General features: G+C 38.8%; 17 protein-coding genes and 1 pseudogene across 24 annotated transcripts in view; 15 read left to right on the top strand and 3 right to left on the bottom strand.

The window, feature by feature from the left end:
- Positions 1-124,475, top strand: part of thsd7ba (thrombospondin, type I, domain containing 7Ba) — a 391,489-nt gene extending 267,014 nt beyond the window's left edge. The window contains exons 11-31 of the mRNA XM_049484694.1: positions 13,199-13,390; positions 17,391-17,622; positions 30,501-30,616; positions 36,326-36,458; positions 36,901-37,004; positions 50,104-50,295; positions 61,786-62,043; positions 64,943-65,121; positions 87,039-87,172; positions 89,097-89,247; positions 95,323-95,464; positions 98,568-98,683; positions 100,989-101,106; positions 102,988-103,133; positions 106,441-106,636; positions 109,119-109,292; positions 109,441-109,536; positions 112,500-112,582; positions 116,113-116,305; positions 118,953-119,040; positions 123,418-124,475. Of these exons, the coding sequence (XP_049340651.1) occupies positions 13,199-13,390; positions 17,391-17,622; positions 30,501-30,616; positions 36,326-36,458; positions 36,901-37,004; positions 50,104-50,295; positions 61,786-62,043; positions 64,943-65,121; positions 87,039-87,172; positions 89,097-89,247; positions 95,323-95,464; positions 98,568-98,683; positions 100,989-101,106; positions 102,988-103,133; positions 106,441-106,636; positions 109,119-109,292; positions 109,441-109,536; positions 112,500-112,582; positions 116,113-116,305; positions 118,953-119,040; positions 123,418-123,502 (3,128 nt within the window). The 3' untranslated portion in view covers positions 123,503-124,475. The remainder of the gene's footprint in view (positions 1-13,198; positions 13,391-17,390; positions 17,623-30,500; positions 30,617-36,325; positions 36,459-36,900; positions 37,005-50,103; positions 50,296-61,785; positions 62,044-64,942; positions 65,122-87,038; positions 87,173-89,096; positions 89,248-95,322; positions 95,465-98,567; positions 98,684-100,988; positions 101,107-102,987; positions 103,134-106,440; positions 106,637-109,118; positions 109,293-109,440; positions 109,537-112,499; positions 112,583-116,112; positions 116,306-118,952; positions 119,041-123,417) is intronic.
- Positions 124,476-139,168: 14,693 nt separating this feature from the next.
- hnmt (histamine N-methyltransferase) lies at positions 139,169-144,349 on the top strand. 3 transcript variants are annotated; one of them, XM_049484697.1, is made up of 7 exons: positions 139,169-139,257; positions 140,161-140,301; positions 140,415-140,467; positions 141,252-141,359; positions 141,450-141,580; positions 141,666-141,759; positions 143,230-144,349. In XM_049484697.1, the coding sequence occupies exons 2-7, from the start codon at positions 140,165-140,167 to the stop codon at positions 143,583-143,585; spliced, it is 879 nt and encodes a 292-aa protein (XP_049340654.1). In that variant the 5' UTR covers positions 139,169-139,257; positions 140,161-140,164; the 3' UTR covers positions 143,586-144,349. The 3 variants fall into 3 exon arrangements, with proteins under 3 accessions (XP_049340654.1, XP_049340656.1, XP_049340655.1); XM_049484699.1 differs by having other exon boundaries at positions 139,189-139,253; XM_049484698.1 differs by lacking the exon at positions 139,169-139,257 and adding an exon at positions 139,323-139,450.
- A 1,798-nt stretch (positions 144,350-146,147) lies between these two features.
- On the top strand, positions 146,148-153,283 carry LOC103033680 (histamine N-methyltransferase). Its single transcript, XM_022686668.2, has 8 exons — positions 146,148-146,258; positions 147,252-147,407; positions 148,470-148,618; positions 148,805-148,857; positions 149,732-149,839; positions 150,194-150,321; positions 151,076-151,169; positions 151,978-153,283. Exons 3-8 carry the CDS (start codon positions 148,503-148,505, stop codon positions 152,328-152,330), a joined length of 852 nt encoding a protein of 283 aa, XP_022542389.2. The 5' UTR covers positions 146,148-146,258; positions 147,252-147,407; positions 148,470-148,502; the 3' UTR covers positions 152,331-153,283.
- A 90-nt stretch (positions 153,284-153,373) lies between these two features.
- Positions 153,374-162,703, top strand: LOC103035897 (NLR family CARD domain-containing protein 3-like; annotated as a pseudogene).
- A 387-nt stretch (positions 162,704-163,090) lies between these two features.
- LOC103035589 (sialoadhesin-like) lies at positions 163,091-170,585 on the bottom strand. Its single transcript, XM_049484696.1, has 10 exons — positions 170,341-170,585; positions 170,188-170,252; positions 168,606-168,977; positions 167,571-167,783; positions 166,756-167,100; positions 166,084-166,293; positions 165,384-165,471; positions 165,248-165,302; positions 163,702-163,910; positions 163,091-163,593 (listed from the first exon to the last, which is right to left on the bottom strand). Exons 2-10 carry the CDS (start codon positions 170,237-170,239, stop codon positions 163,518-163,520), a joined length of 1,620 nt encoding a protein of 539 aa, XP_049340653.1. The 5' UTR covers positions 170,240-170,252; positions 170,341-170,585; the 3' UTR covers positions 163,091-163,517.
- Positions 170,586-177,180: 6,595 nt separating this feature from the next.
- Positions 177,181-180,395, top strand: LOC103035287 (zinc finger protein 239). 2 transcript variants are annotated; one of them, XM_049485421.1, is made up of 3 exons: positions 177,181-177,304; positions 177,943-178,023; positions 178,570-180,395. In XM_049485421.1, the coding sequence occupies exon 3, from the start codon at positions 178,685-178,687 to the stop codon at positions 179,435-179,437; it is 753 nt and encodes a 250-aa protein (XP_049341378.1). In that variant the 5' UTR covers positions 177,181-177,304; positions 177,943-178,023; positions 178,570-178,684; the 3' UTR covers positions 179,438-180,395. The 2 variants fall into 2 exon arrangements, with proteins under 2 accessions (XP_049341378.1, XP_049341377.1); XM_049485420.1 differs by lacking the exon at positions 177,181-177,304 and adding an exon at positions 177,322-177,573.
- Positions 180,396-181,374: 979 nt separating this feature from the next.
- Positions 181,375-184,321, top strand: LOC125805070 (zinc finger protein 239-like). The gene is made up of 2 exons (XM_049485419.1): positions 181,375-181,475; positions 182,497-184,321. The coding sequence occupies exon 2, from the start codon at positions 182,616-182,618 to the stop codon at positions 183,570-183,572; it is 957 nt and encodes a 318-aa protein (XP_049341376.1). The 5' UTR covers positions 181,375-181,475; positions 182,497-182,615; the 3' UTR covers positions 183,573-184,321.
- A 2,354-nt stretch (positions 184,322-186,675) lies between these two features.
- On the top strand, positions 186,676-188,657 carry LOC125805071 (gastrula zinc finger protein XlCGF9.1-like). The gene is made up of 2 exons (XM_049485422.1): positions 186,676-186,755; positions 187,546-188,657. The coding sequence occupies exon 2, from the start codon at positions 187,677-187,679 to the stop codon at positions 188,325-188,327; it is 651 nt and encodes a 216-aa protein (XP_049341379.1). The 5' UTR covers positions 186,676-186,755; positions 187,546-187,676; the 3' UTR covers positions 188,328-188,657.
- Positions 188,658-189,422: 765 nt separating this feature from the next.
- LOC125805069 (zinc finger protein 501-like) lies at positions 189,423-199,260 on the top strand. 2 transcript variants are annotated; one of them, XM_049485416.1, is made up of 2 exons: positions 189,423-189,762; positions 197,414-199,260. In XM_049485416.1, the coding sequence occupies exon 2, from the start codon at positions 197,547-197,549 to the stop codon at positions 198,831-198,833; it is 1,287 nt and encodes a 428-aa protein (XP_049341373.1). In that variant the 5' UTR covers positions 189,423-189,762; positions 197,414-197,546; the 3' UTR covers positions 198,834-199,260. The 2 variants fall into 2 exon arrangements, with proteins under 2 accessions (XP_049341373.1, XP_049341374.1); XM_049485417.1 differs by lacking the exon at positions 189,423-189,762 and adding an exon at positions 194,975-195,123.
- LOC125804993 (zinc finger protein 781-like) lies at positions 190,139-191,913 on the top strand. The gene is given in 2 exon segments (XM_049485134.1): positions 190,139-190,147; positions 191,206-191,913. Coding segments are annotated over 2 exon segments (717 nt in total).
- Positions 194,690-209,718, top strand: LOC107196831 (gastrula zinc finger protein XlCGF26.1-like). 4 transcript variants are annotated; one of them, XM_049485411.1, is made up of 3 exons: positions 194,690-194,975; positions 205,150-205,297; positions 207,007-209,718. In XM_049485411.1, exon 3 carries the CDS (start codon positions 207,086-207,088, stop codon positions 208,661-208,663), a length of 1,578 nt encoding a protein of 525 aa, XP_049341368.1. In that variant the 5' UTR covers positions 194,690-194,975; positions 205,150-205,297; positions 207,007-207,085; the 3' UTR covers positions 208,664-209,718. The 4 variants fall into 4 exon arrangements, with proteins under 4 accessions (XP_049341368.1, XP_049341371.1, XP_049341369.1 ...); XM_049485414.1 differs by lacking the exon at positions 194,690-194,975 and adding an exon at positions 200,593-200,611 and having other exon boundaries at positions 205,036-205,297; XM_049485412.1 differs by lacking the exon at positions 194,690-194,975 and adding an exon at positions 200,633-200,725.
- LOC103032409 (gastrula zinc finger protein XlCGF26.1) lies at positions 200,719-204,306 on the top strand. Its single transcript, XM_049485415.1, has 2 exons — positions 200,719-200,870; positions 201,850-204,306. The coding sequence occupies exon 2, from the start codon at positions 201,929-201,931 to the stop codon at positions 203,339-203,341; it is 1,413 nt and encodes a 470-aa protein (XP_049341372.1). The 5' UTR covers positions 200,719-200,870; positions 201,850-201,928; the 3' UTR covers positions 203,342-204,306.
- Positions 209,719-211,664: 1,946 nt separating the features above from the next.
- LOC125780486 (zinc finger protein 844-like) lies at positions 211,665-213,213 on the top strand (the record flags this gene model as incomplete). Its single annotated transcript, XM_049485423.1, is given in 1 exon segment — positions 211,665-213,213. A coding segment is annotated over 1 exon segment (789 nt), but the record flags the coding sequence as incomplete, so codon positions are not given.
- Positions 213,214-216,772: 3,559 nt separating this feature from the next.
- LOC111196591 (low affinity immunoglobulin gamma Fc region receptor II-like) lies at positions 216,773-245,800 on the top strand. The gene is made up of 9 exons (XM_049485133.1): positions 216,773-216,790; positions 217,162-217,170; positions 217,308-217,500; positions 217,593-217,811; positions 220,573-220,863; positions 233,553-233,634; positions 234,199-234,247; positions 234,361-234,593; positions 243,188-245,800. Exons 1-9 carry the CDS (start codon positions 216,773-216,775, stop codon positions 243,231-243,233), a joined length of 1,140 nt encoding a protein of 379 aa, XP_049341090.1. The 3' UTR covers positions 243,234-245,800.
- A 108-nt stretch (positions 245,801-245,908) lies between these two features.
- On the top strand, positions 245,909-259,193 carry LOC111189186 (zinc finger protein 850). The gene is made up of 4 exons (XM_049485131.1): positions 245,909-246,173; positions 247,749-248,644; positions 251,833-252,466; positions 256,991-259,193. Exons 2-4 carry the CDS (start codon positions 247,785-247,787, stop codon positions 258,098-258,100), a joined length of 2,604 nt encoding a protein of 867 aa, XP_049341088.1. The 5' UTR covers positions 245,909-246,173; positions 247,749-247,784; the 3' UTR covers positions 258,101-259,193.
- Positions 248,658-252,955, top strand: LOC103037570 (zinc finger protein 239-like). The gene is made up of 2 exons (XM_049485418.1): positions 248,658-250,656; positions 251,756-252,955. Exon 2 carries the CDS (start codon positions 251,834-251,836, stop codon positions 252,872-252,874), a length of 1,041 nt encoding a protein of 346 aa, XP_049341375.1. The 5' UTR covers positions 248,658-250,656; positions 251,756-251,833; the 3' UTR covers positions 252,875-252,955.
- A 772-nt stretch (positions 259,194-259,965) lies between the features above and the next one.
- Positions 259,966-280,015, bottom strand: si:dkey-230p4.1 (trichohyalin). The gene is made up of 24 exons (XM_049484891.1): positions 279,857-280,015; positions 278,675-278,742; positions 277,982-278,135; positions 277,587-277,718; positions 276,856-276,933; positions 276,563-276,633; positions 276,162-276,327; positions 275,910-276,016; positions 275,429-275,626; positions 275,011-275,203; positions 274,742-274,876; positions 274,491-274,639; positions 274,124-274,273; positions 272,489-272,645; positions 272,243-272,389; positions 272,004-272,113; positions 271,229-271,370; positions 270,755-270,948; positions 269,286-269,413; positions 264,607-269,179; positions 262,284-263,100; positions 261,587-261,646; positions 261,065-261,136; positions 259,966-260,438 (listed from the first exon to the last, which is right to left on the bottom strand). The coding sequence occupies exons 3-24, from the start codon at positions 278,120-278,122 to the stop codon at positions 260,211-260,213; spliced, it is 8,148 nt and encodes a 2,715-aa protein (XP_049340848.1). The 5' UTR covers positions 278,123-278,135; positions 278,675-278,742; positions 279,857-280,015; the 3' UTR covers positions 259,966-260,210.
- A 2,656-nt stretch (positions 280,016-282,671) lies between these two features.
- Positions 282,672-287,904, bottom strand: hce2l1 (high choriolytic enzyme 2-like 1). The gene is made up of 9 exons (XM_022662912.2): positions 287,698-287,904; positions 286,435-286,486; positions 286,289-286,348; positions 285,712-285,864; positions 284,606-284,723; positions 284,225-284,403; positions 283,486-283,567; positions 283,142-283,266; positions 282,672-282,891 (listed from the first exon to the last, which is right to left on the bottom strand). The coding sequence occupies exons 1-9, from the start codon at positions 287,755-287,757 to the stop codon at positions 282,878-282,880; spliced, it is 843 nt and encodes a 280-aa protein (XP_022518633.1). The 5' UTR covers positions 287,758-287,904; the 3' UTR covers positions 282,672-282,877.
- Between the last annotated feature and the right edge of the window lie 454 nt (positions 287,905-288,358).

Here is a 288,358-nt window from a genome sequence, read left to right as displayed (position 1 = left end):
AGACATACAGGACTTTGCCAGTGCAGTGCTTTTACCATGTGTGGTGCCTTCTTCTAGTCATAAGAAGTTTCTGCATTGCATCAGAATTCTGTAAGAGAAATTGTCTTCCAATAATAGTTTTTGTATTTCAGGCTTCTCCGTCACCCCCCACATATCGCTCACTCTCTACTACCAACTATACTAAAATTTATAATAACCATGACTAGCAGTTTTCTTAGTACTGTGGCGTGAGGAGGCGGGGGAATTGTGGGTCCGCCCCGCGCCGGAGCGCACAGCCCAATCTGACCCAGCTGGCCCGCATCCGGACTGATTGAGCCGCCAGCTGGGACAGGTTTAAAAACTCAGCCTCAGCTCACTCACGAGAGAGGACTTTGACTGGGGAGCTGAGGGCTGAGGCCGCACGGACCTTTAAAAGTAAAAAGAAAGGAAACTACTGAACTCTAGAGCCCCATTGGGCCATAGTATGTTCTTTTGAGTTATTTTGTGTGTGGTGGAGGGCATTTCAAAACCTAAATAAAGGTATGTTTGAGTTCATTGACTCCCCGTGTCCGTGTATCTCTGTGAGCTTCCTCCTTCCGGGTCACAGTGGTCACGCCCCTAACCCCAGGGGCCTACCACAGTACTTATATTGATGTTCGGCTATTTACCTAAATATATTAGTATATCAGAGGTGTATTTAGCATTTATCTTTTTCGGACAGATCTGCAGACTCTTGGTGAGATTTTAATCTCAGTCTCTTCACGAGGGAGAGTCACCTGGAATAGTTTTCTCAGCGTCTTGAAGGAAGAAGTTCCTGGAGGTGCTGAACAATAGTTGCTGCTTTTCCTTCATGCTGTGAAGCTCCAGCTCCTCCCAATTAAATCACCTCAAATCACCATCTCAGATTTCATGTCTTTAATATTAATCCACAACGTAGAAAATACATTAAATAAAGGATTAAAGGTGTCCAAACTAATCACAACCAGGTCTGATTACTGCCAGACCTGTAGAATCAAGAAATCACTTCAATAGAATCTGTCTGACAAAATGAACCAGATAAAAGATCTCAATCTCAATCTCATCTATTTGTCTGGAAAAGGTTATAAAGTAATTTCTAAAGCTTCGTGACTCCAGAGAACCACAATGAGAGCTATTATTCACTAATGGAAAAAAAAAAACATGGAACACTGGTGAACCTTCCCAGGAGGAAATTACTCCAAAAGGGCATGAATCACTCATCCAGGAGGTCCCAAAAGAACCCAGAACAACATTTAAAGAACTGCAGGTCTCATCTAAGGCCTCAGTTAAGGTCAGTGTTAATGATTCAATAAAAAAAAGAAAGAGACTGGGGCATTCTACCCATCCAGAGAATGAGAGGACGATTATACTCTCTGGGACTCTCAGCCGTGGACGCTTTGGCCTCCCAGAAATTGAACCTTTAACCTCCCATTGATAGAGCTCAGCTTAGACAGCTGCCCCACTTGGCAGCTTCCAGATTTACGTTTTTAATCTCACCCAACTCTCCTTCAATTTAACAGAGAAGGAAGCATTTCCCAGCCAAGCCATTTCCATTCTTGGCAGGGAGAACAACACTTTATTGTCCTATTACCCTGCCGAAGTAAATCTGTCCTTTTTACATCCAAATGGCTTTTTGGTTTAAGACACAGATGACGGAGCACAATGCAAACTGTTTCACTCTGTCTGGACTAATCTCTGATTTAATAAAACAGCTCCTACAGCTCCTACCAATTGTTTGATAACAGTGGTCTTAAAATGTATTTCTTATCCACTGGCTGAGATGACGGCAATAAAGTCTGGGCTGAAATATCTGCCAGTGCTACTCATGTTCACAGTAAATACTAGATGCTGAATATAATGCAGATTCTTGCTGGGAAAGGACTTCACTTGATTTATGGAGGAGTTCCAACAAGCTACCAACATTACAGTTCCTCTCAGCAATAAAAGCAAATGTTGGATGTTGATGCACTGAATTTCCTTGATGTACAGAAAGTACAGTAGCTTCTCCCACCCAGGAGTTCTCCACCTTCACCTAACATATCAGAATTTTCAGGATGTTAGTTGAAAGCATCAATTTTAAAGAGGTAGAGTTGGTTAAAAACAGTGAATAGCTCTATTTGAGTAATGTTCTAATCCAGATTATGAGAAGCAAAAACTACTCAACTAAGTAAACTAAAGATTTCTGTAAGAAATGAAGATCAGTCAATCTGAAAGTACTTCAAGAACTTCAAAGACCATCCAAAAAATGTTATGATGAAACTGGCACTCATCAGCAATAGTTACCAGCCTCAGAAACCGCAAGTTAAAGTGGAGTGGGAGGAGCTAGCTGTGTTGCTGTTGGTCGGTTTGTGTGTTTATTATTATGTATTAAAATTGAGGTGCTAGACTAGTACTGTCTGTGTGATTATTATCATATTAAAGGTGAGGTGCTAGACTAGTACTGTCTGTGTGATTATTATATTAAAGGTGAGGTGCTAGACTAGTACTGTCTGTGTGTGTATTATATTAAAGGTGAGGTGCTAGACTAGTACTGTCTGTGTGATTATTATATTAAAGGTGAGGTGCTAGACTAGTACTGTCTGTGTGTTTATTATTATATTAAAGGTGAGGTGCTAGACTAGTACTGTCTGTGTGTTTATTATATTAAAGGTGAGGTGCTAGACTAGTACTGTCTGTGTGTTTATTATATTAAAGGTGAGGTGCTAGACTAGTACTGTCTGTGTGTTTATTATATTAAAGGTGAGGTGCTAGACTAGTACTGTCTGTGTGTTTAATATTATATTAAAGCTGAGGTGCTAGACTAGTACTGTCTGTGTGTTTATTATATTAAAGGTGAGGTGCTAGACTAGTACTGTCTGTGTTTTTAATATTATATTAAAGGTGAGGTGCTAGACTAGTACTGTCTGTGTGTTTATTATATTAAAGGTGAGGTGCTAGACTAGTACTGTCTGTGTGTGTATTATATTAAAGGTGAGGTGCTAGACTAGTACTGTCTGTGTGATTATTATATTAAAGGTGAGGTGCTAGACTAGTACTGTCTGTGTGTTTATTATATTAAAGGTGAGGTGCTAGACTAGTACTGTCTGTGTGTTTATTTTATTAAAGGTGAGGTGCTAGACTAGTACTGTCTGTGTGTTTAATATTATATTAAAGGTGAGGTGCTAGACTAGTACTGTCTGTGTGTTTATTATATTAAAGGTGAGGTGCTAGACTAGTACTGTCTGTGTGTTTAATATTATATTAAAGCTGAGGTGCTAGACTAGTACTGTCTGTGTGTTTATTATATTAAAGGTGAGGTGCTAGACTAGTACTGTCTGTGTTTTTAATATTATATTAAAGGTGAGGTGCTAGACTAGTACTGTCTGTGTGTTTATTATATTAAAGGTGAGGTGCTAGACTAGTACTGTCTGTGTGTGTATTATATTAAAGGTGAGGTGCTAGACTAGTACTGTCTGTGTGATTATTATATTAAAGGTGAGGTGCTAGACTAGTACTGTCTGTGTGTTTATTATATTAAAGGTGAGGTGCTAGACTAGTACTGTCTGTGTTTTTAATATTATATTAAAGGTGAGGTGCTAGACTAGTACTGTCTGTGTGTTTATTATATTAAAGGTGAGGTGCTAGACTAGTACTGTCTGTGTGTGTATTATATTAAAGGTGAGGTGCTAGACTAGTACTGTCTGTGTGATTATTATATTAAAGGTGAGGTGCTAGACTAGTACTGTCTGTGTGTTTATTATATTAAAGGCGAGGTGCTAGACTAGTACTGTCTGTGTTTATTATATAAAAGGTGAGGTGCTAGACTAGTACTGTCTGTGTGTTTATTATTATATTAAAGGTGAGGTGCTAGACTAGTACTGTATGTGTGTTTATTATTATATTAAAGGTGAGGTGCTAGAATAGTACTGTCTGTGTGCTTATTATATTAAAGGTGAGGTGCTAGACTAGCACTGTCTGTGTGTTTATTATTATATTAAAGGTGAGGTGCTAGACTAGTGCTGTATGTGTGTTTATTATTATATTAAAGGTGAGGTGCTAGACTAGTACTGTCTGTGTGTTTATTATATTAAAGGTGAGGTGCTAGACTAGTACTGTCTGTGTGTTTATTATTATATTAAAGGTGAGGTGCTAGACTAGTACTGTCTGTGTGTTTATTATATTAAAGATGAGGTGCTAGACTAGTACTGTCTGTGTGTTTATTATTATATTAAAGGTGAGGTGCTAGACTAGTACTGTCTGTGTGTTTATTATATTAAAGGTGAGGTGCTAGACTAGTACTGTATGTGTGTTTATTATTATATTAAAGGTGAGGTGCTAGACTAGTACTGTATGTGTGTTTATTATTATATTAAAGGTGAGGTGCTAGACTAGTACTGTCTGTGTGTTTATTATTATATTAAAGGTGAGGTGCTAGACTAGTACTGTATGTGTGTTTATACAGTATTAAAGGTGAGGTGCTAGACTAGTACTGTCTGTGTGTTTATTATTATATTAAATGTGAGGTGCTAGACTAGTACTGTCTGTGTGTTTATTATATTAAAGGTGAGGTGCTAGACTAGTACTGTCTGTGTGTTTATTATTATATTAAAGGTGAGGTGCTAGACTAGTACTGTCTGTGTGTTTATTATATTAAAGGTGAGGTGCTAGACTAGTACTGTATGTGTGTTTATACAGTATTAAAGGTGAGGTGCTAGACTAGTACTGTCTGTGTGTTTATTATTATATTAAATGTGAGGTGCTAGACTAGTACTGTCTGTGTGTTTATTATTATATTAAAGGTGAGGTGCTAGACTAGTACTGTCTGTGTGTTTATTATTATATTAAATGTGAGGTGCTAGACTAGTACTGTCTGTGTGTGTATTATATTAAAGGTGAGGTGCTAGACTAGTACTGTCTGTGTGTGAATCAGAAAATTAATGGTTTCTATACTGAGTTTTGAGTAGATTTCAGATTTTTGCTACTTAAACTGGACGAGATTATGGAGAATATTTGTCTTTGAGGTATTTTTGATAGCAAAAAAAATATAAAATGTGCAGTTTTAGCAGTTTTATCTTAACGGCTAAAAAATAATACATTTAAAGTGAAGGTAACACCACCTGTCCCCTGTTTGTAATAGTTTATGTGTCTGATTTGAATCTAAATGTTTATATATCTTTTGATATGACCCACTCACCCCTCCTGGGAAATATTTAAGTTGTTTTTATAGAAAGGTGGTGGGGCTGGTGGTTCTTTGGGTGCTTAGTCCTCCAAAACCCTTTTGTTTTAGCGTGTTTAATTTGATGTTCATGTTCTGATCATATTTATGAATAAAACAGCCCAACACCAAAGGCTCATCATGTGTTTTCGGACTGTCCTTCAGCTGAAAAAAGGGTCTATCATAATGGATATGGTGTTTTTGAAGGGCCAGCTGGTATTGCCTTGGTGGGAATCAAATAACACAGACCATGTGCCGGTCTATGAAATTAACAGCCTCTCAAGCATCAACTTTAGAGACAATCAGACAGAATATGAGAATATGAGTGACATCTATCATCCTAGATATTGGAAATACCTCATATACAGTACTAGTGGTGATAAATCCAAGGGAAGGTTTTCTACTGGAACACACAGACAAGATCCAAACCCCTTAAAAAGACTTTAAGTACTCTATTTTAAAAGAACGAGACTTGAGTAGAGTGTACAAATTATGCAAAACTCACTTTTTGCATGATTTTGAATTTCCACTTGGTTCTCAGATGCATCTAAAACTCTCCAAGCATGTCAGGAATCGAATGCTTCTATGAGGTATCAATTGAAGAAACGCCATTTTAGTCATTTTGGTTGAGAACCTCAAACAGTACACAGCCGAAACAGCCAGCAGACTTTGTCTGAGGGAGGAATCTATACCTGCTGTACATGGCAAGTCAGCAGATGAGGTAGATGCAAGTACTTTCAAATAATAAGCTAGTAAAGATCTTTATCTTTAAGTGAAAGTGATTTTGTGCAGCCCATAGACCTAATATATCCCCTTTAAACTAAGTTAATGCACTTATTATCATTATTTTTAACAATAAAAAAAACTAAAGTTGTGTTTTTTAGGGTCTCTTGTGCCCTTTTTGGAGTGTGATTCTAAAAAATCTCAGTTTAAAAGCCATGCAGTCCTGAAACTTCACCCTACCCCTCAATCCCAACAAAAATCAATACACTCTACCCTTTGGCGAGAAGATTCAAAGCAGAGGGATAGGGTTAAATAGGACTGGGCCAAAGTCCGCCTCCTGCACTGAGCTCTCTACTACATAAAGTATTAAAACAGGGTAAAAACTGGAGGTTTTATAGTTCCAATAGTTTCTGCTGTTTAATACAGATAACCCTGAATGAAAGATGTGGTTTGAAAGGGTTAAATAGCATATAATTTATGAAAAAAAAATATTTAAGCATGAATGCCTCAATTTCTGTCAGTTTTAAAAGATTCATGTCCTCTGTTGGCCACACCTCCTCAAATGAAGCCCTCCCTGGAAATCCCAGGATGTTCTTTTGTCAGTACAGTAGGACTCAAACAGATTGCATAAGTGGTGCTTGACCTGTAGGTCTTGGACGGATGTGAATTACAGTGGAGGAAAATGAATGGATGGCTCTCAGGAGGATGTGCCTAGCCTTGTAAAATGTAGTTTTCCGTGTAGGTAGTGGATTGGCTCTCAGCTGGTGGTTTCTGGTCCTTTATTTCTTATTGTTTCATATAAATATACTATAAGAGGAAGACAAACATTGCCCCTCTTCAATGCAAGGAAACATAATAATTATCATTACTTTTTTACATATTATTATCTCTAAAATACTAACTCATTAGGCTTATAAGTGTTCCCTTCACATTCCATAATTATCCGTTTGGACCACTCCCACATTTAACATAAAATATAAGTTCACCAACTTGATTGATAGGAGAATACACATACCACTGAAAGTTTACTCTGGGATTTCCAGGTTGCCAACAACAACTCACTATTTATCTTATTTATCTTAGCCATAGCAGTGGGTTTAGAAACAGGCTAAAACAGGGGTTGTACAATGAAACTGAAACACCTGGTTTTAGACCACAATAATTGATTGTGGTGACGGACAGTTCTGGTGGAAACAGGAGAGTTGAGGTGCACATTGAATTCTGTGTGATTTGTTCAGCCGTGGTTTTATGTTTTTTTTGGATACAATCCGGGTTAGCACCCAAACATCCCTTTCAGACAGCTTCCTCTTACAGCGTCCACAGTTAATCCTGTTGGATGTGGTTGGTCCTTCTTGGTGGTATGCTGACGTTACCCTGGATACCGTGACTCTTGATGCATCACAAAGACTTGCTGTCTTGGTCACAGATGCTCCAGCAAGATGTGCACCAACAATTTGTCCTCTTTTGAACTCTGGTATGTCACCTATAATGTTGTGTGCATTGCAATATTTTGAGCAGAACTATGCTCTTACCCTGCTAATTGAATTGAGAAGCGGCAGCCAATCGCCAACAGCGTTCTCATAACCGGAAACAACTGTCCATATAGAGGACTGCATCTGGAGTGCACTGAGGAATTGATCCATTGCAGAGTGCCAATATTTTGGCATACAGTTACATACACACAATCATACACACCAGGGAATTTTTTAGGGTATCCAGAGGAAACTCATTCTGATACAAGGAGAACATGGAAACTCCACCCAGATAGTGACTTGAACCCAGGACCCAAGCACTGGGAGGTGAATGTGCTAACCACTAAGCCCTCTGTTAAAAATATACCAATTCCACCATGCTTCTGACTCCTTTGGGTAATACAGAGGTAGAGAGATGGGGTGTGGTCCTTCTTACCAAACTTTACTTAGGTAATTATTTACTGTATTTATAACTTCATGATGTACATTTCTGAGTATGTGTAGTCCAAGTCGTGTTTCTAATTCTGCCTCTAGTTTGGATAGTGACAGTTCCCACTGCAACTCAAACAACCAACTAGGTCACTTCCTACTTCTCCAGTCTACACCTTCTTGCCATGTCATATTAAGAGTCCCTTGCTCAGTGTAGTTTCCTGAATAATTGACCTTTCTCAGCCCAGATGTTCTACAATCCCTTTGGCCGACCTTCAGTGACAGGGTACCCTGACAGACAGCGAGTGACACCATCGTGACCGCGGTGGCTGGTTGGTAGTGTCCTTCACTGTCTCTGTAGTGCAGAGATCTCCAGCCGTTGCACTGGAGTCATCCTCAGAGTGGCTTCTTTTATCTTTTATTAAAGTTCTTCAGTGAGATTAGAGGATTATATCTGCTCTGCGCTGAGATAAAAGCACTCTTTATCTCGAACCCCCCACCCTTTCTGTCTCTCTCTCTCTCTCTCTCTCTGTCTTTATCTCTCTCTCGCGCGCTGTTTTTAACTCTCATTCCAACACATGCATGCATGTACATGTTTTATATAACACCTTTCAGAGGAAAGGTTCGCATTTTATGTCAAACAAAATTGCGAGAGATTCGAAGCTCGTCTGAAGACGGGAATCGAGAGCCGGCCGTAAAGCTGCTCATTTATTCATTGGCTGCGTTTTTATTGATGCGCTCGAGCCGGGGAGACTTCTGCCAGTAGGATGGGGGCCTTTCTGTTGGAGTGGGTTGTTAAGGTTAATTCCTACAATCTGCATGCACATTTTTAGCATGTTCTCACTGGGGCGGAATGTACTTTTCCGAGGCGTCACAATTACACCTATTGTGGGATGAGTGAATTGATTTAGCGGACGGGTAATGCCTTAGTCACGTGTCGCTAAATGCACAACCTGAGGGCAGATCTATTATCTAAAGCCCGGGCTTTTCACTTTTCATCCCCACTTTTTACTTTTCCTCTTTTCCTCCTCTTAAAAAACAGGCCGTTTAATTCCGAGCGCTCTTGTTATTGCATAAGTTTGTGCATTATACCGGGAACAAGAATGACTCCTTTTAGCCCTTTGTTAAAGTGAATTGACCGGCAATTTAAGTTCCTCGCTCTTTCTCTCGCAGTCGATCAAACCAGGCCGGGTTCTTTTCGTTATTTTACACGTTTCTCCGCTCCCCTCCGGCTACAACAGCTTTCTGAGCGCTTTCAATTTTTTACAAACTGCTCTGATGTCTGCGCAACAGGGGTGCCGACTGGACAAAGACCACCCCAATCTCTCTCTCTACTCTTTTTTTCCTCTCTTTCTGTATCTCAACCGTTCTGTCTTTCTTGTTCCTTCTCCCTCAGTAAGCCCCACTGCCGGGGGCGTCCGCATGTTGGGCGTCCGCATGTTGGGCGTCTCCTTTTTACTTTTTTTTCTGTGTGTGTTTTTCTGTGTTTGTTTGGCTGGACGCTCCGGGGGTCTTCCATCCTCCACCTGCACCCGCCGCCTCAAACTGATCCGAACTGGTTTGAGTTTTATGCAGCAGGATGTTTGAGTAATGCTGGTAAATATATTCACAGATTATTAATATTCATTCATTTTCCACTTTTGGACACGTGCAGTTGATCAGGGGAGGTATAAAGAACAGTATTTTGGGGTCTAGAGTAGAGCTGGGCAATATATTGTAAATATTAATATACTGTATTCATAACTTAAACAAAATGATGTTGTAATATCAGTTAGGATTGAGTTTTGGTTTCCAAAAGGAATAAAACTTAACAGTCAACAGTCTTGTGCAAATTATGATGCAAACCTCTTTCTCAGTTCTTTATCTGGTTGGTTTAGACTGGTTTGGATGTTTTGGTTTGGTCGAGTTTAGTTTAGTTTAGCTTGGCTTGGTTTAAATAAGGGTTTGGTTAGATTGGTCCGGTCTTGTCTGGTTTGGTTTAGTTTAGCTTGTCTTGGTGTTGTGGTTTAGACCTGTTTGGTTTGGTTTAGACTGGTATGGTTTAGTTTAGTTTGACTTGCCTTTGTTAAGTCTGTTTTTTTGTTTGTTTGTTTGTTTGTTTGTTTGTTTAGCTTGGCTTGGTTTAGTTTATTTTATTTTAGATTGGTCTGGTCTGGTTTGGTTTAGTTTAGACTAGTTTGGTTTGGATTTATTTTAGTTTGCCTTGGCCTGACTTGGTTTATTTTATTTTAGTTTTGATTTAGTTTAGACTGATTTGGTTTAACTTGGCTTGGTTAGGTCTGGTTTGGATTTGCTTGGCTTGGTTTAGTTTATTTTACTTTAGTTTGGTTAGTTTAGACTGTTTAGTTTAGTTTAGCTTGGTTTAAATAATGGTTTGGTAAGATAGGTTTGATCTGGTTTGATTTGGTTTAGTTTAGCTTGGCTTAGTTTAGTTTGATTTAATTTAGACCTGTTTGGTTTGGTTTAGACTGGTATGATTTAGTTTAGTTTGGATTGATTAAGTCTGTTTTTGTTTACTTTGGCTTCGTTTAGTTTATTTTACTTTAGTTTGGTTTAATTTAGACCTGTTTGGTTTGGTTTATTTTGTTTGCCTTTGCTCAGTCTGGTTTGGTGATCATCAGTAGGACGCTGTTACGGTGTGACTGATCAGAGCTGCTTTTCTCATTAGATTCTTAGTGAAATCTAATGTCTGATATTTCCTGTCTTCCTGTTTTCATTTTTACTGATTGAAAAGAAGAGGAAGAGACGTCCCGGTTAGAGACGTGAAGCTGTTGATCTGTGGATCCTCATTTGGAGATGAAACTGTGCTCTGACATCATCAGAGGACTATTAAAGAGATAAAAGCAGTTGTGAGAGTCTGAGTGTTTAAAGTGTGAGACGTTTCTGAATGTTCACTCTGGGTTTCTGCTGCTGACCTGAGGAGTCGTGAGAAATTGAAGGGTTTATAATTTGACTCTAGTTAAAAAAATACCTGTTTTTTGTTTTTTTTTTTGTGCAAAAATGTATTGGTTGGAAAAAAACATTTCTGTTTTGATGGTTGCTGGGAAGTTAAGAGGCTGTTGAGGCCTGACTGTGGAGAAATATTGTAGAAGTACTGGATTGACCAGCCTGCAGTTCTGACCTGCTGAACAGCCATTTAGGCAGTTGAAACCTAATGGTTGGGTTTTTAATCTCTAGACCTGAACTGGTGAACCTTCCTAGGAGTGGCCAGCCAACCAAAATTATTCCAAAAGGGCATGGACAACTTATCCAGGAGGTCACAAAATAACCCAGAACAACATTTAAAGAACTGCAGGTCTCACTCGCCTCAGTTAAGATCAGTGTTAATAATGATTCAATAATAAGAATAAAGAGACTGGGTGAAAATGGTCTCCATGGGAGAATTCCAATATAAAAAACACTGCAGACCAAAAACAACCCAACCACCCGTCTCACATTTACCAACTAACATCCTGATGATCTCCAGAATTTTGGGTAAATATTCTTTACAGGACTGACGAGACAAAAATAGAACTTTTTGAAAAGTGTGTGCCCTGTTACATCTGGCATAAAACTATAAACTAACACATAATTTCAGAAAAAGAACATCATACTGAACGAATAAAACATGGTGGTAGTAGAGTGGTAGTGTTATCATTGACTGGGGCCGCTGGACAACTTGCTGTAATAGATGAAAGCAGGAATTCTGCCACACAGTCCTGAAGCAAAATCAAAATCCTGCCATCTGTTCCTTAGTGACCTCAAGCTCAGGTGTGCTTGGGTTCTGCAGCAGGACAATGACCCAAAGCACACAAACAAAATTTCACCTCTGAATGGCTTAAAAATAGAACTAAATGAAGGTTTTGGAGTGACCTGTTCAAAGTCTGATTAAGATGCTGTGGATGATCTTAAACAGGACGTTTATGCTGGAAAATCCTCCAATGTGTCTGAATTACAACAATTCTGTAAAGAAGAGTGTAGCAAAATTCCTCCCTTTAAAAAGGTTTTTTTTTTATATTTACTCAGGTTATCTTAGTCTGATATCGAAGTTTGTTTGATAATAAGAAAAATATTAGTTTGAGAAAAAAGCTAAAACAAAAGAAATCTCTAGGAGGGAAATACTTTTTTCACATCACTGTAGTTAGTAAAAAAGTTGTTCATGTTTTGATGAGTTCTAGAAAAGTCTTAACAGCTTCTGACTTATTAAACTGTTGTTTCTGCTGCTGCTGCTGCAGCTGATGATGATGATGATGATGAAGATGATGATGAAGATGATGACGATGGTGGTAGTGATTATACTGTTGTTGTTGTTGTTATTGTTTTTGATGGATTGCGTTTTGATGTCATTACATTTGAGTCAGTCTTCTACCCAGACTGTTCTTCAAAGCTTCTCTCAGGCAGATTCTTTAGTGAAGATGAGCTTTATTGTCAGTTTTTAACAGATTTTTAACAGCTCATCACAACAGATCTTCCAGAACAACAGAGCTGCTTCTAAACCCAAACAACAGCAGACAAGAGGATTAGAACAGAGCAGATCAACAGACAGTAAATACAGATGATGAACTTTAAAACGCACAGAATATAGGCCATACATACAGGGGTTGGACAATGAAACTGATGTTTAATTGAAACACCTGTCATTTTAGTGAGGGAGGTTTTGTGGCTAAATTGGAGCAGCCTGGTGATCAATTTTCATTAATTGCACATTGCACCAGTAAGAGCAGAGTGTGAAGGTTCAATTATCAGGGTAAGAGCACAGTTCTGCTCTAAATATTGCAATGCTCACAACATTATGGGTGACATACCAGAGTTCAAAAGAGGACAAATTGTTGGTGCACGTCTTGCTGGAGCATCTGTGACCAAGACAGCAAGTCTTTGTGATGTATCAAGAGCCACGGTATCCAGGGTAATGTCAGCATACCACCAAGAAGGACCAACCACATCCAACAGGATTAACTGTGGACGCTGTAAGAGGAAGCTGTCTGAAAGGGATGTTTGGGTGCTAACCCGGATTGTATCCAAAAATATATAAAACCACGGCTGATCAAATCACGCAGAATTCAATGTGCACCTCAACTCTCCTGTTTCCACCAGAACTTTTTTTGGACTTGATTATAAAACACTGTGCATCAACACCAGCAGATGACATGTCTCTCCAAACCATCACTGATCATCAGTACATTTTATATTTTATTTGTAAATCAAGGAATCAGAGTCTGGAGGAAGAGTGGAGAGACACACAGTTCAAACTGCTTGAGGTCTAGTGTGAAGTTTCCACCAATCAGTGATGGTTTGGAGAGACATGTCATCTGCTGGTGTTGATCCACTGTGTTATATTATCAAGCCTAAAGTCAATTAATGTTGATTCCAGGTTAACGTTAACACTGTTGTATGCTCCTAACAGGTGAATCTGTAGAGGCGGAGCTTTGTGAAGACCCCCCACCCCCTGCAGAGCTGGCCTGTGAGATGGCCTGTCCTGGAGACTGTGTGGTCAGCTCCTGGTCTGATTGGTCCTCCTGCTCCCAGTCCTGCACCAGTAAGAATTCAGAGGGCCGGCAAAGCCGAATGAGAACCATCCTGGCCTTACCTGGGGAAGGTGAGACTTATCTGTCTCTCTGCACAGAGTGATTTCATAGAGTTTATTTTAATGCCAGAGACTCGATAACATGTCCAATTAATGTTTTATTCACATGTATGTTATTCACATAGCATTAAAAAGCCATAGAAAAGAGAAAAGCTCCACCAAAGAAAACAAGCGCTGCTGTCCAGGGTGCTGAATCCACTAATGAATAGTGATTCAGAACTATGGACAGCACCTGTGTTCTTCTGAAATAATATAATATAATATAATATAATATAATATAATATAATATAATATAATATAATATAATATAATATAATACAATTTAAAATATAATATAATATAATATAATATAATATAATATACAGATAAATAGATACAAAACTACAGTCTGTAATAACTATACAACTACAAATAGAATAGATATTAGCAGAATGGATATTAAATCTAGAAAGTACATCTTACAAACATACAGTAGTAGATTTTGTTTCATTTCATCCACTACACAGATATGTCTACAAATATATTTTAATATGTTTAGGTGGGGAAGCTGTTCTGCCTTAAATATTGTATAACTGTGTTGAATTAATACTGTTTCACTTACGGTTGGGGTAGGTGTTGGTTCTGAGTGCAGAGCAGAAAAGCAGATTTATATAATGTATATATAATGAATAGATATGCATATATATAATGTATGTAATTGAATTATTCACTTATATGGATATAGTTACTGTATATTATTTATTAGCCTGTTCTATTAGTAGTATTATAGTTTTTAAAAAATAATGTATTAAGAAAAGTGCTTATGCAACTATTTCTTCACCAAGAAGACTGGAGAATGGCTGGGGAAAAACTCAAAAAATGTTTAAAAAAAAAAAAAAAAAGAGGCGGGAAACAGAAGAAAGGAAAAGCCACAAAAGGGCATGTACTAACAAAAGACAGCTTTCAGCTTCAAATAAAGCAAACTAAAACACAACCAAACTTAAAACTTGAGCCTGAGCACAGCACAGTCCTCTCCTTTTTTTCTTTTTCTGAGATGTTTTCTTTTCTTTTTTGAGGCTTTCATTTTAAATCTTGTTGCTTCTTTTGTGAGCTTTCTGATTTCTTTTGAGGTCTGATTTCAGAAAAGTTTTTGTTTTGCTTACTTTTAAGATCTTTATTTCTTTTCCTTTCTTATACCCTCTGTTACCGTTGACCCCCCTACAAAGGTGCGACAGAGAAGTCTAGTTTGACGGTGGTTTATATAGAGGGTTGCACAGGTGCAGCTGGTTGATGCTACTCACTGCTGGGGATTCTCGGAGTTGGAGTTTTGAGATACAACTTTCCAAATGTACTGTTTCTTCCCCTATGTCTACCAGTCACCTTGCTTGTAGCCCTGCCCATCACAGTTTGTATGGGTAGATTAAATTTCACAATCACAGATTATTTCTAAAGATGATGGATGGGGCAAGTATGTCTCTGGAACTAAACACTATTTATTGAGCACCTGTGAGGCATCCTCAAGCTCTGGAAAGTCATCATGGAAGGGTGAAAGAGGATTCCAGTGTGAAGCTCTTATGAGCTCCTCGCACAAGAGGAATAAAATAATTGTGACCACACAAAAAATAAATATTTTAGACACTTATGGGGTGTACTCACTTTTGTTGCCAGTATTTTAGATATTAATGGCTGTTCAAGCTCCAAGTTCGTGCTATAACGTCTAATATTAACACTACAGATTGCAGCACAGCAGTGCCAATATTACACGTTATAGCACGAACTTCAAGTGTATTATTTCGATTATACCACCATTATCTCTGTTTAGTAAAAGATTTTGAGTTAAAGCGGAGGAGAAAATAGGATCTGTTTGGTTATAAAATAGTTCCATTGCTGCTCTGTTTGTAGCTGCGCAGTTTGGCCTGTAACTGTTGCATTGTTTCTAGGTTACCTGTATAATAGTAATACATGAAGAGCTTGGGTTACAATGCATTACCGTCTGATAATGTCACTTATAGGACGCCTCCCAGCCAATCACATCGCAGGGTTGGAACTAACTGTGGTATAATGTATAATGAGTTATTTTAAAGGGGGGACAGCAAATTTACACTGTTATAATGCAGTAGCTGTACACTGACTACTTTACAAAATAATTAAATATTTATTAAACAAAATGAGAGGTGTACTCACTTGTGGGAGATATTGTATGTGATTAACATTAAAATATACTTTATCAAAGAACCCCTTCCACTACAGAAGGACCTGTGTATATACACTTATCCATGCCCACCGATGCCCACCTATGCCCACACACACTCTTGTTCATTCACTCTGCTGTAATACAGGAGTGAGTCCCAGCCTCGTATATTCTCCACACACTCTGCTGAGCCTTATTAGTCACACAATCCCTGATTAATATTCACACAATCTGTGCTGGATTCATTATGGTGCATTCTGGGCCACTTAGCGGAGCAGCGAGTCGCTCAGCAGTCGGAGCTGAAGCTGAATGTCAACACAATGTCATGGACTTCAAGGGCAGATGGCGCTGGAATTGCTTTTAATTATAGAAAATGTACAGCATAAATATTCCCGCACCGCGGGTCACCAGCTCTCCATCATTTCTAATACAGGTCTGAGATCAGCGCTGAATAAATCCCCCCGGTAACACGCTTACTTATGAGTGCACTTAGGACTGATCGCTTAATGTGCTGTTAGTGCCAGAACTCTCAAAATAATGCTTTATATCCTAATATAGTGACATACACACACACACACACACACAAACACACACACACACACATATATATATATTAATAATTATATACTGCTGTTTATATTAACAGTTACAGCTTGATAATACTATAACAATGTGGAACAATGACAATGCTAATAAAATGACTGTTCATTATATTAAGGGTCATTTTTTTTGTGCTATATTTGATATTTGTATTCACAGATTTGTATTTATAATATTTAATAATTTGCACATTTACTTATTTATTTCCCTTTTATTTAAAAGTCGCTGTATATTATATACAGCTTCAGAAACAAAAAAAATAGACCACTTCACTTCAAAATGATCAGTGTCTCTATTTATTTTAACATTTATAGGTATATACTAGAGTAAAACAAATATTTTTGCTGTATTCTATAAAAATAAACTACTGACAACATTTCTTTGTAATTCTAAGTAAACATATTTAGTCATTTAGAGCATTAATTTGCAGAAAATGAGAAATGGTTAAAATAATCAATATTTGGTGGAATAACCCTGATTTTTTATCACTCAAAGCTTCATCATGCTCTCCTCCACCAGTCTTACACACTGCTTTTGGTTCTCCAGATATGTGGATGATCACAAGTCATCAAACCAAACTGAACTGCTTGAATTTTTGCAGCAGGAGTGGAATAAGATCACTCAAAAGCAGTGTGAATGACTTGTGGAGGACAACATGATGCTAAGATGCATGAAAGTTTTAAGTGATTAAAAATCAGGGTTATTCCAGCAAATATTTTCTTCTGAACTTAAAAAAACATAGTACTGTTCTTTGTAATTGAACCTGAAAGCACTACATCTTCCTTATTTTCTTACTTTAATTATTTCTCATGTTCTGTTTTATTTGGAATATGGGAGAATAAATGTCTATAACTAGTAACTAGTACTATGGATAAATATTTAAGGAATTTTACATTTAAAATAATCTTTAAATATAACAATACAACTGTAGTGAATTATTTTTATACATTTTATTATAAATAATATTATTATTAAATGGTTATATGGTGATTAATAGATTATGTTTGCATTCTGGTTCACGTCTGCACTTCTAACAAAGCTGCTTGTTAAACGGTAGAGCGAGCATCAGTCAGAACTCTCTCTCTCTCTCTCTCTCTCTCTCTCTCTCTCTCTCTCACTCCTCCAGTTAATATGGTTTTAATGCTGGGAGACTGTGGGGAAACTGGGCGGTTATTGAAACAGCAGCTGTAAAACGTCTCCAGGCAGGAATTGATTTAATTTAATTCTCTCTCTCTCTCTCAGGAGGTAAGTCCTGCCCCCCTGCCCCGGCTCTGGAGCAGTGGAGGTCCTGTAATGATCACCCCTGTATGGTGTTCTACTGGGAGACGTCCCCCTGGGGGCCGTGCGGCGAGGACCCGGCCGCTGCTCTGAACAGCAGCAGCTACTGGAACGAATCCAGCCCCTGCCCAGCCGGGGTTCAAACCCGCAGAGTGACCTGCATGAAGATGAACGCGGGACCCGTCATTCCCAAAAGGTACAGCAGTCCTGCAGAGCCACGTTTAAATTATTAGAATTAAAAAAAGAAGAGGCTAAAACGCTGACGTTAGAGTGTGTCAGTGTGTCTTTGCTATCGTAATGACGGGAAAAGTAAGCCTTGCACATCTCAAAATGTGCAAAAGTCAAATATTAATTATTTTAATCGATCATGGGTGTGTTTTACAAAAAGAATAAGTCAATCCTTCAATCTTCAATCTTTAAGAGCCAGGTGAGCTCTGACTTGCGGATTGCTATTTTAAAGATGCAGTTACCTGGACATGTAGAGGAAACTGAGCTGCTCATTCAGGTTTTTGTTTATTGTTAATGTAAAAGTTTGGGTTTATTTGGCAGGGTGTAAGATAGCAATGAGCATTGAAACAGATAAAGCTCGTCTCGCTGCTTCTCCATCAGCAGACTGAGTCTGAGAGAGCACAATAGGTCATGCTCTTTTTGAGTGGGTACAGTAGGTGCAGTGAAGCTTCACAGGTTGCTGGTATAGACTATGGGAGCTTGATTTCTAAATTAAATTAAGTTAACTGATGGTCAGTGATGGTTTGAGGAGCCATCTGCTGGTATTGGTCATCAAAATGAAAAGAAATATTGAGTTACTGAAATTAATTGAAGACTTTAGGAATAAATCTACACTGATGGGCATGGTGGTCTGGAAGTGAATGTTCAGGTAAATTTCTGGAGTATTGCTATCTTGGCAGCGGGAAATACAGGTGCGCCACTGACTGAATAAAATCCTGACAACAGTCGATCATCAGAGTCCATTTCTATAGGTGCTTCGAGCACTTGTACACCCCCCCTCATTACACACACACACACACACACACACACACACACACACACACCGACGCACTGCAAAGCACAAACCCAACAGGATGCTGTTCTCTTAAAAGAGTTCCTGGTGTATTTTCACTGTGTGAATGATATCCTCTGCTGAGAAGCACAAAAAGCAAAGCACTGTTAAGATACGAACGCGCCAAAGTCAGAGCTCACCTGACTCTTAAAGGGAATGACGACTGGTACACTGATTGGTTTATTCCATGCTATACTTAAAACAAATCGATGCTTAATTAAGATATCGAATTAGTTCATGGCTTTTTACGCGTTTTGAGCTGAGCAAGGCATGTTTTTTGCGCCTTGATACCAGAAATCTGATTAAAGATGCTTTTAAATTTCTTACATATAAACATTCCTCATATTCTGTTTTATAATAGTTAATCAGGTCATTGATAAACACAGACAGGCTTGCCAAGAAATCTCAGAGAGGAGAGCAGCCAAATTCACACACACACACACACACACACACACACACACACACACACACACACACATACACACCCAAACGTACGTATTGGCTGGATACCCAGACCCAGATTAAGCTTTAACTTGAGCTATAAAGGATTGTGTTGGTGAATCAGCTTCTCTCTGCAGTCTGATTAAAGACTAGGCTTTAATCCACAGCAGGATCTGACTGGGTTTAATTTAATTACCAGTGTTTCAGAGATGTTCAGCAGATGGGTGTGTGTGTGTGAGTGAGTGAGAGAGAGAGAGAGAAAGAGTTCTATATATCTTCTCTGCTGAAACTGAGTTTTAGTTCAACCATGTTAATCTGAGCTAAAGGCTAAAGCTGCTGTTTCCATGTGGGTCAGCCAGACGTCTTCCTGCAGCAGTTTTTTTTTTCTCCAGTTTCTAAGAGTCTTTATTTGAAGGTGTAGGAAACAGTACTCACCACTGTCTGGCTTCATCTGTAATTTCTCTAAAGAAAAGAACTTCTATGTCTTTTTTCTAGTTATTATGATGGTGAAAGTGTGAATGTGCTGTAAGTGTGTAAATGTGTAAAAGCTGCAGTAGAGAGTAATAGCAGTAACACCATCTGATCCAGCACTGCTTTTTTGCTTTATGTCCATTTCCAAAGCTCAGTTTATTCCCATTGCTACTTATGAGTTATATGCTGTTAACTAATAAAACTTTAATCAAAATCACCCCTTCTATATTTTTGAACCAGTGCTAAAATATTTTTTTAAAGACTTATTTTTAAAGAGCTTAAATGGCAAAAATAAAGAGAGAAAATAGGAGTGTTCTTAAACCAGTAGTGTATTTTTCGTTTTATTACTGAACATAGAATATAGATTTTATATGAATTTGACTGTCACTTTAGTTTAGTTTCACTCTGTTTCAAACAGATTTGTTGGTTAAAATAAAACGTAATAATCAGAGCTTTTCAGGTGGAGTTAAACAGATTTATCCTGATGCAGTATAAACTCCATGTGATGGTGTTTAATTGAATTATTGGTGTATTTAGGAACGGGAAGTGATTTCTACAGGACCAGAAAGAACTCCAGTTAAAATGGATTTTTGTTGTAGTTAAACATGATAAAAAGTATTAACCTTTGTTGAAAAGCCCACATCCGCTCTCTTACAGCTTTCTGAGATACAGTAATTTTGTGCTTTTTTCCCAGCATTCTGTACAACGGATAAATTGCTTTTTACACTGTTATTCAGGCTCAAAGTAGCTCCACACCTCCTTGGTAGAATCCGGGGAGATCTGACATTTTGAGACAAATAATTAATAACTTTAAAAATGCACAAGAAGCTCTGGGAGCCACCATCACTGTACTGATAATGAACGACATATATACATAGACTCTGCATAGCCTGTTTAAGTTTAGTTTAATGCACATATAATAATCCCAACTTTACCAATTTATAGCCGCTTTTCACACAGTTTGGTTTGTTACAAACAGCAGAGATGTAGTAATGATTTGTTTTATAGTATAAAGTATAAAACACACTATTATATTTATAAAATATGAGAAAGTTTTTGTATTGTTTTTATCCAGTCAAAATAAGTGGCATCTGATGACAGCCAAACGCTGCCATCTAGTGGCAGGGCTTCAAAAACAACACTAAATGAACCCCTGATTTAAGATCCTCTTTATTTCTGGGTGTTGTCGGGAGCTGAAGCAGCTCTGTGTGAGCGTGAGGAGGAGATAATCTACAGTAAAGGCTGCAGAGCTGCAGGTATAAGACCTGTCAGGATGGAGGAGATCTCCTCAGGGATGTAAAGAGCTCTGATATCTGTAATATAACACCCTGTTCTGCTCAGATCTGTCATTAGCGAGTGTGTGTATGCGAGGGCGGCGCTGATGCAGGTGTGTGTTCTGTGATTTCGCTCAGCTTTGACTGAGCTGTGTTGTGTTTTATGGGGTCATCCTGGCTTTACAGCTTTCCTTTGATGGCCTGGTTGGCATTTATACGCTCAGAAAAGCAGTTTTTAGAGATAACCTCAGCAGAGTGTGAAGCTCCTACTGCTCACACACACACACACACACACACACACAATACTGTACTATATATATTATACATAATGATATTCCAGCTGTAATGACTCTAGAGCACACTACCTACTCACCCTTAAGGAGTCTTCCTCACCCCCACCTTACTTTATATCACAATACCTGCATAACTATAACATATGTACTGGCCACTTTATCAGAAACACCCATCCCCACCTTCTAATTTCACTCACTGGCCACTTTATCAGAAACACCCACTCCCACTTTCTAATTTCACTCACTGGCCACTTTATTAGAAACACCCACCTATCTTCTAATTCCATGCACTGGCCACTTTATCAGAAACACTTTCCAACGTGTACTACTTTTTACTGGCCACTTTATCAGAAACACCTATCCCCACCTTCTAATTCCACCCACTGGACACTTTATCAGAAACACCTTCCATTGTGTACTACTTTTTACTGGCCACTTTATCAGAAACGCCCACTTTTACCTTCTAATTCCACCCAATTGCCAATTTATCAGAAACACCAACCCACCTCTTCTAATTACACTCACTGGACACTTTATCAGAAACACCCTCCCACCTTCTAATGACAACCACTGGCCACTTTATCGGAAACACCCTCCCACCCCTTATAATTCCATTCATTGGCCACACTCACCCACTCCTCCTAATTCCACACACTGGCCACTTTATCGAAAACACCCACCCACTCCTTCTAATTATACTCACTGGCCACTTTATTGGAAACACCCTCCCACCCCTTATAATTTCACTCATTGGCAACATTATCAGAAACACTCACCTACCCCTTCTAATTATACTTAGTGGCCACTTTATTGGAAACACCCTCCCACCCCTTATAATTTCACTCATTGGCAACATTATCAGAAACACTCACCCACTCCTTCTAATTCCACCCACTAGCCACTTTATCAGAAACACCCACCACCTTCTAATTACAGCCACTGGCCACTTTATCAGAAACACCCACCACCTTCTAATTACAGCCACTGGCCACTTTATCAGAAACACCCACCACCTTCTAATTACAGCCACTGGCCACTGGATCAGAAACACCCATCTACTCTTTCTAATTCCACACACTTGCCACTTTATCAAAAACACCCACCCACTCCTTCTAATTATACTCACTGGCCACTTTATTGGAAACACCCTCCCACCCCTTATAATTTCACTCATTGGCAACATTATTAGAAACACTCACCCACCCCTTCTAATTATACTTAGTGGCCACTTTATTGGAAACACCCTCCCATCCCTTCTAATTCCAATCACTGGCCACAGGTACAGATTCCTCCCTCAAACAAAGTCTACTAGCTAATGGCATTTCTTTAACTGACCTAGTGGGCGGGGCTCTGGTGGGGGTTGATGGGTGAGGGGTGGAGACTGGGTGGTTTTATGCAGGTTTCCTTATTGTGACATCACAATAAGAGAGGAGCATCCAAACGGCTCAGAGAAGCCATTTATACAAGATTAATCAACAATATCAACAGCAAAATGTGCAATTAATAATAAACACATGAAGCCTGAGGAACCTTTTAAGTAAAGTTTTGGTTTGGGTTTGTTTTATAACTATAATTTTAAGGCTTTGGTTAAGAGTCAGTTTAAAGCCAGTCCTCCACAGAACAGACTGGGAACCAGTGAGACGCTTTGAAAGCCTCCGCAGGGCAGCAGGTTCTACAGGACTCGGGTCCTGAGAGAAATTGTCAGGTTAGTGAGGAGCAGCGGCGCTGGAGCTTGTTAAAACCTTCAGCATGGGTTTAAACCCCGAGGTGCTGTCACCTCCATCCCCTCCACCCAGGAGACGTATGTAAATGAGAACATGCGCCGAGTGCACTCTTGCATGTAAAGTAAGACTGTCCCTCCCAGCTTTTTCACTAGTGAAAAAAAATAGATTAAAGTATACAAAGCATTGTTATTCTATAGTGCACTAAAGTGTTCTTGTAGCCACGTTATTAATCAGCATATTTAAAGAGAAACTTTTTTGTTCTTATTATACTTTAATTGTATTAAAGTAGTACAAAAGTCAATAACATTTCCAACGAACCCTGTATTCATAATGTATTATAAATGCATTTATAATGCATTATATAACATGCATAATACCTTATAATGACTGCAATATGTCTGTATAATAACTCATGAGTACTTACAACGACATTCATAAAACATTATAAACTACAAGTATAAGGGTTTATAAAGTAAGGGCTTGTAATTTATAATTATAATATCTGTTCATAAGAACATTGTACAATGTAGTGTTTTAATACACTATAACACAGATTTGGTATATTTTGTTATAACACATTATAATATGCTGCTATGATTTCATAAATTAAGCTTTTATATAAGTGCGTAACACATTATAAAGCCTTATATACAGTCATAACTGACTTTTAAGTGAAGTGAATTTTCATATGCTTTTTAAACAGGAAGCAAATTTTATTGTGCCTCACTATAATGTCCTGAGAGTAATGACTGTATATAAGGCTTTATAATGTGTTATGTACTTAAACTAAAAGATTAATTTAAGAAATCATAGCTGCATTTTGTAATGCATTATACCAAAATATACCAAATCTGTGTCATAGTGCATTACAACACTACATTGTACAATGATCTTATGAACAGATATTATAAGGCATTATAAGCCCTTTTTTTATAAACCTTTATACTTGTAGTTTATAATGTGTTATGAATGTCGCTGTAAGTACTTATGAGTTATTATACAGAGTTATTACAGTCATTATAAGGTATTATGCATGTCATATAATGTATTATAAGTGCATTTATAATACATTATGAATACAGGGTTCATATGAAGTGTTACCCAAAAGTCTTACTTAAATTGTGCTAAATGTACTTAACTGTACTAAAACGAAATATGCTTTTAAGTAAAATTTAAACATACTACTTCATGTATGCAACCTAATATTTTAAATATGCTTACAGTAAAATTATAATACATTTAATGAGTATTACAACTGTATCACTATTATATTATACACCAGGTATATTAGAAATGTTCTAAGAATTCAGAGTAAAAATATGTTCCTTGTTCCTGTCTGTTGTAAGTAGCACACTTCTACTCTATACTTCGTTGGGTATAAAAATATATTTTTTATATATACTTGTGTGTTTCAAATTTACTGTTTTAAATTTTTAGTAGTAATTTAATTTACTTTCTAAAAAAAGTTACATGATACATTGTACTTTAAGTGAACTACTGTAACAGTTGTTTTTTTTAAACATGCTTTGCTAAAAATGTACAAAAATGTATATTTGGAAACAAGTATTTTAGAAGTATATTGAATTACATTAAACTAAAAGTGTACTTTATAGTAGTCTATTTTTATTTAAAACACACTATATTTTACTTTTTAAAAAGTATGATCAAAATTTGCATTTGATGAAAGCATAATATTAATGTACTTTTAATATATTTTAAGTAAGTACATAAATCTGTTACTAATATTTTCAATATGTTTTAAGTACAATTAAGATTTTTTTTTTCACCGGGTATAAAAATATATTTTAATATACTGTAATACAGTTTTATGCGTGTTACAAATTTACTTTCATTTTTTTAATTAGTAATAGTAGTAATTAAATTTATTTTCTAAAAAAACGTTACATGATACGTTGTACTTTAAGTGAACTACATAGTATATAAATCTGTTACTTAGATATTTTTCAATATGTTTTAAGTACAATTAAGAAAATATTTTTTCACCGGGTATAAAAATATATTTAAATATACTGTACTACAATTTTAAGCATGTTACAAATTTATTTTAATTGTTTTTTTTTTTTATTAGCAATAGTAGTAATTTAATTTACTTTCACAAAAAAGTTACATGATACATTGCACTTTAAGTGAACTACTGTAACAGTTGTTTTTTTAACATGCTTTGCTAAAAATGTACAAGAAAGTATATTTGGAAACAAGTATTTTAAGTATAAGTACAAATATAAGTACAAGTATATTGAATTACATTAAACTAAAAGTGTACTTTATAGTAGTCTATTTTTATTTAAAACACACTATATTTTACTTTTTAAAAAGTTTGATAAAAGTTTACTTTTAAACATTTGATGAAAGCATAATATTAATGTACTTTTAACACAGTTTAAGTACAATTAAATATATATATATATATATATATATATATATATATATATATATATATATATATATATATATATATATATATTTCCACCAGGGTCACCAGGGTCTCCCTCTGCCTGGTCTCTGGGTAAGATCAGTCCTGTTCTGATCTGTGGGGAGAGAGTATTGTGCTGTGCATCAGGAAAACGTGACTCATAAATAACGCAGCCATTTATCCATTTCAAGCTTAATATATTATTGACGCAGTCATCAGCTGCGTTTATGAGCAGGTGTAATTCACTCGCCGGACCGCTGGAGTTTCAGGAGGAGTTCTTGAGTGCCGTTTATATGGATTTGCCTGCATGCTGTAACTCACGCGCTTTTCTAAGTGATGGACTGGCCTCTGTTTGAGGGTTAATAAACTTTACAGTGGGCTAGCTCTCAGAATCAGGGACAGTTTCTGATTACATGAATAAAGACTTGTTAAAAGTTAAAAAATGAATCACTTTTCTCCTAATAAAATCAACATAACTACTTAAGATTTAAGATTCAAGCGTTTTATTCTCATATGCACAACAGAAACAAGCTGCCCACTAGCTGTTCACTAGTTTCTCACTCTCCACTATAGATTACATATATATATATATAGTTTATATGGACTCTTAATAGGAATTCTCTAAATACTTCCACTGCTGTGTGGATATTCATGTGAATATATTAGACTTATAGGGGTGTATAGTGAATTTTAACATTATTTTGTTAAAGTTGTCTGACCAGAGGGGGATGGGTCCCCTTTTATATAGTAGCCTTGATAGTACATGTGATAATATAAGATACATGTGTATATGCACGTGTAAAGTGCTTTGTGCTGTACAGAAAAAAAGAAGAATAAAAACAAACAAAAGAAACAAAAAAATTAAGAAAAAGAAACAAAATAAATGAGATGCACATTTCAGCACAATCTAGCAGTTGCTCAGCTGTCTCATTGTGATCATTAAAGTGAGAAAGTGAGTGTGTTTGCAAGTATGGTGCTGTTGCTGTAGCAAGGTGGTTGCTATGGTGTTGCTGTGTGATTACTATAGAATCCCAGGTGGTTGTTAGCATGTTGCTAAGTGGTTTCTATGGTGTAATGTGACAGGATGGTTCATTAGGATGACATGGTAACTGATGTGATGTGTTGGTTTACTGTAAAGGGGTGGTGAATGATGTGATGATGTAGGTCACTGTGATGAGGTTGTAACTAATGTGATGTGTTGGTTCACTGTAATGTGTTGGTTTACTGTAATGGGGTGGAAACTGATGTGATGATGTAGGTCACTGTGATGAGGTTGTAACTGATGTGATGTGTTGGTTCACTGTAATGTGTTGGTTTACTGTAATGGGGTGGAAACTGATGTGATGATGTAGGTCACTGTGATGGGTTGGTAAATGATGTGATGATGTAGGTCACTGTGATGGGTTGGTAAATGATGTGATGATGTAGGTCACTGTGATGAGGTGGTAAATGATGTGATGATGTAGGTCACTGTGATGGGTTGGTAACTAATGTGATGTGTTGGTTCACTCTAATGTGTTGGTTTACTGTAATGGGGTGGAAACTGATGTGATGATGTAGGTCACTGTGATGAGGTGGTAAATGATGTGATGATGTAGGTCATTGTGATGGAGTGGTAACTGATATGATGCGTTGGTTCACAGTGATAAGGGTGGAAACTGATTTAATGGTATGGTTCACTGAAATGGGGTGGTGAATGATGTGATGATGTAGGTCACTGTGATGTGTTGGTTCACTCTAATGTGTTGGTTTACTGTAATGGGGTGGAAACTGATGTGATGATGTAGGTCACTGTGATGAGGTGGTAAATGATGTGATGATGTAGGTCACTGTGATGAGGTGGTAAATGATGTGATGATGTAGGTCATTGTGATGGAGTGGTAACTGATATGATGCGTTGGTTCACAGTGATAAGGGTGGAAACTGATTTAATGGTTCACTGAAATGGGGTGGTAACTGATGTGATGTGTTGGTTTACTATAATGGGGTATTAAGTATGATGATAATTATGATGGGTTTGTTTCTATGTGATGTGTTGGTTGACTGTGATGTTTTGGTTGACTGTGATGGCACAGTACCTGATGTGGTGTTTCAATGTGATGGCATGGTAACTGATGTTATGGGAAGAGTAACTGTGACAGCAGTGATACCTGGTGATCTGATGGTGTATTATGACACAGTAGTAACAGGTGCCATGGCATTCACTGTGATGTAGTGCTAACTGATGTGATATTTATATATTTACACGTGTATTTGTGTTTTCTCCAGCAGACTCGTAAGCCTCTGTCAGTTTTTCTCCTCCATGTGTATCTCCTGTATCCCCAAGGACACACACACACACACACACACACACACACACACTGGCCCGCAGCATGGCTGTTAGATAAGTGTGTATTAAACGCTGGGCTCTGCTGCAGTTCCTGGAGGTGTTATCTGTTGGAGGAGCGTCTGAGGACCCTGTGATGGTGCTGCTCGTGAGGGACATCAGCCAGGCATCTCTGAGCTCCTGATCTGTATCTCCTCAGAGCCAGGCCTCGTCTCCTCAGCTCCACAGTTCATCAGATCTCTCAGGAGGAGAGGAGGTCACGCTGCTGACCTCTATCCCCTCATCTCCTGACCTTCACATCCTCCTCCTCCCGCTCCCTCTGTTCTTCTACCTTTATCTCCCTCCACGTTTTTATCTGTTTCTCTGTTTCTCTTTCTTTTACTGTGTATCTGTTGCTCTGCTCTATATACTATATATTGTCTGTATGATCCATTTACTTTTTGACAAACTGTAATACACTACAGAAAGTGTAGGTGGCGCTCTATAATGCTCTATAATGCTCATATGATGCATGGCTGTTTTGACTGGAAGTGATATACGTGCTCTGAGTTTTACACAGAGCTGTAGCTCAGAGTTTGCAGTTTTCTGAGGTTTATTTTGGAAGTTGGAGGCTGAGTTATGAACTGTGATTGATTTTCCGTCTGTGTGTGTGTGTGTGTGTGTGTGTGTGTGTGTGTGTGTTCACCTCTAAACCTTGCTTGTATTTCTCCTCAGTCAGGATCTAATAGAGAAGAGCTGCAGCTGAGCTTGAGATACACACTGCACCAGCATACCTGCTGTGAAGGGTCTTATTTTTTTTAGTGCACTGATATTGTAGTGTGTGTGTGTGTGTGTGTGTGTGTTATTAGAGACCAAATGACCTCAATGATAGTTTCACAGGAACATCCTGACAGTATTTGTACCCTTGCCCTGCAGGAGGAACTCTCTTTCTAAGCAGAGTAAATTAATTTCTTCTTGGGTTAAGAGGTTGCATATTTCACACAATGGGCAAAATAATGGAAACACCGCATGAACTACTTCACAGTCTGGCCATTTTATCAGAAACACCTGCTCCACCTCTACAGCAGGGCTGTGTATTGGCAGGAACCTGGGGATACAATAAATCACCAGCTCACAATAGATCACATCGCACTAATCGATATGTTTTAGAGGGATATATCGCATTTTTATGCAATTATTTTTAACATATTGAAAATAAAACACAATAATATTTATAGAAATCTGAACACAACACAGTTGTCTGGTGGTCAGGATTTCAACACAACACAAATGTATTGTTAATTGACCATGACGTCGATCATATTTAGGAATAAATGTTTTTAAGCAGAGATTTTACTTTTAACAAAGTGCACTATTCTGTTTTCCTCTGTTTAAGTGGAGGAGGGCAAGTAGACTACACACACACTACAGTTTTACTGCTGCTCTAGTCTTTCACACTGTTTAATAAAGAGATAAACAGTAACTTCTGTTCTGCAGGATGTTCTGACTGAAAATGACATCAGTCAGTCACTCAGTTACTCAGTCAGTCAGTCAGTCCACTATTTACACTCAACCTATTAACATATTATAAATTGTTTTTTAATGAAGTCAGCATTCCAGCTTAATATATTCTGCACTCTGAGCTCAAGGTTATGAATTCAGTGTGTTCAGAACTGAAATAACAGTCAGTGTCCAAATACTTACAGACTGCCATATAGTTCAGTGGCAAAATATACTATATATATAGTATTTCCAGGAAAAGTGTGTGTGTGTGTTTTCTTTCCGTTCTGCAGGGAGTCAAGGACAGGGTATCTGTCTCTGCTTATCTCTGTGTGAATCACACTGTCGCTGTGTGTATCATCGATTGCTGGCAGATGTTTTAGGCCTCTGTCTCTTTCAGGGTGTGTTTGTTGTTTGTTTAGCCTGTGTAGGGCATTTGATGTGTTTGGAGTGTATGCTGTGCTTTAAATGTTTTGGAAATATAGTAAATGGTGTTTTTTTTTATATGTTTGAAGTGTTGTGTGGTGTTTTTCATATGTTTGGAGCGTTTAGTGTGATTGGTGTGTGTGTTTGGTGTTTTTCATATGTTTGGAGTGTTTGGTGTGGTTGGTGTATATGGTGTGTTTTAAACACACCATATGCTGATGCTGTTTCAAGTCTGTCTCTTTGGTTTGTTTGGTGTGTCACACTGTTGTGTTTGGAGCCTGAGGTTTATATGAAGGCTTTGATGTGTTTGGAGGTTCTGGTTTGGTTGGTATGTTTGGAGTATTATGGTGTGTATGGTATGTTTGGTATATATAGTGTGGGTGGAGTATTTTTTGTATTGTGTGTTGGAGTGTTTCAAGTGTTTGGAGAATATGGTGTGTTTGTTTGGGTTCTATGTTGTGAATTGTGTGTTTAGAGAGTATGGCGTGTTTGGTATGGTTGGTGTGTAATGGAGAATACAGTGTGTTTGGTTTGTTTGGTGTATATGGTGTGGTTAGAGTGTTTAGAATATATGTTGTGTTTGGCATGAATTAAGTTTTTGGTAGCATTTAAAGAGTATGGTGTGTTTGGCATAAATTGAGTGGTTAAAGCGTTTAGAGAGTATGGTACGTTTGGTGCATTTGGTTTTGATTGGTGTATATGGTGTGGTTAGAGTGTTTGGAATGTAATAGAGTGTATGGTGTGGTTGGTTGGCTTGCAAGGTGTGTTTGGAGAGTATGGGATGTTTGGTGTGTTTGGTTATGTGGTGTATATGGTGTGTTTAGAGTGTTTGATGTATATGGTGTGGTTGGTTGGTGGGTTTGTATGGTATGTTTGGTTATTTGGTGTACATGGTGTGTTTAGAGTGTTTGGTGTATATGGTGTGGTTGGTGTGTTTTAGAGTTCTTGTGTTTGGAATCACATTGTGTATCACTGATTGCGGTTTCTGTTTCTTTTTCGGGGTGTGTTTTGGAATTTCCCACTTAGTCATTTACATTAAAAAACATGTTATAAGGGTATATATATATACCTTTCTTATTGAAACTCTGAAACAGGTGAAACTGAAGGATTTTATTTGTAAAAAGTTGTTGTGTTGTTGTGTTTTAGGTGTCCTGATTCAGCTCGTCCGGACTCTGAGCGCTCGTGTGTTTTACCCTGTAGGAGAGACTGTATAGTGACTCCATTCAGTGAATGGACGGCCTGTCCCACCTCCTGCCTACCAGGTACCGTCCCACCACACCTACAGATCACATTTAATATCTGTTTTTTTTTTTTCATATATTTTATTATATTGAATTATTTAGTGGCTAGTATGATTTTTTAGAATCTCTACTATAAACTGTTATGTATACCATGTATTATATTCACAGTTCACTATGTATGTATACAGTGTCTGATATGAATTGCCATGATCTGCCATGAATTATTCAATATCACTATTAGTCCACTGTGATATTCAGTAGTAGTAACTCTTACAAATCATTATGTGTCTACTATGAATGATTCCGTGTCCACTATGATTTTTTTAAGTATTAAAGGATGACTTATTCTGTATTCACAACTGTGAATTATTCAGCATCTACAGTACATGATTCAGTAGTCACTATTTAATATTCCAAATCCTCTACAGATTTTTCAGTATGCACTGTTACTGTGAGTGTTATTCAGTACCTAATATGACATAGTACTAGTCAAAAGTTTGGACACACCTTAAATTCAGTCGTTTGTTCTTTATTTTAAAATGTTCTGAATTGTAAATTATTACTGAAGAAAAAACATATGGAATTATTTAATGAACAAAAAAATGTTAAACAATCAAAGTAGCACCTCTTACTTAGATGACAGTTTTGTACATCTCTGCATTTAAAGAACTTTGAAAGTATCTTTGATTGCAAATATCATCAAAAAAGCACTTGATGGAACTGGCACTCATCAGGAACGGCCAGGTAAAGGAAGAGAAAACGTTTTCTTTGTTGTACAGGATACGTTTATCCGAGTTACCAGCCTCAGAAATCACAATTTAACAGCTTAAACTCAGATAAGAGCATCTAAAAGCTTCATAGGGTATTTTGGTTTGTTTAACACTGTTTTTAATGAATGAATGAAGTTCAACTTATATAGCGCCTTTCTAGAAACCCAAGGACGCTTTACAATTTCCATGTTTTTTTTTTTTTTACACACAAGCACATTACATCCACACACCGGTGAGAAGCGGCAGCCAATAGCGCACAGCGTACTCTCAACCAGAAACGACCGTCCACCTGGAGGACTGCATCGAGCACTACAGCATTTACCCAGGACAGAGTGCCAATCCATATCTGGGCACAATCATACACACATTTACACACATACCACACATTTACACCCACACTTACACACACACAACTTACAAACATACCACACACTTTTTACACACACACACCAGATCAATTTAGAGTATTACATTTTTCAGGGCAATTTAGAGTATCCAATTTACCTGATCTCCATGTTTTTGGACTGTGGGAGGAAACCGGAGTCCCCGGAGGAAACCCACACAGACACGGGGAGAACATGGAAACTCCACCCAGATAGGGACTTGAACCCAAGACCCGAACGTGCTAACCACTAAGCCACCGTGCCGCCAAATTTTAAGTTACTACATGATTCCTTATGTGTTCCTTCATAGTCTGATAGATCACTTCACTATTCATTTACAGTGTAGGTACTGACTGGTACTGTATAATCAGAATCTACTGTGCATTATTGAATGTGTTGTATTAATTAGGTAGTATCCTCTGTGAATTATTATAGTATGCATTTTAAATCGCAGTCCGAAAGTGACAAATGAGATTAAACTGGAGTTTATATTAATAAATAATGAATACTCCCCCGTGCTGACTTTGAACAAAGCTGGCAAACAGCAGTTCCACTCAGCAGCTCCTTCCTGATGGACTGATTTGCTTTTATTCTCTGAAGAACGGAGAGATTAAAGTTATAGAGTTTGTTATTAAAAAGATGGAAATGTGATGCGTCCTTGGAGACCCTCTGCGCGTGAGTAATGAATGCGATGCAGCGTTAGAGATTAGATTGTTATGTGCGAGGCTGGCGCGCTAAGACGCTGCGGCGTGTCATCACACACTCCTGCAGCTCTGCTGAATGTGAGGCTTCTGCTCAGCGGGATGAAGAGCTTAAAGCAGCCGTTCAGCAAAAAAAATCACATTTACACATGTTCTGCCCTTTACTCACATCAGCTCAAACACACACACACTGATCTAGATAGCTTTAGCACTGATGCTACTAGGCTAATGTAGCTAACCAGCTCTGCAAGGTCTTTAAGAATAAATATTTTACCTAATTTAAAACCTCTGGAATATAATCAAGAGGAAGATGGATGATCACAAACCATCAAACCACCAAACTGAACTGCTTGAACTTTTGCACCAGGAGTAAAGCAGCATAAAGTTATCCAAAAGCAGTGTGTAAGACTGGTGGAGGAAAACATGATGCCAAGATGCATGAAAAAAAAAACTGTGATTAAAAAGCAACCAAGGTTATTCCACCAAATATTGATTTCTGAACTCTTAAAACTTTATGAATATGAACTTTGTTTTCTTTGCATTATTTGACATCTGAAAGCTCTGCATCTTTTTTTTTGTTATTTGAGCCATTTCTCATTTTCTACACATAAATGCTCTAAAATACAATATTTTTATTTGGATTTTGGATTTTAAGAGAAATGTCTCCTAATTTTTTATAGAGCTGTACAACCCACACTTTAGCTAGATTGATGCTAACTTGGCTACACTGTGTCTCTAATAGATGTGATGTTATATCACTCTATGACTTGGAGAGTGTTTATCTTGCTTTTGTTGGAGTAACTGTTTCTACTGTCAAAAAAAAGAAAAACTTTATACTAGATTTCAGTTTTTAACCAATGAATTGTTTGCTGAAAACACAGCTTCATTTTTTTTTTTAAGAATATGATTTTCTTTTCCATTTTTTCTTCCATTATTTTTTATTTAATTTATTTTTCTTTAAGGCCTTGCTGTTTTCAAAGTTTTGTACACTGGATTATAAGCTATTTCTGGTTTTTGACTGAACTTAAAGAGCTTAAATGGCAAAAATAAAGGTGGAAAAATAAGAGTGTTCTAAAACTATTAATCGTTAATGTTTGTATCAGCAATCGGTGCAACTTCTAATCATTAAAAATATATTTTTTAATCAAATTAACCAACTTTTAAACACCATAGTGTATGTTACACTTGATTTTGGTCGTGCTAGTCAACCAACACAGTCATGCTGGTAAGATATGACATGATAATATTTGCAATATTACAGCAGCACAGAGGAGGAAATGACAGAGAAACAGGTCAGGAAATACAGGAGTTGGACAATGAAACTGAAACACCTGGTTTTAGAGCACAGTAATTGATTGAGGTGACGGACAGTTCTGGTGGAAACAGGAGAGTTGAGGTGCACATTGAATTCTGCGTGATTTGATCAGCCGTGGTTTTATGTTTTTTATTGGATACAATCCAGGTTAGCACCCAAACATCCCTTTCAGACAGCTTCCTCTTACAGCGTCCACAGTTAATCCTGTTGGATGTGGTCGGTCCTTCTTGGTGGTATGCTGACATTACCCTGGATACCGTGGCTCTTGATGCATCACAAAGACTTGCTGTCTTGGTCACAGATGCTCCAGCAAGACGTGCACCAACAATTTGTCCTCTTTTGAACTCTGGTATGTCTCCCATAATGTTGTGTGCATTGTAATATTTAGAGCAGAACTGTGCTCTTACCCTGCTAACTGAACCTTCACACTCTGCTCTTACTGGTGCAATGTGCAATTAATGAAGATTGACCACCAGGCTGCTCCAATTTAGCCATGAAACCTGAAATTCCACACAAAAAAAATGACGACAGGTTTCAGTTTCATTGTCCAACCCCTGTACCTGTACATGAACAAATAATAATAAATCTATTATTATGGTCATGATGATTAAAGTGCTGCTTAAAAATATGCATAAATGACAGTATGTCCCGCAGTTCACACTATTCTAAAGTATTGCTTTAAAGAAGTTTTCTTTTACCAACGCACTCCCACAACGCACATCTCCACCCTCCTCCTCCTCCTCCTCCTCCTCCTCCTCTAAATGATGCATCTATTCTCAGATAAAACGCTGAAATTTGATTTTAATGAGTCTGATAAAAGACAGTCATGAAAGAAATAGATTTTTAATGGCTGAGAACAGAAAAGGGAGCTCTCGGGGGAATCAGACGAGCTGTAATTGTTTAGAAATAGCCAACGCCGGGTCTGTAAATAGCTGTTCTTTACTCTGGGCTGACGTGACGGTGCTCTCAATCTCGGCCTTTTCATTCTTCGGTAATTAGAGATGTGTAATGAGGCCTGCAGCGCTGCCAAATGAGGCCGTTCCGTCGATGCAGGGTCCGAACCCGGAGAGCGCCGGGCGGCTCCGGCGCAGGACTCACGCCGGTGCGCGTGCACATGCGGAGCGTGAGCCCTTCATTTATTATTCATGCGGCGGGTCGACCTGCAGCCGGGGAGATATTGACCTTCCTTCAGCCTGGATGCTCCTCAGCTGCACAGCGCAGGTGCCGCACTGGTTAATAATAGTGTGCAATTAACGTGGAGCTGCTTTAATTAAACATAGTGTTCCTGTGCTCGTTTGCTCATCGGGAACACTGCAGACGTGAGTGTGATATTCACCTACACCCCTGTTAATAACTGCAGTCTGCACTCACACGTCTGCGTTCCCGCAGTGCCGTTTAAGCCCCGTGTAAACAAGTGTTAAATCCTGTAGGTTGGAAAACTTCTCTCTAATGGCGGCACCAGTGACCTTCTGACACACCTTCAATCTTTAATCTCCTACAGGGTTCTAGATAACCAGCTACTGGTCCTCCTGATGTGCTTATGTTAGATCAGTGCTACTTTTTAGCCTCAAATCAGAAATTATTTGATTGCACACAGTATAAAACCAAAATATTCAATGTCTTGTCTGCTTAACTTCATATAATATACTAATATATAGTACCAGACAAAAGTTTGAGCACCTTAAAAAAGAGAACTCTGGTGTAAAATGGACTTTTGGTAGTAAAACATGATTAAAAAGTAGTAAAACATGATAAAAAGTTCTTACCTTTGTTCAATAGCTCACACAGCGTTCTGAGATACAGTAATTTTGTGCTTTTTGCCCTGCATTCTGTACAACGCCCATATCGGGGTTTATTTTGCCCCAATAAATCGCTTTTTACACCGTTATCCAGGCTCAAAGAAGCGCCACACCCTCTTGGTAGAATACAGAAAGCTCTGACATTTAAAACAAGGCATTAATAACTTAAAAAGTCCTCAAGAAGCTTAATAAAAACCACTTTGTAATGTAATGATAATGTCATAGACATATATATACATAGACTCCGCTTAGCCTGCCTCCCAGCGCCCAGTACATTTATTTACACTTAGGATGGTGGTTTCTTTGTAGCAAACAGTAGAGAACAAAAAAGAGAAATGACTGAAATAACAAAAAAAGATGCAGAGCTTTCAGACCTCAAATAATGCAAAGAAAACAAGAAGTTCATATTCATAAAGTTTTAAGAGTTCAGAAATCAATATTTGGTGGAAAAACCCTGGTTGGTTTTTAATCACAGTTTTTTTTTTCATGCATCTTGGCATCATGTTCTCCTCCACCAGTCTTACACACTGCTTTTGGATAACTTTATGCTGCTTTACTTATGGTGCAAAAATTAAATTCAAGCAGTTCAGTTTGGTGGTTTGATGGTTTGTGTTCATCCATCTTCCTCTTGATTATATTCCAGAGGATTTTAAATTGGTAAAAACAAAAAATATATATAATTTTTAGGTGGTCTCTAATTTATGTACATACATTTATCTGATTTTTTTTGTGTGTGTGTTTGTCTGTTTTTTTCTCTATTAGCCAACTCCTCCATCCCGTCGCAGTCTCGCTACAGGACTATCGTCCAGAGATCGTCCGGTGGTGGTCAGGAGTGTCCCGACACGCTGTTCGAGGAGCGCGAGTGTGAAGCCCTGCCTGTGTGTCCCACCTACAGGTCACCTTCAAACACACCTTTACCTGCTTACCTTAGCACCCACCCCCCCTCCACCCCTCCATCCACCTACACCCCTTCATCTTCCACCCCCCTAAATAACAGCACGCTCTTCCCTCAGCGTTACTGAGATTACTCTGTCAGCGCAGCACAATACACTTTCACATGAATTATCATCCGCTCAGTAATATCTAACAGCAGCGCTAATTAATGTTTAAGCAGCCGGAGCCGTAATTAGAAACACCGGGCCGGTTCCGCCGCGCTCCCGTCGGGCTGTGTGAATGTTTACACGTTGGGATGTGGCGTAAACATTTTGGGCTCTTTCTGTTTGCATTCTAAACACCTGCAGTGTGAAACAAGGTATTAGCGCTTTAGCTGCTGGCAACAGTTCAGATGCTCTACAATACACTCACTCTGCTGCTGGGATCCGCCTGTTTCCTCTCAGGTGGAGAACACACAAGTGGCACTCGTGCATGCTGGTGCCAGATTCTGTCCGGCAGGGGATGAGCGGAGCGGCGGAGTCCTGCGGACGAGGCCTGGAGACCAGAGGTAACCAATAAAAACCCTCTAATACAGATATACTGTACTTATATACAGAATGTACTATATAATAATTAACACTCCAATAGAAACACCTACTGCATACCTTGTGCTTCTAATTAGTGATGGCCACTTTATTAGAAACACCTGTTACATTGTAGTTCTGTTCCTGGTCACTTTATTAGAAACACCTGTTACATTGTAGTTCTGTTCCTGGTCACTTTATTAGAAACACCTACTACACACTACCTTGTGTTTTCACTCACTGGCCATTTTATTCGAAACACCTACTATGTACATTGTATGTTTTTCTTACTGCCCACTTTATTAGAAACACCCACTACCTACCTTGTGCTTCTACTCATTGCGGCCACTTTATTAGAAACACCTTCAATGTACATTGTATGTTTACTTTTTGGCCACTTTTTTAGAAATGCCTACTACCTACACTGTGCTTACACTAATTGGCCACTTTATTAGAAACACCTACTACATACCTTGTGCTTCTACTCATTGTGGCCACTTTATTAGAAACACATGCTATGTACATTGCATGTTTAATTACTGGCCTCTTTATTAGAAACACCTACTACATTCCTTGTGCTTTCACTCACTGATGGCCACTTTATTGGAAACACCTACTACATATCTTGTGTTTCTACTTTGTGATGGCCACTTTATCAGAAACACCCACTTCATACCTTGTTCTTAAATTCACTAATGGCCACTTTATTAGAAACGCCTACTGTACTAGCTAATGCATCCACTCACTGGCCACTTTATCAGAAACACTATTCACCAATGGACACTTTATAAGAAACACCTACTTCATACCTTGTGCGTCCTCTAAGTGGCCACTTTATTGGAAACACCTACTGCATACCTTGTGCTTTTACTCACTAATGGCCACTTTATTGGAAACACCTACTACCTACCTTGTGCTTCTACTTAGTGATGGCCACTTTATCAGAAACATGTTCTGTACAAGCTTGTGCTTTCACTTACTGGCCACTTTATTAGAAACACCTACTGCACACCTTGCGCTTCTAATTAGTGATGGCCACTTTATTAGAAACGTCTACTCCATACCTTGTGCTTCTACTCACTGTGGCCACTTTATTAGAAACACCTACTACCTACCTTGTGTGTCCTCTCAGTGGCCACTTTATTGGAAACACCTACCTTGTTTTTTTCAATGCTAAAGTGTTAAATATAATAATACTGTATAATTTAGTGGTATGGAGTTTTTTAACGCATGCATTTTGCATACCTTGTGCTTCTACTCAGTGGTGGCCACTTTATCAGAAACACCTACTTCATACATTGTGCTTTCATTCACTGATGGTCACTTTATTGGAAACAGCTACTTACTATCTTGTGCTTTCACTCACTAATGGTCACTTTACTGGAAACACCTACTACCTACTTTGTGCCTTCACTCACTAATGGCCACTTTATTGGAAACACCTACTACCTACCTGGTGCTTCCACTCAGTGATGGCCACTTTATTAGAAACACCTACTACATACTCCATTTTTTAAATGCTAAAGTGTTGAATATAATAATACTGTATAATTTAGTGGTATGGATATTTTAATGCGTGTATTTTGTATTTATTAATATTTTTATATATTTTTGGTTCAGTAAAGTATCAGGAATCTTTTCATGGCATGCTATTAGCCCGTTCTCCAGATACCGCTGACATTTTGTTGACCTTCCCGAGTGGGTCTGAACGTGCGGTCAGCACAATGCAACAAAGATGACATTTTTACACGGGTCAGAGGTCAGAGAGACGGCAGATATTGAGTGCATTCATTAAATTTAATGAGGCCGTTCATTAGAAATAATAAGAATATGGGCGAGTCCGTGTGTTCAGGCAGTGATTGTGGAGATGCTCAGTCTGCTGGTTATTATAGTTCTATAATAAGACTGCTGACCGGGTTTATAGCGCAGCGCTGTGTGTTATTTTAATGCTGTTTGTCAGCTGAAGTTTGTGCTGTGTGTTTTCTCCTCGCTTTGACTCGACTGTGTGTGAGAGAGCATGTATATAAATAACACACACTCCCAGAATCCTCTGCTACACTTCATCTTATCCTCCAGTTCCTCTCCAGCTTCCTCCACCCAGCTGAGATTCTATTAATCAGGACACAAGTCCAGTACTTCACTTTCCCTAATGCTTCAGAAATATGGTTTATTGATTATTTTTTATATATTTCTGCAAGGATATGATCTAAAACATCATCAGATTTTCTAAAAGAAGTCCTAATAGCAGATAAAGGAAACCCAGTTAAAAAAAATTAGACAAAAATATTATACTTGGTCATTTATTTATTGAGAAAAATAATCCAGCTTCAACTTTGGGATATTGGTGCTTAATGTGGTTTTCTCACATAAATTTCTAATTTCAGCTCCTTCCACAACATTTGGAATTATGGATTAAGGTCAGGACTTTGACTTGGCCCCATTCCAAAACCTTAACTTTTGGTAAAATGACTTGTTTGCTTAGGGTCATTGTCTTGTTGCATGATCCATCTTCTCTTGAGATTGAGTTCATGGACAGATGTCTTTTTTTTTCTTTAGAATTCTCTGATATAATTCAAAATTAATGGTTCCATCAGTGATGGCAAGATGTCCTGTCCCAGATGCAGCAAAACAGGCCCAAACCATGATACTCCCACCACCATGTTTCACAGATGAGACAAGATTCTTATGCTGGAATGCAGTGTTTTACTTTCTTTCTTTCTTTTAAAACAAAATGAATGGAGCTAAATTGCTGTAGACTGAATGAAGGGGTGGAGCTACTCTGCTGTAGACTGAATGAATGGGTGGAACTAAACTGTAGACTGAATAAAGAGGTGGAGCTACACTGCTGTAGACTGAATGAATGGGTGGATCTACTCTGCTGTAGACTGAATGAATGGGTGGATCTACTCTGCTGTAGACTGAATGAATGGGAGGAGCTAAACTGCTGTAGACTGAATGAAGGGGTGGAGCTATACTGCTGTAGACTGATTAAATGGGTGGAGCTACACTGCTGTAGACTGAATTTATGGGTGGAGCTTAACTGCTGTAGGCTGAATGAAGGGGTGGATCTACTCTGCTGTAGACTGAATGAATGGGAGGAGCTAAACTGCTGTAGACTGAATGAATGGGTGGAACTAAACTGCTGTAGACTGAATAAAGAGGTGGAGCTACACTGCTGTAGACTGAATGAATGGGTGGATCTACTCTGCTGTAGACTGAATGAATGGGAGGAGCTAAACTGCTGTAGACTGAATGAAGGGGTGGAGCTATACTGCTGTAGACTGATTAAATGGGTGGAGCTACACTGCTGTAGACTGAATTTATGGGTGGAGCTTAACTGCTGTAGACTGAATGAAGGGGTGGATCTACTCTGCTGTAGACTGAATGAATGGGTGGAGCTAAACTGCTGTCGACTGAATAAAGGGGTGGAGCTACACTGCTGTAGACTGAATGAATGGGTGGAGCTAAACTGCTGCAGGCTAAACGGGTGGAGCTAAACTGGGTAGTTCTCATGGGAAATTTGGCAACCTTATTTTAGTTTTTACCAGTTTACAATCAAGAATAAAATGTATTACTAGAGATTTTACTACATTACTAGTGATCAAATGCATTTGTTAAAGCAAAATAATGAGAATAAGACAATAAAATAAAAGTTTATAAAGAGAGGAACAATTATATAAACCAAAAATATACATTTACATTTATTCATTGCCACATACAATTTTTTCTACTTATTCTATTTTGTTTGTTTGTGTATTTTAAAAAAGCTTAACTAAAGCCATTTATATCAGTAAAGCAGTTTTATGAGGACTCTGAAAGGTCGCTGTGTTCAAGGCTGGACAGTAGAGCAGTGTGTGATTACTGGACTATTTATAAAAATAAAATAAATCTCATATATTTAAACCTGAACCCTGAAATCTAATCTCTGTCCTCCTGAAGCGTAGAGAATCACAGAGTTAATGTTATTATTATTTTCTCTCTGTATATTTACAGTATTGTTCTCTCCTGGACTCTTCCTGTAGGTTCTGGAAGGTTCTGCGGTTAGGATGCTGTTAGAAGTATTTAGTTAAATGCTATCTGAAGTGATGTAACACCCTCACCCACACTGCCTCCTAATGAATCGGGGGATTATCACCCACACTCTCGGAGTCGTGGTGCCGTCAGCAGAGTGGGCTGAGTGTGAATTCAGTCTGTGTGGACCACCTTCACATCTGGAGAAAAAAATATTAAAGATATTATAGATATTATACCTCTTTTTACACAAGTTAGAATAGGTCTATGGGCTCTACAAAACAATAACTCTCACGAGTTTCAGTCCCTTTCAGAATAAGACGTTTAAGGGCTCTGTCACTTTTATGCAAATGCATGTTTACGCTGTACGTTTATCACAAATTAGTGTTAGCTTGTGCTAAATGGCTAAACACATACAAGCTTGTACTATACTTAACTGTGATAGAAGCACAAAAATCATTATGTGAAAGTACTTACATCTCCCTTATCTTTTAACTTGCCACGGGCTGTAGATATAGATCCCTCCCTCAGAAGAAGTCTGCTGGCTAGTCCTAATGTTGTGTACTGTCTGAGTTTCTCAACCAGCAGAATGAAATGATCTAGTGAGTGGGGCTCTGATGGGAGTTGATGGATGAGGGATAAGAAATAAGGGACTACATAAATATAGTGTATTTAGCAATGTTATGCTTTTTATTAATAACTAATAAACAATTTAAATATAGCTTTAAATATGATGTATTTCCAGAGTTTTATAAAATGTAATTAGTAGGGCTTTAGTAGGGTTTGATTCCCATTTATGCAGTTTGCTATCAACTGCTGGAACCCTGAGAGAGCACAATTGCTCTTGCTCTCTCTGGGTGGGTACAGTAGATGGCGCTCTTTCCCCTCATCACTCCTAGGGTGATGTGGATCAGCACAAGGCTGCATCTGTGAGCTGCTGTATCAGAACCGAGTAAGAGCATGTTCATTATTGTTTATTTGTAAGGTGTTTATGACTTAATAACCTATACAATGAATAAATCTATTCATAATTCTTTGGCTATTCTAAGATAATTATAAGCTATTTTTTTTGGCTGTTTTAAGGCTACTCTAAGCTAATTATTTGGCTTTTCTAAGCTAATTCTAAGCTAGTTCTTTAGCTATTCTAAGGCTATTCTAAGCTAATTCTAAGCTAGTTCTTTAGCTATTCTAAGGCTATTCTAAGCTAATTCTTTGTCTATTATAAGGCTAATTCTAAGCTAATTCTTTGGCTATTATAAGGCTATTCTAATGCTAGTCTAAGCTAATTCCTTGGCTATTCTTTGGTTATTCTTTGGCTATTCTAAAGCTATTCTAAGCTTTGGCTATTTTAGGATAATTCTTTGGTTATTCTAAGGCTATTCTAAGCTAATTCTTTGGCTATTATAAGGCTAATTCTAAGCTAATTTTTTATCTATTATAAGGCTAATTCTAAGCTAATTCCTTGGCTATTCTAAGGCTATTCTGGGCAAATTCTTTGGCTATTGTAAGGCTATTCTAAGGCTAGTCTAAGCTTATTCCTTGGCTATTCTTTGGTTATTCTTTGGCTATTCTTCGGCTATTCTAAGCTAATTCTAAGCTAATTCTTTGTCTATTCTAAGACTATTATAAGATGCAAACCCAGGCTGAACTTGGAATGAAATTGAGATGGTAATACAGTATCTCCTGTTCTACTTATAGAGTCCCCACACTTATATGTGGGACGGTCTGAAAGTTTACAGTCTGCACTTTTTACCGTCTTCTACAGTTTCTGTTCTGGTTTCAGCGTGAGGAATTATTAAACGGAGTGTGTGAGGAGGAGTGTGAAGGCGTGTGAATCCCGGCGGTGTCCGAGAACAGAACCGTCCCTTTCAGCTGGAGTGATAATCAGTGTTTCTGGAGAAGAGGAGACGAGACGGCTGCGGCGTCAGTCATTTCTCACCATTATCTGACGGCGTGGCTGAGCGACAGCGCCCTGCTGCATGTGTATCTGTATTGTAAGGAACAATGGAACGTGATTAAATTCACGTCAGATTTTTATATAGTATTAAAAAGAGCCGTGAAGCAGTAATTCTGATGAAGAGCGTTGGGCCGGGAGGGGCTCTATAGGCTCTTTTGTGTCTGGACTCTGCAGTTAATGAGTGCTGAAGCAGACGGATGGGCGGGAAGTTCGACAGGCTCTTTTTTAACGGGGTGAGGAAAGTTCCCCGGCTTGTCCTTTTGAGCAGTCAGCAAACACTGTCACCTTTGTAAGCGGCTGCATTATTAAAGCTGATCCCTGTCACACGCCCAGATAAGAATAAAATGTTAACGATGGGGAGAGATAAAGCGCTGGAGGAGTGCTACACACTCCGAGGACGGAGAGAGAGAGAGGAAATAATTGTGCTAAATATGGACGGCCCACCGTTCCAGTCAGAATGTCAGTCCTGTCACCTGCTCTGTACCTGCAGCCTCTCTGGAAGTGAGAGAGCGAGGGATGAGGGAGGGAAATTGAGTTAGAAAGGCCTGGAAATGGTGTCGTCTTCTCGCCGGCTCGAAAATGAGACATTTCAGCTCCAAACTCAGATTTAGCTCTGCCCTTTCAGCCAGCGGAACACGATACACACATGATAATGAAGTGTGTGTGGAGTCTGATAGCGCGGCGCTGATGACGGGAGTTATTTTGGTGGGTAAACAGTCTTCCCTGTCTAAACTCTCCTACCTGTCATCTCTAATCAACTCGGAAACATTTATAGCTTCAATATAAATTAGCTTAATAAAAGTTCATTCCTGCAGGTTTAACCTTTTCATTTTGATCACAATGAGTAAAAAAGTAATTTTTCTGGCAACTCTTTTTACGATATTTTATCAATATTAAAATCATATTAAAAATATGTTTTGTTAACTGTTTAAAATTATTTTTTATTTAAAATGTATTAAAGTGAAAAACAGTGCATTCGTTATAGTGTAGTACAATGTATTACACTAAATAAATACATACATATGTTAAATATTTAGCAATGTGATGCTATAACTAATCTTCACTTATAACTAATAAACAATACACATAGTGTTTTATTTATGTATTTAGAGAGTTTTATAATATAAAAAAACAGGACCCTATATGTAACCCTGTATGTATGTCGACCCAAATAAACAATACAAAATACAAAAGCATTCAAAAAGTGATTTTTTTTCTCCCATTTAATCTCAATTTATCTGAACAATCATTCCACTTATTCAGCTGCTCCTCAGCTGTATATCCCCCATCACTAGTGATGCCCCGACACAAGGAGGGTGAAGACATGAAGCACATGCCTCCTCCTGCACATGTGAAGTCAGACTCCGCCTCTTTTTGAACTGCTGCTGATGCTGTAGCATTGCTGAGTAGCATCACAGCACTAACGCTCGGAGGAAAGCGCAGCAACTCGGTTCTGATACATCAGCTCACAGACGCAGCCTTGTGCTGATCCACATCACCCTTTAGGAGTGATGAGGGAAAAGAGGAAAGAGCACCATCTACTGTACCCACCCAGAGATAGCAAGACCAATTGTGCTCTCTCAGGGCTCTGGCAGCTGATGGCAAGCTGCATGACTGGGATAAGAAACATCTCCTGATCATCATGTTCCACAATCTAGCAGAAAGTCTTCAAGAATTACTTTTGTACATATAGTATAGTATGATGTTCTACTATAAATGAAGGCCTATTTTTCGATAAAAAAAAAGTTAAGAAAAACTTCTAAGAAGTTCAGAAAGTGGTAAAAGAGGCTAAAAACAAAAGTTTTAAAAGCTGTGGATGTGAGATCTCCGCCCACACAGCCACAGGCGGGTCACAGGGCAGAATTTACAAGTCTAATAGTAATCAATAAGACGTGTTAAAGGCATGTTTGTAGATCAGTCTCTCTCTATAGGCGCTGGGGGGTCATTTTTCCCAGATAACAGCGGCGTACACCCACTGAGAACACGTGTGCGTTAGAGCGTGAGGACGTCGGATCTGATCGCAGGCCGTTAAATCAGCAGCTAAACAAATAACCCTGAGTAGCGTTCTCCTCCACCGTGGCGTGACATTCTCTCACTGTGTGTGTTTAATTACACTGCGCTGTGGAGACGCTTCCCTCAGCGTGGATAATGTGGAGATAAGACTGAGCATGTGTGCTGCAGTTTGATATTGTTAGCAGATGATTAAAGACTCAGATAAAAACTAAGTGAGCAGAGGTTTAATAACACTGGGGTGTGTTGGCTCCTCACGGTTTAACACTGTTTTTCCGTTTCACACTTATCCTGAATAAAACGTGGTTCTGCACAAGCGGTGTGAATCTGAGGGCATCTCACTGTACGATATAATTTCTAGTATAGTTAACTAAGTCCTAATGCTGTCAACGCTGCCTGCTCAACTTTGAACTTCTCAACAAGGACCCCAATTCCCAGCATGCTCACTTACAGACTTCCCTGATCAGGTGACACTATGGCGCTCATGCTCGCCGAGCTTCTGATTGCACACACCTGCACTACCTTGTATATGTAACCCAGTTTCCTTTGTTCCCTTGTCACTTGTTTTTTTTTTACACTTATCCTGAATAAAACGTGGGTCTGCACAAGCAGTGTGAATCTCAGGGCATCTCACTGTACGATATTACAGTGATATCACTATAAAAAGTGTAAAAAGTGTTACTAACTCAGCTACTCCATGTAATACAGATGGTCTGTTCCAGATGCAGAATAAGGTTTAAAAAGTAATTTCTTGGCAGAATAAAAATGTGGTAATGTTAGCAAAGAGGAAACTAACTGTTGGAATTGTTGTTCTTTTGGTAACAAAAGGACAGTTTAGATCAGAAAAATTAAATGCAAAATGGGCAGGGCTGAAACATATATAGAAATGGGCGGAGTTACATATCAGACTGCAACCAGTCCTGCCTGCTCAGGACTTTGAACTTCACAACAAGGACTCCAATTTCCAGCATGCTCACTCACGGACTTCCCTGATCATGTTACACTATGGCGTTCGTGCTCGCCGAGCTTCTGACTGCTTACACCTGGACTACCTTGTATGTATACCTCCCTGTTTTCTTTGTTCTCTTGTCACCGGGTATTGAATCTAGCTTGGTAGCTCTTCTACTAAGCTTTTCTTTTTTTGTAGTTTTTCCATCTTACTGCCTTTATGTATATATAGGTGGTCTGGAAATGAGGTGTGTTCAGGTAAAGTTCTTGTGCATTGCTATCTCTATGTTGGCAACAGAAAACACAGGTGCTCCACTGACTAAATACAACCTAGACAGACAACAACAGTCAGACGTTTATTGCTATCTTTGCAGTGAATTGCCAACACAGGCACACCCCCAACGAGCACACACATGAACACACAGCAGCAGTGCACAAACCCAACTTTTACATAAACAATAAACAGAAGCTTTTATTGTTGATACCAGAAGTGGAGGTGGCTGCATCTTTAAAATAGTAATACGCCAAAGTCAGAGTGATTCTGGCTCTTTAAGGGAATGGCAAGTGAAACGCATGATCATTTAAGAGAATTAGTACGAGCTGGGCAAGGTGTACTTTTCCAGTCGTTACGATAGCAAAGACACACTGACATGCTTTAAATCAAGTTGCATAATGCACGGTTAACGGCTCACATATAAAGTGCTGAAATAGGGTGCCTGGTGTGTATAAGAGAGTGTGTATAAGTGTGTGTGTGTGTTCAGCAGGTGGTGTACGTGTGTGTGTGGCGCTATACTGGGCGGAAAACAGCAGATATGAGATGTGTGTTTAATTGCTCCTGTGTAAGTCTAAGCGCTGGGCTATTAGTCATATGGTCAATAGTCCTGGTGTAATCAGTGGTGTGTAATTAAGCTTAAAGAGCAGCTCCCCCGCCGTCCTGATTCCTGTTCCTACTGTTCGTGAGATCTGATCTCACTGCGCTCAGACTCATCACTGCCTCCCAAACACAGCAGCTGTGCAGCTGAGGGGCGAGTCTCGTCAGCAGAGCTCCTGCAGCTCCAATCTTCTACTGAGGAAAAGCCTGTTTATGAGGAGGGTATCCTACAAACTGAACACCTGTATGCTCGTCGCTATTATACGCCTGATCAACAGTCTATTTTTACACCTTAAAATAGCTTTAGAGTTTAGGAATTAATTAACACTGATGGTTTGGTGTGGTGGTCTGCTGGAAATGAGGTGTGTTCAGGTAGATTTTTGGTGTATTGCTATCATGGCAGCGGGAAACACAGGTGCGCCACTGACCAATTAAAACCCTGTCAACAGTCAATCGCCAGAGATCGTCCCACACACACACACAAACGGATGCACTGCAAATCACAAACCTGACGTTTAACTCAACAATAAACAGAATAAAGAATAAAATAACAATGATGTTCCCTTGCAGTAAATAAGCTGCTGGTGTATCTTCACAGTGTGAACGCTCAGGTCAGTATCTGCCTCTGCTGAGACATGCAAAAGCATCACACTGTTAAGATACGAACGCGCCAAAGATAGAGCTCATCTGCCTCTTAAAGGGAATGATGAGCAAATGACACACTGATTGGTTTATGTCACACTATGCCCGAAATTAACCACACCTATGATTAATTAAGATAAAAAGTTCATGCCTTTTGTGCAGTTTGAGCTGTGCAAAGTGTATTTTTTCACGCTTTCGCAATACCAAAGACACACCAACATGCCTTAAATCCAACTGCGCAGTTGACCGGTGCGCTATAGATTGCTAAAATAGGACACATGGAGTTATTTAGTGAAACAGAAAAAGTGTTAAACAAACCAGAATATGTTTTATATCTTAGATTCTTCAAAGTAGCACCTCTTGCTTAGATGCCAGTTCTGCAAATTCTGCAAGTTTTATGAGGTAGAGTCACCTGGAATTTATGTTTTTAGTTAACAGCTGTGCTGAACTCATCAAGAGTTAATTACTTGAATTTCTTGTCTCTTAATAAAGTGTTTGAGAGCATCAGTTAAAGTAAAGTAGTGAAGAGGTAGAGTTACAGGTATACAGTGAATAGTGAATATTTGAGTAATGTTCTAATCCAGATTATGAGAAGCTAGTAATACTCAACTAAATAAAGAAAAAAATGCTTCAGTCAGTCAGTCAGACACATTTTAAGAACTTTGAAAATTATGATGGAACTGGCACTCATCAGGACCGTTTCAGGAAAGGAAAATCCGTCAGGAGTTACCAGCCTCAGAAAACACACGTTAACAGCTCCCCAGATAAGAGTATTTTGGTTTGTTTAACCCTTTTTTAAGTTACTACATAATTCTTTTTGTGTTTCTTCATAGTCTGGATCACTTTACTATTCATTAATAATGTAGGAAAAAATAAAATAATAAAAACGTTATGTGAGAAGGTGAGTGAGTGAATAAGGAAGTGAGCTGGGTCTCTGAGCAGCTGGTTGTATATAGTCTCTGTAGAGCGTTAGCTGGTGGGAGGTGTAGCTGCTGTGTGCGGTGTGTGTGTGAGCGGTGTGCAGTGTGTGTGTGGGGGGGGGGTAACAGGTGGATGGTATAATTTTCCTCCTCCAGCGTCGGAGCTGTTTAGAGAAGCTGGAGAGGATCTGAGAGCTCAGCTCGGGAGGAGAGACAAAAGAGAGAGGAGGGAAAAGAGAGAAAATAAGAGGAAGACGCTTATTCTCCAAGGTCTTTGTGTCTGTCAGCATCAACATCACTTTCAGCCGTTTATATCCTATTTATCGTAGCGCAGCGATGATGTAACGCACGGGAAGTTCAAGACTCCATCCGTCCGTGTCTGAAGCTGTCAGGCGTTGTGTGAGATGAGGCTTTACATCAGCACTGAAATAGATCCTGCTAAAGCTCCAACCTCCCGTACCTGCAGCCGTCAGGTCCCTGCCTATTACCTCCATCCTCACTTATCCAGCCTCTCTGATGAGCTCACACTAACCGCAGTCATTCTGCTGGAGTTTCATGAAGAAACTCAAACTGCTTCGTTCCGACGCCTCGTCTCACCTGTAGTTTAAAGAGCGAGAGACTAGAAGCACTAGAGCTGTGCATATTGGCAAAAACTGGGTGATATAATATGTATATTGTTGCTGTCCAATGAAAAACAAGTATCTCAAAAACAGCAGTTTTACAGAAGAGAGAAAAAAAAACTTTTAAAAGATTACATTAGATTATTTCAGGTCATTTTTAGTATTTATATTGGTTTCTTCAGGAAATTTAAGACAGTGTAAGTGACAGTTTGTCTGTTCAAATTATGTAGTAAACTAATAATCAACAAAAAAAGGAGATACTTGTTTTTCATTGGACAGCAATGATATATGGAAAAACAAAATGCTGTCATATATTTACAAAATCTCAAAAAAAAAATTACTGTGTTTTTTCCAATACAATATCTCAAGAAAAAAGGTCTCAGTATGATACAATATCGACATTTTCTTACACCTCTAGGAAGCACTAAAAGGTAGGTAGTTATAGGTGTTTCTAATAAAGTGGCCACAATGACTGGAAGCACAAAGTAGTGGGTGTTTCTAATAAAGTGGCCACAATGTGTGGAAGCACAAAGTAGTGGGTGTTTCTAATAAAGTGGCCAGTAATTGGAAGTACAAGGTATGCGGTAGGTGTTTCTAATAAAGTGGCCAATGATAGAGTGCCGTGTAATTCGTGTTTCTAATAAAGTGGCCAATGTTTGAAGCACAAAGCAGTAGATGTTTCTAATAAAGTAACCAATGATGGAGTACAGTGTACTGTGTGTTTCTAATAAAGTGGCCATTAAAGAAGCACAAAGTAGTAGGTGTTTCTAATAAAGTGGCCACAATGACTGGAAGCACAAAGTAGTGGGTGTTTCTAATAAAGTGGCCACAATGACTGGAAGCACAAAGTAGTGGGTGTTTCTAATAAAGTGGCCACAATGTGTGGAAGCACAAAGTAGTGGGTGTTTCTAATAAAGTGGCCAGTAATTGGAAGTACAAGGTATGCGGTAGGTGTTTCTAATAAAGTGGCCAATGGTGAAGCACAAAGTATTAGGTGTTTCTAATAAAGTGGCCAGTGATTAGGAACCAGGTAGTAGGTGTTTCTAATAAAGTGGCCAGTAAGTTGAAGTAAAGCTGTATTCGTGTGTGTGTATCTCTCCTCAGCTCTGAGCTGTGTGGATGAGGGGGAGGACCCGGCGGGGGTGTGGGAGTGTGTGAGGTGGGCGGGGCCAATGCCCCCGCGGGTGCGGAGCTGCTGGGTGCCCTGCAGAGACGACTGTACCTTCAGCTCCTGGAGCAAATACACAGAGTGCTCAGGGTGTGGGAGCGCACGCAGCCACAAACGCACACTCACAGGTGAGACACGCACACACACACACACACACACACACACACACACTCTGACTCATTCAGTTCACACCTGATCACGTACCTGAGGGCATCTGTTCCTCAGGATGTGTTTTTTCTCTCAGCTGTGCTGGAAGTCAGCAGGTTACAGGATGTGGAATGTGTTATAATGCATTCATAAGGCATTATAAACATGGCTTTAAATATTTATAAAAATGCATAACCCATTATAGCCATGTTTATTAAGCATATAAGCTGTATTTATAATATATATGTTACACTAGTATATATCTATCGTTAATAATCCATAATTTCGTAATGAATAAGCCAATAAGGCACGTTTTTGGAAGTTTGGTTTAAATTAAACCAAACAGTATCCCAATCCAAAGAGGAGCCATTAGAAGAAATCTCTTGGTCCCAAAGTTGTTCCACACTCATTGGTTTAATGCAATATTCTACCAAAGCATTATACATAAATGATAACCTACTCTGAAGATTATCCATGGGCCTTATCCAGTCAGATGAGATTAGAAATAGAGTAGAAATATGGTTTGATATTTCGGAACAAAGTTAAAATCCGCCATTAGGAAACGTCATGCCAAAAAAATGCACAAATAGGAGAAAAGATAAGTTTTATTAAGAATCCACAAATAGAAAAATTGTACAGCTGTTTAAAATAGGTAAAATAATAGCAGAAAAAATGAAAGTTAAGCAATTAAAGAAAAAAAAATCTGGTCAGATTTAAAAATGTAAAAATCCATCAATAGGAGAACATTGAGATAAAGCAGAGCAGTGTGTGTGTGTGTGTGTGTTTGTGTGTGTGTGTGTGTGGTTGGTGTGTTTGAGCGAGTGAAATAAAGGGCCAGTGATAAATTAGAAAAGGGATTTATTTGATAAGCGTTAATAAATTGGATTATATACATTAGTCACGCCCTTCCTTTAATTCACATTTATAATGACCTGTCTTAATCTAGCTGCTGTTTAATGGTCAGATTATCAGTATTACTTTAATAGATTAAGGCGGGGCTGATGGATGATCTGAGCAGCATGTGGTCATTTTTCTGTACTGTAGAGCGTGATTAATTAAAGCAAACACAAAGTTAAACTGAGAACTGTGATCATTTTACAAGACATCTCATTGTCCTAAAAGTGACCTGTGATTTAATATTTTATTCTTTATTTATCTGAGTAATTATTTTTGGTATGTCAAATTCAATTATTTATTTTCTTACAGTCATGTTGTGTTAAATGGAAGCAGTACTTTATTTTTCCAACCGTAGTTTTGGTGGTTTACTATGGTCTCTCACTCATTTGGTTTCCCTGGCTCTGTAGCTGAACCTAGTGTTTTTCTGATTGGCCCAATTGAAAAGTAAATTTTCACCAATAGGAAATGTATATGGCATAAAATTCACCAATAGGAAATGTACAGTATATGGCATAAAATCCAACAAAAAATGTATATGCTTAAAATCTGCCGATAGAAAATGTATATGCTTAAAATCCACTCATAGAAAATGTATATAGCTAGAAATCAACTCATATGAAATGTATATAGCTAGAAATCCTCCAATATGAAATATATATATAGCTAGAAATCCCCCAATATGAAATGTATATAGGTAGAAATCCCCCAATATGAAATATATATAGCTGGAAATCCCCCAATATGAAATATATATAGCTGGAAATCCCCCAATATGAAATGTATATAGCTAGAAATCCCCCAATATGAAATGTATATAGCTAGAAATCCCCCAATATGAAATGTATATAGCTAGAAATCCCCCAATATGAAATGTATATAGCTAGAAATCCACCAATATGAAATGTATATAGCTAGAAATCCCCCAATATGAAATGTATATAGCTATAAATCCACCAAGATGAAATGTATATAGCTAGAAATCCCCCAATATGAAATGTATATAGGTAGAAATCCACCAATATGAAACGTATATAGCTAGAAATCCACCAGTATGAAATGTATATAGCTAGAAATCCATCAATATGAAATGTATATAGCTAGAAATCCCCCAATATGAAATGTATATAGCTATAAATCCACCAATATGAAATGTATATAGGTAGAAATCCCCCAATATAAAATGTATATGGTTGAAATCTTCTGATAGGAAATGTATATTTCCTTAAAATCCACTCATAGGAAATGTTTATTGTTAGAAATCCACCATAAGGAAATGTATACGGTTAAAATCCACCAAAAGGAAAAGTGTATGGATAAAATCCACCAATAGGAAATGTATATGTGTATATACCTAGAAATTTCCAAATAGGAAATGTATATACCTAGAAATCCACCAATAGGAAATGTTTAGACCTAGAAATCCACCAATAAAGAATGTATGTGGTTAAAATCCACTAATAGGACCCATCCATCCATCTATATATCAGTAGAAGAAGCATAAGTGTTAAACTCCACAATTAAGAGAACAGTTTGGTTAAAAATGTTTTAGTGGAGAAATAAGTTTAAAAATCTATCGAACGGAGAACACACTGTAACTAGAATTCCATCAATTAGAAATTGTAATTTCGTGGATAGTTTGGTCTGAGGTCAGTCTGATGTAATGATCTCACACTGTCTGATGGAGATGGGCGGGGAGTTTATCGGGCTCCTCCTGTAGAAACTGCAGACAGATCTGATCACCTGGTCTACAGCAGCTCTGCTGATCACCACGGCATTAATGAAGTCTCCTCAGACCCGGGTTTGATCAGTGTGTGGTGGGAAACTGGTCCACAGACCGTCCCTGGTGTCGGCAGGTGAAGAAGATCTCCTGACCCAGTAGAAATCTCTGACTCCGGGTCATGTGACCAGACTCCAGGCCAGACCAGAGAATTGATTGGTGGCCGGTTACAAACTTCTCAGCATTACAGCTTAAGAGTCCCAGTGGTCCGGATGAGGTGTGGAATGATTGGAAACTAATACTGCACGATTTCCCACAGGCCTCTAAAGCAGAATCCAACAGCTCCTCCAGTATAACAATGGAAAACTATAAATCACACGGACAATGGCTATTTTTAACACTTAGACTCAGAACAAATTCTAATAAAAATGTTCTGTAGCTTGGAAGAATAGTATATAACATAACTGTTATGGTGCTATATAAAATCTATATATTGCTATATATTCATTTTCTGCAAAGGGTATATATATATATATATATATATATATATATATATATATATATATATATATATATATATATATATATATATACCTGTAACTCTACCTCTTCACTACTTTACTTTAACTGATGCTCTCAAACACTTTATTAAGAGACAAGAAATTCAAGTAATTAACTCTTGATGAGTTGAGCACAGCTGTTAACTGAAAGCCTGAATTCCAGGTGACTCTACTTCATAAAACTGACTGAGATAATCCAACAGAGATGTGCAAAACTGTCTAACTAGTCTATCTATACAAGAAGTGCTACTTTGAAGAATCTAAAATATATAAAACATTTTCTGGTTTTACTAAATAATAAAAAACACTTTTGACCGGTACTGCGTCTAAACAGCAATTAACCACTAAGCTGAAATTAGAAGTTAGAGAGGGTAATGATGTAATGATGAACAGGTCAAAGCCACAGAGAGGCCGGGTGTTTTTGGAGTTTGCAGTGTTCAGGGCTAATGCTGGCTGCTAATAGAGCGTGCTGGATAAAAGCAGTAGGAACGAGCCCAGAGGCGGTGCTAAAACATTTACGAGCTCAAATAGTGAGAGCCTCAGAGAACATAACACAACATCCAACACACGAGGTCTCATTATTTCCTGATATACAGCAGCACCAGGATGTTCACGCTTATCTGACATGAAACATGCACACACTATATGCTGCTGGACATACATGTTGAATAGGATAGAGTCATTGACACTAGTAACACTATAGAGGACTATGCGTAAATATCTGCACAGTGGTTTCTCATCAGATTTTTGCATCGAATTGTTGGATATAAAACGACTCTGGGACTTCGCCGTAGTGAAACTGCCCAAGCAGTTGAGTTTTAGAGCTGTAAATTTGACTGTAGAGCTGTAGACCACTAATTCAGTGATCTAAATCAGGATTATACAGAAACACCGGAGAATTTTTTTCACAAAAAAACGTCTCACATGGCATTCATTCATACTGGAGACCACAACTTTTAAACACGACTGCTTAAAATGAATAAAAAAAGGATGAAATGAGACATTTAACTTGTTTCTTTTAGCTTCTCTTCCTACGGTTTGTCAAAAATAAGCTATTTCCACTGTTTCTCACTGATTTTCTTAACAGTTCCATGATATGAGATGATTGTTCTGTTTCTAGGATGCTTTTCTTGGATGGCTTGTCCTTGCACACCACACACACAACATTTGCACATATTTCTATCATCCGTTCAACATGAAACACATGATTTAGTGCACAAATTCAGAGCTTCAGAGGGGAGAAGCACGGAATAACAGCAGCCGTGTGGCGTAAAAGCGAGGAGGGGGAAGCTGTGGAGGGAGAATGAGGGTATCAGTTCTGTGGGGTTAAAAGGCAGACGTCTCTGTAAAAACAGCCCGAGGAGAAGAGAGCGGAGATGTTCTCTTAGCTTCATTTCTGTCTTCACACCTGTCTGTCTATCAGTCTGTCTGCTCCCCGCAGCGCTGATGGAGAGCTGTTTTCCGCGCTCGCTTTGACTCTCATTTCCCTGCTCAATGATCACCTACTGTGAACAATTCCAGCAGAAGATTAGATGGACGTGGTGAAGAGGGAGACTCTGTCAGACTCTCAACTTGAGATGGTTTGTTTCTCAAGAAAAAAAAAAAAAGCAGAGAAAGGTGCGATTGGCTCTCGTTAATAACCGCAGCCGCTCACACCTCGCGCCGATCCTCCTCACGGCCGGGAGATTTCAAAGACCTGCGCTCTCCACGAGTTATCTAATCCCATCCACTTAAAAATGATCAAACTCTCACGCTCCACCAGTGATCTTAATGTCCAGAAATAGAGCAAAGAACCGGAGGAAAAAAAAGAGAGAGAAATAGAGAAAGAGAGAGAGAGAGAGAGAGAGAGAGAGAACTTGGCCAGCTCAGCAAAATCTCCCTGCAGGTTTAATTGAAGCAGGTGGACTTCATCAATAATGCAAGATGGTGCAGGAGTGTGTGGAGCAGGTGTGTGGCGTCAGCTTAGTGTGTGTGTGTGTGTGTGTGTTGGGATTGGGCAATTGGAGTAAGTGTAGAGTGAGAAAATACTCAACATTCTTGGTTTCATAACGACATAAAACTAAACTAAAAAAGTGCAGAATTAGTTTTAAGTTTTTTTAAAGTGATTAAAACATAACCAGAAGCCTGCACAAGTAGGAAACTAGTTTTAGCTAGGCAGTGAAGCTGTCAGGTTGCTAGGTGGTTGCTATGGTGTTGGTGTTGCTAGGGGCTTGTTTTGATGTTGCAAGGTGGTTGTTTTAATACTGATATCCCACGTGGTTGTTACGATGCTACTATTCTGCTCTAGGTGGTTGATATGATGTGCTTGCTATGCGATTGCTTGCATTGGTTACTGAGATATCCCAGATATTTGCTGTAAAGTTCCACAGTGGTTGCTAGGCTCTTGCTACAGTATCCCAGTTGACTGCTATGGTGCTACTAAATGGTAGAAGAAGCCTGCACTAGTGGGAAACAAGCCTTAGCTAGGTGGTGTAGCAGTGAGGTTGCTAGGTAGTTGCTATGGTGTTGATAGGGGCTTGTTTTGATGTTTCTTTGGTGTTGCTAATGCTTGGAGGTTGCTATTGTGAGGTGGTTGCTTTGGTATCCTAGGTGAGCATTATAATGCTGCTTTTCTACCCCAGGCGGTTGCTATTTTATGCATGCTATGTGATAGCTGGTGTTGTTAGGTGTTGGCAAGGCAGTTACTTTGGGATTCTTGGTGGTTGCCATGGTGTCTCAGGTGGTTTCCAAAGCTACATAAACACCATATTTATTAGTAAATTTTGTCTTTTCATCAGAGTGAACGTGGAAGTCAGTTCTAATACAATATACAAAATAGCTGATATGATGTAAAACAACAAAAACCCAGATACATTTTTTTTGTATAACAGTTATAACAGTATATAATAGAGAGGAATCAGACAGATAATGCCGTATAAATCGTCTGGAATGATATGGCTCATATCAGTCTAAATATTTTATCATTTATTGCTCTGGCTAATTTCCAAATAGAAATACAGTTCCTCACTTTATTTTAGGGGCAAGTAATGCAAGTAGTGATGTGTTTCCGCTAAATTGGCCACGGTGTGTGTTACAGTTGTGATTGCAACACAATACATATTGTACGTGTTGCATATTAAACACGTAACAGATTCACACTGTCAGAGACTATACAGCTGCTGCTCGCTGTAGGAGAACTGGATATAGTGACGCATTAAATGGATTATGCCGTCGACAAATCCTGGGATGATGTGGCTCACAGGCCCGAGAAATTCCTGATCTGTCAGCAGTCTCCTGCTGGAACGTTCTGGAATCCACAGCAGTAGTTTGGAATCTGTTGGACTCCTTTTTTAAAGCTGACAAAACTTTACATAAATACAGAAGAATGGATCTCTGTAGTCTGGTAACCTGTTTTCAGATGGTCTAAACTTAGGTTTGATGGTTGACCGTAAGTAAAAAGCTGCTTATTCAGGCCAAATATACCCTATGCTAGTAAGCTAGCTGGACCTAAAAGTCCTAAATGTAGATAAAATAAAATTCTTGGTCATTTATATACAGTATCTAGTGTGAGTTCCCTCCTTTGCAGAAATAACTGCTACTAAACGTTTCCGGTAACCATTGACAAATCCTGCATACTGACTTATTTTAATATTTTAGCTCCTTCCTCCATACAGAAGAGCTTCTACTTTTGGATGTTGGTTGGTTGTCTAACAATAAATGCTTGCTTCAGGTCCTTCCACAACATTTACATTGTTATTAAGGTCTTGGTTTAAATTGACCGACTTTATTTTTGCTGAACTGTGCTTTGATATCTTAGGGTCATTGTCTTGGTGCATGACCCACCTTCTCTTAAGCTTTAGTTCATAGACAGATGTCCTGACTTTTTTTTTCTTAAATTTCTCTAATATAGTTCAGAATTTACTGTTCCACCAATGGCCCAGATGGAGCAAAATAGGCTCAAACCATGACACTACCACCACCATGTTTCACAGATGAGATACGGTTCTCATGCTGGAATGCAGTGTTTTCCTTTCTTCAAACATAACGCTTTTTATTTTAGCCAAAAAGTTCTGTTTTGGTCTCATCCATCCATAAATCATTCTTCAAACAGCCTTCTGGCTTTTCCACGTGATGTTTAACAAGCCCCTTCCATGCATACTGTTGTTGTTCAGTGTTCTTTGTGAAGGTAAACTCAAGAATATTAACATTAGGCATGTAAGAGAGGCCGTCAGTTGCTTAGCCAGTTGTTACCCTGGGGTCCTTATCTTATTAAATGCCATGCTCTGGGAATTATCTTTTTGGTCGCCCAGTCCTGAGAAGGTTAAGACTGGTCTGCAATGGTAAGAACAGTCTCCGGTAAGTGTGTGTGAAGCGTGTGATCTATGATTTCACGTTGGTGAAGTGTTGCCCCCCCTTCATGCAGTAATGGGGGTTCTGGATGAGTGAAACTCTGCTGGGCTGCAGATGAAACCAGGCTAAACTCTGGACCAGATTCACCATCTGCCCTCACAGCCAGAGTGACCCCAACAACTGAACACAGCCAGCAGGACAAAGACCTGCTGTCCATCCTGACAGACACACTAACTGACCTACATCTGCCTTTAACCCTCAGATACCTGCAGTCACTACTGTCAATTACAGTCTTAAAGTGAATTTAGAACCCATTATATATATTTACCTGATAAATTACTGTTAAATAATTTTACATTTATATTCTGTGTAGACAGGTTTGAGCCCCTGCATGTTTGTTCAATTGCATATCAGAATTCTATGACTACAATATTACAATTTGAAATTTCCACATCATTTTCTGTGAGTACTGTATATCATCGCTGTCCAATGAAAAACACGTATCTCCAGAGAGAGAGAAAAAAACCTTGTAAACTTTCAATGGAAGTCAATGTAAAAAGAGTTTATTTCAGGTCATTTTGAAGAGTTTCTATTGGTCCGTTCATAAATAAATTATGGCACAGTGTAAGAGACAGTTTGTCTGTTCAAACTATGTAGTAAACTAAAAATCGACAAAAATGGAGATAAGTGTTTTTCATTGGACAGCAACGATATACATTTGATCACATTTGTGTAATTAGAACTCAAATTTACAACTTGTTACATTTCTGCAATTACATCTTGGAATTCCATAATTTGTTACATCTGGGTATTCTGCTCTGAATTCTGCAACTTGTTACATTTGTGTAACTATATCTTACAATTTCATAATTTGTTACATTTCTGTAATTACAGCTCTGAGTTCCATAACTTATTACCTTGTGTAATTGCATATCAGAATTTCACAACTTGTTTCATTTGATTATTTTCTTTTATCTTTGTGTAATTACATATCTAAATTCTACAACTGTTCAGTTTTTGTGTAATTACACCTTAGAATTACACTTGTTACAGTTGTATAATTATGTTACATGATATCCAGAACCTGATACATTTGTGTAATTACATTTCGGAATTCCACACTACATTACCCTTATATAATTACATATAAAAATCCAGGAATTGTTCAGTTTGTAGGATTTAATCAGCTATCAGTATGATGATGTAAGTAGTAAAGGTTTTAGTGAGAGTCGTTTAGTGCAGGGGTCAATCCTATCTTCATTAATTAATACAGGAATGTGTTTCCGATAAAGTGGCCACTGAGTGTGTTACAGTTAGCGCAGCCGTTAGGTGTCAGCATCACTGTGCGTTTGTGTATTTGTGTGTGTGTGTGTGTGTGTGTGTGATGTGTGTCCGTGTGTGTGATCTGACAGCTGTGAAGAAGTTCAGTGTGTACTGGCTGACAGCAAGTGTGTGTGTGTGTGATAAGAGAGAAGAAAAGAGTGTCTTCCAAACACACACACACATACACACACACACACACTTCTCTTCATAGTGACAGCACGCTCTTCTGCCTAATGGACGTGACTAATTAGAATGTTCCAGGAAAGAGAAAAGTGAGCAGAGGGGAGCTAATAACCTCACACACACACACACACACACACACGTTATAATCTATTAATTCTCCTATTCATTAGATACATTAGATATATACTGTCTAGATGGGGGAAGGGGAGACACATTGATAATACAGAAGAGACATAGAGACAGAAGAAGATGAGAGAAAAAGCAGAAAAAGAGAGAAAAATAAAAGAGAGAGGAAGGGAAAGACAAAAAGAAAAATGCAATTAATAGAGAAACAGACATAAGACAGAGAGAGAGGGAATAAATAACGGAAAAGTAAGAAAGAAAGAAAACAGGACAGTATGCGAATGTGTGTGTGTGGTGAGGATGAGGGATAGTGCGTATGAGCGTGTGTGTGGTCAGTAAGAGTGTGTGTATGTGTATATGAGCGTGTGTGTGTTTGTGTTGTGTGTTATGTGTCTCTGGTCACTAGGCATATACAGGTATAAAAATGTGTCAAAATATGAGGACACTGGGGGTGTGTGTATTAATGTGTATTGTCAGTGTGTGTGTGTGTTTATGTGCTCTGATATGTTACAGTTCCTGAGGGATTAAACAGTAGAGTGCTGTTTATTTCTGGTAAATATTGTTTGCTTATAAATTAATTTACCTGTTTGTTTATAGATGGGATGATCAGAGCAGATATTACAGTGAATCCTCAGGGGAACATCTTCAGGACTTATCTGATGAGCATGAGGAGGGAGTGAGAGACACAGAAAGAGAGAAAGAGACGGGGAAAGAGAGGGAGGGAGACAGCAAGAGAGAGAGGCAGTGAGAGAGGGAAACACATAGCCAGTAAGAGAGAGAAAGAGAGAGAGAGAGAGAGAGAGAGAGAGAGAGGGAATCTTAAATCTTTAGAGACACAGCACACAAGAGATGAAGAAAAAAACAGAGAGACAGCATGTGAGTGCCAGTGAATAAAAGAAAGAGAGGGAGAGAGAGAGAGGAATCCTGAATCCTGAAATAGAGAAAGAGAGAGAAGAAAAGAGGCAGAAAAAAAGATAGTTTGTGAGAGAGAATCTTGAATCCTGAAATTGAGAGAGAGAAAGAAAAGATTAGAGACAGGAAGAAAGATAGTGAGAAAGAGACAGACAGAAAAGGACAATCTTGAGAGAGAGATTGAAAATTAAAGAGAGAGAAAGAGAGAGGAAGAGAGATAGTCTGAGAGAGAGAGAATCTTAAATCTTTAAAGACACAGCACAAGAGATGAAGAGAAAAAACAGAGACAGCATGTAAGTGCCAGTGAATAATAGAGAGAGAGAGAGAGAGAGAGAGAGAGAGAGAGAGAGATGAATCTTGAATCCTAAAATAGAGAAAGAAAAAGAGAGAGAAGAAAATAGGCAGAAAAAGATAGTGTGTGAGAGAGAGAATCTTGAATCCTGAAAGAGAGAGAGAGAGAGAGAGAGAGAGAAGATGAGAGACAGGAAGAGAGATAGACAATCTTGAATCTTGAGAGAGAGATTGAAAATCAGAGAGAGAGATAGTGAGAGAGTGAGAAAGAGAGATAGTGTGTGAGTAAGAGAATTTTGAATCCTGAGAGAGAAAGAGATAAATAGAGAGGACAAGAGAGAGAGAGAGAGAGACAGAGAGACAGAGAAGAAGAGAGACAGGCAGAGAGATAGTGAGAAGGATAGTGTGTGAGAGAATCTTAAATCCTGAGAGAGAAAGAGATAAAGAGAGAGGACAACAGAGAAAGAGAGAGAGAGAGACAGAGAAGAAGAGAGACAGGATGAAAGGTATTGAGAGAGAAAGAGAGATAATCTTGAATCTTAAGAGAGAGATTAAGAATCAGAGAGAGAGAGAAAGAGAGAGAGAGACATCATGTCAGTGAGTGTGTTAGAGAGAGAGAGAGAGATGTGTACATTCAGCAGATCAGGAGTGTAACCGTGTGTTTGGTGTGATTCAGTCGGGACAGGTCCTCTGTGTGTGACAGTCAACCATCAATCAGAAAGAAGAAGATATCAACATCCACCTGTCACTCAAACTGAGGCTCACTCAGAGTTTATAATACACTCACTGCATTCAGATACAGCTTTAAAGAACCCATTCCACAGAACATTCCCCCATAGAGAACTGTATTGAGATACTTATTTATTCTTCCATTATATTTTCTGTTTTTCAATATACTTTTACAATATACTAATATTTTCCAATACTAAATTTACTTTTGATTTATTTGCTGCAACATTTTGTACAGTGGATTTTGTACCATTTCCGGTTATTGACTGAACCTAAAGAGCTTAAATGAAAAAAAATATATGGAAAACAATGTGGGTGTTGTAAAACATTAGACTGGTAGTGTATATAAATTCTCACTCTCTTTATCTCTCTCTTTCTCTTTCGCTCTCTCTCTCTCTCTCTCTCAGGTCGCAGTAGGAAGCGATCGCGCTGCCAGAGGGAGGATGTTTACCCGCTGGTGGAATCAGAGCCGTGTCCCTGTGAAGACTTTATCTCTGAGACGTGGGGAAACTGGTCAGCATGCATTTTACCCACCGCGCCTCAGGGCTGGAGGGGCCACAGGGGCCAGAAATCCCAGGGCTGTGGACAGGGGCTCCGGTACCGTGCTCTGACCTGCACTGACCAGAGGGGGCGCCTGATGGACCCTTCACTCTGCAGCACCTCAGGTCAGTTTAACTGTAGGATATCTACTGTATGCTCTCATACTTCACATCCTCTTCAATTACTGTCCTTATTTTCCTTTCGTGACCACAAGGAGTCCAACTCATATGGTTTAATTCCTTTTTTGTTGTCTGTTAAACATCCCACAAGGTCCTGCAGAAGGTAACCCTGAAAATAAGGGAAACGTACATGGCCATATTATAGTTTATTGTTTTCATACAAATAGGTAAACTTTTTGGTTTGCAAATCTAATTTTGAACCTTTTGCCGCATTTCCACCAACAAAAGTAGGTTCTGGAACCAGGAACGTTCGTTCGCAGCAGGAAACAAAGAATACTAGTTTTTTTAGTGCGAACCATTTTCACCACCACTGTGAAACACTCTATTAATGATGTATGATGTGACGTTTTGATTGTTACACTAAAACCATTGGAAACATGGATTGCTTTGCTGAAAGGCACCATGGAAGGGAACTGGTTCAGAAACTAGATTTATTTTGGTGGAAAAGTGCTAACACATTTTTAACCCTTTAAAAAGTCTCTATGAGAGTTTATGGCTTCTTTTGAGTAGTGTACCTCTTGGTGAGAGATTATTAACTGGTGCACATTCCTCTAAAATGCACTTTAAAGACATTCTCTCCAGTTGATAGACTTTGAGAGATAGCAAATCATTGGACAGTTGAACAGAGAGACGCAGGACTGCTACAGACTGGAACTCTATCTCTATCTTTATTGACAAATCCAAGGTCTACTGGTAGAAGACTTGGGGCATTGTTTGTACCAATAGGCAACCGTTAAAATTCAAACAGACCAAAGAGATTGCAGAATGCTGTTCTGAGGGAGGGAGACAGCAAGAAGAGTGATACGGTGAGAGAGAGAATAAATCTAAATCTAAATATTTAGAGACACAGAGTCTAGAATCCTAAGATAGAGAAAGAGAGAGATAGAGTGAGAGTGAGAGAGAGATAGAGAGGAAGAGAGATAGTGTAAGAGTGAGAATCTAGAATCCTGAGAGAGAAAGAGAGAGAGAGAGAGAGAGAGAGAGAGAGTTGGTCAACCCTAGTAATGATAGTAGGGCCACAAGCAGCTCAGCAATATGTAAAGAAAACATTTTTCTACCTTAAAAATAATAAATCCCTAGAAGTCTTGTCTTGAATAGGGTTGGTGGTTCTTATTCTGAATGCCCAGCATGGGCAACGCATCCTTTTTATTCTGTTCCTCTTTCTTCCTGTCTGCTTTTCTTCTTTCTGTAACCGTCTTTGTCTTCGTATTTCTCTCTTGCCCACTGTTTTCTCTCCACCACCTACAGATCTTAGCTTTTCTCCTCCCTCTCGGAAGATTGTGAGTAATAACTGCAGCAGGTGGCTGCAGTAGGGTTTGTGTGAGCATCTCTGTGTAATTTAGTTGGTGTGAGTGCAAGACTTGTGTGTACCGTGCTATTAGCACCATAGTGAGAGACAGGAACTCGAGACCAGCTACAGTCATGTGTTTGCTTACACTGGTTTCACCGCAGAGTCTGGTGTTAATCAGTGATGTGATCATGCTAAAGAAATGCTTCCTTTAACAGGATGTTAGAGAGTGTCAGGGGGAATGATGGCCTTTGCAGAGTAAGACTATGATTAGAACAGTGCTACAATAAAACTGCATGAAACAAAGTGGAGTATGCGATGCTCCAGTGACCATCAGGACATGCAGTATCTGGATTACTGAAGAAAATGTGTAAAAATTGCAACCTTGGAGGATTTTCAGTACCAGTCAACAATTTGGGAAATTTTCTCATTCCTTTATTTTCTTTTTCTTTTTTGCTGTATTGTTAATGAATACTGAAGTGATCCAAACTATAAAGGAACATCATGTAAGGAATCATGTAGTAACTTAAAAGTGTTAAACAAACCACAAATACTATATTATCTAAATTATCTGGGGATGTATTAACTTGCAGTTTCTGAGGTTGGTAACTCTGATGAACTCTGATGAACTTATCCTCTTGCTCCTTCTTCCTGGGGATGTTTTTGATGGTCTTTGTGGCGACTACAATTGAGGATACTTCAAAAGTTCTTGATTATTTTTAATTGACTGGCTGCCATTTCTGTAAAAGTCATGGTATTTTGGTTTGTTTAACACCTATGTTTACTGCGAGATTCCTTATGTGTTCCTTCATAGTCTGGATCACTTAGGAATAATAAATAATAAAAAAACACTAAATGAGAAAAGTCCAAATTTTTGACTGGTATTGTATATTCATAAATCAGTACATCATTATTTAGCTTAACCCTCCTATAATATTAATTTGTCAGGAACAACAATGGTGTTCCAGGGTTAATTTGACCTGGTGCATGTTTAATTATCCAAAATATGTCTGAAACCAAAAAAAAAAGTAAATATTTAATTACTAACTCCATTACTAAATATTCTATCAATATTTAGTGCAAAGGTGTTCCTTACCTCTAACAGGTGATGGTTAAATTAGGATTATTCACTTGTTTTTAAAAAAAAAATGCTTGTTCAAACTTTTTTAATGTTTCACTACTTTGTTACTGTTGAAAGACCAACATATACCTACATAAATGATGCACCATTTTCATATTATATGTTGATTACTTTATTTAAGACAAGCAGAAGAGGTTTAATGATGAACAAAAACTTTTAACTATTTTTCCAAGATCTTCAAACTTTAAAATTTGACCCGTAACATAACAGGAGGGTTAAATGGGATATAAATTGACGTTTGAGATGTCAATTCAGATTAACACATCAATTTATCTTTGTTTATTGATAAATATTAGTAATTAGCTATGAACCTGTTGATTGATACAGCATATAGTAAGTAAAGTAAGGTATGAAGCCCTGAAAATGCAGATCGCTGATGTTAATGACCTTGTTAATGATGCTGTTTGTCCATACAGGGCTACTGGAGGAGCCGTGCCACATCCCATGCCCCTTAGACTGTCGCCTGAGTTCCTGGTCTGCCTGGTCAGCCTGCAGCGCCTCCTGTGGTAGTGGCCTGAAGGTGCGCTCCAAGTGGCTTCGTGAAAAGCCCTTCAATGGAGGTCGGCCATGCCCCAAACTGGACCTCAAGAATCAGGTGAGGAAGGCTGAGGCCAGAGGGAGATCTACAACTCAGAGGTTTAGAATCACAATTTTCAGTTCAATAAAGCTACGTAGGTTTGATATGTTATTCCGGTAACACTTTAAAATAAGACTACCTTTATAAAGGCTTTATTAATGGTCATGAGTTTATTAATGGTTATTAATTAGGTTGCAAATAATTTAAAATCCATTAATAAGCAGTTAAAAAAATATATAAGAACACATAAATAGAAATGGCAACAATGAGCTGAAAATTTTCAGATGTGGTTCCACATTTATTTATACTGTCAAACTTCAGATCTTTCTAAATACTTAAATTAAATGACTAAGTTGATTTATATGACTAAGCAAACAATAAATCACTGTTGCCTTTTCAACCGATGTGTTGTAACTGCTTATCAATGTTTTTTAAAGCATTTACAACCTAATCAATAATAATTCATAAACTCATTTATACACTATGTCTAAACCCTTTATAAGGGTAGTCTTATTTTAAAGTGGTACCATTAATCCTGTACATCTGCAGAAATCTTCAAAGCTGATTAAAAATATATATATTTAATGTATCCTAAATACAGTAAGAAGGAAAAATGACTGAGAAAGATTTAAGTTTTTCGGTCTTAACCAGAATTCAAAACATTTAAATATCAAAAGTGATGACCAAGCCTCCAAAGTGAACATTTAAAAGTATTAAAAACAAAGAATGACAGTAAGTATTTAATAAAACTAGTGCATCTTAAAAACTAGAATATCATTGAAAAGTTTAAAAAATGCTACTACTTTTTTTTCAGTAATTCAGTTCAAAATGTGAAACACACAGAGTGATCTATTTTAAACATTTAATTATTTTATTGTTGATGATTATGCATCACAGCCAATGAAAACCCCCAAACAAATCAGTGTCTCAGAAAATAAGAATATTATATGAAACCAATTGGTACTTTTGTATTTAAAACATAAAAACGTGTTAATATAACACAATTTTACACTTTAGTATGATAAGGTAAATGTTCTCCAGATAATGTTATAAGGTTAAAAGGTCAGGAGATCAGAATAAATAGATGCAATGTGATTGTCTCATAAATAGACTGTTGAAAAATCTGATTTGGATAACTTTCCTGGGGTTTATCTTTTTATCTTTTATCTTTGCAGTGGCACTGCGAGGCTAATGTGGCTAATAAATAATGTTACGCTAATATTAATGGATTAGTATGGTGCCAAATGCCTCTCTAAATCATTTACATCTTTTCCTTAAATGATGTGGAGGTGTTCAGTAATAGGCTTCCTCTAATAGACTTGCTTGTATACCTCCTGTCACTGTATGATTCAGTATAATGTAGAATATGGGCTAATAGATAGATAGATAGACAGACAGACAGACAGACAGACAGACAGACAGACAGATAGATAGATAGATAGATTAATGGAGGTAGTGTCCATTAAGTGACCAGACTAAAATAGATATCCCTTGGTTTTTTTAGTCTTTTTTATGTTTTTTTTTTTTTTTTGCATTTTGCAAACACCTAATTTTACATGAATGCATGTCTTCTTTAATGACTTACAGTCAATAAAAACCCAAAATCAGTGCCTCAGAAAATATTAATATTGTATAAGATCAACTGGTAGCTTTGGCAGTGTGGGCAGTGCGCCAAGTCCTGCTGGAAAATAAAATCTGCATAAAAGTTGTCAACAGAGGGAAGCACTCCTTTTAGATGCATCTGTAGTTGAGTAGTTGTTGCTTCTCATAATATAAATTAGAACATTACTCACGTTAAGAGGGAAAGAAATTCAAGAACTTAAAGCCATTTATGGTGACTTTTTCCTGCTAAATAATGGCATGTGATTTTCTTCATAGTTTAGATGACTTTATTATTAATCTACGATGCAGAATATTTTAAAACAATGGAAAACTAAACTAAACTGTGTCCAAACTTTTGACTGGTACCGTATATTCACACTGTACATTCACAAAGGCACTTAATATAATGTAAATGATAATAGTAAGGATAAGAACTGATGGTTGATGTATGTTTGCCCAATACAAAGGCACGAATAAGCCCTTTAACTCAGACGCTGATGTTGTATGTATGAAATATCCCTTGTTGTTTTGTTTGTGTTTCATAAACACAAGTTTATTTTAGCATTACATTCATCCTCGTGACTCGGGCTAATGCATGGGCCTTTCATTAAGAGCAGGCAGGCCATTGAAATATGTGCTTCTGTCATCATGCTGGAAATAAACAAGCTCGTAGTGAAGCAGCTTCAACATTTTAATATTTTATTTCCCAGAAGTATGGAAAACATCCTGTACAGAGAGGCAGAATGCACAAAAACAAGCCCTCCATATAATTACCTGCACAATGGCTGTAATAGGTGTCTCTGCTGTTGTCCTCAGGCTGACGGAGGCTCTGACCTCTCCTCTGTCCTCTTCTTTACTAATGATTCAGTGTCTGCTTTTGTTTGGGTTCTCATTTCTGTATATATATTTTTACTAGGAGCAGTAAATTAATCAAATACTTCATTTCTATGTTTGTTTGTTCATGCTGAGTATATCCTGCTTCTATATTCAAACCTCAAAATTCAAACTTCTTAATCTACCATAAACTTCAGACTGTAAGGTCCTACGGTATGAAAAATGTATATATTTTTTTTAGAAATGCATTTTTATATACGCTCAAGCCATAGAGTTTCTATGTCTTGGTAGCCAACAAAATATACGTACTCCATTAGGGCAGGTAACTGCAACCACTTAAATGCACCATTGCAACAAACACCTTAGTAACCACCCTAGCAACCACTTAACAACACCATAGCAACCACCACAGATACAATAGCAACACAATAACAACCACCAAGCAACCGCCCACTTAGCAACACCAAGGAACCGCCACGGATAGCATCAAAACTCCAATTTCAACCAGTCAGCAACACCATAGCAACCACCTGGGATATTATAGCAAACACCTTAAGAACACCACGGAAGCCACTTAGCAATCAGTGTGAGCCATGCTAGCTGTGCAATTATCCAACTTTTCTAGGCATGTACACACAATAAGTAATGTTTAATTAATTGACAAAATATCATTGAGCATTAAACTATGTTTATTACTGTCAAACAGTCCTCCCATTTAACCACCTAGCAATCACTTATCAACATTATCGCAACCACCAAGGATACCACAACAACACCAAAAATAAGAGACCACTTAAAAATGATGAGTTTCTTTGATTTTACCAAATTGAAAACCTCTGGAATATAATCAAGAGGAAGATGGATGATCACAAACCATCAAACCACCAAACTGAACTGCTTGAATTTTTGCACCAGGAGTAAAGCAGCATAAAGTTATCCAAAAGCAGTGTGTAAGACTGGTGGAGGAGGAGAACATGATGCCAAGAACATGATGCAGTAAAACTGTGATTAAAAACCATCCAGGGTTATTCCACCAAATATTGATTTCTGAATTCTTAAAACTTTATGAATATGAACTTGTTTTCTTTGAATTATTTGAGGTCTGAAAGCTCTGCGTCTGTTTTTTGTTATTTCAGTTGTTCATTTTACTCAAACATATACATATAAATAGCAAAATCAGAGAAACTAATTCAGAAACTGAAGTGCTCTCTTATTTTTTCTCAGAGATGAACAAAAAATAATGTTTAATAATGTCTTAAGTGGCAAATATTTACCTGCCAAATTAGTTACCATTAATCATTTAACTATGTTTATTACTATCGTACTATAAATACTGTAATTTGCGATGCTTATTGTAAAGTGTACTGTATTGTATTGTATTATAGAGCATATAATTGTGAAAGTGTGTCGTATGGAATATTTAGAGGAAGACCAAGGTGTCCAGGTTGTTGTTTTTGTCATAACCAGAAAAGTTCAGGTATAAATCACACTTTCCGTGAGGGATGCATCACCTTCACCATCCTGTAACACGTTTTTTTTTTTTACACCTCTAACACATCCAGCCTGGCCTGACATCGCACGACTGGTGGAAGTTGTGAGAGAGGAGGTTGAGCAGTGCGAGGGCCGGACAGGTGGTACAGCCTTTGATCCGGCGTGATTGCCTTTTTTGTTCTTGTCGGGGAGTTTGGGTGACAGCTAATTCCCCGCGGGGGTCACGGATTAAAGGGTAGGGGTGTGTGGAGAATGTGCTGTGTATGCATGAACAGTCTGTAAAGGACAGGGCGGGTCTGTAGAGGTCGGCATGCAGATGAGGACGGGCTGGGTGGGGAAACGCCGGGCCCGGCTCTGGTGGAGCGACGTGCACAGATGGCTAAGCGTCCGCTAACAGGGTTTATGTGGCCTGCAGTTACTCCCTCAGCTCACACTTAGCGCACAGTTTGGCTTGGCTAATGTCTGCTGTGCTCTTTAAGAAGCCAGATGAATGCTCACTGTTAACATCAGCAAACGAGCCCTGTGTGGGTTACTGAGTGTGTGTGTGTTTGTGTATATGTGTTAATGTGTGTATATGTATGTGTGTGTAAGTGCTATGCTAGGCTAAGGCAATGCTACCACTTGGGGTGCTGTAGAGATAGCAGCACTCAGGTGCAGTTGGATGCATCACCAGAGGAATGTGTGTGTTTGTATGAGTGTAGTAAACTCAGTAGTCTGTAGGAGCGCTCTGATTGGGCCCACTGGGTCCAGATCCTCCCATTTTTAATCATTAACCCATAAAATGATAAATACACAAACAGCCAAACGCCATGATAATGCACTCTCCAAATATTCAGCAGAAATATTCACATTTCTGCAAAATCAAATCCCAATTCAGCTCATAAACCAGTGTTTTAATGGCGTTTTCAAAGCACCATTCCCAACTGAACCACTTACACACTCTCACACACACACTCACACACACACTTACACACTCCCGGCTACAGTTTCCAGAGCTGAGACCAGGTGGACGAGGATTGTTATGTGAATTTAAAGACTTAGAGCAGATGAACAGTGCTTTATTTAATGGTATAACTGCATTAGTTAGCATTAGGGAATGCAGCACAGTCAACCAGTGGCTTAGCAATGAACACAAGCATATTAAAATTGTACATATTTCAGTTATATTTGTTCATTATTGCTCCTGTATGAGTTTTGGCTGTTACTTACTTACAGAAGTCTTAAGCTCTTACTTTCTTTTATTGTAGTCATTCATTTACCCATTCATCCAACCATCCATTCATTAGTTCATCTGTCCTTTCATCCAACACCCATTTACCCATCTCTAAATCCATACATACATACATACAGGGGTTGGACAATAAAACTGAAACACCTGTCATTTTAGTGTGGGAGATTTCAATAAGTTCTCATGTTCTTAAGGTGGTTCTCATTAAGAGCATGGGTTGTTCTCGGTGGTTCTTTCTCATGTTTTTAAAATGGTTCTCCTTTGGACACTGGGTTTAACTCAGTGGTTCTTTCTCAGGCCCTTATTGCGAACCACCTTAAGAACATGAGAAAGATCCACTGAAAACAACTCAGGCTCTTATTGAGAACCACGTTAAGAACATGAGAAAGAACCACTGAGTTAAACCCAGGCTCTTAATGAGAACCACCTTAAAAACATGAGAAAGAACCACTGAGTTAATCTCAGGCTCTTAATGAGAACCACCTTAAGAACATGAGAAAGAACCACTGAGTTAAACGCAGGCTCTTAATGAGAACCACCTTAAGAACATGAGAAAGATCCACTGAGTTAAACTCAGGCTCTTAATGAGAACCACCTTAAGGGCCTGAGAAAGAACCACTGAGTTAAACCCAGGCTCTTAATGAGAACCACCTTAAAAACATGAGAAAGAACCACTGAGAACAACTCAGGCTCTTATTGAGAACCACCTTAAGAACATGAGAAAGATCCACTGAGTTAAACTCAGGCTCTTAATGAGAACCACCTTAAGAACATGAGAAAGAACAACTGAGTTAAACTCAGGCTCTTAACTATAACCACCTTAAAACATGAGAAAGAACCACTGAGTTAAACCCAGGCTCTTAATGAGAACCACCTTAAAAACATGAGAAAGAACCACTGATTTAAACTCAGGCTCTTAATGAGAACCACCTTAAGAACATGAGAAAGAACCACTGAGTTAAACTCAGGCTCTTAACTAGAACCACCTTAAAAACATGAGAAAGAACCACTGAGAACAACTCAGGCTCTTAATGAGAACCACCTTAAGAACATGAGAAAGAACCACTGAGTTAAACTCAGGCTCTTAATGAGAACCACCTTAAGAACATGAGAAAGAACCACTGAGTTAAACTCAGGCTCTTAACTAGAACCACCTTAAAAACATGAGAAAGAACCACTGAGAACAACTCAGGCTCTTAATGAGAACCACCTTAAGAACATGAGAAAGAACCACTGAGAACAACTCAGGCTCTTAATGAGAACCACCTTAAGAACATGAGAAAGAACCACTGAGTTAAACTCAGGCTCTTAATGAGAACCACCTTAAGAACATGAGAAAGAACCACTGAGTTAAACTCAGGCTCTTAATGAGAACCACCTTAAGAACATGAGAAAGATCCACTAAGTTAAACTCAGGCTCTTAATGAGAACCACCTTAAGAACATGAGAAAGAACCACTGAGAAAAACCCAGGCTCTTAATGAGAACCACCTTAAGAACATGAGAAAGAACCACTGAGTTAAACTCAGGCTCTTAATGAGAACCACCTTAAGAACATGAGAAAGATCCACTGAGTTAAACTCAGGCTCTTAATGAGAACCACCTTAAGAACATGAGAAAGAACCACTGAGTTAAACTCAGGCTCTTAATGAGAACCACCTTAAGAACATGAGAAAGAAATACTGAGTTAAACTCAGGCTCTTAATGAGAACCACCTTAAGAACATGAGAAAGAACCACTGAGTTAAACTCAGGCTCTTAATGAGAACCACCTTAAGAACATGAGAAAGAACCACTGAGTTAAACTCAGGCTCTTATTGAGAACCACCTTAAGAACATGAGAAAGATCCACTGAGTTAAACTCAGGCTCTTAATGAGAACCACCTTAAGGGCCTGAGAAAGAACCACTGAGTTAAACCCAGGCTCTTAATGAGAACCACCTTAAAAACATGAGAAAGAACCACTGAGAACAACTCAGGCTCTTATTGAGAACCACCTTAAGAACACGAGAAAGATCCACTGAGTTAAACTCAGGCTCTTAATGAGAACCACCTTAAAAAATGGGAAAGAACCACCAAGAACAACTCAGGCTCTTAATGAGAACCACCTTAAGAACATGAGAAAGAACCACTGAGTTAAACTCAGGCTCTTATTGAGAACCACCTTAAGAACATGAGAAAGATCCACTGAGTTAAACTCAGGCTCTTAATGAGAACCACCTTAAGGGCCTGAGAAAGAACCACTGAGTTAAACCCAGGCTCTTAATGAGAACCACCTTAAAAACATGAGAAAGAACCACTGAGAACAACTCAGGCTCTTATTGAGAACCACCTTAAGAACATGAGAAAGATCCACTGAGTTAAACTCAGGCTCTTAATGAGAACCACCTTAAGGGCCTGAGAAAGAACCACTGAGTTAAACCCAGGCTCTTAATGAGAACCACCTTAAAAACATGAGAAAGAACCACTGAGAACAACTCAGGCTCTTATTGAGAACCACCTTAAGAACACGAGAAAGATCCACTGAGTTAAACTCAGGCTCTTAATGAGAACCACCTTAAGAACATGAGAAAGAACCACTGAGTTAAACTCAGGCTCTTAATGAGAACCACCTTAAGAACATGAGAAAGAACCACTGAGAACAACTCAGGCTCTTATTGAGAACCACCTTAAGAACATGAGAAAGATCCACTGAGTTAAACTCAGGCTCTTAATGAGAACCACCTTAAAAAATGGGAAAGAACCACCAAGAACAACTCAGGCTCTTAATGAGAACCACCTTAAGAACATGAGAAAGAACCACTGAGTTAAACTCAGGCTCTTAATGAGAACCACCTTAAGAACATGAGAAAGAAATACTGAGTTAAACTCAGGCTCTTAATGAGAACCACCTTAAGAACATGAGAAAGAACCACTGAGTTAAACTCAGGCTCTTAATGAGAACCACCTTAAGAATATGAGAAAGAACCACTGAGTTAAACTCAGGCTCTTAATGAGAACCACCTTAAGAACATGAGAAAGAACCACTGAGTTAAACTCAGGCTCTTAATGAGAACCACCTTAAGAACATGAGAAAGAACCACTGAGTTAAACTCAGGCTCTTAATGAGAACCACCTTAAGAACATGAGAAAGAACCACTGAGTTAAACTCAGGCTCTTAAGGAGAACCACCTTAAAAGCAGGAGAGAGAATAAAGTTTATGAGTATTAATCACAGAGAGCAACCCAAGATCCACATATTTGTCTAAAGAGAGAAACTTCACCTGGTCAGAGAAAAACTATTTTACAGAGCTTTGGGCAAAACAAGAAGGTTGCCAGACTAGACTTATAAATGGAGACTGTGTCTCAGTAAGGTTAGCATGTAGCTGGAGGCTATGTTGGAAAGAACTCTGTCCTGCCTGTAAATTTCAATTATGATAGCAGGTGTAGTGGAACATACCAGGTCATAAGTTCTTCTGCTGTGGGCTCAGACTGTTTACAGCAGGGGTTCCCCACCTTTACAACTTGTAGCCCACCCAACCCACTTAAAAAATGTATTCAACCATGTTAAAAAACTAAACAAACACATCACAGTGCCTCAAAATCTAATGTTTCTATGTATTCAATGTATTTTCTACATTGTAGATTCATATTGAAGACATGAAAACTGACGGGACACATAAGGGATTCCTGTATGTAGTAAACAGTACAAAAAACTGTTATTCCTCCACATTAATCCTCTGATCTAAACCTGATGAACTGAGATGGTGGTTTGAGGTGATTTAATTGGGATGAGCTGGAGCTCCACAGCAAAGTAAAGGAAAAGCAGCAACTATTGTTCAGCACCTCCAGGAACTCCTTCCATAAAGACGCTGAGAAAAACTGTTCCAGGTGATTCTCCCTCATGAAGACACTGAGGAAGGAAGGGATTTGAAACCATAACATCCATGCCTATGTTTAGCCATATATCTATAAATGAAACTGTAATAAATAGCAGTTATTTAAAATTACCAGTGCCTTTACCACTGTTTTTTTTTTAGATGTTGAAAACTACTGCTTTAGAATGTTTTAGACTGGTAAAAGTAATATTTTTTAATCAATGGGATTTTGACTGGCAATCAGTGAAAATGTAGTGAAAATCTCATTTAGCCCGTAGTGGTGGAAAATGCTTTTTTAGAAAGCCCTTTATTAGCAGGATATTCAGCAGTTTTATGTGTTGATCGTTGGTGTTTCTGCTGAGTATTTGCGCTGTTTATTCCTGCCGTCGGAGCCCCGCTGTGTGCACAGTTGAGAACAGTGAATTATTTCGTTCAGATGCCGCAGTTACAGCTCTGGCTGCAGTTTGGATTTTCTCTCTCCCGGCCCGGACCTGTGGGTCTGGTACTGGTTCTAGTTCTGGTTTGGTTCCTCAGGGAGCATTCTACTTGCCCACCTTCCAAGCTGGCTGCCATATGGCCACCATCAGGAGCACCAGAGCAGCCTGCAGGCCTGATGAGACGAGACTGTGTTCAGCATTCCAGCATCGTGTAACAGCCCCTGTACTTCTCCACTCAGAAAACCATAATTTTCTCTTTATAAAACCTGCTGATTACCTTATTTTCCCATACCAGCTACCACTGAACCACTTACAAATTATGAATTTCTTTGATTTTACCAAATTAAAAACACTCTGAAATATAATCAAGAGGAAGACCAAGCTGAACTGCTTAAAGTTTTGCACCAGGAGTAAAGCAGTATAAAGCTTTCCAAAATCAGTGTGTAAGACTGGTGGAGGAGGAGAACATGATGCCAAGATGCATGACAAAAATTGTGATTAAAAACCAGGGTTATTTCACCAAATATTGATTTCTGAACCATTAAAACTTTATGAATATGAACTTCTGCTTTTTTTTTGTATTATTTGAGGTCTGAAAGCTCTGCATCTTTTTTGTTATTTCTGCCATTACTTTCATTTTCATTTTCTGCAAATAAATGCTCTAAATTACAATATTTTTATTCGGAATTTGGGAGAAATATTTATTTATAGAAATTGTATTTCTATTTCAACATGATTGTTTAAATACAGTACCAGTGCTGTTAACTTGTGGTTTCTGAGGCTGGTAACTCACAAATTAACTTATCCTGTGTGACAGAGGTAACTCTTGCTCTTCCTGATAAGAGCCAGTTTCATCAGCACAGCTGTTAGCTGAAAGCCTGAATTTCAGGTGACTCTACCTAATAAAGCTGCCTGTGCTCTTAATTCACATTATCATGCTGCTATAGCAAAAATTGCACTCTGGACGTTATGTTTCTGCTACCTGCCTACTTGCCTACTCTCCATTTTTTGTTTATTTATTTTATCTATTTTATATTTTATATATCTTAGGTACCACTTTAAAATAAGACTACCTTTATAAATGGTTTATACATGGTTTACAATTAGTTTATTAATAGTTAATAATTAGGTTGTAAATGCCTTAATAATCATTAATAAGCAGTTATAACACATACGTAGGAAGGGCAACAATGACCTGTTGTTTGCCAAATATTGAACCCACAGCCATCTATACTGTGGCCATTTCTACGTATGCATTATAACTGATTATATGATGATATAACTGTTATAACCCCCAAAAAAGCAATTGTTAATATAGATAAATAAAATAAAATTGAATAAAATAAAATATGGTACCACTTTAAAATAAGACTACCTTTATAAAGGGTTTATAAATGGTTTACAATTAGTTTATTAATAGTTAATAATTATGTTGTAAATGCCTTAAAAAGCATTAATAATCAGTTATAACACATACGTAGAAAAGGCAACTATAAAGTTGGCTGTGGGTTCACTATTTAGCAAACAACAGCTCATTGTTGCCCTTTCTACGTATGTGTTATAACTGATTATTAATGATTTTTAAGGCATTTACAACCTAATTATTAACTATTAATAAACTACATGTAAACCATTTATAAACCCTTTATAAAGGTAGTCTTATTTTAAAGTGGTACCATATTTTATTTTATTCTATTTTATTTTATTTATCTATTTTTTGGGGGTAAACTGGACTGTGAGATTCCGTACAATTCTGTACCACATGTGAATCATTCAGTATTATTCTGAGTATTAATCTAGAAAGCTGAACATTTTAAAATAATGAATTACGCTGAATATAAAGCTGAATTAAAGGTGTTTCCAATGGTTTAACTCGTACTGCACATTATCTTATTGCCATTTAATTGAAGTTACTTGCTCTACTGACATCGCTGTCGTTTTTTCTTAATGCTGTTCTGATAAAAAGAGAGAGTTGGATGTAATTTAATGTAATTTCTGAGAGTTCAGGCTTGTTTAGTTGGACTACAGTATAGGTTAAGCTGAGTCACTGCAGGCCTCAGTGCTCTGAGGGTGAACAGGTTAACCAGCAGCAGGCGCTTCTGTGCTCCCGGTAAGAGTGACAGCGGCTCTACGGTGTAATTGGAACAGAGCTGATGGGGGGGTTTCCGGGTGCGTTTGTATAAAAGCACCTTTTGGCTTGGGCGCCGCTGCCCCTCGTGCCGCTGCAATCACCGCTTCCTTTATTGAAAACACCAAAATCAATATGTTTTCCATTTCTGCCGGCGTAGTTTTGATGCAGCGCTTCCAGCCGCGGCGGCGTGGGGGAGTGTGTTAGCGCTGAGCGGCCGGGTGAGTGAGACATTACGCTTTGATTCAGTGTCAGGCTGTTGATTGGGCGGTTTGTTTGTTCGGTGGGAATGGGGAAGATTGATGTTTTGATTTGGTGAAAGTCTCTCTATGTTAATAAGTGGCCCTTGGGGTCCGCAGCCTCCTGCAGTACTCGCACAAGTGTTTGATCACCGCCGGACCCACTCTTCATCCTCTCACAACAATTTAGCTGTTCAGCCGTGATTAGGAGCGTTCACCATTCGGGCAGCGCATTTTCTGGATGAGTGTGTTCATCTGGTTTTGTACCTCGAGGCTGCAGCCAATCGGAATGCTGTATATACAGCTCTGGAAAAAAAATGAAGAGATCACTTCAGTTTCTGAATCAATTTCTCAGATTTAGCTATTTATAGGTAAATGTTTGAGTAAATTGAAAAATGTTGTTTTATTCTATGAACTACATCAAACAACATTTCTCCCAAATTCCAAATAAAAATATTATCATTTAGAGCATTTATTTGCAGAAAATTTGAAATGCTTGCAAACCTTAAATAATGCAAATAAAACAAGTTCATATTTATAAAGAATTCAGAAAGTATTTGGTGGCATAACCCTGTTTTTTTTTCATCACAGTTTTTTTTTTCATGCATCTTGGCATCATGTTCTCCTCCACCAGTCTTACACACTGCTTTTGATAACTTTATGCTGTTTTACTCCTGGTGCACAAATTCAAGCAGTTTAGTTTGGTTTGATGGCTTGTGATCATCCATCTTCCTCTTGATTAAAGAAATCCTTTTTTAAGTGGTCTCTTAGTTTTTTCCAGAGCTTAATATGTGTAAATGCACAGATATGGATAGACACTGGATCATTGTACCTCAGTGTGTGGTGCATTCCGTAAGGTGGATGGCGTTTCCGGTTGAGAGTATGCTGTGTGTGATTGGCTGCTGCTTTCTGCTGGGTTTCTAGAATGGTGCTATATAAATGGAACTTTACTTATTCATTAATATTTTTCTCTTCATTATTTCAATATTTTCTTTAAAAATATCTTCAAAATACTTTAACAAAAATGGTAAAATCACAAAAGACACACTAGTGTACATTAATATGCATATGCAAAGTGTTGACAGGCATCCTCTTAACCAGGTAATTTCTGTACATTTGTATTTTATTTTATTTTATTTTTATAATGTTATATTTGATTTGTGATGTAAATATTATTGTTGAATTTAGCAAGTTATGGCAAACTGGAAAAATCTTTTAAAACAGTATGAACACTGCGAGGTGTTCCCAAGTTCTGACAGCCAGTTCTTGCTTTGCAGGATAAAATGCAGAATATGGCCTCTAGATAATGAACATTCAGGCTCAGCATTTTTTATTCAATCTTTCTGTGCAGATTTTCATTGATAAGATTGTGCTTAGTCAGTTTTTTTTTTCATTCTTTTTGCATAGCCCAGTTAAAACCATTTGATTCCAGCTACCAGCTAATCTGATCCGTCACACCTCCACACGTCATGCCCCCCACACTCCAGCACTCCACTCTACCTACAGAGTAATGGATGAATGTCAATACTTTGCACACATTTGATTCCATATGTATCCCAATTGCCAAAGCCTAAAGTCTTAATTTAAATCATTATATATTATACTGTATATACAGGGGTTGGACATTGTAACTGAAACACCTGTCATTTTAGTGTGGGAGGTTTCATGGCTAAATTGGAGCAGCCTGGTGTTCAATCTTCATTAATTGCACATTGCACCAGTAAGAGCAGACTGTGAAGGTTCAATTATCAGGGTAAGAGCACAGTTCTGCTCTAAATATTACAATGCACACAACATTATGGGAGACATACCAGAGTTCAAAAGAGGACAAATTGTTGGTGCACGTCTTGCTGGAGCATCTGTGACCAAGACAGCAAGTCTTTGTGATGCATCAAGAGCCACGGTATCCAGGGTAATGTCAGCATACCACCAAGAAGGACCAACCACATCCAACAGGATTAACTGTGGAAGGATTAACTAAAAGGAAGCTGTCTGAAAGGGATATTCGGGTTTGGCTGCTCAAATTACGGCAGAATTCAATGTGCACCTCAACTCTCCTGTTTCCACCAGAACTGTCCGTCACCACAATAAATTATTTTGGTCTAAAACCAGGTGTATAACTTTCATTGTCCAACCCCTGTATGTGTACGGTACATTATGTAAAAAAACTTTATTTAAAAGCCCAGGCATGCAAAAAAAACTAACAAAAACAATAAAAATACCGTAATATCCCATAAAACAATCAGAATCTTGAAAAATATCGTGATATAAATTTTTTATCATATCGCCCAGCACTACACACAGTTTTCTGGCCGAGCCGTCCTTTCTGGCCAAGCGTTCTCCGCTCTCTCTGAATCTACATATTGTTCAGACGCTCCCCAGCGGCGCTCTGCTTCATTTGCTCTTGGAGCTCCTCCAGCGTGAGACTCAGGACCAGATGGCCTTCTGCTCTCGGCTCCGCTACAAAGTTTAGCCTCAGCTTTATTGGCTAATTACAATAACAAAATCATAACGGCCAGAAAATCTGAATATTAAATCTCCTCCTGTCATCTGACAACACCGGGATCCCCGTCTTCAGGGAAGGAAAAAGGTCAGCGGTGCTTTGCAGCGTAATTTGGGCCGAGGCCCAGCGGAGGGGCTCTAATCAGAATGCATGGCGGCGGTTTTACTTTCTGATATTGTAATTAATTAAGGACTAATGGAGAGAAATGGTGTTTGCCACAGCACCTCCGTATAAGGTCATCGAGAAGGATTTATGGAATTAATCTTCACTTAAAATGTCTGTAAGTGTGTGTATGTGTGTGTGTTTGCGCACACACACGGTTTAAACTATTCATGTACCTAATGTTCTGCTCATTTTCTATAAAAAAAGGCTGATCTGAGGTTAATGAAGCTGTAAAACTGTGGTCAAAACTAAAAGCGCTACACTGTATGTCCAAATATATATGGACAGCCATTATAATCAATGCATTCAGCTACAGTACTTTAAGTTGCATGCATGCACAGCTTGTCTAGTCCCTGTAGAGAAGTATTGCCAATAGATTAGGACCATCTGGAGCAGATAAACAAACAAGAACCTATTGGCACCAACATGCGTAACACCAGGTGTGAGCTAGAGAAGTATATAGACCCCAGTATTGAGCTGTGGAGAAGTGGAGGAATGGTGTTCTTGTGGAATGTGGAATGATGGAGCTCCATCCAATACTCCATTTTTGGAAAAAAGTTAACCTCACTAATGTTCATGTTGCCTAATGCAATCAAATCCTCAAAGCAGTGCTCAACAATCTAGCAGAAAGTCAATAAACTAAAGAATAAGTCACTATAATATAGCTTACATTAACACTGTTTGAACAATAGTGTAGGCATGCTGTGTTTGATTGCTAGGTGGCTGATATGAGGATGTTGCAAAAAGGGCTAGTTATTGTCAATTTGGTTAATAACGTTGTAATTATAAGAGGATCTACCATTATTAAAAACATTAGTTATAATTAGTTATTAGTTAGCTTGAGGTGAGAAACGTTCTCGATTTTTGCATATCAGTACTAGTCCAAAAAAATTGTGTTTTTCGTTTTCTGCATTGTAGATTATTATTAAAGTCATCCAAACTATGAAGAAAAACATATGGAATTATATAAAAAAACGTGTTAAACAAAGCAGAATATGTTTTATATTTTAGATTCTTCACAGTTGCTCCTCTTGTTTAGATGATCTCTGCTGGATTTTCTCAGTCAGCTTTATGAGGTAGAGTCACCTGGAATTCAAGCTTTCAGTTAACAGCTGTGCTGAACTCATCAAGAGTTAACTACTTGAATTTCTTGTCTCTTAATAAAGTGTTTGAGAGCATCAGTTAAAGTAAAGTAGTGAAGAGGTAGAGTTACAGGTATACAATCAATAGTGAATATTAGAGTAATGTTCTAATCCAGGTTATGAGCAGCAACAAATACTCAACTAAATAAAGGCGAGTCAATCTGAAAAGAAGAATTCCAAGAACTTCGAAAGTATTCCAAAGTGCAGTCACAGCAAAGTCCATCAAAAACCTGATTCATGATGATGGAACTGGCTCCCATCAGGATCAAGCAAGAGTTACCTCTTTTTTCACAGGATAAATTCATCAGATTTAACTACCAGTCTCAGGTACTGTACATGGTTGCTGAGGTATTGCTGTATGGTTGAAAGGGCATTCCTGTTGGATGCGAGAGTGTTGCTAGGCAACTGTTTCCTGATTGTGTCTAGTGGTATTCCTTTGATGTTTTGCCAGGATGTTGCTGTGTACATTTGCTGGTGGTTGCTATGGTGTTTCTAGATACCCTGGAGAACAAAGATATGTAGAGTAACACCCTTTCTTACACTGATGGAAAGAGAGAGAGAGAGAGAGTGAGAGAGAGAAAGAGAGAGAGAGAGTTTAGTGTGATTCTTGCTCTACCATTCTAGCTGTGTGCTGAGATGCTGTTGATAAGCACAGCCCAGAGGAATAGCTGTATATAACTAACAGCTGGTATGTGTAGGAGAGGTAGATGTGGTAGATGTGTCCTGACTTCTGACCAGTGCTTAACATGTACTGACTCTCTGCTGCAGCTGCTGTATTTTCTGACAGATGTTTGGGATTTTTTTATAGCAGATTTGATGTGGAAACAACGTATTTCCACAGAGTGAATCTAACCGCTGTTCGCTCGGGTCTCTAACGATTGCTATAGTAACTTCAGGCAGAAAATGTGATTGTTGAAGTGTGTGTGTGTGTGTGTGTAACCTCAGGCTATCAGTGGAGCAGTATCCGTGGCTGGTGTTCAGTTCAGGGCAGTAATAGACTGATCTGTTTGAAGCCAAAGTTTCCCTCATAGCTTTGTTGCCCTTCCATCCGTTTTATACCTAATGAAAGCTCTCCTGCCAAGATACAGCATTGCTAACTGTGTGTGTGTGTGTGTTAGTGTGCGTGCGTGCATGTTTGATAGGGGGATAGCAATCAATCTATCAATCAATCTATCAATACTGAGGTCATCCAGACTATGAAGGAATCATGTAGAAAATTCAAAGAGCCACTAAACCCTGAACCACATGTTTTCCAATAATAGCTGAAATGTGTTCCTTTGGAGTAATACAACATATCAGTTCTGCTTAAAATTACTATAAACATTTCCTAATCTTTAAAAAACACTTTTTATTGTGGTCATTTTTTGCCTCTGCAGCACGCTCAGCCAATCAGCTCTCCCTCCTGCCCTGCCTCTAAACCCATACATCACCCAGTGCCGCTCCAAAACATTTGAGTAATGTTCTAATCCATACTATGACTAGAACTACTCAACTAAGTAAAGAAAAAAATGACTTTACTAAATAATGGTCAGTCAAGTATTCTCAAGTACAGTTGCAAAAAACGTCAAAAATATTATGATGAAACTGGCACTCACCAAAACTGCCCAGGAAAGGAAGAGCAAGAATTTCCTTTGATGCACAGGATAGGTTCATTTAGTTACCAGCGAGGGTGGAGTTTGCTAAAATCAGGAGGTTTAATGCCCCTTTAAAAGTGTAAACAACCCAAAACTCTTGATCTTCCTTTCCTGGGGTGGCCCTGATGAGTGCCAGTTCCATCATAACATTTTTCATGGTCTTTATGGCTGCCTGGGGGGGCGATGCTAGGATCCGAGGTTTAGGGGTGCTGACTCAGTATGGATTTTTCAGAGCATCTGCTCATGCTGAGCAATGAAGATCCATCATTTATTCATTTTGCCTTATTCCTGAACCTGAACCTGGAAAAACAACCCAATATCCATGGCTGACTGACTGGCCACACACACACAAGTAACAAAATACGTAAACCCAATACTACCTCCAAAAAACTGCCTAAGAAACACCATTGCAACAGATGCCATTTGGAGTATACCATAGCAACAACCTAACACTACTGTAGCCAGCATTTATATTACTGAAGCAGAGCATCCCAATCATACGGGGTCTATCAGGTTAAGCTCTAAACACAAACATATCTAAAATTATAACAAAAAAAAATACAGATGAAAACTTTATATTTTAAAATTATCATTACATTTTTTATGGCGCACATTTTCTGAAGCCACCACTGGCTTTATGTATGGTGTACCATCATCAGTGGTACATGAAGCTCTGGAAAAAAAAGAGACTACTTAAAAATTATTAGTTTCTTTGATTTTACCAAATAGAGAACATCTGGAATATAATCAAAAGGAAGATGGATGATCACAAGCCATCAAACCAAACAGAACTGCTTGAATTTTAGCACCAGGAGTTATCCAAAAGCAGTGTGTAAGACTGGTGGAGGAGAACATGATGCCATAAAGCATGAAAACTGTGATTAAAAACTTTTATTGTTCATTTTACTCAAACATACACCTATATATAGTAAACTCTGAGAAACTGTACCACAGTTTGAGAACCATTGATGTAGAGAATTTGTGAGAATTGGTGAAGTTGCCCTTTCCTTCCTCTATTCTGATCATTAATCATGTGGTGAAATCCTTGTAGTAAAGCTTAAACAAAGCACCCTGTGCTTTACTGATGATTTATGTAATTAATGAGCTGCTGAGTCACAGCTTTAGCCAGGAAACAGAACCGGGATGACCTGAAAGCTGATAAACTAATGGCTCTATCCTTTCTCTTCTCTCCCCTTTTTGCTTTCCCCCCACTGCTAATACGGACACCTGCGAAGGCTCAGGTTAGTGCTGTTCATTCTGTGTTTTCCTGCCCTTTCTCTGATTGGCTGCTGACCCTAGCTCGTTTGTTTGATCAGAGTGGCCGGGGCAGGGGTAAATTAGTGTGAATTCCACTCTGAGGGCTTTCGCCTACGTTTTACCGCCATCTGAGAGACGTGCGACGCGAGAGCAAACGCGAGAGACTTCATTATATTTCATTCTCACTTTGCTCTCTTTGCTGAAACTCATGAATCACTGCCTCAGACTGTGAGCCAATCAGAGACGGAGGCAGACAGAGCAAGATTTCATGTGATTTAAGCTTTAGTTTGCCAAAATAAATTACATTTTCCTAGTTGATAAATCATCCAATGGGTATTTTGCTGTCTGAGTTGTACTTCTTTAGTTTTAGCACTGATGCTAATGCAGCACTGATGCTAAATACATCAAAATAATTGTCTATGTCAAAAACACAGTGTCAAAAACCATATAAGCAAGTCTATTAGATATTAATAAACACACCCACACAGTTTGAGGAGATTACGTGCTTAGCATTATAGAATAACATTGATAGACTGACTAGAAAACAAGTGAACACTACATTAGAAAAGGATATATTAGTTCATAAATACTCGTATACACTAGAATAGCAGACATAAAATCATAAACACCCTCAATAAACACTTCTATACACTAGAATATGAGATATTAGTCTATAAACATACGAAATAAACACTTGTATACACTGGAATAGGAGATATTAGTCTATAAACATATGAAATAAACACTCCTATACACTAGAATAGAATATATTAGTCTATAAACATACGAAAATAAACACATATACACTAGAAAGGGAGACATTAGTCTCTAAACACCATAAATAAACACTCTTATACACTAGAATAGAAGATATTAGTTTAGAAACACGCTTTATAAACATTCCTATACACTAGAATAATAAATATTAGTCTATAAACACCATCAGTAAACACTCTTATACACTGGAATAGAAGATATTAGTCTAGAAACACCCTTTATAAACATGCCTATACACTAGAATATGGGATATTAAATCATAAACACCCTTAATAAACACTCTTATACACTAGAACAGGATATATTTGTCTATAGGCATACTTAATAAACACTCCTATACATTAAATAGAAGATTTTTGTCTGTAAACACCCTCAATAAACACTCCTATACACTAAAACAGTAGATATTTGTCTATAAGCATACCTAATAAACACTCATATACACTAAAATAGGAGATTTTTGTCTGTAAACACCCTCAATAAACACACCTATACACTAGAATAGGAGACATTAATCTCTAAACACTCTCAATAAACTGTTCTATACACTAGAATATGAGATATTAGTCTATAAACACCATAAATAAACACTCTCATACACTAGAATGGGAGATATTTGTCTATAAGCATACTTAATAAACACTCCTATACACTAGAATGGGAGATATTAGTCTGTAAACACCCTCAATAAATACTCCTGTACACTAGAATATGAGATATTTATCCATAAACACCCTTTATTAACATTCCAATGCACTAGAATAAGAGATAGTAGAGCTTACAGCTTCAGCGTATAACTAAAGAAGATACGTTTAGACACTAAACGTGCTTTGTCAGATAAATTACATTAATAAATAATGACACTTTAAGCAGAATTGACTTTTGATAAACTATTTCTTTAATCTGAAGTGAGGCAAAAAAACAAACACAGTCTTGTGAGTGAGGCTCTCCTGCTGTTTGCCAGATGCTGGCTAAAGTCTTGAGAACTGGATGGAGAAATTGTTCTGTCCTCCATCTGCCCAGTCTCTGCTGCATGTTGTTTTTTTCTCACTCGATGAATAGAGAACATTCAGGCGGTTATTTCTTAACCCAGCAGTCTCCATCTGCTGCATTAACGGTGTTTAAGACTGTGCGGAGCAGAGGGGAAACGGCCCTCTTTAGAGCTTTGCTACATTTATCGCTCATTTCACTCATCCTCCCCTCATTCTCCCCTCATTCTCCCCTCATCCTCCCCTCATCCTCCCCTCGTCTTCCCCTCATCCTCCCCTCGTCCTCCCCTCATCCTCCCCTCGTCCTCCCCTCATGCACGTCTCATTTTCCCCTCCTCATCTAAAATATTGTAGCATCAGTTTAGCACTGCTGTGACACACATCCTGTTATACAGCACATTTAAAAAATAAAGTTGGTACAATGGGTACTCTAAACCCCCCAATAAACACTCCTGTACACTAGAATAGTATATATTAGTGTATAAACACCCTCAATAAACACTCCTATACACTAGAATAGGATATATTAGTCTATAAATGCCTGAATAAACACTCATATACACTAGAATAGGATATATTAGTCTATAAACACCCTCAATAAACACCCCTATACACTAGAATAGGATATATTAGTCTATAAACACCCTCAATAAACGCCCCTATACACTAGAATAGGGGATATTAGCCCACAAACACAACAAGAAACATTGCAATGCATTAGATTAGGAGGAGCAGATTAGAACACCTCAATAAACACTCATACACTAGAATATGAGATATTAGTCTATAAACACCCTTAATAAACACTCCTGTGTACTAGAATATGTGATATTAGCCCACAAACACAACAAGAAACATTTCAATGCATTAGATTATGAGTGGCAGATTAAAATACCTAAATTCACATTCCCATACACAAGAACAGGAGATATTAGTCTATAAACACCTGAATAAACACTAGAATACACTAGAATTCGATATATTAGTCCATAGACACTCTCAAGAAACACTCCTATACATTAGAAAATGAGATATTAGTGTATAAACACCCTCAATAAACACTCCTATACACTAGAATAGGATATATTAGTCTATAAACACCCTCAATAAACACTCCTATACACTAGAATATGAGATATTACTCTATAAACGCCTGAATAAACACTCATATACACTAGAATAGGAGATATAAGTCTATAAACAGGCAAATAAACACTTCTATACACTAGAATAGGATATATTTGTCTATAAACACCCTCAATAAATCCTCATATACACTGGAATAAGAAAGTTAGTACATGTAATACACTATGCACTAGCATAGGAGATATTTAGTCTATAAGTGACCTTAGTAGCTTCTCTAAAAACTTGTCATTATCACGCACCCCTGCTTTCTGTACTTCTATTCTAATTCAATTAAGGGTCGTTAAGATAATTTCCTCCTAATTAGCCGTAATTAATTTGTAATTTGAATTAATTTTGAAGCGGTGTTATCAGTGGAACTGTCAGAGTTGTTTTTAACTCTCTCTTTCACTTCCTCTCTCTCTCTCTCATTCTGTCTCTCATTCTCTTCCTCTCTCATTCTCTCTCTCTCTCTCGCTCTCTCTCTTTCATTCTGTCTCTCTCACTCTGTCTCTCTCTCTCTCTCTCTCTCTGTAGGTGTATGAGGCTGTACCGTGCCGCAGTGTGTGTGGTGTGTATGAGTGGGTAGCAGAGCCGTGGTCATTCTGCTCCATAAACACTGTGGACCAGCTACCGGCCTGCGGAGAGGGAGTACAGAGCCGGAAGATACGGTACACACACACACACACACACACACACACACACACACACACACACTTCACACACACACTTTACACACACTTACACACACTTTACATCTTTATGCAGTGTTAGATTCACATAGTTAACATTTCCGGGCTGTTTGAATGAGCGCAATCTGTTCAGATTCAGAATGATGTGTATTAACATTGCAACACTGAAGAAGCATAGACCTATTATTTAAGAACAATGTTTTTAAGAACAGCTACACACAGCACTGCAAGTCAAGTGCATTATGCGGACAAGTGGAGGAGCTTACGTGCGTGCTTTTCATTATGATGAAACTGGCTCTCATCAGGACCACCCCAGTAAAAGGAGGAGCGAGAGTTCCCTCTGTTGCACAGGATAAGTTCATCAGAGTTACCAGCCTCAGAAACCACAAGTTAACAGCTCACCATATAAGAGCACCTAAACGCTTCACAGAGTATTTTGGTTGGTTTAACACTTTAGAGATACTACATGATTCCTTATGGGGGAAAATTAAAAATGTACACTCAAACACATTATTTTTTAAAGTATACTTTTTATTTTTATTTTTTTTGTACAACTTCTGCGAACTTAAGTAGATTTAAGTTTGTGTTTTTTAAACACAATTTTAATACATGAGAATATATTGTAAATCATTGATGCACATATTGTGTACACCTTAATGCTGCTGGAAAAAAAAAGTGCACTTTAAGCAGTTTTCAATGCCACTATATATTTGTTTTCGATCAACACAACTCATGCATTGAATTTAAAGCATGGCTTAAAACAAAAAACAATACATTTTATGGAAATATAGAAGACGTATATTTAACCCTCCTGTTATGTTACCTGTCCAATCTGATCTGTTTACAATTTTTAAGATCTAGGAAAAATAGTTAAAAGTACTTTTTAGTATAAAACGTCCTCTACTTGCGTTAATAAGTCTAATCAACATATAACCCTGTGCAATAAACAAAAACTAAAACAAAATTACAATATGTTTTAAAGGTATGTAAAGTTATGTATAATGTATAATAAATAGAATTTTAATTTGATTTCTTGTCTTTTTTTTTTTTGAAAAACGAGTGATAATCCTGATTGATTACCTGTTAGAGGTAAGAAACACAATTGCACTAAATATTGATAGAATTATTAGCAATGTAGTTAATACTAAAATATTCACACTGCTTGTTAGGATTTTTTTTGCATAATTCTTATTTTGAATATTAGCTGGATAATTAAACAGGCATCGGGAATACCATTGCTATTCCTGACAAATGAACATAACAGAAGGGTGAATGTGTGTAATAGTAAAGTATATTAAATTGAAAATGCACTTTTTAGTATTCTTGACCTAATTTGCTCATTTTAACATACTTTTATTGCTCTTAAGTATCCTTCCTTTTCACAAGGGTAGTTATACACACACACACACACACACACATACAGAAACACACACACACACACAGTGTCCTTAGAGACCTGCTTGCCTCTTATTTTGACTTCTCCAGACCCAGAAATGTCAGGTTTTGTTGCAGAAGTGTAGAGGGGCGGAGAGGAGAGTAAAGGTGAAGTTTACACACTCCTGCTTCAGTGGGTTTTATCACAGCACACGGCAGGGTGTCCTTGGCATGGCTGGTGACACCAGCTCACGCCACAAAGGAGCAGATTTCTGTTCCTTTTGAAGAGCACACACACACACACACACAGGAGAGGTTTTTTAGTTTTTTTATTTTATTTTATTTTCTCTTTGTTGCTTTTCTCTTTGTCTCCTTCTGTGCTGCTGATCTCTGACCCTGACATCTCAGCACCTCTGAGAGCCAATGGAAAGGAGACAAAAAGTAGGACACTCACCTAAAGACATCCCCCCCATCTTCTCCTCTGTCTCTCTCTCTCTCTCTCTCTCTCTCTCTCTCTCTCTCTCTGTAGGTGTGTGTTGAGGGACAGTGATTACTCCAGCAGTGTGAACGACTCCCTGTGTGACGCTGATGAAATGCCACTGCAGGCTCAGACGTGCGTGTTGCCGTGTCCAGGACACTGTGTGATGTCGCCGTGGAGTCACTGGAGCTCGTGTCCTGTGGTAAATTGGCACATCACACCTGTGATTATCACATCTGTAACCATCACAAGCTATAAGACTTATATTCATACTCACCACACACATAACACGGCCTAATTTCATAGCTGTCACAACCGTGTAATCTTTACTACTTTAGCCATTACAGCACAACATGTACATTACACCTGTAATTATCACATTTGTAACCATCACAAACCATAATATAAACCTTACATACATACTCATCGCATGCATAACATATATAGCACATCACATATAGCATAAAACTATCACATCCTTTACCATCTCGAATATTTCTCCACAGCCATGATCAGAACACTCAAACATTACAACCATAACAACACAAATGTAACATCACAACAATAACCATCACAGCCATCACTATTATAGCTTTAATTACTGTCTATAACACATTTGTAGCAATCACAGCTGTACTCTTCCCAGCTATACCCATAACTTGCCTAACCACCACAGCCATAACCATCACAGCCCTAAGCATTATAGCATAACCACCACAGCCATAACCATCACAGCCATAACCATCACAGCCATAACCATCACAGCCCTAAGCATTATAGCATAACCACCACAGCCATAACCATCACAGCCCTAAGCATTATAGCATAACCACCACAGCCATAACCATCACAGCCATAACCATCACAGCCATAACCATCACAGCCCTAAGCATTATAGCATAACCACCACAGCCATAACCATCACAGCCCTAAGCATTATAGCATAACCATCACAGCAATAACCATCACAGCCATAAGCATTATAGCATAACCATCACAGCCATAACCATCACAGCCCTAAGCATTATAGCATAACCATCACAGCCATAACCATCACAGCCATAAGCATTATAGCATAACCATCACAGCAATAACCATCACAGCCATAAGCATTATAGCATAACCATCACAGCCATAACCATCACAGCCCTAAGCATTATAGCATAACCATCACAGCAATAACCATCACAGCCATAAGCATTATAGCATAACCATCACAGCAATAACCATCACAGCCATAAGCATTATAGCATAACCATCACAGCCATACCCATCACAGCCATAAACATCACAGTCATAACCATGACAGCAGTGAACATCACAGCCATAACAATTACAACCATATCAATTACAGCCATAACAATTACAGCCATAACATTACAGCTTACATTATAGCATCACAGCCATATTCATCACAGCAGTGGCCATCACAGCCATAATCATCACATCAGTGAACCTCACAGCCATAATCATCACAGCCATAACCATTACAACAGTGACTATCACAACCATAATCATCACAGCAGTGATCATCACAGCAGTAAGCATCACACCCATTATCATCACAGCAGTGAGTATTACAGCCATAATCATCACAGCAGTAAGCATCACAGCTATAATCATCACAGCCATAATTATCACAGCAGTGAGCATCACAGCTATAATCATCACAGCCATAATCATCACAGCAGTGAGCATCACAGCAGTGAGCATCACAGCAGTGAGCATCACAGCAGTGAACATTGCAGCTATAATCATCACAGCAGTAAATATCACAGATATAATCATCACAGCCATAATTATCACAGCAGTGAGCATCACAGCTATAATCATGACAGCCATAATCATCACAGCAGTTAATATCACAGCCATGATCATCACAGCAGTGAGCATCACAGCCCTAAGCATCACACAGCCACGACAGCTACACCAATCACATCTCCAGCCATCAGACCTGTAATCTCCACAACTATAACCATGATGTTTATAATAACTTAAACTGTAAACATCACAGTTCAAACCAACATAAGCATAAACATTCCAGATGTAGTAACCACAACTGTCAAACTAATACATATTTCCCCTGGTTACTTCATAATAAAAGTCTCCCTTTGGAATAGCATAACCACTATAAGGAAATATGAATAAAACAATGCAGGTCTAAATAATAGACCCTGGATTAGAGTTTGATATTCACAGTGCTGCTGTGAGACGCTGGGTGCAGAGTGGACGCTGTTTTTCAGCCTTAATGAATGAATGTTTTTGTAGCTGGGAGTTTATAAGCAGGACCCGGCTAATGGACAAGTCCGGAGCTTTCTAATTGCCCTGATATTCGGACACCGAGTTTTTGTAGGACGTGTTTCTGGAGAATCAGCAAGCGCACAACAAACTGAGGAACAGCAGGACGTTTTTCCCCATCTGTGTGTTCGTGAATCAGCAACAGCCCCGGTCATAACAAGATACACTGTTTTTCAGCATTTTTTTTTTTTTTTCAGTGCGGATGTTTTGCATCAATTTGAATATTTCATATTAACTCTGACACAGAAGTCTAGTCAGTAGATACCGTCTCCCGCAGCAATTTTCAAATGAGCGAAATCCAAGACGAGCGAAATCAAAATTCAAATGAATCTCCAGCAGCAATGGAGCATTTGTTATTCTAATTAATGTTGTGCTTGAAAAGTTGCGGAGGATACGGCGCACCACGAGGATGAAATTCAAATGGATCCTTTCAGTCTGTCACCTGATGAGACAAACAGAAATGAGATTTGCTGTGGTCTCTGTGACCAACAAAACACCAACACATCAAAACAGCACACTGTAATACTGTCCTGTACTGTACTACTGTCCTGTACTGTACTACTGTCCTGTACTGTACTACTGTCCTGTATTGACAAGTACATCCATGTATATTCTGGTACAGTACTAACCTGCACTATCTGAATTAGTGTGTACTTTCCCGTATTGTACACTACCTTGAATTAGAGGTGGGAATCACAGAGCATCTTGCATTAAGAAATTGCAATATCTTACTTATTTACTAATCTATCTATCTATCTACCTACCTATCTATCTATCTATCTATCTATCTATCTATCTATCTATCTATCTATCTATCTATCTATCTATCTATCTATCTATCTATCTATCTATCTATCTATCTATCTATCTATCTATCTGTCTAGCTAGCTACCACTCAAAGCACTCAAAGACGCTTACAATTACATTCCACACACTCAACACACACCGGTGAGAAGCAGCAGCCAATCGCACACAGCATACTCTTAACCAGAAACAACCGTCCACCTGGAGGACTGCATCGGGCACTGAGGAGTTGACCCAGCACAGAGAGTCCAATACACACTTATCCACAAATCTGGGCAATTTTAAGGTATCCAATTTTCTGGGCAATTTAGAATATCCAATTTAGAAAATCCTGATCTCTATGTTTTTGGACTTTTTATGGGTTTATGTTTGAGTAAAATAAACATTGTTGTTTTATTCTATAAACTACAGACAACATTTCTCCCAAATTCCAAATAGAAATATCGCCATTTAGAGCATAAATTTGCAGAAAATGAGAAATTACTGAAATAACAAAAAAGATGCAGAGCTTTCAGACCTCAAATAATGCAAAGAAAACAAGTTTATTTTCATAAAGTTTTAGGAGTTCAGAAATCAATATTTAAAAAAGCTCGATAACTGTCCGAGTTATCCAAAATCCACCGTGTATTTCTTAACTAAAACTGTGTATTGGTTAGTACTACTTTGTACTTTCCCTAATTCCTAATACTTCCAAATACAGGTACTATTACATGTATTTCTATGTACTTATATGTACTGTACCAGTGTTCTCCAGTGCACACTACACTTTCCTGTACTCTCTTGTTTTGTTCTATACTGTATTAGTAACTTCTCAGGCTAATACAATCACACACAGCCCTGTACTAACCTATACTTACCCTATACTGTCCCATCTGCCATAATCAGCTCAGATTATCCCCCCATCCTGATCAGTTCTGCACAGATCACGCTCCGCTTGCTGTAACACAGCTGACTCAGCTCTGTTATTAAAGCAGTGGGATAATAGAGCTGAATCAAACGAGTTCAAGCAGGGACAACAAAAGCATGCTGTGTTTAGAGTTCTGAGCGCTGGGACCGAGCCCACTGTCTCACCATTTATAGCGTCAGTGTTCAGGCAGCATGACGGACACACCAATCATCAGTGCTGCAAATGAGCTCAGCTAATTAACTCTGATTATCCATAATTATCACAAGCATCTAAAAAGTCTGAGTGCACAAATATAGTTGCAGCTGAAGGAAGCCAACGACAGCATGGCTGATGCTGGGGGTTCGCAGGGGGTCCAGATCAGGCCGTCTTGCTCTGTGAAGGCTGCTGGGTGTCGGACAGTGATAGAGATGGTGATTAGCTGAACTCTGCAGTCTGACACCCCACTGTCCCACACAACTGCAGGAGTTTATACACTATAAACACAAATTTCATCCTTTAAATTCACATAGAATTATACAAACAACTACCTGACACATCCACTCACTGGCCACTTTATTAGAAACACGTACTATCTTGAATTTTCACTCACTGGCCACTTTATTAGAAACATGTACTATCTTGAATTTTCACTCACTGGCCACTTTATTAGAAACTCCTATCTATCAATCTTTATTGCCACTCACTTGCCAATTTATTGGAAACACCTACTTTCTTGAAGTTTCACTCACTGGCCACTTTATTAGAAACACCTATTATCTTGAATTTTCACCCACTGGCCACTTTATTTGAAACACCTAACTAACTACCCTGTGCTTCCGCTCACTGGCCGAATTATTAGAAACACCTACTATCTTGAATTTTCACCCACTGGCCACTTTATTAGAAACACCTAATATCTTGAATTTTCACTCACTGGCCACTTTATTAGAAACACCTACTATCTTGAATTTTCACCCACTGGCCACTTTATTAGAAACACCTAATATCTTGAATTTTCACCCACTGGCCACTTTATTAGAAACACCTACTATCTTGAATTTTCCCTCATTGGCCACTTTATTAGAAACACCAAATTCCTATCCTGTGCTTGCACTCACTTGCCACTTTATTAGAAACACCTACTATCTTGAATTTTCTCTAACTGGCCACTTTAATAGAAAACACTTACTATCTTGAATTTTCACTCATTGGCCACATTATTAGAAACACCTACTATCTTGAATTTTCACCCACTGGCCACTTTATTAGAAACACCTGCCTAACTACCTTGTGCTTCCACTCACTGGCCACTTTATTAGAAACACCTATTGTCTTGAATTTTCACTCACTAGCCACTTTATTAGAAACACTTAATTCCTACTCTGTGCTTCCACTCTCTGTCCACTTTATTAGAAACTCCTTTATATCAATCTTTATTGCCACTCACTTGCCAATTTATTGGAAACACCTACTTTCTTGAAGTTTCACTCACTGGCCACTTTATTAGAAACACCTATTATCTTGAATTTTCACCCACTGGCCACTTTATTTGAAACATCTAACTAACTACCCTGTGCTTCCGCTCACTGGCCGAATTATTAGAAACACCTACTATCTTGAATTTTCACCCACTGGCCACTTTATTAGAAACACCTACTATCTTGAATTTTCCCTCACTGGCCACTTTATTAGAAACACCTCGCTAACTAGCCTGTGTTTTAACTCATTGGCCACTTTATTAGAAACACCAAATTCCTATCCTGTGCTTGCACTCACTTGCCACTTTATTAGAAACACCTACTATCTTGAATTTTCACTCACTGGCCACTTTATTAGAAACACCTACTATCTTGAATTTTCTCTAACTGGCCACTTTAATAGAAAACACTTACTATCTTGAATTTTCACTCATTGGCCACATTATTAGAAACACCTACTATCTTGAATTTTTACCCACTGGCCACTTTATTAGAAACACCTGCCTAACTACCTTGTGCTTCCACTCACTGGCCACTTTATTAGAAACCCTTATCTATTAACCTTTATTGCCACTTTATTAGAAACACTTAATTCCTACTCTGTGCTTCCACTCACTGTCCACTTTATTAGAAACACCTAGTATCTTGAATTTTCACTCACTGGCCACTTTATTAGAAACACCTACCTTTTGTTTCCATTCTATGATCTCTACAAGGAAGCTACAGTGGAATTGTCATAATGGTTTCTGATAAATTGTCCAGCGAGTGATTCTCTAACAGTAGTGATGCGTGCTGCTTGTGATTTGTGCAGTCGTGTGATCCGAACACCGTGAGGACGAGGAACAGGCATATGCTCCGCCCCCCTGCTGGTGAAGCCGTGTGTCCGGAGAGTAATCAGACGGAGCCGTGCATCATCAACAGCAACTGCTTCACCTACCAGTACAATATCTCAGGTAAATTCTCTAAAGCAGTCAGTGTAGTTATATAATAATCACACGCCCAACAATTAATCTATGGTAAACTAATAGTCTTCTGCTTCTCTCCTGTGTTCTCGTGTTTTGTTTACTCCCTCATGTGCTACCAGAGCACATGGCTTTGTTGTGTTAGTCTTTTGTCTCCACCCTAGCCCCACCCTAGCCAGGAGTGTTGTCACCTTGGGTCTTGTTTGTAACCCCGCCTCCTTGTTTACTGTTCCCAGGTGTTCCTCACCCTCTCTGTGTATATATTTTTTATATATTTTGTATCCTTGTCTTCCGTATATATTTGTGTATCGGTTTTGTATTTTGTGTTTCGTAGAATCTCTGTGTTTCTTCAATCCAGGTCTGTTGTTTCTCGAGCTTAGTAATTGTGCCAGGTTTGTTCATTTTGTAATCTTAGTGTAATTCTAGTTTATTCAATTTCTTGTTTGTTTAGTTTAGTTTTCTTAGATTTTGCATTTATTTATCTTGTTTGTTTAGTGAATATTTATATATCTTCATGTACGTCCACCCTCCTCAGTCCATGACAGATATGATAATGTGATTAAGTGTGGAAACGAGGAAGTGGTCATAATATTCTGACTTAAATATGTAGTTAAATGTATTAAAATGGACTAAAAATGTAAGTTCTATTTCGTGCTAGTCTATCTGGAAGTTCAGGGAGCTCCATCACATTCTTCTGTAGATACAGTGTCTACAGAACACTTCAGCTGGGGTGTAATGGAGGTGGCTGAGTGGAGAGGATGGGGCACACTGATAAGAACTGTCCTCCACCTCCTTCTGTCAGGAATCCTTCTCCCTCTCTTCCCTCCCCATCTATCCATTCTCTACACCATCACAGCGCCGCTCAGCCGGACCAGTCTGAGATCTTCAGATCTTCCTGTTTAAAGCAGCGAATTATCAGCTCCTGTACAGCAGCAGTGTATCAGAGAGAGGACGGGTCGCCATCACACTCCATTACTCCATCTCTCTAACGCTGTTACCTGATACTGTACAGTAATCATTTTATTTCTAACTCAGAGAAAAGCGCAGCGACTCGGTTCTGATACATCAGCTCACAGACGCAGCCTTGTGCTGATCCATATCACCCTAGGAGTGATGAGAGGAAAGAGTGCCATCTACTGTACCAACCCAGAGAGAGCAAGGACAATTGTGCTCTCTCAGGGCTCTGGCAGCTGATGGCAAGCTGCATGACCGGGATTTGAACCAGCGATTTCCCGATCTTCTTTAGACTCTTCTAAGAAGCACATTTATCTTTGAGGACAGATCTGCACACTCTTGATATTAAACTTTTAAACCTAACGTAACTTCAGGTTAGCTCAAGAACAGTAGAGTGTAGAGTAGGGCTGTGCCATATCATATCATATCATATGCAATAATATCGCCAACATTTTTGAATATCGTGAATGATATTATACCCTGAAATATGGTGCCATATCACCCACCCCTAATTATCACATCAGGGTACTACTTTTTTATTACTGTTTTTAGCAAAAGAAAAATGTACACGGTTCTCATTCCCTAATATATATCTACTAGAGACAGATTATATCTGTCCAGTATCATTTATTTTACTTTAATCCTGGATATATATATATATATATATATATATATATATATATATATATATATATATATATATATATATATATATATATATATTGAGATATTTGGAGTGCATTATTAGTATCATGACATTCTAGATCATTGACTCCTGTTATCACAAATCTGATAAAATTCTTGTATTTATTTAAATATCTTAGTTATGGGTGTGCTATATCATATCATTGTATGCAGTGCCAGAATAACACTTTCTGAGGCCCGGGGCTAATTACCAGGATGAGGCCCTTCATATCATGTTCTGATGCATGACCTCACACAAACACACTGATACATCAGCGACAGCGTACACAGTACCAATCTATAACAGACTACCGTTTAAAGTGAACTGGTAACATGATTTTAATTCAGTTTATTGGCAGATGACGATGTTTACAGGGAAACATCGCGATGGACGATGATATCGTGGGGGGTTGGTGTTGATTAGAAATAACTAAAAACAGACATTTACTATAGACGAATAAAATATATACGCAAAAAAGGAAAAATAGGACACTTTAAAAAGATCTTATGAAGAAAAAAAAAATTTAATCAGTAAAATAATAAAAATATTTCAGATTAATAAAACAATAATTAATATAAAATAAAAACTAATTTAAAACACAATCAAAGGCTTTCTGATGCAGAATAATAAAAGTTTCAGTTTCAGGTAGTTTCAGTTTCAAGTCATTGAAACAGCTCACCAAAACCTCAACCTTTCCTTTATATTTGACAATATTCGATTAAATTTACAGGTCCTTACTCATCTTCATTTATTTAACTAAACTGAGTTTTATACTATTTGTAGCCTCGCGCTGAATTCAGCGGATGAGAGAGAGAGAGAGAGAGAGAGAGAGAGAGAGGCGCATCTTTGCTGGTGGTAGCTGCTACAGCAGGCTGACTACTCCACGCTGGTTAATTTGGGTGTTTTCTGTAATAATTCTGTCGCTCTTTCCTTTTTTATTGCTTGTAATTTTCGTTTTTTAAATTATTTTTTGTCATTTGACATTCAGTGACCGGAGGCCCCCCTAGTGGCGAGGCCCGGGACTGCAGCCCTTTCAGCCCATTCTTTTAATCCGGCCCTGATTGTATGCAATAATAATTTTTTTGTTGTTGTTGCAGTAGTGTATTCTTGAAATAATTTTGCCTATAGTATCGTTATTGTTAAAAATACCATGAAATATTGTGATATTATTATTTTAGGGCCATATCGCCCACCCCTAGTATAGAGAGCGGCTCATGCAATGAAGAGTTTCAATGGCTAAGCAGCTCCATCCAAACCTAAAATCATAAAACATAGCAATGCACGCTAGAGCAGGATACTTTTGATACATCCATTTAGTTGCTGCTTTTATGTTGTGTACCAATAGCAATACCAAAATGCTTTTGAAATTGGTATAAATCACAATGCTACCGTAGCTATGACCTCATATTCTCTATTAAAAGTATGAGTGTGTGTTTTCTGTGTGTGTTTTCCCAGGCTGGAGCAGCTGTATGCTGAGCGAGAGCGCGGTGTGTGGCGAGGGCCGGAGGACGAGGCTGCTGGACTGCACTCGCAGTGACGGCCATATGCTGGACCTGAGCGTATGTGAGGAGGTAACCATTAACCTCCTCTCAGCTCCGGACCTCTACACACCATTACACACCCCAGCACTGAATCACGCTCTTCAATAGCATGTACTTCAAATCAGCCATGACCAGCTATTAACTCCCCACCGCCCCCTCGCAGCCCAGACGCGGCTAATGTAGCTATCGGCGCAGCTTTCGCGCTAATGGACCCCGACCGTAAACGAGCGGTTCACGAGCTGCAGGTCAAACACTTTAACCTTTAGAAGACGCTGTTAACCCCAGCTGTAACTGGAGCTCTGCTGACCTTTAGATGACTAAAACAGGTGGAGGAAAACAGAGGATTTTTCATTCATGCAACAATTTATTCTTTTTTGGGATCGGGCCTTAGTTTCGATTTAATCATGTGTTGTGCATCATGTAGTACATGTACTTATACATATACAAGAAGTGATTAACCCCTCACGAGTTCGAGATCAGCTCGAGATCAGCAATCGCATGGTCAACCATGGACAGTGCACTTTTGAAGCCACGCCAAGAGACGAATTGCCAAGGCAGCACGTTTTGTCTTCATTGAGCATTCTCACATTCAGGGGAATCAAAAGCCCTGTTAATCTTAGAAAATTGATCATTACACAGAATGTAAGTGTGCTAGACTAGTACTGTTTGTATCTGTATCAGATAGAATATTTGATAAAAAATATGTAAAATATGCCTCCAGCAGTTTCATTTTCTTATCTGCTGAAAAGATGTTTAAAATGAAAGAAACCCACCACTGATTTGAATCGAAATGATTCTATTTCTTCGGATATGAGACATTTACTCCTCCTGGAAACTCGTCAAATTTATGTACTGACTCTTTTTTGCTCTCAATCTCTGTGACTCTTTCTTGTGCTTACTTTCTTTCTCTGACTTTCTGACTCTTTTTTACCCTTACTCTCTCTGATTCTTTCTTGCTCTGACTTTCTCTCTGACTCTTTTTTACCCTCGCTTTCTCTCTGATTCTTTCTTGCTCTGACTTTCTCTCTGACTCTTTTTTGCTCTGACTTTTTTCTCTGACTCATTTTACCCTCGTTTTCTCTCTGACTCTTTTTACCCTCGCTTTCTCTCTGACTCTTTTTTGCTCTGACTTTCTCTCTGACTCTTTTTACCCTCGCGTTTTCTCTGACCCTTTTTTGCTCTGACTTTCTCTCTGACTCTTTTTACCCTAACTTTCTCTCTGACTCTTTCTTGCTCTGACTCTCTCTCTCTCTCTGACCATATTTTGCCCTCAGTATCTTTGACTCTTTTTTGCTCTGACTTACTCCTTGTCTTTTGTCTCTTTGACTCTTTCTTGCTCTGATTTTCTCTGACTTTTCATTGCCCTGACTTTCTCTTTTAATCTTTTTTGCCCTCACTATTTTTGACTCTTTTTTGCCTTCATTTTTTCTTACTCTTTCTTGCTCTGACTTGCCTCTAACTCTTTTATGTGCTCACTTTCTCTCTGACTCTTTCTTGCTTGGACTCTCTCTCTCTCTGACCCTTTTTGCCCTCTCTATCTCTATCTTTAACTCTTTTTTGTTCTGACTTACTCTTTGTCTTTTTCCTCTTTGATTTTTTCTTGCTCTGACTTTTTCTCTGACTCTTTTTTGCCCTCTCTATGTCAGATTCTTTTATGCCCTCACTATCTCTAACTCTTTTTTTCTCTGGCTTCCTATCTGACTCTTTCTTTGCTCAGACTTTTTCTCTGACTTTTTTTTGCCCTAATTATTTCTGACTCTTGTTTGCCCTCACAATCTTTGACTCTTTCTTGCTTTGACTTTATATCTGACTCCTTTTTGCTCTCACTATGTCTGACTCTTTCTTGCTCTGACTTTCTCTCTGACTCTTTTTACCCTCACTGTCTGTCTCTGACTCTTTCTTGCCCATAATTTCTCTCCAACTCTGTCTTTCTACGACATACAATCCAAAGAATAATTAAGTATTTTTATTACAGATTGCAGATTTTATTTGTTTTTGCTAATTGAATTGCAGTGATATATCTATCTAATAATGGACACGTTAGTTTCTATGTAGCAACAGATGTTTTTCAACCCCCTGAGTTATCGTAGCAGCTGCATACATGTAGCAACAGTACATCAAAACCCTGGTAAGTCTTTGTAAGCCACAATGTGGCAACCACTTGGCTAGAACCACTGGAACAGTTCATAAAGATTCCCCTGCAACGACCATACTGCAGTATAATGATCCAGCAGCAGCATAGCAACAATCCGTGATTCCATCATTCTTTATACAGCACTGAATGAGGAAGATCATCAGTAATGACTGTAAGGGTTAATTTATGCTCTGGTTTCAGCTGGGATTGTCTCAGCCATGGACTCTCAGTGAGCTCTGCCAGGTGGACTGTCCCGTCAGCTGTGTCCTCTCTGAGTGGTCACCGTGGACGGAGTGCTCACACACCTGCGGGAACCAGGGTAAGACTCTGTTCTATTGCTATCTCTCAGCTCTAGATAATGTGGGAATGCTTGGGTTTGATATTCAGATTGGGAGCAGTTCTGCAGATTGTACGTTTCTGCGCTGGTGTCTGATTTCTCCTCATGCTTAAGCCCTGAATTTTCCAGTGTCAGCAGGATCGTCTTTTCCTCCGCAGGCGGGTTTTCCTCTGCCGGAGGAATGAAAACAATCCCTCTCTATTAACATGCAGCAGTGGAGTCCTTTATTAAATTATTAACGTCAAACTATAAATCATATTTGGGGGATTACAGGTTAATGATGCGGGCTGCCAGGCGTCAGCGTTCTCCCGGAATACGTGAAATGATTTATCAATCAGAGGGAAATGCTTCTTATACAGAGTCTGTATTGATAATTTATATGGAATGAGTTGTTTATGTTCAGCTTTACACAGTAAAACAAACACAAGTTATTCAGCCTGCAGCGCAACCGAGCCCAGACCCGGCCCAGACTGACCCGCTCCTCAGGAGTTCACCTTATTACTTACAGAGTCGGCAGGAGAGCCAAGAACAGAGAGCAAAACATGAAAAGTGAGTCAGATAGTGAGATAGTTAAAGGTAAAAAGATATACATCAAGAAAATCTGAAAGTAAGAAAGAGCAAGAAAAGGGTCAGAAAAAATTCAGATCAAGGGAAAGTGAGAGCAAGAAATACAGGGCAAGAAAGAGTCAGAGAGAAAGTCAGAGAAAGACTTAGTGAAACTCAGGACAAAAAAAGAGTCAGAGTAAGAGAGAGTCAGAGAGAAAGTCAGAGCAAGAATGTTAGAGAGGATGAGGGCAGTCAGCTACAGACAGTCAAAGTCAGATTAAGTCAGAGTGAGTGTCAATGAAAGTCAGAGAGTAAGTGAGTCAGGGCAAGAAAATGTCAAAGGAAGAAAGAGTCAGAGTAAGAGTCCTAGCAAGAAAGTCAGTGATAGTCAGAGAAAGTCAGAGCAAGAAAGAGTCAGAGTGAGAGAGAAAGTCAGAAAATGTCAAGGCAAGAAAGAGTCAGAGTAAGAGAGAGTCAGAGAAAGCCAGGACAGGAAAGAGTCAGAGTAAGAGAAAGTCAGGGCAGGAAAGAGTCAGAGTGAGAGAGAGAGTCAGAAAATGTCAAGGCAAGAAAGAGTCAGAGTAAGAGAGAGTCTGAGCAGGAATGTTAGAGAGAGTCAGAGAAAGTCAGGGCAAGAAAGAGTCAGAGTGAGAGAGAGTCTGAGAAAGTCATGGCAGTAAAGAGTCAGAAAAAGTCAGGGCAGGAAAGAGTCAGAGTGAGAGAGAGTCAGGGCAGGAAAGAGTCAGAGTGAGAGAGAGAGTCAGAAAATGTCAAGGCAAGAAAGAGTCAGAGTAAGAGAAAGTCAGGGCAGGAAAGAGTCAGAGTGAGAGAGAGAGTCAGAAAATGTCAAGGCAAGAAAGAGTCAGAGTAAGAGAGAGTCTGAGCAGGAATGTTAGAGAGAGTCAGAGAAAGTCAGGGCAAGAAAGAGTCAGAAAAAGTCAGGGCAGGAAAGAGTCAGAGTCAGAAAGAGAGTCAGAATGAGAGAGAGTCAGAGAAAGTCAGGGCAGGAAAGAGTCAGATAAAATCAGGTGAGGACATCAAAGAAAGAAAGAGTCAGAGTGAGAGAGAGTCAGAGGAAGTCAGGGCAGTAAAGAGTCAGAGTAAGAGAGATTCAGAATGAGAGAGAGAGTCAGTGTGAGAGAGTCAGAGAGAGTCAGGGCAGGAAACACAGATCAGTTGTGTCTGAATGCTAATGCTAACAGAGTATTAGCACCCTGTTTGTAGTTTATTTACAGCAGAAAATCAGTGACTGAGTAAAATCAGTACAGGTGTTTTTCTGACTGACCCGTGTGTCCTGTGATGTGATTGGCTGGGCAGGTGTGATGTCCCGGTCTCGGCGTGTCCTGCAGGAGGCTCATGATGAGGGCCGGCCGTGCCCCTCTCAGCTGTCCCAGACTAAACCGTGTCCCGTCATGCCCTGCTTCAGCTGGCTGCTCGGAGACTGGACGCCCTGCAGGGTGGAGGTAACAGCAGCAACGCTGGATTTTTACTGACTGATTTACATAATTACCTTTACACCTTCACTTCTCACCTCTAATATCTTAATATCAATTATTCAGTATTAATTAGCAGTTAGTGAGTATTCGCTATGAATTATTCATCTACTCTGGGTTGTTAAGTATCTATATTGAACAATGTACTGCAATTCTTTTAGGATCCATTATGAATTGTTCTGTAACTGCTGCGAATTATTTAGTATCTACCTTTTCTCATTCCGAATCCACAATGGATAACTTATTATGTACTAGTAATTGTGCAGAAAATACTTAAAATGATTTGATACTATTCTGTATAGTATTTGATTTTTATAGTACTGTATTTATAAATCAGTATTGTACTTTAGTACATAATTATAGATAACAGTGTGATACATGGTGTTAGATTTAAGTGTGTGCCTTGCGTAAGTGTGTAAGTGTGCCTTGCGAATTTTACCAGTCAGGTTGTAAGGAGCAGTAAAGCCACTCCTCTGAAATACAGCATTATACAGGAGTTTCAGTGAAGTTTTTCCAGCACTAAGGTTGGAGCAGCATTAGCATTACCTGCTAACCATGCTAGCTCTTTCGGCGTTCAGAGGGGATTATATCGGATTGTAGTCTGCATGTTTATCATGTTAAAACAAACAGTTTTCAGAAGAGAAATCTGTGTAGATTAACATCTACACAGCTCTCATTGGTCTTTAAAAGAAAATGTTTTTTTTTTATTACAGTTTTGTTTACGTAGCTTAGCTTTAGTTAACTTAGAGTTAGAAGCTCTTTATAGTTCCTTATAGTGTCTCTTAAAATGCACCTTATAATCCGTAAGTAAAAAAAATAAAAATAAAAATAAAATTGACCAGAAAATAGACGTTTATTGATAGTGTGCCTTATAAAATCTGGTGCGCTTATAGTGTTAAAATAAGGTACATAACCTTACTGGTTTGCTAGAGCTAAACTAAAGAGCTAGGATCAGGCCTGGGCTGATGGACTGTGAGTTTTGGTAATTTACTTTTGGGTAATTTCTACTTTTTGGCCAATCTGTGCCTCTAAAGACATTGGAGATAAGAGGATGAAGGTGAAGCATTCACTGTGGCCGGTGAGGTAATTGCGACACTCCTCCTCCTGCAGTAAAAGGCGATAAAAGAGTGTTAGCTCGTCTCTCTGTGCTTGACCCCGGCTGCACAGAGGGATCGGGGTGACATTAGCCGTGGTTCACCCCACCAGGTTGGAGGGGCTTTTGGAGGCGGCCACCTAGCCCGCCCGGACGCCACGCTGGAGGAGTTTAATTGAATTTTGAAAAGGTGCTTTGTGGGCGAGAGAGGAACTTTGTGTCATTGGGACGTGAGCGAACTGCTGATGAGATCTATGTTCGGAAACTCTGGCGTTACGGTTAAAAAGAAGCCCAGCACAGCGCTCAGATTTCCATCTCTCTCTCTCTCTTTTTCTTTTTTTCTTTCACTCTCTCGCTCTTTCTTTGACTCTCTCGCTCTCTCTCTCTCTGGGCTGGGTTTTAATTGAATATCTTGGGGTCTTCTGGACGTCCTCAGAGTCACTCCTGCTCCTTTCATACTCAGCCTCTTCACCATCTGAACAAAAGATTCTTCTTCTCCTCGTCGCGTTAGAAGCTCCAGTGTTTCGCCCCTCCCCTCCGTTTTTGCTGTTTGTTTGATGGCTTGTGTTCATGTTGGCTTTCATGTCTGCGCATTATTACCCTGAAGCACCTTTGATGAATAAATCAGTGTTTTTATCTTTTTAGACTTTGTTTGTCATCTAAAGCATTAGCGCTAAGAGCCCCGAGAAATCTCAACCTGATACATCATTAAACTCTCGCTCGCGAACTCAAGTCTGCGACAGCGAGCACCTCTCGCGCTCCTTCTGCGTGTAAATAGTAAACAGCGTGATTTGTCGCGACCTTCAGAGCGAATTGAAAGGTGCGATCGCTCAAAAAATCTGCATAAATTGTGCATGTATCTCCTGTACTCATCATTTTCCTGGCACCCGCTGGATCGGTGAGGGAGAGCAGCCGAAGGGTTCTTTCTGCCTGTTCTCCAAAAAAACTGACGGTAGAAAGAGTAGAAACACTGCTCAGTTTCACAAAATGATGTGTAAGATTTCTGGGTTATGTAGGTCTGTGAATTCCCAAACATCTTGAACAGAAAAAGGAGTCTGCCAACACTAGGGGGCAGTGTTGCATATATATAGGAAACAAATACTTAGTTTTATTTTGCTTTTAGGACAATTTAGGTATATACTATGGATTATTCAATGATTACTAATTATTAAAAGTTACTTACTCAGTTTCTTTTATAATGTATTTAGTATCTACTTTAAATTATGTATGCGCTTCAAAATATTATGTTTTTTTACAGTATAGTTATTTAGTATATACTATAATTTATTCAATAGACAGTTGTCAGTCTTGTAGCTGTCAGTATGTCTGCTCAAGACTCTAAACTATTCTCTAAAGACTCAATTTCCCAGCATCCACTCACAGCAGGCTTCTCTGACTCCACTGATCACATAATGCTTTGGCGTTCACACTCTCCGAGTTACTAATTGGCTCCATCTGTTCTCCGTAGAATATATTGAATCTAATTTCCCTAGCTCCTCTATGACGTGTTCTATTGTTCTGTTATTCGATTGATTACTTGTTGCCAACCAACAAGTATATTTGTATTTTTGGACATTTCTTTTGTCCTCTCCCTTGTTTTGTTGGATTTACCGTTTACTACCTTGCTAGTCTGACTACTTTTTGCTACGTTGTTTACTACGACCTTGCCCATCCTTAGTCTGTTCTGTAATAAACTCTGTCATTTTTATCGGCAAGTGTCTGTCCTAAGTCTGGCCTGCGTGAGACCAGTATGAATTATTCAATATATACTGTCAATTTATCATGGATTATTTAGTATCGGAGGTTAATTTAGTAATGTCCTCTACAGATTGCTTAGTATTCACTATGATTCATTTAGTATATATTATGAATTGTTCAGTATCCAATGTGAATTATTCAGTATATACTATGAATTGAATTACTCAGGATATACTATGAATTATTCAGCATCTAAAATGAATTATTGAGTATTGTCTATAAATAGTTTTGCAGCCATACTGAATTATTTAGTATCGGCTATGATTTTTTTTTAGACTTCTAAAATTTTTTTAGACTTCTCACAGATCAGGTTAACAGGGACATGTGTTCTGTTGTAAAATGACCAAATGTTTGACCAGGATGGGTTTTGGGTGTTGGTGCTACCTGCACTGTGCTTTTACACTAATAGTGTCTGGTCTGTTGCAGGGAGCTGAATGTGGTGAAGGTCTGAGGCAGAGGAACCTGTCCTGTGTGGTTCACTGGGGGCACTGGCCCAATTCCTCCGGCCCAAGACCCGACAGCCTTGGCCCAGCTACCGTAGTGGAGGAGGAGAAATGTGGTGAGCGCCTCAGCAGAGAGAGTGCACAGGAGCTGCAGCAGTCGTGCTTCGTCCCCTGTCCAGGTAAGCTAAAGCTAATGTCATACTATAAGTGAGTGATACAGTAAAACTGTTGTATCACAAAACTTTTAGCAATATTTTGATGCACAGACAAAATGCATTAACAGCAGAAAATTCTTAACCCCCCCCCCCCCCCCCATGTTTAGAGAATTGTGTATCTCAATTAAATGTACCTTAATTATGTCTATTAAATGTAATAAAATATTGATATGTTCAAACATGCGCTGGATAACTAATGCTAAAGCTAACCCTTCATCCCCTCTCAGGCATGTTAACACTACTGCACATCTGTTCTTACCTGACCAGGAACATTAATGTTACTGTCCAGGTGCATGCTATAGCTCTAACCTTTCTACCTGTCCAGGTATACTTAGCATTTTGCCAATCCTCTTTCTGCATAGTTTGCTACACTACAGCTACTACATCAATCCCAGGTACACTATAGTTACAGTTAAACCCCTTTCTACCTGTTCAAGTACACTATAGTATCAGTTTAACCCTTTTCTACCTGTTCAGGTACACTATAGTTACAGTTAAACCCTTTTCTACCTGTTCAGGTACACTATAGTTACAGTTAAACCCTTTTCTACCTGTTCAGGTACACTGTGCATCTAGACACCCTTTTTATCTGTCCTGTTATAGCCATGGTACTGCCAAATCATTACACCTACCAATTTAAAGCTTTACATTTCTGTATTACTTTTTTATTTTCTCGAGTACAAAAATATATGTCTGGCCATGCCTTTCTACCTGACTTTATATGGTAACACTATTATCCAGTTCAACCAAATGTCCCAGTAAACCAACACTCATGCCTATCACCTTCTTACCTGTTCAGGTTCACTAATGCATCTTTATTTTATTCATGACAATTCACTAATAATGAGTCTGTTTCCCAGACCGGGACTAAGCCTAGACCTAACTATACAGCATTGTGAATGGATATTCCCAAATGAAAGTCATATGTAATCTAGGAATGTGCTTAATCTCTGTATTGGAAACAACCCAGTATTATGTTTGATATTTAATTAGCTACACAGGCTGGATCTGTGACTTTTATATTTATTAAAAATGACAAAAAGATGTGTAATTTGCCCAAGTGAGCGTAAACCTTTGCATAAAACACACATTACTGCTTAATTCCACCCTTTCTACGGCCCATCCCTTCCTCGGTTCCACAGGCTCTTAAATCAATATTTCAGCACAAATCAGAACAAAAAAAAAAACACACACTGAAGAAGATTGTTTTATGTTGTGATGTTTTGTTATGAGAATACTTGAGTGAATCCCAGCGAGAGAGAGAAATCAATCTGCAGTATTTCAACACAACCAGCATGGTGCAGTTTGGGAAATACAACAAGGACACGGTTAGTTTGTTCGGAAGGCCGTGGAGAGGCATGCTTTATATTGCTTTGTCTTGTAGCTCTTTGTTAAATGTTTGTCTGTTGAGGCTCTGCGTTCACACAGCTCTATTTCAGAAACCTGAACCCTGTCTGCTCTCCATACCGCCGCTCGCTCTGTCCGAGCACAAAGGCCCGCGCTCCGGGAGCGCCGTTCTCTCGGCTGGAGCGAGGAAACCTGGAGAATACAAGGGCGTTTGAGGACATATAAGAGTAAAAGATCAATTGAGACGGGAGAGAGGGAGGGAGGAATTGAGAGGTGGAGAAATAATGTTGCAGAGTGATAGAATGCACAAAATAAGTGCACAAAATAAGAGTTTGAGGAGCTCCTGCTTCTCCAGAAAGGGAAATATTTTTTTGGTCTAGAGATAAAGAAAGAGGATAATGAAGAGTGCAAGGCTACGTTTACATTACCAAGCTAAAATGATTGAAATCTGATTTTTTTTTTTTTGCTTAATGTGTCTCAGATCTGATTTTTTTAATGTCTGTGTGAACGTGCCAAATCAGATTTTTTCCAATCAGATTTAAATCACTTTCATATGTGATTTAATACAATGAAATACGTATCCGATCCATAGAAATGCGACATGAATGTGAACGGTCAAATCTGAATTCTCTTGTACCTACAAACCACCAAAAAAAACAGCAAAAGCAAGCCGCCTCTTGCTCATAAATAAAAAATTCTAACCATTTGTTCTTTAGCTCTGAATTACTGGGTAAAGCGTATAACACTGATGTGTTATTCGCACAAATAACACAGGAATGAACTGCCATGCTGTTTCTAGCGCTGTTAGCTCCTATCTGATGAGACGGCGTCGCTGCCCAGCTTTAGCTCTGCCTGTGAGCTGTCCTGAGCCAATGAAAATCTGGGCGGGGCCATGAATATTAATTCACGGGTTGACGTAGACCATCACCACGCTCTGTAAAAAAGGGACAGGAGATGGCTTCAGTCAAACTTGATGACGTGATTAATTTGTGTTAAAAAATAATTATGCATTGGATGCACTTGACAATACAAACTTAAAATATGTACAAAATTATATAATACAGCATATATAACGTATACTGTAATTAATCTGCTGCAGGAGACTGTCACCTGAACGAATGGTCACCCTGGAGCTCGTGTCAGCTGACCTGTCTGGAGGGACGTAGTTTCCAGTCGGTGGGTCAGCAGGCTCGCTCACGGGCGGTGGTCATCCAGGCCTTGGAGAACCAGGACAGCTGCCCGAGCCAGATGTTCGAAACACGAACCTGCAAAGGTAATATACGCTCATATAGAGACTGTGTAAGAGTACTATATACACACTCACCTGGAGACCCTATAAAATTACTTTGCTGATAGTAGACTGTAGGTGTGTATGTGTAAATATAATAAGAAATCTGTTTGTCCCTCTTGGCTTACCGTAGGTGGAAAGTGCCACAGTTATGAATGGAGAACCAGCCCATGGAACAACAATGAGAGGACAGTTTGGTGCCAGCGCTCAGACGGAGTCAACGTCACAGGTACTAACCCTAATCCAAACACACCTGTTCCATCCTTACACGTACCTGTTCAGGTGCTCAGGATAGGTGTTTCTAATAAAGTGGCCTGAGAGTGGAAGCTCAACATACAGCTCTGGAAAAAATATGAAAACACTTAAAAATTATGATTTTCTTTGATTTTACCAAATTGAAAACATCTGGAATATAATCAAGAGGAAGATGGATGATCATAAGCCATCAAACCACCAAGCTGAACTGCTCGAATTTGAGCACCAGTGACTGATTGCATAAAGTTATCCAAAAGCAGTGTGTAAGACTGGTGGAGGAGAACATGATGCCAAGATGCATGAAAAAAACTGATTAAAAACCAGGGTTATTCCACCAAATATTGATTTCTGAACTCTTAAAACTTTAAGAATATGAAATTGTTTTCTTTTAATTATTTGAGGTCTGAAAGCTCTGCATCTTTTTTTGTTATTTCAGCCATTTCTCATTTTCTGCAAATAAATGCTCTAAATTACAATATTTTTATTTGGAATTTGGGAGAAAGGTTGTCTGTAGTTTATAGAATAAAACTACAATGATCATTTTACTCAAACATAAACCTATAAATAGCAAAATCAGACAAACTGATTCAAAAACTGAAGTGGTTTCTTATTTTTTTCTCTAATAAAGTGACCAGCGAGTGAAAGCGCAAATAGTATTACAGCTTGTGTTTCTAATAAAGTGTCCAGACAGAGAGGACGGAAGCTGAACTGCGTTGATCTGCAGTTGAAATGTGATGGTGTAATAACAATAGAGTGTAATGGGTCAGAAACGCTTCTGCTGGTTTATTCTCTGCTGGAAGCTTTTGATCCTGCTCTGGTTTTACTTATGGACTCTTCTGAACCACATCAAATGCATACCGGACCAGGACACGGCTGGGCTGCAGCTCTCCGCACTGTTTGATCCTCTTTTCTTTTATTTATTTCACCTTTATTTTACTTTGCTTTCACCAATCCGGCCGGCGGTTCCTCTTCTCCTGCAGAGACGAAGCCAAAAAGGCTTCCAGAATATGGAGAAACTCTACAGTCAGTCAGGCACCTTTCTGTTAAATCCATAAAAGAAAAAATATCAAGTTTAATACAAATATAATTTCAGAAAATGTCTATGAATTACATCACTTCCAGCAATAACAGAGCCTTTTTCAGTTAATCTCTGGGAGACGCATCTATAGCGCAGGTCGATAATCACTGACAGTCACTTCGACCTGTTCTTAATCGAGTTTCCACCTCTATATACTGTACTGGAGTTTTGAGTCGATGCTACATTCCATCCATACACACTTACACACACTGTATAGAAAAGTATTGGGACACCTGCTCATGCATAGCTTCTTTTAAAATCAAGTATTAAGAGTATTAAATCATTTTAGTATAATAATGTTGGATGAGCACCATGCCGCCTCATCCTAAAAGTATTCCACAGCTCAATAGCTCTCATCGCTAACACCCCTGTAGCTTTTGTCTACGGTGTTTTGGTATTTTTGGTTTTGGGCCATTAGGTCCATATTTGTTTAGCTGCTGTTTAGACTTGAAAGAATAGTCAGGGACAGGCAAGATCAGTAACCAAAGGGCAGCCCAAACAAACAACATAGCAGAGTGAGCAGGCAAAGAGGTCATACTTGGGAAATCCAAAAAAATAAGCAGAAGGGCAAGGGGTAGCAAAGGGGTAGTAAAATACAAAAACAGGTCGGCAACTAAAAGGCTAACAAACAAAAGGGCTAGGAAACAAGTGTGGTGTCATACACAAAAAGGGTTGAACGTGAGTTAGAAAAGCTATAGAATAGATTCAATACCAGGCAATGAGAGTATGAAACAGGGGGCTATTTATACTAGGGGAGACAAGTGAGCTTGATTAGAAGACCGGCGAGTTAGAACGATGAAGCTTCACATGCTCAGGAATGTCCAGGAGGTTAGACGCAGGTGTATCCTGGGAAATGGAGTCTTTAGTGAGTGAACTAGCGTCTGTGGCAGGTAGAGAGACAGTGACAGAAATAAAAGTCATGGCTAAATTTCATCCATTTATATATAAATATATGAATAAAAGTATTGGGCCACCAGCTCCATAACGGCTTCTCCTGAAATTGAGGGTATTAAAAAAGTTGATTCTGCTTTTGTCAGTGTAACTGTCTCTCTACTGTAACGGAATTATAGGTTACTAGGCTTTCAACATTAAGTCAAACACATTAATTTTGAAGGGCTGTCCATAAATAAATGTTTTTTGCAAGTGCAAGCACAACCAATGTATGAAGAAATTGCAAAGGTACCACTTTTTGGCCAGTGCTGTACTTTATGTTTAAGATTTTAAGCTAAAAGTCTTGAAGCAGTCTTGGGTTTTAAACAATTTACCTGTAATAAGGTAGAAACTTTTGATGGTTACTGTAAATAGGCATGTTTTATACTCACTTATTTATGTTCCCTCTATATTGCCTTGTGTTTATGAGTCTATTGATCACACCTCCCCACACCATGACCAGCACAGTCATGAATAAAACACAGTATTCTCCTCCACGATCCATACAAACGTAATAAACCTGCTGCATTCGTCGCTCCAAAATGAACACGCCTGAGGCTGCGAGAGCTGAGCGAGAGAGCGCGAGAGAGAGAGAGGGAGGGAGGTAGAGAGAGCGGGGGGTTGTAGGTGGTGTGCAGTGCTGAGAATAACAGGTAAAGGTGATGTTATCAGAGGGAATCGGCTCCTGTGAATATATATAAGCTCCTCGCAGGTAATCTCCCCGGCATTGGGAGAACGCTTTACTCTCCCAAGTTTTGACACTTAATTTTCCTTTTCCAAAATTACAATGTTGGCATTCCGATCGGAGGCTGCGATAGGCGCTCCGCACCATTCATCAGCCCTGACACAACATTTATTTACTTATCACTGGAGAAAAAGCAATAATTATTTCTTCTTCTTCTTCCTCTTGTGTTTGTTTTGGCTGCTAGGCGGGTGCTTCCTGCCCGGCAGGCCGGCGGCCGTGCGTCACTGCCACCCCCCCTGCACCAAACCCTTCTCACACTGCAAACAGGTGAGTGTAATAACACTGTTATAATACACAGAGAGAATTACGCTGCATTTACACTAGAGCTTAGACCTGAACTTGGGCTGGGTGGGCCGAGATTTCCCACCACTTTCCTTGTGCCAGCTCAAGAAAATGGTCTGTGACATGAGCGTCTGTTTTTTAATGCTATTATTTTTATATTTATATTTCAAGCTATGCTGTGATAATTGCAATATAGCAAAGTAACAAATTAAACAGTGTTATAAAAAAAAATTGCACAGGTTATAATAATAATAATAATCATGCAGCTCTCCACTTCTCCACGTTATGCACTTGACTTGCAGCGCTGTGTGTAGCTGTTCTTAATAACCATTGTACTTAAATAATAGGTCTATGCTTCTTCAGTGTTGCACTGTTAACTAACATCATTCTGAACAAACAGATTTCGCTCATTCAAACAGCCCAAAATGTTTTTAAAATGCTTAGTTTTAACACTCTTACTAAAAAAATGTTGGGTTTAAATCGGGCTCAGGCTCATAATGACAGTTATAGGTCAGGTCGGGCTCAGGCAGAACATACACGCTCTTAGGCCAGGTGAAAATCTGGATTTTTCGGGCACAATCTAAGCTCTTATAACCTCTAATAGCCCCTTCCAGCTGCTCACATGTGGGCGTTACAAAGGTGTTCCCTGCATCGTCCAATTAAATTGTTTTAATATGTGAAAGTTCTATACAAACTTTATTTCCTATAAACTAATAAAACTATAAATGTATATTTATAAAAATACATAATAAAATGATCCTCATAGCACTGGCTACTGAGCAAAATATAGGCTAACAAAAGCAAAAACTTTTTAAAATTAAATTATATATTAATATTTTTTAACAACAATCTCTGCAGTCTTTCTCCACGCTGTATTACTCTAATCAGAGTACCTGTAAATCAGCAGATATTGATCATAAAGGACAGGGAAGCCTCAGACCGCCAGAAATGATTTAGAATTGTTGAATTGTTCAGTGTCTACTACGATAGTGAATTGTTCACTATCCAATATGACAAATCCTGAGTCAACTTTTCAACTTTTAATTATTTACTATGAATTATTCAGCATCTGTTATAAATGATTGTGTATCTAGTATAAATTATTTATTATATACTAAAAAACATTTGGTATCCTCTGTGAATTTGTTTGTATCTACTATTAATTACTACTATTAATTATTACAATTATCTCACAAATTATTCAGTATCCACTTTTCATTTTCCATTATCTTCATTTATCTATAAACACTAACAGTGACCCAATGCCAATTAAACCTAAAAGTCTACACTTTAGTTACACCTCATTTGTTTAATACTGTATATAATTAGCTAGATAGACAGACAAACAGATAGACAGGTTTGTGGGTGAAACAGACAGGTAGATAAGTAATGTAGATACACTTCTATTACATATAATAAATTACAGTAGCAATTATGACCTTTCACACACATGTAGGCCACATGCAAAAAGGAGCTGATAGCATAAATCTTCTATATTTACACACACATAATAGCCAGTGTATAATAGTACAGAATAAAACAGCTGTGGCTTCTGAGAAAACAAACCCGGTATTGTTATGATTAAGGGGATAATTCACAGAAGGATGCATTTGCATAATTGCCGCAAATAGACGACCCTGACAAATAACCAGCAATAAACCCACAGGCCTGTCCGTTCACTGCCCTCACGGCCACAATTATCAGGGGGCATGCAGCGGCTCAGGCTAACTCTGAAAAACAGCACCAGTGTGGAGCTTGTGGTTTATAACTGTTAAGCTCTGGAGTCGTGCAGAGATCCGACTGGCCTCGTTCCTGTTTCTGGAGCTGGATTATTCAGAAATCATCCGCTGGAAGGAAAATCATGAGAGCACAAAACACACAACATGCTGCTGCCATGATTTAGATCAAAGCTGCTCAGTCTCTGTCCCAGTGTCACCTGTTATATGGATCTATGGATTTTTCAGTATTTATCATCATTATTCAGTTTCTATTAAATCATTGTAATCATTCAGTATTTTCTATGTATTATTCAGCGTCTAATATGAATTATTTAGTATCCACTAGAAATGATAAAATATCCTCCATGAATAAGTTTGTTTCTTCTATTAATTACTCAGTATTAACTCAGTATCTACTATGAATTATGACAAATCCTGAGCCAACTTTTAACTATTTAATATTTACTATGAATCCTTTAGCATCTATTATAAATGATTCAGTATCTAGTATGAATTACTCAGTATACACTAGAAATCTTCCAGTATCCTCTATGATTTTTTTTATCCTACTATTAATTACTCAGTATTCACTAAGAATTATTATGTTTCTTCCACAAATTGTCCAGTATCTACTCTGAATTGTTCAGTATCTACTAGAAATCATTCCGTATCCAATATGACAAAGAGTCAACTTTTAATTGTTCAATATTTACTATACATTATTTAGCATCTATTATAAATTATTTAGTATCTAGTATGAATTATTTAGTAATTATTTGAAGTCATTCAGCATCTATTTTAAGTTGTTCTATATCTACTATAAATTATTTAGCATACATTAGAAATTATTCAGTATCCTCCATGAATTTTTTTTTTCCTACTAATTACTATATCATTATTACAGTATTCACTAAGAATAACTCAATTTCTCCCAGATTTATCTACTATGAATTTTCCAGTATCTACTATGAATTATCTAGTATCTACTATTAAATATCTAGTATCTATTATTAATTATCTAGTATCTACTATGAATTATCAGGTATCTACTATGAATAATCTAGTATCTACTATTAAATATCTAGTATCTATTATTAATTATCTAGTATCTACTATGAATTATCAGGTATCTACTATGAATAATCTAGTATCTACTATGAATTATCTAGTATCTACTATGAATTATCAAATTTCTCACAGAAATTATTTAGAATCTACTAGGAATTATCCAGTATCTACTATGAATTATCAGGTATCTACTATGAATTATCTAGTATCTACTATGAATTATCTAGTATCTACTATGAATTATCTAGTATCTACTATGAATTGTCAAGTTTCTCCCAGAAATTATTCAGAATCTACTATGAATTACTCAGCATCTATTATAAATGATTCAGTATCTAGTATGAATTTGTTTAGCTTACACTAAAAATCATTCTGTATCCTCTATGAATTTGTTTGTTTCCACTATTAATTACTGAGTATTTTCTAAGAATTATTACATTTCTCCCACAAATTGTCTAGTATCTACTCTGAATTCTTCAGTGTCTACTAGAAATTATTCAGTATCAGCTATTAATTATTTCGTATCTCCATTATGAAAAATCCAGTACCTACTTTTTTTTACATTCTGCTATGAATATTTAATGTTTGGAGCGTTTTTAAGTTAACAGTTTTGAGCTGCAGGAGAAATGCCTTTGCTGGAGGCTGGTGTTGGACTGGTCCACACACAGCTGATCAGCAGCACTGATGGTCTCAGCAGGCTCTCACACACTCTTTCCCCGTCTCTCTCAGAGCGGTGTGTGTGGATGTGAGAAGGGCTACACAGATGTGATGACCACACACGGCTTTCTGGACTACTGCACGAAGACCCCCGGAGGAGACACCAGAAAGGCGGATGTGAAGACCAGCTCGGGGAGGATAAAGCCAGGCCCCTCCCACATCCAGGACTTCTTTAGCGAATGGTCCCTTCAGCCACTCAGCCCAGGTACCAGATTGTTTTCATGCAGAAGCGCCACTGTGAAGTCTATGATCAAGAGATTGCTGGTTCGAATCCCGGTTATGCAGCTTGCCATCAGCTGCCGGACCCCTGAGAGAGCACAACTGGCCTTACTCTCTCTGAGTGGGTACAGTAGATGGCGCTCTTTCCCCTATTCATCACTCCTAGGGTGATATAGATCAGCACAAGGCTGCATCTGTGAGCTGATGTATCAGAACCGAGTCGCAGTGCTTTCCTCCGAGTGTTAGCCATGTGATGCTACTCGGCAATGCTGCAACAGCAGCAGTTGGAAAACAGGCGGAGTCTGACTTTACAGCGAGGAGGAGGCATGTGCTAGTCTTCACCCTCCTGGTGTTGTGGCATCACAAGTGATGGGGGATATACATCTGAGTAGTAGCTGAGTAGCAACTGAATTGGTGGGACAATCAGCCAAGCTAAATTGGGACAAAAATCTCCTGTAAAGTCAGACTCAGCGATTCAGTTCTGATACATCAGCTCACAGACGCAGCCTTGTGCTGATCCACATCACCCTAGGAGTGATGAGGGGAAAGAGCACCATCTACTGTACCCACCCAGAGAAAGCAAGGCCAATTGTGCTCTCTCAGGGCTCCCATAGCCGGTGACAAGCTATATGAACAGGAGTCGACAAAGAATAGCATTTTTAAATGAAAAGATTAAACCGTATGTCATTGAAATTAATTTATCAGCTCTATAGATTGTGCACATGTATAGGCTTAGAGTTCCTCTTCTCACAGCTGCAAAATAAGGCAGATATTTCAAATGCAGATGAGGACATTTCTCTGTGGTGGCAGTTTAGCGCTAGCGTAGCGGCGGCACACCGTTAGAGTTACAGCAGATGAGCCTGACGCCTTTATGATGCCCCAGGAGGGCGGCTGATATAGAACTGGGTTTATTACGCCGCAGTTTAGACCTGATGGAGATGCATGGAGGCAGGGGGATCCCCCGCGTCCCGCTGCCAAAGTTTCATTACAGTGTGATTTGTATCAGCCATAACGTAACGCGAGAGTGTTGCTTTACCGCTGGCTTTAGGCCATTCCTGATTAGATCTGAATTTAGTGCTCAGCACTGCAGCTTCAGACGCCTCCAGTCAGCGCTATTGTCCAAAACTCTGGGGATCCCATCAGAGCAGCCCGACTTCACTCGTTTCTTTTAAAGCAGACGGCGTGCACTCCCTGGGACACTTTATCAGAAACCCCCTCTCTCTCTCGTAGCTCAACATAGCTGGTGTTCAGTTAGAGACTTCAGGTCATCTGTTCTTCTGTAGACCTTTATTTTAGTGGCCAGTGAGTGAAATCACAAGGTAGTAGGTAGTGGGTGTTTCTAATAAAGTGGCCACAGTGAGTGAAAGCATAAGGTAGTATAGTAGATGTTTCTTATAAAGTGGCCAGTGAATAGGTGTTTCAAATAAAGTGGCCACAATGAGTGAAAAGGCAAAGGTAGAAATAGTAAGTGTTTCTGACAAAGTGGCCACAATGAGTAGAAACACAAGATAGTAGTAGTAGTAGGCGTTTCTAATAAAGTGGCCACAATGAGTAGAAGCACAATATAGTAGTAAGTAGAAGGTGTTTCTAATAAAGTGGCCACAATGAGTGAAAGCACAAGATAGTAGTATTAGGTGTTTCCAATAAAGTGGCCACTTTATTAGACTAAAGTGGCCACAATGAGTGGAATTACAAAGGAGAAGTATTGTAGGTGTTTCTAATAAAGTGGCCAGTGAATAGGTGTAGTGAATAGATAGTATTAGTCGGTGTTTCCAATAAAGTGGCCACAATGAGTGAAAGCACAAGGTAGTGTGTAGTAGGCATTTCTAATAAAGTGGCCATAATGAGTGAAAGCACAAGGTAGAAGTATTAGGTGTTTCCAATAAAGTGGCCAGTGAATAGGTGTTTCTAATAAAGTGGCCAGTGAATAGGTGTTTCTAATAAATATAGGTGTTTCTAATAAACTGGCCATTTTATTAGAATACATGAGTGGAAGCACAAGGTAGGTAGTAATAGGTGTTTCTAATAAAGTGGCCACCTCATTAGAATAAACGAGTGGAGGCACAAGGAAGGTAGAAGTAGGTGTTTCTGATAAAGTGGTCAGTGAGTAGGTGTTTCTAATAAATTTAGGTGTTTCTAATAAAGTGGCCACAATGAGTGAAAAAGCACAAGGTAGTATTGTAGGTGTTTCTAATAAAGTGGCCACAATGAGTGAAAAGCACAAGGTAGTATTGTAGGTGTTTCTAATAAAGTGGCCACAATGAGTGAAAAAGCACAAGGTAGTATTGTAGGTGTTTCTGATAAAGTGGCCCCAGTAAGTGTACATGGAAAGATAAGTTTTCCACCAATCACAGTCAGGATCTGATTCAGATGGAAATAACTAATTGCAGCACGTTAGCCTTTGATCTCTCCTGATGTTGATGTGAATTGTCTCCAGTTGTTTTTCTCAGAAAGGAGATGTTTCCCATCAAATTCCCAGAATTTAAAATAAATATAAAATAAAATATCCCAGCTGTGCTTTAAAGAAAAGCTCTGTCAGGTCAGAGGAGATGTCACAGCTGCTGTCTGTCAGGCTGATGTGTTGTGTTCTGCTTTGTGTGTGTGTGTGTGTGTGTGTGTGTGTGTGTATATAGACGGAAGGATAAAGATGTGGGTGTACGGGGCCACAGCTGGAGGCTTCATTCTCATCCTCTTCATCATCGCCGTGTCCTTTCTCTTCTGGTATGTATAACTACAACACCCAAACCGTATGATTACACGCAGCGCACGCCGCTCGCTCCTCGGCTGTGCGTCTCTTGGAGGCGTATTCTGAGCAGGAGCGCGGTGAGGATATTAATAGCACTTGTCACACACTGTTATCTGATTTGATGAGGTGTGGGTTTTTAGATCCAAAATTACCATCCTGGCTGCATGCTCCAGTAGTTTTGGCAGCGGTGGGGCAAACACAACTTAACCTGAAACCAAACACAACACTGCCACCTAGTGCAAAAGAGACAGAAATCAGAAAAAATAATATATATATAAAAGGCACCACTAGTGAAATAACAGTAGACTAAAGTATACTAAGCATTATTATGCTATAGTGCATTACAATGTTCTTGTAGCCACATTACTAATTAATCAGTATATTTAAAGAGTGCTAAAATGGAACAACTTATTTTGTACTTATTATACTTTAACTGTATAATGTATAGTACAAATGTCCTACTTAAATTGTGCTAAGTGTACTTAACTATACTAAAATGAAACATATTTAAAATATACTTAAGTAACATTTAAACATTTATACTACTTCATGTATGTAACCCCATATTTTAAATATGCTTACAGTAAAATTATAATTCATTTAATAATGAGTATTACAACTGTATCACTATTTATTATAAATATTAGAAATCTAGAATTGATGGTAAATACAGTATATGTGATCTATTTACATTAGAGTACATTTTTTTTTTCTTTATTTCTGTTGCACATAACACTATTTGAGAGCTGTTGTCCATCAGAATAGACCATCACCAGCCAATGAACCAAACAGTAGTACAGGAAAAACAGTAGTACTAGTAGTACTTGTCATTGTGGCGGCAGGTAGCAGCTATTTTTTTGCTAATTTAATGTGATTTAGAACACTTTTTAGTCATGTTTTATTTTTACCATTTAGGAATGATTTATGAAATAGAAAATATTACACACAGGCTTTATATACAATCAAAATAAGGGATCTAAATGTGTTCCAGGGAGCTAAGCGTTGCCACTAAAATCAGGAGATCGCCGGTTCGAATCCTGTTTATGCAGCTTGCCCTCAGCTGCCGGAGCCCTGAGAGAGCAGAGGGATAGGGGGAGTCCCTAATGAGTGGGTTGGGTAATTGGCTGTGTTAATTGGGAAGAAAATGGGGAGAAATTTTGGAATATAATTATATTTTATAATAATTATAAAAAAAAGCTTTTAATTATTTTAATTAATTGGATTAATTTGCTATATATATATATTTTATAGTACAATAGTTTTCTGTTTCTGCAATACAGACAGAAAACAGCATTCTTACTTTTTTTCCAATGTAGTGTTTAATAAATACTGTATCAGTATTCTACAGTACCAAATATTTAATTACCATTTTTTTAAAAGAGAAACTGGGCTGAGCCTCCAGTAGAAAAAAAACTGGAGGATCTGAAAAGGTAAAGAACCACAAATCTTAGAGGAGCAGTGAAGAAGCTGCAGCTCTATTTTTATGCCGCTGTTCCACTGCAGTAATGTCCAGCATTAGACTGTACAGCATTAGATCTAATTTGGAATAAAGTCTGTCCTGCAGGCTGTAATGGATTGAGGCACTGGTCGATTTGAAGCTTTAAACGCTAATAGAAAAACTTTAAAATCAATTCCAGAGAAAGAATCAGCCAGCTTGGCTGTGTATTCTACACCGCAGAATTTCTTGGTTAGACTTGAGAACTGAAGCTCAAAATTGAGTTTTGTCCTATAGGAAGATTCCTTTCTACTGAAAAAGACAAATGTTTGGTGTAACATTATTAAGTAAACATTTAATTTACCATTTAAAATCTGAACAAATACAGAAAACCAATCAATATAATCCTACCATAGCCTTTATCCATGATGGGTACAACTTAAACAAGATACAAATGGTTTGCTCAGCTAATAAATCCATCAGCTGGCTTATCCTAAATACCAAATCAAATTAAATATATTTTTACAGCGCTTTTTACAACCATTGTTGTCACAAAGCAGCTTGAAAGAAATGTGATAGCAGTACACAGAATCAGACAAAACACTAAACACATAATACAGAATCTCCAGTGAGCAACGAGGCAAGGAAAGTTGGAGGACAAACGCTATGAATATACTGCTATGAATAAACGCTGTCTCTGCTGCTCCATGCTTTTTACACACTGAGCGCAGTATGTGCAGCATTCACTGCTCACATCTGCGCTGCTGCACGTCCTAGTAAAAACACTGTGTTTAAAAGCGCAGTGTTCTGTGTTAAAGCAGCTTCACACTGCACAGACATACAAATATACTTGCTGGAACACAAAAACCTCTCACTATATTCACTTAAATTTTCTTGCTAGTGCGCCAGACAGCTCTGACCAATCAGAGGAGCTGATGGGCTATCGTGGTTTATTTATGCACATTTTTAGTGCATTTAGGTTTTTATATCTGTGTAAAAGCAAACTGGGAGAAACTGATCCGGATCAACGAAACCAACTACAGGAGTAAAAGCGGTCTTTTATACAAACTAAGATCTAATTCAGAAATCCTCTATCCTATTTATCATGCATTTTTTATTCTATCACCCCATGTTGGCTTTTTACATTTATTACATTCATTATTTTATTTACTTTTAAATATCCACTATAAAAACTTGCATCCTAAGAAGAATAAGTGTGATTAATGGCAGTTAATCACAGAAAAGTGTTTTTATTTTACTGTGATTCATCTGATTAAACATTTTAGCCGATTAACACAACCAGTTTTGTGTAGGGTAAATCAAGGTGAGTGGAACATATGGTCAAATTGGACATTTAAGGTCTATATTCTTTTGTGAAAAAACTGCTTCAGTATTACACAGAGGGATCACTTGTTTGGCCAATGTACTTGGTGACTGACCAGGGAGGTTAAGTATATGTTTAAGCTTATTGTTTATCTATTTTCTTGTTAGCTATTTAAGAAAGGCACATATATTTTGTCCTGTTTCTTTCTTTAATGCTGTTCAGTTTGATTCTCTGAGTGTTGTGCATGAAAAATGCAGTTTTCTAATAATTTAACTGTAAATAAAGCTCTCTTTCCTTTACCTTATGTCTTATACCTTACATTTTACAGTATTTATTACAATGTGCAATGCGTTATTGATCCCACAGCCCCGAGACAAAAGTGGGATTGTAACAAATGGCAAGAAAAAACAGCACTAATCACCCTTAATTCACTCTATAATTGAAGAATAGATTAATTACTTTGCAAAAGAGATAAAAGTGGCCCACAGTCTGCTAGGCATGACTCAAAGGTTCTTCTATGACCATCACTTTAAACATGCTGACGGCTTTCTTTCAGCAAAAGAACAGTGTGTGCAGAACTCAGCTAATCATTACACCATATAACTCCAACACTTACACATTTACACATTTACGTTCACTATCTGAACAATTCTGCACACAGAACAAAGTCCCATTCGCTGAGACTAAAACCTCTGTGCCTTTATCTCTCTGTTTACCCTCATATTTGCTCGAATCCTTTCAAACTTTTTATACAAATGTTTGTGGCCCCCCTTTCTAATGAATACATTAATATATTTTTGATATATTTGCAACCCATTACACACACGAGCAAATGCACACAGTTTAATGAAGTACTGCTAATAGAGTAGGATTTATATGAACCTAATGGCAGCAGGACAGAAGTGGGCTAGAAGGCAATAAAGCCCCATCAGCATTGAGACAGTTACTTCAACAAAAGCGGCTTAATTTATATATATTTATATACATAGCTCTGGAAAAAATAAAGAGACCATGAGAGTTTCTCTGATGTTGCTATTTATACTGTAGGTATATGTTAGAGTAAAATGAACATTGATGTTTTATTGTATAAACTACAGACAAGATTTCTGCCAAATTCCCCCCCAAAAAAATTCTCATTTACAGCATTTATTTGCAGAAAATGAGAAATGGCTGAAATAACAAAAAAGATGCTTTTTTTAAGTTTTAAGACCGCAAATAAAGCAAAGAAAACAAGTTCATATTCATAATGTTTATATTGGGTGGAATAAACCTGGTTTTCATGCATCTTGGCATCATGTTCTCCTCCATCAGTCTTACACACTGCTTTTGGATAACTGCCATTATGCCATTCCTGGTGCAAAAATCCAAGCAGTTCGGTTAATCTTGGTCCATCTTCCTCTTGATTATATTCCAGAGGTTTTCAATTTGGTTAAATCAAAGAAACTCATCAATTTTAAGAGGTCTCTAATTTTTTCCAGAGCTGTATATATGCATATATATGGTGTAGCTTAATAAAATCTTAACTAATGTAGACAATGTGGCTGTAATATTATTGTAGGTATTTAATAAATCACGCTTTCTTCTTTCTTTCAGCAGCAGACCCGTTAAACAGAGCAAGAGCCCATCTGCCCCTCAGAAGGCCCTGGCTTTGGCGTACGATGGAGACGTGGACATGTGACGGATGTTTATTCCTTTGTTTTTCTTTTCTTCGGGCCTCAAAAAAACACACAACGAACTGCGGGGAGCATCTCAAACCATCGCTCTCTCTCCCAGGAGACCTTCTGAATTCTCCCCAAAAATAGCCCATCGCGGCGGAGACGCTGCAGCCTGCAGAGCTATCTCTGACGTCAGGAAGGCGAGCGCTAACCTTTAGGAGGTTGTTTTGACAGCTTGAGCTGCTTTGTTTACACGGACAGCGAGGAAAAGGAAAGTTGCGGATCAGCGCTCACTGGAATACCACCACATTCAGAGAGGATGCAGCGACTCGGGCAGTGACATTCCATAGACCAGGAGACTCTTTGAACCTTGGTTTGAGTTTTCTTACATCCGAGATAAAAGACAAGACAAAGAAAAAAGAGAAAAAAAAAAGGAAAAACTAAAATACCATCGGAAGGGCATTCCAAGTTACTCCTCTTCTTTCTGTCCGTTGCACAAAATGACCAAACTGTAACTGACTTCGACTCTGACGAAACCAACAAATGGGAAAAAAAAATGGGTTTATGCACTATATTAGTGCTTTTTTTTCATTTCATTTATTTATTTATTTATTTTTCAGACCGGTTTTTAGTGGATTTTTTCAGTGTAATGCAAGACTTTAGCTGTGAACAGGTGTCCTTCCATCCGTTTATGCCATATGAATGTGTGTCTGTGCATCATGAACCAAAACTCGCGTCTGGGGAGGTCTTTATTCGGCCTTTGTTTCTTTCTGCCATTCTGCCCCATTCTCTCCAGCACCAGCGGATGAATCTGCCTGAACAGAGGGACATGCGTAAAAGGTGATTTTTGAGCAACAGTATGTGGACTGTAGTTTGTAAAACAATTCTATTTCAAGCCATTTTATTTCAAGTCATATGCAAGACAAGCTGGGAGATTTACATTGTGAAAAAGTGCAAAAAAATACATCAATTTATAAAAGAACAATGATAAACAATTCCAAATGTCCAAATGCCAATATGCCCGAATGTTCAACACTTTTACATGCCACCAAACCATGAGAGTGGGTGACCTGTGTGTTCTATAGTAATAGAGAATATAGCGCTAGTCCGGTACCGGTTCTGTTTGGTGTGAAATGCAAAGAAACACAGAGAACACAAAGAACACAGAGAACACAGAGGGATGGATGTTCAGGTTTCATACTTTGTGTCATTTAATGTATTTTTATTATTAACCACAGTAAGAGAATTTAGTGACCACATGGTCCTGAGTTCCGAGATCTCTAAAAAATTTTGTTTGAGCTTTAAGCTATTCCCAGTAAACACACATCAAACTGAGAAAATCTCAGTATAAAGCTGTTCTTTACCATCACCATACTTTCTTCTCTGTATATTTGCCCAAATATTAATCTTAAAAATGTTGATGTGGTTAAAACGCAAGTTGATCATTTCTTACATTTAAAAAAACAAATGACCTATTTGATTTGCTATAAACCAAGGAATCATAAAACTAAATAATTTTTCTTCTAGCTATCAGGGCGTGGGAGTTACAAGGCCTAGCGTGTTTAGCTTTGCCATAGCGCCCCCATTAGGCCGATCGGGCTCATGTGGAGCGGCTAAGTAGCGGTGTAAAGTACTATCATAAGACCAAGTCTCAGTCCTGTAGGCCTTGCGGTTTATTCTGGCCAATCACTTCTATGGCAGAAAAAGAATAATAATAATAATAATAATAATAAATATAGCCGCAAGCGGCGATCAGTGGTGACCAAGCAAGACCATAACCCAACAGAGCATGTCATACTATTGTTCAATGTTCATCAAAGGTGTAGCTACACTAAATTTAGCCACTTTTATCCAATAAGAACATCATCAGTCCTCATCAGACTAAAAGTAGTTGTTTAAACACATAATCAGGTTACATAAAAGGTCAAAAAGGTAATTTGTCTCTGTAAATTCGCAGACAGATCAGTCCCAAAAAAAAAACAGAACCAACATTTAATTAATATTTGAAAAAGGAGTAAAGTACATTACTAGTGGTGTTGTGAACAAAGTATTTTTGGTCTTATTTTGAATAATTTGGTAGTTTACTAAAGAGTTGACTGTCTCTTATTACTGAAAATTTGTACTTTCCATTACACCACGTTAAAAATGGTCACTCAGTCTTAATCTTATGTTTATTTGTGTTTTAGTTCACCTCACTAATATGCACCCCTAACTTGAAACAGATAGAGTGCCAAACTTGCCACTTTTGTGCCAAACCAACTTGCACATAAAACAAATGAATAAATCACTATAGCAGTTATTAAACACATTTTACAATTAGTGTACTTCAGTTTACTGAAGCTGATCTAATCACTACATCTGCAGCACAGTAGGTGATGATGATCATGACCGGCTGCATCTGGCTAGAACTGACTATACAGAAAATGCAGAAAATTCTGTCACCATGACAGAAGCCACTGGAACAAGATCATCAATGTTATTCACTTTCTCATCAATAGTTTTATTGTTATTGCTGATCTGTGTTACATACAGTATGTATCTGCAAAACAGCAACTTTACAGAAACACTGAAAATTATATTCCAAATCATTATGAATTTTATTCATATAGAAATGATCAAGTAAATAAAACAACTCTTACCATGACATCGCAAATGCCATGTAGTCCAAACAGGCTTGTCGTGTTCTCCAGCACATAACAGATGGATGTAATACTAAAGAGCTCAATGTCAGGTTTAATTTGAGGGAGTTTTAATGTCCACATCACTGACTTTTATGCATAGAGTAATTCCAAACTGACTAGAATTAGACTAATAAAAATGATATTAATATTTTACTTTTCTTTTTTAGAATCATGTGGTTATGTGACTGCCTGGGCAAGGCCTGAAACATACTTCATGCAAGGAGGCAAGTGCAGATGCTTTCGAGTTACACAAAATACACAGACAGGTTTATTTTTCGAGTCGACATGTCAAGTCCTACAGGCCGCTACAGCATAACTGCAAGCATGATGGAGAGAAAAAAATGCCACAGAACATAAAGCTCCTGGAGTTCCTAAAAATCTATTTTTTATAATTACAAACCATATCTGTGAAGTAAAAAATGAAAAAGCCTCACCACAAAGCCTCATCAGACTATTCCATATGTGTGTGACTGATAGCAGGGAATCTACAGGTATGGGGAAATTAAATTTAAGAATTTTTATTGCCACTCAAGAGAAAGAAATAAAACAAACGAAAAAAAGCACAGAAAACCAACATTAAGTACTGTATTTTTTGGACTATAAAGGCCCACCAGATTATGAGGCACACTATCAATATATGGGTCTATTTTTATTCATAAGTCGCACCGGATTATAAGACAAAACAAGACAAGTCAAACTTTATTAAACTCATTCACTTAATAAATACACTTGTGTCTGGGTTTAACAGCTGGACAATTTTCCTCGATTTTAATGTTGTACACTACTAAGGATGCCATTTTTATCTGACGTAATCAGTGTACGCATGCCCACACAGGACACAGGTGTAATTTTACAAAACTGGGAGCCGCTGGATCTTGCAGGCACAGTACAGAAACGCTGTGTCTCCAATAGGCAGCGCCATGTACTATATAAAATCAGTTTGAGGATTTTAAGTGCACCTTATATTCAGAAAAATACAGTATACACAATTTATCATAAGTGTCTAATTCTGGTATTTTCTTACAAACCATATTTCAAACAAACATAAATTAACAGTTTTTCACACAAAAGAAAAAGCATTTATACACAAAAAATAGGGTCCAATGTAAAATAGCATGCCTACAGTAACGTCTTGCCTACCTAAAAGTAAGCTATAAACATACCAGAAAATTGCCAGAAAAGGTGCGTCATCTAGAGCTTAGATTCTTTGACCGAACCCATCCCGAGGCTTGACTCAAACTCTGGCCGAGTCGAGCCGAGATTTCCCAGCACTTTCCTCTGGCTGGGTCGGGTCGGGCTCGAGAAAACAGTCTGTGACGTAGGCGTCTGTTTTTAAAAGATGTTTTTATTTTATATAAAGCTATGGCTATGGATAATTACAATAAAGCAAAGTAACAAATCAAACTGTTTTTTAAATAAAAGTTGCACAAGAATGTTACAATCATGCAGATCTGGGTCTCAAGCACAGATGAACTCCTCAATTACTCGTCTGCATTACGCACATGACTTTTCTTTAATAATAGGTCTATGCTTCTTCAGTGTTGCAATGTTAATAAACATCATTCTGAACAGATTTTACTCATTTAAACATCCCAATTTCTTTTTTTAAAAAAGCTCAGTTTTAACGCTTTACTTACTCAAAAAAAAATGTCAGGTTTAAATCAGGCGTGGGATCATAATGACAGTTTATGGAGCGGGGCATGATGGGCTCCGGCAGAATGTGCACGGCTCAGGCCGGGTCGGGCTGAATTTTTTGGGCCCGATCTAAGCATCTAGTGTCTTCACAGGACAGTCCTACTAAGGACCCATCCTTCACTGACTGCAGCCTAGGCTTTGGAATACAGCTGTTGAGTTTGTACAACAGGGCCATGCATTAACACACTGCTGGCCAGGCATTAGCATTTGCATTTGTGTACTTGTGTTGAGTATGTTTCTGGCCTTCAGATAAAATTCTCCCACAGTGTTTCAATCCAGTCTTGTCCGAGTTTCAGCTCATCTGTGAATTAGATCATCCCTGAAAAAGTACCTCAGAACTGTACAGCCTTTGACCTGTGTAAAGACTCCTGTTTTTTTTTTTTTGGTTTGCTTTAAACCCAGCTGACAAAACCTTTGAGAAAACGGCAATATGATTATATTTTGGACGCTGTTGTAAGTAAGAATGCATGCTTGATTAAGTTTATCTAACATCATGACTTTATTCCAAAAGTGGCCTTGCATTTAGTCTTGATTTGATCTTTTATTTCTTATGGGTTTTAATGGACATGTCGGACAGCGGGCTGCCGCTTAGGTCGGTCTCTCTGAGTGGAGTTGTTTACATGGCCTCTTCTGTAGTGTTAAATATGCTCAATTATTCAGCTGCCTGGAAAAGACTGAGTTGAGTTTACAGTGAGCTTTCTGTTCTAACTGTGTGTACTTGAACTGAACTGAACGATGCTAATAAATTGTGATACTCTGTGCAAAGCTCTGCTCGTTACTCACAAACTCCCAGAACCACCAACAAAATATTTATGACCAAGTTACAGTTAAGCATGCCATGACAACCTGCAATGTTTGGATATATTGCCCCAGATATAATTGCTATAAATTATAATTCTGTTGACCATTAAGACCATTTCATGGCATTGATATAATGATAATACAGTAGCAGTGTAACTTAAAGTAAAAACAAGAGATACACAAAAAATAAAACTGTTCTTTTGGAAAAGCGCATTTAAATTCCTTAACTAAAGAAAATGTAAATATAAAAGGGCAGTTTGAGTTTTTGATTCACGTTTTCTACTTTTTTTTTTCTTTAAGGCTCTGGTTTCATGTATTGTATTAAAGTTACAGTGGTCTCTCGTATGAATGAATGCCCTTTAAGACACTTTTTGTAAAAGCTTTTTCTGGTGTTCCTGGTTCTGGCTGTTTTAGTTCGGTAGAAGAGCGGGCAGGAAAGAATGACAGGATTTCTGCTCTTGCTTATGAATATTCATGACATGCAAAAATATCGCCTCTGATTGGTTAACAGCACTTTGATGCTCCCTCCACGACTCTGCAGTGGGCGGTTGAAAGCCAAAGTGGGCAAGAGCATGAAACTATATTTACGGGTTGTCTTGGGAGTTTGGATACTTATTCGTAAAACCAAACTTAACTCTAATCTCAACCCAAACCCAACTCTAACCCAAACTCTAACTCTAACCTAATCCCCAACGTAACCCCAATTTTAACTCTAATCTCAACCCAATCCCAGCTCTAACCCAAACTCTAATTCTAACCCAATCCCCAACCCAAACTCTAATTCTATAACTCAAACTCTAACCCAATCCCTAACGTAACTCCAAATTTAACTCTAATCCCAACCCAATCCCAACTCTAACCCTAACTCTAACCAAATTCCCAACCTAAAATCTAACTCTATAACACAAATTTAACTCTAATCCCAACCCAATCCCAACTGTAACCCTAACTCTAACTCTAACCAAATTCCCAACCTAAAATCTAACTATATAACTCAAATTTAACTCTAGTCCCAACCCAAGCCCAAATCTAACCCAAACTCTAAATTTAACCCAATGTCCAACGTAACCCCATATTTAACTCTAATGCCAACCCAATCCCAACTCTAACCCAATCCCAACCCAAATTCTAACTCTTTACTCAAACTCTACACAATCCCCAACATAACCCCAATCTTATCTCTAATCTTATCTCTAGTCCCAACCCAATCCCAATCTAATCTAATCAAAACTCTAACTTTACCCCAATCCCCAACCCAGATTCTTACTCTATAACTCAAACTCTACCCCAATCCCCAAGCTAAATTCTAACTCTACAACTCAAAAATCTACCCCAACCCCAACCCAATTTCTAACTCTATGACTCAAAATCTACCCCAACCCAAATTCTAACTCTATAACTCAAAATCTACCCCAACCCCAACCCAAATTCTAACTCTAGAACTCAAATTCTACCCCAATCCCCAATCTAACCCAAAGCCTTACTCCTAATCTTTAACACAAATCCAAACCCAATCCCAATCCCATCTCTAATCAAAATCTCTAAACTCTATCTATAACCTCATCTCTAACTTTAACCCCAGCCCTGTTCCAGTATTATGATGCTGTAATGAGAGACAGCAGTAATTATAGCCTGTCTGCTCTCTGTAATAACACTCAGTACAGTGTCTACTTTTGTCCCACAGCTTTTGAAAGTCTCCAGTGAAGCTGAGTCACATGATCTTCTGTTTAGTTTAATTCCTTTAACTTCAGCGCGTCATTTCTGTTTAAGGAGCCGCGGAGTTTAAGAGGTTTTGTCATCAGAACTCAGGTGAGCCGAGTCTGAGTGCTCTGATCTTCTCACATCTGTTACAGTCAATACACACCACTGCAGGACACACACACCTCCACACACACCTAAGCAGGACACACTCTTCTTCTAATCATGATTTATCGCACATCACCGGCCAGATCATTCTAACACAGTCTGATAGGGAGAACCTGGATGGGCGGGCGAGAGAGAGAGAGAGAGACAGAGAGAGAGAGAGAGAGAAAGAAAGAGAGAGAGAGAGAGAGAGAGAGAGAGAGAGAGAGAGAGAGAGAGAGAGAGAGACAGAGAGAGAGAGACAGAGAGAGAGAGAGAGAGAGAGGGAGGTATGAATATTGAGCAGATGGTCAGAAACAGAGATGAGCAGATCAAAGCCAAATCACTTTCTAATTCATTGACATCACAGTTAATGAATGAATTCAAATTAGCAATGAATTATTAATTAATGGGGTGTGTATATGTCAGTAGCATGTACACTTTAACAGTGTTCATGTCAGTAATGTGTGTGTGTGTATAAGTAGCTTGTCAGTACGTGTGTTACTCATCATATACTGTCAGTATGTATCTGTCAGTATATATGACAATAGTGTGTTTATTTAAGGAGTATGTATATCAGTAGTGTATTTATCATTATTATATATCTCAGTAGTGTGTATGTTTAAGGAGTGTGTATTGTATATAAGTCAGTAGTGTTTATGTATAAGGAGTGGGTATAGTATATATATGTGTCAGCAGTGTGTATGTATAAGGAGTGTGTGTAGTATATATGTCAGTAGTGTGTATGTTTAAGGAGTGTGTATAGTATGTATGTCAGCAGTGTGTATGTTTAAGGAGTGTGTGTAGTATATATGTCAGTAGTGTGTATGTTTAAGGAGTGTGTATAGTATGTATGTCAGCAGTGTATATGTTTAAGGAGTGTGTATAGTATATATATATGTCAGCAGTGTGTATGTTTAAGGAGTGTGTATTGTATATATGTCAGCAGTGTGTATGTTTAAGGAGTGTGTGTAGTATATATGTGTCAGTAGTGTGCATGTTTAAGGAGTGGGTATAGTATATATGTCAGTAGTGTGTATGTTTAAGGAGTGTGTATAGTATATATGTCAGTAGTGTATATGTTTAAGGAGTGTGTACAGTATATATGTCAGTAGTGTGTATGTTTAAGGAGTGGGTATTGTATATATGTCAGTAGTGTGTATGTTTAAGAAGTGTGTATAGTATATATGTCAGTAGTGTATATGTTTAAGGAGTGTGTACAGTATATATGTCAGTAGTGTGTATGTTTAAGGAGTGTGTATTGTATATATGTCAGCAGTGTGTATGTTTAAGGAGTGTGTATAGTATATATGTGTCAGTAGTGTGCATGTTTAAGGAGTGGGTATAGTATATATGTCAGTAGTGTGTATGTTTAAGGAGTGTGTATAGTATATATGTCAGTAGTGTATATGTTTAAGGAGTGTGTACAGTATATATGTCAGTAGTGTGTATGTTTAAGGAGTGGGTATTGTATATATGTCAGTAGTGTGTATGTTTGAGGAGTGTGTATAGTATATATATATGTCAGCAGTGTATATGTTTAAGGAGTGTGTATAGTATGTATGTCAGTAGTGTGTATGTTTAAGGAGTGGGTGTAGTATATATGTCAGTAGTGTGTATGTTTAAGGAGTGTGTATAGTATATATCTCAGTAGTGTGTATGTTTAAGGAGTGTGTATTGTATATATGTCAGTAGTGTGTATGTTTAAGGAGTGTGTATAGTATATATCTCAGTAGTGTGTATGTTTAAGGAGTGTGTATTGTATATATGTCAGTAGTGTGTATGTTTAAGGAGTGTGTATAGTATATATCTCAGTAGTGTGTATGTTTAAGGAGTGTGTATTGTATATATGTCAGTAGTGTGTATGTTTAGGGAGTGTGAATAATATATATGTCAGCAGTGTGTATGTTTAAGGAGTGTATACATTATATATGTCAGTAGTGTGTATGTTTGAGGAGTGTGTATAGTATATATATATATATATATATATATATATATATATATATATATATATATATATATATATATATATGTCAGCAGTGTATATGTTTAAGGAGTGTGTATAGTATATATGTCAGTAGTGTGTATGTTTAAGGAGTGTGTATAGTATATATATATGTCAGCAGTGTATATGTTTAAGGAGTGTGTATAGTATATATGTCAGTAGTGTGTATGTTTAAGGAGTGTGTATAGTATATATATATGTCAGCAGTGTATATGTTTAAGGAGTGTGTATAGTATATATGTCAGTAGTGTGTATGTTTAAGGAGTGTGTATTGTATATATGTCAGCAGTGTGTATGTTTAAGGAGTGTGTATAGTATATATGTGTCAGTAGTGTGCATGTTTAAGGAGTGGGTATAGTATATATGTCAGTAGTGTGTATGTTTAAGGAGTGTGTATAGTATATATGTCAGTAGTGTATATGTTTAAGGAGTGTGTACAGTACATATGTCAGTAGTGTGTATGTTTAAGGAGTAGGTATTGTATATATGTCAGTAGTGTGTATGTTTAAGGAGTGGGTATAGTATATATATATATGTCAGTAGTGTATATGTATAAGAAGTGGGTGTAGTATATATGTCAGTAGTGTGTATGTATAAGGAGTGTGTATAGTATATATGTCAGTAGTGTATATGTTTAAGGAGTGGGTATAGTATATATCGTCGCTGTCCAATGAAAAACACTTATCTCCAAAACAGCAACTTTACAGGAGAGGGAAAAAACCTTGTAAACTTTCAATGGAAGTCAATGTAAAAACAGTTTATTTCAGGTAATTTTGAAGAGTTTCTATTGGTCCGTTCATCAAGAAATTTTGACACAGTGTAAAAGACAGTTTGTCTGTTCAAATTATGTACTAAATTGAAAATCGACAAAAATGGAGATAAGTGTTTTTCATAGGACAGCGACGATATATATATGTCAGTAGTGTGTATGTTTAAGGAGTGGGTATAGTATATATATATATATGTCAGTAGTGTATATGTTTAAGGAGTGGGTATAGTATATATATATATGTCAGTAGTGTGTATGTTTAAGGAGTGGGTATAGTATATATATATATATGTCAGTAGTGTGTATGTTTAAGGAGTGGGTATAGTATATATATATATGTCAGTAGTGTGTATGTTTAAGGAGTGGGTATAGTATATATATATATGTCAGTAGTGTGTATGTTTAAGGAGTGGGTATAGTATATATATATATGTCAGTAGTGTGTATGTTTAAGGAGTGGGTATAGTATATATATATATATGTCAGTAGTGTGTATGTTTAAGGAGTGGGTATAGTATATATATATGTCAGTAGTGTATATGTATAAGAAGTGGGTGTAGTATATATGTCAGTAGTGTGTATGTATAAGAAGTGGGTGTAGTATATATGTCAGTAGTGTGTATGTATAAGGAGTGTGTATATCAGTAGATGGTGTGTGTTCTTCAGACTGACACTGCTCTGATTTAATACCTGTGGCAGGGTTTGACTGGGCACAGGTGAGGGAGCTGTGTTACCTGCTGTGTGTCTGCAGCCTCTGACAGGCGGTGTGTGTACAGAGCGGAGATGTGTTTGCACTTTAAATTTAATTACAGCCACGGTGTGAATATTAATCTGTAACCTGTGACCCTGGAGCGATAGCGCCATTCATCATTCTGCACAGCACCGCTGCCTCTACACATTAGTTAATGTTCTACAGCAGCGTCACACACCTGCCCAGCTTTACAGCCCGGCCCGAACACAGGTCAGCTAATACAGCACACGACAGAGGAGAGTTTAAACTGATAGTTCCCAATAACATGTCAAACACACTCATACAGCATATTGAAGCTTCTTCAGTTTTACACTAAAGCTACTGGCTAATATAGCCAGAAAATAAAACCAGCTTAACCTACTGAGAGAATTAAAAATAGTTTCCTACTAGAGCAGGAGTGTCCAAACATTTTTTGTTGGGGGCCAGAAGGAGAAATATATTTGAAGTCACGGGCCACAGACTCTGTAATAAAACAAATAATGAAATACCACTTTAAATAATACTTTTTTCCTGATTATTTCATTTACACACCATTTTACTTCACTTACTATCTTTATCTTTGACAGTATTGTGTAAACTTAGATTTTTCATATTGATGTTTATTTTCATGATGTCTCTTATTATTAAACTCTTTAATTACGGCAACTTTTAGACTCTTTGGCCCGTTTTTTTGCGCTACAAATGCACACTCTCTCCGCTTTTAGACTCTTTGGCCCGTTTTTCTACGATAAAAATGCGCACCCTCTCCGCTTTTAGACTCTTTGGCCCGTTTTTCTGCACTAGAAATGCGCACTCTCTCCGCTTTTAGACTCTTTGGCCCGTTTTTCTACGATAGAAATGCGCACCCTCTCCGCTTTTAGACTCTTTGGCCCGTTTTCCTACGATAGAAATGCGCACCCTCTCCGCTTTTAGACTCTTTGGCCCGTTTTTCTACGATAGAAATGCCCACTCTCTCCGCTTTTAGACTCTTTGCCCGTTTTTCTACGATAGAAATGTGCACTCTCTCCGACTCTTTGGCCCATTTCTGACACCTAGCGTTCAAACTTTGAATCTCACATTATAAAAACCTGTTTAACAGCGGGCCAACTTTCATTCTATTTCTAAAATACCTCGTGGGCCGCTCCAAAAAAGGAAACGGGCCGCAAATGGCCCGTGGGCCGTAGTTTGGACACCCCTGTACTAGAGTATAAAGAGTACATCTTGGTTTAACTTCCTTTACTTTAAATTTCTAAGACAACTTTCCTAAACAATCCCAAAAATCTGAAAATATTGTAACAATATGGAAAATGCAAATAAAAAAAAAGCACAGTCTTTCTTACATAACCATTGACTTATATTTGATTGAAGACATTATGATCCCAAAATATATATAAAAAATTGTCTGCACAGCTTCATTTCATTTGTTAAAATACCTCTGTTCCAGGATTTTAGGCCTGCATTACATTTAAAAAATGTTGAAACAGTAAAGAATTTACCATTTTTATAATCTTTTTACAACACTTAAATATGTTTTGGTCAAAGATACCAAGCAATTAAGAGTTTCAGCTGTTAATTTTTTTATTTTTTCTGCAAACATGTCTTTAGGTATGCAACAATATGAATTTGTAATATGTGCAGCATGTGGTTTTGCATTGTCTTGTTGAAAGATTCATGTACAGCCCTGAAAAAGATGGCTTTGCTTTAAGATAGGTTGCTAATAACATGGTCTTTGGTCTTTTCATTTGTGGTTTGGAGCAGCTCCATAAGTGGTATTAGTGAATATAGTAACTCTGTATTGTAGAGAAGTGGGCGGAGCTTCTGGACATGGTGAACTTGTGTTGTGTACAGTAAAGTTGTAAGTGGTATTAGTGAATATATAGTATATTAGTAATATATCTGGTTCATATGGTTCTATTAGCTATTCTATCGTTGAATGACGGTTCTTGTTGCGGTGCATTTGAGGGATTGAAGATATAGGTGTTCAGCTTAGACTTGTGATCTTGTCATTTACACTCTGAATTTTTACCAATGCATTAAAATGTTTAATGACATTATGCACTATAGTGGGAGAAATATAAAAATCCCTATTTGTTTTTGAGCAAAACTATTCTAATGCATTTCTTTCCTCATAAACTGGAGGTCCTCTACCCCATTTGTGCTTATCAATGACTCAGTACTAGTCCTTAATTATACAATCCATAGTATAATTACATGAAATCAAATGTGCAGCAAAGTGACAGTAATAACCTCTAGGCTACGTCTACAGATTAAAATGTTCTGGAAGCTGTAGCTAATCTTAAAGGATGTGCAAAATGATGGATTTGACAAAGTATTAACATGTCTTTGCCAAGATTTATCCAGCTTAAAACATTGGAGACATTTCTTAAATCCATTGCAGGAATCTGTTATATTAGCAAATCATCTTCTTAATGATTCATTCATCACACTGTAGGACGTCTTTTACTGTCAGACTGATGGTTCTTAAAAGAAAAAACGAGTGTAAGTGATCGACAGGGCTTCCACTTATGCTCTCAAGCTTAACGAGAGAAAGATATATAGAGAAAATGAGAGAGAGAGAAAAAGAAAGAGCCTCTTAAAACTGGAGATTCGCTCTCAGGGCTGCTGCCTGGCAACCACAGGCCCTGTGTTTGGAGACTCTGCTGGGATGCTGATGGAAATTGGCCTTGTCCTGCAGAGTGAGGGTCTAATATTCTTGACCTCATACTGATCACTGCCATGGTGCCTATTAGAGACTATTAACCCACCTGCCCCCCTCTCCCCCCAAAGCTCTGTCTAAAGAGGGGAATGATGGGTGGTAAAATAATCCTTATAGGCAAATTTTTGCAACGTCAGCAGGCAGTTATCTAAGCTCATGCAAGACCATCCGCTTGTCTCATTAAATGGGAAGAGAAGACCAAATCGATCGAAAACCCTAGAAACAATTTGTAGCATTTTACTCAATAATGCACAAAAAAGCATGATTTTTAATTTTGTTATGGCTGCTGCACTTGCACAGATCTCAAACCTATGAAAGACGCCTTCTATAGCATATTCACAGTGACAGAAACATGACAGTGTACATAGAGGAATGTTGCTATGGAACAACAATAATTCACATAGCCTTGCCGTGAGTGTTTAAGCTTATTCACAAGATAACACCTCGTAACTTACAGGTGTTGGTGTACCCAAGCAGTCCCCTGAGGCGACACTTCATGGTCAATTTTCATAAATCTGTCCAATGATAAGATGTATTATGTATAGTAAAAATAGCATTTGTACTAGTCATAAAAGCAGAAAAAGTAGAAGTAGTAGTAGCAATAGGCATGTGTAGTTGTTATAGTAGTTGCAGTAGTAGTAGTGGTAGCAGTAATAGTGGTTGTTGTAGAAGAAACAATAATAGTCTTATTACTTACCATAGCAGTAGTAGCAGTAATAGCCATAATCTTATTACTAGTAGTAGTAATAGTTATAGTAGTAGTTGTAGTACTAGTGGTAGCAGTAATAGCCATAGTCATATTACTAGTCACAGGAGTAATAGTAATAGTAGTAGCAGTATTAGCAGTTATAGCCATAGTCTTATTACTACTAATACTAGTAGCAGTAGTAGTAGTAGTAGTTGTTGTAGCAGTAATAGCCATAGTCTTATTACTACTAATAGTACACTGTAAACCCAGAAGTTGTTTGAACTCAAATAAATGAAGTATGTTTTACATAAAATTGGAGATTTCTAAACAATACTCAACTATTTTGAGTTAGTTGAACATTTGTGGCACATATATACATTTAAACTGAGATCTTTGAGTTGAATCAACTTATAATAACTGAGTTTAGTCTGTTGCCATTGGCTTCTGTCACAATCTATTTGCATACTGGGTGTGTCCAACAGTTTCTGACAGACACTCACCATCAGTGTGTAGTGATTCCCCCCCCCGGGGCTACCTTAGGTAAACTTGTAGATCACATATTATGATTAAATGCTTGGTCTCTGTGTTGTAGCTGTAGAACAAGCATCATTTACTGAGCTGCAGTAACTCTGTGTTCTCACTGTGCTCTCAGTACTCTTAATTCTTTACTGTTTTCTTTCATCTACTTTTCTATGAGTATTTTAAAAAGTAGTTGAATAAAACCAGAAAGAAGACTAAATACAAGTTCAGGAAAATATTAATTTTAAATATATTTGTATATGTATTTGTAAAGTTCACTGTACTTAAATATTATATTACATGAACTTAAAATTTATTAGGTAACAAAACTTTTGAGTTTAGTCAACTTATCGGGTTTTACAGTGCAGTCTTACAGCATAACAAAAATAAAAAAGTTAAATCAACTTCCCCGTTAGTTGTAATAACTTGATGTTCTACGTTATGTTAACTTAAGTTTTCTTAACCCATTACTTAACATTTTAAGGCAACCGCGGTTTCCTCAAATTTTTAAAGTAAATTCAACTTATCCGGGTTTACAGTGTAGTAGCAGTAGTAGTAGTTGTTTTTGTTGTAGTAGTAGTGGTTGTAGCAGTAATAGCCATAGTCTTATTACTACTACTACTACTACTTCTACTGCTACTAGTAGCAGTAGAAGTAGTAGTAGTAGCTGTTGTTGTAGTAGTAGTAGCAGCAGTAATAGCTATAGTCTTATTACTACTACTACTACTAGTAGTAGCAGTAGTTGTTGTAGTGGAGGTACAGAACTGTTAATAGCAGTAGTAGTAGTAATAGTAGTAGTATTAGTAGCAGTAATAACTATACTCTTATTACTAGTCACAGTAGTAATAGTAGTAGTAGAATCAGTAATAGATAGTCGTATTACTAGTACTAGTAGTAGTTGTTGCAGTAGAGGTGGTGGTAGTAGTAATAGTAGTAGTAGCAGTAATCCCCAAAGTCTTTTTAATACTACTAGTAGTAGTAGTAGTAGTTGTAGTAGTGATGGTAGAAGTAATAGTAGTAGCAGCAGTAATAGCCATAATCTTATTACAAGTTGCCATAGTAATAGTAATAGTAGTAGTTGTGACAGTAGTAATAGTTGTGGCAGTAGTAGCAGTAGCAGTAGTAGTAATTTAGTAGTTTTATTTATTTATTTATTGTAATCTGCACTGCAGCTCATTGCTCTGAATCCCTGTTATTCCGTGTACTAGTATTAGGGCTGCTGTATCTTTAAGGAAGTGGGTGGGTCGAGCTAGACTGCTGCTCTCTCTCTCTCTCTCTCTTTCTCTCTCTCTCTTTTCGGAGGCTGAGCGCGCGCAGTGGAGGCAGGGGTAGGTAAGTGGTGGTGTTAGCTGGTTGTGGGTGGGTGCTGTGTGGGTGGGTGTATTAGAGGGGTATTGGGTGGGATGTTTACCCGGAGCTGGAGCTCTGTTCTGGGCTGCTGCTGCTGAGAGCCGCGCTGTTTACCAACCTGTTGAGCAGCTCCTCCTTCCGGCGCTCCTACAGAACAGCAAGACAAGTGTAACAGGTCTAGCTAAACACACACACACACTCATATACACACACAAACAGTGCAGAATGCAGAAGTGTAGAAAAACTGAAAGTATTAAAGAATGAGAGATGCATTGTGTGCATTTTAACAAATCAGTATATTATAGTACAGCTCTGGAAATAAGAGACCACTCAAAATTATGAATTTCTTTGATTTTACCAAATTGAAAACCTCTGGAATTTAATCAATAATCAAGATGGATGATCACAAACAATCAAACCAAGCTGAACTGCTTGCATTTTTGCACCAGGAGTAAAGCAGCATAAAGTTATCCAAAAGCAGTGTGTAAGACTGGTGGAGGAGAACATGATGCCAAGATGCATGAACAAATGGATTAAAAAAACAGGATTAATTCAACAAATATTGATCTATGAAGCTACGTGAACTTTCAGTAGTGAAATTTCACGACTGAACTTGTTGCACAGGTGCTGCATCCTATCATGGTACCACAGTGCTGGAGTTCACTAAGCTACTGAGAGCCTGAGACCCATTCCTTTACTAATGTTGTAGCAGCAGTCCCAGCATGCCTTGTGGACACGGGAGTGATTGATTAAACTTGGATAAAATGAAACTAATTTCCTGTGGATGGAATACAAGCCTCCTGTCTGTCTTATCAAGTAATAAAAACAATCAGATAGGACCAGATATTGCCTCTAAATGCTTCTCGATGTGTGATTGTTTTTCAGAGTGATGGCGGCCCCACTCAGAACACTGGTGGATGACTATTCCAGATACCACCAAGCCTTCCAGCTGTTTCTGGAACGCTCCTCTGAACACCAGTGCATGAAGGATTTCATCCATGGGACTCTTCCAGACATTCTGGCCAGGTGAGTGAGTTCTTTGGGTCGTAGTTCAGGCTTTGATACATTGAACTTCCCTCCCATAAAGTCATAAAACGTGTGATTAGATAACGTTCCATTTTTATCCCCTCTTTCTGCAGAATTGAATCTGGACAGGACACTCTGAATGTGATGGGAGTGGGAAGTGGAGCAGGTATGACTTTTATGAAAGCAGTAGAAATTGCTATTATAATGCACAACATTATGTACACTTGGTAATAAAAAACTTGAAGCGGACTCTGGTGTGAACACTATTCGCTCCCTGTGCTGTGTGTGGGGTTGTGTGCTTGGTTAATTTTGTAACATGGCTTATCGATACAACTTACCACAATACTTCTCTTTCCATCTGTGTATGCTAATAAAGCACGCTGATATGGTATATCTGGATTTCAAAAATTTCAAGGATTTCAAGTTTTTTTTTTTTCTGCCCAGACTAACAAAAACCAGGATACAATCTAGATATGCCAAAAACCTGATTTTGCCTGGCGGTCTGAACCTAGATTTTAAGTAGGGTATGTTGTATGTGAGGTATTTTCCTTATTCAGTCCAATGGATAAAATCCAAATGCAATCAAATTGATCATTGCATTATGCAGTTGTTAAACGGCCATCCAAGAATGCAGTATATCAATGCAAATTTTTACTTTTCTTAAACTGGACATCATATAAGGGAGGACTGAGTTTATATTTAATTGTCTTTGTTGCCCATGTGCATCGATATGTGTCAGGAGCCAAGTGCCCTGTTACTGCTGGAAATCAAATAAATGGATAAATTAATAAAATAATATGATTGCATCATGGACTATAAGGTGTTGGTGGTCAGTGTTTTAGAAGCACTGACTGTAGACACAATAAACACTTGGAAATGCATATCATTATACAAGTTATCGTGATAATGATATAATACTACTATATCCTATATCCCCGTACCATCTACAGGTGAGATTGACCTGGAAATGCTCAACCAGCTCCACTTAAAGCATCCAGAGGCCCAACTGGACAATGAGGTGGTGGAGCCCTGCGGTGACATGATTTATAAATATAAAGGTACAGACTGATCAGTTCTGTGTGAATGTAAATTCAGTGTTGTACTGAAGAGGAGGATTACTGTACTGTAATCGTGTTCACTGTGTTCAGTTTTAACCTCGAAGACGCCGGGCCTCGAACACATCACCTTCAGGTGGAACACGATGACGGCATCTGAGTTCGAGAAGAACTGGAAAGAGAGAAACGCTGAGAAAAAGATGGACTTTATTCACATGATTCAGGTTATTTTACAGCGGTTAAGCTTTGAACTATATTTATTTCAGTAGGTTATTGATTGTTAACTACTATCTGAATTATGTTGTACAGATGCTGTACTATGTGAAGGATCCAGAGGCCACGGTTTCATTTTTCCGAAGTTTACTGAAGAAGAATGGAAAACTGCTCATCATCCTGGTCTCAGGTCAGTTGAATGACACAAACACACATCAAACAGGCGGGGCTTATTTTTTGTGGAATGAGTGGGTAAATCTAAACTGCTGTAAATGAATGGGTGGAGTAAGACTGATGTAGACTGAATGTGTATGTCTAAACTGCTATAGAGGAAGCTAGACTGATGTAGAATGAGTGCATAGAGCTAGACTGCTGTAGACTTTATGGGTGTGGCTAAATTGCTATAGGGGAAGCTAGACTGCTGTAGACTGAATGGGTGAAGTTAGACTGCTGTATACTTAACAGCTGCAGCTAGACTGCTGTAGACTTAATAGGTGTGGCTAAACTGCTATAGGTGAATATATACTCCTGTAGACTGAATGGGTGGAGCTAACCTGCTATAGGTAGAGCTAGACTGCTGTAGACTGAATGGATAAATCTAGACTGGTGTAGACTGAATGGATGTGTCTAAACTGCTATAGGTGGAGATAGACTGCTGTAGACTGAATGGGTGGAGCTAACCTGCTATAGGTGGAGATAGACTGCAGTAGACTGAATGGGTGGAGTTAACCTGCTATAGGTAGCGCTAGACTGCTGTAGACTGAATGGGTGGAGCTAACCTGCTATAGGTAGCGCTAGACTGCTGTAGACTGAATGGGTGGAGCTAACCTGCTATAGGTGGAGATAGACTGCAGTAGACTGAATGGGTGGAGTTAACCTGCTATAGGTAGCGCTAGGCTGCTGTAGACTGAATGGGTGGAACTAACCTGCTATAGGTAGCGCTAGACTGCTGTAGACTGAACGGGTGTGGCTAAAATGCTATAGATGGAGCTAGACTGCTGTAGACTGAATGGCTAAATCTAGACTGGTGTAGACTGAATGGATGTGTCTAAACTGCTATAGATGGAGATAGACTGCAGTAGACTGAATGGGTGGAGCTAACCTGCTATAGGTAGCGCTAGACTGCTGTAGACTGAATGGGTGGAGCTAACCTGCTATAGGTAGCGCTAGACTGCTGTAGACTGAATGGGCGGAGCTAACCTGCTATAGGTAGTGCTAGACTGCTGTAGACTGAACGGGTGTAGCTAAAATGCTATAGTTGGAGCTAGACTGCTGTAGACTGAATGGGTGGAGCTAGACTGCTGTAGACTTAATGGGTGTGACAAAACTGCTATAGGGGGACATAGACTGTTGTAGACTAAATGGGTGTGGCTAAAATGCTATAGATGGAGCTAGACTGCTGTAGACTGAATGGGCAGGGCTTAACTAATGTAGACTGAATGGGCGGGGATCAACTATTGTAAGATAAATGGGTGGATCTTAACTGTTAAATGCTGTTGAAATAAATGCTGTTAGATGATTGGCTAGGGCTAAATGGGTGTGGCTAAAATGCTGTTGATTGAATCATTGCTAAGCTCCTGTAGGCTAAGTGATGCTATTTGGCGTGGCTAAACTGCTATTTTAACACTTAACACACATAACCTCACTGCGCCCCCTGCAGGAGAGAGCGGGTGGGGCAGGCTGTGGAGAACCTACAAGGCCGAGCTCTGCAACGCCGACATCAGCCAGTGCATCACAACCGGAGACATCAGGACCTTCCTGGACTCCAAAGGAATATCGTACCAGAAGCACACCCTGCCGTCCCACATGGACATTACAGAGTGTTTCACTGAGGGGGACGAGAAAGGAGAGCTGCTGCTGGACTTCCTGACCGAAGTGATGGACTTCAGTAAGAGCGCGTCTCCAGAGCTGAAGGCCGGAGTGCTGGAGCTCCTCAGGCATCCAGACTGCAGTAAGGAGGTGGACGGCAGGATCGTATTCAACAACAACCTGGAGGCTGTAGTGCTCGACCCGTAGCTCACAAACAGCTTCAGATACACTAAATACAGAGAATACAGAGAATTACAATTACTAAATAGTTCTAATCCCAACTGAATCAGCACCACAGAGAAGTAGATTGTGTATTAGTAGAGTTATAAATGCAGTAAATCAATTAAAATTAATAGAATTAAGAAAATGCAGATATTTCAGTGTTGTAGTTTATTTAGTACTAAAACAAACAGTATATCAGTCAATATTTCAGCCAGTATCAGTTATAATTAAGTATTATAAGTACATAACGGTCAAAGAAATCATACCAGAAGATCTGTGCATGCGTGTAAGCAAAGATGTTCTTGAGCAGAGTTCACAACCAGTTCAGAGACAAGTTCATACCGGTCACAATGTGTGTGTTTTTTTCAGGAGTCATAAATCTCAAGCTCTGTTTAGTGGGGGATGATCTTCCCCCTGCGGCCTCAACAGCCCAGTGAGCCTCTAATAAGCCTTAGTGCAGTAGGAGACTATTTGGAACAAATATCTTATGTGTTTTGTCATTTATTGCTGTAGTTTTTTTTATTAAAGTTTAATTTAGTAACTTAAATTCAGATGATTCAGAACAAACTGTACAAAAATGTATGATTTAGGCTTGTTGTCTATGAACAGTGTACAGTATAGTGATAATATAATGGCACAATCATGTGATTACATTGTTTTAATGTGCAATGATAAACCTTTGGTTATTTTGTTGAATTAGAATATATTAAATGACCTATAAAAATAAAACTGTTTTTGAACAAAATCAACATCCTGGTCATGTATCAGTCTTTTATATATTTTTGTATATTTTACAGATAAACCTCAGACTAAACTGACTTGCAAAAAATGTAAAGTTTCTGCTAAAATAAGTAAACACCAGTAAACATAATTAGCAATAATGGCATTAAGTAATGGTCATATCTTACACTCTGCGCATATCTTACACCCTGCCAACAGTCTATTTTCAAGCCTGTGTTATCTACACTAATGGGCGTGGTGATACATACACACCAGCTCAATACACACACAAGGATGCACAGCAGTGCACAAACCCAACTTTTAAGTAGCCCCAGGTAAATTTTGGGTTTACTTTTATTTTATTTCATAAAGTGTGTAAAATCTATAAAATTGGTTTAATATGGTTAAAAGGTAAAAAAATATAAACTTCATGAGTTAAAACTGTGTATATAAAATGTACCATCTTTAGTATAAAAGCTGCAGGTAAGTTCGAAGGGGGCTGCTTACTCTTCGTAAAAAAAAAAAGTTTACATTTAAAGGGAACAATAGTTATGCCTCATTTTAAATGGCACTGTCTGTTTGCAAATTTTAATATAAAAGAATCATAATTGAGAATTGCTCATATATTGAAGATTATTGAGATTTCTTTTTTACAATATCGGCCAGCTCTAATAGACACAAGAGTAGTTTGAAGTTCCCAAAAAATTTTAATCTTTCGAAATCTTTTCTTGTGTCTCTGATATGTGGTTGGGAGTTTTAAGACAGATTTTAAGACAGTAATATTTGGGTGAAAGAATCCTTTAAATCTGTAAGCAGTTATCTGAATTGGTAATATTTAGGTAAAATAAGCCTTTAAATCTGTAAGTAGTTAGCTAAATTGGTAGTGTTTGGGTGAAAAAAGTATTTAAATCTGTAAGTAGATAGCTGAATTGATAGTGTCTGGGTGAAATAAGCCTTTAAATCTGTTAGTAGTTAGCTGAATTGCTAATATTTGGGTAAAAGAAGCCTTTAAATCTGTAAGTAGTTAGCTGAATTGGTAATATTTGGGTAAAAGAAGCCTTTAAATTTGTAAGTAGTTAGCTGAATTGGTAATATTTGGGTAAAAGAAGCCTTTAAATTTGTAAGTAGTTAGCTGAATTGGTAATATTTGGGCGAAATAAGCCTTTAAATCTGTTAGTAGTTAGCTGAATTGCTAATATTTGGGTGAAAAAAGTATTTAAATCTGTAAGTAGATAGCTGAATTGATAGTGTCTGGGTGAAATAAGCCTTTAAATCTGTGAGTAGTTAGCTGAATTGCTAATATTTGGGTAAAAGAAGCCTTTAAATCTGTAAGTAGTTAGCTGAATTGGTAATATTTGGGTAAAAGAAGCCTTTAAATTTGTAAGTAGTTAGCTGAATTGGTAATATTTGGGTAAAAGAAGCCTTTAAATTTGTAAGTAGTTAGCTGAATTGGTAATATTGGGTGAAATAAGCCTTTAAATCTGTGAGTAGTTAGCTGAATTGCTAATATTTGGGTGAAAAAACTCTTTAAATATGTGAGTAGTTAGCTAAATTGCTAATATTTGGGTGAAATAAGTATTTAAATCTGTAAGTAGTTAGCTAAAGTGGTGATATTATATTAAGGAGTAGTAAGTCACTGATTCCGCCAGGTGGCAGTGTCGCGAAAACTTAGGGTCCTAGAACTGCGGTCCTGAAACTGCAGTCTCGGGTTCTGCAGATATGTAATATTGGGGGTTTTCCAGTAAACTGAACCAGTAAATACTGGGAACCAGGTACTAGTGCACCGTTTCACCTCCACCATCACCAGATAGCTCTCTTAGCTTCAGCGAGGTTCAGACTTCCTCTGGCAGCGCTGGATTTCTTCTCTCAGAAGCAAGATATCAGCTCTCCACTCTATAAACATCTATTCTCCACTCCATTCCACACCATGGACCCAGAGTAGGCTTAGTCATCTATTTGTTTGTCTAATTTTTCTAATAATTCTGAGCCGTTCATATTCATAAAGATTTAAGAGTTCAGAAATCAATATTTGGTGGAATAACCCTGGTTTTTGATCACAGTTTTTTTCATGCATCTTGGCATCATGTTCTCCTCCACCAGTTTTACACACTGCTTTTGGATAACTTTACTCCTTACTGTCTTTACTCCTGGTACAAAAAATCTTAGGCAGTTCAGTTTGGTTTGATGGCTTGTGATCATCCATCTTCCTCTTGATTATATTCCAGAGGTTTTTAATTTGGTAAAATCAAAGAAACTCTTCATTTTTAAGTGGTCTAATTTTTTCCAGAGCTGTGTGTTGTATTGTAAATTAGGGGTGGGCAATATTATATCGTATACAATATATAGTGACACAGAAATATTGTGATATTAAAAATCCATATCGTGATAATAGGGCTGTTCTGTCTTAAAAGTAGTCTATTATTTACTGTGAAGATTTAGGTTTATTTATTGTATAACTGTTTTAGTTTGCAGTTTATATGCAAGCACTAAATATTCTGCCATTTTATTTGCTGCATTATATTATTTTATGCTATATTATTTATTTTTGCCACATTATGATTATACTGTTATACTATTATACTATATTCGTGAAATGAATTCATTATTTTAGTTTTCCTGTATCGCCAAGTATATCGTTATCGCAAAAATACCCTGAAATATTGTGATATTATTTAAGAGTAAATAAAATATGGGTTTATGTGAATTTGCAAATCATTGCATTCTTTTTAAATTTACATTTGTTTATATTTTACAGAGGGCTCCAACTATTTGTTGTGGTTGTAATTTTCAGTTTTTTAAGAACAGTTTTTTAGTCAAAGAATTTGGGTTAATTGAGTAATTGTTGGTAATTATAAGTAATTGTGAGTAATTGTGACAGCCTTAAACGATGTTCTCATAACTTAAATACCCGAAACTATTTTTTCCCTCTAGTTTGTCAGTTTGAGACATGCTGCAGGCTGTGGGCGGAGACCTGCAGGGTCATTATTTACAGACTGTAGTTCTGTTCAGTGTCCACAGTCCACTCTGCTGTCTCCTTATCTCCTGTTTACTCGCTGTGTGAGGAGGCGCTCTCTCTCGCTGACTAAGGTAAAAGTATACTAAACTTATTACTATCAACCCTTTCTACAGCTATCTTATTACAGTGGTTCACAGTAAAGAAGTAAATGTGATTAATTTAAATGTGATTAAGTAGTGTATCTGCAGTTATACATTTCAATACATTTTAGACTATGTCTTACAATCAGTTGTGCAGAATCTGCTGTTCCTTTTAGTTATGCACCCGTACATATTAAAAAATAAGAAATATCACTGAAAAGTTCATTTATAGCAGCAATTCAATTGAAATTGAGTGAAATTAATATATTATATAGATGCATTACACACAGAGTTAGGTATTTTAAGTGTTTATATATTTTATTGTTGAACTTAATTGAGGACTTCTAATTTTACTGGAGTAACATTTTACCTTCGGTACCACACTGTAAAAAGTTTTGGCTGCGCAACAAAATAAAATCTCTTTTTCACAAATTCTAGCTTTCTTACTTAACTTGAAATGTATTGTTGCTCCTACTTTTGTGAAAGCTCTTGCTTTTGCTCTAATATCACAAAAATAGTAATTTAAACTTTAAACTTTGTCATTTAGATCAGGGGTGTCCAAACTTTTTTTGTTGGGGGCCAGAAGGAGAAATATATTTGAAGTCACGGGCCACAGACTCTGTAATAAAACAAATAATGAAATATACCACTTTAAATAATACTTTTTTTCCCTGATTATTTCATTTACACTCCATTTTACTTGACTTACTATCTTTATCTTTGACATTTTTCTGCGCTAGAAATGCGCACCCTCTCCGCTTTTAGACTCTTTTTCCCGTTTTTCTGCACTAGAAATGCGCACTCTCCGCTTTTAGACTCTTTGGCCCGTTTCTGACACCTAGCGTTCAAACTTTGAATCTCACATTATAAAAACCTGCTTAACAGCGGGCCAACTTTCATTCTATTTCTAAAATACCTCGCGGGCCGCTCCAAAAAAGGAAACGGGCCGCAAATGGCCCGCGGGCCGTAGTTTGGACACCCCTGATTTAGATTTTTCACAGTGTGCTCTGGGTCCACTACTGTCCCTTCGTGACTTTTTATCCACTTTTCCAGTTGTTCCAGGTTTCTGTGTGAGCAGTGTTAATCATGGCGGGATATCAGGGTATATACATGCAGCGCTTTCAGAACTACCTGCAGCGTTCAGGAGAACACAAGGTCATTCAGAAACTCATAGATACGGTTCTACGCCCACAAATCACCAAGTGAGCAAACTGTTCCAACACTATTTAACACGTTTATCACTGTGATTAGATGATTGTTAATAATACCAATATTAATAATAATAAAATATTTGCATTACTATTACAACAATAAAATTGCAGTAATAATAATACTTCTACTACTACTACTAATAATAATCATTTTCCTGTTCATTTATCATGATGCAGGATGGCAGAGGGGAAGACTGGCTTCGGCGTTCTCGGTGTTGGAAGTGGTGGAGGTACTGAATAGATAGTTATTGTTATTTATATATATATATATATATATATATATATATATATATATATATATATATATACAGTTATGTATGTTTTAAGCAGTTTTGATGGCTAAGACTAAACTGCACAGAACTGTATAAAAGCAATTGGTGAAAATGGCCAGTAGATGGAGACATTTTATAAGAAATGAAATGAAGGGAAAGCTCACACACATCCATCAGAGTGTTTTTATATATCTGTATATCTACAGGGATTGGACAATGAAATTGAAACACCTGGTTTTAGACCCCAATAATTGATTGTGGTGACGGACAGTTCTGGTGGGAACAGGAGAGTTGAGGTGCACATTGAATTCTGCTGTGATTTGATCAGCCGTGGTTTTATGTTTTTTGGATACAATCCGGGTTAGCACCCGAACATCCCTTTCAGACAGCTTCCTCTTACAGCGTCCACAGTTAATCCTGTTGGATGTGGTTGGCGCTTCTTGGTGGTATGCTGACGTTACCCTGGATACCGTGGCTCTTGATACATCACAAAGACTTGCTGTCTTGGTCACAGATGCTCCAGCAAGACGTGCACCAACAATTTGTCCTCTTTTGAACTCTGGTGTGTCACCCATAATGCTGTGTGCATTGTAATATTTAGAGCAGAACTGTGCTCTTACCCTGATAATTGAACCTTCGCACTCTGCTCTTACTGGTGCAATGTGCAATTAATGAAGATTGAACACCAGGCTGCTCCAATTTAGCCATAAAACCTAAAATCCCACACTAAAATGATGACAGGTGTTTCAGTTTCATTGTCCAATCCCTGTATATTGCAGAGCTAAAAATATCCTTTTGCCTTAATATTGTTGTGACTGCGTGTGTATCTCAGGGGAGATGGATGTGTATCTGATCTCGATCCTGCAGTCGGTTCTTCAGTCCGTCCCAATCAGTGTGGAGGTTGTGGAGCCCAGCACTGACCTCACCCAGAACTTCAAAGGTCTCTAACACACACATGCACACGCACACACACTTACACACACACACACACACACATACGAATGTTATCAACTTATAATCAATATTAGAAAATTTAGCTAAATTAGATGTGAGACTAAATGTTTTGAGATCTTATTAAGAGAAATATGCTTTACCCCATTGGCAGATTTTTTTGCTTAATATTATAATTATATACGTCTGATATATGTCTTATAATTTAAGCATAAAAGTATAAACGTATAAAGCATAAACGTATTTCCTCACTACTAAATATTCCACCTTTTTTTCTACTTTTTTGTTGTAAAATATTTACAGAACAGCTTTATGGTTCTTCTTCTCTGATCCCTGCCTGTAGATCTGGTATCGAAAACTTCCAGCCTTCGGGACGTTTCCTTCAACTGGAACACGGTCACGTGTGCTGACTACGAGACGCAGATCAAAACCAAACAGGACGTCAAGTTTGACCTCATTCACATGATTCAGGTTCTAGTACTTCTGGGTCAATAATAATGTAGCTTTTTTATTCACAGCAAAAACTGTGTAACAATATAATTTTTGTATTTACTCTGAATGAAGACATTAATACACACATATAGATTCACTTTAAACACTTTACTTTAATTTAGGGGAAGATTATTTTGTCTACAGTTAAAATGTTGAAGATGTTTTTTAATAATTTGGCCATTTTAATTACACATTTAGCTATTGTCATAAAAAATAAGCTATTTATGTGTGTCCTAGAATTCCCTGTCCACACTTGTGATTTTGGGAACCCACCTCTTTAAGATTAAGAAAGTAACCTTTATCATCCGTGACATCACAACCTTTTTTAAAGGACTTAAGACTTGCTGCTGCTGCATGTTTGCCAATAAATATTATAGTATTAATAATTTAATTTAATATTTCTCCAATTATTTCTCTACTAAGTTGCTTATAGAGGTAAAGCTTAAGCCTAAATCCACCCTGTCAGACAATTTTTGCTATAATTGTCCAATCTGTTATGCAGCTTGCCATAATAGTGTGGGCAAATGCATGACAGAAAAACAAAAAGTGAGAAAAATAAAGTGATTAAGCTGAAAAATATTAATTTTGTGAGGTCTGAAGTCTTATAAATAATATAAATTGCACAGTATTCTGATAATGACCCTGATAATGGATTATATGGGTCAGTGTTACTGTGTGTAATGGTCCAATAATTGTCTGTAATAAGTGTGTGTGTGTGTGTGTGTGTGTGTAGATGCTGTACTACGTCGACGATCCAAAAGCAACACTGAAGTTTTTCCACAGCCTCCTGAAGGAGAACGGCAAGCTGCTGATCATTCATGAAGCAGGTGAGAATCACTCAAAGTAAAATACTGTAAGGTGTTGCTATGGTACATTTGTTGGTTGCTAAGTGGTTACTAAGATGTTGCTATACTTTAGATGTTGGTTTCTAAGGTGTTTTCATGTGGTTGTATGTTAATGGAAATACTAAGGTTTTGCTTGGTGGTAGCTATGGTGTTGTCATGGTATAGCTGTTGGTTGCTGAGGTGTTGCTTTAATGGTTGCCATGTTTTTTTTGCAGTGGTGGATTAGAACATAGAATGCAGTGAAGTCTTCATAACCACCACTGTTATCACTCTAACATAGAAAGTGCAGCTTAGCAGTGTTACTATGGTATACTGTAGGTGTTGGTTGCTATGGTGTTGCTATATCATAGGAGTTTATAGCTAAAATGTTGCTAGGTGGATGCTATGCAGTTGCTGACTGGTTGCTTTGTTCTTTTAGGTGTATCAGCTGTTCTTTGCTAAATATTCAACAGAAATTAAAGATCGTAATTCTACGAAATATGCAGTTGAACCGGTTAACAAAGCATAAAACTACAAAACTACGATTTTGCGACATAAGTTTTTAAGTTAATTTAACAAGACCAAGTTCATATTATTGTTTTAATAGTTCAGAAATCAATATTTGGAGAAATGACCCTGATTTTTCATCATAGCTTTCATGCTTCTTGTCATGCTTAAGTCCACCAGTCTTACACACTGCTTTTGAGTGACCTTATGCCACTCCTGCTGCAAATATTCAAGCAGGTCATATTTGTTTGTTTTATATATATATTATTACAATACTAATAGTTGTTGTTATTCCCACGCACAGCGAGCAGTGGCTGGGAAATCCTGTGGAAGACGTTTAAGAAGGATCTGTGCACCAACACCCTCTCAGACTACCTCTCCGCCGGGGACATCAGGGTCCAGCTGGATGCTCTGGGGCTTCGCTACGAGGAGCTGGTCGTGAAGAACACGCTGGACATCACCGACTGCTTCACAGAGGGAAACAAGGATGGACAGATGCTGCTGGACTTCATGACGGACAGGGAGGACTTCCACGCTTCCTTCTCGGCCGAGGTGCGCAGCAGCATGCTGGAGCTGCTGAAAAACGAGTGCAGCACCACCACAGACGGACGAGTGCTCTTCAACTGCAGCCTGAGTGCCCTGCTGGTCCACGCATAAGCCACGCCCGCTGAATTTACAGAGAGAAAGAGATGCAAGCAAACCATCAGACGCATGAAGCAGCATTTACATCATTAAAAATCTAAACTGTTTTGATATTGAGTTATATTTTCATCTTTCTCATTGGCTCCTGGCATTACCTATTTGCATTACTGGGTGCCCCACCTCCCACCATACTCACCATCTATGTATAGTCAATCCCCTGTCTACCTTCACTTAGCCAGGGAAACACACTGCTTTTGAGTGTGTTCAGACGGCACGGTGGCTTAGTGGTTAGCACATTCGCCTCCCAGCACTGGGGTCTTGGGTTCAAGTCCCTATCTGGGTGGAGTTTCCATGTTCTCCCTGTGTCTGCGTGGGTTTCCTCCCACAGTCCAAAAACATGGAGATTAGGTAAATTAGAGACTCTAAATTGCCCAGAAAAATGTTATACTCTAAATTGATCTGTTAAAATTGCATACTCCAGAAAATTGAATACTCTAATACTCTGGTGTGTATGTGTAAAGTGTGTGGTATGTTTGTAAGTTGTGTGTGTGTAAGTGTGGGTGTAAATGTGTGTATGATTGTGCCCAGAAATGGATTGGCACTCTGTCCTGGGTAAATGCTGTAGTGCCCAATGCAGTCCTCCAGGTGAACGGTCGTTTCCGGTTGAGCGTACGCTGTGCGCTATTGGCTGGCGCTTCTCACCGGTGTGTGGATGAGTGTTAATGTGTAATGTGCTTGTATGTAAAACTTGGTAATTGTAAAGCGTCCTTGGGTTTCTAGAATGGCGCTATATAAGTTAAGTTGAACATCATTCACCTATTTGTTGACCTTTAAAAACAGTATAATGCATATTGTATAAAGCTTCCTATTCTAGCCTGTATGTAATGTAATAATACAGAATTATGTCATTAATGCCTTTTAATTGGTGGATTTAAGACTTATGAATAAACCGTCTTTTAAACTCTGAACGGGTGAAAATCTGGACCTTTAATCCAGTTTCCATTGTTTGTACTCAGCTCAGATGATTAAACCAACCTCAAATGACCTATTTGCATACTGGGTGCTTCACCACTTACTCACCATCTATGTATAGTCATTCCTCCGGAGCTACCTTCACCTATTTGTTCACAAAGTATATTATGCTACAGCTGGCTGGTCTCAGTGTGACTGGCTGTAAAAGCAAGCCACAGTGAAAGTGGCTTTATGTTGACTGAATTTTGAATGCAGAATTATGTGTTAATCAATACCTATCTGGATGGAGAGATTTATCCGGATAGGGGTTTTATTGAACGATGAGAAGCCGGAATGAAAACCAGCTGAAAAGAAATAGGAGTAACGAGGCTCTTTTTAAAATGTAGGGTTTAGAAGTAAAAAGCCATATGAAAAAATTTAAGTAAAGTATAGATAACAAAGACCTTTCCGACTTTCTATGGCCCGTTTTATCCCAAAACAGGAACTGAAACTTGCAAGCATAAGGAACAGAAGTACATTTTGTGATCACCCAGGATGCTGCAGTTAGGGGAAGCATCTCTTTTTGACAGCCAGATCATTATTTCATCAGCTCTACTCAAACAGTTAAACATGCACATAACTAATATGTTCAAATAATCTAAGAAAAACATGATTAAATAAGATTAAATATGAAAATTCCCCACAATAAACAGACAAATTTGTGATTAGAAACAAAAAACGAAAATAATATAAAACTAGATTATAGTAGTAATTGAGTGATTTATTGAGAACAAAGCTAAGCACCAACTGTGTGTGTGTGTGTGTAGAAGGAGGTTATTGGTTATTGGTAGTTACGTAAAAAGTGTTGTTGAAATGTTGTTTAAGTCCAAATATACCTGTTTTTCCAGTGTAGTTGGTTTGGTTGGATGATTACTATTGAAAGAGACAGTCTAGACTGGATAATATTTGGAAAAAATACAGACAGATTATCAGTCTCATATGCAAAGAAATGCATATGAAATGTTTAAAACCGCATTGAGCACAAAGTATATTTACACCAATCATATACATTGTACATGTACATAATATAGGGCCCAATGAAATCTGTTTTTCTCTCTTAAACTGTTGTCCTTATTTATGCATTGATGATAAATGTAAAATGCTGAATGCCAGTTGCTGGACTTCCTAAGTGAGCTAAACACAGAGGAACTGGACTAGTTTCCAAAAATGTGGAATTCTTTAAACCCATTGAAGAAGGCTGATGGAAGAAAGGCAACAGGCGGTACTAGTCCTGGAGAGAGTGATGCAGGTAATAACCTAGTCACAGTTAATACATCTAAAATACCTTATACTATAATACAATCCTTATACTCTCCTATATCCCTATAGGTTCTTAACTATCCTAAAATACCCTATACTATCCTATGTTCCCTATACTCCCCTATATTGCCTTATACTGTACTACCCTATATCCCCTATAGTTTCTTTGTTTTCCTAAAATACCCTATACTATTGTATACTGTCCTGTACTCGCTATACTAACCTAAAATACCTTATACTATCCTATATTGCCCTATATTTCCAATACTGCCACATGCTACCATATACTCCCATATACATCCCAATTGCTTATGCTATACCCCTATATATACCCAAAACTACTTTAACTACTCTATATTTAACTTTATTTACTATCCTTTAAAACACATATTATACTATATTATACTCTGTATGCTAACCCATGATCCCAGCCCATGATCCCTATACTACCTAAACTACTCTTTATTATACTCCATATATGACCCTATACTATCTATACTATCCTTTAATCCTGTACTACCCTATACTACCAAAACTACTCTATATTACACTCCATATACGCCCCTATACTATCTATACTAACCTATGCTCCTGTGCTACCCTATACTACCAAAGCTACTCTATATTATACTCCATATACGCCCCTATACTATCTATACTAACCTGTACTCCTGTGACACCCTATACTACCTACACTACTCTATACTATACTCCATATACAACAAACTCTCTAATCAGTTGAAACAAATGGCCGACTGACTGGATGACTGATAATACTAATGGTCCAATCGTGACATATTGCTTTTCAAAGGTTGCTTCTGAATAAAAGACAGAAAATGTGCTCTCAGATGTTTGATGGACATCATCGAGGTGACACAGAGTTTCAAACTCTTATCAAATGACCCTGCCCAGTATCTCTGAATGCAACCTAAATAAAAATGTCTGTACAGATGATTCTGCAAATTTAAATCTCTGAATTTTGCTTGTTAAGATGCCACCACTAATTCTGGTAGCCTATGTCACCTAAAGATTCTTCACATAACTGTAATGAATTGAAAAACAACTTATGTCACATTAGTTCTGCTAAAATTATAAATTGTGCGTCACATTTGCAAAACATTTAAAAGGAAATGCGTCTACTTCATGTTCCACCCTCTTGTTCATTTGAACAGCTGAAAGAAACCCAGTGAGGACCACCCCAGACCAGGCAAGTGGTCCAGTTCAGACTATCACAGCTCAGCATGGAGGAAACGTTAAAGCGCTTCTTGTACATGGAAATGTGTTTCATGGTACAGTTCAAATTCAGGTTGGAGCTGATTCTGTGCAAAGAGGTAAGTGAACATAATACAAATTCAAAATATTAATAAACATTGCACCAGGTTTATAAAATGCACTGACACTGGATTTATTGTAACATTATAAGGAATGAACCCTGTAGGAACAGGTTTTGCTCAGAAACAAGGAGCAGAGGCTTTGACATTTGGCACAACCACACTTTTCCCTTATTTGTATGTTGCTGTTAGTAACACCACTCTGCCCTCAAAAAACTCTTCACAAACTCTCTCACAAACATTTTCAAACACATTGAGTCTAATAAACAAATGTTGATTGTGGTCACACACTCAGCTGATGTAGCTCATATTTAAAAGTTAAGTTTATGTCAATAATTAATGGTGTAGGAACATTGTTCTTGTCTCCAGTGTTGCCAGTCTGTGTCTACAGTGTTTTTAATAACATGTTTTTAATGACAAATTATTCTCCTATCTCTTATTTCTCTTATTTCTCCCAGGTCAGGCTGGAAGCTTCACTAATGCTGTTGCCCTCAGTGAAGGTAAAACTTATACCTTAATGCTACATCAGTTAAAGTGTTGGATTGTAGGAGTTTTGTATGACTGTCATTGGATTGTAGTATAGAGGCATTGGACTATAGTGAAGAAGTGTTGGAATGAAATGCAGGAAAGGTTGAATGTAGTGTAGAAGCATTGGAGTATTATAAGAGTATAAGAGTGTAGGGTAAAAATATTAAAGCGTGGTAAAGAAGTGTCGGATTTTAGTGTAGGGGTATAAAATGGTACCATAGAAGTGGTGGATTGTAGTTTGGGAGTGTTGTAATTTAGTGTGAAAGTGCACAAGTGTTGTATTATAGTATAAGAGTGTTGGATTATAATGAAGGAGTGTGGGTTGTAGTGCGAAGGTTGGGGCATGTAGTAAAGGAATGCTCTATTGTAGTATATGGACGGTAGATTAAAATCTAGGAATGTATGAGTGTTTTTAGTATAGGGTGTTGGGTTGTAGTGTGTGAGTGTAGCACTGTTGTATTGTGAAGTAGGAGTGTTGTAGTGGTGTAAGAGTATTAAATTGTAGTATAGGAGCGTAGCATTTGTTGTGAAGTTGGAGTGTAGACTTGTAGTGGTATACTTGTAGTGATGTTCAATTATAGCATAGGACTGTTGAATTGTAATGTAGGAAAAGTGGATTGTAGTATAGGTTGGATTGTAGTGAAGAAGTGTAGCATTGTTGGATTTTAAAGCCAGAGTGTTGTACTAGTGTAGGAATGAAAGCATTTTGTGTGGTGTTGGAAAGCTGGAGTGTAGGATGTGACTAATGTAACCTAGACTACCTTTGTAAAGTTTGACAGTTTGTGTTTTTCACCTACAGAGGCCCGGAGAATAGCAGAACATGAGATGCTTAAAATAAACATCATAGATCGATATTCAAAGTTATACGAGGGAACTGCAGCAAAGGGGAAGAAAATTCTCCTCAATGAGGTTTACTCAGAGCTCTATGTAATGGAGGACTGGAGAGGAGGAGTCAATACAGATCATGAAGTGATTCAGATGGAAACCGGACCCAAAAGACATGCTTTGACAGATAGTTGCATGAAATTCAGCGAGATTTTCCATGGAAAACTCCATGTTAGAAAAGTGCTCACAATAGGAATAGCTGGGATTGGAAAAAACATTTCTGTTAGGAAGTTTGCTCTGGATTGGGCTGAAGGAAAATCTAATACAGACATAGATTTTGTTTTTGTCGTTGCTTTCCGAGAGCTGAATCTTCTAAAAAACGAAAAATATGACCTACAAGGTCTGCTTCGCTACCTCTACCCAGAGCTGAAACATTTGAAAGAAGCTGGGGTTTTTGATGGGAAATGTAAGTGTGCTTTTATTTTGGATAGATTGGATGAGCTCAGGAGGCCTCTGGATTTTACACAGAAGAGAGTGTCATCTACAACAAAGAAGGCGCCTGTCGAAATGCTGGTGACCAACCTCATCACAGGAGAACTGCTTCCATCTGCTCTTGTCTGGATTACCTCCAGACCTGCAGCAGCAGATCAGATTCCGTTACACTACATAGACCGTGTAACGGAAGTACGAGGGTTTGTTACAGATCAGCAGAAGGAGGAGTATTTCAAGAAGCGAATACAGGATGAAGGACAAGCAAACATGGTTATCTCACACATCAAACAGTTGAAGACACTGTACATCATGTGCTACATACCAGTCTTCTGCTGGATCACGTACACGGTGCTACAGGAAATCATGAAACGCAGTGTAGAGGAAATCCCTAAAACTTTAACCCAAATGTACGCCAGCTTTCTGACCATTCAGATGGACACAAAGTGCAAAAAATATGCCCAGACTTATCAAAAGGATACCAAGAAGCTGCTGGAATCCAACAGAACTGAGCTTCTGAAACTGGCCAAACTGGCTTTCAAGCAGCTGATGAAGGACAACATGATGTTTTCTGAAGAGGACCTGAAAGAGAGCAGAATTGATGTCTCTAACTCTGAATATTCTGGGATTTTCACTGAGATCTTTAAGGAGGAAAGTGGACTATCAGAGAAAGGTCTACTGCTTTGTTCACCTGAGCTTTCAGGAGTTCCTGGCTGCTGTTTATGTGCTTCACTGCTATGAGAATGAAAACACGGAGGAGCTGCTGTGTTTCAAGCCACATTACAGTTTTTGGTCTGAGGTTGCTCCACTGGATAAGCTGCTGATTGCAGCAGTGGATACAGCTGTTAGGAGTCCGAACGGACACCTGGATCTTTTCCTGCGATTCCTGCTGGGCATCTCAGTGGAGTCCAATCAGAGGCTCCTACAGGGTCTTCTGACACTCAAACACAGCAGCACAGAGAACACCACATGGCACATCAAGTGCTTAATCGATCGTGAAGATTGCTTGTCCCCTGAGAGATCCATTAACCTGTTTCTCTGTCTGTCTGAAATGAATGACCAGTCTATCTCCAGAGATATTCAAAAGTATTTGAAATCAGAGAAACACTCAGAGAAGGAGCTCACTCCTGGACAGTGTTCAGCTTTAGCTTACATGCTTCTAAACTCAGAGAAAGTGCTGGATGAACTGGACCTGCAGAAATACTACACATCTCTGGAGGGTTACAGGAGACTGGTCCCAGTCGTGAGCACCTGCCAAAAGGCATTGTGAGTGTTCTATACATAAAAGCATACAATACAATGATCTATGAAGTCATAATATATTGAATGTTGTTGAACTAAATGTCTACATATCAGAAATGAGGTCTCAACTTTTAATTGCATTAAGGTTGCACAATTAGTTTTAACTTGGACTAGTTTAAAGTTTATTTGTTGCATATATAGTTATACACAGTACTACTAGGAATGCCTGTCACAAAAATGTCACCAAATTTTCTTTATTTTGTGTATGGTACACACCCATTTTCTCATGATGCTTCACAAAATCTGGCAAGCACAATTGAAATATTGGTGAGCAGCAAGTGAACAAAGAAGCATACATTGTAGCCTACAGTTACAGGGAAATCACAATCCAACGGACTAAGGTGCTACCACTATGATCAGGAGATCGCTGGTTTGAATCCCGGTCATGCAGCTTATGGTCCGCAGCCAGAGTCCAAGAGAGCACAATTGGCCTTGCTCTCTCTGGATGATGATACTCTCTCTCCACATCACTCCTATTGTGATGTCAGTCAGCACAGGCTTCTGATAGCTGTTGTATCAGAGCTGAGTTGCTGCGCTTTCCTCCGAGCTTCAAGAGGCAGACTCTGGCTTCAAATGTATTGGAGGAGGCTTGTGCTTGTTTCCGCCCTCCTGGTGTTGGGGCATTGCTAGTTATACTGCTAGAGGAGTGCTGCTTAGTGGGTAGGATGATCAGCATAGCTAAATTGAGAAGAAAAGTGGGATTAAAAAAAACATTACATTGACCACATTACACATCATAAGGTATCATATGGACAATCTGGAGTAGATAAAAATTAACCTGTGGTCTTCGCATTCGCCCTGGTTTTAATGGAAATTGTTGTTTCTTAATACAAATTGATCAGATAAAGGTGTCTGTTTTAAAAATAGCTTATTTTATTGTTTATTCTGTATTCTTTTGCAGACTAGCTGGTGGTGGCCTCACTGTGTCCTCATATGAAACAATCTGCTCTGCTCTGAACTCAAAAAACTGCCCTCTAAAAGAGCTAGACCTCAGTTTCAACAACCTGCCGGACTCAGTAGGGGAACTGATTTCTGCTGGACTAAAGAATTCACAGTTTAAACTGGAGACCCTCAGGTAAAAATACTGTTAGTTTAAAGCTTATCACTATTTTTACTATTTAAAAAAATAGAAATACTTCATTGCTCCAGTTAGATCTTCTCATTTTCAAAATGTACCCATTTTCCATAAAATTTACAAGCATGGGCTCAGATGTCACTGTTGACAGATTTATCACATCCCTTCTCCTTCTGTACAGTAACAGCTGCTAAACTTTCAAAACATATTACTTCAATTTATCCATGAACTTCAGATCTCTACTTTCCTCTGCTTTAGATTTGTATCTCCAGTTCAATCCCATCTCTTCATTTCCATTGCCTTTTTTGATGCTAAAAGTATGTGATTTATGAATCCTATTTTTGGATATAGATTATATTTTGACGAATCCACTTTTTTCCACCCTTGTTTACTCTGTTTTATGATTCCTAATGTAAATGTATTGTGCGCTCCTCCTGCAGATTAGCTGGCTGTAATCTCACCACCAGCTCCCATAATGCCTTTTTCTCTGCTCTGAAGTCAGAGAACTGCTCTCTGAAAGAACTGGATCTGAGTAACAATAATCTGCAGGATTCAGAAGTGGAGTTTCTCTCAGCTGTACTAAAGACCTCTGAATGTAAGCTGGAGACTCTAAGGTGAGCTTCCTGACAATTCTTTCTAAAATGGACAAAAACAGAATACTGCAAAGTTTGGGAATACAGTTGGTGTGCTTGACAAATAAAAAACAATTTTATTTAAATGAGCTACAAGAATCAGCTATTGCCATCTAGTAATCAGGATGTGACATAACTGTGCCACATTGACTCCTCCCACATCCCATTTACTTATACTCTTTATAAAATCTATCTGCAAATGCATCCAGCCTCTTCCCTGTTTGGTGACAGGGAGACAACAGTTATTAAAAAGATCGGGTCATGGCACATGTATGAAACATGGTAAAATATGAGAAAATATTGGACGATGATTCTATATTGTTATAATCTCCTTACAGACTAACTTACTGTGCCCTTGAAGGAAATGCTTGTAAAGCACTTTTGTCAGCTCTACAATCAATGAACTCATGTCTGAAGTGTCTGGACCTCAGTAACAATGACCTGCAAGATTCAGGAGTGGAGCTAATCTCTGCTGGACTGAAGAGTTCACACTGTAAACTGGAGACACTCAAGTGAGCAATTTGTGATTATTAAATAACCTTAAATCTTATATTGCCCATATTGTGATGTGCTATATACACAGTTTGCAATGAACCAATCAAACAAGAACAATTTAAATAGTTCATCACAGCTTTGTGTATTCTCTATAATGCTATTACAATTTCTGATTTTTCTTCAGGCTATCTGGGTGTATGGTTACAGAGAAAGGCTGTTCTTCTCTGGCATCAGCTCTGAAGTCAAATCCCTCTCACCTAAGAGTACTGGATCTGACTTATAATCACCCAGGAGTGTCTGGAGTAAAGCAGCTTTCTGATCTACTGCAGAATCATCACTACAGACTGGACACACTCTGGTATGGAAACTGTTTTTGCCTTACTATTGAATAAATCTATTTAGATAATCATAAGTGATGGGATTATTTGAAGAGATAAAAAGACACTAAAGGATATTTTAATTTACTTGTTAGACGTATTACCTACAGATCTGTCTGTATCATCTTTTATCCATAATGTTAATGATAGATTGGCCAAATATTTGTGAAAATGCTTATGTGTGTATTTCTTTAGGATGGAGAATGGTGGGATAACCAGGATGAAACCAGGGCCTAGTAAATGTAAGATCACTGTTTTAAGTGTACTGTTTGCAATCATCTACATTTCTGAACTGATTATTAAAACAATAATGTGTGTGTGTGTGTAGATACCTGTTTTCTTACTCTGGACCCGAAGACTCCCCATAATAATCTTACTCTGTCTGATGGGAATAGGAAGGTGACCAACATCCACCACAGTTGTACCAGTAGGAATTGTTACCCAGATAACCCAGAGAGGTTCGACCACTATAATCAGGTGCTATGTGTGGAGGGTCTGACTGGGCGATGTTACTGGGAGGCAGAGTGGAGTGGAGAGGATGTGGCTGTGGCTATGGCTTACAGAGGGATCACACGTCGAGGAGACAGCAGGGAGTTTACTCGATTTGACTACACAAATATCTCCTGGTGTTTACTTCACTATAGTGGTACTTATTCTCTCGTACATAACCAATACAGAATTAAAATTCCAAACCCTCTCCCTGACAGAGTCGGGGTGTATTTGGACTGGCCAGCCGGCACCTTGTCCTACTACAGCATCTCGCCAAAAACAAGCATCCCAACACATCTGCACACATTCTACTGCAGGTTCAGGGAGCCACTCTATGCTGGGTTCAAAGTTCAACCAAATCCAAAAAGGGATTCTCCAAATTCCTCAGTGCGTTTGTTATAGATTACCTGGTCCTGCTGAATACACACTCCTATACACACTCATTTTTACATAAACGTTTCTCTCTGGATGCATATTTCTTCACTGCCATGCAAAAAACATCCATGTGAATATGGTAGTTATTTTACATCAAATCTTTGGTTATTTTTTAAATATTAAATATTTTCATTGAGAATTCAGAATTGTGTGTTTTTCTGTACTGGTTTCCTCACTGGTGACTTGTTTATTTAGATTAAGTCTGATGATGATATATATTGTTTTACAGGTAGACACTCTCACTAATTACCACTGTTTTAATGTCTATTTTAATGTTATATATAGTTAATTCATATATAGTTAATTACATGTAGATACTTTTACTGACCACTGACTTTGTGTTTATTAGATCAGCCCAAAATTAAGAGAAAAAACATGAAATGAGAACTTTAACAATGTATGTGTTTATCACAGCTTTCATGTTATACTGTCCTCATTTACTTCTTTACATCATTACATCACATGGTCACATTGTATTTCTGGTATTAAAACTGATGATGAAGAATGAATAATCTTATTGAATAAAGACTTTTTGCATTTTATTAGTGCAAGTTTTTGGTTAATATAATCCTTTGTGCGTATGTGTGTGTAATTGTTTGTGTAATTGGAGTGTGTATCTTTATAGTCAAGGCAAAATGAAATTTCACAGTCCAAACCAAAATAACCAAATATCAAATAACCAAAATACATTGTCAGATAGGTTACTCCAGGTGAGGGCAGGTGAGTCTCATAATAATCACTGGGTGAAAAGTAGAGTTTGTAGGGACTTGGCAAGTCCACATGTAACATTAGCTGCTTTCCATTCTGTAGGGTCAGTTCTGCAGGTTCAATATGGCTCAGGCGGTCCTCCATCTGATCATCTGCTAAAGCTCAATCATTCTTCAGCCAGCAGGGAGTGAAACATCCCAGTATCTGAGCAGGATTCAGAAAGTCTCCGCAGCAAGTGTGTTTGTTTATGTTGGGTTTTTGTGTTTGTGTTTGTGTGTCTGGGTGTAGATCTGAGATAATTCTGTTTCTTCATCCATAACCCTGAGGAGAGACAGATCCACTCACTGAACTTATCACTCAGAACAGATCATTGTATCAAAGATCAATCAGTTAAATGTGGTAAACGTGTGGTAAATGTGGTTCACTCACTGGTGGGCAGTGATGTGTCTGCTGAAGTTCACGGCAGCATACTCAACACTCTGCTCCTCTGAGATAAAAACAGGAGGTGAGGAAGTTGGGGGCGGAGACTGGGAGTGTTTGAAGTAAAGGCTGGAGTAGTGTAGATCATCCGGATCGTCTGAAACCTCTTTCAAAACCAGGGATGAAACATTACTGTACACATCAGCAGTAGAGTCACACTGAGAAAGAGAAAGAAAAGAGTTAGGGGTAACGCTTTATAATTGTAATTATACAGCCCGCATTTTAGAGGGTAAGTACTGTGTACTTACAGAGTAAGAACAGTAAAACACTATACACTACATAATACAGCCCACTCCCTGTTGTTTCTGAGTACTTACTGAGTAAGCACTGTGTACTTACAGAGTAAGAACAGTAAACATTAGGTGAATTGTGGGTTATATAAAACCATGTGGTTTTTGTGAATTAATGAATACACTTTTCTAAAAAAATCTTAGCATTCTTGATTGTGTTATTGAAGAAATATAAATATTATCGTATTTGAGTCTTGACATTACAAACTGTGTTTGTTCCTACTCCACCCTGACTGTTTTTAGCTGCTCCACCCTTGACAGTTTTAAAAGCATGAATCAAATTCTCATTCTCTTCTTTCAAGCAATAAACAAAGGGAAAAATGATTCTATATTTTATATTTAATAAGAAAATTGCACCACAAGTTTAGGGAAATTGCTGGTTCTCGTGTGCTTTATTTGTACCTACATTTAAGTACGAGTAGGACCCCATAAGTATTTTCTTTATACTGATTCATAGAGAACAGTTGCACCGTAAGTGTAGGGAAAGTACAAGGTAAGTTTCAGAAAGTTACCTAGTTGTTACACTCGTGTTCCTGGTTGTAATGTATTTATCTGTACAGTTAAAGTACCTGTAGGACCCTGTAAGTATGTTGAATGTATTGGTTCATCCAGAGAAGTTACGCCATAAGTAAAGGGAACTTTGGTACTCAGACACATCACCATATGCAGATCAGTCGATCAATAATACCGCCCGCCCCCCTGCTGACGTCCAACAATCTGCTTCTCACTGCTATCAGAGGCGATCAACTCTCCCTCCTGCCCTACCTCTAAACCCATACATCACCCAGTGCCCCTCCCAAACTACCACTCCCATTTTTTAGTCTTTTCAAATATGAGCTGAGGGTGGAGTCAGCAAAAATCAGGGGGTTTATTGCTCCTTTAGTTGGTGTGTTAGTTAGTTAGTTAGGTGTTCCTATACATCCCAGTACTATGTTTGCAGTCACTAGCAGCATGACTTAGGGCGTGTCAGTGTGTCTTTGCTATCGTAATGACAGGAAAAGTACAGTATGTCTTTCATGGCTCGAAACATACAAAAAGGCATGTAATAATTATTTTAACATGCAATAAACCAATTATCGTGTCACTTTCTATTACCTATGCTATTTTATTTCTAACACTGTGATCACTATCAACACTAAGAATTGAAATACATTTCTTGATAAGGCATGATCACACAGCTGCTCATCCCTAATCTATCTACTCACCTGTTTGATCTTCTCAGTACTCTTGTGGTCTTTACCTGAGCTGGACACTCTCCTCCTGACAAACAAACAACAAGCCATATAATTTCAACTCACAGTGATGTTAAAAATGTGACTTATATATTTATATTTTACAAACCATATCAGAAGGAATCCTATGAGTGTCAGAGCCAGAAACACCGGAACTCCCACAGTGACAAGCCTCAGCATCGCCTTCCTCTTGGGATCTTCAGAAATCAATAATAAATAAATCATATGATTCATTACAGTGAGAGTAATGTTATATCTGAACAAAATAAACTATATTTACCCTATATGTAATACTGTTAATACTCACCGGACAAATTATTATAATTAGCACTACTAAATCACATGTAGATCATTATCAGAGTACTGCATTTTACTGAAAATTGGGATTTAACCAAATTGTGTTGGATCTAGAGCTGATGATGTTGAATTGTTTATGGTGACTGTTCTTGTTCTGTTTCAAAGATACATTTAGATGATCTAAAATGACTTTAATTTATGTGATATTTTGTTAATTATTGAGAAAATATGTTACATATTAAGTGAAATTAGTATTATTAATCACTGAATCAAGTGTCTTCAGTCCCTTGGAAGTAAGGTTGTGATGTCACTGATGTCAAAGTTTACTTTCTTAAGGGGGTACAGCAGTCTTAAATTGACAAAGTGAACAGTGAATTCCTGTACATGTTTAATTAGCTGTAAAGTTTTGCTAAAGGAAGGTATTATACATTTATTTTGTGAGTTTATTGGCTGGTTGCAAAGCAAAAATCTGATTATAGTCTTACTCATGAAAGCTATTTCAGAACTATTACCTCCTAAAGCACATGAATACTGGAGAACCTCCTCAGGACTTGCTGACTCCAGGTAGAGCTTGTTATCACTGGTGGGTTTATTATTTACAGGCTCTCCGTTCCGGTACCAGATGTAGGTGGGGTTGTTGGGAAGACTGCAGGTGGAGCTACAGGTCAGCATTACTGCCTGTCCTTCTGATGGAGGGCTGGGACTCGCTTTCACCTGAAGATCTGATTGTACAAACAAAAAGCGAAAGTACATGATATGAACAAAAGAATTGGAACACCTGCTTATTTAGTATTTCTCATTAAATCAATGGTATTAAAATAATTAACACTACTTGTAGGAGTGTTGGAGTAACTGTATCTACTGTCCAGATAAGATTTCTACTAGATATTGGAGAATTGATGTGGGGAGTTGGTTGCACGCATCCCCAACTCCCAATGTCATCCCATCCAAAAGTATTGGATGGAGCACCATCACTCCAAAAAACACAGTTTAACTGTTCCACAGCTCAATACTGGTGTCTTTATACCCCTCTAACCCATGCCGGGCATTATGTAAACTGCATTTAGGTTAATTTATAGCTGTTCCAGAGATTCCTATTGGCATTACATCTCTAGAAGGTCTAGATAAGCTGTGGATGTGCATTTTTTCAGCAGTACCAACAAAAAAAAGACATGGTTTGGCACCTGTAACATTCAGGATAACTCCTGGCTTTCCAAAATATCTCCCTTTCGAAGAATTTGTGAAGAATCGAAAGAAATATACTCCCGAGTCGCTCTTTGTCACATCCCTCATCCTCAGAGTGCAGCTTCTCTCTTTATCCCCAAGAAACTCCGCTCGACCAGCGAACTTCTCTTCCTTTGTTAGATCTGTTTCTTCCTTTTTAGGCAGAAAGTAATACCAGAATGTCTGAGTAACTGCCAGATCGCTGGGATATGAGTAAGTGCAAGAAAAGTCCACAGAGGAACCCTCCAGAACACAGACTTTTCTGTCTGAGTAGATCACACCCCAACAGGTCTTATCAAAAACACCTGTAAAGGTAAAACATCATCAGCTCCTGATTTGGGTGATTCTGAATAAATGGTTCATTATTAAAATAAAAAAATGACTGTAGAAAAGCAAAGACAGAGCAATGTATCTCAATAGCTACGCCACCACAGGTCTAGCGCCTCTACTGGCCGGTTGCAGTATGATGTATAGCTCCGCCCATCACACATTTACTGGACAATCTGGTAATATAGGGAAAAAATCTACTCTGCTTTTGGTTATTTTGGTTGTGCTACAAACTCAATGAAGGTAGCCTGAGATGCTAGGACTGGGAGATGAGGTCTACTGGGTTTACCAAATGAGTTGGGGTTTCTATCTCCAGCTCTGGTGTCTACAGCACAGACACTGGTTGCAAATTAGACAAAACTGTGGCTTTTCTATAGAACAGAAGCAAATGGAAAAAAGTTGTCCATGCTCTTCTACAGTCATTGTAATAAACAGTTTCTATACTCACACACTGAGCTGGAAATGATTTTATCCACAGCACAGGAGTAGCTGCCAGGATTTTCGGATGAAACTGAAATTTGACTTTTAGCTGTGTATTTGGAACTTCCATTCGTGTACCAGTTGTAAATATTAGGTTCAAAGGTCAACTTGCAGGAGGTGCTGCAATTCAGCATCAGTTCCTTCTGCTCTTTGGTATCAGAGTCTATCTTCGTCTGCAGGTCTGAATAGAAATAAAGAGACACATATTTAAAGTTTTGCTTCTTTTGTAGGTGTAACTCTCTACTGTCCAATACTTTCTACAAGAAATTAAAACTTCTAGAGAACACATAGAGTACTTTTAACTCTGTGAGTGTAGGAATAATTAAATACTTGCTCATCTTACGAAATGGAACATCCCATCTAGAGTTTAAATTAAGACTTTTAATAGACTTTAACCCTCAAAATGGGTAAAAACAATAGTTTCTGTGCTAATGCTAATACATTATCTACCATACTATACTACATATACTTCATACCTAGAAAATAGGTCTAAACTTCTTTAGTGTTGCAATGTTAATTAACCTCATTCTGAACTAATTTCGCTCATTTAAACAGCCTGAAAATGCTTTTAAAAAGCTTAGTTTTAACGCTCTTCTTACTTAAAGTCCCACTAGGTAGGATTGAGATTTTGTGCTCATGGGCTCCCCCTACAGTTGCAGAGTGTTATAAATGTTTCAGGCCGAATAGTTTCTCTTTCTCGTTTTCTGGCTTTCACATATGTTAATTTGTAATGAATGAACCAGTAGTCCTTGTAGAACTGTTAGAACTAAAGGTCGGAAAGCAGGTCGCAGTTCTCGCGAGCGTTGGTCGCGGCCGCCTCTGAAAACTTACAGAGTCTGGTTTGAGCTCAGAGTTACTTCTTTAAAAAGATCAAAAATCAAGGAAATCCTACCTAGTTGGGCTTTAAAAATGTTGGGTTTAAATCTGGCTCAGGCTCACAAAACCACATTTGTAATTGTGCCCGATCTAAGCTCTAATACATAGTTACAGATAAGAGTTTTACCTGAAACCGTTAGCGTGACCGCTGTAGTGCTGGAGTATTTCTGTCCGGTTTCCATGATGAGCATCAGATAATATTTCCCAGAGTCTCGCTCTCTCAGGTCTTTAATGGTAAGAGTTGAACTGAAGCTGGAGCTGCTGTATCTGCTGTATTTGTTTGTCCTGTTGCTGACCCGTCCAGTGTATTCAGGATCTAACTTTAAATCTTCCGGATCTTCCGAGTTCCTCCATTTATATTTTTGTTTGGGACTGAACCAGAAGCTTTGCTGAGGTTTGTTGGCGCCTGAGTAAGAGCACTCCAATTGTACGTCTGATTCCCTCAGAGCACAGACCGACTGAGGCCTGCAGGTCATGCTCACAGTCTCTCCCAGAGAACCTGAAACAGTGTGAAGCACAGAGTCTGCAATAATCCCACAGATCAAAACCCTCTTAGATCTGAACTCATATTGCTGAAACTCTTCTAAATGAGATAAGGAGCAAATGTCACTGTTTTCCTGATCCGAACACGATCATTAAGGGTCCTGTTTTAGTGATCTATAGGTGAGCCATCAACTGATTTAGGACGTGTCAGTGTGTCTTTGCTATCATAAAGACAGGAAAAGTACACTTTGTGCATCTCGAAACACGCAAAAAGCGTGTACTAATTCTCTTTATTAATCATGCATGTGTTTTGGATGTGGCGTGAATTAAACCAATCAGCGTATCACTTTTAGGTGCATTGCTATTTTAGCAATGCACCACTTCTGCACTTCTTGGCAGAGGAAACTGATCTGCTCCTTCATGCTGTGAAGGTGCTTTAAGCAGGTAATTTACGGGAACAGCAATGTTATTTTATTTTGTAATCTGTTTATTGTTGATGTACAAGTTGGGTAGTACACAGTACTCTGCCATCTTGAAATTAAGTCTCTTTCTTTCCATCTTTTTACCTCTCTCTTTTTCTTAGGGTTGGTTATCTTTTCCCATTTTGGGTTTTTACCAGTAAATCATTTGAACTAAGGCGTATCCCAATAGCATACTAGTTAGACTATTTATTGAGTATGAAGTATATACTCAAATACATACTCAGAATTGGTCAGTTTTGGCTGTGGTTACTCTAGACACATTTGTCCCACAATGCAATGCAAAACAGGAAGCAGCCATGCAAAACAGATGCAGCAGGCGGCTGGAGAACTGCTGTTTATTTATTTATTTATGTATTATTGCTGTTTTACTGCAGTGTTATCAACATAGACTAAATGTAATACACTATTCTTGTTGTACAAAAAATAAAAGAAAGAAAGAAAAAAGAGGTATTCAGATTTTTCAGAAAAAATTTTGGACTCATAATTCTTCATTACTGAAAAAAACTTCATTAAAAAACATAACTAAAGAAAATAACAGATTCTACCTAAAGGGAAAAGGGTTATTATATGTTTTTTTCAATGGATGGTCTCAATTGATAAATGATTTGTGGGATTAACAGACTAATGAAACAAACAATCTTTAGATTAATTGCGAAAAAAAAACATTAATAGATGCAACCCTACACCAGACCACATAAGCCAATAAATGAGAATAAAATCTGAATAAAATCAGAATATTCCTACCTGCAGTGTTCAGCAGGATGATCAGTGACAGGATTTCACAGCCGAAGCTCATATTTCCAGCTAACCTGCATTAAATAAAAATAAAATATACAATAAAACATGTAAAATATAATATTAATATTAATAAAAATAACAAAATATAATAAACCAAACCTAAGCTGATATATAGATCAAAGCCCCCCAAAGGTCCAGACTGAACCAATCCGGATTAAAACTGCTGGGTCCGTGATTTTCTGAGCTTCTGAAAAAATGTGTTGCTTCAGATCATCTTCGGTTCACCAAAGCTCTGACCACTAAACCCACACTGACGACTCAGCTGGACCATAAACCACCCCAACCCCACCCACCATGACACGGCCTTAAATAAGAGCATCCTAATAATAGAGAAAATGAAAATATCTGACTCAACTTCATGTTGCGAAAACGTCTCACTTTTCTTTCTTACTGGAAGTGAGAAGATCATGTGAGAGTGTGTGTGTGTTTGTGTGTGTGTGTGTGTGTGTGTGTGTGTGTGTGTGTGTGTGTTGTGTGTGTGTGTGTGTGTGTGTGTGTTGTGTCTGCTATGTAGATTTAGAATTTCCTTCCTTTTTTCTGTTAAGAGTTGGATTCTAATGAAACGTCTTTTCTGCTACTGCTACTGATTCACTGCTGAGTCTAAAGCCAGAGCACCCAATGAGTGACCTTGGCATAACCCCACACTTTAATAAAGTAATATTTCATACTGATCTTAATGAGGTAAAGCTAAGCTGTAATTAAAATAATTTTAGTCAATTTTAGTCAATCAAAATTAAAATCATGAACAGTTACCATAAACAATTCAATGTCTCTTTAACGCTAGCGCAATTACATTTCTGTACTGATATTAACCACTAGGTGGCAGTAATGCGTTTTGGTTGTATGTACAGGAGTAGGTGGAATAAAGGGTGCTTTTTCAAGTTCTGAATCCTAGTGTGCAGACGTCTTCAATACATGGTACCAGGAGAAATTGGTTAAAACATGAGTTTAGGCATGAATTCCATTAAACCACCAGACGAGTTGAAGCTGACAGGGAATGTCAATGAAAACTGGAAGGTTTTCAAGCAGAGTTTTGAGCTCTACTTACTTGCACTTGGACTGGAAGGGAAGGAAGACCGACGAAAGATAGCCCTGTTACTAACAGTGGCAGGTCGGAATGCACTCGATGTGTACAACACTTTTGTCTTCACAGAGGAAGAAAGAGGAAATTTTTCATCAGTGATGGAAAAATTTGACGAGTACTGCACGCCAAGAAAAAATGAGACCTACGAGAGGTATGTCTTTAGAAATCGTTTCCAAAGAGAGGACGAATCAATTGAAAATTATGTGACAGACTTGAGACTAAGAAGCCAGACTTGTAACTTTGGTACATTGTGTGACTCCATGATAAGGGATCAGATTGTGATTGGAGTAAGTGACAAAAAAGTGAGAATGCACTTACTTAAAGACACAGACCTGACTTTGGAAAAAGCAATACAGATCTGCCAAGCATCAGAAAATGCCAAAGTCCAGCTAAAGACATTTGAAAATGAAAAAGAAAGAGCAGGTGTGGATGCTGTGCAGAAAGTCACAAAAACAAAAGGCAAAGAAGACGCTAGCTTTACCAAGCAGAAACCTAGGCACAAAAATTGTGATAGGTGTGGCACAAGACATGCACCCAGGAATTGCCCAGCATATGGAAAAGACTGTCGTAAATGTGGTGGAAAGAATCACTTTGCGAAATGTTGTTTCACAAAGAAGAAAGTGCAAACAGTAAGGGAATGCCCTGAAAATGATGATGATACTGCATTCTTCATCGGAACTGTAGCAGATGATGAGACAGTTCTAAAAGATGAATGGATTACCTACATGGATGTGAATGGAACAGAAATTCCATTTAAATTGGATACAGGAGCACAGGTAAACATCTTGCCATCAAAAGAATTGCATAGACTGAAAGTAAAGCCTAAAGTCCAAAACAAGAAGATCAATTTGAGAACATACAATGACGAACCAATTCCAAATACAGGCATGTGCAGAGCCACTTTGACATTGAAAGGACAGTCAGTTCAAGCCATGTTTGTCATAGTAGAAGGAGACAGACAGCCCATTCTTGGTCTAAGGGCTTGTGAGAAACTTGGGCTAATCAAGAGACTCCATGTTATTGATCAGGCGGTGATGACATCTGCTGAAAAAGAAAACAGCAATGCAAAGCAAATGTATGTGAACATGGTGGAAGAATACCAAGATGTATTCAAAGGAATAGGACGTCTACCTGGCAAGTACAAGATCAAAATGAAAGAAAATGCAGAGCCTGTGATACATGCAGCAAGGAATGTTCCAGTCACTTTAAAGAAAAAATTGAAAGAGACCTTAGATAAGCTGATAGCTGAGGGAGTGGTCAGACGCATAGAAGAACCAACAGAATGGGTCAATTCACTGGTGATTGTAGAGAAACCTAATGGAGAACTAAGACTGTGTATCGACCCAAGAGATCTAAACAAATGGATAAAAAGAGAGCATTATAGACTGCCCACAAAATCTGACATTACAAGCACAATGGCAGGTGCTTGTTATTTCTCTAAACTGGATGCAGCATCAGGTTTCTATCAGATAGTTCTGGAAGAAGAAAGCACAAAATTGTGCACATTCAACACACCGTATGGAAGACATTGTTTTTTACGCCTTCCATTTGGAATCTCATCTGCACCAGAAGTCTTTCATCGAACAGTTCAACAGATGTTTGATGGGATGGATGGAGTGGGAGTGTTCTTGGATGATGTAATTGTCTGGGGAAAGACCAAGGATGAGCATGACAAGAGATTGTGCAAAGTCTTAGAAAAGGCAAGAGCATCAGGTCTGAAACTGAACAGACAGAAATGCCATTTCGGAGTGAGAGAGATAACATACTTGGGAGACAAACTGTCAGATGCGGGTGTCCAACCGGACCCAGAAAAAATTCGAGCAGTGACCGACATGTCAGCACCAAGCAGCAAGACAGAACTGCAAAGAGCACTAGGGTTAGTGAACTATATGGGAAAGTTTCTCCCAAATCTGTCAACAAACACAAGAGAGATGAGAAATCTGCTGTTGTCAGATTCAGAGTGACAGTGGACACAAAACCACACCAAAGAATGGGAATGGCTAAAAGAAACACTCAGTAAAGGGCCTGTGTTGAAATTCTATGACCCAGACAAGCTCCTGAAAGTATCCACAGATGCTTCGAAAGATGGTCTTGGAGCTGTGCTGCTCCAGAAGCATGGAAGCGAGTGGTTCCCAGTCGCGTATGCCTCACGCACCATGACATCTGCAGAGCGCAACTATGCGCAAATAGAAAAAGAGACATTAGGAGCAGCATTTGGGTGCGAGAAGTTTCATGAATACATCTATGGACAACTTGTGGTGCTGGAAACGGATCACAAACCGTTGATAGCCATATCCACTAAAGCTTTGGGAGATATGCCGCCACGCATTCAACGACTAATGTTGCGACTGCAGAAGTATGACCTGAAGTTTGAGTTTACACCTGGGAAACACCTGGTTGTGGCTGATGCACTCAGCAGGGCTAGCTTACCCAACACTGATGAGACAACAGAAAATGATCTGCAAGTCCATGTCGACTCTATAAGAGCACAAATGCCTGTTTCTCAAGCCAAATGGGAAGAACTCGCCAAAGAGACAGCAAAGGATGAGGACTTGCAAAATGTCATGAACAAAATGTGCTCATCTGCAGGAGAGAAGCTGATAAACCCATTCCAGAACTTCAGAGGTGAATTGTCAATAGTGAAAGGAGTGCTTCTGAAAGGAACAAAAATAGTGGTTCCTCGTACCATGAGATCACAAATGGTAAGACTGGTGCACGAAGGGCACCTTGGCATTGAAAAGTGCAAAAGACGAGCACGAGATGTTCTGTATTGGCCATTCATGCACAGAGACATAGAGACATTTGTGCAGAGATGTGACATTTGTCAGCGACACCGGTATCAACAGCCAAGAGAGCCCCTTAAGCCTCATGACAAACCAGCAGAGCCCTGGCGAAAAGTGGGCATGGATTTGTTTCACCTGAAGGGCAAAGACTACCTGATAGTTATAGACTATCATTCTAATTACCCAGAGTTTGCAATGCTTTCAGAAACATCAGCAGGGCAGGTTATCACACACTGCAAGTCCATATTTTCACGTCATGGAATTCCTCTGACTGTGATCAGTGACAATGGCCCACAGTTTAGCAGCAGAGAATTCAAGGATTTTGCTCAAACATACGGATTTCAGCATGTAACAGCAAGCCCCCTGTATCCACAGTCCAACGGACTAGCAGAGAAAGGAGTTCAAATTGTGAAAAGACTGCTCAGGAAGGCAGCAGAAGCTGGTGAAGACCCGTATCTCGCAGTATTGAATTACAGATCTCCACTTGAGAATGGAAAATCTCCAGCAGAACTCCTGATGAACCGGAAACTAAGGACAAGGCTACTGTCAGCTGAATATCAAGTGAATACAAGTCCTGAGCTAACGGATCAATGCCAGAACAGACACTACAATCGAACAGCCAAGCCACTGCAACCACTAGCACCAGACGAAATGGTACGTGTGAGATGTGAAGGGTATTGGGGTCCCCTTGCGAAGGTGACACGAGAAACTACACCACGATCATATGAGGTGATTACAGAGCAGGGAAGTGTACTGAGAAGAAACAGGAGGCATTTGCTGAAAGTGCCGAACCAAGAGATGGACAGTGACTGTGTCTTGACCAGCTCTTCACAGGCAGGTTTGCCAACCTCCCAATCCTCACCAAAAACAGAGAAGCAAGCTACAGAGACAGCAAGTGAAAGTCCACGACCACACAGACAAGTACTGAAACCAAAAAGACTCATTGAAGAATGCTGAAAATAGTAGTTTAGTATTCAACTGTTAAAGTGAATAGTGCAATGGCACAATAGAATGTAAAGCAAGTAATATGTTTAAGTTGAAATATGTTTAAGTTGAAGTATGTTTAAGTTAGAAGAAGAAGAAGTAATACTTGCTTTGTCATAATTTTTTTTATTAAAAAAAAAAAAAAAAAAAAAAAAAAAAAAAGAAAAAGAGAGATGTACTGATATTAACCACTAGGTGGCAGTAATGCGTTTTGGTTGTATGTACAGGAGTAGGTGGAATAAAGGGTGCTTTTTCAAGTTCTGAATCCTAGTGTGCAGACGTCTTCAATACAATTTCCATGCAATTTCCCCACCTCGTTCTCAAGTCCCCAATTTATCCCCAATTTCTCAATTCTCCAACTCATCCCCAGTTCCCTAACTCATCCCCAGTTCGCCAACTCATCCCCAATTCTCCAACTCATTCCTAATTCCTCAACTCATCCCTAATCTCCAACTCATTTACAGTTTCCCAACTCATACTTTAATTCTACCTTGTCCTCAATGCTTCAACTCACCCCAACTGCCCAATTTATTCCTAATTTCCTCAATTCCCCAACTAATCCTCAATTCCCCACCTCATCCTCAATTCCACAACTCATCCCTAGTTCCCCAACTCATCCTCAATTCTCCAACTCAACCCCTTAATTCCCCAACTCATCCTCGATTCCACAACTCAACCCCTCAATTCCCCAACTCATCCTCATTCCACAATTTATCACCAACTGCCCAACTTATTCCCAATTTCCCAACCTCATCCCCAATCCCCCAAATCATCCCCAATTCCCCAACTCATTCCCAATTCCCCACCTCATCCTCGATTCCACAACTCATCCCTTGTTCCCCAACTCATCCTCAATTCCCCAACTCAACCCCTTAATTCCCCAACTCATCCTCATTCCATAATTTATCACCAAGTGCCCAATTTATTTCCAATTTCCCAACCTCATCCCCAACTAATCCTTAATTCCTCACCTCATCCTTAATTCCCCAATTTATCCCTAATTCCCCAACTCATCCTCAATTCTCCACCTCATCCTCAATTCCCCAATTTATCCCTAGTTCCCCAACTCATCCTCAATTCTCCACCTCATCTTCAATTCTCCACCTCATCTTCAATTCTCCACCTCATCCTCAATTCTCAAATTTATCCACAATTCCCTAATTAATTCTAAACAAAAATATTAAAAGTAAGTAAAAGACCACCATCATTCTTACATTTTCAAATATATTTTCTAAATATAAGCTAAAACATATTAAGATATATTTTTAATAATCATATTTTTGTAAAAAAAAAAAAAAAAAAAAAAAAAAAAAAAAAAAATATATATATATATATATATATATATATATATATATATATATATATATATATATATATATATATATATATATATATATATATATATAAAACTTGTTGTAACTTGTTTTGACCGTTTTCTGATCGTTTTTGACCTCTGTGGGATCTAATCGACTTCTCAACTAACCAATCATCAGCCACTCCTAGTCAAGAAGGCGGGGTTTACCGGAATACGGGTGGGATTAAAACCCCGTCCTCGCTCCGCTCTCCTACAGTCCGGAAGGGGGCGCCAGCGTCCTGTGTAAGCTTCGTGCTCAACCCCCAGTACAGTGAAGAATGAATACTGTTGCCAGATTGGGAGCTTTCACGCTAAATTTGGTGTCCTAACATACAAAATGCAGGGGGGGGAAAGCGCAGATTATATATATATATATCACATTCAGATAAAATCAGTCTGAGCTTGCTTTTTAAAGGATTTTGAGATTGTTTGTGCTGCCCACATGAAAAAGGAATAGTCAATATGGGAATATATTTATTTTTAAATAAATGTAAAATATTTCAAATTTATTGTAAAGATAAACATGTATGTAAAACTATTGCTTCACATGAAGTGCATTTCCCCCCATTTTTAAATATGTTCACACATTCAGTTATACATATAATTCTATAATTCTTAAAAACTCAATTTATTGCACAGCTTTAGGGTGTAGCGATGGACTCTGCAGAAGGTGGTTTCTCTGTGCATGTTGGGTGTTTTAGTCAGTGAATAAAATACTTTTAGCAATATAGTGAGTGTATTTCTGTCTCTTAAAGAGTGAAAACGACTGTACCAATCTGGCAACCCTGAGGCCACACCCCCCGCTGTGGGTGTACACAGTGGTGCTGGAGGAGAGGAAGAGGAGCTGCAGGGAGGAAGGTAGGACCCTGTTTAATAGCTGTGCACTCTTTTATTACACCAGCAGAGAAATACTGGGAGTAGAAGAACATGGAGAACCAGATCAGGAGAACCTGTATCATCTCCTGCCTGAGGAGAACCCAGCTAGAACCTCAGATCCTGATATATGTTTTTGAGCTGGGTTTGGTGAAGCTAGAACATGTTGTTTATGTTTTAAACATGAGATGTGATTAGATTCACATACTGAACACTGAAAAACCTGCTCTTATATACACTGTTTATCTGGCCAGGTCAGTGATTTAAGCTGTGATTTAGCATCTGATTTAAGCTGTGATTTATCTGTGATTTAGTCTGTCAATTATTCTGTGATTTAGTCTGTTTGCACTGTCTATCTGGCCAGGGACAGCCTATAATGTAGCTGCAGATTTAGTCTGTGATGTAACTGTAATTTAGTTGTGATTTATCTTGCAATATAGCCTATGTTTTAGCCTGTGACAGTATAATATAACAATTAATTAACAGTGTAATATAGCCTGTGAGTGAGGGTGTGATAAGTCTATGATTTTGTCTGTGAACTAGTCTGTGATTTAATCTGTGAATTACCTTGTGAACTAACCTGTGATTTATCTGTGATAGCTTTTTTAAATGTATTTCTTCAGGTTTGGAGAGTAAGAAGCAGAAATAAGAAGATCAGGAGATCAGAGTGCAGGGATGACATCATGCCAGACTGTACTGCTCAGGTATGATGATGATGATTGTGTGTGTGTGTGTGTGTGTGTGTGTGTGTGTGTGTGTGGCAGCTGTTTCAGGGCACAGACATACCAAGCTACATGATAGACAGTCTGACAGCAAGTCTGATTGATGACACTCTTCAGTTTGCTCATCGCTGCTTCATATCTCTGAGAAAAATATAGGTCTGTGCTCCATACATTCATACTAGGGCTGGGAAATATATCTAATAGTATGTCTGAATATGGATAGGAGAAAATGTGATATACAGTATGATATTTTAAACCTGAATTAAGGGTAGAGTTAAAGTGTCAGTATGTACTTGTAACAATAAATAAAAAAATGATAGCTAAAGATGTACATTATTTTATAGTCATCTCTGGATCTTCTAAAATATGAGTTGAACAAATCACAAATATTCAGACCGACAAGTTTATAATAATAAATTTATAATTTGTTTATTTATGAATAAACTATCCATTTCCAACTTTATTTGTGTTGTATTTATTTGACTTTGTAGGTTTTTAAATATTTCTATTTTTATGTTCTTCTTCCAGAAATAAATGACGTTCTAAACGATGAAGTCTTCTCACTTTACTCTGACTCTCAGTAACACATCAGAAGACACTGTTTAGTGAATCAGGACTAAACAAGGGTTAGAACATTAAAAGCATGGCCTCCAAAAGAAAGTCCAGACCTCCAGTAAAGTCCTCTAATGGAGATGCCCAAACAGACGCAGGTAAGGAGAGATCTCACCACTGCTCGGAGTGCGGAAAGACTTTTAAAGGCATGCACAGCCTCAAAACTCACCAGCGCATTCACACTGGAGAGAAACCCTACCAGTGCTCAGAGTGCGGGAAGACCTTCACCGTGCGGAGTCATCTCCAGGTGCACCAGTACACCCACACTGGAGAGAAGCCGTACCACTGCGTAGAGTGTGGGATAAGCTTTAGGAACCTCGGCTCTCTCAAAACCCACCAGCGCTCTCACACCGGAGAGAGGCCGTACCAGTGCTCGGTGTGCGGGAAGAGCTTCACCGTGAAAAACAGCCTTCAGATACACCAGAGAATTCACACCGGAGAGAAGCCGTACAACTGCCTGCTCTGCGGGAAGAGCTTTAAACAGCAGTGTCATCTCCGTCTACACGAGCGAACTCATACCGGAGAGAGGCCGTATCACTGCCCCGACTGCGGGACCACCTTTAATCACCCGAGTCATCTCCGACTACACCAGCGAGTTCATACCGGAGAGAGGCCGTACCCCTGCACGAACTGCGGTAAGAGCTTCACCACAAACAGCCAACTGCACACCCACCAGCGAATTCATACCGGAGAGAAACCATTCCACTGCCAGGACTGCGGCAAGAGCTACAGGCACTCCAATACTCTGAAGATACACAAGTGCATTAAGAAGGAGAAGCCCTGATGAGTTCATCAATCAAAAAAAAAAAAAGTAGCCTCACCATGCACCGTATGGACAAAGGTATTGGGACACCTGTTCTTTCATTATCGTAAAGGATGCTGAATGGTGAAATACAACATACAGTATATCTCGATTAGGGCTGGATATCGAAATTCAATACCAAAAAAACACCAACTGAAATGATTCAGTACTACCAAGTAACGAAATATAAAAAAAAAAAAAATTGGTGTGGGCAGGCTACGGCTGCCCCAATGATCAGGAGATCGCCGGTTCGAATACTGTTCATATAGTTGCCATCAGCTGCCGTAGCCCTGAGAGAGCACAATTGACCTTTCTCTCTCTCTCTCTGGGTGGGTACAGTAGATGGCACTCTCTCCCCTCATCACTCCTAGGGTGATGTGGATCAGCACAAGGCTGCGTCTGTGAGTTGATGTATCAGAACCGAGTCGCTGCGCTTTCCTCCGAGTGTACTGTGATGATGCTCGGTAATGCACCAGCAGCAGTTCAAAAAGAGGCGGAGTCTGACTTTATATGTATCAGAGGAGGCGTGTGTTTGTCTTCACCTTCCTGGTGTTGGGGCATCACTAGTGATAGGGGGAGTCCTAACTTTCACTTGCACTGTCTCTTGCTTTCACTAGCGCTGTCTCATGCTCTCATAAAGGTCTGTCTCTTGCTCCCATTTGAGCTGTCTCTCTCTCTTTTACAAGCACTGTCTCTCGCTCTCACTCATGCTGTCTTGCAATTTCACTCACGCTTCTTCATGAAGAACTTTTCCAGGCAAAGAATACAAATTATTAATTGAGCTGTTGAGTTCTATATAAAAGAACCCTTGCCTTTATTGAAGGACCCATTATTCTGTGTGAGGGTGTCGTAGTTGACTCTGGATCAGTGTTAGTAGCAGTTAAACTCTGTACTGTTGAAACCAAGCACACGTGAATAAACTGGAATCTCTACTGTAAAAATGAAACTCAGTCTCCTGTTATTTTAAAACCTGCAGTTCACACTTTTTGTTCCTTGTTTTTAAGTTTGTAAACTAAGTGTATTCAGGTGTTTCATCTAACAGTCTAAATCTTAATCATGGAAACAGAGGCATTACTAGGACGTTGCCTTTGGGTGGGCATTTGAAGTAACAATCCTTAAGGTTTTGGTGAGAGTGTGTAATTGCAATGAACATGCTAAAAAGTACTTAAAGTACTTAAAACATTAATTGGGGTGTGGTCTCCTTTCAGAGAAACACTGCTGCTTTCAATTTTAAGGAACACATAAGGACTACTACTTTAATTGTGAGATAGGCTAATTTTTTTTTACATCATTCTGTTTTTTAGAGGGTCCAGGGCTTTTATCCCATAATTTTCTAAGGAGCGTAGACAAAATATTTTTTTCTGAAACTGAATAATAAAAAAAAAAAATTATTCAAACATTTTTCATTAACTTGTCAACATTAAATAATTTAAAACGCATATAGATAGACAGACAGACAGATATATAGGTACTTTATTAAAATTCCAAGTCAAAGAAAAAGCAATTAAAAAATCTTTGCTATATTTGAGTGTTTTTGTGCACATGAATTTTATATTGATTCAACATTTTTATTTTAAATATATTATTATCAAACGTTACTTGCATTAAATATACATATATTTTGTTTGTGTTATATTCGTGTCAATAAAATATATTATTATTATTATTTGAGGTAGTCGCCTTTCACCTAAAATAATATAAGGTAAGGTTAAATAAAGGTTGTTTTAAGGTTGTTATTTCCGCCATTAACATTAAACGATGTAATGCAACCATAAAATAACGTTTATTTAATATTCTGTGCCGTCACCTTTTGGAGCTAGTATTAATGTGCAGGCCTGTTTTGCCGGAATACGGGTGGGATTAAAACATTCACGTGTTTGGTCACGTGGTCGCAGTGTTATTCCACTACAGTCCAGGTGAGGCGCTCCCTGGATCTCCAGCTGCTGTGGAGGAGTAGCTGAAGATCCGCTGAGCTGGAGGAGGAGAGGAAGAGGAGGAAGAGGAGCTGCTGGGTTATTTGGTGATTTATATTATATATGATTTGAGTGAAAAATCATATTAAAACACTGATAGTTAGTGCAGTATTTAATACAGTTGTGCTGTATTATATAGTATGATCTTAATATGTATTTATAGTTGTAAAAATGACAAATTTCTGTGGAAAAAAAGCAGCTGGGCGGTTTCTAACGGATGATATGATGTCTGTTTTTTGTGTAACTAATTGGCATTGACATGTTTACATGGGTATAAAATGAAATTCTTCTCAGCAGTGATATCTGTCCTTTCTCATGCTAATAATGTTTATGTGGTATCCAGGGTTTCTGTGGTTTCCTTATGTTTATGTGGTAAACAGTGTGTCTGTGGTTGTATCCAGTATGTAAACGTGGTTTCCATTCCAGTGTTTTTGTTATGTTTATGGTTTCTGTGGTATCCAGTGTGTTTCTGTGGTATCCAGTGTGTTCATGTGGTGTTTAGGGTTTCTGTGGTATCCAGTGTGTTTCTATGGTAATCAGTGTGTTTCTGTTGTGTTAAGGTTTTTTCTGGTATCCAGTTTGTTTATGTGGTGTTTAGGGTTTCTGTGGTATCCAGTGTGTTTCTATGTTTTTTAGGGTTTCTGTGGTATCCAGTGTGTTTCTATGGTATTCATTGTGTTTCTGTGGTGTTTACGGTGTCTGTGGTATCCAGTATGATTGTGTTTTCCAGTGTGTTTCTATGGTATTCATTGCGTTTCTGTGGTGTTTAGGGTTTGTGTGGTATCCAGTATGATTATGTGATATCCAGTGTGCTTCTATGATATTCTGTGGTGTTTAGGGTTTGTGGTGTCAAATGGGTTTCAGTGGGTCCAGTGTTTGTGATATTTAGTGATTATACATGGTTATGCCCTGTGTGTTTATGTGGTATGCAGTGTGTTTCTGCAGTATTCAGTGCTTTTTTTGTATCAGTGTCTCTATGGTAATCAGTGTGTTTATGTGGTATCCATTGTCTTTGTTTTTTTTTTTTTTTTTAAACAACATGTTTCTTTTTTATATTTTCCTTTCCAGATTGATCCTCCAGTCCTGCTCCTCATGTCCACCTTTCTAAACACACATCCGCAGATCCTACCATCATGAGAAATGTGTCGAACTGTTAAAACCAGGGCCGTTGGATTATATTTTTGAACATGTCCTCCGTAAATGATGAGGGAAGCTGCAGCGGTGAGTCCCCTGCTACTGTTATCTCCAATGTTTCTCACAAACCAACACAGGAAAATCCAGCTAAGGAGAAAAAACACCAATGTTCTGAGTGTAAGAAGAGCTTTAGAGACAGGTGTGCCCTCACGCAACACCTGCGCGTTCACACTGGGGAGAAACCGTATCAGTGCTCGTACTGCGGGAAGTGCTTCGCTGTTCAGAGTAGCCTCAAATCCCACCAGCGCATTCACACCGGAGAGAAGCCGTATCATTGCTCCGAGTGCGGGCGGAACTTCACCCTGCTGGGTCATCTCCAGAGACACCAGCGCAGTCACAGCGGGGTGAAGCTCTTCCAGTGCTCAGAGTGCGGGAAGAGTTTTACTCGCCAGAGTAGCCTCCAGTTACACCAGCACGTCCACACAGGGGTGAAACCGTTCCTCTGTGCGGAGTGCGGGAAGAGCTTCTCCGCACAGAGTCACCTCCTGCGGCACCAGCGCATCCACACCGGAGAGAAACTCTACTTCTGCCATGTCTGTGGGCAAAACTTTAATCAGCTGTGTCATTTCCAGCAGCACCAGCGCATTCACACTGGGGAGAGACCCTATCACTGCTCAGAGTGTGGGAAGAGCTTTACTCTGAAGGGTCACCTCAACACACACCAGCGCCTTCACACCGGAGAGAGGCCGTACTTCTGCGCGCAGTGCGGGAAGAGCTTCAGCCAACAGAATCACCTGCGACTGCATCAGCGCGTTCACACCGGGGAGAAACCCTATCAGTGCTCAGAGTGTGGGCGGAGCTTCAATCAAACCAGTAATCTCCAGCAGCACCTGCTCATCCACACCGGAGAGAAACCGTACTCCTGCTTGGACTGCGGGAAGAATTTCAGACACTCAAGCTCTGTAAAAACACACAAGTGCATCAAGAAAGATGAGGAAACTCCTAAATGATAATGTCATGTGATAGGAACTAGCAGGGTGTCCCGTCACATTTGCCACGTACCTTGTCCATGGAGCACAGAGCTGTGGCATATGTGATATGTGGGCGGGGTCTCCTGCATGTTGTTTAACCGTTTGCATGGCTTATTCTAGCCAGACTTCATGATCAAGGCGATGATAGGTGACAGTGTCGTCTATGACGTCTATATTCCTGAGGGTTGGACAGAATATGGTTATATCTTTATTGTGATAAATCGTATTGTACCATTCCGTTTACAACACATTATCGATACCTACCATCAAATATGGATACTGTCATTGAAAAAGTGCTCTAAACTCCCTAAAGCCTACATGATTTGAACCCAATTCAGGGTTACTACGGTTATGGAAAACCTGGAAAAGTCATGAAATTTGAAAATTTGAAAATAGCAATTTCCAGGCCTGGATAAGTTTTGGGAAAAAAAAGAAAAGAAAATTTTGGAAAAGTCATAGAAAATTTAGTCTACAAATCTTTGTGTTTCCGTTTATCGATGGAGAAAATCTATTTTAAGCTAAAAATTATGTCAGCTATGTCAGTGTTAATTCAGTAATTTAGCCCTGCACACATCTGACACACATTTGATTATTAAAGATTGCATGTCAACATTTTATCTAATTCGTTTTAGACCTGCTATAATCAATTTTGATTGTAGTTTTAGTTGATTTTTGTTTTTATTGTCCATGTTTGCAAAACTCGTACAGTCATGAAAATTTGCCCTGAAGGCATGGAAAAATCATGAAAAAAAATCATGGAAATGTATTGATAAAAAGTGTATGAACCCTGCCTATTATAACCCGATTTCCAGTTGGTTCTAGTCTGAAGACTCTGGTGCAGTCGGAGTGAAATCATTTAAAGTGTATGATGGACTGAAACTGAATTTTTAAGCCTCAAAATTGCAGCTAAATTCAGTAACAGAAAATCAAACATTTGATTTTTTTTTTGTTTCTTCCCACTTTTTGGATGTAATCTGGTAATGTAAACTCTTTACCAACTCCAGTCTGAAGCAGTCCTGTCCTCTGCCTATATCAGCACAACAAAACTGACACTATAAAGTGGACGGAAGTGCCAAATTCTGCATACCTGCCAAAATCTGATTCCCTTTAACACTTGGAAAGGCAACCCACAGAATTGAAACTGTAGTTTAAACACTAATTATGAAAAAAAAATATATCAGAAGTTAACTTTTCATTAATTAAATTAGTTAATTATTTATTAATAAAATATATTTCTAAATCAATAATGATAATATTTTTATTTATTGTTTTTATCCAGTATTGAAAAACCTTTTAATGGGAGCTCAACTGAGAAGCATTATGGAAGAAGCGTTGTGGTTTGGGATATCATAGCAACCAGCTAGAAACACCATAGTGACCACCTGAAATACCACAGCAACCACTAAACAGATCTCCACACTCTTGGTATTTTAATCTCAGTGTCTTCATGAGGGAGAGTCACCTGGAATAGTTTTCTCAGCGTCTTGAAGAAGGAGTTCCTGGAGGTGCTGAACAATAGTTGCTGCTTTTCCTTCACTTTGCTGTGAAGCTCCAGCTCATCCCTCAAATTAAATTAAATCACCTCAAATCACCATCTCAGTTCATCAGGTTCAGATCAGAGGATTAATGTGGAGGTCTAACACTATTATTTACTGTTTACTACATAATTCCATATGTGTCTTTTCATTGTTTTTATGTCTTTAATATTAATATGCAGAAAATACATTTTAAATTCAATAAAAAAAAGAAAAAATAAAGAAAAATATTGAATGAGAAGGTGTCAAATTTTGACTGGTACTGTATGTAGTTTGGATTAAGGAGAGACTTTCTTTAATCCCCAATCACTATTGCACTATTGTCTTGTGTCTTTTGTCTCACGTATGTCTATCTCGGTAACCTTGTTGTATTGTATACTTAGTGTGTCTCATTCTTTTATATTTATGATCTTATTTTGCTGTACTTTAATTTACTTTACTTTACTTTGTTTTTCTTTTGTTGTAACTTTGGGAAGGAGAGTAACGTAATTTGAATTCTCTGTATGTCCTGTACTTATGCAGTATTGCCAATAAAACTAATTGACTAATATCATTACATTTCGTCTGGCTTAATTTTTTATTTATTTTTATTAATATTTAGTTTATGATTGATGTTATTGTGTGTTTTTGGATGTCAGACTGTTGTTTCTCCTACAGTCCAGAGTGGGGCGCTAGCTGCCTGTATCAGTGTGGATCTCCAGCCTCAGTAAAGCAGCAGAAGCAGCATATCCACTGTGGGCAGCAGCCAGTGTTGCCAGATTGGGAAATTTGATGTTTAGGTGAAATCTTTTTTTTTTTTTCCTCTTTCCTTTAGAGAGGGAAACTTGGGTACAGGGACACTTTTAACAATTCTCTGCAACACATTCATCATTTTCTGTCCAACACATAATTTCAGGACCAGAGATAAATTTTAATAAGAAGAAACTCACCAACCAACATGAAATAATGCAACAAATATTAGAATAAACCAATAAATAAAACAAAAATATTAATCAAACAAAAGGGGTTAGCATATTGGTTCTTTTTTTAAAGTGTACTTTTTTTTCTTGGGCTTAGTTTTTTTTTTTATCATTTTTTTACACTCATTTCTTCATTAGGGAATATTACATTTAGGTGCAGCCCATAATGAGGTGGATTCGAGATAGCAACCGTTGTGTGTACTGTATATGGATAACTGTGTTTTTCAGAATACTGTGTTTTTCGGTGTCTAATAATATTTATTTTTATTTTTTCGACCATTTGTCACATTCATTAGTATTCTGACTACAGAAAAATTATATTTTCCTGATTTATTACTTTTTATATTTTCTTTTCTTTAATATCGTTATTATTAATCAATTATTAATATTATTAATTAATAATAATTATTGTTGTAAGTGGTACTTATAAATATCATTACACTTTGTGTATGTAAAGTGATATTGGACTGCTGCTTAGTTTCTTTATACAATATAAATAAGGCATCTTATCTTATTTTATTTAATCTTATCTCTATATTTGTAATAATCTGCTCATTCACAAAAAATGGAAACAATCTTGGTGCAATCTGGCAACCCTGCAGGCTACGCCCCCCGCTGTGCTTCTACAGTGCAGCTGGAGGAGAGGAAGAGGAGCTGCTGAGATGAAGGTAGGACAGTGTTTTATAGCTGTGGACTCATCTTTTATCTGATATTCTGCTCATCATTATCATCTCTGCTTACATTATCAAAACAGACCAGCTTACTGAATCCCATCACTAGCAGATCAGCCAGAATAGGGATATCTGCAGCACATAAAGCCCCAGTATTGAGCTGTAGAGCAGTGAAACTATGTTCTCAGCCATCAAACCAAGCTGAACTAATTTAATTTTTGCATCAGGAGTGGCATAAAGTTATTCAAAAGCAGTGTGGAAAACTGGTGGAGGAGAACATGCCAAGATGCATGAAAACTGTGATCAAAAATACAAATATTGATTTCTGAACTCGTTTTCTTTGCATTATTTGAGGTCTGAAAGCTCTGCATCTTTTTTGTTATTTCAGCCATTTCTCATTTTCTGCAAATAAATGCTTTAAATGACCATATTTTTATTTGGAATTTGGGAGAAATGTTGTAGTTTATAGAATAAAACAATAATGTTCATTGTGCTCAAACATATACCTATAAATAGCAAAATCAGATTCAGAAACTGAAGTGGTCTTTAATTTTTTATGTGATTTAACATTGCATAAAACTAGTTGCAGGATATGGCCAAATTTTATATCCATAAATAGAAGAGAATAAAACAAAATCTGCTGAACACTGCACATCTTCTGTAATAGTACTGTATATTTTGGGCGTCTTTTAGGAATCATTTTATATTTACCTTTTTCTAATATCTAAAGCTTTTCTTACTGATTGTCATTGATTTTTAAATGGTTTTCTCTGTTCTTCTCATCCAGAAATGATCAATCTTCTGGAGCCAGTCATCTGCTGTAGCTGGTGTTCCACAATAAAAATTGGCCTCCACAAACACAACAGGAGATTCCCACCAATGTCAGACTGCTGAAACCAGACCTGAACGTAAGAGATAATGGCCTCCAGTAGACGATCCATCAGTCCACAAACTTGCAAAGAAAAATCTCACCACTGCTCAGAGTGTGGGAAGACTTTCACCCATGTCAGCTCTCTCAAAGCTCACCAGCGCATTCACAAGGGAGAGAAACCGTTCCAGTGCTCAGACTGTGGGAAGAGCTTCACTCAGTCCAGTACTTTCAGAAAACACCAGCTTATTCACACAGGAGAGAAACCGCATCAGTGCTCCGACTGCGGGAAACAATTTAATCAGCGGATTAATCTGAAAATGCACCAGCGTGTTCACACCGGAGAGAAACCGTTTCACTGCTCAGACTGCGGGAAGAGCTTCACTCAACAGATTCATCTCCGGCATCACCAGGTCATTCACACGGGAGAGAAACCGTATAACTGTTCATACTGTGAGAAGAGCTTCACCTCCAGGCATCATCTGCAGGACCACCAGCGCATTCACACTGGAGAGAAACCGTATCAGTGCTCTGAGTGCGGGAAGAGCTACATTTTGAAGCGTTATCTCGAAGAACACCTGAGAGATCATACAGGAGAGAAACCGTATTATTGCTCAGAGTGTGGGAGGAACTTCAAATATCTGAGTTCTGTTAGGCGTCACAGTTGTAGCCAAAGGCATGCAGAAACAGAAAATTCATAAGTTATAAAACTGCTCAAATGATAGTGCTTTCTATTACATAAATTGACCATTTGTCATGTTTTTTAGTATTCAAATGACAGATAGTTTAATCACTTTATATTTCCCTTCTTTATTATTATTATTATTGTTATTATTATAATACGTTGTGTGTGTATAGTGATATTGGATGGCTGCCTCGTTTCTTTTTTCTCTGTAAAACAGACTTTTATACACTGTTCAGATGACACACATGTATATATACTGATGTATTACAAAATATACAGTAATATTTCACAAGACACAGTGTTCAGCAATTTTTTTTCTATTTATAATCTTCTATTATTTTTGGTTTACCTTTTGGTTATATCATCCAACTAGTTTGTAAAATGTCAAATCACAATAAAAATTAATAATGCTGCTTGAATTTTTTTTTTCATTTGGCATGACAATATCACTGTCCTCTCCACTTGGACAGAAATGTAGAAAAAAATACATTAAAGTATTGCAAAAGTGTATTAAAAAAGAAAAACTGATGTGCCCAATACATTCCCAACAGTGAAGGATGGTGGTGGCAGCATCATGCTATGAGGGTGTTTTTCAGCTGCATGGACAGGAAAACTGGTTGCAACTGAAGAAAAGATAAATGTGGCCACGACCATAGATATCCTGTACCATTCTTGACTGGCTCAGCCAGAGCCCTGACCTAAACCCAACAGAGCATCTCTCTACAGGGCATCTTCTCCACCAACGTTCACCATCCAACCTGATGGAACTGGAGAGGATCCCCAAATCCAGGTGTAAAAAACTTGTTGCATTATTTCTGTAAAGAATCATGGCAGTTTTTGCTCAAAGGGGAGCTTCTACTCAATACTGAGCAAAGGCTCTGAATACTTATCTAATCTAATGTTTCAGTTTTTCTTTTTTATTATTTTTAAAAAGAAACTTTAAACGTTTTTTTCTGTCAAAATTGAGTGCTGAGTGTACATTAATAAGAAATAAAATATACTTTTTTATTTCAGCAAATAGCTGCAATAAAACAAAGAGTAAAACATTTAAAGGGGTCTGAATACATTCCGTAGCCCCTGTATATTGATTGAGTCTCACAGCGGTATAGGACTTTTATTTTGACAGCCAGGTTCTGGATGTGACGCCGTTGTCTCCTGAGTAGGACTAGAGTGTTTACTGCAGCAGCAGCAGACTGTTGGATGTTGAGGAGATTCAGGGCTGTTTATTGTTCTGGATCAGATCAGGTGCTGATAGTTAGAGCGCGGGTTGGACAGGTGTTTGCTGTGGTTTAAAGTAAAGACTGGATTCTCTGTAGGTGAATAATGGAAGGGTGCTGCAGGTTTCCCCCCGATCTCCAGTAAAGTGGAGCAGCAGAAGATCCAGCTCTGATCAGCAGCAGCTCCACACCTCTGTACTCAGACTGCCATCACCATCAGCTCACCTGGTGCAGGTATGGAGATGCTCCACTCTTCCACACACATTCAGCACTTTTATTCTGCATTATTTAAGATGGACGGGAGATTTAGGAGCTACTTACAAACAGTGAGCAGTGATTTATTGGGGGAATAATTCTCCTATCTGCTGGATTAAAGGGTTAAATTGTGCTTCTGTTGTTTGTAAACTCCTTCATGCATACTAACTGTGGATATATCTCCTTTATGGTCACGTGTGCCTCAACGCCAGAGTCTGTTTGTGTACTTAAAGGATATCTTTATGATCCCTTTTAAAACTATGTGTAAAATAGATCATGTGATGTTCAGCATGTAGATGTAGTGAGCTGGTTAGTTTGGATGGGGGTTGCTGGTCTGTGGCTGGTAGATAAAGCGATGGTGGGGGTAAGGGCTCTTTGGGCGAGGGGGGTGTAAAGTGTAAGGATCATTCAGGAGTCCTGCATAGTTTCATGGTTTTCCATCACAAGTCATCCAGAAGTTGTGTGAGTCTACCGCATATCAATAACGGCTCCCTGATTCCCTCAAGTCAGATAAAATCTCCCAGAATCCAAAAAGAGTGGCCCAAGAGTGGGGTTCCCTACACATCAACATTTACAGACCCTCAATGGTGTTTTCCTAAAGAGTCTAGTCTCTGGTGAAGTCAAACACATGCAGTGCTGTTCTGCGAGTTTTCTAGCCTATTTCTCTACATACAGCCTCCTATAAAGAGTTCCCCAATTCAATTGTTTTTATTTTACAATTGTTTTAGATTTTCTGACATTTTTCTTGTTTTGTGTTTCTTCCAGAACTGAATGCTGTGCTGTTCCAAGTCTTCTTCTAATCCCAGTGTCAAAATTCCTAACTGGAGGAAGTTTTAGCTGCATAAATACAATCAGAAGATTTCACCAAATATTCTAAGCTGCTGAACGAAGGGGACAATATGGCATCCACAGAAATCTCAGATACTCAGCAAACACCCTCTCTTACACCTCACAGCCACATGCAAGAAAGTACAGGCAAGAAGAAAACTCACCCCTGCTCAGACTGTGGAAACAGTTTTAATAGTCTGAGTCGTCTCCACCAACACCAGCGCATTCACACAGGAGAGAAACCGTTTCTCTGCTCAGACTGTGGGAAAAGTTTTACCCGGCAGTGTACCCTCAAGAGACACCAGCACATTCACACTGGAGAGAAACCATATCACTGCTCAGAGTGTGGGATGGATTTTAATCAACAGACTTATCTCCGAAAACACCAGATCCTTCACACAGAACAGAAACCATATTACTGCTCAGACTGTGGGAGGAGTTTTAGTTGTCAGAGTTATCTCCAAAAACACCAGCGCATTCACACTGGACATAAACCATATTACTGCTCAGAGTGTGGGAAGAGTTTTAATCATCAGAGTTCTTTCCAAACACACCAGCACATTCACACTGGAGATAAACCGTATCCGTGCCCAGATTGTGAGAAGAGTTTTGTTACACAGAGTGATCTCAAAATACACCAGCGCATTCACACTGGAGAGAAACCGTATCACTGCCCAGACTGTGGGAAGAGTTTTAAATTTCTGAGTAATCTCAAATGCCACCAGCGCCTTCACACAGGAGAGAAACCGTATCACTGCTCAGAATGTGGGAAGAGTTTTACTAGTCAGAGTCATCTCCAATACCACCAGCGCTTTCACACTGGAGAGAAGCCATTTCAGTGCTCAGACTGCGGCAAGTGTTTTACTACACAGACTAGTCTCCAGCGACACCAGCGCATTCACACTGGTGAGAAACCATATCAATGCACAGAATGTGGAAAGAGTTTTACTTATAAGACTAGTCTCCAAGAACACCAGCGCTTTCACACTGGAGAGAAACCATATCAGTGCACAGAATGTGGAAAGAGTTTTACTTCTCAGAGTGGTATCAAAGTACACCTGCGCACTCACACTGGAGAGAAACCATATCACTGCTCGATCTGTGGGAAGAGTTTTACTTATAAAACTAGTTTTCAGGAACACCAGCGCACTCACACTGGAGAGAAACCATATCAGTGCACAGAGTGTGGTAAGAGTTTTACTTCTCCGAGTAGTTTCAAAGAACACCAGCGCATTCACACTGGAGAGAAACCATTTCACTGCTCAGTCTGTGGGAAGAGTTTTACTTATCAGACTAGTTTAAAACTACACCTGCGCGATCACACTGGAGAGAAACCATATCACTGCTCAGTCTGTGGGAAGAGTTTTAAGTGTCAGAGTCATCTCACAACACACCAGAGCGTTCACACTGGAGATAAACCGTATCAGTGCCCAGATTGTGGGAAGAGTTTTATTAAACAAAGTCATCTCAAAGAACACCAGCGCATTCACACTGGAGAGAAACCATATCAATGCTCAGATTGTGCAGTGAGCTTCAGGTATTTAAAAACACTCAAGACACACAAGTGCAAACAGAGCACAGCAGAAAATGGGCAGTGAGAGTTAAAACCATTCCAGATCCCAACCCTGGCTTTAGACAGTTTCTTAAGCATATTCATAAAACAACATATATAATAAGTTATAAGTGTTGTGTCCAGCTTTCAGGCCATACACTAAATATATATTACAAGCCAGAGATCCTTAAGAAGATGAACTCCAGTATATCTGTAGAGCAGAATTTACACACGCATATATATATATTTAACACAACTTAATTACACCACCAACTTTGACCCCAACTTTCACCGTAATCTGACCTGCCACCGCCCAACACATGGATTATTTTTTCTGGCTGAATGACTGAAAAGCTCCAACACATCCCCTGGTGTGCACTGTCTAGTTGTAACACTCCAGAGCCGGTCTCGGTTAAGATTTCCAGCTGCTAAGCTTTACACATGAACTGAACTAATTTGTACACATTTTAATTCCACTATTAAAAGTGAAAAAAAACTGTGAATTTTCTTCTGTCTTCTATATTAATTTTGTTATTAATACATTAAGACATACAATAATTTTCCATGGCCATTAAACTGCAAGCTGTTATTAATTGATGGTTGAAAACTAAGGCATTGCATCTTTGGATTTTATATGTGATACATATTTGAGTTCCTGGGTTTTCATTAGTTTGTGAAAGCTGTGTACTTCTGATTATATTATTTTGAGTGATTATATTATTTTGCTGCAAAACTCTAAGATCAGAGCAGTCAAAATGCAGAAGACCAGGCGGCTGTTGCTTGGCCATCGTGGTCCAATTAAAGACACTTCTGAGCATGAGTACTCTAAATGTCCAGATAAACTTTTTGACTTACCTTTTAACCATGACCGAGATTTACCTGACCAGGACTTGAACCATTGACTGACCTTGATGCCATCCCTGTAAATTTAACAGTTTTTTGTGGATTCTGTATTGACCTGTATGTCAGCTTCCATCTGTTTGTATGTTTATAGGGTTAGGTGTCATTATCATGTTTAATAGTAATTTGTATTAATGTGTTTAAGTTCATATGTGTGTTGTATTTCTTGAAGTTTTATCCAACTTCAAATGAACCATTAAAAGAGATAAACTGGGCACCCTCTTCAGTGTGGTGATTTGGGTAAGTTGTCAATCTCTGATGATTTATGTGAGGTGTATAAGCAGAGCTCTTTGAAAGCACTGTACCCTTTTCATTATTTTTTACCATTTATTTTCTGCAAATAAATGCTCTAAATGACATTTTTTGTATTTGTAACATGGAAGAAATGTTGTCAGTTGTTTATAGTAGTGTTGTAGTACTCAAGTCTCCGGTCTCAAAACCAAAAACGAGCGGTCTAGGTCTAGTCTCGGACTCTACCTTGTTTGGAATTTCCAGACATCTAGATAGAAAGTACAAGGAGAAGAAAGTGCGAACTAGCAAGTTAACTAACATTAGCAGCAAGCTAGCTAACATACTTATGTTACCAGGGAGAGAACTGTCCTTAGCGGTAAGCTAGCTAAAAATACTAATGTTATTGAGGTGAGAACTAACATTAGTGACGAGTTAGCTAACCTTAGCGACAAGCTAGCTAACACAATAATGATACTGAGAAGAGAACCAAAGCTAGCGATCAGCTAACTAACCTTAGCAATGAGGTAGCTAACCTTAGCCATGAGCTAGCTAACCTTAGCGATGAGCTAGCTAAAATACTAATGTTGCCATGGAGAGAACTGCCATTAGTGACGAGCTAGCTAACCTTAGCAACAAGCTTTTGAGGACAAATTGTGATTGTTTTCACATTTTATGATACAAATTAATAGAATTTGATTCAGTTGACTTTATGTGGTGACTTCTGATTAGGTTTTACATAAGACACAGATTAAGCATTATTTTTGATAAGAGAAGATACTTTTAATGTTTTTTTTTTGTATATATTTTAATCTGGTCTCGCTCTTGACTCAGACCCCACTACTAAAAAATCTTGGTTTTGATTCTAAATTAAGTCACGGTCTTGTTGTTCTTGACTATAGTATATACCTATAAATTGTAAAATCAGAGAACCAGATCATTTTTAAGTGGTCTCTTATTTTTTTCAGAGCTGTATATTCAATCAGGCCCAGGCCAATTTGGACCGTGCCACAATCTTCAATGATTTGGGCTCAGCATGCCACCACATTGGATTAGAAATAACAATCCTTGACATTTTAGTGTAGATTTCAGATTTAATTTAAGGGGTTGAACAAAAATATAATACGAAGGTTGGAAATTAAGAGTCGCTGTTTGCCAAAACAACTAAATAGATATATTTATAGACAAATGATTATGATGGTAGGCAGGTATATGGGGAAGTTTAACTGATTTTACAGTTTTTTTGAGGTGATTCTTCACTTTTGGTGTAACTAGCTGCCCAGAGCTGGGTTTGAGTCAGTAATGTTTGGCTCCACCACTTATCCACACATGAGAACAGGACCTACATTCTTAAGAGTGGTAATAAAATAACTTTTTTTTTTACCAGTCTATGTAACCTCCTTTTAGCTAAACTAATTTAACTTAAGCGTGTACGTATATTATGTTTATGAGCCTCACATCGTTACAGGACTTTTATTTTGACAGCCGGTTACCGAATGTGACGCTTTTGTCTCCTGAGCAGGATTACAGTGTTTAGTGCAGCAGCAGCAGCCGCAGGAGACTGTTGGAGGTTGAGGTGCTTCAGGGCTGTTTATTGTTCTGGATCGGATCAGGTGCTGATAGTTAGAGCGCGGGTTGGACAGGTGTTTGCTGTGGTTTAAAGTAAAGACTGGATTCTCTGTAGGTGAATAATGGAAGGGTGCAGCAGGTTTCCCCCCGATCTCCAGTAAAGTGGAGCAGCAGAAGAACCAGCTCTGATCAGCAGCAGCTCCACACCTCTGTACTCAGACTGGTCTGCTGGAGGAACACCATCATCAGCTCACCTGTTGCAGGTATGGAGATGTTCCTCTCTTCCACACACATTCAGCACTTTTATTCTGCTCTATTTAACTAAGGGGCTACTTACAAACCTTGAGCAGTGATTTATTGGGGAAATAATTCTCCTGTCTGCTGGATTAAAGGGTTAAATTGTGCTGCTATTGTTTATAAACTCATTCATGCATACTAACTGTATAGATATATTCTTTATGGTGACGTGTTTCTCCACGCCAGAGTCTGTTTTTGTACATAAAGTACGCATTTTTCGCACTGTCCAGACGGGATTAGTTTCTCAGGGGGTCCTGGGGTAATTTTCTTTTTTTATGAGGGGCCCTCCGTGATTTTGTTTCCTTCCGGAACGACCATGAATGTGTTTTTCTCAGACGTCCTCTGTAAAAATTACAGGCTGAATTACCTACTGTTTTTCGCTGAACTCTGTGGTCATCTGACGGAAACCTACTAATTTTAGTCCCGTCCAGACGCACATCTCATCTCACGTTTAATAAAATAGCTATTTGTCCACTGCCGCGCACCGTAATTACACCTTGGGCGTGCGTTTCCACGGAGACAGACCTAAACACAACAGCAAGTGGAAATGAGGGAGCTACTGAACGCGATGTCATGTGATCGAGAAAGCCTAAAAATTCATTGGTCCTCCTGTTTTTTTTATTGCAGTCGAGATGCAGGAGTTTTATTACTGAGTAGAAGTGTGAAATATTTTTCACAGATATCCCCCTGAGAAACTAATCCTGTCCGGATAGGGCTTTTGTTCTGGATGGGAATAAAATCACAGAGGACCCCCCCCATAAAGGAGAAAATTACCCCAGGACCCTCTGAGAAACCCCCATAAAAGAGAAAATTGCCTCAGGACCCCCTGAGAAACTAATCTCGCCTGGATAAGGGCTTAAAATTACCAGACAACCACATAGCTTAGCGAAAAGCTGTAGGTACTTCAGCCTGTAATTTTCTCAGAGGACGTCTGAGAAAAACACATACGTGGACGTTCCAGACAGGAATAATAACAGAGAGAAAATTACCCTGGACCCCCTGAGAAACCAATCCCATCCGGATAAGGCTTAAAATTACTGGACAACCACAGAGCTCAGCGAAAAGCAGTAGGTTCTTCAGCCTGTAATTTTCCAGAGGACGTCTGAGAAATACACATACATGGACGTTCCAGACGGAAATAAAATCACAGAGAAAATTACCCCAGGGCCCCCTGAGAAACCAATTCCATCCAAATAGTGCGTTATAGTCTGAAAAATATGGTATATATTTACGTTCCATTATAAAACTATATGTAAAATATATCATGTGATAATCAGCATGTAGATATAGGAAGTGTGGAAACATTAACCCTTTCAGACCCTGCATCCATTATAATGGGCTACATGATTTTTTTTTCAAATGTTTTGTTGCACATAACACATCATTTAAGAGCTGTTGTCCATCTAAATATAGACCATGAACTAGCCAGTAAACAAGTTTATAAACCAATGAAACCCCACACACTGCACTGGAAAAAAAGTTTTACTAGTACTAACTAACAGCTAATTTTTTACTAATTTTATGTGATTTAGAACATGTTTTAATCATGTTTTTTTTCTGTTGTAAAATAAAAAGGTCGATATAAAATATTTCACAAATGCTTTGAATGCAATAGAAATAAAAAAAATATATTCAATATTTTAGTTAATTGGATTTATTTGTAATAAAAGATTATAGTAGAATATTGGAGTCTTCTTTTCTGTGCATTACAGTCAAAAAAACAGAATTCTCACACTTGTAAAGTGTGAGGATCATTCAGGAGTTCTGGGCCCTCATTTATAAAGGGTGCGCACGCATAACGTGTGCGTGCACAACATCTTACGCAAGTGATTTATAAAGAAATACTTGGCGTGAAAACGAGTGTAATTTTAAGGAAGGTTTGAGGCGTCCGTATCCCTTTAAAAAGATTGCGCAGAGAGCGGGAATTAGTGACACCACGTGGTAAAGCACGGAATTGCGCAAAAAAGTAAATGCGAAAAACCATCCTCACGCAAATTCATACAGCATAAATCAAGATTAAGAATATATTTATTTAATATATACTGCATTTATTGTTCTTTTTGTGATGTAACTCATGATTGTTGCAGCTAAATTATTTGATTACACAGGAACCCTCCCTGTTTATCTGAGAATTTAATACAAACCTACTAAAGAAACAGTTCACTGTCTGAATCAAATCTTTATTCCCCATAACGAGTTCCCCAATTCAGTTTATTTCCATTTTCCTCCGCTAACATTTTTCTGTATTTCTTCCAGAACTGAATGCTATGCTGTTCCAAGTCTTCTCCTGATTCCAGTGTCAACATTCCTAACTGGAGGAAGTTTAGCTGCACAAATACAATCAGAAGATTTTATCAAATATTCTAAGCTGCGGAACGAAGGGGAGAACATGGCATCAAGAGAAATCTCAGATACTCAGCAAACACCCTCTCCTACACCTCACAGCCACATGCAAAAAAGTACAGGAAGAAAGAAGAAAACTCACCAATGCTCAGACTGCGGGAAAAGCTTTAGTGGTCCGAGTAGTCTCCAGCAACACCAGCGCATTCACACAGGAGAGAAACCGTTTCACTGCACAGACTGTGGGAAGACCTTTAATATTCGGAGTAATCTCCAGCAACACCAGCGCATTCACACAGGAGAGAAACCGTATCACTGCTCAGACTGTGGGAAAAGTTTTAATTGCCAGAGTTATCTTCGAAAACACCAGCGAACTCACACTGGAGAGAAACCATATCACTGCACAGACTGTGGGATGGATTTTAATCTACAGAGTTATCTCCAAAAACACCAGCGCATTCACACAGAACAAAAACGATATCAATGCTCAGACTGTGGGAAGAGTTATAATCGTCAGAGTTCTCTCCAAACACACCAGCACATTCACACTGGACATAAACCCTATTACTGCTCAGAGTGTGGGAACAGTTTTATTCATCAGAGTTCTTTTTTAAAACACCAGCGCATTCACACTGGAGAAAAACCGCATCAGTGCCAAGAATGTGGGAAGAGTTTTATTACACAAAGTGATCTAAAAGTACACCAGCGCATTCACACTGGAGAGAAACCGTATCACTGCCCAGAATGTGGGAAGAGTTTTACATTTCTGAGCAGTCTTAAGTGCCACCAGCGCCTTCACACAGGAGAGAAACCGTATCAGTGTTTAGAATGTGAGATGAGTTTTGCTAGTCAGAGTCATCTCCAATACCACCAGCGCATTCACGCTGGAGAGAAGTCATTTCAGTGCTTAGAGTGCGGCAAGAGTTTTACTACACAGAGTAGTCTCCAGGGACACCAGCGCATTCACACTGGTGAGAAACCATATCACTGCACAGAATGTGGGAAGGATTTTACTTATCAGACTACTTTCAAACTACACCTGCGCATTCATACTGGAGAGAAACCATATCCCTGCTCAGTCTGTGGGAAGAGTTTTAAGTGTCAGAGTTATCTCCAAACACACCTGAGCGTTCACACAGGAGAGAAACCGTATCAGTGCCCAGATTGTGGGAAGAGTTTTACTAAACAAAGTGATCTCAGAGTACACCAGCGCATTCACACTGGAGAGAAACCATATTACTGCTCAGACTGTGCAGTGAGCTTCAGGTATTTAAAAGCACTTAAGAAACACAAGTGCACACAGAGCAGTCATGAAAATGGGCAGGGAAACACCTAAAACCATTCCAGATTCCAACCCTGGCTTTAAACAGTTGCTAAAGCATATTCATAAAACAACATATAGTTTTAAGTACTAAGTGTTATGTCCTGCTTTCAGTGGAAGATATTATAACCACAGGGAGTGAAAGCTGTAATATTTAACCCTTATCCTCTTCTCTGTACAGGACTTTTACCCCTTTTACATATAATTTAGTTGCATGAAGAATCTGTGGAGAATTTCTTTCTTTCTTTCTCCTCTTTCTCTTTGGCTGCATGGAGATCTGAACTGTTTTTTCCTCTCTCTGCATGAGAGGACCAACAAAACCAAACATGGCTTTATGTTCTCAGCTACAGAACTCGACTCTCTGAGCTTTTCACATGAACTGAACTCATTTTACATATTTGAATTTCCCTATTGAAAAATGAATAAAATACGGTAGATTTTCTATTGTATTCTATACTTCAATTTTGTTATATTCATACATTTCATATGTTTTCATGAGTTCGTGAAAACTGTGTACTTTTATTATTTTATACTGTGTACTTATTTTATATTATATTATTTTGCCTGTCTATGTAGTATGTTTAGTCCCACTGACTCACAGACTGACTAACCCCACTCAGAACCTGCTGTTGGACAAAGGTGGCTGCAGAACTCTGCTAGAGGTTTAACAGGTCAAGTACAGTCACTGTAATGGTGTTTGGATAACTCATTAAATGAACAGAAAAGCAGTTTGAACCGTAGGCCCTACCAGATAGAATGGGATGATTTGGCTGCTAATTGCACTCTGGGACACTTCCTCAAAACCCTGGACAGTGACAGTTACTTATACATTTCTATGGCCAAATAAGAAAGGTGTAAGTACTACTAATCCAAAAGTGTTCACTTGTGACATGAAGAGATGAAAAGGTGGATACAGGTGAGGATTCTTCTGTCTTCTATGTTGTCAGTTAGCTGGCCGTAGCAGACATACACAGGACGTGGCTCCAAGCAGAGCAGTCCGAGTGCAGAAGAGCAGGGGGCTGTTGCTTGTCCATGGTGGTCCAATTAAAGACACTTCTGAGTATGGGTCCACCTTTGAACCATGGCCGGGATTAACCTGACCATGACTTGAGCTCTTGACAGCACCAGTATCAACGAATACCCATTGACTGACCTTGATGTCATCCCTGTATATTTAACTGTTTTCTATGGATTTTCTGTATTGACCTGTATACCAGCTTCCATATGTTCCATTGGGCAAATCAAAACATGTTTAATAGCAATTTGTATAAATGTGTTGAAGTTCATATGCTTGTTGTATTTCTTGTAGTTTTATCCAACTTCTAATAAACCATTAAAAGACATGAACTGGGCATCCTCTTCAGTGTGGTGATTGGATTAGTTGTCTATCTGCTGATTTTTATGTGAGGGGTTTTGAGAATAAGGTGCAGAGTTGCTATAATAAAATGCTCAATCAGGCCCAGAAATATTTGGACAATGACATAATCTTCAGTGATTTGGGCTCAGCATGCCGCCACATTAGATAAGAAATAAAAACAACTTGAGATGCAGTTGAAGTGTAGATTTCAGGTTTAATTGAAGGGGTTGAACAAAAATATACTATATAAAATTAAGAGTGGCTGAAATATTTATAGACAAATGTACATATGTATAAATGTATTTCAGGGAGGTACTCCAGGACCTGGGCAAGGACAGCCCAATGAGCCTCACATCGTTTCAGGACTTTTATTTTGACAGCTGGTTAGCGGATGTGACGCTAATGTGTTAGGTGCAGCAACAGCAGACTGTTGGAGGTTGAGGAGATTCAGGGCTGTTTATTGTTCTGGCTCATATCAGGTGCTGATAGTTAGAGCGCGGGTTGGACAGGTGTTTGCTGTGGTTTAAAGTAAAGACTGGATTCTCTGTAGGTGAATAATGGAAGGGTGCAGCAGGTTTCCCCCCGATCTCCAGTAAAGTGGAGCAGCAGAAGATCCAGCTCTGATAAGCAGCAGCTCCACACCTCTGTACTCAGACTGCTCTACCGGAGGAACGCCGTCAGCTTACCTGCTGCAGGTATGGAGATGTTCCACTCTTCCACACACATTCAGCACTTTCGTTTTGCATTATTTAAGATGAACAGGCGATTTGGGAATAATTTTCCTGTCTGCGGGACTAAAGGGTTAAATTGTGGTGTTATTGTTTATAAACTCCTTCATGCAAACTAACTCTATAGATTTTTCACAATATAAGGCACACTTAAAATCCTTTAATTTTCCCAAAAACCAACAGACCCATTATAATCCGAAAAATACAGTATATCTTTTTAATCTATTAATACTATATGTTAATATAGATCATGTGATATTTAGCCTGTAGATGTAGATGCGTGTGTAAATATTAATATATGCAGATGTTCCACATTGTGTTAATTAACGTGCAGTTATTGGCAGAATGTAGCAGTTAATTTTAGAGCTAAATGGTAGAGTTATTCCTAAAAGCTGTTTAGTGTGGGTGGTAGATGGTGGATTTATATTGCAATATTTTTTGTGGAGCCTAAACTTTTTTTAAATTTTATGAGTGGACCTTTAAGATAAATTTCTGAGTAAGAGACGAAGAGCATTTATTTACTTTTTTATATAATAACAGCATGCTCTCCAGTTACCCTTCTCTCTGTTATATGTTCAGTTTAGTTGTGTTTGTTGCACTGGTAAAGTGTTATTCACCCTCTGGATACCCTCTTGTGGTATAGGGTGGGTAAGAGTCTAATGGCTTTTGTAAGCCATATAGTTCTATACTTAGTGAGTTTGCGTCTTGAATGCGCTTATTGATCTTTTTGTGATGTAACTCCTGATTGTTGCAGCTAAATTATTTAGTTACACAGGAACGCTCTCTGTTTATCTGTGAATTTAATACCTACAATCCTACTAAAGAATCAGTTGACTGTCTGAGTCAAATCTTGACCCCCCATAAGGAGTTCCCCAATTCAGCTGTTTCCATTTTCCACCCTAACTTAGATTTTCTGACATTTTTCTTTTTTCTGTTTTTCTTCCAGAACTGAATGCTATGTTGTTCCAAGTCATCTTCTGATACCAGTGTCAACATTACTAACTGGAGGAAGTTTAGCTGCAAAAATGCAATCAGAAGATTTCACCAAATATTCCATGCTGCTGAACGAAGGGGAGAACATGGCATCCAGAGAAATCTCAGATACTCAGCAAACACCCTCTCCTACACCTCACAGCCACATGCAAGAAAGTACAGGCAAGAAGAAAACTCACCTCTGCTCAGACTGTGGGAGCAGTTTTATTAGTCTGAGTTCTCTCCAAAATCACAAGCGCATTCACACAGGAGAGAAACCGTTTCACTGCACAGACTGTGGGAAAAGTTTTAGTCAGAAGAGTACCCTTAAAACACACCAGCACATTCACACTGGAGAAAAACCGTATCACTGCTCAGTGTGTGAGAAAAGTTTTAATCTGCTGAGTACACTTAAATCACACCAGCTCACTCACACTGGAGAGAAACCATATCACTGCACAGACTGTGAGAAAAGTTTTAATCAGCTGAGTACCCTTAAAAGACACCAGCACATTCACACTGGAGAAAAACCGTATCACTGCTCAGAGTGTGGGATGGATTTTACTCACAAGAGCTATCTCCAAAAACACCAGCGCATTCACACAGAATATAAACTATGTTACTGCTCAGACTGTGGAAGGAGTTTTAATCGGCAGAGTTATCTCCAAAAACACCAGCGCATTCACACTGGAGAGAAACCATATCACTGCTCAGACTGTGGAGACAGTTTTAATCATCCAAGTTATCTCCAAAAACACCAGCGCATTCACACTGGAGAGAAACCGTATCAGTGCCCAGAATGTGGGAAGAGATTTACTGCGCATAATAATCTCAGAGAACACCAGCGCATTCACACTGGAGAGAAACCATATTACTGCCCAGACTGTGGGAAAAATTTTAAATTCCTGAGTGCTCTCAAATGCCACCAGCTCCTTCACACAGGAGAGAAACCATATCAGTGTTTAGAATGTGGGAGGAGTTTTACTAGTCAGGGTCATTTCCAATACCACCAGCGCGTTCACACTGGAGAGAAGCCGTTTCAATGCTCAGAGTGTGGCAAGAGTTTTACTGCTCAGATGAGTCTCCAGCGGCACCAGCTCATTCACACTGGAGAGAAACCGTATCAATGCACAGAATGTGGTAGGAGTTTTTTTCGTCAGAGTCAACTCCAATACCACCAGCGCGTTCACACTGGAGAGAAGCCGTTTCAATGCTCAGACTGCGGCAAGAGTTTTACTGCACAGGAAATTCTCCAGCGGCACCAGCGCATTCACACTGGAGAGAAACCATATCACTGCACAGAATGTGGGAAGAGTTTTAGGCAACAGAATAGTTTCAAACAACACCAGCGCATTCACACTGGAGAGAAACCATATCACTGCTCAGAGTGTGCAGTGAGCTTCAGGCATTTATCAACACTCAAAAAACACAAGTGCACAAAGAGCAGTCATGATAATGGGCAGTGACACCTAAAACCATTCCAGATCCCAACCCTGGCTTAAAACAATTTCTGAAGCATGTTCATAAACAATGTATAGTTATAGATACTAAGTGTTATGTCCAGTTTTCAGGCAATACACTATATATATATATATCCTTGCAAGCCAGAGATCCTGAAGTAGATGAGCTCCAGTCTGTCTGTAGAGCACAAAACACACACATGTATATACGTATGTATATATTAACGTCAAAGCGTTAGTAATGCGATTAATTTGGAATCAGTTATGCGTTATCTTTTTTTTTTTAGTTAATCACACCACCAGTTTTGACCCAAACTTCCTCAGTAATCTGCCCCGCCTAACACACAGATTTATGTTTCTGGCTAAATGACTGAAAAGCTTCAACACAACCCCCCGGGGTGCACTGTACAGTTGTAACACGCCAGAGTCGTTCTCTGTTCAGACTGCTGGGCTTTTCACATGAACTGAACCAATTTTACACGCTTTAACTTCACTATGGAAAGTGAATAAAAATACTGCAGATTTTCTGCCGTCTTCTATACAAATGTTGTTATATTAATACATTTTTTATTTTATATGTGATTACATATTTGAGTTCCTGTGTTTTCATGAGTTTGGGAAATCTGTGTATTTCTATTTTTTTTTCCCTGTCTATGGAGTATGTACAGTCCCACTGACTCACAGACTGACTGACCTGACTCAGAACCTGCACTTGGACAGAAGTGGCTGTAGAACTCTGCCAGAGGTTTAACGGGTCAAGTGTAGTCAAGTATATTTAACTGTTTTCTATGGATTCTGTACTAACCTGTATGTCAGATTCTATCTGTTCTGGGTGTTTTGATTTGCATAGGGCTTAGTATAATTATTATGTTTCATAGTAATTTGTATTAAGGTGTTGAAATTCATATGCATGTTGTATTTCTTGTCGTTTTATTAAACTTTAAATAAACCATTAAAAGTGGGGAACTGGGCACCCTCTTCAGTGTGGTGATTGGAGGAGTTGTCTATCTGCAGATTTGTGTGAGGTGTATTGAGGTGCTATAATAGTATGTTCAATCAGGCCCAGAAATATTTGGACAGTGCCACAATCTTTAATGATTTGGGCTCAGCATGCCGCCACATTAGATTAGAAATAAAACAACTTGAGATGCAGTTGTAGTGTAGGTTTCAGGTTTATTTCAAAGGATAGAACAAAAATATACTATGAAGGTTGGAAATTAAGAATGGCTGTTTGCCAGAAACAACCAAATAGATATATTTATAGACAGATGTATATGATGGTAGGCAGGTATATGGTGAAGTGTAACTGATTTTACAGGATATATGAGGTGATTATGTACTTTTGGTGTAACTGCCCAAAGTTGGGTTTGACTTCACCACTTCATCACACATGAGAGCAGGACCTACACCCCTAAAAGTGGTAGTTGTTGGGGGGGGGGGGGGGGGGGGAGAAAGGGAAAACAAAGAAAGGAAACTAAAGTGTTTGTAATAAAAAAAACCGTTTAAAATAACTATTTTTTAACCAGTCTATTTAAGCTCATGTTATCTTAAATTATTTACCTTAATCGTCTACGTATATTATGTATTTGAGTCTCACAGCGTTACAGAACTTTTATTTTGGCAGCCAGTTACCGGATGTGACGCCATTGGCTCCTAAACAGGACCAGAGTGTTTAGTGCAGCAGGAGGAGACTGTTGGAGGTTGAGGTGATTTAGGGCTGTTTATTGTTCTGGATCAGATCAGGTGCTGATAGTTAGAGCGCGGGTTGGACAGGTGTTTGCTGTGGTTTAAAGTGAAGACTGGATTCTCTGTAGGTGAATAATGGAAGGGTGCTGCAGGTTTCCCCCCGATCTCCAGTAAAGTGGAGCAGCAGAAGATCCAGCTCTGATCAGCAGCAGCTCCACACCTCTGTACTCAGACTGATCTGCTGGAGGAACACCATCATCAGATCACCTGTTGCAGGTAGGCCTGTCACAATATTTTATATTATCGAATTATCGTTCAATAAATGGACATGACCTCAATCATTTTAATAAGCGTGATATCGTTCATTGTGTTTGCACTTATAAAATGCACATGTATTGTGATTACGCCCCTCGGGATAAGGGCATTGCCCTCCATCAACACCCGAAACAATTTTAAAGAAATATAATAAAGGCCTATTGCGGCTCTAGTCGCTTAACTTTAGTGTCTTTTAGGTTTCTTTAGTGGATCTTTAGGTTCAATTATAAAACTGTGTGGAAAATAGATCATGTGATATTCAGCATGTAGATGTAGTGAGTGTGGAAACATTAATATATGCAAATGTTCCACAGTTCCAATTAATGTGCAGTTATTTTTCAACATAGCAGTTCATTTTAGAACTAATTTTAAAAGTTTTTTTTTCTAAAAGCTGGTTAGTGTGGGTAGGGGTTGCTGGTCTGTGGCTGGTACATGTTGAGAATGGTCTGTTAAGTTGCACATTTGGACATTTTGGAGTTTTTTGTATTTTAATTTTATTTATTTAGCCTTTATTTAACCAGATCGGTCCCATTGAGACACAATGATCTCTTTTTCAAGGGAAGCCTGGCCAAGACAGCAGCCTAAACATCAGTTTCAACATTTAAAACAGACAGTTCACAGATAAGCCATAAAACAAAGAATCAAACAATAAGGAATCAAACAGTAATGTACAATATACAGTCTGGATGGGTCAATATGGTTGAATAACAGGACCTTCACACAAAACATGAACAGAAACAATAAGAGGCTGATTCCAGGTTTCTTACAAAATTTCTAAATGTTCTAAGGGAAATAAGTTCCTTCAGTTTCAGAGTACTCTGCAATGAATTCCAGGCAGCAGGTGCAGAATGCATAAAGGAGCGTTTGCCGAGTTCAGTGCGAACTTTGGGAACATTGAGGAGATAGCAATCATTTGAGCGTAAAGAATAAAGACACCACTGTATGACAGTGGTGATCACCTTGTTGCTTTAATAGCAGCTTTCAGCTTGTTTGTAGCACTGGTTAGTAATGGTTTCTAGCCTGTACATTTTTAAAACCCTTGATTTCAGAAGAATCATTTAATGAGCAGGTATCCCAATACTACAGCTTCTGCATATAGTGTTCTTGAAGTTTTGAGTACTTTGTGGAAAACATGGGATTTATATTGCTCATTTTTCGTCTGTGGAGTTTTAACTTTTTTTTTTAATTTTGTGATTGGACCTTTAAGATAAATATATGAGTATGGGACGAAGGTGATTTTATTTACGTTTTTTAATGTAATAACAGCATGCTCTGCAGTCAGCTTTTTCTGTTGTATGTTCAGTTTAGATGTGTTGGTTGCACTGGTGAAGCTTTATTCACCCTCTTGATACCCCCCTTGTGGTATAGGGTGGGTAGGAGTCTAATGGCATTTGGAAGCCATATGGTCTATACTTAGTGAGATTGCGTCTTGAATGCGCCTATTGATCTTTTTGTGATGTAACTTATGATTGTTGCAGCTAAATTATTTAATTACACAAGAACGCTCTCTGTTTATCTTTAAATTTAGTACCTACAATCCTACTAAAGAATCAGTTGTCAGTGTCCAAGTCAAATCTTTATCCCCCTTGAGTTCCCCAATTCAGTTGTTTCCATTTTTCTCCCCCGACTTAGATTTTCTGACATTTTTCTTTTTTCTGTGTTTCTTCCAGAACTGAATGCTATGCTGTTCCAAGTCATCTTCTGATACCAGTGTCAACATTACTAACTGGAGGAAGTTTAGCTGCAAAAATGCAATCAGAAGATTTCACCAAATATTCCATGCTGCTGAACGAAGGGGAGAACATGGCATCCAGAGAAATCTCAGATACTCAGCAAACACCCTCTCTTACACCTCACAGCCACATGCAAGAAAGTACAGGCAAGAAGAAAACTCACCTCTGCTCAGACTGTGGGAACAGTTTTAATAGTCCAAGTGGTCTCCACCGACACCAGCTCATTCACACAGGAGAGAGACCGTTTCACTGCTCAGACTGTGGGAAAAGTTTTAATCGGCAGTGTACCCTTAAAAAACACCAGCAAATTCATACTGGAGAGAAACCGTATCACTGCTCAGAGTGTGGGAAGAGCTTTAATAGTCCGAGCCGTCTCCACCGACACCAGCTCATTCACACAGGAGAGAGACCGTTTCACTGCTCAGACTGTGGGAAAAGTTTTAATCGGCAGTGTACCCTTAAAAAACACCAGCGAATTCACACTGGAGTCAAACCGTATCACTGCTCAGAGTGTGGAAAGAGCTATAATAGTCCGAGTCGTCTCCAACAACACCAGCTCATTCACACAGGAGAGAGACCGTTTCACTGCTCTGACTGTGGGAAAAGTTTTAATCGGCAGTGTACCCTTAAAAAACACCAGCGAATTCACACTGGAGAGAAACTGTATCACTGCTCAGAGTGTGGAATGAATTTTAACCAAAAGAGTTATCTCCGAAAACACGAGCGCATTCACATAGAACATAAACCATGTTACTGCTTAGACTGTGGCAAGAGTTTTAATCGTCTGAGTTATCTCCGAATACATCAGCGCATTCACACTGGAAATAAACCATATCACTGCTCAGACTGTGGGAACAGTTTTAATCATCCGAGTTCCCTTAAAAAACACCAGCGCATTCACACTGGAGAGAAACCGTATCAGTGCCTAGAGTGTGGGAAGAGTTTTACTGCACAAAGTAATCTCAGAGAACACCAGCGCACTCACTCTGGAGAGAAACCATATTACTGCCCAGATTGTGGGAAGAGTTTTAATGTTCTGAGTAATCTCAAATGCCACCAGCGCCATCACACAGGAGAGAAACCGTATCAGTGTTTAGACTGTGGGAGGAGTTTTACTAGTCAGGGTCATTTCCAATACCATCAGCTCGTTCACACTGGAGAGAAGCCGTTTCAATGCTCAGACTGCAGCAAGAGTTTTACTACACGGATGAGTCTCCAGCGACACCAGCGTATTCACACTGGAGAGAAACCGTATCAGTGCCCAGGTTGTGAGAAGAGTTTTTCTCGCAAGAATTATCTCCAAAACCACCAGCGCTTTCACACTGGAGAGAAGCCGTTTCAATGCTCAGACTGTGGCAAGAGTTTTACTGCACAGGAAAGTCTCCAGCGACACCAGCGCATTCACACTGGAGAGAAACCATATCACTGCACAGAATGTGGGAAGAGTTTTACTTATCAGACTAGTTTACAAGTACACCTGCGCATTCATACTGGAGAGAAACCATATCACTGCTCAGAGTGTGCAAAGAGCTTCAGGCATTTCACAACATTTAAGACACACAAGTGCAAAAACCATTCCAGATCCCAACCCTGACAATTTCTGAAGCATATTCATAAAACAATGTATAGTTATAGGTACTAAATGTTATGTCCAGCTTTCAGGCCGTATACTGAATATATCCTTACAAGCCAGAGATCCTGAAGTAGATGAGATCCAGTATATCTGTATAACACTATATATGTATGTGTGTATGGCTGTCAATGTTAAAGAGTTAATGCATCTCATTCATTTGGAATCAGTAACGCATAATTTTTTTTTAAATCACAAGTTAATTATGCCACCAACTTTGACCTCATCTTCGGCTGTAATCTGCAGAAAATCTCCAATGCATCCCCCAGTGTGCACTGTCTAGTTGTAATCAATTGGAAGTCAACTCATTTTACACTCATTTTAACTCCACTATTGAAAGTGAATAAAAAACACAGTAGATATTCTGTTGTCTTTTATACCAATTTTGTTATATTAACACATTAATACATACTATAATTGTTCATTATTATAATACAGCAAGCTGTAATTGATTGATGGTTTAAACTAAAGTACAGCATCATTTGATTTGATATGTAATACATATTTAAGTTCCTGTTTTTTCATGAGACTTACTGACTTACTCACAGCCTTACTAACCAGACTCAGAACCTGCTGTTGGACAAAGGTGGCTGCAGAACTCTGCAACCAAAGTAGTCAGAGTGCAGAAGAGCAGGGGGCTGTTGCTTGGCCATGGTTGTCCAATTAAAGACACTTCCGAGTATGGGTACTCTTAATGTCCAGGTGAACTTTTTGACTTGCCTTTTAACCATGACAGAGATTTACCTGACCATGACTTGAACTCTTGACAGCACCAGTAACAATGAAAACCCATTGACTGACCTTAATGCCATCTCTATATATTTAACTGTTTTCCATGGATTTTGTACTGACATGTATGCCAGCTTCCATCTGTTCTGTATGTTTTTGATTTGCATAGGGTTTAGTGTAATTATCATGTTTCATAGTAATTTGTATTAATGTGTTGAGGTTCATATGCATGTTGTATTTCTTGTAGTTTTGTCAAACTTCAAATAAACCATTAAAAGAGATGAACTGGGCACCCTCTTTAGTGTGGTGGTTGAAGGAGTTATATCTGCTGATTTATGTGAGGTGTATTGAGCATAAGGTGCAGAGTTGCTATAATAAAATATTTAAAAAGGCCCACAAATATTTGGACAGTGAAATTATCTTCAGTGTTTTCCCCTTAGTATGCCACCACAATAGATTACAACTAAAAACAACTTGAGATGCAATTGAAGTGTAGATTTTAGTTAAATTTCATTTAAATCAAAGAGTTTAACAAAAATATTTGGAAATTAAGAGTCGCTCTTTGACAAAATAATCAAATAGATATATTTATAGACAAATGTATATGATGGTAGGCAGATATATGGGGAAGTGTAACTGACTTTACAGGATTATTGAAGTGATCATGTATTTTTGGTGTAGCTGCCCAGAGCTGGTTTTGAGTCAGTAATCTGTGGCTGCACCACCTCACCACACATGAGAACAGGACCTAAAATTACATCCTTAAGAGTGGCAGTCGGGGGAAAAAGAGGGAAAACAAAGAAAGGAAACTAAAGTGTTTGTAATAAAAAAAAACATTTAAAATAACTATTTTTTAACCAGTCTATTTAAGCTTATGTTATCTAACGAATTTACCTTAAGCGTCTACGTATATTATGTATTTAAGTCTCACAGCGTTACAGGACTTTTATTTTGACAGCCAGTGACCGGATGTGACGCCGTTGTCTCCTGAGTAGGACTAGAGTGTTTACTGCAGCAGCAGCAGACTGTTGGAGGTTGAGGTGCTTCAGGGCTGTTTATTGTTCTGGATCAGATCAGGTGCTGATAGTTAGAGCGCGGGTTGGACAGGTGTTTCCTGTGGTTTAAAGTAAAGACTGGATTCTCTGTAGGTGAATAATGGAAGGAGGCTGCAGGTTTCGCCCCGATCTCCAGTAAAGTGGAGCAGCAGAAGATCCAGCTCTGATCAGCAGCAGCTCCACACCTCTGTACTCAGACTGATCTCCTGGAGGAACACCATCATCAGATCACCTGCTGCAGGTAAGGAGATGCTCCTCTCTTCCACATAGAAACAGAAATACTGCTCTAGATTTACACACACATTCAGCACTTTAATTCTGCATTATTTAAGATGGACAGGAGATTTAGGAGCTACTTTCAAAAAACTGAGCAGTGATTTATTGGGGGAATAATTCTCCTGTCTGCTGGATTAAAGGGTTAAATTTTGCTGCTGTTTATAAACTACTTCATGCATATTAACTGACTTATTGTCACGTGTTTCTCCACGCCAGAGTCAGTTTGTGTACATAAAGTACGTATTTTTTTCTCTATAAGGCGCACTTAAAATGCTTTAATTTTCCCTAAAAATCTTGATTGTTCTTATTGCTTTAATGCAACACGTTATTTTACAAAATGAAGACAATAAATCAATATGCTTTAATGAATATGCTTTAATACGGACTGTTCCTTACTTGGCAACGTGTCCGTGGAGTGATACACATTTAGTGTGAGAATGCCGTGCTGTTATCACAAATATCCACACGGTTAGAACACATCTCAACCCATCAGATTGTGAGGTCGGAACTAACTGTTGTATAAATAAACACAATGGACAAAACGAGACTAAAGACAGAGAAAAGTCCTGGCTTGGGTCTTCATTAAGATAGCACCTACACAAGCCATGGCACTACATGTACGAAGCTGCTGCTATCTAGTTTTCTTTAACCAAGTTCATTGCCTTCAGTAATTCACTCGCATGAAGATTTCACATTAAATGTTGATCCCCCGTAATGAGTTCCCCAGTTCAGTTGTTTAAATTTTCCTCCCCTAACTTAGATTTTCTGACATTTTTCTTTTTTCTGTGTTTCTTCCAGAACTGAATGCTATGCTGTTCCAAGTCTAATCCTGATCCCAGTGTCAACATTCCTAACTGGAGGAAGTTTAGCTTCAGAAATACAATCCGAAGATTTTAAGCTGCTGAACGAAGGGGACAACATGGCATCCACAGAAATCTCGGATACTCAGCAAACACCCTCCCCTACACCTCACAGCCACATGCAAGAAAGTACAGGCAAGAAGAAAACTCACCCCTGCTCAGACTGTGGGAAGAGCTTTAATAGTCTGAGTAATCTGAAGCAACATCAGCGCATTCACACAGGAGAGAGACCGTTTCACTGCACAGACTGTGGATACAGTTTTAATAGTTCAAGTCATCTCAAGAAACACCAGCGCATTCACACAGGAGATAAACCGTATCACTGCCCAGACTGTGGGAAAAATTTTAATTGCCAGAGTACTCTTAAAAGACACCAGCACATTCACACTGGAGATAAACCATATCACTGCTCAGACTGTGGGAAGAGTTTTAATCAACTGAGTTATCTCCGAAAACACCAGATCCTTCACACAGAACAAAAACTATATTACTGCTCGGAGTGTGGGAAGAGTTTTAATCATCAGACTTCTTTTCAAAGACATGAGCGCATTCACACTGGAGATAAACCGTATCAGTGCCCAGATTGTGGAAAGAGTTTTATTGCACAGAGTGATCTCAGACTTCACCAGCGCATTCACACTGGAGAGAAACCGTATTGCTGCTCAGACTGTGGGAAGAGTTTTAATTTCCGTAGTACTCTCAAATGCCACCAGCGCATTCACACTGGAGAGAAACCATTTCAGTGTTCAGAATGTGGGAGGAGCTTTATTAGTCAAAGTCATTTTCAATACCACCTTCGCGTTCACACTGGAGAGAAGCCGTTTCAATGCTTAGACTGCGGCAGGAGTTTTACTACACGGATGAGTCTCCAGCGACACCAGCGTATTCACACTGAAGAGAAACCGTATCAGTGCCCAGGATGTGGGAAGAGTTTTAAGGATCAGAGTCATCTACAAACACACCAGTGTGTTCCCACTCGAGATAAACCGTATCAGTGCCCAGACTGTGGGAAGAGTTTTATTAAACAAAGTGATCTCAGAGTACACCAGCGCATTCACACTGGAGAGAAACCATATCAGTGCTCAGAGTGTGCAGTGAGCTTCAGGCATTTACAAACACTCAAGAAACACAAGTGCACACAGAGCAGAGCATAAAATAGGCAGGGACACACCTAAAACCATTCCAGATCCCAACTCTGGCTTTAAACATGTTTAAAGCATATTCATAAAACAGTATATATTTATAAGTACTAAGCTGTAAACTGCCCTGCCCCCACCCAACACACAGATTTGTTTTTCTGGCTGAATGACTGAAAATCTCCAACACATCTCCTGTTGTGCATTGTCCAGTTCTAAACCACTACTGAAAGTGAATAAAAACAATTTTCTGTTGTCTTCTTTACAATATTTAATTTACGATATATTTAACAGTTTTCTATGGATTCTGTATTGACCTGTATGCCAGCTTCTATATGTTCTGTATGTTTTTATTTGCTTAGGGCCAATAAATGTTATCATGTTTCATAGTCATTTGTATTAATGCTTGTGCTATTTAATGTAGTTTTATCCAACTTCAAATAAACCATTAAAAGATGTGGCTTCTGTTTTTTTCTTTTGTCTAACTGTTACAACCTACCTCGGTAGTGGGGTAGGTTGTAACAAAGGAACACCATGTATTTTACTTCAACTCACGAGGTCTATGGTAATCACATAGGGCCAATTGTAGTAAACGTGTGTATAATTCATATTAAAATTTGAGTTCTAGTTAGAAAATTAAGTGATTTACAGGTGCTGAAGCAAGAAGTGTTACAACCATTACCGGTCTCCCCTGCTCTAATATTACGCTAATATTATCGCTGATTTTTAGAGTAACCATAACAGGAGGGCAAAACTGTTTGGTACCAGATAAAGCTCTTTATCTTTATATATCTTTTTAATGCCAATATTTTGGAGTCTGACACGACACAAGACTGCTGCTGGTAAACTGCCAAATCAGTATAAAAAGCTTACTGTAACCACAGTATAGTTTCTAAAGTGTTGGGTATGTGTTCACATCTCTTGGCAAACTGATGTGAGATATGATTTCTCATATTCTTGTTTTCTCAGTTCCTGTTTAAGGGGCATAGCCTGGCCTGGGTTTTATATTTTTAAAGAGCCTTACACATTAGCATTTACAGACCAATCCCAAATCATTCCCTATGCTCTGCAATTCTTAACAGAGTTCTCCTCAACACTGTTGAATTCCTGCACACTTTGTTTATTTAAAAAATAATAATAATAATGGTAACGCTTTATTGACTGAGCCTCAGATATATACCCAGCCAATACTCAATGTTCCATTACCTTTCATCCCCAGATACAGCTCTACTTCTCTCCTATATTAATGTATTAATGTACATCACAGATAACAGAGGGTCCAGGCCTGATACCAGAACATTAACCCTTTGAACCATTTTGATGTGACAGCAATTGGATGGTCCCCATAAAACAATATTAGTAATGTTTGAAACTCTCTACAGTCTTAAGGGAAGTGAAAAAGATCAGCAGAGGAAAGGAAGTGGCTCTGATTGGGAAACTGCAGAACACACCATTTTCTTTCTTTTGACTTCCCTATGTCAATCAAAGCAGATCATAAGTGCAGAACAGTTAGGATCAGTGAGGATCTTCTGAATCTGAATCTTCTGCTATCAGCTGTGTTTGAAGAGTGATGTCTCCCCGAAGGTCAGCAAATATCACAGCAGCAGTGATCCTCATTTTACTGGCAGGTAAACTTTTACATTTATTTATATTTCTGATCTTTTTTTCACCCTATTTATGTTTACAGCTCTGATATCCATTTTACTATTCAGAGTCAGGTTCATCCTCTCACTATAGATGTAAACGAATCTTTTCAAAGTCTCTCTTGCAGTCCTATTTCAAAGAGAGTTAAGACAGATCCTTTGAAAACTAATCTCAGTATGGTTCTGGATGCCTTTCAGTCTCTCTCTCTGCGAAAATTTTCAGTAATATAAAAAAGAATGTCACTCAAACAAAAGTTAAAAAATGCTGACCAATGCTCTCACGTTTCTTAATATGACAGTAGAAACACTACTTCAGGATAGTTCCAGACACACAGAGAATATTGCACCACTCGAAAAGAACACTCTTATGCTGTCCAAGACAAACAAAACTGAAAGCTAAGCTAACAGCTAAAAGTGCAGTGGAGTCTATCCAAAGATTGCTGATAAGATGCTGGACTTGGTGGACTCTGAATACAGAATTGGTTAAAGAAAGATGACAATTCACTGAGAGCTACAATTGTCCAATTTAGTATGTGGCTATATAAAATACCTAGAAAATGCCTATCTACACATTTAAGGGGATTTGTCACCAGAAGAAAGGGCAGCATGTGCCAAAGTGTGGCCTCTGCTGCTCCAAGCAAATGAAGCAGGAAAGAGGGCATTCTACAGAGGTGCACTGAATGCAAAAAGGAGTTAACTGGTGAACTTTGAAGAGCTGAAGAAGAGGTTCCAGATGTAAGACAATGGTCAATGATCCACTAAATAACATGTTACTGAGTTAGTCTTGCAGGTATCATAGAATAGTTCATTTTGCCACATGGTGGTCTCAGCGAGTCCTTTTTTTCTTTGTGAATACTCCATCGAACTAGTCGATTTTGGGAACTTATATATTTTTTTCTTAATGTCCAAGGTTTTAAAAGTCACTTTTTCTTTTCTTTCGTTTAGAATTCCTTCATTATTGCAACTTCTCTCTTACCAAAACCTTTACAAATTGAATGAGTAGGCCCCAAAGCATGGATGCTTTGATTGTGCACAGTTTCTCCTCTTACAAAACATCTCAAGTTATGAAATAATGAATTAATCCTGACAAGATGTGCAGCACTTTTCTTAAGAACTGATATCGTAAAGGAATTGACTATGTGCTTGATTTATCTGACAACAAAGAGAATCTTTATACCTACTGTAACTTTGAGTAAACACAGTTTCTTGTCATTCATAAGGAATTCTCATATTCTGTTTCACATCTTATATGAAAAGGTTGTGAAAGAAAAACAACTTTGCTACTGAAATCTTTTAGAATTACTTGTGAATTACTAAGCTTGCATTTGCCTCTTGTTAATATTTCTTTATCTTAGGTTTTTGACTTTTGTTTTTTCCTTTTCTTCCTAATGTCATTATTCATGCTGTCTTCTGTTGTGATTTCTATGGAAGCCCATTTCCGCCACCTGAAGAAAAAAAAATCTCATAATTATGACTTACTATCCCATAATTATGACTTAGTTGAGGACGTTTTTTTTTCTTCAGGTGGCGGAAATGGGCTTCCATAGATTTCTATATGTCAATTTGACAAAAAAAAGTTAATGGTTAGCCATGATGGCTAGTTTGTCTTTTTGGCTTTAAAATTAGTCCCAGGACTGAAAATATAAATGAATAAATGTATGCAAAAATTAAAGACTGTATTAACTAAAATAAAAAACAGTTTTTTTTCTAAATATATCTAAATTCTTCTAATATTTGCATCTAATATATATATAAACATAAATATAAACATATATATATATATATATATATATATATATATATATATATATATATATATATATATATATATATATATATATATATATGTTTACAGAGCAATAACATTTCAGCTACTAATATAATATATATGAAAAAATAAATTAATAAATAAAACAGATTTTTTCTGTTTCAGATTATCAGAGCTCCTCCTATCTTTGCATGTCCTTACACAGCTCATGACTCTGTTAATGTTATATTGTGATGAATATTAACAGCAGTATTTAACACTCTCTCTATCAGGCCATCAGATACCAGCTTCGTCTGGGCAAACAGGTAAATAAACATAACACATCATACACCATAAACTAGGATTCTGTGAAAAAAAGATATGTGTAAATGTGTGTGTGTGTAGACTTGCATGAGGAAGTGCATCAACAGGTTGTAGGACAGGGAGTGTTGAAACTGACCTGTAGCTCCTCCTGCAGTGGAAACTGTCACTACAGCTGGTACAGAATTAGAGGTTGGCTGCCCAACGCTGACAGTTACTTGGGCTGTTCACCTACTGCCACAGTTTGGATCGACTCCACCAGTTCATCTGATCAGTACAGATATTTTTGTTGGGTCAAAAACAGTGATGACCCTTCTCAAGACTGTAAGTACAGATCTGTCTTTCCCTAAAGAGAATCATTCAGGATGTTTAGAACCACGAAATCAGGTTCTACTTTAGAACAGTAAAGTTCCTCCTGTAAATAGTGTCGTTATGAGACACTGAGTTAGTCTCTACACATCTGGGTCAGAGGTCAGCTGATAGCATTTGTCAGAGGTCCCTTGCCACTCAAACTACAACATATAAACAACTACAAACTATAACTAATGTATTAGTAGTTTAAACTGCAGCTAAAAACACTGATACTGAGCCTAAGTTTCTGTTACTTCATTTGTTTATTCTTATTCTTTCTGTTCTCATTTTAAATTTTATGTTTATTTTTCTTTGTGTTTTTTTCTGTACTGACTGTGTTCCAGGTGAGCTGGGTGAGAAGCAGTGGGGAGTGACTTACACTCCTGATAGTGTGTGTGCTCTGGAAGGTTCATCAGTTGATCTCTCCTGCTCTTATAAACACCCTGGAGGACTCACAGTGACTGAATCATTCTGGTTCATTAATGAGCAGCATGTAGATCTGCGAGAGGATGATCAGTATAAGGGGAGAGTGCAGTATTACCAGAACCAGACCCAGCTCTACCACACAGTGAGAATCACTGATCTGAGAGCGAGCGATTCTCAGACATATAAGTTCAGATTCATCACTGATGATCCGGATGGTATTTACAGTATTGGATCTGGAGTCAGCCTGTCGGTCACAGGTAGTTCTGGATCATATAAAACAAGTTTATTTAACTGTAAGAGATTTCTACAGATAAAAATAAGACTAAATCATGTTTGAAATCACCTGCAGATCTGACGATTGAAGTGTTGAACTCAGAGCAAGAAGATAAGCGGCTGACCTGTAGCTCCACCTGCACTCTGACTAACCCCACCTACATCTGGTACAGGAACGAACAGCCTGTACCTGAACAGAACGGAGATGACCTGTATCTTTGGGATCCCACTGTGGATGCAGGCAGCTACTCCTGTGCTGTGAAAGAACACGAGGAGATCCGCTCTGCTGCTGTCTGTAAGACATCACTTTACACTGCACTCACTCTGTTATCATCTCACTGTCAGATTGTACTGGATTATAGTCAGCTCATTCACTCACTCACAGATGCTGATGCTACAGTGTTTTTACATGGAGCAACACCCAAGGGACCACAGTGGGGACTTTAGCAAAAACATAGAAACTACATCTGATACAGTAGTATTTGGACATGCTAAGTCCAAATATCCAAACAAACAAAATTGGTAACACTTTAAAATAAATGTCACAAATAACGGTAATTACAACAGTAATAAACATTGTTAAATGGTTACATAATGTTTCAACTAAACATTAATTGACCCACCCTAGTTAAGACATAGTTAATCATTGATAATTTAGAATTCTTAAGATTTTAACCTAAGTAACTTAAATAACTTACATCAGTTATTACTAAATAAGCACAGTTCAGTTATAAAAACAGATGCATTTTCTTTATTCTTTAAATGGTTTCTTCTTATATACAGGTCCTTCTAAAAAAATAGCATATTGTGATAAAATGTATTCTTTTCCACAATGAAATTATAAAAATTAAACTTTCATATATTTTAGATTCATTGCACACCAACTGAAATATTTCAGATCTTTTATTATTTTAATACTGATGATTTTGGCATACAGCTCATGAAAATTAGCATATCATGAAAAGGTTCTCTAAACAAGCTATTAACCTAATCATCTGAATCAACGAATTAACTCTAAACACCTGCAAAAGCTTCCTGAGGCTTTTAAAAACTCCCAGCCTGGTTCATTACTCAAAACCGCAATCATGGGTAAGACTGCCGACCTGACTGCTGTCAGAAGGCCATCATTGACACCCTCAAGCAAGAGCGTAAGACACAGAAAGAGATTTCTGAACGAATAGTCTGTTCCAAGAGTGCTGTATCAAGGCACCTCAGTGGGAAGTCTGTGGGAAGGAAAAAGTGTGGCAGAAAACGCTGCACAACGAGAAGAGGTGACCGGACCCTGAGGAAGATTGTGGAGAAGGGCCGATTCCAGACCTTGGGGGACCTGCAGAAGCAGTGAACTGAATCTGGAGTAGAAACATCCAGAGCCCCTGTGCACAGGCGTGTGCAGGAAATGGGCTACAGGTGCCGCATTCCCCAGGTCAAGCCACTTTTGAACCAGAAAAAGCAGCAGAAGCTCCTGACCTGGGCTACAGAGAAGCAGCACTGGACTGTTGCTCAGTGGTCCAAAGTACTTTTTTCGGATGAAAGCAAATTTTGTGCCAGAGTCTGGAGGAAGACTGGTGACAGGGAAATGCCAAAATGCCTGAAGTCCAGTGTCAAGCACTCACAGTCAGTGATGGTCTGGGGTGCCATGTCAGCTGCTGGTGTTGGTCCACTGTATTTTATCAAGGGCAGGGTCAATGCTGCTAGCTATCAAGAGATTTTGGAGCACTTCATGCTTCCATCTGCTGAAAAGCTTTATGGAGATGAAGATTTCATTTTTCAGCAGGACCTGGCACCTGCTCACAGTGCCAAAACCACTGGTAAATGGTTTACTGACCATGGTATTACAGTGATCAATTGGCCTGCCAACTCTCCTGACCTGAACCCCGTAGAGAATCTGTGGGATATTGTGAAGAGAAAGTTGAGAGACGCGAGACCCAACACTCTGGATGAGCTTAAGGCCGCCATCGAAGCATCCTGGGCCTCCATAACACCTCAGCAGAGCCACAGGCTGATTGCCTCCATGCCACGCCGCACTGAAGCAGTCATTCCTGCAAAAGGATTTCGGACCAAGTATTGAGTGCATAACTGACCATAATTATTTGAAGGTTGACTTTTTTTTTATTAAAAACACTTTTCTTCTATTGGTCGGATGAAATATGCTAATTTTTTGAAATAGGGATTTTTGTTTTTTCTTTACTTTTTTGCCAAAATCATTAATATTAAAACAATAAAAGGCTTGAACTACTTCAGTTGTGTGTAATGAATCTAAAATATATGAAAGTTTAATTTTTATCATTTCATTATGGAAAAGAATGAACTTTATCACAATATGCTATTTGTTTGAGAAGGACCTGTATAACCTGGGACATTACTGAATTACTTTACTGCTAATGTTCAGGGTTTAGATTGATTATACTTGCAGCCTTTAAACAGTATTTAAGTGAATAGGGTGGTTGGTTGTTAACATTTTTGCCACTCAGCACTGGGTGTCTCATATTCAAGTTTCTGTCTGGTAAATGATTGTGTAGAACAGGGATTATGTACCTTTTTCTGTGTGTAATCTTATTTTAGGGTTCAAAATACCCACCCTCCAGAAAACAAATCATAATAATACTTATATAAGTTTACTGAGTTACTGTGGGTGAAGATCATCTTCTACAGTGAGATCACTCAACTCTTAATTTTGGAAAAAAAATCAGAGAGCATTGTGTGAAGCTCTGTTTCAGGGCCGTGTCTGTGTTCATATCAATCTGTGACTCTTCTGTTTCAAGAGACATTCCTGTTGGCTTTGCAGATAAAGGATTCCATATCTTAAGTAACAGAGCTGCTGTTCAAAATCCCTACTAAAGCAGAAAATGCCAGAGGTTTTTGCTTTCAAGATGAGATTTTATCAAGCACAGTTGTCTGAGCAAAGTTAAACTTTCCACTTATGAAGGTACCTTTTTATGTGCAAACCTGTATGAAGTGAAACAGTTGAGTAGATTCAGTTGGATTCATTGAAAGTGTTGATTAAGTCAAATTTAGACTTTTCCAAAAAGTTCCAATTCTGTGTCACTATGTTTCAGGTGGGTTTGAAGGTCTGCAGGTGAAAGTGGAAGGTGCTGCAGCTGCTCCTGCAGAAGAACAGACAGTAACACTGACCTGTAGCTCCATGTGCTCTCAGTCCTATTCCACCTACACCTGGTACAGGAACATACAGCCTGTATCTGAGCAGAACAGGTCAGTGGAAACACTGGAAACAGGCCAGAATTACAGCATCACCAGTATCAGCTCCCAGCACAGCGGACTGTACTACTGCACCGCTCTCAACCAGCTCGGACAGCACAGCTCTGCACCCGCCCGTCTGGACGTGTTCTGTAAGTGCAGTTTGTTCTGTATGATCCTGTTTCTTCTGAGTGTAAGAAGTTCAGTGATTAGCTCAGTCTCTGTGCTGTTCAGATCCTCCCAGACCTCCATCTCTATCTGAGTTTAACGGGTTTAACGGCTCGATCACGCTGGTGTGCGTCAGCGACTCCAACCCTGCCAGCTCTTACACCTGGTTCAGGAAGACAGGAAGCAGATCTGAACCTTTTAGAAACGGCTCTAATTTAACTTTACCTGCTGAAACTGGTGGAGTTTTCTACTGTCTGGCAGAGAATGAATATGGATCATCCAACTCATCAGAGTGGCTGTTTATTGCAGGTGTGTTACAGGTTTATTAATCACTTTTATTAGTAGGCATTTGTCAAAAATCGAGACCTTGAGTTGGTTTGGCTAACACACTGTAAGCTGCACAAGTGGAGCTAAACTACTGTAGGTTAAATGAGTGGGCTTGCTCAACTGTTGTAGACTGAATGGTAGGGGCTAAATTACTGTATGCTAAATGTTTTCATTTATCCCCTTCAGCTGATTGGTGGAAGCAGTATGCAGTTGGGGCAGCTGTAGGATTGGTTCCTGTGCTGGCTCTTTCTCTTCTTACTCTCATTTTGTGCATTCAGTGAGTAACATTATTCTTTCATTATTACTCTAACTATCTGATCAGTCTCTGAACACACTTTTAACCATAAACTAAACGTCTGCCTCAAATGGAAACGGTTAAAGATGTGTTTTGTGTTTAATGTGAGATCAGGAGGAAGAGGAGAGCAGAGAGAGGTGCTGATGTTCAGGTACTGAGAGAAGATTCTACTGAAGCTGTTTATGAAAATGTTCCTATAGAGTTTTACTGAGTATAGACTTTAATCTGTGTTTCCTCATCTTAAGAATTCAAAGCCTGGAGACGACACTTACACAGCTCTAAACCTCGCCACCACCTCGTCCTCTGAGTACGACACTCTGACAGTAAGTCTGCAGTGTTTGTGTGTGTGTTGTTAGAATGTGAAGTTATGAAAAAGTTTTTAAATTGTTTTATCTTTAGCACGCTACACACTCTCCCAACGACACATACTCAACTCTGAACCCTGCAACCAGGAAGTCCTCTGAGTACGACACTCTGATGGTAAGTCTGCAGCGTTTGTGTGTGTGTGTGTGTGTGTGTTCAGTATATAACTGTTTCTGTGTGTGTTGTGTTCAGGTTGTTGGTCCTCCCCCGGTGCAGAGCAGAGCTCCAGACGAGGAGAATAACTAACAGCCGTGTTCAGTTCCTCTTTATTCACTGCTGAAGATTCAGATCTTTATAGAGGAACAGAGGAGCATTTCTGGGATTAGACAGCTTTTAGAGATCATCACTCATCAGATTCTGTCCTAAACTCATAAAGAGATTCAGTCAGATTCACTCAAAGCAGTTTTTAGTGTTGTGCTGATGATGCATGATCTGAACTATCATTACAGATAGTTGTGATGGTGCAGTGTGATTGGCTGAGAAATGTTGTAGGACTGGCAATATATTTATTACATATTGACCAAATTCCTCAAGTATTTCTCTGCCAAACACACAAACCTAGCAATGATGTCTCAAGGTGTAAGATAGCAATGAGCATCGCCTTGCGCATAGTATAAAATAGGGTCCTATATGTAAAAATGTTTGTGGACACCCATAGACCACTGAAGTTGTGCATCATTCTGTAGTGCTTGTACGGCTTCCGTGTCTAAGAGTTTTTTCCCTATGAGAAAAATGAATGGGCTTTTCAAAAACGTGTCTCTGTCACATTCTGTGGTAAATAAATCTGTTCAGAACCCTGTACGTTTTATTCTGTGTACATTTTACTCCTGAACATCACTGGATTCTCTGAATTTCGAGATCGTTTAAGGGTTGTAATGAGAAAAATGCTAACTTTAAGCTAATGCTACAGCGGAGTGAACTGAACTCCCGGCGCTGCTGCATAGATTAGATGTTAGTTGATTATTTGGGTCAGGTGTTGTAATTAGCATAGACTAATGACCGTAATTAAATACTAAACCGTTCGGGGAAGCGCTGCCGAACTGAGAGCCATTTTCTTTTATTATCTGCCTTTTAAAGCTCTAACACAGACTACACTGCTCAACATCACACTGCTCAACATTACAGAAAGAGTTTTCACCTGTTTAAATCCTTTAATGATCCTCTGTGAAGAAGCATAATAATCCAAAACGCGATCTGACCGGAGTTCACTGGTGTTGTGCAGCATGACTGGTATCATTTTCCAGCCGCGGTGCTGTGACGTCAGTTAAGCGTTAGCTTAAAGTTAGCATTTTTCTGATTACTCCCCTTAAACGATCTCGAAATTCAGAGGATCCAGTGATGTTTAGGAGGTAAATGTACACAGAATAAAACGTACAGGGCTCTGAACATATTTATTTACCACAGAATGTGACAGAGGCCAGTTTTTGAAAAACCCATTCAAATCCCGTATTGACTTGGACGGCTTAGACACGGAACCCCATAGGGGCCCCAAATATGGGCATAAACAACATGGCGCCGACTACAAAATGACGACACGACTTCAGTGGTCTATTCTGATGAATGCAAAATGTGCAAATGCATGCACACACACAGGTTGTCTAGTCCTTGTAGAAAATTATTGCCAATAGAATAGGACTCTCTGGATCAGATCAGCATGAACCTATTGGCAACATGCATGATTCCAGGCATGGGCTACAGTGGAGTAAAGCCCCCAGCACTGATCCATTGAGCAGTGGAACTGTGTTCTCTGGAATTAGAGAGCTCTAACTGTTGCCTCTGGGTTAAAGATGCATTTTTTATTTATAATCATCTATTCTATCTCACCAATGCTTTTATGGTGGAATTCCCATCAGATCCTCAGATTTCAGTGCTTGAAATTCCAGTGTAAGGCCTTTGCAGAAGATTAGGGACTGTTACTGCAGCACATTTTAAAGACAGCTTTGGAGGCGAAAGTGTGGATTTTTTACGTTTATTTTTAACACATACTAACACATATTAACATTTTATGTAATATCCAGGGAGTTTTTTATGGCTGTTTCATGTTCCTAGTAATTGTTAATTGGCTGAATAATGTTTTTTAATGAAACCACTTGTAATGTTTATGTAAAATGATATTATTACTTACATTTTTAGTACAAGCTAAAGCCAAATGTTTTTCTGCACTGATTAATAGAAATTATAATAATTCTAGTTTTTCACAACTAGTTATTTGCTAAATTCTGTTAAGTACTCCGGCTTCATGCAGATTTTATGTCAGTGAGTTTACTGAATGGTGTTGTAACTGCTGTTTTAATTGTTCTGTTATTTAGGATTTTTACTTTAGTTTATCATATTTTTTACTTGATCATTTTTTTGTTATTACTGAAACAGATTGAAAAACAAATAAAGTAATAAAGGAAGTATGCAAGTTGTTGTATATGTATTTATTATTATTATTATTATTATTATTATTATTATTATTATTATTATTATTATTATTATTCAGTCTTAGCAGGTTTGGTGTTAGTGTTTGATGACTATTTGGCACAGTGCAGGACCATAAATCCAGTAGGGGAAGTCAGTTCTCCACCTGTTTACCTCCCAAACTCATAGGATTTCAGCTGTTGCTCAGGAGCTGTTGCTCATGAAGATTTATACATGCAAACATATTGCCTCTGATTGGCTAACAACACTACGAGGCAGCAAGACGATCAACAGTTAGAAACGTTTTAAAATAAAGACATTTTTACACTAATAAGTCTTTGCAATGTCATATGTTACTTTACAACATGTGTAATAATGCCCTGCTAAGTGCAGTTCAGCCACTGACCTAGTCTTAGAATCTCTGTAAAACACCAAATCCACCGGAGATCCTATTTAAACCTAATTACGTAGAAAATGTGGGTAGTCCAGTTCCAGAAAGTAAAAATTCATATACTTTTAAGTAGTGTGAACAAAACTGTTCTAAACATACACCTACCTATATCAATTGTACTTTGCTGGTGTTCCATAGACACATTTTAAATGTGTTAGATTTAAAATTGTTATATTTCTTTGTGGGCTAAGTACAGCTAAACAATTAAAATTGTGTGCCCTGTCTTACACCCTGCACAAGGCGTGTTGAATTGGTCTCCAAAAAAAGTATCCCATCCGTGACTTGATCCAATCCATGTGTTTTGTGAAACGTTACAACTCTAGTGATTCGCTTTAGTCTAAAATTATGGACATGTCCCCCTCCCTTTGCTTACGCCCACTAGTTCTCCAAGTCTGCCCATTTTATCCACTTTTTTAAGATGGTTAAACACACACTGTGTCAGTTTACTACTATATATTATATATATGATACAAAAGTATTACTGTTTCTTCAAGTAACCCTAAAACTGTTAATTCCCAGTTAAAGCACAAGTTAAAACATCTTTATCTTTGTTTTTTAATGCCAGTTTCTTTGGAGTTTGACAAGGCATAAGACTGCTGCTGATAAACTGCTAAATTGGTATGAAAAGCTTACTGTAACCACAGTAGAGTGTCTAAAGTGTTGGTCATGTGTTCACACACTGGAGAAGCTGATGTGAGATGAGTTTTCTCACATTCTTGTTTTCTGAGTTTCTGTTCAGGGCCTCAGCCTGGCCTGGGTGTTATATGTTTTAACAAGTCTCACACATTAGCTTCACACATTAGCTTCACACATTAGCATTTACAGACTGGTCACAAATCATACTCTATGCTCTGCACTCATCAGACTTCTCCTCAACACTGTTGAATTCATGCACACTTTGTTAATTTCTATAAAAAAAAAATAAAAAAAAAAACATTATACAGGATTCTGAAAAAAATATTACTAACTGTACTGAGTCTCAGATCTTTATATGCCCAGCCAAAACCCAATGTTCTTTTACAATTCTCCCCCAGATTCGGCTCTGCTTCTCATTCGCATCATACACATTCTCCAAACATATAAAAGGAGAGTCCAGGCCTGATACTGGAACATCATTAACTCTTTGGAACATTTTTGATTTGAAAGCAATAAGACAGTCCCCATAAGAAATAATAGTAATGGTTAAAAGTCTCTACAGTCTTAAGGGAAGTAAAAAAAAAAGCAGCAGAGGACAGGAAGTGGCTCTAAATAAGGAGAATGAAAAAAGCAGAACGTGCTGTCATTTTTTATTCTGACTTCTCTATTTTGATCAGAGCAGTGTAGCACAAGTGTAGGACCGAGGATCGTCTGGATCTTCTGATATCAGCTGTGTTTAAAGTGTGATGCTGCCATGTCTCTCCGAAGATCAGCACATATCACAGCAGCAGTGATCCTCATTTTACTGGCAGGTAAACTTTTACTTTTACTTTACATTTCTGTTTAATTGCATATTTGTCACTGCGAATGTTTTAAGATCTGTAAACAAAACGTCATATTTCACCATGACAACCTTATTAAACAGTAAATACATTTTATTTATGGTGTTAAATTAGCCAACTTGTGTGAAACACTAATTTCAACCAGTCGCATTGTTGTGGAGAAATATGAACTCCAGTCTTTTGTGCAGAATTTGTAAATTGTCTTGTTTGAATATCTGCCACATTTGGGTTCATGTCAGGACAGCATCCAAATATTTGACTCTTTAGACTGATCTGGCTGTTAATTCTGTTTCACACTTCCGGATGCTCCGGTATCTTCTGCCGGACAACATAAAAGAGAAGAGTGTGTGTGAGGGATGGGTGGGGTTGCTACAGTGCTGGTGGCTTTGCAGATGAAGCGTGTGGTGTAGATGTCTGTGATGGAGGGGAGAGACCACGATGATCTTCTCAGCTGTGCTCACGGTCACTATATTGAATCTCCCACATTTAATATCATTTAACAAACTCTTCACAAACTCGATGTTCACCAGCAGAAAAATATTTATAATTTATCTTAAAGACTTGGGACCCATGTTTCTCTGCTGTGGCTGTTTTTGGCTGGTTCTGGGTTTAATTTAATGCAGTAAAAGTACAATTTGAATTGATGAGCAGTGCAGAGAGTAGTCATAGAGCTTTGCTGGGTCAGTGAATTTCTTCACGCCCATGCTGACCAATACCCAAACTGTACTTAATGTTTTGGCTTCGAGCACAATTACATCACTACAGTGTGTTGTTCTGGGCTGAAGAAAAGTGCCAATACCTGATTTTGATAAGGTCATTCATAGTGCTGCAAACGTTAATGCTGCAACGTCTGTGTTCTGAGTGTAAATGACCAGTTGACACTCAGGAAATCACTAAGTACACGCCCTGTCAGTTGTAATCAGAGAGAGGTGTGTGTAAATAGTTTCTGCAGTGCTTGGAAAGCAGCAGTATAGCCTGATTTTTATAAATGTCTGCGATTAATTTGAAGTTAATAACATGTTATTTTTTTACGCCACCAAGTTTGACCAAAGCTTCCGCTGTAATCTGCTCTGCCCAGCACACAGATTGTTTTTAGGTTGAATTACTGAAAAGCTTCAACACGAAAAAACACAATGATAGACTTCCAGCTCAGACCCAGATAGTGAACTGAAACTGCACACATTCTTCTGGGGATGAGCTCCAATTCCAGCTGGGTGATCGAGGATGGCACATGGGCAGTTAGAGCTCAGGTGGTCCTGATCGTGGCCGACTGCGCGATGCTGCTTCTGTTAATGATCAGAGCTGTAAGATTAACGCTGTAAAGCTCTGGAACTGTTTAAACTGAGCTCTGTCCTTCTAGGACCCTATGATGAAAAAACATGGATAGAATCACAGAATTGAAAAATAAAAGAAGAATTCAGATAAAAAAACACAGAATACACCAAATTATAGGATATAAAACAGAAGTCAACAGCACTGTATTATAGTGCTGGTGCTCTAACATTCATAACTGAAAATCAAAGTAATGTACAAACATTATACATACATCATACAACACGAGAACTTAGTCTGTGCCAGATATTCATTCATCCATTTGCTCAACAGCTAAAATTCAACTGTTTTGTAAAGTTTAAAATACTTTAATTATAAATGTGATTAATTTACATTCATTAATCACAGCGCATGTAATTAATTAATTTCTTGACAGCACAATTAAACTAAAAACCCTAAAAATAAAAAATGTGAAAAAAACAAAGATTTAGAACTTTAGATAAAGAAAATAAAGCACTTTAGCCAAAAAATAATTTCAAATGGTGCTACTATTATCAGAGCTCCACCCATCTTTAAATGTTCTTACACAGCTCATGTTATATTGTGAATAATAACAGCAGTATTTAACATTGTGGATTTAACACTCTCTCCACCAGGCCACCAAATACCAGCTTCATCTGAAAAAACAGGTAAATAAACCCACACCCCCGCCCACACACAATAAACTAGGATTCTGTTTAAAAAATATATAAACGTGTGTGTGTGTGTGTGCCTGTGTGTGCTTGTGTGTGCGCACGTGTTTGTGTAAGTGTAGTCCAACAGGGGACATTGAATCAACAGGTTGTAGGACAGAGTGCTGTGAAACTGACCTGTAGCCCTACCTGTAGCCCCAGGGGAAACTGTTACTACAGCTGGTACGATGGTTCCTGGTCGAGCAATTACTTGGGCTGTTCATCTGCTGCCACAGTTTGGATCAACCCCACAAGTCCATCTAATAAGAAAGGATACTCCTGTAAAGTCAATCACTACGTCCAGCCTCCTTCAGACTGTAAGTACAGCGGTGGTCTGTCTCTCACTAAAGAGAATTATTCAGGATGTGTAGAACCAGGAAATCAGGTTCTACTTTAGAATTATGAGGTTCCTCTTTTGAACAGTCCAGTTCTAAAATACGAAGTAAGATTTTACTTCTGTAAAAAAACAATTTCCAAGATCAGCTCTGGCTCATTCAGGCGGCTTCAGGAATCCTGGTTCTTGTGCTGCATGATTTATTTAGGAAACCCAGGAAGCGCAGATACACAGATAAATCAACTATAAAATTACTGAAAATTACCCAAAATGTTGTTTATATTTAGCACAGATTTATACAGATATACACAAGCTAATAAAACTTAATATAAGTATTTATTGTGTTATACTGGAAATTAATATGCATTATTATTTAAGTTGGAATAAATCTAAATCAGCAGCATTTATTGAAAATAGCCAGTTCAGGAAGGTGCACAGTCCTCCTCATCTATTTACATAGATGCAGTGATTTTAGTTAACCACAATAAAGCAATATCTCTTAATATTTTGTGTAGTATAGATATTCATTTGATTTTTAAATTACATTTGCTGCAATAAATTAAAGTATAACTTAAAATTAGACGGGTGAAAATTATAATACATGGAGACAGATGTCAGTGCCAAAAAAGGCAATTAAAAGTACTCGTTTGATGCAAAAAAAAAGTGTGAAAATAAGGTATTATAAAAATACAATTCTGTGCACAAAGTGTGGATCAGTGTCTCTTAAAGCTCTACTGTACTTAATTGCTTATCTCTCTGTGCATCATTCACTCTAAATGTAGTTCTGCCACTACCGAAATGCGGGAGACTCCCGCAGCTTCAGGAAGACTTGGTTTGTCTGCATTTAAATAGAAAAGGTGCTTGTGAATATATTTACACTGATAGGCATGGTGGTCTAGAAATGAGGTGTGTTCATGTAAATTTCTGGCGTATTGCTATCTTGGTGGCGAAAAACATAGGAGCTCCACTGACTGATTTGAATCCTGACTACAGTCAACAGTCAGAAGTGAATTGCTATCTTGGCAGTGGAGGCAGGCCATGCATGCTCAATGCACATACACCCCCGCTCATTACACACACAAATGGACATGCAGCCGTGCACAAACCCAACTTTTACATCAGCAATAAACAGAAAACAAAATAAATGATCATTGCTGTTCCCATAAATCAGCTGCTTACACACCTTTACAGTGTGATTGAGCAGGTCAGTTTTCTCCGATGAGAAGCACGGAAACGCTGCTTCATTAAAATAGGCGCACAAAGGTGTACTTTTCCCATCGGTACAATAGCAAAGACATACTGACACACGTCCTAAACCAAGCTGCATGGTTCATAATTAACTGCTCGCCTATTGGTCATTAAAACAGGGCTCCAAATATAAGGGTCACACTTTACAATAAGGGTACATTAATTAACAATAATCACAATGGAATGTCTTAACTAATTATTGATTGACACTAGTTTACATTATTAATCACTCGAAAATTTTCAACTAATTATTATTTACAACATTCTTAAACATTAAAATGTAGTAATGGTTAATAATGTCTTAACTAGAGTCAATTTACAATTAGCTGATAAATTAATTAAACAATTTAACAATGTTTATAATTATAAGTAATGTTAATTTTGGCCCTTATTTTATTAGTAGCTTATACTGCAGCTAAGAACACTGATACTGAGCCTAGCTTTATTCTTATTCCGATTAAGCTTTATTCTTATTATTTATATTCTTATATGAAATGTTATGTTTATTATTCTTTGTTTAATTCTGTACTGACTGTGATTCTGTGTTCCAGGTAAACTGGGTGAGAAGCAGTGGGGAGTGACTTACACTCATAGTCATGTGTGTGCTCTGGAAGGTTCATCAGTTGATCTCTCCTGCTCTTATAAACACCCTGGAGGACTCACAGTGACTGAATCATTCTGGTTCATTAATGACCAGCCTGGAGTTGAGCCTGAAGAGTTGCAAGATGATGATCAGTATAAGAAGAGAGTGCAGTATTACCAGACCCAGTACCAGAACCAGCTCTACCACACAGTGAGAATCACTGGTCTGAGAGCGAGCGATTCTCGAATATACTGGTTCAGATTCCTCACTGATGATCCTGGTGGTAAATACTTTGGCAGATCTGGAGTCAGTCTGTCTGTCACAGGTAGTTCTGAATCAAATAAAACAAGTTTAGTTAAGTATGAAAGATTTTAACTAGATTAAAAATTAGACTAAATCATGTTTAAAATCACCTGCAGGTCTGAAAATTAAAGTGTCAAATTCACATGGAGGAAAGTGGCTGACCTGTAGCTCCACCTGCACTCTGACTAACCCCACCTACATCTGGTACAGGAACGAACAGCCTGTATCTGAGCAGAACGGAGCTGTACTGTATCTGAGGGACCGCACTGTGGATGCAGGCAGCTACTCCTGTGCTGTGAAAGAACACGAGGAGATCCGCTCTGCTGCTGTCTGTAAGACATCACTTTACACTGCACTCACTCTGTTATCATCTCACTGTAAGCTTCCAGTGAGCCCTGCACCCAGCTAACTTTAGCAAAACCGTGGCAACCACATGTGATACTGTAGTATTTGGACATGCTAAGTGTAAATATCCAAACAAATGAAATTGGTAACACTTTACAATAAACATCACAACAGTGCTTACAACAGTAATAAACATTGTTAAATGGTAAATAATGTCTCAACTAATTGTTAATTGACACTAGATTAAACGTTATGAATTATTTGTAATTAAATAATAATTAATAATGTGTTAATGAGTGTCAATTAATAGGTGCTGGTAATTAACAAATACCCATGTTGTAAATTGTTACCAAAAGTGCATCTTTAAGCATAAACCATAGAATAACTTTTACTACTAAATAAACACAGTTTATTCATTTTCTTAAAGCTTGAAGTTATTTATCCCTAAAGCTTTTATCCCTCTTATAACTTGGGGCAGCTAACATTCAGGGTTTAGATTGTTTACAACTGCAGCTTTTAAACAGTATTTAAAAGAGAAATCAGCATTCTGAAATACAGCGTTTTAGCCGATGCTCCTAACAGGATTAACAGACATGTTAAAACCATTAACAAGCTCAAAGTAGCTCCACACTTCATTAGTTGAATTCTGAGAGGTCTGAAATTTTAAACAAGGCACTGAGATCTTTAAAAGTGCACAGATAGTTTATTAAAATCACTGTTTATACACACAGTACCTTCCTGTAGAGCTCCCCCGGGTGCCACCATGTTTAAATTTAGTCACAATAAGTTGACCGGTGAGCACATATAGGGGTACGATAGGGGAACAGATTGCACAGTTATCTGATCCAAACTAAACTTTTCACTTCTACCCTTTAAAAAGCAGTAAATGTTTAAGGGAATACAGATGAGCAGACCCACAATGCATATGCACGAATCTCAGAATTCCTCACATTTATCAGAGAAAACATCATTAATTAGCATGCTTTCCCCAGTGAATATATCAGGACCCACAAGTTAAGGCTAGCTTATACTTCTGCGCTGAGTCAATGCGTTGTGTTTGTACGTTCGCAACTCTGCATCACTGCTCAGTGTAAACTGTGAAAGCAGGAAGGTGTGGGTGGGAATACGAGGGTCAGCGGCCCAATCACAGCTGCTGCTGTTCATGTCATGCAACACATAGTTACATTTCTGGGGAGGTGCACGTTGGGCTACGGTGTGAGTATGGCCCAGAAGTAAAAAATTGGCCTTTAAGAACACCTGGTGTAGAGTGTTGATTGAGTCAAATATAAACGTTTCTGGGATTTCCAATTCGGAGTCTCTATGTTTCAGGTGTGTTTGAAAGTCTGCAGGTAAAAGGGGAAGGTGCTGCATCTGCTCCTGCAGAAGAACAGACAGTAACACTGACCTGTAGCTCGATTGGCTCTCAGTCCTACTCCAACTACACCTGGTACAGGAACGGACAGCCTGTATCTAACTGCAGATCTGCCTCCTGCCCTGTAGCTGTGGTCAGTGTAAACGTCAGCTACAGCTGTGCTGTTGAAGGCTGTCGCTCTGCTACAGTGTGTGAGTTCAGATTTTCACATTTACTAATTTACCTCTTAGTCAATCGTCTGGACAGAACCATAGCTAATGTGACTGGAGGCAGCTTTATTTGGTTTATCTGCTCTTTGGAAACTGAAATATTACAGTAGGGCTGCATTTCTTCAGCATGGTAGTTGATGTGTTTATGTTTCAGTCCATTTAGTAATTTGTAGATAATCCATAGAATTTTAATATCTGTTCTCCATTTAGATTCTCCTAAAGACACCAGAGCGGATGTTCTTCCCTCTGGAGAGAGAAAGGCGGGAGAATCAGTGACTCTGACCTGCAGCAGTGATGCAGATCCTCCTGTTCTCACCTTCAACTGGTTTAAACAAAGTGTAAATGAATCACTGGGAACAGGCCAGAATTACAGCATCACCAACATCAGCTCCCAGCACAGCGGACTGTACTACTGCACCGCTCTCAACCAGCTCGGACAGCACAGCTCTGCACCCGCCCGTCTGGACGTGTTCTGTAAGTGCAGTTTGTTCTGTATGATCCTGTTTCTTCTGAGTGTAAGAAGTTCAGTGATTAGCTCAGTCTCTGTGCTGTTTAGATCCTCCCAGACCTCCATCTCTATCTGAGTTTAACGGGTTTAACGGCTCGATCACGCTGGTGTGCGTCAGCGACTCCAACCCTGCCAGCTCCTACACCTGGTTCAGGAAGACAGGAAGCAGATCTGAACCTTTTAGAAACGGCTCTAATTTAACTTTACCTGCTGGAACAGCTGGAGTTTTCTACTGTCTGGCAGAGAATCAATATGGATCATCCAACTCATCAGAGAGGCTGTTTATTGCAGGTGTGTAATAGGCTAATTACATTTCCTTTTCTCTCTACTCTGAGGTCAATAAAAGACCAGTCAATGATTGCTATTTTTCGGTCTGTTTTATGGCTTTACTAGACACTCCTTTGGTCCTTTTTATTCACATTTAACACGTTAATCCTCCTCATTAATTTAGATAACACAGCTGCAATATATGCAGCTTCTGGAGTCATCATCGTTTTGCTTCTGCTATTCATCGCAGTCATTTTGTGGATGAGGTAAGACACTGGAAACGTTTAAGTTTTTACACATCTTCCAAATGCAACAATATATGATGCACAGTCTGATACTTATACAGTGGCTTGCAAAGGTATTCATACTCCTTGAACTTTTCTTCATCTTACAACCATAAACTTAAGTGTATTTTATTGAGATTTTAAGCAACAGACCAACACAAAGAGTAATGAACCTCTTAATAAAATCCAGTGCAATCAACTGCCTTCAAAAGTCACGTAAGTAGTCCAGCACTGTGTGTGATTTAATCTCAGTATAAATATAAACACAACATTGTCTAATATTACAGTTAGATGTATATTTAATGATTAGTTATATTATACTTCATTGCATTGGGTGTTTTTTACATTAATTTGGTGGCTGCAAACATTCACTCACTCATCACAGGTGTATTTCACTGATTTTCAAATGATGTGCACAGAGAAAAGACTGTTAATAACCCCAAACCTTGGCAGTTTTCATAGTGCCCTGTATATGGTCATCAAATATTAACAATAGCAGCATTATTTAATGCCTAAAATGTGGCTTTATTTCAATTCTCTTAACAGGAAACGATCAGCACAGTCCCGCAGCAGAAGTGAAGGAAATACTGGAGAGGTACGTTTTAATGCCAATAAAAAGCCAATAGGACATTTCATATGCATTAAATGTAGTTTCTTAGTGAGATTATGATCTTCTGATCTCTGATCAATTAATTCTCTCTCCCTCAGCCTCTGTCGGCTCCAGTTTATGAAACTGTATCAGACCTGGCCATGACCTCTGGGCCCAGAGGAGCTGCACCCTCAGATGACCAGGATGAAGTTCAGTACTCCACTGTTCAGTTCAAAAACCCTCGCACAAAGAAAGTGCCTCTCAGCTCCACTGCTAATCAGAAAAATGCTGTAAATGCAGAAGAGGAAGTGCTGTACTCCACAGTGGTCAAAGCTAACACAGGAGCTCCTCGGTAGGCAATACAGCTGACCCCATCCGCTCTGAAAAGTAGATTATAAATAGCACTTACACAATCAGTACATCTAAGTAAAAAGCAGAACCTTCAGTTTCATGCTGCAATAAACAGCAGTTCATCACTGCCAACACAAATCAAACTGTGTACTAGTTTTCCCAGAAGAACAAATGTGTGTAAATTAAGTTTTTGAGCAATGAACAAATGGTCTAAACACTGAATGATATTATTTGTGAGTAAAACTGTTTAATTTAAGCTGTGTAAAGTGGTATAACATTTTATTTGAAAGCAGAAGATTTCTTCTAGACTTCTCATATTTCGTTATGTATGATTTAATCAGGTAGTAATGCTGCGTTTCGTTAGAACTCAGATAACCGCCCGCACAAGTAAATTTAGGGTGGCTACACCACATTGGGAGTTATAATATTAAAAAGGCCTGGTTGTTTCTGGTCTCCAGAAAGCCCTGGTCCATACTTGCAAAGAGGAGTTATGGCAATGTTGTTACACAAAGTACTGGCCAGCTTTTATCTTTAGACGTGTTCCATGATGTTCACATAATGCATTGCTGTAAAAAAGTGTAGCTAACAATGCTTTATGAATCTTTACATTTACGTTTATGGCATTTAGAATTACAAGTTTATTCCTATTACAGAGTTGGTAGTGTTAGAAGTCTTGCTCAAGGACATTTATTGGATTAGTGCAGCATTCATTCACTGAGACCATGAATTGAACCACAGTCTCCCACATCATGCGGTAGCCCACAGGCAGGAGGTAGTGTTATCCACTACGCCACATCAACCATTGTATTTTGGTTGGATTCACCATAAAACACTTGTAACCCAATTGTGGTGAACTCCAAAATATTTAGCTAAGTTTATTGTTTATAAGAAAGCTCCTGAAATAATAGTTTCAGCTTTAACATTCAACAAAATAGAACTAAATCGAATGATGTTCAGATTCACAGACACACTGCTTGTCTAGTCCCTATGGAGAAGTACTGCCATTAGCAGATCTGCCACCATGTACTCTTTTTACGTAACAGTCATGCATTTTGACCTAATAGTATGCTTTCTATGTTCTAAAGTATGCATATCATTTGATTTCACATTTAGCCAGTTTTAGCCAAGTTGTCACTGAAGTTGATTTCACTGCTATGTCACAGAGATCTGCGCATAATCAGAGTGCTTTCGGCCAATCAGATTGCTTCATATTCACTCTGTACAAAAGATTGTTATTTGACCAGGTTGCATCCCTCTTGTTCAGTAGGTCTGTAGTTTAGTGTTTAGTGTTTTGCATGTAGTTCTTATTTTCGCCAGTAGGTGGACCCTGTTGCACTAGTGTACAATCCTACACAATGTGGTTCAGAGAGGTATTAGTATGACACAGCCTTTCATCTAATCAGTCTCACCGTGTGCCTCTTACTGTGTGCGTCCATTGAAAATAGACCACACACACACACACACACACACACACACATGTACAGCCAGGATAATGCTCATGCATTATTAAAGTTAAGTTGCATTCTGGAGCTGGATCTGAATGTTCTTTCATCTCACCTCACCTGAACATTATAATTGATATCCTGACCCGATCCCTGAAGTGATTGCAACTCTTAATACAAACCAGATATAGTCCACGCTACAATTTTGGTCCTTCGAGCCGGATTCAAGCAACCACTACAGTCAATATGTCCAGGTCACAAGAGAGAGATGTCAGAAACAGAAACAGGCCACAGAGATCGAGACACATTCCATCCTATCTACAGGATTATGAAGTCAGCTACACCCCAAGGTGTCATGTACCGGATGATGAGCAAGCATCTTCATCTGAAGTGTTTAGATTTCTCCGCAGCATGAAAGAAGAAAATTGCCAACTACGCAGAGATGTCCAGCGTCTTACTGACATGATCCAGCAATCTCCTGGGCAGGCCTCACAACCTCGGTCGCTGCACAAGCATGGAGAGGACAATACATCAACTATACCAGCACCTACAAGTAGGCCGACGCCATCTAGTGGTCCTAAAGACCCACGTCAGCTAGTAAGTGCCCCACTGGTGCACAGTGATGTTCCTCCATCTCTACAAGGTCGCTGCTGTGACTCTATTGAGGACCTCGAGTGCAGCTTGCAGAAAGCAGGATTGATCACTAAAGATGACAATTCTCCTGTGACCTCTCGAAGTTCATCTCCCTGCTCCCAAGCCAAGCTTCTGGATTTAGATGTTGAGGATTGTCCAGAGAAGGAACCATCACGTCACAAGGACTTTAAGCCACACAGAAGAACTTGTGATAAGTCAAGTGATAGCCAACGGCCACGTCCCAAAGCAGCATCCATACCAGGTGCCAAGTATCATTCGGAGTATGAGGATGAATACGACAGCTACGACAAGCCCTATCACCATGATGACAGACATCACCGCACTTACAGTATCCCTCCACCCAAGTCAAGTCATCCATACTACAGTGATGATTGTAGTCCCTCTAAGCCCTACCGATCAAGTAGCCTAAGATCTCACCGTGAAAGCCGTTACTATGGGCCTGAGAGGGGATGCTCTCCTGATAACAGAGGTCACCCTGATGATTATGATGCATCTCATCATGGATATGACAGAGAGAGATATAGGGGAGATAGATACTCACCTGACCAGCAGTACTATTCTTCACGTTGTGCTTCTCACTATGACAAACACCCAGCTCTAGATGCCTATCGTGGTCCCAAGCCAACTATCCCTGATTTTAAGTCCGAGGACCCACGTGAGTTTGCCAGATTGAAACTAGCCCTGGACAATTTACTCCCTTATGATGCTCCAGAGCACTTTAAGTTTCAAATACTCACAGACCATCTCAAGTGTGAAGAGGCGCTACTTATAGCTGACTCCTACACTAACAGTCCACGCCCATTCACAGACACTATAAGGGCACTCACTGAGATGTATGGTCAACCACAGCAGTTGGCACTGAAGAGGATTTCAAATCTGATGGACGGACCAAATATCCGTGCTGGGGATGTTAAAGCTTTCAAGTCATTTGCCCTTCAAGTTCGTGCTTTAGTGGGAATGCTGCAACAACTTGGAAGTCAAGGATGGACAGAACTGCGGTGTGGTTCACATGTCTCTCGCCTTTTAGCCAAGTTGCCACATGACCTAAGAGCAAACTTTCACAGATTTGTGAATCCAGTTAACACTCCAGTTCCAACCCTGCCTGATATGGCCGACTGGCTTGAGTACGAGGTACGAGTTCAAGTTAGTAGTGACCAACATAGCAGTACATTAGTGAGAGAGAGACAAGCTCCGCCCAGGAGCCGCCGTCCAGACTATAAGTTACACAGATCTACTGCTATTCTTCTCAGTAGTGAATCCCGTCAGTCAAAGATGAGAACAGACAAGGATCCAGCTGTGAAGGAATTCACACAAGACAAGCCAAAGAAATATTGTCCCTTCTGCAATACTGAGCAGCATTATCTAAATCAGTGCAGCAATTTCAAGCTCTTGTCAGTAGAGCAGAAGACGGAGTGGATTAAAGCAAACAGTCGATGTTGGCGATGTGGACGTGAACATCAGGCAGCAAAGTGCAACCTCAAAGCCAAGTGCAAACAGTGTGAGAGGAGGCATCTGGATATTCTTCATAATGTGAATACCAGCCAGATTACCACAGCAACTGATAGAACCCAAGCACCTGAGTCAAGCACATGTCTTGTGAGTTCGGTGGTAGAGAATCTGTACATTGACAGGCCAGCTAGTAGCCGGCAAGTTGTACTTAAGTTGTGTCGAGTCTTCCTGCAAAGCGGCTCGAGGGTACTTGAGACCTATGCAATATTGGACGATGGGTCAGAGCGCACAATACTCCTACATGATGCTGCAATTCAATTGGGCCTTAAAGGAAAGCCAGAAGATCTTACCCTCTGCACAGTTCGGCAAGAAGTCTGCACCATCCATGGAGCCACTGTCTCCTTCTCAGTTGCTCCTGCCTCACAACCTAACCAGTCCTACCAAATCAACAAAGCCTTCACAGCCAAGGAGTTGAACCTAGCCTGTCATACCTACCCAGTCGAAGCTCTACAGGAGAAGTATCATCATCTCAGAGACATTCCACTGCCAACTATTAAAGGGGCCCAGCCATTACTATTGATTGGGTCAGATTACCCACATCTAGTTACACCAGTTGAACCAGTACGTCTCGGCCCACCAGGTGGACCTGCAGCAGTTCACACTAGATTAGGATGGACTTTACAAGGCCCCATAAGTCTCTTATGCCAACAACTCTCCCCACAGCAATGCCTCTTCACTACCTGCAAATCCCCAGAAGCTGAGCTTCTAAGTCATGTGGAGAAGCTTTGGCAGTTAGATACGCTGCCATACAGGAGTGAACGGTTGGTCACCAGGTCGAGACAAGATGCAGAGGCAGTCCGTATCTTAGAGGAAAAGACCACCAGAGTAATGGTAGATGGTGTGAACAGGTACGCAGCTCCATTACTATGGAAACAAAACATCCCCCGTCTCCATTCATCTAAAGAAGCAGTCCTGCCACAGCTACATGGGCTGGAGAGACGGCTACTTAGAGACCCAGAAAAGGCTGCCATCTACTCGAAGGAAATCCACAAGCTCATTGATGCTGGTTACATTAAAGCCATAGTCCCAGCCAAGACAAAAGAGAGCAACTCTTCCTGGTTTATTCCACACCACATTGTCCAGCACAATGGGAAGCACCGGATAGTCTTTAATTGCTCCTTTAATTGCAACGGGCAGAGCCTCAATGATCACCTTCTTCCTGGACCCACGCTTGGAGCCAGCCTTCTAGGAGTCCTTATCAGGTTCCGAGAACACCCAGTAGCCATCAGCAGTGACGTGAAAGGAATGTTTCATCAGGTCCGGCTGCTGGATGAAGACAAACCCTTTCTTCGCTTCCTATGGCGAGATAGTAAAGTGGACCAGGAACCCATCATCTATGAGTGGCAGGTGCTCCCGTTTGGTACAACGTGTAGTCCGTGTTGTGCCACTTTCGCACTACAGACTCACATCCAGAGACACACTACACCAGAAGAGGATGCTCGCCTGTCAATAGAACGCAGTTTCTATGTAGACAATTGTTTGCAGAGCCTCCAGTCAGAAGATCAAGCCAAGCAGCTGGTGAGTCGACTTCACACATTACTCCTTGAAGGTGGATTTGAGCTCAGGGAATGGGCCAGCAATGTTCCTGCCGTAATTGAAAACCTGTCGAAAGACTCAAGGTCGGAGAACAGCACCCTCTGGTTCACTCAACAGACAGATGACCCTCAAGAGCGCACATTAGGGCTGTTATGGCAGTGTAATTCAGACACACTCCGCTATAAGCAGTACCACAGTGAATGTCCCAAACCAACTATGCGCAACATCTACCGTCTTCTTGCCCAACAATATGATCCACTGGGGTATATTATTCCATACACAACCAGAGCGAAGATCATTGTGCAGCGTCTCTGGGACAAGAAGAGAGGTTGGGATGACCCCAACCTACCTGAAGATATCATTCAAGCTTGGAAATCATGGGAAGAAGAGCTTCCTCAGCTGTCACAGATCACATTACCCAGATGCTACACTGATCACAACATCGACTGTAGCACCGCCAGCCAGACTATCCATGTGTTCTGTGATGCATCTGAACGCGCTTACGGATCTGTGGCATATTTGCGCACTGATACTGGTAATGGACAAGTTCAAGTCGCATTCCTAGCTGCCAGGTCCAGAGTTGCACCAAAGAAGCAACTCTCCATACCCCGACTTGAACTGTGTGGAGCCTTAACTGGAGCACAGTTAGTTTCAGTGTTGCTTAAAGAACTCACCATCCAGATCCAAGAGGTAGTATATTGGACAGATTCCACCACAGTACTCAACTGGCTTCAATCCGAATCCTGCAGATTTAAAGTGTTTGTAGGCACAAGAGTCGCAGAGATACAGGAGTTATCAGACATCAGAGCTTGGCGCTACATTGACTCTGCCTCTAACCCAGCAGATGACATTACGAGAGGGAAGACTCTATCCCAGCTCACTGGAATGAGTCGCTGGAGTCATGGACCCTCCTTTCTTCTGCAGTCATCTGACCAGTGGCCTGAGGCTCCAACTGGCCAAGTCACTGAAGAAACAGAGGAGCTGAGGAGCACAGTGTTTTGTGGCTTGACAACTGATGCTACAGTTCCACCTATACCCTACATCCGGCAGTTCAGTACCTTCCAAGAGCTACTTGAAGTTACTGCGCGAGCACTACATGGAGCAGCCAGTGACAAACATCCCACTGCTGATGATTATCAGAAAGCAGAGCTAGAACTACTGAGACATGCACAAAGGGAAAGCTTCCCTGAAGAGGTGACACTTCTCAAAGCCGGAAAGGCTCTCCCATCTACCAGCAGAGTGCTCACACTGGCCCCTGAATATCACCAGACTTCAGGCTTAATTCGTGTTGGTGGTAGGCTCCGTAGATGTGACAGCCTAAGTCCAGATGTTCTGCATCCCATTCTCCTTTCCTCCTCTCACCCGGTTTCCAAACTCCTGATTCAGCATTATGACCACCAGCTACACCACCCTGGAGCAGAGCGTGTTTTTGCAGAACTGCGCAGGAAGTATTGGCTATTAAGAGGCAGAGAGGCAGTCAAGAAATACCAGCGTAACTGTGTGGAATGCAGGAAATGGAGAGGCAGCCCCCAAGTTCCACGAATGGCAGATTTACCTCCCTCCAGTTTGCGACTTTTCCAACCCGCCTTCTATTCAACAGGAGTCGACTGCTTTGGCCCTATGCTTGTAAAGGTGGGACGACGCACTGAAAAGAGGTGGGGTATCCTGTACAAGTGCCTTACAACTCGAGCTATCCATCTCGACCTGCTACCGAACATGGACACAGACTCGTTTCTGATGTCACTCAGACGCTTCATAGCTCGCAGAGGAAAGCCCCATGAGATCCTTTCTGATCAAGGCACTAATTTTAAGGGAGGAAGCAAAGAGCTCCATGAAGCCTTCCATGCCATGGAACCTGCAAGTACGAACCACCTTGCTTCTCAACAGATTCGCTTTCGTTTCAATCCCCCCAATGCTCCACATTTTGGTGGATCATGGGAGCGAGAGGTGAGATCTGTTAAGAACGCCCTCCGCACCACTCTAGGAGCTCAGATTGTGCCAGAGGAGGTGTTAATGACTGTCCTCATCGAAGTAGAGGGCATAATCAACTCTAGGCCCCTGGGCTATGTTTCCTCTGATCTCGCCGACCCAGACCCAGTCACGCCCAACTGCTTGTTGATGGGGCGGCCAGACTCCTCACTTCCACAAGTGGTCTATCCTGAGTGTGAACTGTTAAGTCGGAAAAGGTGGCGTCATTCACAGGTGTTAGCGGATCACTTCTGGAAGCACTACATTCACCACTTTCTGCCCACCTTACAAGCTCGGCAGAAATGGCAGACAGAGAAAGATGCCATTACTGTCGGCACTGTAGTTCTTATTGTTGATCAGCAGGCACCAAGAGCCCTCTGGCAAGTAGGGACAGTGAAGAGTGTCATACCTGGAGCAGATGGACGTGTGAGGACAGCTGTGGTTCAAGTAAAGGACCGTACCTACACTCGTCCAGTCGTACGCCTCATTAGGCTCTCAGCCCTACCTCAGGACAATACAGACACCTAGTGGTCAAATTTGGATACCAAATTTGGGGGCGGCTGTACAAAAGATTGTTATTTGACCAGGTTGCATCCCTCTTGTTCAGTAGGTCTGTAGTTTAGTGTTTAGTGTTTTGCATGTAGTTCTTATTTTCGCCAGTAGGTGGACCCTGTTGCACTAGTGTACAATCCTACACAATGTGGTTCAGAGAGGTATTAGTATGACACAGCCTTTCATCTAATCAGTCTCACCGTGTGCCTCTTACTGTGTGCGTCCATTGAAAATAGACCACACACACACACACACACACACACACACACATGTACAGCCAGGATAATGCTCATGCATTATTAAAGTTAAGTTGCATTCTGGAGCTGGATCTGAATGTTCTTTCATCTCACCTCACCTGAACATTATAATTGATATCCTGACCCGATCCCTGAAGTGATTGCAACTCTTAATACAAACCAGATATAGTCCACGCTACACACTCAATCACCCTAACCGCCACTCCTCGCCTAGCTTTGCTCTTCAGTCAGACACCTTATTAATGATGGTAATGATGAGTTTGTCTAAGTGAGTGTGTTTGTGGCCGGTTGCACTGTTTATTGCATGTCAGTTTAGCAATGGCGCTAATCCTTCAAGCTAACTCTCGGAGCCATCTGCTACTTTTCTCCACTGGGGTTGGGCGAGGTATTTGTACTGCATTAGAATATAGGGTATAAAGCTTCCCTACATTGAGCTGTGGAGTATTTTTGGATGGAATAAGTTGAGAAGTTGAGGATGAGAAGTCTATCTAGCATTCTGACCTCACTAAAGCTTTAGAATTTAGTAGAAAGCCAGCCCTGGACAGTAGAAACAGTTACTCCAGCATAAGTAGGATCTACCCTTTTTAGTACAGATGTCCCAATACTTTTGTCCTTTGTTCTGATCTTTCCACTGCACATAAATAATCTTGTCTTAATGTTTCTTCTCAATGTTGCAGGAATGAAGAAAACCCAATCTACAGCACGGTCCATAAGTTTACCTGAGAAGATCAACACTTTCAACCCCTAGCCTTTTTTTTAAGAAGATGCAGTGTATAGGAGTAAATTGTAGATACACAGATCTCCATCAAAAATCACCCTATCAAAAAACTAAAAAAAAAAATATCTTCTGTTTTTCTTGTACGCTGCTCTGTAACAGAAGATGATTTTGTGGCTTTATATTTTTTGCTCTTTTTTTGCAAGTTAACCCAACCTTCAGACTACCTGAGCTCAGCTGTCTGTACCACCAGAGGCTTCCAGTCTTATCTGCAGATTGTCATTGCAGCCAAGCAGATGCACACTTCATCATTTGCTTGAAGACGGACTAACTAAAACTTATTTTATTTTGCAGTCTGAAGTGTAGGTTACATTGCAAAACTAAAGCTGAATGTAAAGCTGTTAAATTATCAAAAAGTTTTAGTTTTCCATGTGCATAGTCATATACGCAGAGGTGGAAAGTAACTAATTACATTTATTCTCATTACTGTAATTGAGTAGATTTTATGAGTAACTTGTCATTTTTTAATTTGTAGTTTTTAAAATAGGTAATTTTACTTTTACTCAAGTTCATTTTGACACAAGTAATGTACTTCACTACTTTGGAAAACTTCCTGTTACTGAGTAAAAAATTAAATGCTGGGGAAAAGAACAAATTGTTTAAATAATAAAAAAAAATGAGTTTTGTTCTCTGTGGCAGCACAGCAGAACTTTTCCCAGCAGTGTTTATTACAGTTAGCAGGAGAGACGCTGTGTGAATCAGCGGTGCCAGCTGAACCAGTGTTCTGTCGAGTTATGCTACCCATAGATATGTGCTTCTATTTGGCACTGCGCATGTGCCGACCAATTTCATGTTTTTAATAATAATTCCTTAAGTTTTTATTGGGAACATTAAACAATCTGCATGAATGTAAAAAAAAAACATGTAAATATCAGATAAAGCATTGCAATAGCAAGTTCAAAAATAATAATGAACTGTAAAACTATAAAAATATAGTTTATAGTCACCTATATAAACTTTTTACCAGTAAAGAAAAAAAATGGATCATAGAAACCTTGTTCTTAAAAAAGGTTTTATGGAGTGGTCTGAACCAATACTGATTTGTACTATTTTACATCAAATAAATAAAAGTAAATTTTAAATTAAATACTTTTTTTTTTACTTTTATACGAGTAGATTTTTAGATGGGTACTTTTACTTTTATATGAGTAGAATTTTAGCAAAGTAAAGTTACTCTTACTTAATTACAATTATTCAGTACTTTTTCCACCTCTGCATATACGGTACAACTAGCAGTGAAATGCTTTGACAGTATTTGCCTGTATTTTATGGCTTAGTTTTATTGTTTTGATTATGTTCTTGAATGTATGGGAAACTTCAAAGACATTTCTTTATCAAAAGAGCACTTTGAAGTGATACATTAACATTAATGTAAACAGTAATATTAATGTAGTATAGGATTAATGGCTTTACCAATTTCAAGACATCATATCGGCATTACCATTGTTTGTTTGTTGTAAATAATGTTTTTTTATAAGAAAATGACCAAAATTAATGTTGAAATATGTGTTAAAATGTTAATGTTTATTTCTCATGTACACAGTACAACAAGCATGAAAGAGTTCATGATGAATTGTCTGGCATATTTTGAATTAGCCTTTTTTTAGCTTCAGTTTGTTGACAGTGTTAAATTTTAATTTTCCAGGGTTTGCTGAAATAATAAGGGGCATTAATCCATCACATTTGAAGCTCTCCAACAGTAAACCGAGTAATATAGGAGAAGTGTTAGTCATTAGCATTAGTCAGATTGACCCTTTCCACTCGTTCACTTTCCTTCCAAACTCTGGTGAAACCCAGTAAAGGAGGAAGTCAAGAAGTGTACTCAAGGTCAGGTCTGTGAAGTTTCCTAGACCGGGATTAAGCCTAGTCTTGGACTACACAAGATTTTGAGTGGACTCCGTTTAAAGATACTTGGTTTAATGCCTGTACTGGAAACCAATCTTTTCATGAACTTTTTTTTTTTGCTGTGAATTCCAACTTGTGATACAGAGATGCATCTAGAGTCTTAAAAATATGTAATGTTTTTGTTCTTCTGTGAAATTGCTGTTTTAAAGTTTGTAAAGTTTTTTTGCACTCATGATTTGTAATTTGTACTTTTGTAATGTACAGTTAAACAAATGACATGTCTCTCCAAACCATCACTGATCATCAGTAAATTTTACATTTCATTTTTAAATCAAGGCAGGCTGAGGAAGAGTGGATGAAGAGACACACAGTCCAAGCTGCTCGAGGTCTAGTGTGAAGTTTCCACCAATCAGTGATGGTTTATGGATACATGTCATCTGCTGGTGTTGATCCACTGTGTTATATCAAGTCCAAAGTCAGTGCAGTTTTATGGAGATGCTGATTTCATTTTCCAGCAGGATTTGGCACACTGCCCACACTTCCAAAAGTACCAATAGATCTTATGTAATATTTTAATTTTCTGAGACACTGATTTTTGGGTTTTCATTGGCTGTAAGCCATAATGAAATAAACACTTTAATATATAATATATGAGTTTCATATTTTTGTGAAAAAGTAAAATACTGACATAAACTAAAGTTTTATTTACATTCTAATTTTTTTGAGATGCACTAGTACAGTGATTGTGCTTAATCTTCTGTTCCCAACGTCTGCTCAACTGAGCAATCAATCAATGACCTGCTCGTGACGCTGGTGAAAACTGGATGCAGGTAGCCAATCAAAGCGAAGGGGGCGTGGTTTGCCGAGAACGGGTTGGTTAAAGCAAAGCTTTGTAGTCACGTGTTTGCAGTGTTATTCTCCTACAGTACAGATGTGGGCGCTGTCTGTATGAGTGTGGATCTCCAGCTGCAGTAGTGTAGAGATCCGCTGTGGGTGTACAGTGGTGCTGAAGGAGGAGAGGAAGAGGAGCTGCTGGGATGAAGGTAGGACACTGTTTAATAGCTGTTCACTCTTTTATTACACCAGTAGAGAAATACTGGGAGTAGAAGAACATGGAGAACCAGATCAGGAGAACCTGTCTCCTCCTGCCTGAGGAGAACCCAGCTAGAACCTCAGATCCTGCGTGGACACTGTTGGGCAGTGATAGAAGTTAAACCTCCTGTTAGTGGTTCTCTATAAAACCTCTAAAATACATTTTGCTGCAGTACTAACGTGATTTTATTCAGTATTATAACCTTTAATAATAATTGATATCATTTGACTGAAATATAACATATTTGTTAGAATATCTTCAATTTTGTCATTTTGGTAACCTATAGTATACAGAGATGTACATTAAGGAAGTATAATTTGTAGCTACCCTACTAAAGTACTAAAATGCTGTAACTTATTTGTATCTACTGGAGTATTATTTTTACTTTACTACTGTACTTAAGTACTAAAATACTGTATCTACTGGAGTATTATTTTCACTTCATTACTAAAATACTTAAGTACTAAAATTATGTATCTGTATTGACTGGAGTATTATTTTTACTTCACTACTGAAGTATTTAAGTACTAAAATGCCATATCTGTACTCTACTGGAGTATTATTTTTACTTCACTACTGAAGTATTTAAGTACTAAAATACTGTATCTGTATCTACTTTAGTATTATTTTTTTACTTCACTACTGAAGTATTTAAGTACTAAAATGTTGTATCTGTATCTACTGGAGTATTATTTTTTTTACTTCACTACTATACTTTAGTACTAAAATGCTGTATCTGTATCTACTGGAGTATTATTTTTACTACACTACTGTACTTAAGTACTAAAATGCTGTCTCTGTATCTACTGGAGTATTATTTTTACTTCACTACTGTACTTAAGTACTAAAATGTTGTATCTGTATCTACTGGAGTATTATTTTTTTTACTTCACTACTATACTTTAGTACTAAAATGCTGTATCTGTATCTACTGGAGTATTATTTTTACTACACTACTGTACTTAAGTACTAAAATGTTGTATCTGTATCTACTGGAGTATTATTTTTTTTACTTCACTACTGTACTTAAGTACTAAAATGCTGTCTCTGTATCTACTGGAGTATTATTTTTACTTCACTACTGTACTTAAGTACTAAAATACTGTATCTGTATCTACTGGAGTATTTTTTTTATTTCACTACTATACTTAAGTACTAAAATGTTGTATCTGTACTTTACTGGAGTATTATTTTTATTCCTACTTTCACTATTACTTCTTTACCAATACTACTACTTACAATGTTTATGTGCAGCATCGTTACTCGTTATAAAATTATAAAAATGTTAGGAATCATTCCAAACCCACATTATCACTTAAGTCAGGAGGAAGTGATTTAGGTGATCATATTTACATTTTTAAATGTGTCTTCTAAATGTGCGTGTACAATTGTATTAACTTACCTTAGTCCAGATGTAATACTGATGCTCAAGATGCATGAAGTGAACAGATGTATAAATGTGGTCTTCTGCTTCTTTTTAAATCCATTTACTACTCTAAATATAGATTTTTTTTGTCTTTTCCAGAATTAATAGAAGTTCTGATGCAAGTCTTTAGACCACATGGCACCTAGGAGAAGCTCCAATACTCAAAAATCATCTTCTGGTATTTCCCAAAAGAACAGACCGTACAGAAATATACAGAAAAATACAGTCAAAGAGAAAACTCACCACTGCACAGAGTGTGGGAAGAGTTTTACTCTACCAAGTACTCTTAAAAAACACCAGAGCATTCACACTGGAGAGAGGCCGTATCAGTGCTCAAAGTGTCCGAAAAGTTTTGTTCAACTGAATTATTTGCGTATTCACGAGCGCATTCACACTGGAGAGAGGCCGTATCAGTGCTCAGTGTGTGGAAAGAGCTTCACTCAGCAGAGTCACCTCAGTGGACACCAGAGCGTTCACACTGGAGACCGTCCCTACACCTGTTCGGAGTGTGGAAAGAGTTTTAGGGAAAGTAGTAATCTCAAACGACATGAGCGCATTCACACTGGAGAGAAACCCTACGCCTGTTCAGAGTGCGGGAAGAGCTTTCGCATTGGACAGACTCTCATAAAGCACCAGAGCATTCACACTGGAGAGAAACCCTTTCAGTGTTCAGACTGTGGGAGGAGTTTCCGTATTAGAGAGACTCTCAGAAAACACCAGCGCATTCACACTGGAGTGAAACCGTATCAGTGCTCAGAGTGCGGGAAGAGCTTCAGTATAAAGGATTATCTTCAGCAGCACCGGCGCATTCACACCGGGGAGAAACCGCATCACTGCTCAGAGTGTGGACAGAGCTTTACTCTCAGGAGTCAACTTCAAAGACACCAGCGCGTTCACACCGGAGAGAAACCGTATTACTGCTCAGACTGTGGGCGGAGCTTTAGGTTTTTGGTTTGTTTAAATCGTCACAAGTGTACTAATCAGGATGAGAAACTGTAATATTGTTTAATATTAATTCGCTGAATTAAAAAGTGTCCTGTCACAATAATTACAGAAGTACATTCTAACGTAATTGAATTATTGTATGATATATAGTATTATAGATAATATTCTTACTAACAAGACTTCCCAAGACCACTGAAGCTGTCTGGCACAAACATGACAACAGATTCTTACATAGAAAAGTTATATAAATAACAAATAATGAATGGATGGATGGATGTATGGATGAATGGATGCTTTATTGTACACAGAAGTTTCAAAAGAATATACAAATAAAGATAACAATACAATAAAATATAAAAGTATTAAAGACAATGTTTACCAATTACTGTGCATTGACAGAAGATGACTGTCAGCCATACAGACAGTGCAAGAATGCAGTGCAAATTTGCAAAGATGTAAACAGTGAACAATAAACAAAAAATGAAAAAATGTAGTGCAGAATGGAGTAAAATAAAAATAGGGGATCTAGGTGGGTGTGTCTGCAGAGATGGAGGTACTGAAGTGACCAGATTAAAAAAGTATTACAGAGGGTGGACAATACGGCCCAAAAATAATACAATCATAATATTTGAGGGTGTGTTTGTGAAAACTGTATTCTTGGCTGTATGAAGAAACACTGAGAAATATATTAACTTCAGGAATATACTACTGTTAAAAAATAAATGTTAAAGTTCCACGTAAGTTCAGTAGAAACAATAACAGTGACTTATTTCTGAATTTGTACTTGCATAAAATAATGTATTGTTATAACCTGCAGCGCCTCTTCTGAGCTCAGGGGGCTGGGCTTACCTGAATACAGGTGGGCTAAACTACTGTCTTCAGCCACTCCAACCACTCCTACAGTCCAGGAGGGGGCGCTGTGTGTAGCAGTGTGGACCTGCACCTCCTGTAGAGTGAAGGAAGCAGAAGATCAGAGCTGATTTATAGCGAGACTGCCCACTTCTCCACCTATCTTCCCTGTCATAGCAGTGAACGATATGAACCGCTAGAGGGAGCCTGCGAGTGAGACCTTAATGAATTGGAGTGAATGGAAATAAATGACTAAAACTAAATAAAAATTAAAATAGTGTCTTATTAAATAGCGCAAAATGTAGATTTATGTATTTTAGCTGTTGTAACAATAAATCGTATACTGTTGGAAAGCCTGTTAGGTCAGAGTAACGTTTATTAGTGTCATTTTCTGACCTCGAGCTAAATTCGAAAATAGAAAATTTGGTACAAACTTGCAGATGGAGCTTTCTATTTTTGCATTTAGCCTAAAACAGTCAGAAAATGCCATTAATAATCGTTACACTGACCCAGTTAGTTTCCCTTTTTTATTGAATAAAGTTTTAGAATTAAATAATATAAAACATAAAGTATTAAACAGTGATTTTCTCCCAACAAGTAGGTATAAGTTGTGAAACAAATTGACAAAATCTTATGTTTGTCCTTTTCTTACAACCCTACCTAAACATACAGTTAATTGTTTTCATGGGCTCAACCCACAAATGCATGTTCTTTACAAATGTGACACAGATTAAAAGGAAAATTAACAGATTTTGCAGCGGTATACGATTTATTGCCAAGAAGCATTGATACAACAAATAAATAATAATCAACGAAACACATATCTCCTTACTTTTTGGTTTTACGTTTAGTTGTCCAGGATATTCATTTTATTTTAGAAAGTATAATGAAGTATTTTGCAAAAAAAGTCTTATAACAACTAGAGTCTAAGAGCTTTAAACAATTGATTCAGTACTAAAACATGTTTTTTTGTTGAGAACATTAGAAACAAATGTACATCTCATTTTGCTCCATAGGAACCCATTCATTCTGGACTCTCTCGTAGCGCCCTCTAGCGGTTGATAACTAACACTGCACAGAGTCTGCAGTGAGTAATCTCCGCTCTATAGAAGAAGATCTTTGGGAAGATCCGCTGTGGTCAGCAGGCCACGCCCCCCGCTGTTGGTGTACACAGTGGTGCTGGAGGAGAGGAAGAGGAGCTGCTGGGATGAAGGTAAGATACTGTTTAATAGCTGTGGACTCTTTTATTACACCAGCAGAGAAATACTGGGAGTAGAAGAACATGGAGAACCAGATCAGGAGAACCTATATCCTCTCCTGCTTCCCCAGAACCACAGATCCTGGATCTGTTGTGTTTGTGGTTTAACTCTGATTATAATTATTAGGTGTAAAGTGTTTAAACATACAGGTGGTTTTACAGTGTTGGTGTTGGTTTTGTGGTTTTGTTGGTGGGTCTTCTGATTTCTTCTGTTTATAAATCACTGTATAATCACTGCTTCAGACCTCAATTTAACATACACAAATCATAATCACAGTAAAAATAAGCATTAACAGTAAAATAGTGTAACATTAATAGTAGTTATTGCACTAGCCATCGCATTATTATTATTATTATTCTTAGTAGTAGTATTAGTATTAGTAGTAGTAATAATAAAAATAGTAGTAGTATTAATAGTATTGTTATAGGATACTACTAAAAAGCTTATTATTAGTAGTATTAGTAGTATTAATAGTAGTAGTAGCAGTAGCAATAGTAGCAGTATAATAGTAGTAGTAATACTAATAGTAGTAATAATAGTAGAAGTAGTAGTAAAAGTAGTAGTATCAATAATAGTAGTAGTAGTGGCAGTAGTAATAGTAGTAGTATTATTAGTAGTACTATTAATTGTAGTAGTAGTTATACTAGTATTAATAGTAGAAGTGATAATAGTATCAATAATAGTAGTAGTAGTGGCAGTAGTAATATTATTAGTAATACTATTAATAGTAGTAGTTATAATAGTAGGATTTTTAGTAAAAGTGACAGTAGTAATATTAATAATTGTAGTAACATTGGTAGTAGTATTAGTAATAATACTAATAAAACCTTTACTTGGAGAGCAATTTTTAAAAAGCTCAATTTTAAGATGGCCCAAACGCACACAAAAAAAAAGTTAAATATCCAGATTTCTGTAGATGGGGTTATAGTCTTGGTCAAACACCCACCAATGCGTGGAGCTCTTAGCCTCTGCTGTGGTTTGTGTAGAGGCTTATTTTACAGATTACTGTTACGTTCAATACGTTTAATAGAATTTTCCTCTTTTCTTTTCCAGAAAATAAAATGATCTGTTAAAATTACTACCACGATGACTGTCAGACTCTTGAAACTCAGGAGAGATTAATGCTTAAGAATGGAGTCCAGCAGCAGAAGCTCTGGTGCTCAGGAAATTTCCAAGAAGACCAAAAAGAAAAGTCACAATGGTGCAGACTGTGGGAAGAGTTTCACTCAGCAGAGTAATCTAGAAGACCACCAGCAAGCTCACAACACTGATTTCAAAGACCACCAGAGCGTTCACACGCAGGAGAAACCGTTTCAGTGCTCGGTGTGTGGGAAACGGTTTTCTCGGCGGAATTATCTACAAATTCACGAGCGCATTCACACTGGAGAGAAACCGTATCAGTGCTCAGTGTGTGGAAAGGGTTTTATTCGGCAGAGTTACTTACAGACGCACCAGCTCATCCACTCGGGACAGCTTCCCTTTCGATGCTCGGTCTGCGGAAAGACGTGTAGCGAAAAGAGCAATCTCAAAAAACACGAACGCGTTCACTTTGCTGAGAAACCGTATCGCTGTTCAGACTGTGGGCGGTGTTTTCGGATTCGGGATACTCTCAGAAAACACCAGCTCCTTCACACCGACGTGAAACCGTTCCAATGTTCCGAGTGTGGAAAGAGTTTCCACCAGCGCAGTACCCTCAAAACTCACCAGAACATTCACGCCGAAGAGAAACCGTATCAGTGCTCCGAGTGTGGAAAGAGATTCACTGTAAAGAGTTATCTCCAGCAGCACCTCCACGTTCACTCTGCAGGTAAACTCCACCACTGCTCAGACTGTGGGCGTAGTTTTACTCTGAAGAGCCATCTCCAGAGACACCAGCGTGTTCACACTGGAGAGAAACCGTATCAGTGCCCAGACTGTGGGAAGAGCTTCAGTGATGAAAGTACTCTTAAGAAACATCAGTACATTCACACTGGAGAGAAACCGTTTCAGTGCTTGGAGTGTGGGCGAAGCTTTACTCAACAGGGTCATCTTCAAGAACATCAGCGCATTCACACCGGAGAGAAACCGTATTACTGCTCAGGCTGCGGCACGAGCTTTAGGCATTTAAATTCTTTTAGGCGTCACAAGTGCAAGGAACGGGAAACACCAGAGACAGCAGAGGACAACCCATAACTAGTGGTGTAATTGATTACGGATCATCCTTGATCACCCCTACAGTGGGAACACCATTAAACCATGGATTTTTCATCAAAGTGAAACGTCACACATCAGAGTGAAATGCTGTTTTAATGTTGCTGATAGGCCAAAATTTATGGGTAAAGTAATAATTCCCTTAATCTGGATGCAGAGCTTTAATGAAAACACATAGACTAAAGGCAAATTTATAATGTTACTTACAGCATCAAACTTATGGTATAGCTTATGCATTATAGCGTGACATGCACCTGCATAGCGTCCTCTCGCTGGATATTTATGGGCTATGACGTAGGTTTGACGTATAAGTATTAATTGGCCTTTAGCAGTGAATTATTTCAGAAGCCACACAAAAGATTGGTTTACTATCAACGTATCGTACAATGTATGGACATAACTTAAAAAATGTGCAATTTTGCTAACCTCTATAATGTTATTTATTAAGGTATTTACATCTTTTCATATTAAAAAACATCTCCCAGATCTCTTTAAATGGGTATAATTGCATTATTATCAGTTGTATTATCATTATAGCAGTGTAATAAAATGGTCTTAAAATGCCAATAATGTTGTTTATCACAATTAAGGTAATTTCTTGGACTACCTATCATTTAAAAATCATAAAAAATGTATCGTCACATGTATCTTTGGTCTGAACCAAACTAGCAGGCATAAAAGCTGCTGTGAATTTTTGAACCAAAGAACTAAAATTTGGTCCAACCAAGATGCCTTCCCTGTATTAATATCAATACTATAAACAAAAGTACTAATATAAGACACTTTATTATAAATTTGTAAATAACATTTTATGCTTTTTTATCAATCAATGCATTTCCTTTGACCATGATTGACAGTAATTAATAAAATGTTGTTGCTGGATGTTTTTGTCTGCTCTTTTTCAACAGGAATATTAATCCAGATTATATAACAATAGTGGAGAGAGACAAAGTCCAAACTGCTCGAGGTCTAGTGTGAAGTTTCCACCAATCAGTGATGGTTTGGGGAGACATGTCATCTGCTGGTGTTGATCCACTGTGTTTTATTATCAAGTCTAAAGTTATTGCAGTTTTGTTTTCCTACAAAATCTTACAGCACTCTTCCGTCTGCTGACTGCAACTTTTTTGGAGATGCGGATTTCATTTTCCAGCAGGACTTGGCACACTGCCCACATTGTCAAACATACCAATTGCTCTTATATAATATTATACATTTTGGAGAAACTGATTTTTGGGGTTTTCATTGGCTGTAAGTCATAAATAATCATAATCAACGCTTCAATCAAATAAATAAACGCTTAAAACAAATCACTCTGTGTGTAATAAAACTGTATAATATATAAGAGTTTCACATTTTAAACTGTATTATTGAAATAAAGTTACTTTTCAATTATATTAGAATTATTTGAGATGCACTAGTATTTTATTATTTAGTACTTACACATGGGGGCGTGGCTTGTCGGAATACGGGTGGGATTTAAACCCCGCCCCATCGGCGCTCCGCCCCGCGCGGCGAAACTGCTGATCGGAAAGTGTTGGTGAGGAGATCCGCTGTGGTCACCAGGCCACGCCCCCCGCTGTGGTTGTATACAGTGGTGCTGGAGGAGGAGAGGAAGAGGAGCTGCTGGGATGAAGGTAGGACACTGTTTATTAGCTGCTCATTCTGTGCTTTTATTATAACATCAGCAGATGTTATAAATACTGGGAGTAGAAGAACAAGGAGAACCAGATCACCAGAACCTCAGATCCTGGTCCTGGGTGAAATTTGGGAGACTGTGTCTCTTTTATTTAATCTTCATATCTGATTAATCTAGAAAATGTATTAGAATGGTTCATTCTGATAAAGCTGTATATACAGTGTCAGATTTATGATTATAATTGTGATGCTCGGATCTTCTGCTTCTTATTTCTCAGATCTCTTTTCTCTAATTCTGGTTAAATATCAGTATATGATATATTTTGTGTCCACAGCATAATTTGTTCAAGTTTAATATAAACACTGTGTAATGATACATTTGTCAAGATACAGGAATAGATGAATGTTAACCCAAAAGAGCCTATGGTGAAGTGTATGTGTGTCACAGACCCTTTAAAAGCTCCTAAAAAAGTTCCTCCTAAAGTTCCTTACAGCACTCTGTCCTTTAGTTTAACTCATAAAGTTCCTAAGTGACACATAATTAAATACTAACAAAAATCACAGCATTCTGATCTTGAACCATATACACTTAAAATTATGAGTTTCTTTAATTTTACCAAATTAAAAACCTCTGGAATATAATCAAGAGGAAGATGGATGATCACAAGCCATCAAACCACCAAACTGAACTTCTTGAATTTTTGCACCAGGAGTAAAGCAGCATAAAGTTATCCAAAAGCAGTGTGTAAGACTGGTGGAGGATAACATGATGCCAAGATGCATGAAAAAAACTGTGATTAAAAACCAGGGTTATTCCACCAAATATTGATTTCTGAACTCTTAAAACTTTATGAATATGAACTTGTTTTCTTTGCATTATTTGAGGTCTGAAAGTTCTGCATCTTTTTTGTTATTTCAGCCATTTCTCATTTTCTGCAAATAAATGCTGTAAATAACTACATTTTTTTATTTGCAATTTGAGAGGGATTTTGTCCATAGTTTATATAATAAAACAATAATGTTAATTTTACACAAACATAAACCTATAAAAAGCAAAATCAGAGAAACTGATTCAGAAACAGAAGTGGTCTCTTAAAATCTACAAATGACTGTCAGTGTCCTTACGAAGGCATCGGTGTCCAGTGTACCAGCTTGCAAAATGCTGCAGTTCCACCAAGAAAAGATCATGCACCAAACCGAGTATTTCATCTTGCTCTGTCTGGTAAAGGGTGGCATAGAGGGCACTTCATATCAGCAGCCTCCTTTTTCTACTGGAAAGGCACCTATAGATGGGCACTTATTAAGAGACATAAATTATTCATGATCTAGAGCAGCATCATTATCATTTATTGCAAGATGAAGCACCCTAGCGGTCATTTTTTTTTTTTTTACCAGGAAAGAGGAGCAGCCAATAGGTGCTTTCTGTCTCTCTGTTTTTTCTCCCACTCCAGAGGGCACTTTAGCAATCCACCAGTGGGCATATCATAAATTTTGCGTATGACTCAAAGTCATCGTGATCCTGCTCAGCCTGCTGAATAAAACATGGCCAGATCAAGCTGATCAATCTGACCAGCGTTGTATTTAGCCTACTTGTATGTTTTAGTTTGAGCTTGATGGTTTAGCTGGTCTGCAAGCATGACCAACCCAATTAAGATGGTTGACCAGAACAACCAGTAACACCAGAAAAATGACAATTGATTTTAGGAAGAAGCCACAATATCTAGTCGAGTATTTCCTAGTATAGCAGAGCTACAATGTAGCCGACGATGTCAAACGTTTGGACACACCTTCTCATTCAATGTTTTTAGTTTTTTTTCCTACATTCTAAATGAATACTAAAGTCATCCAGACTATGAAAGAACACATAAGGAATCATTGCTCTGCTCGCCTGACATTTTTGATGGTCTTTGCGGTGACTGCACTTGAAGATACTTTCAAAGTTCTTGAAATGTTTTAGATTTGACCAACCTTTATTTCTTAAAGTCATTTTTCTTTACGTAGTTGAGTAGTTCTTGCTTCTCAAATAGGGCTATTCTCTGTATACCTGTAGCTCTACCTCTTCACAACTTTAACAGCACAGCTGTTAACTGAAAGCCTGAATTCCAGGTGACTCTACCTCATAAAACTGACTGAGAAAATCCAGCCAAGATGTGCAAAACTGTCATCTAAGCAAGAGGTGCTACTTTGAAGAATTTAAAATCTAAAACATATTCTGGCTTGTTTAACATTTTTTTGTCTAGCAAATAATTCCATATGTTCTTGGATGGCAAGTATTAAAATTTTGTTTTTTTAAGGTTTTAACTATTTATAACTTTTAAATATTGTAAATTACTACTGTTTCCTTTCTGCTTTTAATCACCTCCCAACATTTTTAATACTTTCATTCACATGTTGTTTTTAACATTGTTTTCTTTTTTTTCCTTTTTTACAGAAATAAACATAATGTCCTGATGTCTGATGAAGTCTTCTCCCAATCCTGATGTCTTTTACCAAATCTACCTAAACAAACTAATCAACAAATTTCTAAAAACAGTAATTAAAACACAACCTTCAGAAATGGAACTGGAAACCATGGCGAGCTCCAGTATTCAGGAACCTTCCTCCAGTTCTTTTGGCACTTTCTTCCAAACTCAATACAATTCAGAAACGGAGAGAACTCACCCCTGCCTGGAATGTGGGAAAACTTTTACTGTACTGAGTTTCCTCCAGGAACACCATTGTGTTCACACTGCAATTAAACCATATCAGTGTTCAGACTGTGGGCAGAGCTTTAGACAGAAAAATGATCTGCAGAATCATCAGCGTGTTCACACTGGAGAGAAACCGTATCACTGCTCGGAGTGTAATAAGAGTTTTCGTGATAAATCCACTTTCAAATCGCATCAGCGCGTTCACACTGGCGAGAAACCGTATCACTGCTTAGAGTGCGGGAAGAGCTTCAGGAACAGCGATTATCTCCAGAACCATCGGCGCGTTCACACCGGAGAGAAACCGTTTCTCTGTTTGTACTGTGGAGGACGTTTCCGCGACAGATCCACTTTCAGAACACATCAGCGTATTCACACAGGCGAGAAACCGTATCACTGCTCGCACTGTGAGAAAAGCTTTTACGACCGATCCATTTACAGAAAACACCAGCACGTTCACAACGGAGAGAAACCGTACCAGTGCTTAGAGTGCGGGAAGAGCTTTAACCGACCCAGAACCTTCAGACTGCACCAGCGCATTCACACTGGAGAGAAAACCCACATTTGTTCAGACTGCGGGAAGAGTTTCGCTCTGAAGAGCACCCTCAAAGCTCACCAGCGCGTTCACACTGGAGAGAAACCATATCACTGCACCGTGTGCGGGAAGAGCTTCGGAAAACACGATCATTTCAAAATACACCAGAGAATTCACACTGGAGAGAGGCCGTATCCCTGCGCAGAGTGCGGGAAGAGGTTTATGAAACGGTGTCATCTCCAAAGACACGAGAGAATTCATACCGGTAGAAGCCTTATTACTGCTCAGAGTGTGGGCGGGGCTTCTCCTACTCCTCCACTGTTCTACAATCCTTTAAATCTACCTTTGTGATCATGAGATCGTCGGTTCAAATCCTTTTTATGTAGCTTGCCATCAGCTGCCGGAGCCCTGAGAGAGCACAATTGGGAGAGAGCACCTTACTCACTCTGGGTGGGTACAGTAGATGGCGCTCTTTCCCCTCATCATTTCTAGGGTGATGACAATCAGCACAAGGCTGCGTCTGTGAGCTGATGTATCAGAACCGAGTTGCTGTGCTTTGCTCTGAGTGTTAGCGCTGTGATGCTACAGCATCAGCAGTAGTTCAAAAAGAGGCGGAGTCTGACTTTACATGTGATGAAGGAGGCATGTGCTAGTCTTCACCCTCCTTGTGTTGGGGCATCACTAGTGATAGGGTAAGTCCTATGAGTGGGATGAGTAATTGGGAGTTTATGAATCTACCTTCATAAACTCACCTAGAGATTTTCACCAACCAGGTTTTCTTTTGCCGACAGAGATAAAATATATTTACAATTACTGTAAACCACAAAAACTAAGGCCCATCCCACTTAAATTTTGTCCAATTAACCCTTGTTTAAAACTAAGATATAAGAGCAAGTGGTGAAATACCTCCCTACAAATTGGGACAACATCCTGCCGGTCTGATGTAATAGCAGTGCAGTGCAGTGCTTCAGCAACCTAGCTGCTGCTGCTGATTTACTAGTTTATTTTAGGAGATTATATGTCTTCAGAAAGGACATCATTCCTTTAAAACACTGCAGTCAGCTCACTTACTGTGTGTGTGTATACTAGTACACACACTGGACTGATATCTGTTGTTGTTTGTTGACTACTGATTTGTAATAACTGGTTTATAGTGGGAGAAAATGGTGTAATTTCAGTTTTTGATAGTGTGTGTATGTGTGCGTGTGAGTTTGCATTAGCACTTGCCTCCACACAGTGCTGGTTTAAGTTCTCCTGCTGATATAACAGAGCTTTTGGGTGATTGTTTTTTGTAGTTTCAGATATTTTCTGATGTTTTCATAATCCACTGTAAAATAGTTCCACACTGTAAACTCTCTAACTAAAATGTATTTAGAAATAAATAGGCATATTCTGACATAACAGTTGACTACAAATGGACAAAATAAACAAGTTAAACCATCATTGTGAATTTTTTTTTTGTTTATTTGATGCTTGAATCCTAAATAAAAAAGTTAAAGTGAGCTATATATGTCTGAGTTATAATCTAATGTAATATAGTTGGAAAAAATGTTAAAAATCACACCAAAAGGTAAGACTATAACCTTACACAATTTGGTGATTTATGAGAAAAAAAAATTATTTGTGTTTTATTGCCTATATGAATTAAACTGTATACAATTTCACATGGCCATATATTCATATATAATCTAATGTAAAATAAAATTCAGACTATATTCTTACACAATTTGTTGATTTTGGTGAAAGATTGTAATTGTGTTATTGCCTATTTGAATGCCCATGTATTTTAAAATTCATTTGAGTTATAATCTAATGTAAAATAAGAGAAATACATTTTTAAAAAACCTAAAATGTTGTGTATGCCTTACACAATTTGGTGATTTTTGAGAAAAAAAAATTGTATTTGACATTGACTATTAGAATGAAACTACGCACAATACACAATCCCCAGACATTTATAATTTAATGTGAAAGAGGAGTTGGAAAAAATCTTTAAAGTTACACCAAAAATTAAGACTATTGTCTTATGAAATTAGGTGATCTCCTTTAAACCTGGACACAATATGCATAAACACTATGCCCTATATGCATCTTATTTCCAACTATTTGAGTTATAATCTGATGTATGTATGATTTAAAAACTTTACATAATTTGGCAGTTTTGGTATATTTCAATAAAACAAAAGCAAAAAAAAAAAAAAAAAACTCAATCACTTTATTTTATTTTATTTATTACTTTATTAACCAAAGTAAAATAAACCAAAATGGGATTTCATCAATATATATCCGTATAAAAAAATAAATATAGTGTAAAAAATATAATACTTAAATACAAAGATCAGTCATTTAATGTAGTAACGAACATCTGGAATAATGAACCCTGAACAATTACAACAACTGCTACAATCACACTGTCAGCACTGTCCTCCTCTACTGTCAGTGCAGTGAGCTGGAGGTCCCGTCAGTTCTGGCTCAGGGAAAGTCTGTGTTCCTCCTCTCGGATGCTGAGGTCCAGTCTCTGGGTTTCAGACTCCAGAACCGGAGGATCGAGCTGCTGGGACACGACGGCCAGAGACTGGCTCAGGTCTTCTCTCAGAGACTGCAGCCGGTCACTGTTCTTCAGAGAGCGGTCGATAAACTCAGAGCGCTCCTGATGATCCTGAGCCAGCATCCGCCGCAGATACTCAACCTACACACACACACACACACACACACACACACACACACACACACTTAATTACTACAGAGTTTACCACTAAAACACCTCACAGAAAAAGTCCAGAGGATAGATAAACCAGCTGAGCACAAGTTGATTTTGATTATTTTAACTGCATGATTTTGAAGACTCTATAAACTCCCATAATGCATCATGATTTTTAATAAACACTGATGCATACTTCAAGAGATACATGTGCCAGGTCCTGCTGGAAAATGAAATCTACATCTCTATAAAAGTTGTCAGCAGAGGGAAGCATGAAGTGCTGTAAGATTCTGTGGGAAAACAAAACTGCACTGACTTTAGACTTGATAATAAAACACAGTGGATCAACACCAGCAGATCTCTCCAAACCATCACTGATCATCAGTAAATTTTACATTTCATTTGTCAATCATTTTTTTATATTCCAGAAGACATAGCTAACAGTTGTCAAAACATATTTAATGTTCTAATTTTGTAATAGTTTTTTTTTTTTGAAAAAAATCAATACATGCATAACTCAAACATAGAGAAGGTTTACATGTAAATTTCTCTTTTCCATTCTCTGTGTAAAAGTGATCTATCTGCAGTTCCTGCGCTGATTTCTCCTTCCTCACCTGTTCTGTCAGTTCTCCTACACGTTCTCTCAGCCTCTTCAGTTCATCAGCATCAGCCGGAGCGCCGCTATCCTGCACACAGATCACAGAATAAACACCAACACATCAGAGAACATTACAATACAGACCTCTGTATACAGCAATTTTAATGCTGTAGTAACAGATTAGCCTATTCTCTGCAGTTTGTTTACCAAAAGACTGGCTGCATTTCTCTGTGTAAATTGCTTACATGTGAGTAGCACTACTGAGGTAAACATGTTGTATCTTTTTTATATTCCAGAAGACATAATAGAATTAATAGTTTCGTAATTGTGAACAAAAGTCTTCATCTCCTCTGTTGTGTGATTTTATTTGGTTTTCAGCACATTCTTAATTGAATTCTGTGACGTTTGTTATTTGATATTTTAGAAGCTTTTCTACAAATTCTCTAGTTAACACTTCTATATTGTAGTAACTGTTAATTACCTGGTGGTTTATTACTGATAACCACTGTAAATATGTAAAAGAATTAAGAGTTCATACCTGAGTTGGATTGTCAGATTGTGAAAGCTGATGTTTCAGTTTGGTCCTCTCCATTTCAACCTAACAAAAAAAAGAAACACCAGTGTAAAGGTTTAGTGACTATAAAGGCGTAGAGTGTAAAGGTTAATTGACTATAAAGGCGTAGGGTGTAAAGGTGTAGCGTGTAAAGGATTACTGTATATAAAGAATAAGCGTCCAAAGGTTTAGCATGTAAAGGTTTGGTGAATAAAGAACTGTGTAAAGGTGTAGCGTGTAAAGGCGTAGAGTAAAAAGATTTAGTGACTATAAAGGCGTAGAGTGTAAAGGATTACTGTATATAAAGAAAAAGTGCCTAAAGGTATAGCATGTAAAGGTGTAGTGACTAAAGAAGAACTGTGTAAAGGTGTATCGTGTAAAGGTTTAGTGACTATAAAGACATCGTGTGTAAAGTCGTAGTTTGTAAAGGTTTAGTGACTATAAAGGTGTAGAGTTTAAAGGTTAATTGACTATAAAGGTGTAGAGTGTAAAGGTGTAGCGTGTAAAGGATTACTGTATATAAAGAAGAAGCGTCTAAAGGTTTAGCATGTAAAGGTGTAGTGTGCAAATATTTAGTGACTATAAAGGCGCAGAGTGTAAAGGCATAGTGTGTAAAGGTTTAGTGATTACAAAAGACGTAGTGTGTAAAGACATAGCGTGTGTAAAGGTGTAGCGTGTTTACCTGCTGCAGGGTAAGACGGAGCTGCTGTCTCTCAGTCTTCAGTTTCTCGATCCGCTGTTCCTGCCTGCTGTTTCTCTGCTGCAGCGCCCTCTGCTGGAGCTCCAGCTGAGCTACGGCTCTCTGCATGGTACTGACCCGCTCTCCTCCACCTTCTCCTCCATCTGTCTCCACTGCACCACTCTCTCCTGTTCTTCTCTCCAGCTGCTGAACTCTCTCTTTATACTCGATCAACTTCGCCTCAGTCTTCTCCAGAGCGCTTCTCATCCGCTGTCTGTCTTTCCCCAGCTCCTCCATTCTGTCTTTCAGAGAAAACACCTCCGACTCTCTGTCTCTCAGACGCTTCTTCAGCTCCTCTCTCTCTCTGTCCTGCAGGGAGATCTGTTCTTCTTTACCTTCATTTGTCCTCTGTGCTCTTTCCTTCTCTCTCACCTCCACATCCATTCGTTCAATTCCTCTCTCTTTCTCTTCCATCTCACTCTGCCACTCCTGCTCCTCCTTCCTCAGCGACTCCATCCTCTGCTCAAGATCTTCTAGCTGCTGTTTTTTCTCCGCCACTCGGTTCCTCAGTTCCTCCACGTCTCTGCTCTTCTGCTTCACCTCTCTGCTCAGGTTCCTCCTCCGTTCCTCCAGCTCTTTAATTCTCCCTCGTTCTCTGACCAAGTCTCTCTCTCTCTGCTCTGCTTTAATCTGTAAACTCTGCAGCTGCTCCTCCAGCTCCTCCATCCTCCTCACTTCTCCTTCCTCCATCATCAGTTCTGACTCTGGCCGCTGCAGCCTCTCCTGGAGCTCCTCCTTCTCCTTCTGCAGAACCTGAACTCTGCAGGTGGACGATACAGTGACAACATATCATCATCATAAAGACAGTTTCATAATTAAATAAATACAGTTTGACAAGATGACAATATCCTAATATTACTGATGCTCTATTTTTATTACAAAAATATTAGTGTTTAAATGTTTTTGCGATAAATGTTGGTGGTTTCATGAAGTCACTAATGTAATAAATGTTAAAGATAAATGTTGTTCTGGTGATAAAGCTTATCATTATGTTTGTTATTGTGACACTAATTGTTGATGTTATTGTAATCATGTTATTGCACTAAATGTTACTACAAGGTGTTGCTGTAATGTTATCAATAACATAAATGCAGTTATTGCTGTTAACTGTTATTGTACTAAATGTTTTCCTTGTGATAAATGCATTAAATGTTATCAATGCTACTGTGATCAATTTTTGCACAGTAAATATCATTACCATAAATTAAATTGTGATAAATATTATTGGGATAAACATCTTTGTGATTATTGTGTTTATGGTAGATAATATTTTTGTGTTATTGTGCTAAATGTTGTTAAGTGGTACGTTGTTGCAATAAATTGCGTTAAATGATAAAGTGATGAATGTTATCACACACCTGTTACAGTAAATAACAGCATAACATAACATAACATGCTGTGTGATAAATATTACTGTGCTATGGCATTTTGTGATGAATGTGATCGTACAATAAGAATATTGTGATGAATGTATTTGTGATTATTGTTTTTATGATAGATGATCTAGTATTTTAGTATTGTATTGCACTAAAAGTTTTTACTGTGATACATTGTTGCTTTAACAAACCTGTTACTGTAAATAACAGCATAACATAGCGTAACAAGCTGTGTGATAAATGTTACTTTGATGGATGTTATTACTGCAATGTTACTGAGCTATGGTATTTTGTGATTAATGTGATCGTACAATAAGAATATTGTGATGAATGTCTTTGTGATTATTGTTTTTATGGTATATGATAAAGTTATATTTTATTTTGCTAAATGTTATTACTGTGATACATTGTTGCCTTAACAAACCTGTTATTGTACAGATCATATAATAACCGAATGCTGTGTGATAAATATTACTTTGATGGAATTTGTTATTGCAATGTTTCTGAGCTATGGCATTTTGTGATGAATGTGATCAAACAATAAGAATATTGGGATGAATTTCTTTGTGATTATTGTTTTCATAGTAGATGATATTGTTATATGTTTTAATTGTGCTAAATGTAAGTGTTAAATGGTAAAATGTTAAATGTTATAATTATGAATGTTATTACAAATCTGTTATTGTAAATAACATAGAATAACAGGATGTTGTTGCATTGTTACTGTGCTATGGTGTTTTTGTGATTAATGTGATTGTACAATAAGAACACTGTGATAAATGTTACTGTGATAAATATGTTCAGTGAACTGACTGCTATCAGTTTTATTGGACAGTCATGATGATAAAGCTCTAAATATGAATTATTATTATTATATCACTCGTTCATACCTGAGCCGCAGATCTTCTGCTTCTTTTCTGGCCGTCCTCACGTCCTCCTCTCTTCCTCTCATCAGTTCTTCTTTCTTCTCCTTTAAAACGCTCCTCAGATGCTCCCCCTCTCGGTGGCTCTCCTGCAGGAGCTCCCTCAGCGTGGTCATCTCCTGCAGTCCGGCTCTCAGTCCTTCCCTCATCTTCTCCTTCTCCTCCTCTCGCTCCCTCACCTTCACTCTCTCCGCCTCCCGCTCCTCCGAGAGCCTCGCCACCTCCCGCCTGAGAGCCTCCACCCTCAGCACCATCTCCTCCATCTGCTTCCTCGCCTCCTTCAGCTCCTCCTCCTTCTGCTCCACCCTGTCTCTCTCTCTCCGGCTCTCCTCCCTCAGAGCGCTGAGGTCTCTCTCCCTCCTCTTCACCTCCTCCTCCAGGCTGAGGTGTTCTCGCTGAAGCTCCTCCACCTTGATCCTCGCAATCTCTTCCTCCACCCGTCTTTCTCTCAGCTGCTTCATCCCTTCTTCTGCCCGCCTCAGAGCCTCCTCGGCTCGTTCCTTCTCTCTCTCTCCGTCCTCCGCTCTCATTTTCAGCCTACGAATCTCTCCATCACTCTCTCTAACGAGGCGTGACAGTTTATCCAGCTCCACCCTCAGTCTCTCGCTCCTCTCTTCCGTCACTCGCACTCGCTCCCTCTCTCCGTCCGCCCGGCTCTGCTCCAGGTGGAGTGTTAGCGTATGGTCAGACAGCTCTCTCTCTCTTTCTCTGCGCAGGTTTCTCTCGTTCTCCAGCTCCGCCCTCGCCTCCTTCAGGTTCTCCCTCAGCTTCACCACCTCGTCCCGCCTCTCCTTCTCCTCTTTTTCTTGTCGCTCTATCGTTTGTCTCAGTCTGAGAGAGTCCTGCTCTCTTGTTCTTAGAAGTCGGGTCTGTTTCTCCAGCTCTTCCTCTCGTTCTTCTGCTCTTCTTTTACTCATTTCTTTGCTCTCTCGCTCCATCTCCTCCATCCTCGCTCTGGTCTGCTTCATCTCTTCTTCCATCTTTTTCTTTTCCTCCTCTCTTACTTCTATCTCCTTCATCCTCAGTTCCGACTTGATCCGTTCTTCCCTCACTGCATCCTCTGAAATGTTCTTCTCCTTAATTATTCCCTCCATCCTTCTTTTCAGAACTTCTATCTCTCCATCCTTCCTCTCCACCTCTCCTTTCAGCTTCTCCTCAAACCTCATCTTTTCTTCCTCAGACAGCTTCTTCCATTCCTCCTCTCTTTCTTCTCTTTGCTTCATCCTCAGCTCCAACTCTGTCCGTTCCTCTCTCAGTTTGTCCTCCACCTCGTTTCTCTCCTCCGTTATTCTCTCCATCCTTCTTTTAAGCACCTCTAGTTCTCCTTTCAGCTTCTCCTCTACTCGGTTTCTCCTCCCCTCCTCCAGCTTCTTCCATTCCTCCTCTCTTTCTTCTCTTTCCTTCATCCTCAACTCCAACTCCATCCGTTCTTCTCTCAAATTCTCCAAATCAGCATTCTTCTCCCTCAGTTCATCCTCTGCCACATTTCTCTCCTCTGTTATTCCCTCCATCCTTCTTCTGAGGACCTCCATCTCTCCTTTAAGCTTCTCCTCTGCTCTGTTCCTACTCTCTTCCACTTTTATCCTTTCTTCCTCTACCAGCATCTTTGTTTCCTCCTCTCTTTCTTCTCTCTCCTTCATCCTCAACTCCAAGTCCATCCGATCATTCCTCAATTTCTCTAAATCAGAGTTCTTCTCCTTTAGTGTTCTCTCCATCCTTCTCCTGAGCTCCTCCATCTCTCCTTTCAGCTTCTGCTCCACCCTAATCTTCTCCTTCTCTGCCAGCTTCCTCCTTTCCTCCTCTCTTTCTTCTCGCTCGTTCATCCTCAACTCCATCTCCATCTGTTCTTCCCTCAGTTTCTCCAATTCAGTGTTTTTCTCCCTCAGTTCATCCTCTGCCGCGTTTCTCTCATTTGTTATTCCCTCCATCCTTCTTCTAAGTTCAGCCATCTCTCTCTTCAACTTTTCCTCCACTTGGTTTGTCCTCTCCTCCATCCTAATCTTCTCCTCTTCCACCAGCATCTTTGTTTCCTCCTCTCTTTCTTCTCTCTCCTTCATCCTCAACTCCAACTCCATCCGTTCTTTTCTCAATTTCTCTAATTCTGAGTTCTTCTCCTTTAGTGTTCTCTCCATCCTTTTCCTGAGCTCCTCCATCTCTTTTTTCAGCTTCTCCTCCACATGGATTTTCTCCTTCTCTGCCAGCTCCTTCCATTCCTCCTCTCTTTCTTCTCTCTCGTTCATCCTTAACTCCAGCTCTGTCCGTTCCGCTTTCAGTTTCTCTAATTCTGCGTTCTTCTGTCTGAGGTTTTCCTCCGCATCATTTCTCTCCTCTGTTATTCCCTCCATCCTTCTTCTGAGCTCCTCCATCTCTCCTTTCAGCTTCTCCTCCACCCTCAATCTTTCTTCCTCATCCAGCTTCCTCTGTTCTTTCTCTCCTTCTTCCCTTTCATTCATCCTCAACTCAAACTCTGTCCGTTCTTCTTTCAGTTCCTCCAACTCCGCTACCTTTTCCCTCAGTTTGTCCTCCGCACTGTTTCTCTCCTCCGTTATTCCCTCCATCCTTCTTCTGAGCTCCTCCATCTCTTCTTTCATCTCCTCCTCAGCTTGTATTCTCCTCTCCTCCTCTCTCATTTTTTCTTCCTCAGCCAGCATCCTCTGTTCCTCCTCTCTTTCTTCTCTCTCATTCATCCTCAACTCCAACTCCATCTTTTCTTCCTTCAGTTCCTCCAACTCTGCCTTCTTCTCTCTCAGTTTATCCTCGGTCTTGTTCCTCTCCTCTATTATTCTCTCCATCCTTCTTTTCAGCGCCTCCATTTCTCTTTTCATCTTCTCCTCTGCTCTGTTCCTCCTCTCCACCACCTGCTTCTTTCTTTCCTCCTCTCCCTCTTCTCTCTCCTTCATCCTCAGCTCTAACTCCATCCGTTCTTCCCTTGATTTCTCTAATTCTGAGTTCTTCTCCTTTACTTTTCTCTCCATCCTTTTCCTGAGCTCCTCCATCTCTTTTTTCAGCTTCTCCTCCACACGGATTTTCTCCTTCTCTGCCAGTTCCTTCCATTCCTCCTCTCTTTCTTCTCTCTCCTTCATCCTCGACTCCAGCTCCATCCTTTCTTCTTTCAGTTCATCCAACTCAGCTGCTTTCACCCTCAATTTGTCCTCAGCCAGTTTTTTCTCCTCCATTATTCTCTCCATTCCTCTTTTCAGTGCCTCCATTTCTCCTTTTATCTTTTCCTCTGCTCTGATCCTTTTCTCCTCTGCTTGCTTCTTTCTTTCCTCCTCTCTTTCTTCTCTCTCCTTAATCCTCCACTCTAGCTCCATCCGTTCTTCCCTCACTTTCTCTAATTCTGTGTTCTTCTCTTTCATTGCTCCCTCCATCCTTCTTCTGAGCTCCTCCATCTCTCCTTCCAGCTTCTCCTCCACTTCTGTCCTCTTCTCCTCTGCTCTCATCCTTTCTGTCTCCACCAGCTTCTTCCATCCCTCCTCTCTTTCTTCTCCCTTCTTTATCCTCAGCTCTAATTCTGTCCGTTCTTCCCACAGTTCCTCTAACTCTGCGTTCTTCTCCCTCAGTTTATCCTCTGTTTCGTCTCTGTCCTCCGTTATTCCCTCCATCCTTCTTCGGAGCTCATCTATCTCTCCTTCTCTCTGGTCTAACTCTCTTTTCATCTTGCTCTTTTCATCCTTCTGCACCTCTTCCAACTTGCTCCATTCTCTGTCTCTAGCTCTCTCTCTTTCCTCCAGCTGTGTTTTTTCATCCTCCAGAATCATCGCTCGTTCCTCTAATCCCTCCTTCTCCTTCACCTCTTTCTCTAATCCCTCCATCTCTTCCTCTAAGGAATGGAGGCTGGACCTCAGTTCCTTTATCTCATCCTCCTTTTTCTTCATCTCTTCCTCTCTTTCTCTCAGCAACCTCGTCAACTCGTCTCGCTCTTCCTCCACTCTCTCCATCTCTCCCGCTCTCCTCCTCCATCGCTCCGCCTCATCCCTTGCTTCTTTGGCTGCTTTCTCCAGATCTCTCCTCTCTTTCATCCATTGCTTCTCCTGCTCCTCTCTCGCTCTTTCTCTCAGTCTCTTCTCCTCCTCTGCTCTTTCCTTCAACTCCTCCACCTTCTTCTCCAGCATCTCTCGCTCTTTCTCTCTCTCCCGCCGGCTTTCCTCCGCCCTCTGCCTCCACCTCTCCACTTCCTCCCTCGTTTCCTGCAGCCGTCGCTCCGCCTCCATCATGCTCTCACTTGCCCGCTCAGATTGCTCCTCGTTTTCTTTGGTAAGCGCCTCCATCCTGCTCCTCAGCGCCTCCATCTCTCCATCTCTCTGCCCCAGCTCCGCACTTAGCTCCTCCCTCTCTCTCTGCCAGCTCTCTCGTTCCCTCTCCTGCTCCGCCTCTCTCGTTCGGTGCTGCTCTAAATCTCTCAGCAGCTTTTTCAGCTCTGCTTCGCTCTCCTCCTTCTCTGTTTCACTCCTCCTCCTCTCCTCCTTCGCTCCATTGCGCTCCTTCTCCCTCAGAGCCGTCTCTCTTTCCAGGGCTGTCCTCACGCACTCCACTTCACCTACACACACACACAGTATCATATCATACAATAACACACAATATTTGATAAATAAATGGTAAAATAATGAAAGCAATCATTTAAAAACTCATAGAGAAGACCTCACCTTGTAGAGCATCTTTAGCCTGCAGGAGGGTTTGGACCTGCAGCTCGAGCTGTGAGCGCTGGACCTCCAGAAACGAGACATGGTCCTGAACATCACCCAGCTGCTGCTGCAGACGTGCACTTAAATCCCTACAAACATCATCAATAAAATTAATAACAGGGGTGAAAATCACGATTCTGTGATTCAGTGATTCTCAATATATCATAAGACAACTCTCTATGACAGGGGTGTCCAAACTACAGCCCGTGGGCCATTTGCGGCCCATTTCCTTTTTTGGAGCGGCCCGCGAGTTATAGTATTTTAGAAATAGAATGAAAGTTGGCCCGCTGTTAAGCAGGTTTTTATAATGTGAGATTCAAAGTTTAAACGCTAGGTGTCAGAAACAGGCCAAAGAGTCGGAGAGAGTGCGCAGTTATAGGGCAGAAAAACGGGGCAAAAGAGTCTAAAAGCGGAGAGGGTGCGCATTTTTAGCGCAGAAAAACGGGCCAAAGAGTCTAAAAGCGGAGAGGGTGTGCATTTTTAGCGCAGAAAAACGGGCCAAAGAGTCTAAAAGCGGAGAGAGTGCGCATTTTGAAAAATCTTAGTTTATTTCATTATTTGTTTTATTACAGAGTCTGTGGCCCGTGACTTCAAATATATTTCTCCTTCTGGCCCCCAACAAAAAAGTTTGGACACCCCTGCTCTATGACACTTCACAGCATCTGTGTTACTTAAAGAGAATAAAATTCTCCTATAATAAAAGCCAAATAATACCAAGAAATATGAATTTATTGGTGTTAGATTAACACAATTTTAACAATCAATAATGAACAATGTACAATAATATGCATAGCTGACACTGAAAACATATCTTCCAAGTGTGGCTTTTATTATTCCAATGGTGTAAAATAGCCATAAACTGCCATAAATACATGTATGAGAACATTTCTGCCACTGTGAAAATGCCTAGGTAAAACACAACTAGTCTCAACCTTTTTTTTAAACTGTGTAACATATGCTTAAAGAAAAACTAAACAAAAAAATAATTAATTCTAAAAATATTAAATATTAATATTTGATGACACATATAGATAATGTAGTCGTGCAAACGAGAACTATACAATATATTGAACCATACCAATATTTTGTGCTACCGCTAATTAATAACACTAATATAATGTTGATAGCACTATCAATAACAATTATAACACCTCCAATATCAATGTCATCAAACACATTAAAAGCACCACTAATATTAGCATAAAAACAAAAAAATAATAGCAAAATCATTGACAGTCCTATCAATACTATTTATGTCTACTTCTTATAGATCTCTATTATTTTACATCTTAAATATTATACGGTATATTTTTTCCTACATGTGTCCTAACAGCTTCCGTGTTAATTGTGGCAAATCTCAAATCTTTAACCCTATTAATTAACAATATATAATTAAATACTCACACACTCAGTGACAAGGGAGTGTTTACCTGAGCTCATCTCTGTCCTGTTGTATCTCATCCCTCTCTCTCTCCACAGCGTTTACTCTCTCCTCCAGCTGCTCTCTCTCTCTCTCCACCTCCTCTTTCTCTCTCTCCGCTCTCCTCTCTCGCTCCGCTGCTCGGCTCAGCTCCTCCTGAGCTTCAGCCAGATCATCACACACCACCCTGTACTGCTCACACAGCTGATACACACACACACACACAGTAACAGACACAGATACATATATTAGTTTCAGTATCATTATAAAAATGTTGATTTTTTACACCAAGTATCGATATGATACAATCGAAAACATACCATATATATTGTGAACGATATATTGTCCCACCCCTAATATACATTGTGTATTCTGATACCACACTATGACAATTAACTATTCTGACTGAGTAAGATTATCCAGAACTAAGCATTTCACATCAAACCCACCAAAACCATTTTAAATAACTGACTGAAATCTATACCTGTTCATTCTTCTCTCTCTCCTCAGCTAGAGCAGATGTCTCTTGCTCTCTCTCCTCTCTCAGTGTCTGTATTTCTGTCTGTAGCTCTCTCTCTCCAGCTCTGAGCTGCTGAAGGACGTCCAGATCCGTCTCCCTGCCAACCCTGAAACACACACAGAATCTGATAAATAACATAGTAATGGAGAATTCTTGATTCCACCTTAAATGGTCACTAGGACAATATATCACTGTACAAACAATGACCATAAACAATACTGTAGTCATTTCAAGAGGATTTCATGATACTGATATAAAAATTATTCTTTGTTTTGCATGTCTGTCACTCTTAAAAGTTTCAGATCATTAAACTAATTTTAATAATAGTTAAAAAATGCAGTTTTTAAATGAATGCCCAGTCTCATTCTTATGGTGGAGTCGTGAAACGCTGACATTAACTGAGGCAAGTGAGGCCTCTTGTGACCTCTTGGATGAGTCGTCACTGCACTCTTGAGGTAATTTTGTTCAGCAGAAATTGTGTAAAACTGATTCCAATAAATCCATAATTGCTGATATTTGATTATTTAGGACTATTTTATTCTCAGCAGTAACACAGAAGCTGTGAGGTATCATAGAGAATTTTCTTATATTGATATATCATGTATCGCTGAATCACAGTATTGTGATATCATCGTTATCATGGGAAAAGTATTGGGATAATATTGTATCGAGAGATGCCCGGAGATTCCCACCTCTAGTACATATTGGGTCCATCGGTTAGATGATTTAAAAGTCAGACCTTAACTCTGCTGTTTCCACTGTAACAGCCTTCAGCTCCCTCTGCAGGGCCGCCACCTCAGAGCTGAACTTCTGCAGCTTTAACTGAGCTTCAGCCACCTCCTCCTCCAGCTACACACACACACACACGCACACACACACAGAGATAAACACAGACAAGAGGAAATTATGGCTCTGAATCTCATCCCATCTAAAAGTATTGTACAAGGGGTGCTCACAAATATTTTGATATATAAAAACCTGTAGTGTGCGGATGTTGTGCTCTCTCTTATCCTGGACCAGGGCTTCATTTAAGGCGGACATTTTCTCCAGAGCATCTCTTACATCTGCTGCTTCTCTCTTCAGCAGAGTGTGAGCGGACGAGAGAGATAGCAGGGACTGACGAGCCTGAGAGAGAGAGAGAGAGAGAGAGAAAGAGTGAAAGTGAGGTGGTGCAGGTCAGTGGGTGTAGCTGAGATAAAGTTTACGCTGATTTAAGTAGTTTACCTGCAGCAGAGCATCCTTATTCTCCTCCGCCTCCTTCTCGGCCCGTGCTCTGTCCAGCCGCTCTCTCTCCAGCGCCCCCTGCAGGCTGTGCAGCTCCACACGGCTGCGGCTCTCCCTCTCGCACAGCTGTGCGTTCTCCAGAAGCTCCGCCTCCAAACTAAAACAACATCGGTGTTTCTGTTCATTACAGTATAAAACAACTCACCAACCAATCCCTTAGGCCTACAGCAGTTTAGCTCCACCCATTAAGTCTATAGCAGTTCAGCCCAATCAATTCGGCCTACAGCGGTTTAGCCCCACCCATACAGCCTTCAGGAAATAAGCCCCACCCCTTCAGTCTACAGCACTTTAGCTCCACCCATTCAGCCCAATCATTTCAGCATACAGCACTTTAGCCTCATTCCTTTAGATCTGTGTGTTACTTGGGCTGCGTCCAGAAACCCCAAAAGTGTCTCCTTTTTCCTACCGATCCTCCTCCTCTCCTCCGTGACCCGGAAACTGATTTCGTGACGCCATCTTGCCGCCTGTCCGAATACCGTAGGAGATGAAAGAAGCCGCTTAAAATCCACCTGTAGTAGACTTCCAACGGAGGGTGCATCAGTGTATCCTACTCCGGAAGACTTTTAAGGATTTTTAATGACATCACTGCATCCACGCCCACAGAGCACGCAAAAATGGGGAAGGCAACGCCCAAATATACGTCATAAACATATTAATTAACTAGGTTCCTTATCTAATTAAACAGCCAGTAAAGCAGTAATATAATTTATAGTTTAGATAAACTGTATGCTCAGTAAAACTATATTTATGACCCTATGTGTATCATGTTATACATATAAAAACATATATTATTTATAATATATATATATATATAATTTTTATTAATTCATTTATTTACTTATTTATTTTAACTTAGGGACTGATGAGGAAACTGAATCCCTCATAAGGCTGAGGTCAGAGAGGGCTGCCAGAGTCACTGGTCAGAGATGCGGCCACAAATGCGGCTGGGAGTACTCAGGATTTTATTGGAATATCTGAATTTTTAGCTGTGTGTGATAGTAATGTTCTGAAACGTGCTGAAAGTGAGCGTTGTGATTGGCTCAGTTCAACGGTAGTCAACATCCTATCTAAAAGGGATCAGCTGTCCCATTTCCCCAATTACAGCTCCTTCCCTCCATTCCTCCTCCTCCTCTCCTCTCCTCGATTCCTCCACCTTCTTCCGGGGTAGGAGAGGAGGAGTAGGAAAGGAGGAGTAGGAGAGGAGGAGTAGCAAAAGTTTCTGGACGCAGCCTTGGTAGGTGAATCTGTGCTTCTGAGCAGGTGTGTGTGTGTGTGTGTGTTATTAAGCAGGTCTATGTGTGTGTGCACTACTGTGCAGGTGTGTGTGTGTGTGTTTGTATATTACTGACTGTGTGTGTGTATTACTAAGCAGGTGTATGTGTGTGTGTTTCTGGGTTAAAATGTGTGTGTGTATTGCTGACTGTGTATGTGTGTGTGTGAGTTTTTAAGCAGGTGTCTTTATGTGTTTCAGAGAAGGTGAGTTGAGTGTGATCAGGTGTCTTTGTGCTTCCCTGTAGGTGTGTTTTATTCTGGAGGTTTTGTGTGTGTGTGTGTTTGTGTGTGTGTGTTAGTTACCGTCTCTGTGTCTCTCTTTGCTGTTCCTGTCTCTCCTCCTCCTCTCTTGCTCTTTGCTCAGTCAGCCGCTCATGCTCTCTCCTTAGCTCCTCCTCCCGCCACTGGCTCTCCTCCAGCTGCTTCTGAACACACGCCACCATCTCTCTCTCACTTAAAACACACACACACACTTTAGTACAGAGCAGATAAAGCTCTGAAGGAATTAAAATGTGATTAAGTGGGGCTAGAGTGCTGCAGGTCAAGTGTTGGAGCTAAACTGGTATGGGCTGAATGGGTGGAGCTAAACTGCTGTAAGCTGAATGGGTGGTCCTACATTGTTGCAACTAAATGGGTGGGGTTTAACTGCTGCAGGCTTGGGGATTCTCACCTGCTGAGTTGTGTGTTAGCACGCTGTAACTCCGCCTCTTTGTTGCTGAGCTGATCCTCTAACTCCGCCATCTCTCTGTCTATCTCTGTGATTCGCTGATCCTGAGAGTGTGTTTCCAGCTTCATTCTCTGCAAACTCCCCTCAGCCTCCTAATACACACACACACACACACACACACACACACAATTAACTCTTCAGAAAGGAATAACCATTTTCCTGTAAGTTTATTATTAAATGTGATGCATACACACCTGCAGCTCCTGGTGTTTCCACAGGAGGGCGCTCTCAGCCTGAGCAATAATAGCCAGTAGAGCAGGCAGACCGTTATTAGAGTGGTCACTCATCCTGGACTGTCCCTCCAGCTTCTGAGAACTGAGCACCCTGTACTGAAAACCAGGAAACACACACCAGCCTGTTTAACACACTGCAGGTCTAGCGCCTCTGCTGGCTGGTTGCAGTATAATACAGGAACTCTGATGAAGCTCTGTTTAAGGGTCAGTGAAATGAACAGTGTGTTTACCAGCTTTTTGACAGCCTGCTGGACCGACTCCAGGTTTCTCTCAGTCTCTTGGTGTTTCTCCATCTCCTCCTCTTCCTCTCTCTGCCTCATCTCTCTCTCCTCCTCTTCCTCTCTTTGCCTCCTCTCTCTCTCCTCCTCCTGCCTCTGTCTCTCACTCTCCAGGGCTTGGACAGTCACTGTTAACTCTTCAATCCTGTAAACAACAATTATGACAACAAAATAACATTAAATACACATTTTTCTCTTAATGTACCTTTAACACAATGTATGTAAATGTGCTCTGTCCTGATAGGCTGCCCTGTATAATGCTTTGTTAAAAAAAGACACTAAAATGCGAGGAGCTAAACTGATGTAGACTGAATGGGTGGGGCTAAAACTCAGTCTTCTGAAAGGGTAAAGTCCACTGATTCCTACTGACCTAGACCTGAGCTGCTGGGTGAGGCTCTCCTGATCATCTAGATGGTTAGTGGTGGACGTTTCCTGGTTCAGTTCCTCAAGGGTCATTGGCCCGGTGGAGGAGGAGAGGACGGAGGGGCGGGGCACCACGGGAGGGAAACCCATTGAGAACAAGGTTGATGACAGACGAGAAAACTCCGCCCTCAACTCCCACAGATCCCTGCTCAAAACAAACATCCAAATTCAATACAGTTTATTTTAAATTTAATTAAGAACCTACTCATTGTTTAGCATTATCATTACTATTACTATAAGTTATAGTTCATTCTACATTCAGTTTGAAAGATAAAAGTCTGCATTTCATTCTTAATTATTAATTAAGAGCAAGGAAAAAGATGTGTGTGTGTGTGTGTGTAGCTGTTAGCCTGATAGCTAAGCTAACAAAAGCACTAGAACAGTTCCTGTATCTGTGTTTAGATCAGGTGTTTTCTGTTTTTCCTCACTTGTCTGTGGCGGTTTTCACAGTGTGGCACTGACGCCTCAGAGACACAGCTTTACCCCACAGCATCATCAGCCTGGCCCGCTCTGCAGATACACACCCCACCAGGACCTGCAGCACACACACACACACACACACACACACACACACATACACACACACACACACACACACAGATAAAAATGACCACATTAGAAGAGAGTGTCCATTTACTTTTGACTAGATTAATTTTTTAAAAACTTTGGCTATCCCATACCTCTTTCTCTTTTTGCCAATCAATCTCCCTCTGCCCCGCCTCTTCCACTGCTCTCGACCAATCTGCTGTCAGCTTCCTGAGATCGTCCTGCAGGGTTTGGTTGGCCTCTGCTGATTGGCTGAGTTGAGAGCGCAGTAAAGCATTCACCTCCACCAACGCCACACTCCTAAACACACACACACATTAATACAGCAAGTTTTTTGGGACAGTATATCACAATAATATACACATTATTATTGTTATTATTCGCATTGTTGTTGATGTTATCAAATATATTAATATCTATTGACGTATTCACGAGCTAAAGACCGCCCACCTGACCACCCTGACACTGACTGAAACTAACCATCTAGTTTAAACCAGTTACAGTGATCCATAATTGTAATCAACACCCATCTCACCTCTGCTGTTCCTCCTCCAGCCTGATGAGGGTGCTCTCTAGAGTATCACTGTGCTCGTCTCTCAGCACTCTCTGTAAAAATAGAACACAAACAGCATGTTTAATAGAAGCGTATAATACAATCCAATCCAATACAACACATTAAAACAAAAATAATAGGTAACAAAAAAAATTATCATCAGTATCAGGCCAGTATCAATATGTTATTATTTTTACGTTATCAGGCATAGTTACTTATTTATTCATTTTTATTAGGTATTGATCATTAAATGTGTGCATGTGTAGGTTTCTTACCTCTTTCGCTCTGCGCTCTCTCTCCTCTGTTAGAACCTGGTGCTCCATCCGCTCACAGCGTGCCCTGTACTCCAACACCTACACACACATACACAGACACACACAGATACACAGACACACACAAGACCAATTGGTTCTTTTGGCAGTGTGGGCAATGTGCAAAGTCCTGCTGGAAAATGAAATCCTCATCTCCATTAAAGATGTCAGCAGGAAAACAAAACTGCACTGACTTTAGGCTTGATAATAAAACACAGTGGATCAACACCAGCAGATGACATGTATCTCCAAACCATCACTGATTGGTGGAAACTTCACACTAGACCTCAAGCAGTTTGGACTGTGTGTCTCTCCACTCTTCCTCCAGACTCTGCTCCCTTGATTTAGAAATTAAATGTAAAATGTACTGATGATCAGTGATGGTTAGGAGAGACATGTCATCTGCTGGTGCTGATTATAGATCTGTGTGTAATACATCTGTATAATACATGAGTTTAAATTTTTAGCTGAATTGCTGAAATAAAGTAATTTTTATTTTTTGAGATGCACCTGTATATTAATATTTTTGCTACATTAGATGAAGAAAGAGACTGTGTGTGGTAAGCAGATAAAATGGAACAATACTGGTACTTAGTTAAACTGCTATAGCTTGAGTGGGTGGAGCTAAAAGGTGGGATGCAACAGTAGATATTTTTAAAATTAAGTAAAGTCTGTACTGGTTCAGGATGACCCACCTTTTGCTGCAGTTTGTGGATGAGCAGAGCTTGCCGAGCCTCCCTCTCTCGCCCCTCTCTCACTCTCCTCCTCCACTCCCTCTGATCACCATCCATCCCCAATGCCACAGGGGGGTCTACCACTCGAGAGAGCTATACATACACACACAAACCAGATTAGTAAATTAGTAAATAAATAATACAATTTATGGCCATGAAAATAATAATACACTCTATCTGTCTATTAATATGGATAAGCAGGACCTGATTGATTGAATATTGTTTCTCGAGTGGATCTAGAGTGTAACTACTGCTCTGTTTAAGGTGGAACAGAAAATTAAAAAACTACATTTTGCTAAACTATTGCTTTATTAAGAGGCGTGTTCTGAGCAACAGTCACAGCTACACTGCCTCACCCGCAAGGTTAGTGCCTCTGTCCGAGACTGGAGCTCATCCCTTTCTGCCCGGCTCTCGGCAAGCTCCTCCTCCAGTCTGGATAACTCCTCCCTCAGCTCCGCCCTCTCATTCTGCCAGCCAGTTAACAGCTCAGACTCCATCCTGTAGCATCACCTATTAAATAAAGCAAACAGAAAATGAACCCTTTTTGCTGCTTTGTAGAACCATCTACATGAGGTTTCCTCAATGCAGAAAACTACTTGCACATTAAAACTTTAACTTAAATAGATTTTATTAACATCGCATCTGCAGTATGCTTCTGATTAACTGGTGGCCAAAACATCAACTACTGTCAAGTATATCAGTGGACAGGGCCTTTTTATTGTTAACTTTGAGGGCCATGGTTACAGTAACAGTGTTTGAAACTACCTCCACCATGTTTGGAAGCTGTATCTTCTTATTCCAAAGTAGTTGATCTGCTTCATAATGTTACTCTACACCACCGAGAGTTTAATCAGGGTAAAATATTTTTTTAATGTACCATCCAAAAAGGATTCTGTCTCCTTTCTTAAATCTTGAAATATTAAGGATTGTGTTCACACTGTTAGCAATGGTGCAGAAGCAATTATTTCTTGGACCTGTGTAGTGCACACACTGTAAGAAGCCAGGCCTCATTCAAGACTCCCGAGCCTCCTGAGGGGTGAGTGACTCACCTGAGCTGACCTGAAACTGCTATTAGGGCTGGAAAACACTGCTGAAGACCAGCTTCTAAATGAAACACCTGCAGACAGAGAGCAGAAGATCCACCTGAACTTCATCACACAGCCTTCATTTAACTCACATTATAGCTCAGCTTCTGATCACTGGGAATCTGTACATTCATCTGTGAGGGAAAAACTGACTAAAAACAGTCAGTATATATATATATATATATATATATATATATATATATATATATATATATATATATATATATATATATAAATACAGTAGCTAAATAAATAAATACAGTACCCAAATAAATAAATACAGTAGAAAAAATTACAAATAAATGTAGTTAAATAAGTACAGTGGCTAAATAAGTAAATACAGTAGCTAAACAAATGCAGTATCTAAATAAATACAGTATCTAAATAAATACATACAGTACCTAAATAAATAATTACAGTAGAATTTATTTAACAAATAAAGTAGTTAAATAAGTACAGTAGCTAAATAAATAAATACAGTAGCTAAATAAATGCAGAAGCGAAATAAATACAGTAGCTAAATAAATAATTAAAGTAGCTACATAAGTACAGTAACTAAATTAATAAATCCAGTCCCCAAATAAATAAATATAGCAGACAAATGAATAAATAAATAAAGTAGCTATAAGGACAGTAGCTAAATAAATAAATAAATACAGTAGCTAAATAAATATAGTAGCTTAATAAATACAGTAGCTACATGAATAAATACAGTAACGTTAGCTACATGAATAAATACAGTAGCCAAATAAATACAGTAACTAAATAAATAATTACAGTATCCAAATAAATACATACAGTAGCTAAATAAGTACTGTAGCTAAATAAATATAGTAGCTAAACAAATAAAGTAGTTAACGTTAAATGAATAAATACTGTATCAGAAAATAACTAACATTATAAAAATATTGAACAGTGATTAATGATATTTAACACGGGCTTAGAGTTATTCATAGTCCAGCTCTAAACTCTAAACTGTCTAAATGAGAGTAATCAGAGTTAATAATAAATATATAACGTTACATGGGTTAAATAAGTAACGTGTTATCAGTGTTATCATTAGCAGCTCAGCTGATAGTTAACTAACTAAGTTAGCTGACTCGAGTTAGCAGCAGAGCTAAACAGTTTAATTTTTAAAGTGTTTACCTGCAGATGCCGCTCCCTCCATTAAACCCCATCACACAGGAGTTTATCACCAGTTAATCCAGTCCGTTTTTTAATCCGCATTATTTTAAATCGGTTTATTTATCCCCAGTGTGAGTGAGAGATGTGCAGTGGGCGCTGCAGGAGGGACTCTTATTGTGAAAGAACAGAGCGGGAAGTCTCTCTGCGTGGATTTGGACAGCGCCGCCTACTGGGTGGAGATGCGCATGCGCGAAACAAACCGCTCGCTTATTTAAATGTCTTTTTTTTATTTTGTTTTTTTTTTAGAAGACATTACTATTCTATTCATATAAAATATTTTTTGCTGTTTAATAGTTTCTATGAACCGTGGACACTGTTTAAAAAAAACAGGTATATTATTTCCTATTATATATTGCTATCTCATTATTTAAAGTATTTTCAGATAATGTTATTTTAGATAATGGTAATTATTTTGAGATTTTTTTTGACTATTATTTAATACAATATCAGTAAAAACTTTGCACATACCCCTTCAAACTTAACCCCTTTTTTTATTAATTTCTACATTGCTGATTATTATTGAAGACACCAAAACTATTAAAAACTATTATTTCTATTCTTCTGCGTTTTAATTTATGTTTAAGTATGTTTCTTTTTGTATTGCGTTGTTGCTGATGGATGCCTACATTTCCTTCAGGATAAATAAAGTATCTCTCTATGTATCTCTAAAGGTCGCATTCCATATGAGCTGTTTTTTTGTAAGCTCCGTTGTTTCTGTACAACCCTGCTTTATTTCACTGAATAACTGGTCTCTGAAGAAATGCAGGATTTCGGCTCTTGCTCATGAACAATCGTTCATGCAAACATATCATCTCTGATTGGCTAACAGCTCTGCAAAAGAGAACGTCTACCTGCCTTCCCCACAGTCAATTTTACAGCTCTAAAACTGTTTTTCAGAGATACAAGATATAAAGATATAGCGCTGAGTGCTAAAGTTAACTCTTTAACTTCACTTAACGTCAAACTCCCCGCGTCTGAGCAGCTATCCCCTTCTAGAAGTACAAAAGAAGTGTGTGTATGTGTGTGTGTGTGTGTGTATTCTGCAGGGTAAGCGTGCCGTGGTTGGGACTAATCCAGTATAAGCTGCTTATGACAGGGTGTTCAGATTGGGACGTGAATGAATAGAGAGGTAGTGTGAGGATCCTGTTGAGGGTGTTGGAGTGTGTAGGCTGTGTTTAGAGTGTGTGTGAGTCTGTGCAGTGTGTGACTGGTTCTGACCGGACTGTGAAGAGGTGTTTGGAGGCAGTGTTGTGGGACTTTGGGTTCTGGTCCTCTGATGGAGACGGAATAACCCTGAGAACTGGATGTTTCCCAGCAGCCTCACCTGAGCATCAGGGCTCGGCCTCTGGGTGTACAGGACACAACCGGGGGACTTTTATTATCTATTTTCCATTCATTTGTTTTAATGCAGGTAGATTGATTGATTGATTAATTTTCATTTATTTATTTACTTTTATTATTTATTTTATTGCTATTGTCCTTTTTAATGCGTGCACAGGTGTGTAGTTGTCTTGGTTTATTAATTTTGTATTTATTCATAATTGATTTTTTGCATAGTGTGAGATAGAGTGAGAAGGCACATCTGGTTTGTTTTTTCTTTGTACCCTATTACAAAGTTGGTGTATTTTGGTAAACTGTGTGTTTGTGATTTATGTGAAAGGTGCCGATAAATTAATTTTTTTGCTTATTGTCTCAATTTGTGTAATTTTTTTGTTTGTAATTTTTGTAATTATTTTTGTTTATTTATTTGTTGTCATAATTTTGTTTATTATTCATTCATTCATTTATATTAACAGTCACAGCTTTGCCATACTTTTTTTTCATTTGTTTATTATTTATTAAGTGAAAATATTATATATTTAACTGTAAAGTGCACAGCTTGTTGTGCTCATTTAGTTATTACCTAATTTATATTATTTATTATTTTTTATCTGTCATTATTTTTTAGGTGAAAAAAGTGCATGGTGGGTTTTATTTATATGAATGAAATGTATGAATATTTACTGTAGTTTACTGTAGTAGTTTGTTGGTGTGTGAGTGATGCTGGTGCTGTGGTCGTGTTACCTGTTCCTCACCTACCTGTCGCTCTACCTGTCCTTTAACTTCCTGCGCAGTTTGCTGACGTTGGACAGCGAGAAACAGAAAGTTACAGCCAGAATTCGACGGAAACGCCGCCGCAGGGGGCGCTCTCGCTTCTGCTCCCGGATGACCTTTCAGCGCAAGAGCACACACTAAAATATCAGCTGCATCCCAAAGTGTAGACCGCATACTAGCAGGGCTGCATTTTTCTCATTACAAACTAATGGACCCATCGCATACAACCAAGGAATGCAGCTGACGTTCTGTGCCAAATTGGGTGACGCAGCTGATGTATCCTTCCTGGTCCTCAGTTACCCAAAATTAGGTGTGCATGTACAACAGGATTGGAAATGGCCTGAAAGGAAGACTGTGATGCACCTGCTCATGTATTGTGTTTTTAAGGGTATTAAAACACATTTATCCACATTTTATGCTTTTTTTGGAATAAATTATACTTTATACTTGATATTTAGTTTGGTTGCATTGCTGTAATGATTTGATTGCAATCAAATGTCCTCAAGACCAGGACTATATTGCTGTCTGTTAAATGGGTGGAGCTGAACTGCTGTATGCTGAATGGGTGGAGCTAAACTAAAGATGGGTGTATGCTGTGCTTAAAGCACATCTTTATCTGTGTGTGTGAAAGATGTGAGGAGTTGCGATACTGAAGGCAATGTAATTAATGACACAGGCATCATTAATAATCAAACACTATCAGATTTAATAGACAGAAATTCTCATTTCTACACAAGTCGAGTTCTTCATAGATCCGTAAATTACTTTAGAAATAAATAAAATAAGAATATAATTGCACTAAATTGAGCTGCAGTTAGTCTAGTTTAGTTTACAAGCGCTCATCCAACATTCCAGAGTCTCGTCCTTAATACCAGCGAACCCGTCCGCTCACACGAGGCCTCCTGGAGGACAAATGAAAGACATATTAATGTAAAGCATTACTCTCCAGCTGCTCCACAGATACACTATACAACAATCACGTATTACATTATAACCATATATTTGTATAGATGTATGTACAGTATACATGTATACAAGTATTGGGACACCTGCTCATTAATTGTTTCTTCTGAAATCAATGGTATTAAAAAATGGTTTCGAGCAATGCTTTTTACCATCCAATAAGGTAGATTTTGGTGCATGGCTACTCACCGCAGTTATAGAGGAGGTTTATTTTGTGGATGTCCAGTGGGCTTGGTCCTTCTCGCTGACCAATGGGAATATTGGGGTCGGGTTTAGGAATGATTGTGGGTAGTCCCTCCTCTGAGAATGCAAACCTGTAGAGAAATATAACATAACACTTAATAACTTAATAACTACAGAAAACCCTAGTACTGTATATAGTACAACCTCCAAACATGGGGGAGGTAGATTTCCACGCTGTGACAAATGAGAGTACAGACCCCAGCTAGACCCCTAGCAAACACAGTAATCATCATCAACATCAAAAACAACAACTAATAATAATGTTAATTGATGACTCATCAGTGACTCACCTGCCGTAGTGCATTACAGAGGAATAATCATATGCAGTGTTCAGGTTATTGGTATCATACATCCTAAAGTTGTGCTTCTGGCCTACAGGGAACAGATTAAACACACCACTGATTAATATCCACTCAAATACACACACAGAAACAAAAAACACATACACCCCTACACACCACTGATTAACATCCATCATCCAAAAAGTCTTGTTATATAAAAGTACAGAACATGATCCAAAACTCTGGCACCTTATATCTGCAAAAGTATCCATTATAAATGATTCAGTATTTACAATGAAAATCTAGAATATCTAGTATGTGTCTAATAGAGTGGATAATAAAATGTTAATAGAGTATGTTACAGAGTGTGTAATAGAGTGGTAATTTAGTATGAGTAGACATATAGTGCATAATAGTGTTATTACCGTTAGTAAACTGTTAATAAAGTATGATATAGAATGTGTAATAGACTGTTTAATATAATGATAATAGAGAGGGTAACAGAGTGGTAGTATAGGGGTAGTAGAGTGTGTAACAGAATTGTAATGGAGTGGTTATAGAGCATGTAATAGGGTGGTCATAAAGTGTGATAATAGCATATGTATTAGAGTAGGTAATAGACTGAATAATGTTATAGAGTGTGTATAGGACTTTTAAAGTGGTCTATACCATGTAATAGGGAGGCAATAGAGTGGTTGTAGAGTGTGTAATAGAGTGGTTATGAATGGTAATAGCATGGGTGACTGACCCTCGATTATGTTGTCCCACAGGATGGTGACGTAGCGGTCACGGTCGGAGCGAGACTGCTCATGGACGAAGCCCAAAGCGTGCATGAGCTCATGAGACGCCACACCGGACCACATACAGCCGGGGGTCTGCAGAGAGAGGGCCTGAGTCCCACCCACCATGCCCAGATAAGACCAGCAACTGGAACACACACACACACACACACATGATTTTTACATTATTACTACTATTATAAATAAATCAATTTATAATCTAAGTATTTAATAATATAATATTCCATTTATGTTACTCTTTATTAACAATAATATGTTATAATTCAGTGTTAATATTAATCTGTGCCCCTGAATTAGTTAAGCTTTGATTAGTCAGATGTTTGACTCACCCAAATTTGGGCTGAATGTCCAGGAAGTTAGCCTGGTGTGTGCGTGGAACAAACTTCACACAGCTTTTGGAAGAGATGTCCAGCATCCCCATCTCTATCGTGATCCTGTCCATGGTGTCTGCAGGGAGAACATTAGAGGGTCATTACAGGGTTCTTACTGTGCTAAAGCCACAGTTTGTGCCGTTATCAAAGTTTTAATGGCTGAGGTGTAAGAGTATTTTCACACTTGATGAGTGAAATGAGTCAGCGTTCAGGGCTGATCTGGGCTGGTTTGGTGGAGGGGCTCATTATCTCTCATTATGGAAGTATATGCAAGTTGAAGAAGTCATGCTACAAAATTAACCAACTACACGACCGCACACGTGGCACCAGGACTGGATAGTATCCCAATCTGCAGCAAATCCTTATAGGCGCTTTAGTTCACTCAATTGCAAAGCTGTGGAGCAGTTGTCACCACTCTTGCATGCCCACACTGGAAGCCAAGTCATATTATTTTATCAGAAACATGTTTTAAATCTAATCAAAACCTAATGAATAGATTGTAGCATTTGACTAAATAATGCACAACATCACAATTATTCAGCTGGTTATGGCTACTGAGCTTGCGCAGATCTCCACATCCAGGAGAGCTTTCGACACAACCAGCGAGCTGATTGGCTGTTTTTGATGAAGAGCAGGACTTCCTCCATAAATGCATGCCACATTGAGAGTTATGAGCGCTCCCATTTATATTTTCTCATTAACTACGTCTTTCATTAGAGTCTGCTTAAAGCAGACCACCCATACCAATGGGTCTCCAGTCTCAAGAACAGCTTTTTTACCTAATCAAACAAAACAAATTCATATAGCAAGAGATCCCATGTTTTGAAAAAAGACTAGTGTGAAAACAGCCTATGATTCCCTTAGCATAATAGCTTCTAAGCTAACTATTTATCTGAACCTTTTCTCCTGTAAGTACAAAGGGTTATACAATTGATATCAAAGAGCTTTGTATATGTTTCCAATACAAATAAACTACAATAGCCTTGTAGCTCGAGTGCTAAATGAAGGGGTATATAAGTATCTAATCAGTGTGTGTGTAGGATAGCATACAGTGTGTAACTTACCGTATTGCATAGAGAGGGCGTACGGTACGTACACAAACCCGTCCACCGATTTTGGCCACAGGCAGGTCTGTCCCGGACAGGTGATGGTGCTAAAGGGTCCGGCTGAGGCTATATCCCCCTCCCTGAAGGTATACCCTGTTAGCCCCGTCAGATCTGCCAGAGAAACCACATTATCACGTTATCATTAGGTGTGTTTATATGCACTCAAATTCCAGCTTCTCATCGTTCAGTAAAACCCCTATCCATATAAATCTCTCCATCCAGATAGAGTGAAACTGATTGTGATTGGATGTAGAGAAGTATAAACATATACTATTCTGACTCCCTATTGGTTTATACTGTGATCCATCACACCTGCATTTTTTCGCCTTACATTACTTTTACTTTTATACTTTTAAAGTACTTTTTAAACACTTTTACTTAAAGACTAAAACATTTTAGTTGATACTTTTTCAAGTTTTACAGAAGTATTTTAAACCCTAGTATCTGTACTTCTACCTACAGAGTAATGAATGTCAACACCTGTTGGTGTGTATTGGTTATGTATTGGTGTGTGGATATTAGTAAAGTCACTCACAGCGGTTTGCCTCCAGGATTCGGTCCATGGGGTTCATCTCGTCTGGAGACGGGAACTCCTCTGTGAAACAGATGGATGCAGCTGATCTGAGAACTGAATTTAAACACTTAAACTCTGTTATACACTTTATTATAACCCAGCTTTACCTGAAACGCCTCGCCTGCTCCTCACCCGCACCTCCTGAACTGCAGAGGAGTTCTACAGGAGAACCAGAACCAGAACTGGACCGTCAGAATCACTATGCAGTATATACTGTACATACAGCACAAAGCAAAAGCTTGGACACATCTTCTTATTCAAGTCCTTCAGACTTTGAAAGAACATTTATCCTTTACTATAGTGGTCCTGATGAGAGCCAGTTCCATTATAATAACATTTTGATGGTTTTTGCTACTGCACTTGAGGATAGTTTTAAAGTTTTTGAAATTTGTCTGATTAACTGACCTTCATTTCTGTTTTTTTCTTTACTTAGTAGTTTTTGCTTCTCATTATATAGATTAGAGTATTACTCAAATATTCACTATTCATTGTATACCTGTAACTCTACCTCTTCACTACTTTACTTTAACTGATGCTCTCAAACACTTTATTAAGAGGCAAGACATTCAAGTAATTAACTCTTGATGAGTTCAGCACAGCTGTTAACTGAAAGCCTGTATTTTAGGTGACTCTACCTCATAAAACTGACTGAGGAAATCTAGCCAAGATGTGCAAAGCTGTCATGTAAGGTAAGCATCTAAAATATAAAACATATTCTGGTTTGTTAAACACTATTTAGTTTACTGTATATATGTTTTTCTTCATAGCTTGGGTGAGTTTAGTATTAATCTAAAATGCAGAAAATTTAAAAGTAATGGAAAACCACTAAATTTAAGGTGTGTCCAAACTTTTGTCTGTAGATACACAGAGATTTGCTTCTTTAATTTTTACTCTTTGTATGCTTAGATGTTCAAAATATTTATAACTATACAGCATTTTATACCAATTTCATAAATTGAATTAAATGTAGTATTTGAGAGAACAATAGGTTAATAATAATAATAATAATAATAATAATAATAATATTAATAATAATAGTGTAAAGACTCTGACCATCAATAGGAGTTCAATCTGAACAAATGATCAAACAGACAGAAATATCAGCACAATTCTACAATAGTATAACTTAATTTCTTAATTATTCCGTTTTTAGAAAACACATTAACTATATTATTAAAACATTTGATAATTGTAATCTGACTATAAATAAAAGTTTTAGTAATAAAGAATCAATAAAACAGATTCATATAACTGCATTGCATCTATTTGAATCTGTTTTATTTCCTTTGCGTCATTCATACTTAAAAAAAAAAGATTTTAACCTTATCATAATAATATAATAAGAATAATAAGAAAGAGGCATGTCTGACCTGCAGAGGGAGCGTCCAGGCCTGCAGCACCATCCCTAACACAATCCCCACACCCAGCATACTGCCACACACTCTACACACACTCTACACACACTCTACACGCACTCTACACACTCTCCCTTCAGCCCAACTCCTTATAAACACACTCACACCCTGAGCCATGCCCACTCAGCCTGCGCAGGACACGCGTGCGAGGGGGGCGTGTCTCATGTACTGAGTATTATAATTAATCCTTAATTTAGGGGAACGATATTCAATTACTACTCACCCTACAGTCGCCCAGCGGCCGGACTCCATCAGCATGTTTACAGCAAACACTGCAGCTGAGTCTGCAGGACGGACTAAACACAGCTGTACGCACCATGTCAGCACATCGCTAACACCTGCTAGTTCACACTACTGTTTTTATAACTGCTGCTAGTGATCTGTTGTCAAATTTGCAATCAGAGTACGTGCAGTAGATACTGTACAAGTGGATGAGCGAGACGTCACCGTCATATTTGATAGGCCCGCCTCCTTCTCCCAAACCAAGTGTCTCAGACTGCCTTCATTGAGTTTTTTGGACTCGGTCCAGGCCAGAAAATAAAGTGATGATAGCACTGACAGAGACAGAATAAAAACACTGCAGTCCAGCATGTCTACCCTTGTGAAAAGGAAGTAT

This window comes from Astyanax mexicanus, chromosome 11 (assembly GCF_023375975.1).
Source record: "Astyanax mexicanus isolate ESR-SI-001 chromosome 11, AstMex3_surface, whole genome shotgun sequence".
NCBI classification, from domain to species: domain Eukaryota; kingdom Metazoa; phylum Chordata; class Actinopteri; order Characiformes; family Acestrorhamphidae; genus Astyanax; species Astyanax mexicanus.
Note: the sequence above shows the minus strand (reverse complement) of the source record. Positions and strands in the feature narration are given on the sequence as shown.

Coding starts and splice junctions, on each gene's coding strand:
- hnmt (XM_049484697.1), top strand. CDS start 140,165: ATGGCGGCCCCACTCAGAACACTGGTGGATGACTATTCCAGATACCAC. Junction 141,360..141,449: donor CATGATTTATAAATATAAAG/GTACAGACTGAT, acceptor CACTGTGTTCAG/TTTTAACCTCGAAGACGCCG. Junction 141,760..143,229: donor GCTCATCATCCTGGTCTCAG/GTCAGTTGAATG, acceptor CGCCCCCTGCAG/GAGAGAGCGGGTGGGGCAGG.
- LOC103033680 (XM_022686668.2), top strand. CDS start 148,503: ATGGCGGGATATCAGGGTATATACATGCAGCGCTTTCAGAACTACCTG. Junction 149,840..150,193: donor CCTCACCCAGAACTTCAAAG/GTCTCTAACACA, acceptor CCCTGCCTGTAG/ATCTGGTATCGAAAACTTCC. Junction 151,170..151,977: donor GCTGATCATTCATGAAGCAG/GTGAGAATCACT, acceptor TCCCACGCACAG/CGAGCAGTGGCTGGGAAATC.
- LOC103035589 (XM_049484696.1), bottom strand. CDS start 170,239: ATGAGCTTCGGCTGTGAAATCCTGTCACTGATCATCCTGCTGAACACT. Junction 167,101..167,570: donor AATCATTTCCAGCTCAGTGT/GTGAGTATAGAA, acceptor TTACCTTTACAG/GTGTTTTTGATAAGACCTGT. Junction 165,303..165,383: donor ATAGGATTCCTTCTGATATG/GTTTGTAAAATA, acceptor TTTGTTTGTCAG/GAGGAGAGTGTCCAGCTCAG.
- LOC103035287 (XM_049485421.1), top strand. CDS start 178,685: ATGGCCTCCAAAAGAAAGTCCAGACCTCCAGTAAAGTCCTCTAATGGA.
- LOC125805070 (XM_049485419.1), top strand. CDS start 182,616: ATGTCCTCCGTAAATGATGAGGGAAGCTGCAGCGGTGAGTCCCCTGCT.
- LOC125805071 (XM_049485422.1), top strand. CDS start 187,677: ATGGCCTCCAGTAGACGATCCATCAGTCCACAAACTTGCAAAGAAAAA.
- LOC125805069 (XM_049485416.1), top strand. CDS start 197,547: ATGGCATCAAGAGAAATCTCAGATACTCAGCAAACACCCTCTCCTACA.
- LOC103032409 (XM_049485415.1), top strand. CDS start 201,929: ATGCAATCAGAAGATTTCACCAAATATTCCATGCTGCTGAACGAAGGG.
- LOC107196831 (XM_049485411.1), top strand. CDS start 207,086: ATGCAATCAGAAGATTTCACCAAATATTCCATGCTGCTGAACGAAGGG.
- LOC111196591 (XM_049485133.1), top strand. Junction 217,501..217,592: donor AGTCAGCCTGTCGGTCACAG/GTAGTTCTGGAT, acceptor AATCACCTGCAG/ATCTGACGATTGAAGTGTTG. Junction 220,864..233,552: donor CGCCCGTCTGGACGTGTTCT/GTAAGTGCAGTT, acceptor TCATTAATTTAG/ATAACACAGCTGCAATATAT.
- LOC111189186 (XM_049485131.1), top strand. CDS start 247,785: ATGGCACCTAGGAGAAGCTCCAATACTCAAAAATCATCTTCTGGTATT. Junction 248,645..251,832: donor ACTAATCAGGATGAGAAACT/GTAATATTGTTT, acceptor TTAATGCTTAAG/AATGGAGTCCAGCAGCAGAA. Junction 252,467..256,990: donor AGTGTGGAAAGAGATTCACT/GTAAAGAGTTAT, acceptor TGTCTGATGAAG/TCTTCTCCCAATCCTGATGT.
- LOC103037570 (XM_049485418.1), top strand. CDS start 251,834: ATGGAGTCCAGCAGCAGAAGCTCTGGTGCTCAGGAAATTTCCAAGAAG.
- si:dkey-230p4.1 (XM_049484891.1), bottom strand. CDS start 278,122: ATGGAGTCTGAGCTGTTAACTGGCTGGCAGAATGAGAGGGCGGAGCTG. Junction 276,934..277,586: donor TCCACAAACTGCAGCAAAAG/GTGGGTCATCCT, acceptor ATGTGTGTGTAG/GTGTTGGAGTACAGGGCACG. Junction 275,204..275,428: donor ACCCAGCAGCTCAGGTCTAG/GTCAGTAGGAAT, acceptor TGTTGTTTACAG/GATTGAAGAGTTAACAGTGA.
- hce2l1 (XM_022662912.2), bottom strand. CDS start 287,757: ATGCTGGGTGTGGGGATTGTGTTAGGGATGGTGCTGCAGGCCTGGACG. Junction 286,487..287,697: donor CCTGGACGCTCCCTCTGCAG/GTCAGACATGCC, acceptor GTTCTCCTGTAG/AACTCCTCTGCAGTTCAGGA. Junction 285,865..286,288: donor AATCCTGGAGGCAAACCGCT/GTGAGTGACTTT, acceptor TTTCTCTGGCAG/ATCTGACGGGGCTAACAGGG.